The sequence below is a fragment of the Dromiciops gliroides genome, chromosome 3 (assembly GCF_019393635.1).
Source record: "Dromiciops gliroides isolate mDroGli1 chromosome 3, mDroGli1.pri, whole genome shotgun sequence".
NCBI classification, from domain to species: Eukaryota; Metazoa; Chordata; class Mammalia; order Microbiotheria; family Microbiotheriidae; genus Dromiciops; species Dromiciops gliroides.
Genome location: NC_057863.1, coordinates 603,839,872 through 604,122,903, shown reverse-complemented (window position 1 = coordinate 604,122,903; position 283,032 = coordinate 603,839,872). Strand labels below are relative to the sequence as shown.

General features: G+C 42.1%; 5 protein-coding genes, 2 long non-coding RNA genes and 7 other non-coding genes across 21 annotated transcripts; 10 read left to right on the top strand and 4 right to left on the bottom strand.

The window, feature by feature from the left end:
* The first annotated feature begins 36,232 nt into the window (after positions 1-36,232).
* Positions 36,233-40,028, top strand: MED18 (mediator complex subunit 18). Its single transcript, XM_043995495.1, has 3 exons — positions 36,233-36,339; positions 38,683-38,768; positions 39,389-40,028. The coding sequence occupies exons 2-3, from the start codon at positions 38,696-38,698 to the stop codon at positions 39,940-39,942; spliced, it is 627 nt and encodes a 208-aa protein (XP_043851430.1). The 5' UTR covers positions 36,233-36,339; positions 38,683-38,695; the 3' UTR covers positions 39,943-40,028.
* A 1,654-nt stretch (positions 40,029-41,682) lies between these two features.
* LOC122750241 lies at positions 41,683-49,729 on the top strand. The gene is made up of 2 exons (XR_006355733.1): positions 41,683-41,807; positions 49,629-49,729. It is a non-coding gene; the product is annotated as an uncharacterized LOC122750241 (long non-coding RNA).
* Positions 48,226-48,638, top strand: LOC122750240 (60S ribosomal protein L30-like). Its single transcript, XM_043996912.1, has one exon. It carries the CDS (start codon positions 48,291-48,293, stop codon positions 48,636-48,638), a length of 348 nt encoding a protein of 115 aa, XP_043852847.1. The 5' UTR covers positions 48,226-48,290.
* A 38,075-nt stretch (positions 49,730-87,804) lies between the features above and the next one.
* On the top strand, positions 87,805-211,086 carry PHACTR4 (phosphatase and actin regulator 4). 6 transcript variants are annotated; one of them, XM_043996674.1, is made up of 14 exons: positions 87,805-87,927; positions 119,979-120,050; positions 181,307-181,480; positions 182,781-182,861; positions 185,886-186,050; positions 186,336-186,731; positions 192,779-193,370; positions 196,798-197,003; positions 197,921-198,074; positions 200,023-200,078; positions 201,505-201,566; positions 203,840-203,977; positions 205,101-205,177; positions 208,906-211,086. In XM_043996674.1, exons 2-14 carry the CDS (start codon positions 120,035-120,037, stop codon positions 208,919-208,921), a joined length of 2,133 nt encoding a protein of 710 aa, XP_043852609.1. In that variant the 5' UTR covers positions 87,805-87,927; positions 119,979-120,034; the 3' UTR covers positions 208,922-211,086. The 6 variants fall into 6 exon arrangements, with proteins under 6 accessions (XP_043852609.1, XP_043852610.1, XP_043852611.1 ...); XM_043996675.1 differs by lacking the exon at positions 119,979-120,050; XM_043996676.1 differs by lacking the exons at positions 87,805-87,927; positions 119,979-120,050 and adding an exon at positions 130,790-130,809.
* A 15,110-nt stretch (positions 211,087-226,196) lies between these two features.
* Positions 226,197-226,393, top strand: LOC122752346. Its single transcript, XR_006356101.1, has one exon. It is a non-coding gene; the product is annotated as a small nucleolar RNA SNORA73 family (small nucleolar RNA).
* Positions 226,394-226,585: 192 nt separating this feature from the next.
* Positions 226,586-226,785, top strand: LOC122752344. Its single transcript, XR_006356099.1, has one exon. It is a non-coding gene; the product is annotated as a small nucleolar RNA SNORA73 family (small nucleolar RNA).
* Positions 226,786-227,031: 246 nt separating this feature from the next.
* LOC122752345 lies at positions 227,032-227,235 on the top strand. Its single transcript, XR_006356100.1, has one exon. It is a non-coding gene; the product is annotated as a small nucleolar RNA SNORA73 family (small nucleolar RNA).
* Positions 227,236-227,427: 192 nt separating this feature from the next.
* Positions 227,428-227,627, top strand: LOC122752343. The gene has a single exon (XR_006356098.1). It is a non-coding gene; the product is annotated as a small nucleolar RNA SNORA73 family (small nucleolar RNA).
* Positions 227,628-232,959: 5,332 nt separating this feature from the next.
* RCC1 (regulator of chromosome condensation 1) lies at positions 232,960-249,741 on the top strand. The gene is made up of 10 exons (XM_043998100.1): positions 232,960-233,042; positions 238,081-238,162; positions 240,385-240,572; positions 240,904-241,083; positions 242,551-242,647; positions 242,978-243,100; positions 243,611-243,766; positions 245,872-245,991; positions 247,234-247,386; positions 248,422-249,741. The coding sequence occupies exons 2-10, from the start codon at positions 238,090-238,092 to the stop codon at positions 248,595-248,597; spliced, it is 1,266 nt and encodes a 421-aa protein (XP_043854035.1). The 5' UTR covers positions 232,960-233,042; positions 238,081-238,089; the 3' UTR covers positions 248,598-249,741.
* Positions 249,742-256,862: 7,121 nt separating this feature from the next.
* Positions 256,863-272,752, top strand: LOC122751733 (tRNA selenocysteine 1 associated protein 1). Of its 3 annotated transcripts, none has more exons than XM_043998882.1 (9): positions 256,863-257,018; positions 260,025-260,122; positions 264,940-265,039; positions 265,751-265,803; positions 266,573-266,704; positions 268,911-269,030; positions 269,922-270,078; positions 270,688-270,721; positions 272,489-272,752. In XM_043998882.1, exons 1-9 carry the CDS (start codon positions 256,992-256,994, stop codon positions 272,623-272,625), a joined length of 858 nt encoding a protein of 285 aa, XP_043854817.1. In that variant the 5' UTR covers positions 256,863-256,991; the 3' UTR covers positions 272,626-272,752. The 3 variants fall into 3 exon arrangements, with proteins under 3 accessions (XP_043854817.1, XP_043854816.1, XP_043854818.1); XM_043998881.1 differs by having other exon boundaries at positions 256,864-257,018; positions 269,916-270,078; XM_043998883.1 differs by having other exon boundaries at positions 256,973-257,022; positions 269,916-270,078.
* Positions 272,753-273,917: 1,165 nt separating this feature from the next.
* On the bottom strand, positions 273,918-277,025 carry LOC122745721. Its single transcript, XR_006355482.1, has 4 exons — positions 276,712-277,025; positions 275,346-275,463; positions 274,510-274,571; positions 273,918-274,127 (listed from the first exon to the last, which is right to left on the bottom strand). It is a non-coding gene; the product is annotated as an uncharacterized LOC122745721 (long non-coding RNA).
* Positions 274,205-274,276, bottom strand: LOC122752409. The gene has a single exon (XR_006356154.1). It is a non-coding gene; the product is annotated as a small nucleolar RNA SNORD99 (small nucleolar RNA).
* LOC122752378 lies at positions 274,769-274,900 on the bottom strand. Its single transcript, XR_006356128.1, has one exon. It is a non-coding gene; the product is annotated as a small nucleolar RNA SNORA44 (small nucleolar RNA).
* On the bottom strand, positions 275,813-275,949 carry LOC122752360. The gene has a single exon (XR_006356113.1). It is a non-coding gene; the product is annotated as a small nucleolar RNA SNORA16B/SNORA16A family (small nucleolar RNA).
* Positions 277,026-283,032: the final 6,007 nt, after the last annotated feature.

Sequence of the window (283,032 nt, the reverse complement as noted above, 5' to 3'; positions counted from 1 at the left end):
GGGGTGGGGAGTGGAAAACTTAATTACCAGTAGGAAAAATTAAAAAAGGCCAATTCACACAAAAAATGAAGATAAAATTAAGAAATTTATTAGAACCTATTTTGCCCTATCTTATATGTCAATAAAACTGACAATCTAAATGAAATGGATGAATATTTACAAAAATATAAAATACTTAGATTAACAGAACTGAAGAAGAAGAGGAAGAAGAAAAAGAAGTCTTAAATAATCTAATCTCAGAAAAAGAATTTGAAAACACAATAAATGAGTTACCAAAGAAAATCCCAGGACATCTAGGTTTATGGGTGAATTCTATCAAACATTTAAAGAACAATAATTCCAATATTACAAAAGTTACTTGAAAAATTGAAAAGAAGGTATCATCAATTTTTTGTTTTGTTTGGTTTGGTTTTTGTTTGGTTTTTTCGGTGCAATTGGGGGTTAAGCGACTTGCCTAAGGTCACACAGCTAGTAAGTGTCAAGTATCTAAAGCCGGATTTGAACTCAAGAACTCCTGAATCCAGGGCTGGTGCTTTATCCACTTAGCCACCTAGCCACCCCATCAATTTTTTTTGTGGGCGGGGAACAGGACAATGAGGGTTAAGTACTTGCCCAGGGTCACACAGCTCTTAAGTGTCAAGTGTCTGAGTCAGATTTTGAACTCAGGTCCTTCTGAAACCAGGGGCTGGTGCTTTATCCACTGTGCCACTTAGCTGCCCCCCCAAAATTCTTTCAATGATACAAATGTGTTATTGATACTTGAACTAGGGAGAGTTAAACCAGAAAAGGAAAATCATAGAGCAATATCCTTAATGAGTATCGATGCAAACATTTTAAATAAAATATTAGCAAGGAGACTATCACAAGATATCAGAAAGCTTATACGCTATCAAGTTGGATTTATAACAAGAATGCAGAGTTACTTCAACATTAGGAAATTAATCAACATATCTGATCATATTAATAAAAGAAACAACAAAAGTTTTTAGTAAGATCAGGATAAAGCAAGAATGTCCATTATCACCATTACTATTGCATATTGAGTGAGAAATGCTACCTATATAACTAAAACAAAAAAACAGAAATTGAGGGAATAAGCATAAGCAAAGAGGAAACAAATGATTGCTTTTTGCAAATGATATGATAGTTTAATTAGAGAACCCTAGAGAGTCAACTAAAAACTAATTAAAACAATTAACAGCAAAGTTTCAAGATATAAAATAAATCCATATAAATCATCAGCATTTTATATTATCACTAAAACCCAACAGGAAGAAATAGATAAATGCCATTGAATATAACTATAGAATATATAAAATACTTGTAAATTTATCTACCAAGACATACGCAAGAATTTTGTGAATATAACTAGAAAATATACAAATAGAGATGTAAATAACTGAAGAATATTTATTGTTCACTAGTGGTCTTAGCCCAATATAATAAAAATGAAAACACTACCCAGATTAGTTTACTTATTCAGTTCCATACCAATAAAAATACCAAAGGATTACTTTATAGAGCTAGAAAAAATAATAACAAAATTCATTCAGAGGATTCAAAATGTCAAGAACATCAAGGGAAATAATTTAAGTGAGAAAGAAAAGGCCAAACAGCACCATATCTTGAATTATATTACAAAGCCGTAATTATCAAAACAGTTTGGCATATGTATAATTAGTATGGCATTTCTTATCTTCTCAATGGGTCAAGGAGGGGATAAAGGGAGCGAGAAAATTTGGAAGGGAAAATAAACATAAACTAAAACAAAACAATTTGTATTGGGTAAGAAATAGAAAGTTTGATCAGTGGAACAGAATAGTTAAACAATATACATACAGAAGCAAAGTAGCTAGATGGCTTGGCAGATAGAACCCATACCTGGAGTCAGGAAGACTCATCTTCCTGAGTTCAAATCTGGCCTCAGATATTTACTAGCTGTGTGACCCTGGGCAAATCATTTAATCATATTTGCCTCAGTTTCCTTATCTGTAAAATGAGCTGGAGCAGGAAATGGCAAAACATTCTGGTATCTCTGCCAAGAAAACCCCAAATGGGTCATGAAGAATCAGAAAAGGGGGCAACAAGGTAGTGCAGTGGATAAAGCACCAGCCCTGGATTCAGTAGGACCTGAGTTCAAATATGACCTCAGACACATGCCACTTACTAGCTGTGTGACCCTGGGCAAGTCACTTAACCCTCATTGCCTCACCAAAAAAAAAAAAAAGTGAGAATCAGACAAGACAGAAAATGACTGAACAACGAAATACAAAAGCAAACATGCACAGTAGCCTTGTGTTTGATAAATCCAAAGATCCTAGTTATTCGGGTAAGAACTCACTATCTGACATAAACTTCTGGGAAAACTAGAAAGCAATTGAGCAGAAAAAAGATATAGACCAATATCTCACAATATACACCAAGATAAGGTCCAAATAGGCACATGACTCAGACATAAAGACATAAACTGATTAGAGGAACAAGGAAGAAATTACTTGTTAGATCTATGGATAGGGGAAGAGTTCATGACTAAACAAGGGATAGAAAGAATTACAGAAGGTAAAATGGATAACTTTGATTATGTAAAACAGAAAAGTTTTTGCACAGATAAAACCAATGTGGCTAAATTAGAAGAGAAGCAGGTATAAGGGGAAAAACCTTTACAAATTTCTCTGAAGAAGCACTTGTTTCTAAGCCATATAGAGAAGAAATTCAGATTTATAAGAATAAGAGCTGTTGCCAAAGTCAAAAAATGGTTAAAGGATATAAACAGACAGTTTTCAGAGGATAAAATCCAAGCTATCAATAGCCACATGACAAAAAGCTCTAAACCACTATAATAATTAGGAAAACTAAAGCAACTCTGAGGTCACCTTCTACCTAGCAATTTGGCAAAGTTGACAAAAATGAAAATGACAAATGCTGAAGGGGCTATGGGAAAACAGGTACATTCATGAACCATTGGTGGAGATATGAACTGGTCCAGCCATTCTGGAAAGCAATTTGGAACTATGTCTAAAAAGCTATTAAATTGTGCATCCCCTTTGACTCAGTGATAACACTATTAGGTCTATACTCCAAAGAGACTGTCAAAGAAACAGGAGAAGGAGCCATATGTACAAAAATATTTATAGCATCTCTTTTTATAATGGCCGAGAACTGGAAACTAAGAAGAGATTCGCCCAATGAGGAATGGTTACACAAATGTTGGTATATAAATGTGATGGAATACTATAAAGGAAATGGTTTCTGAGACACCTGGGAAAACTTGTATGAACTGATTCAGAGTGCAAGTGATCAGAGCCAGGAGAACAATTTATACAATAATAGTCCATGTGAAACTATAATTTCACATTTTGGGCCACAGGATATTTATTGTACTTATACAAGGAGAACAATTTATATCTTTATATGATGACAAATAAGTCCATGTTATTTATTTTTTTTTTGTGGGGCAATGGGGATTAAGTGACTTGCCCAAAGTCACACAGCTAGTAAGTGTCAAGTGTCTGAGGCTAGATTTGAACTTCAGGTCCTCCTGAATCCAGGATTGGTGCTTTATCCACTGAACTACCTAGCTGCCACCAGTCCATGTTATTTTAAAGACAAAAAGTTTCGAAACACTTAAGGACTCTGATCAGTTATAATGATCAACCACAATTTCTGAGGCATTCATGGTGAAACATGCTCCCTTCCTCCTGACAGAGTACATGTTGTTTTTCTTTTTTTCTAATAAGGGGGAGACAGTGAAAGAAGAGAAAATGTGTTTTCATTAGTTGAAAAAAAATAAAATTAACTTTAAAAAAGTGAACAGAAGAGAAAGGAAGGCCAAAAGAAGACAGATAAGCAGGACAACTTTAAAATCTAAATGTTGAATCTGTTTTATTCTTCAAATGAAATACAAGCTGTACATAATAGAAAATCAGTGTCATGTACAGTCTTATTCTGTTTTACTTCCTATGTGGCAATGCTCATTTTATTTGGTGATTAAATTCAGAATGATAGAAAAAAAATTTTTTTTAAATTAAAGACCATAAGTTACAAGCTAATCTCCTAACAGCATTGGGAGAGATAGTGTTTCTATAGATTTCTATACTATTTCCATCAGTTTCTACAGTGATGCAATAACAGGTCAGCAGAGAGAGAGTGAGAGAGAGAGGGGGATGACATCAATAGGATTTGGCATGAGACTGTATATGAGAAGTGAGAAATCCTAATTCTAAAACTCCATGGGAGCCTCACTATGAGAAGGCATAAAAGAACTTGAAACAGAAATAGAATGACAACATTTAAAAGAGGATAAGGAGCCAAGAGACAACAAGCTTTGGTTGGAGATGGGGGAGGGGGTGGTAAAACTACAGAGGGGGTCAGCTAGGTGGTGCAGGGGATAAAGCACTGGCCCTGGATTCAGGAATACCTGGGTTCAAATCTGGCCTTAGACACTTGACACTTACTAGCTGTGTGACCCTGGGCAAGTCACTTAAACCCCATTGCTCTGCAAAAAAAAAATTTTTTAAAAATTTAAAAAATACAGCAGGGACAGCAGGCCACTAGATAGTCACCAGTGTCTGGCACATAGTAGGGAAGGGAAAGGAGGGAATAAGTATTTCTATGTTGCTGTTCAGTTGTTTCAGTTGTGTCTGACTCTGCATGACCCATTTGGGGTTTTCTTGGCAGAGATCCTGGAGTGGTTTGCTGTTTCCTTCTCCAGATGAAGAAACTGAGACAAATGGGATTAAGTGATTTGTCCAGGGTCATACAGCTAGTAAGTATCTGAGGCCAAATTTGAACTCAGGGAGATGAGTCTTCCTGACTCCAGCCTGGCCCTCTATCCACTGTGTCACCCAGCTGCCCTACCTAAGCATCTCGATAGCACCTTACTATATGTCAGTCACCCTGCTAAGCACTTTACAAATATTATCTCATTTGATCCTCACAACTTTGTGAGGTAAGTGCTATTATCCCCACTGTACAATTGAGGAAACTAAGGAAGACAGTGGTAAAGTGACTTGCTCAGGGGCACACCACTAATAAGTTTCTGAGATGATATTTGAACTCAGATCTTCCTGAGTCCAGGCCCACTGATCTAGCCACAGCACCACTAGCAGTCTCTGGGTATTAATTAAATAAATAATAATAAATTGACAAACAGTAGGTACTTAATAAATGTTTATTGATTGATTGACAATCAGACCTAGAGTACAGTTATACTAAGAGAGCAGTGTTCTGATCCTAGCCAAAACAGGATTGAGAGGTCCCCAGGGAAATCGGGAGGAGTGGGATGGGGTCTCCAGAAGTTTTGAAAGCCCTAGGGAGTCAGTCAGGGAGTATTGAAGTACCTACTATGAGCTAGGCACAAGGGATACAAGAAAAGGTAAAAACAATCCCTGCTCACAAGGAGCTCACATTCTAAGGCAGGTGGTGATGGGGGAGCATTTGGGGGCAGGGTTGGCTCATTTGTGGGAGGGAGACATATAACTAACTAGGTACATGAGAGATAGATAGATGCAGAGTAAACAGAATATGATCTCAGAGCCAGGGCACTACCAGCTGGAAGATGGGGGGAAAGGGAAGAGGAGACAGGAAAGGCCTCTTGCTGAAGGCAGAGTTTGAACTGGATTTTGCAGGAAATCAGAGAAGCTAAGAGATGGATATGGGGCCATGCCAGGCTTGGGAAACAACCACTGCAAAAGCAGGAAGAGAGGAGGTGAAGCGTAATATGTGAGGAATGGAAGGACCCAAGCAAGTTGTGATGGCACCTTCCAATGAGGAAAGTGTCCCATCTGCCTCCCCACCCACCCAACCCACCCCTACCCCGACAAACACACACAAACTCATCCTTCTATAGCTCTGATTGGGGGCCCACTATGTTTGCATTCTGTCTGTGGTTTGAAATTAACGCTACCTCATGTCCAAATCTGGGGCAGCTAGGTGGCACAGTGGATAGAGCACTGGGCTTGGAGTCAAGCTTGGAGTCATCTTTTTGAGTTCAAATCTGACCTCAGACACTTACTAGCTGTGTGACCCTGGACAAGTCACTTCACCCTGTTAGCCTCAGTTTCCTCATCTGTAAAATGAGCTGGAAAAGGAAATAGAAAACCACTCCAGTATCTTTGCCAAGAAAATCCCAAATGGGGACATGAAGAGCCAGACACAACTGAACCACAACTACAACATGTCCAGATTATACTGAGTTAAATTCTACAATTGGAAATTTTTCCAAATGAAGCCAAAAAGATATGAGTTGTGGGAAGCTCTCCTCCCCCCACCCCAACACACACATTGAAACCACAGCTTCAGATTCTGGACATCAGATAAAATAGAAAAGAGGTTAAAGACTTGGTTCTTTCTCTGAAAGAGGTGTTTGAGAGATGCAACCAGATACCAGTGCAGGGAAATGTTGAACAACCAAATCTCTGGGGGAAATCTCCATTATTAATCTGCATTATTAACATTTTCTCCATCACTTCTTTTTTTTTTTTTTAGTGAGGCAATTGGGGTTAAGTGACTTGCCCAGGGTCACACAGATAGTGTCAAGTATCTGAGGCTGGATTTGAACTCAGGTCCTCCTGACTCCAGGGTCAGTGCTCTATCCACTGTGCCACCTAGCTGCCCCTCCATGACTTCTTAAGTCTGGGAAATCAACAGAGCAATAAATCAAGGCCAGATGGGTAGGTTAAAAATTTAACAATCAGCTTCCCTGAGCTGTTTCAAGCTGGCTCTAGCACATCCCTCAGAGGGAGCTGACTTGAGACAACTTGGGAGAGCAGTGCCATTGTAAGAACGAGTACAGTTAATGATATACAAACAGAGCACATCAGTGAAGAAATGGGAGCCAATGAAGGGATAAAGGCAGGGAGAATGAATAAGGGAGGGCTTCTAGGAGGTAAGCTTAGAGCATTCTTATTCCTGATAGAATGGGGTAGGAAAGGCCCAAAGGAGAAGGGGAGGGGAGGGGAGGGGAGGGGAGGGGAGGGAAGGGAAGGGAAGGGAAGGGGAAAATGGATTCTTTTATATTCCTTCTTCACCTGAATACTATGATTCAAAACCTCCTAACCTGGAATTAATCTAATTTAGCTACCTTTCTCTGATTCCTGCCCCCACCTCCCTACAGATTTTGGTGTAATGGAAAGAACAATGGATTTGATCTGATTCTTCCCCTTTGTGACCTTGGGCAAATCCCTTTAAATCCCAAGGTCTTAATTTTCTCAAACATAAAATGGGAGTGTTAACTTCCATTGTCAGTTAATTGTTTAGCATCAGTCATGCATGCACAAGGGGGCACCATAGTGCATAGAGCATCTGGTCTGGACTCATCTTCCTGAGTTCAAATCTGACCTCAGATACTTAATAGCTGTGTTACCCTGGGTAAGTCACTCAACCCTGTTTGCCTTAGTTTCCTCATTGGTAAAATGAGCTGGATCTTGCCGAGAAAAAATTCAAAGGGCTGATGAAGAGTTGGACATGACTGAACAACAAAAATGCATTAATAAAAAAGCTGAAGATACAAAGAAGCTCCTCCCTCCCCCCCAAAAAAATCCCTGTCCCCAAAGAGCTCACAGTCAACTGTTGGAATTTACCACTCCCTTCTTCCAGCAAAAAATCTTTTTACCATCTTAGTATCTCATCTTTTCCCAATATCATAGATACTTTTTTTGGGCAAAGCAATCTGAGTTAAGTGACTTGCCCAGAATAACACAATAAATATCCAGTGTCTGAGGCTGGATTTGAACTCAGTTCCTTCTGCCTTCAGGGCCTGTACTCTATCCACTGCACCACCTAGCTGCCCCTCATATATACCTTTTATTTCTCATTAGATCATAAACTCCAAGCACAGTGTCATTTTTTTTATTCAAACGCCTTTCCTCTATTGATTATGTCCAGTTTTTCCCTAGTATATATTGTTTGCTGCATAATTGTTTGCTTATTATCTCCCCCATTAGACTGTGAGCTCCTTGGGGACAGGGACTGACTGACTTTTGCCTCTTTTTGGATATCCAGTGCTTAGCACAGTTCCTGATACATAGTGAGTACTTAATAAAGGCTTACTGACTGGTATGGATGTAAATGATCAGACCTACTTGACTTTGAACAATTCACTTCAAATCCCTGGGCCTCAGTTTCCTGATCTGTAAAATGACTGCTGGGGTCTCTTTTGTCTCTACCTCTGTGGTCTTAGGATTTCCTCTTCTCTGCCCCCCTCCAAGTGTTTCCTGTTGTTAAGGGCTAAAATTCTAGCTAGTCTGTCTAAAATATCTAATGAGTGGTCGCCAATAAATTATAAGCTTTAGCAAGAGTTAGACTTTTAAGCATTTATTAAGGAGAATAAGAATTTGGTAAAGAGAGAGAGAAAGGCCTAGATTCCTATCTATTAAAGGGAGAGCACATTTCTAGCTCCCTTCTCCACCAGAGTCCAGAGGAAAGAGTCTCAGCCCGAGCGCTACTCTCTTCCTTCTTCCTCCCACTCGTCCGCGTCACTTCCTGATGCCAAAGAAAAGACTCCTGGTCTTGCCCTCAAAGACCTTCGCTTCATGGGCAGAACTCTTCTACAGTAAGTATCCAGCAGGTGGCATTATTCCAATCGTTACACTGTGCTTAACTGAACTAAATAATATTTCTCCAAACTATAATCAGTTCTTTTAATTTTGGGTGACCCCTGGGATTTCAGAGTGGGGAGAGGAAGAGGTAGATTTGGATGGGGACTTTGCCCCTACCCCCAAGGATATGCATGCCAATGTTCTTGACCCCTGGTTTATGCCCCACAGGGACGATGACAGAGAGGGCGATGAGACCTCTAATCAAGGACAATACTGGCACAAGGTGTCCTGGACCCCTTTGAGTGAGATCACCAGACTGTCCTTATTTAGTGAGCCTGTCAGGCCCCTAAGCTCAGAATGACAAAACTCCCCCTTTTCAGCCAATCACTCCCTGAGGCTGAAGGTCAAAGCTCAGACTCTGGAGGAGTTGGAAATTATAGCCTGGCCTGCCAAGAGACCAGTGACCTTGGGAGGGCAAAGGCTACCAGCTACCAGATAGCCAAGAGTTGCTTCTTCCAAGGGGGAAGAAGCTTTGTCCAAGTGTTCTGTCCTTGGGGAGAAGGCCTCCATCAGTAAGCCATAGACCAAAGGAGAAGTTGCCTTTCCCCTGATTAAGATAATCTTGATGGGGGAGAGGGGGGTGTCCAGGCCCATAACCCTCGACTTGGAGTCTAGGTTGAATCCTCCATTTCTGGCTTGCTAGCCATGTAACCTTAGGTAAGTTACCTTTCCTGACCCTTAGTTTTTCTTGTCTCTAAAAAGTCTATTGACGGGGCAGCTAGATGGCACAGTGGATAGAGCACCGGCCCTGGAGTCAGAAGACCTGGGTTCAAATCCGGCCTCAGACACTTAACACTTACTAGCTATGTGACCCTGGGCAAGTCACTTAACCCCAATTGCCTCACTAAAAAAAAAAGTCTATTGAGGGAGCAGCTAGGTGGCACAGTGGATAAAGCACTGGCCCTGGATTCAGGAGTACCTGAGTTCAAATCCAGCCTCAGACACTTGACACTGACTAGAGTGGTTTGCCATTTCCTTCTCCAGTGGATTAAAGCAAACAGAGGTTAAGTGACTACCCCAAGGTCACACAACTAATAAGTGTCTCAGGCCAGATTTAAACTCAGATCTGACTGACTCCAGGCCCCCTGCTCAATCCACTGAATTATCTAGCTTTCTTCCCAAATAAATAAACGAATGAGCAAACAAACAAATGAATGAATGAATAGATAATTAAATAAATAAATAGATAGATGAATAAATAAATAAATAGATGAATGAATGGATGAATAAATAAATTGACAAACAAGCAGATACATAGATAGATAAACAAACAAAACAGGTGAATGAATGAATAAGCAAATAAATAAATAGATAAATAAATGAATGAATGAATGAATGCAGATTGAAGGAGACAGGAAAAGATTCCTGTAGCAGGTAGCACTTAATCTGAGCTTGGAACTAGAAAGAACTAAGAGAACTCGGGGAGGGGCAGCTAGGTGGCTCAGTGGATAGAGTACCGGCCCTGGAATCAGGAGTACCTGAGTTCAAATCCGACCTCAGACACTTAACACTTACTAGCTGTGTGACCTTGGGCAAGTCACTTAACCCCAATTGCCTCACTAAAACAAAACAAAACAAAAAAAAAGAGAACTCATGGACCAAAAAGGGAGAGCATTGCAGCTTCTCTCATAGACTAGATGAGTGCCCTCCTTCTAGCCACTGACACACCATTTAACTAATGAGCCTGCTGGCCCCTCAAATTCAACAGGTCCCAAATCACCCTAGGATGGAAAAATCATCAATCACATACTCAAAGGGAAAAATCATCAATCACATACTCAAAGCTGAAAGAGACCTCAGAGGTCATCCAACACCCTCATTTTGCAGGTGAGAAGGTAGAGAAGCCCAGGAAGAGGAAGTATCACACAGGTTGCACAGGTAATAAGTAGCAGAATCAACAGGGATTTGAATTCAAGTCCTCTGGCTCAAAATCCAGCATTCTTTCTATAGCACTATGTTACCCAGCTTCCCCTCTAAGCCCTCTGCTATTTGCAAATTCCCTATTTGTGTCTAGGGCAATGTCATCCTCCCAGTTATCCAGGACCAAAACCCCAGGGTAATTTTCTATCCAATTCTTTTTTTTTTTTTTCTATCTAATTCCACCTTCACCACCCACATTCATTCAGGGGGCAGCAACAACATGAATAATGAAGTTTTCAGGTTTGCAAAACGCTTTACAGATATCATTTCATCTGATCCTTGCAACTTCTTAACTGTGTAGAGATAGAGAATGCCTATCTCAGTACTGCAGAGAGGAAACATCAATCTTGGCTTATCTTTTTCTTTTGAACTTTAGAATGGGACATTGATGTAAAGGAATATGAATCAATTAGATATCACTATCTAGAGCAATTAGGTGACACAGTAGAGAAATCTCTGGGCCTGGAGTCTGGAAGATCTGAATTCAAATCCAGCTTCAGATACTTCCCTGGGAAAGTTGCCTAACCTCTTGTCTGCCTCAGTTTTCTCAACTATGAAATGGAGATAATAATTGTCCCTACCTCCCAGGAATGTTGTAAGGATCAATTTAGATAATATTTATAAAGCATTTATCAAACTGTGCCTGTCACATAGTATTTATTAAATGTGTGTGCCTTTCTCCTTAAGGACTATGGGAAATTTCCTGTGGGAAACAATAGAACAATAGAAAGCCCCTGTCTAGGGGTTGTAATCAGTTTTCCCTTCAATATATTATGTGTTCCTTTTACACCTTATACTACACCTTATACTAAAATAAGGTCAAAATGGATACATGATTTAGATATAAGAGTTGATACCATAGGTAAATTAGGAGAGGAAGGAATAGTTTACCTTTCAGATCTTTGGAAAGGAGAACAGTTTATGACCAAACAAGAGATAGAGAATATTATGAAATGCAAAATGGATGATTTTGATTACATTAAATTAAAAAGGGTTTGTACAAACAGAAGCAATGCATCCAAAATTAGAAGGGATGCAGAAAGATGGGAAACAATTTTTATGGCCAGTACCTCTGATAAAGGCCTCATTTCTAAAATATATAGGGAACTAAATCAAATTTATAAGAATCCACTTCATTCCCCAATTGAGAAATGGTCAAAGGATATGAACAGGCAGTTTTCTTTTTTGTTTGTTTGTTTTTGGTTTTTTGGGTTTTTTTGCGGAGCAAGGGGGGTTAAGTGACTTGCCTAGGGTCACACAGCTAGTAAGTGTCAAGTGTCTGAGGCCAGATTTGAACTCAGGTACTCTTGAATCCAGGGCCAGTGCTCTATCCACTGCGCCACCTAGCTGTCCACAACAGGCAGTTTTCTAATGAAGAAATCAAAGCTATCTATTCCCATATTAAAAAATGCCCTAAATCACTATTGATTAGAGAGATGCAAATTAAAACAATTCTGAGGTACCACTTGACACCTATCAGATTGGCTAATATGACAAAAAAGGAAAATAATAAATGTTGGAGAAGCTGTGGGAAAATTGGAACACTAATGCATTGTTGGTGGAGCTGTGAACTGATCCAACCATTCTGGAGAGTAATTTGGAATTATGCCCAATGGCTATAAAGCTGTGCATACCCTTTGACCCAGCAATACCACTTTTGGGCCTTTTTCCCAAAGAGATCATAAAAAAGGGAAAAGGACCCACATGTGCAAAAATATTTATAGCTGCTCTTTTTGTGGTGGCAAGGAATTGGAAATTGAGGGGTTGCCCATCAATCGGGGAATGGCTGAACAAGTTGTGGTATATGAATGTAATGGAATTCTATTGTGCTGTAAGAAACCTGGAAGGATTGATGATGAATGAGATGAGCAGAACCAGAAGAACATTATACACAGTATCATCAACATTATGTGTTGATCAGCTGTGATGGATTAGATTCTTCTCACCAATACAATGGTACAAGAAAGTTCCAAAAGACTCATGATGGAAAACTTTCTCCAAATCCAAGGGAAAAAAAAAAGAACTGTGGAATTTGGATGCTGATTGAGCCATACTATTTCTTTTTTTTTTTTTTTTAAGTGAGGCAATTGGGGTTGTGACTTGCCCAGGGTCACACAGCTAGTAAGTAAGTGTTAAGTGTCTGAGGCCGGATTTGAACTCAGGTACTCCTGACTCCAGGGCCGGTGCTCTACCCACTGTGCCACCTAGCTGCCCCCGAGTCATACTATTTCTTTTGTTTTGGGTGCTGGTTTTTTTCTTTTTTTGAGGTTTTTCCTTTTTTGCTCTGATTCTTCTCTTATAACATGACTAATGCAGAAATATGTTTAATGTTATTATATATACATATAACCTATATTAGATTACCTGCTGTCTGGGGGAGTGGGGAAGGAAAATAATAAAATACTTTTATCAGGAAAAATATATATTATGTGTTCCTAGATTTTTTTTCTATTGCTCCCTATTTGTCTTTCAGTCTTATACCATCCTCTTTTATCCTTTGTTTTCTCAGTCCAATTATAGGACTATAAATTGAGCACCTCTTTTTAAGCTTGGGAAAGATCTTGTCTATAACAACCTTTGGCATAGAAATGAGTTAATACTTCCCCAAAAAAACTACAAGAAATAAAGGACACCATGACCAAAGAAGAAAAATGCAGAGTACTAAATCAATTCTTCTATTATCCCCATTTTCCAGATTATAAAACTGAGGCACAGATGGCTTTGGTCAAATAATTTTAACTGTCAGAGGTGGGATATGAACTCAGATCTCTCTCCATTCCCTGTGCAGTGCACTTTCCATCACACCATTCTGCCAAATTCAGTCGATGCTACACCCACCCTATCTTTCACATCGGTCCCCTCCTCTCCACCCTCACGGCCACCTCCTGAGTTCAGGCCCTCATTGACTGACAGGATTAAAAGCTACAGAGAAGCCAAGGAATGTGGACACTGAGGAGAGGCCAATAAAATGAGTCACTAGGAGATCACTGGTAACCTTGGAGAGAGCTGTTCTGTAGACAGGTGAAGATGGAAGCCAGATCGAAAGAGTTCAGAAGTGAGTGGGAGGTAAGGCCACAAAAGCAGAGGATTTTTTTCTAGGAGTTTATGAAAGGGAATTCAGATATAGGAGGAGAGTTCAAGGGAAATAACAGGATCAAGTTAAGGATTTTTTTAAAGAATGGGGGAGGGGGCAGCTAGGTGGCACAGTGGATAAAGCACCGGCCCTGGATTCAGGAGGACCTGAGTTCAAATCCGGCCTCAGACACTTGACACTTGCTAGCTGTGTGACCCTGGGCAAGTCACTTAACCCCCATTGCCCCGCAAAAAAAAAAAATTAAAACAATATTAAAGAATGGGGGAATATCTATAGGTAAGAAGAAGGAACTAGTAGTCCTTAAGGAGATATTTAGGGATGACAGAGATAGAAAAAGAGAGACAGAGAGAGAGGGACAGAGAGAGAGAGAGAGAGAAAGAAACACCTAACTATGTACTACTTTCTGGGCTAAGTTCAGCTGGATGACACAATGGATAGTGCACTGGGCCTGGAGCCAGAAAGACCTGAGTTCAAATCTAGCCTTAGCTGTGATACCCTGGGCAAGTTACTTAATCTCTGTTTGCCTCAGTTTCCTCATTCATAAAATGGGGGTGATCATAGCACTTACCTCCCCAGGCTGTTGTGAGGATCAAATGAGATATTTGTCAAGCACAGTGCCTGGCACATAGTAGAATCTATATAAATGTTAGATTATTATTATTATTGTTATTATTATTATTATTATTGCTAGAGGTAGAAAAGATAGACAAGATTCTATCACTGCTCTCATGGAGCTCATAGTCTAGTTGGGATGATCAGACCTAAATACAAATAAGAGGCCATTGTGGTGTGGTGGAAAGAGTCCTGAATTTAAAGGCAAGAGAACCTAGGTTTAAAACCTATGCTCTGGGGCAGCTAGGTGGCGCAGTGGATAGAGCACCGGCCCTGGAGTCAGGGGGACCTGAGTTCAAATCCGGCCTCAGACACTTAACTAGCTGTGTGACCCTGGGCAAGTCACTTAACCCCAATTGCCTCACTAAAAAAAATTAAAAAATTTAAAAAAAAAACAAAACCTATGCTCTTCTACCCACTGCCTGCCTAGGTGACGATGGGCAGGTCACAACTTCTCAGAGCCTGATTTTTTCCCATCTGTAAAATGGAAGGGCTGGACTCTTAAGTTCCCATACAACACTAAATCCTACAGTCCTAAGGTCAAATAACTATAATACAAAATAGAATGTGATAAATGCATAGGAGGGGGCAGCTAGGTGGTGCAGTGGATAAAGCACTGGCCTTGGATTCAGGAGTACCTGAGTTCAAATCCAGCCTCAGACACTTGACAGTTACTAGCTGTGTGACCCTGGGCAAGTCACTTAACCCTCATTGCCCCTCAAAAAAAACAAAACAAAAAAACAAATAAATGCATAGGAGAGGTCAGAGTGAATGTGAACCCATAGCTAAGGGAATCATTTTCTCACCCTTGATCTCCTTGGAGCTACTAACTGATACTGAGCACATGACCAAGTCCAAGACTCAGTACTTGGCATCCCAAAGTATACTGCAGAATTTTAGATGACATTTATAGAATGCTTTGTTATTGCTTCCTTGACCTCTTCTGATATTCACATCTACTCTGGGAGGCATCAAGAAAGCATAAATATCTCCATTTAGCAGATGTGGAAACATCTGTAAGTGCAAAAAAGTCCAGGAGACTTGGAAACAAAGTAGGTAATTGTGTGACTCCCTGGTGAAAAGTTAAGATACACTTTTTTTTTTAAGGAATTATAAATGTCAGGGCAGCTAGGTGGCACAGTGGATAGAGTACCCACCAGCCCTGGATTCAGGAGGACCTGAGTTCAAATCTGGCCTCAGACACTTGACACTTACTAGCTGTGTGACCCTGGGCAAGTCACTTAACCCCCATTGCCCCGCAAAAAAATAAATAAATAAATGTCAGCAGTTTAAAGTATCATTTAAAATGACTTACAATCTTTTTTTCTTTTGTTCTTCTCTGGGTATTTGAGAGTTTGCATTCATCAGTGCAACACAGTGAATAAGAAGGCTGGCCTTGGAGCTGGGTTCAAGTCCTCCTCTGACATGCTGGTTATGGGACAATGGGCAAGACACTTCAGTGCCCTTGGCAACTTTTCAAGTCCATAACTTGGCAGCAAGTTGCTGACATACATCAGTGGACAGTTTCCATATTAGGAAGGTCCTACGTTGAAACCCAGTGACAATTAAATCACAGGTCCAAAACACCACTCTCCCCCTAAAAATTTGGTTTAAATATTTAATATTTAATATTTTTTTAAAAATCCAAAGAAGTATAATGAGAGAAAAGCCCAAGGTCACACTGTTCATAAATGGCAGAGGCAGAACTCAAGGCTAGTTCTTACTCCACGTCCAGGCCTCAGCACAACTGCCAGAAGCCTAGGGAGCATTGTTGGGGCAGTTAGGTGGTACAATGGCTAGTACACTGTTCCTGAAGTTGGGAGGACCTGAGTTCAAATGTCACCTCAGACATTTATTTGCTGTGTGACCCTGGGCAAATCACTTAACCCTAATTGCTTAAACATCTGGGGCCATCTCCAATCATCCTAATCTATGTCTGGCCACTGGCCCCAGATGGCTCTGGAGGAGTGAAGTTGATGACCTTGCACAGCCCTCCCTCACTTAAATCCAATTCACTGCAAGTCATGACATCACCCCAATGTCATGGGCCTCTTCAAACAACAAGAAGAAGGGAGCACTGTCCAAGGTTGCAGATTTCTTACTGGTCAACCCTCTGCTGCTGAGTGCCTTTCATGGAGGGAGAACCCATTGATTCCTCAGGCATTCCATTCCATTTGTTGATAGTTCCTTTTTTTTTTTTTTTTTTTTTTGCGGGGCAATGGGGGTTAAGTGACTTGCTCAGGGTCACACAGCTAGTAAGTGTCAAGTGTCTGAGGCGGGATTTGAACTCAGGTACTCCTGAATCCAGGGCCGGTGCTTTTATCCACTGCGCCACCTAGCCGCCCCGATAGTTCTTTTTTTTTTTTTTTTTTTTTTTTTTTAGGCAATGGGGGTTAAGTGACTTGCCCAGGGTCACACAGCTAGTAAGTGTCAAGTGTCTGAGGCCGGATTTGAACTCAGGTACTCCTGAATCCAGGGCCGGTGCTTTAACCACTGCGCCATCTAGCTGCCCCCCCCCCCCCCCCGATAGTTCTTAATGGTTAGAATTTTCTTTCCTCCTGTTCATTAAACCCAGATTTACCTCCTTGCAATTTTCACTCATTTCTCCTACTTTCCTCTGGAGCCAAGCAGAACAAGTTGATTTCCCCTCCCTCATGAAAGCCCTTCATTAGTTAAAGCCAACTATTGTGTCCCTTTGCAAATCTTCCCTTTTCCAGTCTAAAAGTCCCCCCCCCCCCCCCCCCCCCCCCGCCCCACTCCTTTGACAGATCCTCAAGACTTCATCATTCTGTGGAAGAAAGGGAAGGAAGAAAGCGGAAGTTCTTCGTTTTATACAGTAGTTCTAGGGAAGGAGTCAGGTTAGAATAATTGTGGGGGGGGGTGGGAAGAGAAAAGGAAGAAGGGCAGGGAGAAAGATGGAATAAAGAAAAGAAATGTAGGAAACACCATATAAGTGGCTTTCTGGTCACATAGACCAGCGAACTGCCATGGACTCAGTCAGCATTACTGTGATCAGAACTAATTATCCCCTTGGAAGACCTGCCTAGTGGGTCAATATGATTTGTCCTTAATTTCATACTGGCTCTTTAAATATCATCAGATGCAGGGGTGCTGAGGGAAGGGGACAAAGGAACTAGCAGCAATGGACTGAAGTTGTAGATAGGAAAATTTCATGTGGCTGTCAGGAGAAACTTCCTGACAAATTGAGCTATTCAAAAATGGAATAGGCTGCCTTGGGAGGTGGTGAGTTACCTCTCCATGGAAGTCTTCAAGAAGAAACTGGAAGACCAGTTGTCAGATATGAGGTAAACAGAGCATGGTACAATCGAAAGAACATTGGCTTTTGAGTCAAAGGACCTGAGTTCAAATCCTATCTCTGACATATACTACCAGTGTAATTTGGAGCAAGTCACTTCTCTCTGAGTTGAGTCTCAGTTTTTTCATCTGCAAAATGAGGGAGTTGGACTAGATGACCACTAAGGCCCTTTCTAGATCTATGACCCTATGATTGTTCTTAAGATTATAGATTGGACTAAATGGATACTGAGATCTCTTTCGACAATTAATTCTTTTTAAATTTTTATTTTAATTTTTTAATTAATGAAAATCTACCTTCTCTCCCTCTCACCTCCTCCCTACTCCTCCCACTGAGAAAGAAAAATAAAACCCTTGTTACAAGCATGTATAGTCAATCAAAACAAATTCCAGTGTTGCCTATGTTCAAAAAATGTGTCTCAATATGCACCCTGAACCCACTGCCTCTCTATCAGGAGGAGCATGTTTCGACACGAATCTTCTGGAATTTCGACTGGATCCCTGTGTTGATCAGAATCCTTAAGTCATTACAATGTTGTTGATATTGTACAAATTGTTCTCTCCTAGTTCACTCTGAATCAGTTCCTATGAGTCTTCTCAAGTTTCTCAGAAGCCGTAATCTTCATCAGTTCTTACAGCACAATAGTATTCCATTATTGTTCAACTATCCCTAATTATTAATTCTTGATTTTATGGCACCCAGGTAACAGAACTAGAGTGTAATACTATGGATAAGAAAGACAAACTTCCCAACAATTAGAAATGGAAGGCGCTGCCCCGAGGGGTAGGGTAATGACTTTCTTTTCCTTTGAGTTCTTCAGGTAAAGACTAGATGAACACTTGACTGGGAAATTGGAAGCTAACTGGGAAATTAAAGCCAACTATTGTGTCCCCTTGCAAATCTTCCCTTTTCTAGTCTAAAAGTCCCCCCCCCCCCCCTTCAAGACTTCATCATTCTGTAGAAGGAAGGGAAGGAAGAAAGTGGAAGTTCTTGGTTTTATACAGTAATTCTAGGGAAGGAGTCAGGTTAGAATAATTGTGGTGGGGGCGGGGTGGGAAGAGAAAAGGAGGCACAGTGAGGCACAGGGAAGACTAGATGGTCTCTCAGGCCCCCTGGAACTCTGAGTTCCTGGGATTGAGGCACAAAGGATGATGCTGGAGACTTCTATTCACTTGGCATGGCTCCAGTACTAGAATATGAACTGATTGCCCTTCTGCCTCCCCTCAGACCATTGGTGAGTGAGCAAATGTTCTTTCTCACCTACAGCACGAGGGAAAATACAGGCTGACCCTGGGGAACGTGAGCAAAGATGAGTACAAGAGACAAAGAAGCTGGAGGCTCTCCCCCCCACCCCCCTTCCCAAGCCACCCTCCTCTTTACTGACATCTGAGCATGGGAGGGTGAGTTAGACCAGGCACAAGACCCAGGAGACAACACACCCAGGTCCAACCATCTGTGACGCCTGCGGGACCAGAGTTCACCCTCTGCTTTGGACATCATCACAGAGGGCTTGACAAGCATACTGTTTGTTAAACAAAATGTCCTTTTGGCGCTCAGTCCAAGAGCAAAACAGTCGCAGTCCAAGCTGCCCAAAGGAATGGGCCGTGGGGCTGAGTCACCACTCAGGTTATTTCACAACTCGTTTGTGTGTCAAGAAGGCTGATGGGGTCACTGTGGGTTACCAAGTGCGTCTCCCCTCTCCCAGGGAACAGATGACAGAATGTTGTCAGAGCCAGGAATTGGAGCTACCTGAAGCCCAGCCAACCTGGGAGGGCCTTGGGAAGCCCATGGCAGGTTCTCTCACAGATTTGAGCAAAAACCTGCTTTATGTGTCCAAGTTCCTCTTCTATAAAGTGGGAAGTATTAATTGCAAAGGATTTGCAGAAGTGCAGAGATAAACATTTGCCAGGGTTAATTATTCCTATATCATGTCACTTAGGCAAGGTGTTTCCCCTGTCTGGACCTGTCTCCTCCTCTGTAAAATGAGGGGACTAAAAAAGATGGACTTTAAGGCCCTGCCAACTATGACCAGCTAGGTTCTGTGAGAAAATACTTATTAATAATGAATTTCTTAGTGCTTTAGCACTTAGAAACTTCAGCAAGTCCTATTTGGGACAAACCCAAGGGAACAAAAGAAATGGAATAGACTCTTTAGTCTAGCTCAGTGAAGGAATGCTGGGATCAAACCACACCTAGATAATGGACTTTGTCTTGAGCAACTTCAGTGGGAGGCTTTTGCATTCTTTTCCCTTGATATAATTCTTAGAATTAATTTTCTTTCTTTTCTTTCCTTTTTTTTTTTTGCAGGGCAATGAGGGTTAAGTGACTTGCCCAGGGTCACACAGGTAGTAGTGTCAAGTGTCTGAGGCCAGATTTGAACTTAGGTCCTCCTGAATCCAGGGCTGGTGTTTTATCCACTGTGCCACCTAGCTGCCCCCTAGAGTTCATTTTAATGTGGACCACCTTCAAATTATGTCAACCAATGGAATTGTTAGAAACGCAGCTATCAGATCAAATAAGTATTGCAACTCAAGTGTTGCAAGCAGCTCAAATAATCCAAGTAGGGAGCAGAGTGCGGTTGAAGGCTTCTTTAATATATCTTCACAAAGGTGAGCACCCTCCTGAATGTGTGGGAGAGTACACCAAAGTGATGACCCACACAGCTATTTATACACATCAAGAATTTCTTCCTGACCAATCGAATCACTATTCTCCTGTCCCCCTATTTACATTCAGTAACAGTAATGGCCAATCAGATTGTACCAAGTCGACCAATCAAATTTACTAAATACAATACCAGGCATTGGAGGGTCTGCTCCTCCTTAGCATAATGCTGAGTTAGCATAGCTTACATAACTTTTCAAGGTGTTTCCCCGGTCTGGACCTGTCTCCTCCTCTGTAAAATGAGGGGACTAGAAAAGATGGACTTTAAGGCCCTGCCAACTATGACCAGCTAGGTTCTGTGAGAAAATACTTATTAATAATGAATTTCGGGGCAGCTAAGTGGCACAGTGGATAGAGCACCAGCCCTGGAGTCAGGAGGACCTGAGTTCAAATCTGGCCTCAGACACAACACTTACTAGCTGTGTGACCCTGGGCAAGTCACTTAATCCCAATTGCCTCACCAAAATAAATAAATAAATAAATAAAAATAATAATAATAATGAATTTCAATTAATAATGAATTTTCAAGAAATGAAACTTAAGTCAGGGTTTGAAACTAAACTTACTTTCATGGCTCTGAGAAGAGTCTAAATATGGTCTTTTCTCTCAGAATTAAATGATGTTAGCCAACTACCTTTGATCAATGCCTCTGTAGAAAGTGGATAAAGGGGCAGCTAGGTGGCGCAGTGGTAAAGCACTGGCCCTGGATTCAGGAGTACTTGAGTTCAAATCTGGCCTCAGACACTTAACACTTACTAGCTGTGTGACCCTGGGCAAGTCACTTAACCCCAATTGTCTCATTTAAAAAAAAAAAAAAGAAAGAAAGTAGATAAAAACCTTTGGTAGACGCCAGGAGTTCTCTTCTCTCTGGCTTGTAAGATTGTTTAAACTCTCTTAGGTCTCCTAGAGACCATATACTGAAGACCATGAGAAGTTAGGGAGATTCGTGATCAATTCTTTACTGGCATATAATATTAACAAATAATAATATGCTTACTCCAAACTGATATATAGCAATAGAAAATTAGTTTTAAAAACACAGTTCTGGGGCTGCGAGGTGGCACAGTAGATAAAGCACCAGCCCTGGATTCAGGAGGACCTGAGTTCAAATTTGGCCTTAAACACTTGACACTTATTGGCTGTGTGACCCTGGGCAAGTCACTTAAGTCTCAATGCCCTGCAAAAAAACCCCCAAAATTAAAAAAAAACAAAGCAAAATAAAAACACAGTTCTACTTGATGCTTACTAGCTGTGTGACCCTGGGCAAGTCACTTAACCCTCATTGTCCGCAAAAAATTAATTAATTAATTGAAACATAGTTCTAAGGGCCCTCCCAGCTCTGACATTTTCTGTTCTTAGGGTCCTCCCAGCTCTGAACTATTTCCAATTCTCTGGGTCAGAATAGTGCCTCCAAGAGGCCTAAGTCCATTAACAAGTATTGGCACCTACTGTGTACCAGGCACTGTGACAACTACTGGCAACAGACAAAAACAGTCCCTGTCCTCAAGAAGCTCACATTCTAATGGGGAGACAGCATGCAAAAAATAAATTCACTGATGCACTCGCTATATAGCCTGAAAATGTATTCTCAATGGAAGGCATTGGAGAAGGGGTAGACCAGGAAAAACCTCCCATAGAAGGCAGCTCTTCAGTTGAGTCTCGAAGGAAGACCATGAGGTAGCAGGGAAAAGTGAGTGCTTCCCAAGCTTAAGGGACAGCCAGTTCAAATGTACAGAAAATGGAGATGTAATGTCATGTTTAAGGAATACCAAATAAGCCATTTCTGCTCAATGGTAGAGTACAAGGGGGAGAAGTCAAGTGTAAAAAAAGACTGGAAAGGTAGGTTATCAAAGTTATGGCATTAAATGTCAAACAGAGGACTTTATATTTGATCATGCAAGACAACAGGAAGCCACTAGAATTTGTTGGTGATAGGTGCGGGGAAGACCTACCTGGTAAAAAAATCACTTGGGCAGCTTGAGTTAAGGATGGACTGGAGTGGGGAGAGGGATAAAATAGGGAGAACAATTAAAGGGTATAGCAGGAGTACAGGCAAAAGGTAATAAGAGGGGCAGCTAGGTGGCAAAGTTGATAAAGCACAGGCCCTGGATTCAGGAGGACCTGAGTTCAAATCCAACCTCTGACACTTGACACTTACTAACTGTGTGACCCTGGGCAAGTCACTTAACCCTCATTGACCCGCAAAAAAGAAAAAGAGGTAATGAGGAACTGTAACTAGGGTAATTATGTAAGTGGGAAAAAAGAAACCATATGAGAAATGTTGTGAAAATAGAAACAAGAAGATTTGGAAATTAATTGGATATGTAAGCAAAGAAGCAGTCAGGAGTTGAGGATGACACCAAGATCTTTCCTGATGCCCTTTGGTTCTTAGTATCCTAGTTACCCTCTATTTGTTTTGCATGTGCCCCTGGGGGCAGAGAAAAGGTCTAGATGGAGTTAAAAAAACCAAGGTAGTGAGCCAACCATGCCACTTGCCAACTATGTGACCTTTGACAAGTCAATTTCTTTCTTTGGGTTTCAGTTTCTTCTTTGGTAAAATGAAGGATTTGGATTTTGGAAAGCAATTTGGGAGCAGGCTCCCCCATTAAGAAAGCATGAAAACAGCAAACTTTTACAAATATGTGATCAAAATTGTTCCTTTTCTTTTCTGTAATTCCCTCTGTTCCTTGTTTGGTCACAAACTCTTTCCCTATTTGTAGATCTGACAAGTAATTTCTTCCTTGCTCTACTAATTTGTTAATCATGTCACCCTTTGTGTCTAAATGATGTACTCATTTGGAGCTTGTCCTATTGTTTCGTATGACATGTCAGTCTATGCCTGGTTTATGCCAGACTGGATAGCAGCACTTTTTATAGTAGCAAAGAACAGGAAACCAAACAGAAGCGAATCACTTGGAGGATGGCTAAACAAATTGTTGCACATTCATGTAATGGAATATTACTGTGAAGTAAGAAGTGAAGAACATAAAGAATTCAGAAAAGCAGGGGAAGATATATGAAATGATGCATTGATGCAAAGGTAAGCAGATAAGTAAATGAATGAATGAATGAATGAATAAATGTTTTTTGTTTTGGGGGGTTTGGTGGGAGGGGGGTTTGGTGGGGCAGTGAGGGTTAAGTGACTTGTCCAGGGTCACACAGCTAGTAAGTGTCAAGTATCTGAGGCTGGATTTGAACTCAGGTACTCCTGACTCCAGGGCCGGTGCTCTATCCACTGCACCACCAAGCTGCCCACATGAATTAATAAATGAATGAATAGATGAATGAATGAATAAAGAAACATATACACACGCACATAAAGATTCCAATCATTTAAATGGAAAGAATTTTAAAAACCAAATTGAACACTATGTAATTAAAATGACCAAGATTGGCCCCAGAGAAGAAACAAGAAAACGTACCTCCCTCCCTCCTTTGCAGAGGTAGAAGACCATGTGAGCACAAAATGTTTTACATCTGTAACTTAAAGTTCAAGTCTGTAAATAAGGGAATAAATCCTTATTAAGAGCCTACTATGTACTACTTACTGTGCTAAGCACTTTATAAATAGTATCTCATCTGATCCTCACCAAACAACCCTGTGAGGTAGGTGCTATTATGAATCCCATTTTATAGTTGAGGAAACTGAGGCATTCAGAGGCTCAGAGATTTACTTAAGGTCACACAGCTAGTAAATGTCTAAAACCAGATTTGAATTCAGGTCTCCCTGACTCCAGGCCCAGTCCACTATCCACTGTGCTACCTAACTCCCTCCATTGGTGAAGAGATTAGGTGGGGAGAACTTTCTTTTCAAAGACTTCGGTAGCTGTGGCTTCTGAGGAGGCAAAGGGCTCCAGAACCTTCAGAGGCCGATGATAGGTTACATTTTTTTTTTTTAGTGAGGCAATTGGGGTTAAGTGACTTGCCCAGGGTCACACAGCTAGTAAGTGTTAAGTGTCTGAGGCCGGATTTGAACTCAGGTCCTCCTGAATCCAGGGCCGGTGCTCTATCCACTGCACCACCCAGCTGCCCCTATAGGTTACATTTTTACAAAGGTTGATTCCCTACTCAAGGGCTTAAACTTTTCCCTCTAGCAGCCATTTTCTTTTGTTTTTGTTTTTTTGCTGGGCAATGAGGGTTAAGTGACTTGCCGGTGTCACACGGCTAGTAAGTGTCAAGTGTCTGAGGTCAAATTTGAACACAGGTCCTCCTGAATCTAGGGCCTGTGCTTTATCCACTACGCCACCTGGCTGCCCCCTCTCTCAACTCTTTCCAGTGGAGAAATTTTTATGTGACCCAAGGTATATAGGTACATAAGATAGGTATACAGAACCTTTTACTGTTGCCAAATTTTTCACCACCCCCACATTCAGTTACATGACCCCATATGGGGTTGAGACCCACAGTTTAAGAAGCTTTGTCCTTGATGATGGTTGGGGATTAGGATTGGGCTTGAAGTGGGGCCAGTAGTCTGGGTGGCACAGATATTCCTACTGCTCTGGAGCTCAGGGTCCTGGGCTATCTCTAAGTCTAAGGGGAGGTGGTGGCAGAGGTAATGGTGGTTTGACTTACTTGACACATGCCACCTCTTCTCCTTCCATGATGCTTCTAGTGTTAGGAAACATTTATTAATGTCGGGAGAGAGGGAGAGGGAAGAGGAAAGGAAGGAAGGAAGGAAGGAAGGAAGGAAGGAAGGAAGGAAGGAAGGAAGGAAGGAAGGAAGGAAGGAAGGGAGGGAGGGAAGAAGAGAGGGAGGAAGGAAGGAAGCTTCCAACAGGTCAGACACCCTGTAGCAAACTTATGGAAGAACAAGGACAAAAGGTGCATAAATTTGGCAGGCAGGTCTTGGTTGTGATCTGCATAAACAGAAAGAACAAAATTGATAAGATCACAGATCCTTGGGTGAGACAATTTGCAAATAACAATTAGAGCAGTGATTCTTAACTTTTTTGTGTATCATGAGCCCCTTTGGCAGCCCGATGAAATATATGAACCCCTTCTCTGAATGTTTTTAAATGTATATAAGACAATTACAAAGAAAATCAACTATATTGAAATATAGTTATCCAAAAATACATTTTAAGTTAACTGATTCTATATTAGGGTCAATGAACCACTATGTTAGAGTATTACAGTGTTTGCAGATGATAAAACTGAGGTAGAAAGCAGTTAAATGATTTGCTTAGGGTCACACAACTAGTAAGTGTCAGAGACAGGATTTGAACTTGTCTCTTCGGTCGCCAGGCCATCTCTCTCCTCTATACTCTCACTGCCTAGACAGAATGCTAGGCTTGATGTCAGAAAGACCTGCATTTCAATCCCACCTGTACCACTAATCAACTGTGTGACCTTTGCAAGTCCTGTAACTTCTATGTGTCTTAGTTTTCTTGTCTAGATGAGGATAATAATAGCCACGACCTTATGAGTTAATATATGAAAAGTTATTTGCAAACTTTAAAGTGCCGTAGTAATATCAGCTCTTATCAGTGTTGTTATTGTTATGTCGTTTACAAAATCCAAACCAATGTAGGGATTTGAGGTTCCAAAGGATTTCGAGAAAATGGATTTACAGGGGACCCTTTGAAAGGAATGAAATCCCAAACATCCAGGAAGGTCTGGAATCTGTGCAGTAAAATATCCCCATCAGAAAACACCAACAAGAAACCAAGCCAAAGGCTGCTGCCTTCCCCAGACAGCCCTGGAAGGGGAAAAACCCAAACAGACAGTTATAGTTCAGCTAAACCAGAGCTAATCTTTAATCTTTTAGGGAGATCGGTAATACATTAACTATTATTGTTCCTTTCCCAGAGGCACCTTGACACTAGGTCAACCAGAGGCTGGCTTGTGTTGGCTTTGGGGAGTAGAAAGGAGCAATTAAAAGAGCCAATTAATATTTTGCATCATACTTTCTTAGGCCACCGCCTGAAGATTAAAAGGATTAAAGAAGATTAAGTCTGGTGGTATCTGCCATTAGTTGGTCACTGAACCCTTAGTCAGCATTGAACTATAGACATCAGGAACACAAGTAGATGTTTTTCTGTCTGGCTTCCCAGCCAGGAAACTCCCCAAGGACAGGATCTCTCTCATTTACTGCTTAGTACATGTTATTGTTACTATTAATAATAAGACTACTGTCATTATTATAATAGGAAAAAACAAAGGAGCAGCATTATTAAGGCACAGAGAATATTCGTCTGTGGGGAGAACTAGAGAGAACTAGAAGTAGTCTGGTCTAACTTCCCACCCTCTAAGACATCTCTGAATCACCTCTTCACAAATGGAGGCCAGAACTAAGACAGGGAAAAAGGGCCTTTGCTCCAGAGAACTGCTCTTCCCTAGCTTTAGGTGAACTTCATGATCCCCTGGAGACTCAGGTTACAGCTGACCTCATAAGGACTTACTGTTGGGATGGCCACCCTCTTTTAGTTCAACTACACCCATTCTAACTATCCTTTGAAGTGTCCTGTCACCTTTGGGTCCCACACCTCCAAATGAATTTGCCCTAGGGGCAGCTAGGTGGCACAGTGGATAAAGCACTGGACCTGGACCTGAGTTCAAATCCAGCCTCAGACACTTGACACTTACTAGCTGTGTGACCCTGGGCAAGTCACTTAACCCCCATTGCCCTGCAAAAAAAAAAAAAATTCAGAGTACAAATGAATTTGTCCTGTGCACAGTTTGAGCTGCCTGTGTATCTGCTCATAAGGCATTTGGCATATTGTGTTGTAGAATTCTGATTCTTAGGAAAAAGTTTTCCTGTTTTGAGCTGAAATCTGTCTCCCTGGAATTTCCATAGATTTGGTCCTAGTCTTGCTCCTGGGCCCAAGCCACATCAATGATTATTTGGAGTACTGAAGTTACAAACTGGGAAAACAGTGTTTTGGTTTTTTGTTTTTTTTTACCAGTAATCTTGGAATCAAAGAAAAAGACAGTTTGAAAAAGGAGAAATGCACAGTATTCACTCTCACCCTCCTTGCTTTTCTGGGCAGGGACTGCAGAGTGCCAGGGAGGAAATCAAACAGTTAATCAAGAAGGCTTAATTTAGCTCCTGCTGGAGGGGCCACAATGCATAGAGTGCCAGGCCTAGAGTCAGGAAGACTCATCTTCCTGAGTTCAAACCTGGCCTCAAGGGGCAGCTAGGTGGCCCAGTGGATAGAGCACCAGCCCTGGAGTCAGGAGTACCTGAGTTCAAATCCAGCCTCAGACACTTAACACTTACTGGCTGTGTGACCCTGGACAAGTCACTTAACTCCAACTGCCTCACCAAAAAACAAAAAAACAAACCTGGCCTCAGACACTTACTAGCTGTGTCAGGTCACTTAACTCTATTTGCCTCAGTTTCCTCATATGTAAAATGAGTTGGAAAAGGAAATGGCAAACCACTCTAATATCTTTACCAAGAAAACCTCAGGTGGGGTCATGAAGAATTGGATGCCATTGAAAAACAACTAAACAACAACAATAAAGTATATGTTGGAGGGCAGCTAGGTGGTACAGTAGATAAAGCACTGGCCTTGGATTCAGGAGGACCTGAGTTCAAATCCAGCCTCAGACACTTGACACTAGCTGCGTGACCCTGAGCAAGTCACTTAACCCTTATTGCCCCGCAAAAAACAAAAAAACAAACAAAAAATAAAGTATATGTTGTAGCCCACTGCCTCCCCTCCCCATCCCCGATTTGGGCCTACCTAGATGGAGAAAAAAATGATAGTTCCTGGACCTTACGATCCAATGAGTGGCTAAGGGCAGCTTGAATTTGTTATCCTCCCTATTCAATAAACTCCACCAGCTTCTTTTTTTTTTTTTTTTAGTGAGGCAATTGGGGTTAAGTGACTTGCCCAGGGTCACACAGCTAGTAAGTGTCAATGTTCTGAGGCCGGATTTGAACTCAGGTACTCCTGACTTCAGGGCCCGTGCTCTATCCACTGCACCACCTAGCTGCCCCCACCAGCTTCTTATTAACTACAGGACCAAATGTAAAACCCTCTGTTTGGCTTTTATAATCCTTTCATAATAACTTGGTCTCTTCCTACCAAAATTCCAGTGTTCTTAAACCATACTAGCCCATCCCCACCCCCACTCTCTGAGATCTGAGGACACTGGACTCCTGACTGTTCCTTGCATCAAACACTCCTTTTCCTGACTGTTTTCTCACCATCTCACACCTCATCTGTGCCTCGGGGCTTTCCTGGCTTCCTTTAAGGCTCAGCTCAAATCCCTCCTCCTCCACAACCCTTCCTAGTGTTCCCCACCCTCCCACTTCACTGCTGGTCCCTTCTGTCTGAGCTCCATCTTCCCTTTACACCACTGTTCAGCTGTATAGGTAGCCTGCACAGTTTTTTTCCCCTTTTGTCATCTCCCCTTTTAGACTGTGAGCTCCTTGAGGCCGGGGACCATGGGTTTTTGCCTTTTTTTGTATCCTCAGTGCCTGATGCATAGTAGGTGCTTCATAGATTATTATTTTTTTTTTTTTGGTGAGGCAGTTGGGGTCAAGTGACTTGCCCAAGGTCACACAGCTAGTAAGTGTCAAGTGTCTGAGGCTGGATTTGAACTCAGGTCCTTCCGACTCCAGGGCCGGTGCTCTATCCACTGTGCCACTTAGCTGCCCCTCATAGATTCTTTTTTTATTTTTTAAGTGAGGCAATTGGGGTTAAGTGACCTGCCCAGGGTCACACAGCTAGTAATTGTCAAGTGTCTGAGGCTGGATTTGAACTCAGGTACTCCTGCCTTCAGGGCCAGTGCTCTATCCATTGCACCACCTAGCTGCCACCACCCCTCCCATAGATTCTTAATGATGATGAGGGAGGAAGAGGTATAAAGTAAGTGCCTGGCATATCATAGATGCTTAATATTGTCTTTTTTTCTTTTGGGGGGGCAGGGCGGGACAATGAGGGTTAAGTGATTTGCCCAAGGTCACACAGCTAGTGTCAAGTGTCTGAGGCTGGATTTGAACTCAGGTCCTCCTGAATCCAAGGCCGGTGCTTTATCCACTGTTTCACTTAGCTGCCCCCTTAATATTTTCTTGATGATGATAAGGGAAAAGGAGACATAAAGTATGCATGACGTCAGATAGAGATGAGCTACAGACAAAGTGGGTTATATAGAAAGAAGTAAGCCCATCCAGTAGACTGTGCTCTTTGAAGTCAGGTAGGTGGTTGTAGTGCATAGACTTGGAGTCAGGAAAACCTCAGTTCAAGTCCTGTCTTAGACCCTCTGACAAGTGACTTAACCCCCTTTGGTTTCCTCAACTGTAAAATGGGGGCAATAAGAGCACCTACCTCACGGGATTTATGTGAGGATCAAATGAGATAATATTCACGAAGCATTTTGTAAACCTTAAAATGCTATATAAATGCTAGTTATCCCCAGTGTCTGGCACATAGTAGATGCTTGGGAAATGGTTGTTGGATTTGTTGAATCACTTTTGCAATAGGAAATCTGGGAGAGGGTTAGTTTTGGCAGAAAGAGTCTAGACTAAGCAGCAGAAAGCCTTGTTGGTTCAGTTCCAGCTCTGCTGCTTACTTGCTATGTGATGTTACACAAGTCTCTTCTGTTCTGGGTCTTAATTTCCTCATCTCTAAAAGGAGCCACTTGGAGTGAGTGAGATCTCTGGGCAAGTCACTTAATCTCTGTTTGTCTCAGTTTCCTCACCTGTAAAATGAGGATGAATAATAGTAGTGATCTCCCAGGGTTATTGTGAGGAAGAAATGGGTTAATATTTACAAAAGGAGGGGAAGCTAGGTGGTGCAGTAGTTAAAGCACTGGCCCTGGATTCAGGAGGACCTGAGTTCAAATGTGGCCTCAGACACTTGATACTTACTAGCTGTGTGACCCTGGGCAAGTCACTTAACTCTCATTGCCCACAAAAAAAGTAAAAAAAAGGGTAACTGAGGGGCCTCAAATCCATCAGCGAGTTAGAGGGATATCTACCCCAAACATGTGAAGACTTCTCCTGGTGTAATGGGAAGATGAAAACAATTTGCTCCACTGGCCATGTAGGTGGCTGAAGGAAGTGTGGAACACTCGAAGCTTGGTCAGACATGGAAGAGACCAAAATCATCCACAGTATCCTGGGCCATCCCCAGTTGTCTTGACACTGGACTCCGATGACTGGAAGAGAGAGGGAGGCTGATGACTTTGTGCAATTCTGCCTCACAAATCTAATTCACAAACAAAGGAGTCAAGGCATCACCCTGTGGTGGCATTGGTCCTGTTCTAAAACAAAATGACCAAATTCATCAAACTGGTTGGGGCAGAAAGAAGGATGGATTTAGGCTTGGAGGATCTGGGTTCAAATCTTGACTCTTCTGCTCAATACCCCTGGCACCTTGGTTAAGTTGTTTCTTTTCATTGGATATTTATAAAATTGGCCTAGATGTCTTCTAAGACTTTTTGTAGCTCCAAGTCTATGATGGATAGGTTTGTTAATTGCTGCGGATGCAGCCCTAATACATTTTTTTGCTTTCATTGAATATCCAATCAACACTTTCTCCCTGTCGCCCATGCTTAGAATGTTCTTTTTCATTCATCTCTGTTAATTGGCTTTCCCAACTTCCTTTTAGTCTCAGCCCAAATCTCACCTTCTACAGGAAGCCTTTCCCAATTTCTCTTCATAATAGTGACTTTCCTCTATTAATAATTTTCTAAAATTTGTCTGTATATAACTTGTTTGTCCAATGTTGTTTACATAGTTTACATACTCCCCCCCCCCAAAAGACTGTGAGCTCCCTGAGAGCAGGAAGGCACTTGCCTTTCTTTGGATCTCTAGCACTTAGCACACTGCCTGGCCCACAGTAAGCACTTAATAAATGACTGACTGTTCTCCCTCTGTTCTAGTATCTCTTCCTTTTGATCCATCCTACACAAGTTACCAGATTCATCTTTTTTTTTTTTTTTTGCAGGGCAATGAGAGTTAAGTGACTTGCCCAGGCTCACACAGCGAGCAAGTGTTAAGTGTCTGAGGCCAGATTTGAACTCAGGTCCTCCTGAATCCAGGGCCGGTGCTCTATCCACTGTGCCACCTAGCTGCCCCCAGACTCATCTAAATAAGACACAACTTATACCACATCGCTCCTTTATTTGGAAACAAAAAACAAAACCCAAAAACCTACCAAACCTTCAACGACTACCTGCAAAATAAAGTTCAAACATCTCGTTTTGCCAATCATTTAAGACTTTCCACAACTGGTGCTAACCTACCTGTTCCAGTCTTATCTGCAGCTGCTCCCTTATACAAATACTGTGCACCTAGGCAGATTGGCTTATTTACTGTCCCTAGAACACACCTTGCATTCATTCTCTAGCTCCTGTGCCTTTGCTTATTCCTCACCCTCCTCTTTTCATAGCCTGGGACAAATCCCAATCACCCTGGGTCTCCTCCAAACAACTTTCTTTTTCAAGCTTTAGTTACAGAGCCACTTCCTTCTGGGAACCTTATCTGACCACCATTCCCCCTCTAGCTTCTTAGAGTTCTTTCCCTTATCAGACTGCTATTTTCCCCTGTATGTGTTATATACACCCCCCCCCCCCAGTAGAATGTAAACTCTCTGAGGGCAGAGATTATGTCATTTTTTCTTTGTGCCTGTGTTGAGCATAGTGCCTCGAATATAATGAGCTCTTAATAAATGCTTTATTGAATGGAAACATCTTTTGCTACCAACCATCAATCAATGTTTATTAACAAAAACTGACATGGGGCAGCTAGATGACCCAGTGGATAGAGAATAGGCCTTGAGTTCAAATCCAGTCTCAGACGCTTACTAGCCGTGTGACCCTGAGCAAGTCATTTAACCCTATATTGACTCCAAAAGTAATTTAAAAAAAACAAACCCTGACATTTATTATTATCAGGGTCAGAGTTTAGTGATTTGTCCAGGGTCACAGAACAAGTATCAGGATTTGAATTCGTATCAATCCAACATATTCCATTCATATCCTCCCACCTATGTGCAGTGAGTGCACTGTGATAGATGCTAGGGATAAATAAAAACTTAAAAAATGAAAAACACAGTCCCTGCCCTCAGGAAACTGATCATCTTCTGAAAGGATATCCAAAGTGCCCAGATAAATATGGTGCAAGATTATAGAAGTATATATACCAGGTGTGGGCTATGGTTTATTGGGATGCATGAAGGCTGGGCAGAATAGGAGATCAGGAAACATCCAGCAGTCCAGTTTAGCTGGAACATAGAGCACATGAAGAAGAGTATTTGAGCAGAGGAGAAATACAGGCAAAACTGTTCCCTAGGAAGATTATTTTGGCGGTAGCTCACATGGAGACAGTTAGAAGCTGTCTACAATCGGTACCTCTACTTCCTTCCTCTTGTATTTTCTTTGTTCTATTTATTTATCTACCATCTATCTATTTATTTATATATTTATTCATTTTATATTTTTATTTATTTGTTCATTTATTTGCTCATTCCTCCTTTCATTTATTCATTCATTCATTTGTTTTGTTTTTCCTCTAAACTCTTTGAAATCTGGCTTCCAGTCTCAGCTTTCCATTACAGTTGCTCTCCCCAAAGCTACCAATGATCTCTGAATTGCCCGATCTAATGGCTTTTTCAGTCTTCATCTTTCCTTATGTTTCTGCAGCTTTTGTCGCTGGTGATCATCAGCTCCCCTCAAACCATAAACTCTCTTCTCTAGGTTTTTGTGACTTGGTCCTCCTCCTATCTGTCTGTTCCCACTTTCCTGGATCTTCCTCTGGGTAATGCCCACTAATTGTAGGTATCGAAGTCAGAGCTTCAGGGTCTTCTTTTCTTCTCCCTCTATACTATTTTACTTGGTGATCCCATCAGCTCCCAAGGGTTCAATGATTAACTCTATGCTCATTATTCTCAAATCTATCTATTTAGCTGTAATCTCTCACCTGACCTCATTTTGTATCACCAACTGACTCTTTTGTTTGTTTTTTTTTTTAAGTGAGGCAATTGGGGTTAAGTGACTTGCCCAGGGTCACATAGCTAGTAAGTGTTAAATGTCTGGGGCCAGATTTGAACTCCTCCTGAATCCTGGGCCAGTGCTCTATCCACTGCGCCACTTAGCTGCCCCGTGAGTAACTCTATCTTATTCTATCCCTTCGTGATTCTATGATTTGTTGAAAACAGAAGTTTTGAACTGCTGTTTCTGACTGGTATTGGTTTACTCTTCCTTAGACAGCCTGGTGGCCCTTCACTCCTAGGGGCCAAACTTAATGGGGATACTGGATCAGCTTTAGCTCTACTAGAACTCGGAACTCTGGACCTCAAGTGATTCATCAGCCTCAGCCTCCCCAGTGGGAGGTATACCACTACACCGACTGCATCTCAAACATGTCCTATAGTTATCTTTTTTTTTTTTTTTGCGGGGCAATGGGGGCTAAGTGACTTGCCCAGGGTCACACAGCTAGTAAGTGTCAAGTGTCTGAGGCCAGATTTGAACTCAGGTCCTCCTGAATCCAGGGCCGGTGCTTTATCCACTGCGCCACCTAGCCACCCCCTCTATAGTTATCAAAAACAGCATTTCCAAAACCAAAATGATGTTTCTCCCTCAAACATACCCCTTCTTTTGAACATCCCTATTATTGCTGTCAAGGGTACCACCATTCTCTCAGTCACCCAGGTGTCTAATCTCGGTGTGTCATCCCCTATCCCTTCCTGGCAGTCACATATCCAATCTGTGGCTAAGTCTAGTCTACCCTAGTGCATACCCTCATCACCTTTCACTTGGACTATTAGGACAGCTTTCTGGTCATCTCTCCCCCTTCCATTGCATCTGCTCGTCAGCTCCCAAAGTGATCTTTCTAAAGCATAGGTCTGACCACATCACCCCCTACTTAGTAAAGTCCAGTGGCTCCCTATTGCCTCTAGGATCAAACATCAAAACCTCCATTTGGCTTTTAAAGCTTTTCACAACCTGGCCCCAACCTGCCTTTCCAACTCAATCCTCCTCCCACTTCATACTCTATTATCTAGCAGTATTGACCTTCTTGCTGTTCCTTTCACACAATATTCCAACTCTAGTCTCTGGGTTGTTTTTTTAGTGGCTGTTTAGAATTCTCTCTCCTTACCATTACTTCCTGGCTGCCCTTGCATTTTTTGTGTTTTTGTTTTGTTTTGTAAGACCCAGCTAAAATTTCAGCTTCTACAAGAGGCTTTTCCCAATCTCCCCTATTCTTAGTGCCTTCTCTCTGAAATTACCTACCTTTTCCCCTGTATATTTTGTAAATACATACTTGTTTGCATGTTGTCTCCCCCATTAGCATGTGAATTCCTTAAAGACGGGGACCATATTTTTGCTTTATCCAGTGCCTGGTACATAGTAAGTGCTTAATAAATGTATGTTGAAAAAAAGTTGTAAAAAATGCATAAATGTATGTTGACTGACTGGAGGCAAGGAGACTATTCAGGAAGCTGTTAGAATGGGGGAAGATGTCAAGAGTGCTTAAATTGGGGGCAGCTAGGGGGCGCAGTGGATAGAGCACTGGCCTTGGAGTCAGGAGGACCTGAGTTCAAATATGGCCTCAGACATTTAACACTTACTAAGCTGTGTGACCCTGGGCAAGTCACTTAACCCCAATTGCCTCACTAAAGAAAAAAAAAGAATTAATGGAGTCTGAATGCATATCAAAATGTACCTTTTTTAAAAACTTTATTATTCTTGGTTTTTTGTTCTGTTTTCTTTTGCAATATGGTTAATATGGAAATATTTTGCATTACTGCATATGTGCAATCTATAAAAAATTGATTGCCTTCTTAAGGAAGTGGGGAGGAACAACAGAGAGGGAAAAATATGAAATTTAAAATAAAAAAACCAAATGTTAAAAAATGTGTTTGCATGTAATTGAGAAAAATAAAATTAAAATTAAATGTAAAAAAAAGAGTGCTTAAATTGGGTGGCAGCAGAATGTCAGACCTTTTTTTTCTGGGCATATTCCCAAGCAGATTATGGATAGTATGAAAAGACCTCTAAGTACAAAGATATACTGGATGTCCTATTTATAAAAATTGCCTGGAAACAAAATGTGTCCATTGTGGAATGACTGAACTTTAATGTATGAATGTAATGGATATTGCTGTGCTGTAGGGGAGGACAAATATGAAGAAATCAGAGAAATATGGAAAGATTGATGAAAAGATGGAAAGTGAACAAAGTGGTCGCAGCAGGATACACAGACACCCGTGTAAACCAAGACAACACTAAAAGATAACAAAACTTAGGTCAAATGTAACTAACAAAGTGATACATTAGCCAACTGAACTGTGAGGTGGCTTTGTTTCAGGGGATATACTTGGAGCTCAGAAACGGCAGGTGTGACCTCCCCGGGACAGAGGACGGTTGCTCTGGTTATGTTTTATTTCCCCTAAGAGAGATCTGAGGCTTACCCAATGGGACTCATCAGGCAGTACAAGGATCTCTGATTTCTTCAATGCGGGAGCTCCCCCTACCAGATGACAGTCAGCCTTTGTATAAGGTAACCTGGTTGGCGGAGGCTCACTAAGGCTCATTTAGAATTAAAGTGAGTAAGTGTGCAAGGCAGGATTTTTGAACCCAGATCTCATTGACTCGGAATCCAGCTGAGCAATTGGACTGCTGGCCCAACCTGCATACAGCAAGCACTTAATAAATGTTGGATATTGTAGAGGAAAAAGTCCTGGTTTTAAAGAAGAACCGCGAGGGGCAGCTAGGTGGCGCAGTGGATAAAGCACCAGCTCTGGATTCAGCAGTACCTGAGTTCAAATGCGACCTCAGACACTTGACACTTACTAGCTGTGTGACCCTGGGCAAGTCACTTAACCCCCATTGCCCCGCAAAAAAAAAAAAAAAAAAGAACCGCGGGTAAAGTTTCTTCCCCTCTAAGCCTCAGTTTCCTCCTTTGTCAAATAAGATGACCAGTAAGATCTGTCCCTTTCAAGCTGTAGATCTTGCGCTCTTAGGAGGCTACAAATTGAATGGCGCCTTTAACAGGCCACTCTCTTTGGAGGCCGCCATCTTCCGTACACCACGGCTACACACTGCGCATGCCCTCCCCTTTCCGGTGGAAAAACAAAGCCGACTTGTGCGCATGCTCGCGCTTAGTCACCCGGAGGGAGGTCCGGCCAGCTGCGGCTTCACTAGGATTTCGATCGAGGACCGCGGGCTTTCGGGCCTCGGTGCGTCTGGGTTTCCGGGAAAAGGGCGAGGAGGGGGAGGGAGTTCGGCCCCAGGGCTGTGGGCAGCGGAGTCGATCCCAAGTTCCCCGCGAGCTGGCCTGGTCTTGGAACCCCAACTTCTTCAGCCCTGAGGGGTCGGGATGCGCCAAGCCTCGCGCTTCTTACGGCGCATGCGTGGTTTGTCCTCGGGTATTCTTTAAGAGCCCGGCCCCCCTCGTGGCTGCGGGAGGGAGAAGCTGGTAGGGGCGGCCTGAAAGAGCATCCGTCTGCGGATCGGGGTTCATGCCGGTATCAAGAGCTTTCTGTGTGTAGGAGGGGCTTTTAGGTACTGTAGCTAGAGATGAAAAATAACAACCCTTATTAGAAGGGAAATGACATGAAGACATATTATAATGCAAATTAGAGTGTCATGGAAGCAGAAAAGAGACTCAGACCTAACCCACTAAAGAGAAAGGGATATGAGAAAAACTATAATAAAAGAAATGAGGAAAGACTGAGCATTAGACCTGGAGTCAGGAAAACCTGAGGTCAAATTCTATCTTAGATACTTAGTGTGTGACTCTGGACAAGTCACTGAACCTCCCTGCCTCAGTTTCCTCAGCTGTAAAATGGAGATAATAATAGCACCCTCTCCCAGAGATGTTGTGAAAATCAGATGTGTTATTTGTAAAGCATAAATGCTAGCTATTATTATCACTATGTTATTAATGCAAAAGCAGGTAGTAATAATAACCGGTATTTAACTTTTTAATGTTTACAAAACACTTCCTATGTGATAGCCCTCATAGGTGGGTATGGAGAGTTGTCATTGACTTTTATTCATTTATTTATTTATTTTTTTTATTTTTTTTTTAGTGAGGTATTTGGGGTTAAGTGACTTGCCCAGGGTCACACAGCTAGTAAGTGTTAAGGTCTGAGGCCGGATTTGAACTCACATACTCCCGAATCCAGGGCCGGTGCTCTATCCACTGCGACACCTAGCTGCCCTGTCATTGACTTTTCATAAACAAGGGAACTTAGACTAAGAGAGGTTAGATTATACACCCATGGTGCTAGTAGCTAGTATCAGAGCCACTGTTCAAACACGGGTCCCCTGACTTCAAGCAGAATGTGCTCTATTGTACTATAAAAATACAAATATAGAATGTTTAAATAAATGTGGGAGAACTTCTATAAAGGGATACCTAGAGAAGAAAGCAGGATAGGAACAACATATACACTAATGTAACTTCAAACACATAAAAATGAGAAAAAGTGGAAAAAAAGATGAGGACACAAGACAAGATGTTTCAGTTATTTTGTTAAAAGTGATATATGGGAGCAGCTAGGTGGCACGATAGATAAAGCACCCCCTGGATTCAGGCAGACCTGAGTTCAAATCCAGCCTCAGACACTTGACACTTACTAGCTATGTGACCCTGGCCAAGTCACTTGACCCTCATTGCCCCACCCAAAAAAAGAAAAAGTGATATATGCTTTTTTCTCAAAATGAAGTTTATGGTTTTATGTGTGGTTTAATTTTATTTCTTTTTTATTATTTCGATTACTTAGTTCTTTGCTTTTTTTTTTTAAGAGTGGCTTTGTTTGGTTTGGTTTTGGGGGGGTGGGGCAATGAAGGTCAAGCCTGGCCTTGGCCAGGGTCACATAGCTAGTAAGTGTCAAGTGTCTGAGGCCGCTTTTGAACTCAGGTCCTCCTTTGAACTCAGGTCCTCCTGAGTCCAGGGCCAGTGCTTTATCTACTGCACCACCTAGCTGCCCCGGTTTAATTTTATTCCAATGTTTTTACTTTAAAATTATATAAAATGAGGGAGTTGGGCAAGGTGATCCAAGGTGATCTGTGAGGTCCTATCACTTCTGTAATCCAGTTGTAACGATTGGAATGACGCCACCTGCTGGAGACTTACTGTAGAAGAGTTCTGCCCATGAAGCGAAGGTCTTTGAGGGCAAGACCAGGAGTCAGGAAGTGACTCGGGCTAGTGGGAGGAGGAAGGAAGAGATTGGCGCTCAGTCTCACGCTCTTGCCTGAGGGCTCTGATGGAGAGCGGAGCTAGAAATGTGCTCTCCCTTTAATAGATAGGAATCTAGGCCTTTCTCTCTCTCTTTACCAAATTCTTATTCTCCTTAATAAATGCTTAAAAATCTAACTCTTGCTAAGGCTTATAATTTATTGGCGACCACTCATTAGATATTTTAGACAGTTTAGCTAGAATTTTAGCCCTTAACACAGTGATTCTTCAGTACTATTTGGTGGCCCTGTCCAACAAGTGATTTCCCATCAGTGTACCCCACACTCTCTTGACCATCCCTTCCGAATCAGATTTTCTTTTGTTTCTTATCATCCAGGGAAGCCGACAACATGGAGGCACCTCCAGTCACCATGATGCCAGTAACAGGTGGCACTATTAACATGATGGAGTATCTATTGCAGGGTAAGTCAGCCTGGGAATTAGTTATGTCACTCACTTTGTCCTCTTTTCATAAATTATGATGAACATTTTTGCCAGAAGGTAAGGCAGCTATGGCATGGTTCTAGAGTGGAAACTTGGACTCCAGGTGAAGCTTTGCCTCTGGGTGGTTGTGACCTTAGATGAGCTCTAGAAACTCAAACTCAGAAAGGTTGAATAGCCTCGGGCTCAACGTCCTCTTGACTCATAAGGGGTGATTAGAGTAGATGGTCTCTAAGGGCTCTAAAGTAGTGCTTTTTTTGCCTTTTTTTTTTTTTTTTGGTGAGGCAATTGGGGTAAAGTGACTTGCCCAGGGTCACACAGCTAGTAATTGTTAAGTGTCTGAGGCTGGATTTGAACTCAGGTCCTCCTGAATTCAGGGCCAGTACTCTATCCACTGTGCCACCTAGCTGCCTCCAAAGTAGTGCTTTTTAAAAGTTGTTTTTCTATTTTATAGATGGTTATCTGAAACATAGAAAGCCAGAATGACATTCAGGGTTGAATGGAGCTTCTTAGGATTTCTCATCCTCAGTCGTGCCCCTTCAGTTTTTAGTTTCCTGGTGAAAGTGAAAAATTAGGTTCTGTGATGCTTTCCTTCCCCTTAGGAAGTGTTTTGGATCACAGTCTGGAGAGCCTCATTCATCGACTGCGTGGTCTGTGTGACAACATGGAGCCTGAGACTTTTCTGGACCATGAAATGGTGTTCCTCTTAAAGGGGCAACAAGCTAGCCCTTTTGTTTTAAGGGCCCGGAGATCAATGGACAAGACAGGAGCACCCTGGCATTTGCGCTATCTCGGACAGCCTGAGATGGGGGACAAGAACCGCCATGCCCTAGTACGTAACTGTGTAGACATTGCCACATCAGAGAACCTGACCGATTTCTTGATGGAGATGGGCTTCCGAATGGACCATGAATTTGTTGCCAAGGGCCACTTGTTTCGGAAAGGTATCATGAAAATCATGGTGTACAAGATTTTCCGCATCCTGATACCTGGAAACACTGACAGCACTGAGGCCCTGTCCCTCTCCTATCTTGTGGAGCTAAGTGTTGTGGCACCAGCGGGACAGGACATGGTCTCTGATGACATGAGAAATTTTGCTGAACAACTAAAGCCTTTGGTTCACTTGGAGAAGATAGACCCCAAAAGGCTAATGTGACAAAAAATAGACTGCCTGACGTTGGCATCTGGTGTTTTGCATTGTACAAACTAAGACTCTAAATAAATATCCTTGAGCAACATAAATTGGACTTCTTTACTTCAAGAATAAGGGTTCAGGGGCAGCTAGGTGGTGTAGTGGATAGAGCACTGGCCCTGGAGTCAGGAGGACCTGAGTTCAAATCCGGCCTCAGACACTTAACACTTACTAGCTGTGTGACCCTGGGCAAGTCACTTAACCCCAATTGCCTCACAAAAAAAGAATAAGGGTCCTAGGACCTAAACCGAGCTCTGGAGCTCAAACCTCTTTTTCTGGAGATTTCAGCATAGTTTGCTTGTATCTCTTCATAATGAAAACTCCAGTTAATTTGTGCCATTCACTTAGCTCATTCTTTTACTTAGCAGTGCCAGTTTAAAAAAAATGTTTTTTCAGTTATCAAACCATTATTTTTTTTTCTCCCTCTTCTGGAAATATAAAAGAAAAACAAAACCCTTGTAACGATATTTAGCAGTGCCATTTTGATGGTGTGAGATCTGACCTAAAATGTCATCCGATTTTATTCTGATAACCCTTTTCTGTGAGAACAGGAAAAAGAGGGTGAACAAAAGCAATTTTTTGCAGACAAAGGAAAGCTACTAACTCAGCTTTTCCCCATTAAAATTTTGAGTGAGAGCATCTAAGACCTAGGGCAAAAAAAAAAAAAAAGACCAAAGGCAGTGAGTGCATGTCATATGAAAAAATAACATGGAAAACAGTGGGTCCATAGTTTCTAAATCTCCATCCTATTTCTGCCCTAACCATTGGCAGGTTTGTTACCAACCAAAGAAACATGCAGAAATCTACACTTTGTGTGAGGCCAAAAGCAGGGATAACTCATCGTGTCATTAACGTGAAGAATGTTTATTTTTAATATTTTCTGAATGCTCATTATTTTCAAGTCAGAATCACTTCTGGATATTCCTTCCGCCGACCCCATCTCCCAAATCAAATCTTCCCTTGTTACCAAGGAAATTGATGATGCAAAAACCTCTCCAGGTGACTGCATCTGACAGTCCAATGCCTTACCGCTGAGAGGTGGGCTGTTTGTTTTCTTTTCTCTCCTTCCCAGTTCATTATTATTTTTTTTTATTTATTCAGAGTAACCATCAAATGCCAAAGTGGATAGTCAGTAATTTGCCAACATTCCTGATTCCAAGCTTGTGCTTTGGCCCCTAGCCTTCTATATCTTCTGAGGTTTTTTTGGGTTTTTTGGTGGGTTTTTTTTTTTTGGTGAGGCAATTAGTGTTAAGTGACTTGCCCAGGGTCACACAGCTAGTAAGTGTTAAGTGTCTGAGGCTGGATTTGAACTCAGGTCCTTCTGAATCCAGGGCCAGTGCTCTATCCACTGTGCCACCTAGCTGCCCCATCTTCTGAGTTTTTGATATTCTGAGAAACCCTGCTTCCTGCTCTGTCCCTAGTACCTAGTCTCCTTGGATCCTACCCTGGAGAGAAGAAGCTTCCTGAGGGCAGGGACTGCCTTTTGCCTTTTTGTTTCCCTGGTGCTTAGCATAGTGCCTGGCACCTTGAGGGCACTTAATGATTTATGGATTAGCTCTAGTGGCCCACAATAACAATGATCTTTCCCATCTCAGAACTTAGATTGCACTTAATTTGTTCCACTTTTTTGGCCCTTTTTCATAAAACACCTTATAGATCAAACTTTAAAAAATTTTTTTTGTATTCTGTCTCTCCAGCTCATTGGTCCATTCTTCAGGGACAGGAACTGTTTTATACTCTGCCTTTCTCACAGCCTACCTGGCACTGTACTGTTCACATAGTAGAGGTGTTGATCTCTGTTGAATGAATGCTGAGCTGTAGTCTCAAAGGTAAGCTTTCCTGTCTGAACTGGTTTCAATGAGGTTTTCTCATGAGTCAGATTGAAAGCGTTGTGGCTCAACAAATAGAATATGAGGCAGATTTGGAAAAATTAAGCTCTATTGCCATCCCTGCCACTGAGGTTTTCTTTCACCTTGGACAAATTGCTCAGGTTTTGGTACTCTGATTTCCTTGTCAACCGAGTGAGCCAATCATAACCATCTTGTCCATTATAACTGAAATTAGTTAGAAGTTTCAAACAAGCAATAAAGTGTTTATGAGGAACCATGGGGCCAGATTGGTCACCCTAGCCTGGACACACCCCCTTTCTATACTGGTGACCTTGCAGGAAACTCATCTTCTCCCTTCCTAGTGGAGGAAAGTCAAGTTCAGGAGAGGTGGTTTAACTGGTTGAAATTTTGTTATAGTCACTGAACAGCTCAGGGAAACAAACATCCATCCACCTGTCCTAAAATGCCCAGAGGTAGAATGCAGTGACAGCTGTTTAACAGAGTAGTGGTGAATTGAGATAGACAGGACGTGAATCATCTCCCTGGTGTTTAGTAAGAATAGACTGTAATTGGGGTGTTTGGGTTTTTGGCTTTCTACACAAGTGACCATCAAGTCGATAAGCAGTTAATAAGATTCCACCATGTTCTAAGCCCTACACTGTGCTGAGCACTGGACATGTGAAGGAAGGCAAAAGCCAGTCCCTGCTCTCAAGGAGCTCACATTGTAATGAGGGAGATGACATACACAAACAACTATATACACAAACAAGATATAAACAGCATAAACTGGAAATAATCAACAGAGGGAGGTGTTAGGATTGAGGGGCGTTGGGAAATGCTTTTGGTAGAAGGTGGGACTTGAAGGGTGGAACTTGATGGAAGCTAAATGTCAGGGATGAGGTGAAAGAGAATTCCAAGCCAGGGGAACAGCCAGTGAAAATGCCTGCAATTGGGAGATGGAGTGTCATGTGTGAGGAAGAGCAAAGAGGTCTGTGAAATTGGGTCACAGAGTAAATGGGGGGCAGGTTATGAAGGACATTGAATGAATGCCAAATTTGATTTTATATTTAATCCTGGAGGTGATGGGGGAACCACTGGAGTAGGGGTCTTACATGGTCAGACCTATACTTCAGGAAGATTAATGTGTTAACTGAGTGGAGAATGGATTGTAATAGAGAGAACTTATGGCAGGAAGACCAACCAGCAGGCTATTTCATTAATCCAAGTGTGAGGTGATAAGGTTCTGAACTGGAGTGGTGGAAGTGTCAGAGAAGAGAAAGGAATATATAGAAGAGATGTTATGAAGGTAGAAACGATAGGACTTGACAACTGATTGTCAGGGGTGGAGAGAGTGAGGAATCAAGAATGACACCTGGGGGCAGCTAGATGGCACAGTGGTAAAGCACTGGCCCTGGATTCAGGAGGACTTGAGTTCAGATCTGGCCTCAGACACTTGACACTTACTAGCTGTGTGACCCTGGCCAAGTCACTTAACCCTCATTGCCCTGCAAAAAAAAAAAGAATGACACCTAACTTGTGGGCATGGGTGACAGGACATTGGTACCCTTGACAGTAATAGGGAAGTTAGAAGAAGGGATTGTTTGGGGAGGGAAAATAATGAGTTTGATTTCAGATTCCATTAGTTCAAGAGGGCTCTGCAATTCAAGATATCAAATAGGTAGTTGCAAATGTGAGACTAGAGGTCAGGAGAGAGGTAGTGCTGCATAAATGGATCTGAGAATCATCAGCACAAAGAAGATAATAAGATCCATGGGAACTGATAAGATCACCAGTGAAACAGTAAAGGAGAAGAGAAGAAGGCCCAGCACAGAGCCCTAGGGGACATCTTGAGTTAGTGGGCATGACCTGCGTGAAGAACCAATAAAGGAAACTGAGAAGGAGATAGATAGGAGGAAAACCAGGAGAAAGCAGGGTCACCAAAACCTAGAAAGAAGATAGTATCAAGGAAAAGAAGGTAATTAAGTGTCAGAAACTGCAGAGATCAAGAAGCATCAGGATTGAGAAAAAGTCATTGGACTGGGCAGTTACAAGATCATCCGTAACTTAGGTGAGGACAGTTTCGATTGAATGAGGAGGTCAGAAGCCATTCTGTAGAGAGTTAAAAAGTGGAGGCAGCTTTTGTAAATGGCATTCTCAAGGAACTAACCACAAAAGGGAGAGATAAGGAATTATAGCTGGCAGAGATAGAGGGATCAAGTGAGGGGTTTTGAAGATGAGGGAGAAGAAAAAGAAAAAGAAGAGAGGCGGCTAGGTGGCGCAGTGGATAAAGCACCAGCCCTGGATTTAGGAAAAACTAAGTTCAAATCCGGACTCAGACACTTGACACTTACTAGCTGTGTGACCCCGGGCAAGTCACTTAACCCCCATTGCCCCACAAAAAAAAAAAAAAAAAAGAAGAACATGAGGGAGACATGAGCCTGTTTGTAGGCAGTAAGGAATAAGTCAATAGACAGGGACAGATTGGAAATGAGTAAGAATGATAAAGGGACAATCTTCAGGAGAAGATGAAACAGAATGGTTTTCCCTTGTGAATGGAGAGGAGTTTGCCTTGGTAAGAAGGACCACCTCTTTGTGTGAGACAGGGCAAAGGAAGAGATATTAGAAGACATCTTGGCAATTTGAAATGAAGAGGAGGAGAGAAGAGGGAGCTCTTGCAAATGGCCTCATTTTTTCCGTGAAATATGAGGACAGGTTCTCAACTGGGAGGATGGGAGGAGCTATGAGAAGTCTAAGGAAGGACGAAAAAGTTTAGATAAACCACTGTTGTGAAGGTGTCAATTACTGCCTTATCATGTTGAGGACCTAGTTTGAGATTCTATAACATAAATCATGTAGTGAGCCCAGTCGGCACGGTTTTATGATTTCTCTCCAGCTTCATGCAGCAACACATGCACAGGCAGTGGGCAGTGGGAGTAATCCAAGGCGGAGGCAGGGCAAATTCACTGATAGGGTAAGGGGGCAAGGGACTCAAGAGAATAATACAATACGGAGCTCAACTTGTTCGCCCAGGGTCCAGATGGGGAAGGGAAAAGAGTAGAACTGATGGCCTGGGAAAGAACTAAGGGATTAAAGGTGTTACAGTAAGAATAAAGAATGGGGCATTGTAAAGCAGAAGGAGAGGTGGCATGACAACAGACTGACCAGATAAGGGAATTTCAGAGTTCATGAACACGGAAGTAGTCCATCTGATAGTGATAGCAAGATCATTTCCTTATATGACCATCTTTCTGTGTATCTGATGTGAGGAAGGAAAGTATCTACTATGTGCCACGCACTGTGCTAAGTGCTTTACAATTATTACCTCACTTGATGCTTACAACAACCCTGAGAGGTAGGTGCTATTATTATCCCCATTTTACAGTTAAGAATGCTGAGGCTTACAGAAGTTAATTGAATTGCCCAAAGTCATACAGCAAGTATCTCAGGCTGGATTTGAATTCGGGTCCTGACTCCCAGACCCAGCATTTTAACCATTAAGCAACCTAGGAATAAGTCATGGGAAATGAGTAAGTTGGGGAACTGGAAGGTTAGGGTGTTTAAGATAGTATCAGAGGGGCAGCTAGGTGGTGCAGTGGATAGAGCACCTGCCCTGGATTCAGGAGGACCTGAGTTCAAATCCAGCCTCAGACACTTAACAATTACTAGCTGTGTGACCCTAGGAAAGTCACTTAACCTCAATTGCCTCACCAAAAAAAAAAAAAAAGAAAGAAAGAAAAGAAAGAGAGTATCAATAAGAAGGTTGAAGTCCTTTACTATGAGGGCAGGAATTGGGGAGGAATAACTGTGAATCAGAAACTGAACTCATTGAGGAAAAAAAGGGGAATGTCCTGAAGGTCAGTAGACAATAGCAAGTAGAATTTTGATTGGATGGTCGATATAGATTGAGTGACCCTAAAAGGAGGAGAAGTTACTGAATGATGGTGCCAAAAGGTGAGCTGGAAATCTCAGTGGGGAACAAAGAGTATTCCAGAAGCCCCACCTCCACTACTGAGTTGGTGGGAATGAATGGAAAGTGTAACCTGTGTTAGAAGAGATTTCCAGGGAAGCTTCGTGTTATCAGGGGAGAGCCACAGCTCAGTGAGTGCAAGAAGATAGGAGTGGGAAAGAAAAAGATTGAAGATGAAAGCAAGTCTTGGGACCTAGTTCATTTTCTAGAAAAAAAAAATAGCAAACATCATTCTGAATTTGCTTTATGGGTTACGTAGGACCAGTAGATGGGCTGGTCATGTAATATGAATGTGGGGCAAGAATTAGACAGTATCCATGGAAAGAGATAGAAGATCTCCAGTTCATTGGGAGATTCTCTTTAGAAGATTCATTGAAAAACACAAATTAGAGTTTATGGGATGAGAATGCCTAGAGGGATGGTAAGTCTCCACTGGTGGAGGGAAAGAAAATTCACATTGATGAATTTGTAGATCTATTAAAGGATACTTACTACTGGATCACAGATTTGGAACCCCAAGGGACCTTTAAGGTCATCGAGCCCAAACACTTGAGAAAGATCACTGCATCTGAGAAGTAGCGTGGTATAGTAGATGGGACCGTGGACATGGGATCGGATCAAGAAGACCTGGATTCCAGTCCCTTCTTAGATCTTTATTTGCTTTGTGGTCCTCGCTCACCTTCTCCGTGACTCACTTTTCTCAGATGTCAAATTCGGGAGTTAAACTCAACAGCCTCCTATGTTTCTTTTGGCTCCAAATCTGCAATCTCATTTTATAGATGAGAAACTGAAGCCTAGAGAGCTGAAATGACCCTGTGAAGAAGACACACAAGTAGTGGTGGACAGCAGAACTGAGACCTGAACCCAGACCCTCTTAACTCCAGAGACAAACACACTTTCCACAGCACCACAAGTATTTTCCTTCAAAGCAGTCACTCCAGGAGACATTTTAGAGACAGGGGAGGGGCAGCTGGGTGGTACAGTGGATAAAGCACTGGCCCTGGAGTCAGGAGGACCTGAGTTCAAATCCGGCCTCAAACACTTGACATTTACTAGCTATGTGACCCTGGGCAAGTCACTTAACCCTCATTGCCCTGCCAAAAAAAACCAAATAGAGACAGGGGAGAAAGCATTGTCCTTGGAATCAGAACCACACCGGTTTTCTTGTGGGGAGTGGGAGAAACTGGTCATCTGCTAGTGCCCTATCCCTAGCACACAGTAGGTGCTTAATAAATGTTTATTGAATTGAATTCTGTGAAATGTGTGTTCTGCATAGTAAGCACCTTGGGGAGCTATGTACCTTTTCCAGTGATGCTGCCACTTATCAAAAAGAGACAAAGAACATTTTGGGAGCTCCTTAAGAATGGCTTTCAGAATTGATTGACAACCATTTCCTTCTTAAATATCCACTGTGTGCTAGGCCCTGTGCCAAATGCTGGAGATTCAAAGACAAAAGTGAAACAGTTCTGGAACTCCCATTCTAATGGGAAGACAATAGGCATTCATATACGAATATATACAAGATGAACACAAGGTAATTTTAAGGGGGGGGGCACTAGCAGCTTGGGGGCATGGAATCAAAGTCCAGAAAGTCAAAACCTGAGCCAGGAAGAGTTGAAAGCTGGCAGACTTGGACCCCTCCCCAAAATGGAGGTGCTAGGAGAAACCCACCAGTGGGAAAAGAGGGTCAGTGTGAAAGAGGGATAGTCCAGGGTAAGAAGGGCACAAGGACAGGGGACGGCCAGGTGGCACAGTAGATAGAGCACCAGTCCTGTATTCAGGAGGACCTGAGTTCAAATCTAACCTCAGACACTTGACACTTATTAGCTGTGTGACCCTGGGCAAGTCATTTAACCCCCATTGCCCCAGAAAAAAAAAAAAGGAGGGCACAAGGACAGATGGATGTTCTAGGGTGAGGAGGCCCCAGGTGCTGTGGAGGGAGTTCCTTCCAGCAGGAGTACAAAGGCTTGGAGATGGGAGATGATGTATCTTGTGTGAGTCACAGCACATAAGCTTAGCTGACTACCCCCTCCCAGCCCCCAAGATAATAAAACCTGTTCGCTTATAGTCATGCCTAAATAATCCCCAGCATGATTCATCCAATTGACTTTTCAAGAATCAAATCCACCCTCATAGAGAACAAAGATTTGTCCCCTCTTTTGTTCCCTCTTTTTTGAGGGCCCTCAAAAGAATGGGCGTTCTGCTTCAAAAGCAATTCTAAAGCAGGTGTTTAAAAAAAAAGATTTGAATCTGTACAGTGTCATTGTTGGGGAAAACATGTTTATAGTGGGTGAGATTTGAGTGGGCCCTTGAAGAGTGAATAGGATCTTAAGTAGATTTTTGTTAGAATCAGTAACTTCCTGAAGGCAGAAGTCAAAAATGAAAATAGACTAAGTGGGGAGGCTGGCAAACCTCCTTCCCCAAAGATTTTTAGAAGAGAATTAGCCTTTCTCGCTTCCCGGCCATCTTGGCGGCAGGTCTCTGGCTGAGGGTCCTCCCGCACCGCAGGCAGGAAGATGGTGGCCGCAAAGAAGACGGAAAAGTCGCTGGAGTCCATCAACTCGAGGCTCCAGCTGGTGATGAAAAGCGGCAAATACGTGCTAGGCTACAAACAGACCCTGAAAATGATCAGACAAGGCAAAGCCAAACTGGTCATCTTGGCCAACAACTGCCCAGCCCTGAGGAAATCAGAGATTGGATATTACGCTATGTTGGCCAAAACTGGCGTACATCACTACAGTGGCAACAACACTGAATTGGGTACAGCATGGGGGAAGTACTACAGACTTTGTACACTGGCTATCATTGATCCAGGTGATTCTGATATCATTAGAAGCAGGCCAGAACAGACCAGTGAGAAGTAAACTGTACAAAAGTATTCTTTAATAAACTGGCCAAAGCTTGTTTAAAAAAAAAAAAAAGAAGAAGAGAATTGGACTTGGGGGCAGCCATGTGGTGCAGTGGATAGAGCACCGGCCCTGGAGTCAGGAGGACCTGAGTTCAAATCCGGCCTCAGACACTTGACACTTACTAGCTGTGTGACCCTGGGCAAGTCACTTAACCCTCATTGCCTCACCCCCCCCAAAAAAAAAAGAAAAGAAAAGAAAAGAATTAGACTTGTGGCCAAAGTTCGTATAGTCCTGCTTTGGAAATCTCTTCTCTGTTAGGAAAATGACCAGTAGGCATTTCCTTCCCTGGCTTCCCTCAAGTCCCACATAAAAATCTAACATATACAAAGCCTTCTCTGTTGATTTATTTCCTATTCATCCTGTCTTTAGCTTGTTTACATATTGTCTACCCATTAGATATGAGTTCCTTGAAAGCAGGAAATATTTGGGTTTTTTTTTCCTTTCTTTGAATCCCCTTTATTTTTATTTTTATTTTTTTTGTGGGGCAATGGGGGTTAAGTGACTTGCCTAGGGTCACACAGCTAGTAAGTGTCAAGTATCTAAGGCCAGATTTGAACTCAGGTACTCCTGAATCCAGGGCCAGCACTTTAACCACTGCGCTATCTAGCTGCCCCTGAATCCCCTTTATTTACCATGGCACCTGACACATAGTAGGTGCTTAATAAATGCTTATTGACTGTCTAGGTAAAGAAATACACGGGTAACTATGGCCAAAGAAGAACAAAGCCGATGGAAACTCGCTCATCTGGGGAGGTGAACTTAACAGGAACCTCAAAGCAACAAGCGGCATATTACAAATACCAGGCAGGCACTTCCTCCCCAGAGGTGGATTTCACCTCTCTGCTATATCTAAGCATCTATGACAAGCTATTAGGTGCACATCTGTAATTATTCACAGGAACAGAATGTGTGAGGCAGCACTGATTGATGTGTTGTTTCTTCCAGGTTACTGAAGACAGCAGAACCCTTCCTACGAATCTTTGTACCTTTTGTCATAGCTATTGTTTTTGAGGCACTCAAATCTATTTTTTTTTTCTTGACTAGTATCTACATTTTTACTGATCTGTTTTTGTTTGTTTTTTCTTTAAACGGAGCTAACGGTATTTGTGGGTTATGGGAGGCAGCTGGTGATTTAGTGGATAGAGCACTGGGTCTGGAGTCAGGAAGAGCTGAGATCAAATCCAGCTTCAGATACTTCCTAGCTGCGGAATCCTGGGCAAGTCACTTAACCTCTGATTGCCTGACAAAATGGATCCACTGGAATAGGAAATGGCAAACCACTCCAGTATCTTTGCCAAGAAAACCCCAAATGGGGTCACGAAGGACCATATACAACTGAACAACAAGTGAGTTCTGTCCTATGCCCAAGACACTTGTTCGCAGGCTTCCCAACTTGTCATATGTCCATTTTCTTGGGGAGGGGAGGGGATTAGGGGGAAAGGTCAACCTGTGTTTTCAATGAGGTAGGGAACTCCCAGTAAGAAAACTCCCTTTACTAATTCTGGTCATCCCCTGCTCTCTAATTTACATGAGAAGTTTCCTGGATCACCAAGAAGTTAAATGACTTGCCAAAGGTCACCCAGCTCAGATGTGTCAGAGACAAGACTTGAGCCCAGGTCTTTTTGACTCAGAGTCCAGCACTGCATCCTCTACGGTCTACACATGCTCTGTCACGTAGCTTTCATAAACAGTCAGTTTGAGATTAGTGTCCAGTCAGACTATGTCTCTGAATAGTTATCATTCCAGAAATGACCTCAGGCAGTGACACAGTGATGCTGCCATGGTCCGTAGCCCAAGAGTCCCCCTTCTTGAGTTACTTCTGTGAATGGCATTTCAAAGGTCTTAGTGCAATTTTAAAGTTTTTTTTGTTTGGGTTTTTTTGGTGAGGCAATTGGGGTTAAGTGACTTGCCCAGGGTCACACAGCTAGTGTTAAGTGTCTGAGGTCGGGTTTGAACTCAGGTCCTCCTGAATCCAGGGCCGGTGCTCTATCCACTGCGCCATCTAGCTGCCCCCTAAGTTTTTAAGTTTTAATAACTTTAAAACTAGGGGCAGCTAGGTGGTGCAGTGGATAGAGACCAGTCCTGGAGTCAGGAGGACCTGAGTTTGAATCTGACCTCAGACACTTAACACTAGCTGTGTGACCCTGGGCAAGTCACTTAACCCCAATTGCCTCACACACACACACACACACACAAAAACCCAAGGGAAAAAAAAAACTTAAAAGCTTAAAAAACAACAGAAAAAAAAAAAGAAAAAAGAAAAAAAAATTAAAAGCTTAAATTTAAGCTTAAAGTCCTACCTGGGAAGTGGTTGCTATTACTCTCCCCAATTTTCTAGTTAAGAAAACTGACAGAGATTAGGTGACTTTCCTCACAACACCCCCCATTCCCCCACAAAGGGGCAATTAGTTGGCTTCATGGATAGAGCACAGGCTCTGGAGTCAGGAGGACCTGAGTTCAAATTCAGCATCAGACATTTACTGGCTGTGTGTGACAAGTAAAATTAAATGTGTGGTCGCCTTATTTCTGTCCCAAGTTTGGGGAAAATTAGCTGGGTTTCTAATATATTTGTTACTTATAAATTAGAAACTTTAGCACCAGTTTGGGGCATTGAGCATTTATTAAAGCTTACCAAGTATTAGTAAAAAGAGAACACATGGGTCAGAAAGTTAAGAAAAGGCCTCTCTAGCCTAAAGCTCCAGCCTGGCCTGCTTCTTCCCCCAAGTCCTCTACCAAGAGCCTGTCTGAGAGCCAAACTGAGAGTGGAAGCTTTCTCTGCATCCTGAGAAGTGGTCCTTACACACTGCTTCGAGCTAATTGGCTAGCATCACTGGACTTGAGAGTGGTCCTGTGTTGAGATCAGAGTTCACACCCTCTGAGAACACACCCTCTTGAGGGCCAGGCAGGTGTGTTTTGTTTGTTTGTTTGTTTATTTTTCAGGGCAGTAAAGACTTGCCCAGGGTCACACAGCTAGTAAGTGTCAAGTGTCTGAGGCCAGATTTGAACTCAGGTACTCCGGAATCCAGGGCTGGTGCTCTATTTTTTTTAAACTATCTCTTTTTTTTTTTTTTTTTAATTTTAAGTGAGGCAATTGGGGCTAAGTGACTTGCCCAGGATCACACAGCTAGTAACTGTTAAGTGTCTGAGGCCGGATTTGAACTCAGGTACTCCTGGGTCCAGGGCCAGTGCTCCATCCACTGCGCCATCTAGCTGCCCCTGCCTCCAGTTTTAAAGTTATTAAAACTTAAAAGCTTAAAAAAGCAACAACAAAACAACAACAACAAAAAACAAAGAAAAAAATTAAAAGCTTCCCTCCCTTCTTCCCTCTTCTTCCTCCCTTCTCTCCCCAAGACAGAAAGCAATTTGATATAGGTTATATATGTACAATCACATTAAACATATTTCTGCATTAGTCATATTGTGGTTGTTTTGTTTTTTGCTGAGGCAATGAGGGTTAAGTGACTTGCCCAGGGTCACACAGCTAGTAAGTGTTAAGTGTCTGAGGTCAGATTTGAACTTAGGTCCTCCTGAATCCAGGGCTGATGTTCTATCCACTGTGCCACCTAGCTAGCCCCTATTAGTCATATTGTGAAAGAAATATCAGAACACAAGAGAAAACCTCAAAAAAACAAAAAACAAAACAAAACCAAAAAGTAGAAACATAAAATATGGTTCAATCTACATTCAGAATCCACAGTTCTTTTTTCTGGATGTAGAGAACATTTTCTATCATGAGTTCTTTGGAATTGTTTTAGATCATTGAACTCCTTGGAAGAACCAAGTCTATTACAGTTGATCACCACACAATGTTGCTGTTACTGTGTACAATGTTCTCCTGGTTCTGCTAGCTTCACTCAGCCTCAGTCCACTTAAATCTTTCCAGATGTTTCTGAAATCTACTTGCCCATCATTTTTTTTTTTTTTGCAGGGCAATGGGGGTTAAGTGACTTGCCCAGGGTCACACAGCTAGTAAGTGTCAAATGTCTGAGGCCGGATTTGAACTCAGGTACTCCTGAATCCAGGGCCGGTGTTTTATCCACTGCACCACCTAGCCACCCCCCCATCATTTCTTATAACACAATAGTATTCCATAACATTCATATACCACAACCTGTTTAGCCATTCCCTAATCAAGTCACTTAACTTTAAGGTTTGCAAAGCACTATAACCATAACAGCCCAATGGAGTAGGTAAGTGGGTAGATAGGTAGGTAGGTGGGTAAGTAGGTAGCAGAAACACAATCATCCTTATCAATGATGAAGTAGTCAAGAGAAGATTGTGACTTGGCCAAGGTCATGTAGCTGATAAGCAATGGAAGTCAGGGCTGAAATCCTCACCTGGCTGCTGGATTATGGCTGTCTATCTTAATAGGTTGTTGTGAATTTTAAATGAGATACCACTTGATAGTGCTAACCCTAATGGTAAACCACTTTGATAAATGTGAGCTATTATTATTTTTTTTAAGTGAGTCAATTGGGGTTAAGTGACTTGCCCAAGGGTCACACAGCTAGTAAGTGTTAAGTGTCTGAGGCCGGATTTGAACTCAGCTCCTCCTGACTCCAGGGCCGGTGCTCTATCCACTGCAACACCTAGCTGCTCCTCTCATTTAGTTTTTTTGTTTGTTTTTTAATCTGGTTTGGGAGGTTTGTGTGTGTGTGTGTATGTTTGCTTTATAAACCCCTCCCCCCCAAAAAAAAACCCCCCACAAACTTTTAAACTCTTCTAGGAATATTTTCTGGGCTTTTGTACAACCTGCATTTTTCCTGGAGGGCTTACTTGTAGATATTTTGGAGTCATTCTTTTCTGTGTTTGTGTCTTGAGATTCTTGGCCACCATAGTAGTTCTCTATGATCAGGTTCTTTTGTTGTTGGCTCATTCTTCCAGCCCACTTCTTGACTTTGACCTTAGTAATGGGCTCTGCATACTTCTGGATGATGGGGGGGACGGGGTAATGGCCTGAGCTTCTGTCCTTTTATGTCCTTCGTAGCTCATTCTGCAGGTCTGTAAGTTTTCAGTGCTCTCACAGTTGGATAATTCAAGGGGATGTCTGCTTACTGCCCTCTTAGCAAGTTCGTGATTTGGCTCTGTCAGCTTGTCTGTGTTTGGCACTTTCAGTAGCCTGCTGCTGAATTCAGCCATTATTACGCCACTGGGAGACTGCGGGTTCTGCTGGTCCCGCTTTGGTCTGAGACTCTTGCCCTGGTTATTCTATCGTGGGTTTTTACTGGGCTGAAGGCTAGAACTAAGTGTCTGTTTTGCTTCTGGGATCAGGGCCACATAACTACATTTCCAGAACCTCCTCGCTCAGTATAGAGCTAGGGCCCACACTTGTAAGCACTCCTCTCCATCCTGCATCTGGATAATGGGTGAGAGAGCTACCAGATGGCACCTGTTCCTGCACCCATCACTAGTTCAGGGATCCCCTGGGATCTTTCTGCTCCAATGTGTCCTGACCTAGTGTTTTGTCTCAGCCTTCTTTTCCTCCTTAGGTGCTGGAATGCTCCCTACCACAGCTCCTGTCCGCAGTGTCTAAAGACCTCTCTGTTTCCCTAAGCTGCCCTGAGCAAGACAAATAACTCAATGTGAAATTTTCTTGGCTTTTCCGATCATAACTCAGACTGATATGTGCTGTAGGTTCTTGTGGAGGAGTTATACTTTGGTGAGCTAAGCAAAAATGCTTCCTCTCATTCTTCCATCTTGACTCTGCCCTCCCATATTTAATCATGATATTGTTTCATTATCTGTGGCCCCTTTAATCATAATGTGATTTCCCAGTTTGTCTCTCTTGATGGTATCTACATTTGCTACTGCTTTATCTGAAATCGTCATGTTTATAGCTCTTACTTTTTTTGATTGTACATTTAGTTTAACTTTTTTTCCTTGATAATAATTGCTCACATTTATCAAAGTGGTTTACCACTAGGGTTAGTACTTTCATGTGGTATCTCGTTTAAAGTTCACAATATCTGTTCTCATTTGCTTTTACCTACCTGTGAGGTAAGTAGGAACATCTCTATTTTATCCATGAGGAAACTGATACTCTGGTTGACTGAGTGGTAGAGCCAGAATCCTCACTTAAGTCTTCTGAATGTAAGCATATACAACCCTCCCTCTTTAAGAATAATCAGTTCACATTTGTGTGGCACATTATAATTATAATTATTATTGTTATTAATAGCTAGAATTTATATGATGCTTATTATGCACTAGGCACTGTGCTAGGTGCTTTACAATGATTATCTCATTTGATCCTCATAACAAATGTGGGAGGTAGGAGCTGTTATTATCCTCATGTTACAGAAGAGAAAACTGAGGCAAACTGGTGTTTGACCAGCGTCACACAGCTAGTCAGTATCTAAGACTGCATTTGAACTCAGGTCTTCCTGACTTCAGGCTGAGCATTATCCCCTGCACCACACAGACACATCATTATCTTGTATAATTTTATTTGATCCACACAGTAACCCTGTGAAACAAAGAAGGTTAATATCAGCCCCATTTTATAGATGAAGAAACCAACATTCAGAAAGAATAATTATTTTTTGTTTTGTTTTGTTTTTTGCAGGGCAATGGTGGTTAAGTGACTTGCCCAGGGTCACACAGCTAGTAAGTGTCAAGTGTCTAAGGCTGGATTTGAACTCAGGTCCTCCTGACTCCAGGGCTAATGCTTTATCCACTGCACCACTTAGCTGCCCTGAGAGTAAATAATTTTAAGACCATACAACCAAGAACTGTTGCAGAGCTGACTCATCCTGCTCAGTTCTTTGTCAAGCGAATCTCTCTTAGGAGACATGAGGATAACTTACTGTAGAAAGCAGGACCACTGGGAACAGCTAGGTGCCGCAGTGGATAAAGCACCGGCCCTCAATTCAGGAGGCCCTGAGTTCAAATCCGGCCTCAGACACTTGACACTTACTAGCTGTGTGACCCTGGACAAGTCACTTAACCCTCATTGCCCCACTAAAAAAAAAACCAAAAAAAAAAAAAAAAAGGAAGAAAAAACAGGACCACCACCCTTTTTTGCAGCAGGCATGGTGAGTGGGGAAGGTGGTAACTTAGTGATGTTGAGTCTCACACTCTGGTCTCAGTATATCAGTAACCCTGATGTTATGGTCCTTTTCGAGAAGGAAAGACAAACAACAATTAACAACAATGAAACCATATAATGAGGATGTCCTGCAAAGGACTATGTATCTGTCATTGCAGTATTCAGCCAATGGGTGGCAGTAGCATCAAGGTTTATGTACTCCTGGTATATCTGATTCTGCTGTCAGTCCCACACTACAGAGGGTAGTGTGATAGAAGCATTTTGACAAGGTCCCATCCTAAGGATATCCCTGTCTGCTTGGTCCAAATGTAAATCTTTCCCAGTTCATTTTTAATCTCCATTCTCAGTCCAGTTGTGTCTATTTGGTTCAGATATGTGATCTGGGGCAAGTACCATATTGTGTTTAATGGGGTAGGAGGGAGTTGGAAGTGGAAAGAGAAGGTAAGAGAAAGGGGACAAACATTTATTAAGTACCTACCATGTGCCAGGCACTATGCTGAGTTATACCATTATCATCTCATTCAATCTTCACAACAACCCTATGAGGAACTAAGAACTGTATGTTCTGTAGACATTGGCAGATTTTTGATGCTTTCACTGATAGAAACCCAAGGAAAGGGTGTAAAACCTAGGAATAAATGCTAGTTGATGACTAGGAGAGGGCTCTGTGGCAGTATCTCCACTAAATGACTAACTTATTGTTGGGCTGTTGGGATTTCTGTTCAGGTGTGAGTTGGGATAAATAATCTCAGGTTTCTTCCAATCTGGGGATTCTATAATTCTATTTACTGTCTGTGACAGAAAGGAGTGGGGTTGGGATGACAAGAGAACAAAGAGATTCAGGAAAATGTGAACCAATCTACCTAAGAGGCATTTATTTGGAACCTACCAGGTCCTGTGCTGTGCTCTTAGGCACAGGTGTTGTGCTTGGCTCTTAGATCCAGGGAAAAGAAGTTTCTCAAAGAGTTTATATTCTATTGAGAAGCATCACAGACAACCTTTTTGCAGTAAATTAGACAGCTATATGTCAAAGGCTGGTCCAGTTCTGGTTAAATCTCTTGGGGAAAGACTTAAGAGTTCCCCTTTCATCAGTCTCAAGGAGCAGAAAATCCCTGGTCCCAAGCACAATGAGAGCAGGTTGGTTTCAAACTTCCTTTATTGTAATACTCGAGTTACAGAGGCTCTAGAAAGAGGCTCAAGGGCAGCTAGGTAGCCAGTGGATAAAGCATAGGTCCTGGAGTCAGGAGGACCTGAGTTCAAATTTGACCTCAGACACTTGACACTTACTAGCTATGTGACCCTGGGTAAGTCACTTAACTCTCACTGCCCCACCAAAAAAAAAAAAAAAGGAGGGTGTGGAAAAGAAACAAAAGAGCCCTTTGAATTCCTTAGGAAATTTCTAGCTGATCTAGTCTTCCTGAAGACTCCTTAAACAAGTGCAATAACTCCATGAAGTGATCTTTTTCAAGGGAGTCTCAGATTACACCAATTTGCCCATGCATCCAAAAGACTTGGCACAATTTTGACTGCCCTCAGAAAAATGATGAATTAAACATCAGTCAGGCTCTACGTTGGACATGAGTAGAATCAGGTCAAGGAGAGCACACCAGAGAGGAATTAAAAATTAGTGTGCGGGGCAGCTAGGTGGCGCAGTGGATAGAGCACCCTCCCTGGAGTCAGGAGTACCTGAGTTCAAATCCGGCCTCAGACACTTAACACTTACTGGCTGTGTGACCCTGGGCAAGTCACTTAACCCCAATTGCCTCACTAAAAAAAAAAAAAAAAATTAGTGTGCCAGGGAGAGAGTGAGCTTTCTTTTTTTTGTTTTGTTTTTGTTTTTTTTGGCGGGGCAATGGGGGTTAAGTGACTTGCCCAGGGTCACACAGCTAGTAAGTGTCAAGTGATGAAAAAGGGGAAGGTCCATTTGCGTTAGGGACTAGGGTATAAAACAGGGCCTGCGAGCCCCCTTTCGGGGCACCCACTAGCTGCACACTAGGGTGCCTTCTTCTCATGAGAAGAAAATAAAGCCTTTGTCACCTCGCTGCTGAGTTCCTGAGAATTATTGAGAAGAAGATGAATTTTTCCCTCACAGGGTGGAATCCCAGACCCAAGAAGGGAGTAAAGAACAGAATATGAGATGCAGACCTAGTCAGCAAGAAGGATCAAATGCAACCAAATAGCTTTTTATTCACGTCATTATAGGACCAGTCAGAACTCTCCCAGGGGAGGCATAAGTAGTCATTATTAGACTTGGTTTTTTTTGTTTGTTTGTTTTGTCTTTTTTTAGTGAGGCAATTGGGGTTAAGTGACTTGCCTAGGGTCACACAGCTAGTAAGTGTTAAGTGTCTGAGGCTGGATTTGAACTCACATACTCCTGACTCCAGGGCCTGTGCTCTATCCACTGCGCCATCTAGCTGCCCCTAGACTTGTTATTGTATAGTCATTTATCAGTCTTGTCCAACTCTCTGTGACCCCTTTTGGGGTCTTCTTTGCAAAGATACTAGATTGATTTTCCATTTCCTTCTACAGCTCATTTTACAGATGAGAAAACTGAGGCAAACAGGGTAAAGTGACTTGCTCAGGGTCACCTAGCTAATAAGTGTCTGAGGCCAGATTTGAACTCAGGAAGATGAGTCCTCCTGACTCTGGGACCAGCACTCTATCTGATGTAGGAGGCAAAAAGGGGTTAATAGAAAAACCTAAGATCCAAGCTCTAATTCAGATATTAGCTCCAAAAGGGAGTTAGACCCCAGTTAATGGATAACTTATTCTAGGTTCTCATACCCACAGTGATCAGTACCCATAACAGGACCAAAATGGGTCAGGTCAAATAACAATAAAGGAAATGACAAGGGTATAGAAATTCTTTTTTTTTTTTTTTAGTGAGGCAATTGGAGTTAAGCGACTTGCCCAGGGTCACACAGCTAGTAAGTGTTAAGTGTCTGAGGCCGGATTTGAACTCAGGTACTTCTGAATCCAGGGCCAGTGCTCTATCCACTGCACCATCTAGCTGCCCCGGGGGTATAGAAATTCTAATGAAAAATGGAGATATTTTGAAACTAGCTATGGGAATCAGAAAGAGACATGCGCAGAAAAGGCCAAATTTGTCCCCAGATTCTCCTTATGACATGTAAACCCCAGCAAACACACCTCCACTGAGGACCCCAGGAACTCCAAATTAGGATAAGCCCTCCCCTGAAACACCCCAAGGTGGAGAATATTATAATGAGAAGGACAGGCCCTCCCCTGTACCTCCCCAAGGTGGAGATTATTATAATGAGACTGATAATCAATTTATCTATACTATAGATATAACTGTCTTTTCTTTCACTATTTGAGACAGATACCTTTCCACTATTCTGGTTCTCTCCTTGTGGTCACTCACAGTATTGCAATAAAACTTGGGAAACTGAGTCGCTGAGTCTTGTAGTTCTTTTGGGACAACTCACAATCAATTTGACCCCAAATTCCATCCCACATCATATCCACTGTGCCTAGCTCCCCCTTACTCTAACATAGACCCTCTCTGTCTTTTTTTTTTTTAGTGAGGCAATTGGGGTTAAGTGACTTGCTCAGGGTCACACAGCTAGTAAGTGTTAAGTGTCTGAGGTCGGATTTGAACTCAGGTACTCCTGACTCCAGGGTGCTCTATCTACTGCGCCACCTAGCTGCCCCTTTTACCCTATCTCTTTATCTGTCCTGCCAAGACTACAATTCCTATATTGATAAATCTCCTTCAGGTTTCCCCTGGGTCCAAACAGAACAGCTTCCTCCCATTGGTGGTGACCACTTTTTCACCAGTCAGAATTTTCTTTAGTTGGGCATTTCACTCCACCAACATCTTCCTCATGATTTGACCGCTTCTCCTTTCAATATTTCATTTACCCAAAAAGAATTGTCTTTGTTAACTATGATCCTGCCCTGGCACTGCTGAAACTGTGAAGCCAAAGGTATGGTAGAAGACACTGTGTATGGAGGGTTTGAATTCAGGAGCTGTAACTTATTACCTTGGATGACCTTGGGCTGCAATTCCCTATCTGTACTGAGAGGAGGGTGTTTGACACCCACCCCACCCCAATCAATGGGAATTTTTATGGGGGAAATTGCTTGGGGTTTGGGGTAGGGGTTCTTAGGAATTCCTCTTTAAAGAATGACACCCTCTTGCACACAAATCCAATGAGAATAAAATAATAGTTTATTTGAGCGTTAGATAGGGAAAGGAAACCAAGAGAGAAGTCCTTGGACTTCTCAAGGGGAGAAGGCATGGCACAGAGGCGTGGTTCTCTGAGATACCTATCTCCTGGAGCAGGAGATAGGCAGATACCTTTATAGGGGACCAATGGAAAGTTCCCTTATTGGGGGAGGACCATCCCCCACTGGTGGTAGCTGGGAGAAGTTGGGTGAGAGGTGGCTTTGATCTCTCCAGCCATCTCTGTCCCCTTATGCCACAAAGGCAGAAGCCACACCTAATCTTATCTCCCCGAGGGGTGGGGGAGACTGGAATGAAGGGTGGTGGTCCTGGAGCTAACTCAGTCTATACCGGGTACTGCTTATCTCTTTAGGTGTTTGGTTCAGTTTCTCCAGGAGAAGGTTCCTTCATTTCCCCCAGAAAACATCTGAGGTACCCCAGGCCCATGACAGGAATTTAACATGTGTAAATAAAACTGTCTATACCTGGTTATCATTTTATCTCCAAGGATTCTTCTTTAACTGGGTCAAGTAGGGAACAGTACATTGAGTACTTAAACAATTTCAGGTCAGAAGAGGCCATAGAAACAGGGAAGGACTCCAGGCCTAGGAGTTTCCCTGAGGAGGCAAAGCCTTGGGCCTGTACCAGAGGGGAGCAAGAATGTTACACTCCCCCTTCTCCCTCCTCTCACCCTTGACCATGTTATTTATTGGAGAGCCTGGACAAGCAGCATTCTTCCAGGAACTCTAAAAGCCCCACTAAGTACTATCCAGGTGAGGTCACTCTTCTGTATCCAGTGCAACAGGCCACTTGGAGCCAGAGCATTCAAACAAACAACCCTTTTATTAAAAAAAACACATTCCAATACCTTTAGGCAGAAGTAGTTCCCATAGCAGTTAAAAAGTTCAGGAACATTAAAAACTTATTTTTAAAAAGGCAGGTGAAGTGCTAAAAAGCAGTTGGTAGAAAGGTTCCCTGGAGTCCTAGGAACTCTTCACCAAAGTCTTATCCAACCCCTAACCCCCACACCCCACACCCAAATGGCCCAAACCCTGCTTTTCTGGTCATTGTTCAAAGGGCCCACAGTGGGGTCTCAGATCAATCTTCCTGGTGGCAGAGTTAACCCAAACTGCCTCAGGGTCTGTAGCATAACTTCCTTGCTCAGAACAGTCCTGGCTGGTGTTGTGGGAATGCCAAGGATTAATTTACAACTCCTCAGCTCCAACAATATCCTGACCTATGACAAGGGCAAACACAGACACAGATGGTCAACTGAGAGATGAATCAGCAATGTCATGGAATATGACCCTTTATGCCAGAAAGGTTCTGGCTGTGGATTTTATACAGGCACTGACCTTCAGAGGCCAAGGAAGAACTACATCTAAAGCGAATTTTATAAGGATTCTACCAAGGGAGAAGAGTCATCTCCTCACTGGGAGTTTTAATTTCTTCATTTGCTACATGCGTCTTCTTTGTTTATGTCTCACTGCCCTTGTCCTGTAAGTCTGAGCCCACTTTCCCCGGGACTTAGGGTTCACAGAAGAAAACACCCACCCCCAGTTTGGGAGCAGTATTTTGTACCAATCTCTATACCATTCTGAGAGGAGAAATGGTCTATATAGACCCTTTGGGGACCCCAACCCTCTATTGTTTTAGAGGGAGTATAAAACTTGGAGCTTGAACTACATAGCTTTCTAGCTCCTAATCTATGATGCCAAGACCTCTGGCCAGTGTAATTTCTTCTTCTCCTCCCCATCCTCCTCTTCCTACTCTTCAATATTGTATTCAGCTCGCCAAATGATAACACATAAAGACTGGCCTCTCACAAGAGTATTGAGACTTGAATAGTCCAGCAAACTCAAAAGAGCCATGGACTCAAATCCAGGCCCAGACAAATCACTGAACTGCCCAAAGCCTAAATTTCCTTATCTGTACAGTAGAGATATTGGATGACTGGAAAGAGAAATTAAGCCTTTATTAAGGCACTGTGCTAAGCATTTTATAAATATCTCATTTGAGTCTCATGACAACCATGGGAGGTAGGTGTTATCATCATCTTCATTTTACAGTTAAGGAAGCTGAAGCAGATAAAATTTAAGTGACTTGCCCAGAATTAAACAGCTAGTAATGATGCTGGTAATATTTCATAAGGAGAGCGGCAGACATAGTGGTTACAGAGTTGACATCAGTGCCAGCAAGACTTGGGTTCAAGCCGTGACCAATCTGTATGAAGATAAGTGGTTTCTTCCTCAGACATTCCCTGCATCAATGAAATCATAGCTCTAGATGTCCTTCCCCCACCAAAAGTGACTCTCTATTATATGAGTGTGTGTATAACTATGAGTTATGCTACATACAAAGTTATAAAAATCCTCTCCTAGCAATTTGGAACTATGCCCAAAGGGCTATGGGACTGTGCCTACCCTTTGACCCAGTAATACCGCTACTAGGTCTGTATCCCAAACAGATCATAGAAAAGGGAAAAGGAACCACATGTACAAAAATATTTATAACAACTCTCTTTGTGGTGGCAGAGAATTAGAAATACAGGGAATGCCCATCATTTGGGGAATGGCTGAACAAGTTGTAGTATATGAATGTAATGGAATACTATTGTGCTGTAAGAAATGATGAGCAGGTAGATTTCAGAAACACCTGGGAAGACTTAAGTAGACTAATGCTAAGTGAAGTGAGCAGAACCAGGAGAACACAGCAACATTGTGTAATGATCAACTATGATAGACTTGGCTCTTCTGTGTTAAGGGTTAAAATTCTAGCTAAACTGTCTAAAATATCTAATGAGTGGTCGCCAATAAATTATAAGCTTTAGCAAGAGTTAGACTTTTAAGCATTTATTAAGGAGAATAAGAATTTGGTAAAGAGAGAGAGAAAGGCCTAGATTCCTATCTATTAAAGGGAGAGCACATTTCTAGCTCCCTTCTCCACCAGAGTCCAGAGGAAAGAGCCCGAGACTCAGCGCCAGTCTCTTCCTTCCTCCTCCCACTAGCCCGCGTCAGGAAGTGACGCCAAAGAAAAGACTCCTGGTCTTGCCCTCAAAGACCTTCGCTTCATGGGTGAAACTCTTCTACAGTAAGTCTCCAGCAGGTGGCGTCATTCCAATCGTTACACTGAGCAGTGCAATGATCCAAGACAAGTCGAAAGCACTCATGATGGAAAATGTTCTCCACATCCAGAAAAAAGAACTGTGGATTCTGAATGCAGATTGAATCATACTGTTTCTACTTTTTGGTTGTTGGTTTTGGGGTTTTTTTTTGAGTTTTCCCCTTGTGTTCTGATTCTTTTTTCACAACATGACTAATGCAGAAATATATTTAATGTGATTATACATATATAACCTATATCAGATTGCCTTCTGTCTTGGCGAGGGGGAAAAGAAGGGAGGGAGGGAGAAAAAATTGGAAATAAAAATCTTATGAAAACAAATGTTGAAAACTATCTTTATGTGTAACTGGAAAATAATAAAATACTTTTATGATTAAATATATACATATATACACACATATACATATATATGTATATATAATATGGGTTCAGTAAAATAAAACAACAACAAAAAACCCTCTCTCCTTCCTCATCTCTGCCTCCTGGCTTCTCTGGCTACCTCAAAATCTCAGATAAAGTCTCACCTGCAACAAGTCTTTCCTCATCCTCCTGCATCTTATTTAGTGCTTTTCTTCTGAGATTTTCCTCAATTTATCCTGTCTGTATCTTGTTTGTTGCTAGTTTGCAAATTGTCACCCCCATTGGACTGTGAGCTCCTTGAAATTTGGGTGGGACAATGCTACCAGGCCTGGGGTCAGAAAGACCTGAGTTCAAATCTAAGATTAGACATTTATAAGCTGTGTGACCCGGGGCAAATCACTCAATCCTGTTTGCCTGGGTTTCGTCATCTGTACAGTGAGCTGGAGAAGGAAATGGCAACCCCCTCTAGTATGTCTGCCAAGATAATCCCAAATGGGGTCACGAAGAGTCAGACATGACTGAAAGCACTTAACCACAACAAAAACCATTTCCCCCCTTCCTTTTTTGCCTTTCTTTGTATCCTTAGTGCTTAGCACAGTGCCTGGCACATAATAGGCACTTAATAAATGATTGTTGAATGACTACATATTACTTGTGTTGTCCATGTGTCAGTCAGCACTAGACTCACTGAACTTGGGTTCATATCGTGGGAGTGGGGGCTGGGGAAGACATTGTCTGGTAAAAAAAAAGTACCTCACTTGGCTTGAACCTCTATCCCAAAAAGAAGATGAAAACTGAAACCTTTCTATCCACATTAGATGAAATTCAGGTCTAGACACCTAGTTTTCTACTGGGCAAACAGAAACCCAGGCAAACAACAGCATACCAATTAGTAAAAGCATTTCATTGGAATGGAAATGGAGCTGAACATAATGGAAGCATTCTCAGCATCCATTCCTCAAATGAATGACCTACTTACTGGCCTTGAATTCTGGTACCGCCTTTTACTAACTGTGTGAATTTGGGGGGATAAAAATTCTTGGAACATTTACTTTACAAAACTATTGTCAGGAGCAAACATTTTGCAGACCTTGTAGCTGTAAACTGGGAATTCTGATTATTATTGTTGTTGTTAATAATGTAAGGTGAATCTTGATCTTCTAGCAACTCATTCATTTGGCTACCAGTGGCATTTTTCTAAGAAAGAAAGAAGGAAGATTTGGAATGGGGTTGGGGGGGGGGAGTAGATGAAGTTATGAAGTCTCTCCAATGTGGTGTGTGTGTGTGTGTGTGTGAGAGAGAGAGAGAGAGAGAGAGAGAGAGAGAGAGGGAGGAGGCAGTAGAACCTAAGAGAGAAGGAATTCTGAACATGAGCCATAGAAATAAAAAGAAAGATGAAGGAATAAGGTCTTGTTAAACTCCTAGAAGAGTTAACTGAGGCAAGTGTTATGGGGAAATAAGGTAGGGGGTTTGGGAAAGAGGTAGGGGTTTGGGTTTGGGGTCCTTAGGAATTCCTCTTTAAAGAATTATACCCAGGGACAGCTAGGTGGCACAGTGGATAAAGCACTGGCCCTGGATTCAGGAGGACCTGAGTTCAAGTCTGACCTCTTGACTCTTACTGGCTGTGTGACCCTGGGCAAGTCACTTAACCCCAATTGCCTTACCCCCCCCCCAAAAAAAAAAAAGAATTACACCCTCTTGCACACAAATCCAATAGAATAAGATAATAGTTTATTTAGGGGCTGGGGAAGAGAAACCAAGAGAGAGAAATCCTTGGACTTTTTCTCATGAGGAGAAGGCATGGCACAGAGCATGGCTCTGAGATACCAATCTCCTCAAGCAGGATACAGGCAGATACTTTTATAGAGGTCCAATGGTGGTCCAATGAGGTGATAGATCATCTGACTGTGGAAAGTTCCCTTTTTTTTTGTTTTTTTTTGTTTTTTGGTAGGGCAATGAGGGTTAAGTGACTTGCCCAGGGTCACACAGCTAGTAAGTGTCAAGTGTCTGAGGCCGGATTTGAACTCAGGTACTCCTGAATCCAGGGCTGGTGCTTTACCACTGCGCCATCTAGCTGCCCGAAAGTTCCCCTTTTGAGGGAGAACCATCCCCCACAGGTGGTGGCTGGAGGAATTGGGTGAGGGGTGGCTATCCCTCTCCACCTCCTGCCACAAAGGCAGCAGCCACACCTAATCTTATCTCCCCAGGGGTTAGGGAGACTGGAATGAAGGGTGGTGGTCCAGGAACTAGCTCAGTCCAGTCTGGTTCCACTTATCTCTTTAGGTGTGTCTGTCCTTTGGTGTAGTTTCTCAAGGAGAAGGTTCTTTGATGTACCCCAGATAACTTCTGGGGTGCTAGGACCTATAACACAAGGATAGTCACGGGGTGGGGGGGTTGTCTTTTAATTTGTTTTTTAAACTTTGATAACTGTATTTCAATGTAATTGTTTTCCTTTGTAATCCCCCATATTTTATGCATTTAAAAACATTACCGACAAGGCCCTGGGCTGCCAAAGGGGTCCATGAGACAAAAAGAAAGACCGCAGTGTCCTGGGCTAGAAGGCCCAGGATGTCAGTGTAACCTGGATATAAGACCCACCACCTGATGGTGGCTGTGTGACCCTAAACAACTCACTCCTTTTCTCAGTGCCTCAGGCAACTCCCAGAGTTGTCTATTTCAGAAAAGTTGCTCAGCTCCCCCAGGGATGGGCGTTCTCTTACCCAGAGCTCCCTACTCTGATGAAATCTCAGCTGGGATACCAAAAACCAAACCAAAATAAAACAATGACAAAAAGAATGAACCAAAGTGAGTCAGGGTGAGATACGAAGAAAGACCAGTCCGGGTTTCATTTCAGTTCTATCACAGAGGAGGGATAGCTATGGCTAGACTTTGAAAGTTTCCTGTAACTTTATAACTTCTCCATTATTTGTTATTTTGCCTTTGTCTACTTCCTTGTAGTTCCGAGAGGTAAAAAGCCTCAGAGAGGTTTGTGAGCTTGCTTGGGGAAGAGGGGGGCAGTTTAAATGCCACTCCTTTGGCCGTGTGCCCGGGAAGAGACGAGCCCAGCTGGGACAGTGGCAGGAGGCTGCAGGCTGGCCTGTGTGCCAGTGCCCCTGCGGGGGTTACTCTGGAAGTACGGCTGGTACCAGCTAAGAACCTGCAAGGATCTCTGCTCAAGGGATCAGTTCCAAACACTCAGTCTGCTGTGGTCCCCTCCACCTGTCCAACTCTTTCTTCAACTCGCTGTAACATCCAGCCTTGGTTAAGGTAGTTTTCTTCCCACACCATACTCACATCCCTGCTTTTCTCTTCTCCTTTCTCTTCTCCCTGCATAAAGGTGTCCCGGCCCAGAAAGTCCTCAAACACCCTTTGCACCAACCCCAATCGCGTGCTAGAGCGCTAGGGGCGCCATGGTGCATGGAGTGCCAGGCCTGGACCCAGGAAGACTCGTCTTCCTGAGTTCAAATCTAACCTCAGACGCTTCCAAGCCTGGGCAAGTCACTTAGCCCTGTTTGCCTCTGTTTCTTCATATATAAAATGAGCTGGAGAAGGGAATGGCAAACCACTCCAGTAAAAGAAAACCCTATATGGGTGGGACATGACTGAATACAATCTCTTGCTTCTTTCAAGGATCAGTTTTGTAGTCACTTAATTCTTACATAAAATTTGTCCAGATTGTTAAGGGGGAAAATGGATGGGGGGTTTGGGGTAGGAGTTCTTAGGAATTCCTGTTTAAAGAATTACACCCTGGGGGGAGGGGCAGCTAGGTGGCGCAGTGGATAGAGCACTGGCCCTGGATTCAGGAGGACCTGAGTTCAGATGCAGCCTCAGACACTTAACACTTACTAGCTGTGTGACCCTGGGCAAGTCACTTAAGCCCAATTGCCTCACTTAAAAAAATAATAATAATTTACAGAGTACTTTTTGGACAACTCTGCAGGATAGGGAGTCTTAAACTATCTGTTTTGTTTTGTTTTAAACTATTATTGCCCCCATTTTACAGATGAGAAAACGGATGTAACCCAGGGGAAAATGCCCCTACCACAAAGATGTGGCCATGGAGAGCTGGTTGTTGAGAAGGTGAGGAGGGCAAGGCTGGGGTGCTGCTGCTTTTTAGCAGACATTACTTAAAGTTCCCTAAGATCGGGGGCAGCTAGGTGGCGCAATGGATAGAGCTCCGGCCCTGGATTCAGGAGGACCTGAGTTCAGATGCAGCCTCAGACATAAGACACTTACTAGCTGTGTGATCCTGGGCAAGTCACTTAACCCTCACTCCCCCCCCCCCCCCAAAAAAAAAAGTTTCCTAAGATCTGGAGGCTTTTGACCTTGAAGGAATTTCCTTGTGAGAGAAGAGAAAAAGGGGATGAGTCTGGTTACATGCTCCATGGAGAGCCTGAAGTAGGCTTGTAGCCCCTTCATTACCTCAGGCAGGGAGCACAGGAGAGAGCAGACTGGGAGTGGAAGCCAGGTGCTGACCAGACCAGGGTGCCAGGAGCAGAGACATGCAGAAAAACTGGGACCAGGCAGAGGAACAGAAAGCAGCAAGTGCTGAAAGCTGGGACTTGTGTGGCTGGTCAGGGAACTGACGTATAGACCCTTCACTTCCCCTTCTTGCTTGGAGAAAGCCCAGGGAAACCTCACTCCCTTTTACCTACCTGACCATGTTTATGTTTATTCCTGTAACTACTGGGGAGGAGACAGTCTCAGCTCACAGCTATAAACCATACTGTAGCTTGCTGTGCCTATACTTTAGTAGTATATGTTATCTGATAGTGCTATAAAAGTCCATGTCCACTAATTATGACTTCTGTCCAAGCCAATAAAAACATAGTTTGGCTCTGAGATGAAGCTAACTCCAAAGGCAGAAGAGAATTTCCCCACCACAGACTAGAGTGGAAGAGTTTCTGCAATTTGGGGTGTACTTGACCATTTTCATGACCACTAGACTGCTCATGATCCCAGAGAGAAATTTAACAAGGAGATGAGCCTGTAAGCAAAGAGGTAAAGAGGTGTTGGGGTTGGTGTGACTTTGTCCATATGCCTGCTTCTGGCACTGCTGCTGAAACCTAGTCTTGCTCTGTACTGGGGGACCCCTAGCATCACACTCCTCCTCATTCACAGAGTCTCAGCTCCATATGGGGGAGTCCTATTCCCATCCCTCACTCCCAGTGTGCCCAAGTTTATTTTATTTTTTTATTTTATTTTATTTTTTTGTGCCCAAGTTTAAAGAGAGAAAATGATACTCTTAGGGTCACAAAACCAGTCAGTGCCAGAGCTAGGCCTTGAACCCAGGGCTTCTGACCACAGGTTTGTGTTCATTCTATTTGATGTCCAATATGTTCATGTGAACCACAAGAGACAGTGGTGAAGTGTCTGCTCTAGGCTCGTCTCTGGGCCTTGGGCTTCTTCCTCTATAAAAAAGTGGGATTACAGGTCTCTTAGGTGTCTCCCCACCTTCTACACTCTCTGATTCTATGAACTGATTTACTGCAATTCCTGACTCTACCTTCATGCAGCATTTATATGTACAGTGATCTGGTTACTGGAGAGGAGTGGGGCAAAGGCAGCAAGCTTTACCCAACCCTTTTCAAGCTTGCTTCCCAAGTGATTTACCTGGACGGGACTATTGAAGTGACATTAAGGGGGTTGAAAAAAATCATCTGCACACAATCCCACTCAGTTCCTTTGTGGTTTAGTTAAATGGAACTCCTGGGATGATTGTCAGGGATCCAGGCTACCAAGCAAGGGAGAGTTAGGCATTCAAAAGAATTTTTTGACCAACTCATAAGATTTTAGCCTGAGAGTATCTTAAGTAGCAGCAAAAGAGTTCAGTTCAAAAGAGAGAATTAAATGTCTAAGGGTTCTCTAGCTAGTTAGCTGGCTACTTGTGGCTAGTTAGGCTTGTTGTTGCTTTGTTGTTTTTGAGTCATTTTTCAGTCATGTCTGACTCTTCATGATCCCATTTGGGATTTTCTTGGCAAAGATACTGGACTGATTTGCCATTTCTTTCTCCAGTTCATTTTACACATGAGGAAATAAGATAAACAGGGTTAAGTGACTTGTCCAGGGTCAAACAGCTTCTGAAGGTCAGATTTTAACTCAGGTAAATTCCAGGGTTGGTGCTCTATCCACTTTACCACCTAAAAGAACCTACATATCCCTGAGTATCTGAGCTAAAGCCGAAGGTTCAAACACATAGCCCTGCAGACAACACTCCCAAGTGCCCTGAACCAGATTAAAATATAATTGGGAAATATTTACAAAATAAATAAAAGTAGGACAAAACATACATAATGTTAACATATGGTTTTCTAAGTCAATAAGCCTCTGCAGGGATCCTTATCTATGGTTTTGTGTTTGAGATGGATACCACTGAGCTAAAGGAGCTGAGATTCCAACAACTGTAATTGTAAAATAGAGACACTGAGAACAGCGGAGAACTACTCAACAGAGACCCTGAAAGAGAAACAATATGGGGGGGGGTGTGGAAATGAAGCAGCAGAGGACCCCCATTTGGGTGGAGAAATGCAACACAAGGACATAACCATAGGACAATAGTGGCTCTTTATCATAGTGAGAGAAGAGATCCAACAGGAATACCATATTAGAAGAATAAGTTGCCCTAACTACTGTTTCCTGGCCATGTATGTTATCTGGCCACCTGATTTCCTGTCTTGTGTCCCTCTTTCCATTATTCCATATAGGATAGTGTACCCCAGTATATATGGGGAAAGGGAATCTTTCTTCTCATTTATTTTGCTACACTAAATTAAACATCCTTTTCTTTGAACTGATATGTCATCTAGTTGGCTAATAAAAGAAACACATTGATGGGGGTGCTCACGCTGTGGATTTGAGTGGATTCAGACTCATGATATGCCTTGAACCAGGGTTGCTTTCAAATGGCTAAATTAGGGCAGCTGTTGGCCCTCCGAGCAAGTTCCTACATTTCAAAGACCTCTCCAAATGAGTCAGTATTTGCAGTAGGGAGGGGTAAAAAGAGGAAGTCCACACATAAAGCTTGTACATCCAAAAGAAATTCATTAAAGAAAATTCTGTACAGATGGCCTTGGGAGGATTAGAGATGGGAGTGGTCCTCCAAGATGGCTTCTCCAATTTTCCAGTCCCATCTCTGTCATATGTTGGAGATGCTCTCTCCTTTCGCTGGGGTTCTAGGAGGGTGATTGGTGAGAAGCAAGGTATTCTCTATTCTCTTCCCTTGTAAGAGCTACTCTTGGGACCTTTAAGAACAGTAACTAGTTTAGTAAAAATTGAGTATTGGATTGGAGTATTTCCTAATTTATTCAAAGGACAACTAGGTGGTGCAGTGGATAGAGCACTGGCCCTGGAATCAGGAGGACCCGAGTTCAAATCTGGTCTCAGACACTTACTAGCTATGTGACCCTGGGCAAGTCACTTCACCCTGTTTGCCTCAGTTTCCCCATTTGTAAAATGAGCTGGAGAAGGAAATGGCAAACCACTCCAAGATCTTTACCAAGAAAACCCCAAATGTGATCAGGAAGATCAGGAACATCATCAAGAACAACTCTGAGTTCCAATTCATCTCTTGTAAATTAAAGAGGTTGGACTAACTGATCTAAGGTCCCTTTCTGCAGTACATGAATGAACTATTTCTATCACTGATGAGATAAAATGAACCATTCTCCCCACCTCTAAAACTAAAATTGGGGGTGTTTGTCTCTTTTAAAAATTTTTTTTAATTTAATTTTTTTTTTTTACTGAGGCAATTGGGGTTAAGTGACTTGCCCAGGGTCACACAGCTAGTAAGTGTCAAATGTCTGAGGACACATTTGAACTCAGGTCCTCCTGAATCCAGAGCCGGTACTCTATCCATTGTACCACCTAGCTACTCCTGTGTTGTCTCTTTAAAAAAAGAAAGAGGGGGCAGCTAGGTGGTACAATGGATAGAGTACCGGCTCTGGATTCAGGAGGACCTGAGTTCAAATGTGTCCTCAGACATTTGACACTTACTAGCTGTGTGATCCTGGGCAAATCACTTAACCCTCATTGCTCCACCAAAAAACAAACAAACAAAAAAGTTTAATCTGTATTATTAGCATTTTTTCCATCCCTTTCTTAAGTCTAGACAATCAATGACTCACTAAATCAAAGACTGGGTATACAAAAAAAGGCAAAAAAGAGTCTCAGCTCTCAAGGAGCTCATATTTCAATGCTGGAGGCAACATGTAAATAACTGTGTACATAGAAGATATATACAGAGTAGATAACAATAATCTGAAAAGGCATTAGCAGCTGGGGAGAACTGGGAAAGGCCTCTTGGAAAAAATAAATTTGGGGCCAAATCTTGAATGAAACCAAAGAAGCCATGAGATGGAGGTGAAGATGTGTGAGGGGCCCCGATAGCCAATGAAAAGGCATGGAGAAGGGGGCAGCTAGGTGGTGCAGTGGATAGAGCACCAGCCCTGGATTCAGGAGGAGCTGATTCAGGAGGAGCTAAGTTCAAATTCTGCCTCAGACACTTGACATTTACTAGCTGTGTGACCCTGGGCAAGTCACTTAACCCTCATTGCCCAGCAAAAAAAAAAGAAAGAAAAAAAGAAAAGGCAAGGAGACAAATGTGGTAGGGTCCTATTCAATGAACAGCAAACAGGCCAGTGTAGCTCATCTGTAGAGTACATAGAAGGAAGGAGAGTGTGAAGAGACTAGAAAATTAGGAAGGGGCCAGGTTGTGAAGGGTTTTAAATATCAAATGGAGATGGGAATGGCTGAACAAGTTGTGGTATATGAATGTGATGGAATTCTATTGTGCTGTAAGAAATGTTGAGCAGGCAGATTTCAGAGAAACCTGGAAGGACTTGCATGAACTGATGATGAATGAGATGAGCAGATCCAGAAGAACATTGTACACAGTATCATCAACATTATGTGTTGATCAACTGTGATAGACTTGATTCTTCTCAGCAATACAATGATCCAAGATAGTTCCAAAGGACTCATGATGGAAAATGCTCTCCAAATCCAGAAGAAAAAAAAAAAGAACTGTGGAATATGGATGCAGAGTGAACCATACTTTTTCTTTTTTGTTTTTGGTGCTGTTGTTTTTCTTTTTTGAGGTTTTTCCTTTTTGCTCTGATTCTTCTCTTATAACATGACTAATGCAGAAATATGTTTAATGTTATTGTACATTTATAACCTATATCAGATTACTTGCTGTCTTTCGGGGGTGGGGAGGGAGGGGAAGGAGGGAGAAAAATTTGAAACTAGAAATCTTATAAAAACAAATGTTGAAAACTATCTCTACATGTAACTGGAAAATAATAAAATACTTTTACAATTTAAAATAAATTTTTTAAAAAATGTCAAATGGAGGAGTTCATTTTTGGCCTGCCCGAGGGTGGGGCTTGTGTGAAGGGAGAAGAGGCCTAGAGAAAATTTGCTGTGAAGGCACAGAGCCACTAGGGCATCTAGATCAACCTGAACCTGAAGGAGGCATGGCTTCTACAACATTCCTGACATATCATCCAGCAATGGTATTACCACAAGGAGGCCTTAAGTCTCTCTACTCATCTCTCCAATACCCCCAATGAATCTCATGGGCTTGGGTGACCCACTGCAATGATGCAGAGCACAAGACATCCACACTCGCTCATCCTGTCCTATTCTTGCCAATATCATACCAGATATTCGCCACACAAGGTCCACTTGCAGTGATAGGGGCCTTCCTGCATTTCTCTTGATATGAGGAGGAGTACACAGTGATCCAGTTCTTTCCCCATATAATTAGCCCTTCTGTGTATTTTTGGGGGGTTTTTTGGCAGGGCAATGAGGGTTAAGTGACTTGCCCAGGGTCACACAGCTAGTAAGTGTCAAGTGTCTAAGGCCGGATATGAACTCAGGTCCTCCTGAATCCAGGGTTGCTGCTCCATCCACTGCGCCACCTAGCTGCCCCAGCCCTTCTGTTTTTTTACTTAGACATTTCTTTGGTGTTATCTTTTATCCTGCCTCTCTTTATAACATGAAGGTGGGTAACAGTGGGTAAGAGCACTGTTCTTGGAATTAGGAAGACCTGAGTGCTAATCCTGTTTCAGACACTTACTAGCTGGGTGACCCTGGGTGAGTCACTTCACCTCTGCTTGCCTCAGTTTCCTCATCTGTCAAATGATGATAAAATAGCATCTATCTCACAGGATTGTTATGATGATCAAAAAGTGGAATTTGCTTTTCAAACCTTAGAGTGGTAGCTTTAAGGATGTTAGCTGTTATTATTAACTCCAGGTTTGTAATATACTCTGGTCTGTGTGTATCTACTGTGTGCCTCTTCATTGCCTTGGGATGCTTCTCAGATTCAGTTCTTGGGAGGCTGCAATATTCCATAACTTGAAGTGGTAGAATAGCACCGGAAGGTTATTGACATGAAAAAGATGTCCCTGCATTTCAGGGAGAAGCTTGGGGGTCATTAAAATAACCTTGGAGTTTCCACAGGACAATCCGCTTTCTTTCTTTCTTTAGTCCACTTTCTCCTTTTTGTTCTACTCTGGATACTTTTCTCTTCTTTCTCTATGTTCTTTCTTATGGAGATATCATCATGTCCCATGGGTTCAACTATCATCTCCAAGCAGAAGAGTCTTAAATATATATGTATTCATCCCTAGTCTCTCTCTTAAGCTCTACAGGCCCGGCTGTCCGCTTGACATTTTCACTTAGATGTCCTGTAGATATCACTAATTCAACATTTCCAAAACAAAACTCATTATCTACCCCCTCAAACTCCCTCTTCTTTCTACCCTTCTTATTTCAGGCCTCAAACCTTGTCAATGAGTTAAGGGGATGTCTACCCCCTAGCATGTGAAGACTTCCCCTGGAAGAATGGGCGGATGAGAACAATTTGTTCCAATGGCCATGAAGGCGGCTGAACAATTGCTGTGGAATTCTTAGAGCTTGGTCAGACATCAAAGACACCCAGGTTATCCACTGCATACCAGGCCATTGCCAGTAGCCTGTTATCTTGACTTTTGTCCTGCCACTGGACTTCTTTTCTTCAAGGCTTAGTTCAAGAAGCCTACACCGATTCCTCCCATTACTAATGTGAGAAAATAACGGGTTTGGGGATGCCCAGAGGCCCCCTCAGAGGATTATATTAAGATTGATTGGGCGCAGCTAGGTGGCACAGTGGATAGAGCACCGGCCCTGGAGTCAGGAGGACCTGAATTCAAATCCGGCCTCAGACACTTGACACTAGCTGTGTGACCCTGGGCAAGTCACTTAACTCCAATGGCCTCACTAAAAAAACCAAAAAACACAAGATTGATTGGATTGACTTTGCTGATTAACTCACTTAAAGTTGACTTGATTGAAACCACATCTACCTGAAAGCCTGGCCCTCAGGGGTGTGTTCTCTGAACTCTGACCTCAGCATGTTCTGTTCATGGACCACCCTCAAGTTCAGTAAACCAATAGACTTGAATGATGTTAGCCAATTGGCTTTGAGCAGTGTAGAAGGGTCATCTCTCCTCTGGAGCCAGAGGAAGCTTCCACTCTCAGGCTCTCAGACATGCTTCTGAAGGAAGACTTGGAGGAAGAAGCAGGCCAGGCTGAGCTATAGGCTAAATAGGCCTTTTCTTAACTTTCTGAGCCAAGTGTTCTCTCTTTACTAATATTTGGTATGCTTTAATAAATGCTTAATGCCCAAAACTGGTGTTAAAGCTTCTAATTTATAAGTAACAAATATATTAGAAACCCCAGCTAATTTTTCCTAAACTTGGGACGGAAATAAGGTGACTACATATAATTTTAAATGTGGCTTTTTTTTTCCTTAGTGAGGCAATTGGGGTTAAGTGACTTGCCCATGGTCACACAGCTAGTAAGTGTTAAATATCTGAGGCCGGATTTGAACTCAGGTCCTCCGGACTCCAGGGCCGGTGCTTTATCCACTGTGCCACCTAGCTGCCCCCACATATAATTTTAATTTTTAAAATTTATTATTATTATTTTTTTTTGCAGGGCAAGGGGGGTTGTGACTTGCCCAGGGTCACACAGCTAGTGTCAAGTGTCTGAGGCCGGATTTGAACTCAGGAACTCCTGAATCCAGGGCCGGTGCTTTATCCACTGCGCCACCTAGCTGCCCCCATATATAATTTTAAATGATACAATAATAAGGTTTTCATTTTTTTTGCATCCCCGGTGCTTACCATAGCATATGGACTTAATAAATATTTGTTGATAATTTAATTTGAATTGATGAACCTCATTTGAGTCTCACAACAGTTTGGTGAAATAGGTAATACAGACAAAATTATTCAATTTTACAGGTGAAGAAACAGGCTCAGAGAGGTTCCTGGAGTTGCCCATGGGCTACACTGTTAGCAAGTGTTTAGTATAAACAGGAAGGAATGAGATGAACAGGGAAAGATAAAGGTTGGGTTTGGGGCAGGGAAACACTTAGGAAAGACATGAAAGTGGTGAGGAATTTAGTAAGCAGTATTTCTGGGCAGTAGAACCAAGGGCTCCCAAGAAGTGAGATTGGAACTGAAAGGGTAAAGCCAGATTGGGGGGTTATTGAAAAGCAGACAGCAGCAGGTTCCATACAGGATCACTATGACCTCTATTCATAGGCCAGAGGGTCATAGGTTTGTAGCTGGAAGGGACCTTAGAGGCTGTTGAGTTCAAGCTGCATATTTTACATATAAGGAGCTAAGGCCCAGATGTATTCAGAAACTTGTCCAAGGTCATACAAGGTGTCATTGCCAGAATTTGGATGCATGTCCTCTGACCCAGATCCAAGGCCCTTTTCTCTGATGATGTAGGATCTTTACTACAATGGCAGTTGAGTGTAAAAAAAGGTCACAGAGCCCCAGTATCTCAGGGTTGGAAAAGTTCTTAGAAGTCAAATGGATCAGCTTCTACCCGAACGGTCTGGTCTATGATAATAGTTACAATAGCTAACCTTGATAGCTTACCATGTGCCAGACACAGTACCAAGAACTTTTCAACTATAATCTCATTTGTTCCTCACAACCTCCCTGGGAGGTAGGTGCTATTATTTTACATATGAGGAAACTGAGATAAGAGTTATTCAACTTATCCAGGATCATATAGCTAGTAAATGTCTGTGGCCTGATTTAAACTTAAGTTTTCCCAACTCCAGAGCAGGTGTTCTTTTTTTTTTATTTAAAAAAATTTTTTTAAATTATTTTTCCAATTACATGTAAAGATATTTTTTTGAGTTCCAAATTTTTCTCCCTCCCCCCACTCCTCCAGAGGACAGCAAACAATTTGATATAGGTTATACATTACAGTCATGTTAAACATATTTCCACATTAGTTATGATATGAGAAGAATCAGAACAAAAGGAGAAAAAAATGCAAGAACAAATAAACAACAACAATAACAAAGAATCAAGAACAAAAGTGAAAATAGTATGCTTCAATCTGCATTCAGACTCCACAGTTCTTTTTCTGAATGTGGAGAACATTTTCCACCATAAGTCTTTTGGCATTGTCTCGATCATTGTATTGCTGAGAAGAGCCAAGTCCATCACAGCTGATCATCACAAAATGTTGTTGTTACTGTGTACAATGTTCTCTTGGTTCTACTCATTTCACTCAGCATTAATTCATGTAAGTCTTTCTAGGTTTTTTTTTAAATCCATATGTTTATCATTTCTTTTTTTTTTAATTTATTTTTTTTGCGGGGCAATGGGGGTTAAGTGACTTGCCCAGGGTCACACAGCTAGTAAGTGTCAAGTGTCTGAGGCCGGATTTGAACTCAGGTACTCCTGACTTCAGGGCAGGTGCTTTATCTACTGCGCCACCTAGCCGCCCCTATCATTTCTTATAGCACAATAGTATTCCATTACATAGCACAACTTGTTTAGCTATTCCCCAACTGATCCCCTCAATTTCCAATTCTTTGCTACCACAAAAAGAGCAGCTATAAATATTTTTGTACATGTGGGTCATTTTCCCTTTTTTATGATGTCTTTGGGATATAGACCTAGGAGTGGTATTGCTAGGTCAAAGGGTATAACAGTAGTATAACATTTGGGGCATGGTTCCAAATTGCTCTCCAGAATGGTGAGATCAGTCCACAGCTCCACCAACAGTGCATTAGTGTTCCAATTTTCCCAAATCTTCTCCAGAATTTATCATTTTCGTTTTTTGTCATATTAGCCAATTGGATAGGTGTGAGGTGATACTTCAGTGTGAGGAAATGGGGAATGGTCTCCTCTCAATAAGAATATAATAGTCACCACTCAAATTACATTCCTCCGGACCTATTTGAGGAAAAAGGTCTCCTTCTCCTCGTGGTCTGTGCCCCCCCCCCCAAGCAAAATTGCATGGTTCAGGGAAGCCCTGAGCTGATCTCAATTAGGTCCACTCCTGAGCTATGTCCATATAAGGGAGGATTGAAGAATTTTCCCTATATCATCTCCCCCATTGGCTAAGAAACCAAAGAATAATTATGGAAATTAGGGTTAGGAATACTGTTCTGCTTAGCTAGTTTTTGCCCCTAGATTGTAACCCTTGAGTAATCAGACCAGTGATGAAAAAGGGGAGGGTCCATTCGTGTTAGGGACTAGGGTTTAAAACAGGGCCTGTGAGCCCCAATTCTTTGCACCTACCAGCTGCACACCAGGTGGCCCATTCTCACAAGAATGACAATAAGTGAGTCTTCAATACATCACCTCCACTGAATTCCAGAGAATTATTGAGCAGGAGTCATTTTCCCCACACTCAGAGTAATTTTAATTTGCATTTCTCTAATGAGTAGTGATTGAGAACATTTTTTCATATGACTGGAGATAAGTTTAATTTCATCATCTGAAAACTGCCTGTTCATATCCTTTGACCATCAGACCAGGTGTTCTTTCCACTTCACCATCTCTCTCTCTCTCTTTCTCCCTCTCTTCCTCCCAAAATTAAAAAAAAAAGAATATTAAAAATTGTCTTTACATGTAATTGGGGGAAAATAAAATATTATTTAAAAAATAATGTAGGGGCAGCTAGGTGGCTCAGTGGATAAAGCACCGGCCCTGGATTCAGGAGGACCTGAGTTCAAATCTGCCCTCAGACACTTGACACTAGCTTTGTGACCCTGGGTAAGTCACTTAACCCTCATTGCCTTGTAAAAAAAATGGGGCAGCTAGGTGGCACAATGGATAGAGCAATGGCCCTGGATTCAGGAGGACCTGAATTCAAATCCGGCTTCAGATCCATGACACTTACTAGCTGTGTGGCCCTGGGCAAGTCGCTTAACCCCAATTGCCTAACTAAAAAAAAAAAAAAAAAAAAAAAATAATAATAATAATAATAATAATAATAATAATAATAATAATAATAATGTGAGCTCTTTGAAGACCGGGACTGTGTTCCCTGCCCCACCCCCCACCTTTTTTTGTATCATGTTTTTGGTACAGTGCCTAGAACAGGGCTTTTTTTTTTTTAGTGAGGCAATTGGGGTTAAGTGACTTGCCCAAGGTCACACAGCTAGTAAGTGTTAAGTGTCTGAGGCCGGATTTGAACTCAGGTACTCCTGACTCTAGGGCCGGTGCTCTATCCACTGTGCCCCCTAGCCGCCCCCCTAGAACAGGGCTTTTTAAACTTTTTTCCACTCACCACCCCTTTTTACCTGAGAAATTTTTATGCTATCCAGGGTATATAGGTATATAAAATAGGTATACATAACCTTTTACTTTTGCCAAATTTTTCACAATCCCAACATTCAGTTCTGAGACCCCATATTGGGTAGCCACCCACAGTTTGAGAAGCTTTGGCTTAGAACATAGTAAATGTTTAATAAATGTTAGTTAACAAACTGACCCCTCCCACTCCTATAAAAACAAATATTTATAAAGGAGTAGTCAGTATTGTTCCGTTTGTAGCAGAAGCACACCAGAGCAGCTGAAGCTATTATAAAAGCAAAGACAATAGACAATTTAAGTAGCAGAAATACAGAAAAAAGATCAAAACAAACCCAAACCAAACTCCAGAGTAGGAGTTCCTCTTTTTATCATTGGCCTTCACAAGTAGCATAACTGATGGAGAAGACTTGTGTTTTCTTTGTACAAATACTTTTTTTGTTGTTTTTTTGTTTTACCTGTTTTGTTTTGTTGCGGGGCAATGAGGGTTAAGTGACTTGCCCAGAGTCACACAGCCTGTAAGTATCAAGTGTCTGAGTTTGGATTTGAACTAAGGTCTTCCCCAATCCAGAGCCAGTGCTTTATCCACTGCGCCACCTAGCTGCTCCCTGTACAAATACTCTGTAGATATCATGAAACCTCGTAAGTGGAAATGACATCTTAAAAATGTAATGAGAAAACTTTGGTAAGAGAATTTTTAGGAAAAAATCAGATGCTTTTTAGAGTAAACTTTTTCAAAAGCCACAGTTGTGACTTCAAAAGGATTGTTTGCATTGCATAAAGCTGCTTACAGAATTGCTATAAGGAAAAAGCTTCATTTGGAGAAATGATGTTGCTACACAGGAGTTACTTATATCATTGAAATTATAATTGGCAGATCATAGTCAAAGCAGCTTTGAATGAAATGATTTTACTTGCAGATAGTAGGTAGGCTCAAACGTTTGAAGACTTGCTATAAAACCAGAAATTAAGATCTTCCTATTTTGCATTGCAAATGAAGCAACAGATAGTGTTTAAAATGCTCATTTGATTACAAATGTTTGACACTAATTTAACTGGTGTTAGGGAAGATTTGTTCTTTTTCAAAGTGGGCTGGTAGTGACATGTTAAGAGAAAATTTCAATATAATTGCTAGTTTTTTTCAGTCTTAATATTATTTTATTTTTTTCAAAGTACATGTCAAGATAGTTTTCTACATTCGTTTTTATAAGATTTTGAGTTCCAAGTTTTCTCCTCTCCCTTCTCTCCCCCCCCCACAAGACAGCAATCAATCTGATATAGGTTACACATGTACAATCATGTTGTGAGATTTAAAATTGGATATTAGATCATAAATCTCCCCTACTTAACCTTTCCCTTAATTTATCTCCCAAACTAGTAAATGGAAGCAGCTTTTGGTTTTCTAGATAGACCTTTTTATTTATAGTTATGATAGTCACAAGGTGATGTTGATTAGAAGGATAGGAAAGTAGAAACACAATACAAATCGTCTTAAGTCTAAGCTTAGTCTATATTCCTTATAAAAACTCACCAAACCGAAAAAGGCCACCTTTGGAGAGAGAGTCTGTGCCGCGCCGTCAGGAGTCCCGCCAAGCAGGCAAAAGGCCTCCTCTCGTTCTCTCCACCCCGGAAGTCAAAAAACCCGGCAGGCAGTCTGACATGCGCAGCAGGCGGACTGTTCATCTCCTCCCCAAAAGGGTGGTCCTTGAAAAACTGGCGTCTTTCAGTTATCCTAACCGACTGTTAAAAACTTTCATATTTTACCACAATGTTAAACATATTTTCACGTTAGTCATGTGAAAGAAGAATCAGAACAAAAGGGAAAAACCTCAAGAAAGAAAAAAAAAAGTGAAAATCGTATGGTTCAATTTGCATTTAGATTCCACAGTTCTTTTTCTGGATGTGGAGAGCATTTTCCATCATGAGTCCCTTGGAATCATCTTGGATCATTGTATTGCTGAGAAGAGCCGATAGATTGTTTTAAATAAAAATTATCTGTGGGAGAATTATACTGTATTTTGCACCAATGAAACTCATTACCAGTCAGTACAAAATGTAGGTGTATGAGCACTAGTTAAAAATGTGACCCTGCATGCAATTTGATACATTACAATCACTTGTACCAAGGAAAAACTATAGTTTTTCAAGTAGTTACAAAAGTAATCTTTACAAAAACTCCAGTACCTTAAAAGGAAAGATCTTTGGAAATTGTTTTGTGTGTGTGTGTGTGTGTGTGGTAATTGGGGTTAAGTGACTTGCCCAGGGTCACACAGCTAGTAAGTGTCAAGTGTCTGATGTCACATTTGAACTCGGGTCCTCCTGAATCCAGGGCCGGTGCTCTATCCACTGTGCCACCTAGCTGCCCCTTGGAAATTGTATAATAACATTAGTGCAGAAGATAGGGCTTTACTATATTGTTGAGAAACCTGATGGGTATTTAGGGTAAAAATTTTAAATGGCTACTTTTGACACTGATGACAAAAATAATGGAGAAACAAATTCATTTTATAACCAGTTTCTCTGTGAAATGTGTATTTGGTGGATAAATTTGAAAAAAATTGGCACTCTACATAAATCGGTGAAAAGTCTTCAAATTCACACTCTAATCCAGGAAGATAAACATTTATGAAAACAACATTTCTGAAAAGTCAGTGCTGGGGATACATTTACAAGATGATAATTTTATGTTTCCTAAGTTTAAAAACGCTTGCCCTTCAAATGAAATAGAATAGAAAAAGAAAACACAGGGGGCAGCTAGGCGGTGCAGTGGATAAACCACTGGCCCTGGATTCAGGAGGACCTGACACTAGCTGTGTGACCCTGGGCAAGTCACTTAACTCTCATTGCCCAGCAGAAAAAAACAAAGAAAGAAGAGAGTAAAGACTTATTTACATATCACTTGACTGGTCTCGTTTTGAGTATGAGTGAATAAAGAGTTCTCTGGTTTATTAAACAGATACACAGCTTTATTATAATTTATGACATCTGTAAAATAAGGTTTTCTGCTATAACTGTTGGAGAAAATTCTGATTATAAGCATTAAAAATTATGAGTAGGGCAGCTACATGGCACAGGATAAAGCAAAGGCCCTGGATTCAGGAGTACCTGAGTTCAAATCTGGCCTCAGACACTCAGACTACAGGGGCAGTGCTCTATCCAGTGCCTCAATTTTTTTTTCTATGGTTTTCTGAAAAGGGTCTTTGTTGTTGTTCAGTCATTTCAGACCCATTGTGATCCCATTTAGAGTATTCTTGGCAAAGATACTGGAGTGGTCTTCCATTTCCTTCTCCAGCTCATTTTGCAGATGAGAAAACTGAGGAAGACAGAGTGAAGTGATTTGCCCAGAATCACCCAGCTAATAAGCAGTTGAGGCTGGATTTGAACTCAGATCCTCCTAACTCCAGGGTTAGTGCTCTATCCATTGCACCACACAGCCGCCCCACATGAGATGGGTAGGAAAGTATACTTTTGTGTAAAGAAAAGAAGAGGGGGGAAGGGAAGGATGATAGAGGAAGCTAAAAGGGTTAACAGATAACCTAAGACTTGATCAATATTAGCTAAAAGGGTTAACAGAGAAACTAAGGTTTGTGTTCTTATCAACAGAATAACCAGAGGGTTACTATCAACCAATACTATTGTAACGATTGGAATGACGCCCCCTGCTGGAGACTTACTGTAGAAGACTTCCGACCATGAAGGGAAGGTCTTTGAGGGCAAGACCAGGAGTCTTTTCTTTGGCGTCAGGAAGTGACGCGGGCTAGTGGGAGGAGGAAGGAAGACACTGGTGCTCACTCTGGGGCTCTTTCCTTTGGACTCTGGTGGAGAGCGGAGCTAGAAATGCGCTCTCCCTTTAATAGATAGGAATCTAGGCCTTTCTCTCTCTCTTTACCAAATTAATAAATGCTTAAAAGTCTAACTCTTGCTAAAGCTTATAATTTATTGGCGACCACTCATTAGATATTTTAGACAGTTTAGCTAGAATTTTAGCCCTTAATACTATCAACAGAAGCTTAGGGAAGGTAACCAGGGACCATTAACCATTAATAGCCATTAATATTCCGGGATGACAGGAAACTAGAAACCAGATCTTTTTTGGGGAGGGTCTTATTCATTCATTCATTCATTCATTTATCCATTTATCTATCTAGTTCTATATCTATTTATCTTTATTTATTTATTTAAAGTTTTTAGTTGAAACCAGATCTTAAAGTAAAGAGATATCATAAACTGAGAGACCCTTGGGGTATGATGAGTTTAAGCATGTCTTTATGAACATGGGCAGAAATGACCAAATGTGTCCTTAGGTTCACCTTATGACATTTAAACCCCAAAAACACACCCCTAGGGAAAAAGGTACCTGCCTAGGAGGACATCTTAGGACCCCAGGGACTTCAAAATAGGATATGAACATCTCTGAAGAAGAGATTAAGATAATGAGGAGATAACCTACTTTTCTCGCTATAAATATAACCATTTTCCTATCCCTATTGGAGACACCTTACTCCTTTGGGTGCTTCTCTCTGTGGCCTCACAGGCTTTTTTTTTTTTGCAGGGCAATGAGGGTTAAGTGACTTGCCCAGGGTCACACAACTAGTGTCAAGTGTCTGAGGCCAGATTTGAATTCAGCCTCCTGAATCCAGGGCTGGTGTTTTATGCACTGTACCACTGTCCCTGGCCTCACAGTCTTTTGTTTTGTTTTGTTTTGTTTTGGTGAGGCAATTGGGGTTAAGTGACTTGCCCAGGGTCACACAGCCAGTAAGTGTCTGAGGCCGGATTTGAACTCAGGAACTCCTGAATCCAGGGCCGGTGCTTTATCCACTGCACCACCTAGCTGCCCCCTCACAGTCTTTTTTTTTTTTTTAGTGAGGCAATTGGGGTTAAGTGACAAAAACAAAATAAAACTTGGGAAGCTGAGTCACTGAGTCTTATAATTCTTTGGGACACTTCAGGATCAATTTGATTAATTAAACCCATCCCCCACATCAAGGGGATTATCTTTACATAAAGGTTGGAATATTTCATTCAGGAAATAGTGTGGGGAGGGGGCAAAAGAAGGAAGAGAAGGTAAATATATGCAAAGTAAATTCAAAATGATCCCTCCCTCTCCCTCATGGCACCTGTAAATGGAGAGATAAGAATAAGTCTTTTATACCAAGGGCACTTGGCTTTCCTAAGATCATATAGACTGAAGAGCAAGAGTTCAAACTCAAGTTCTCTAAGTTCTAAATCCTGTGTTCTCACACCACTCCTTCTGACTTTATGGCAGAGGCTCCAAGTCACTGCTGGACAGCACCCTCAGGCACCACAAGTCTTACCTAGGGCCTATAAATGCCTTCTAGGACCTCTGCCAAAGGTCAGGGGTTGAGGGCTTGCTTCATAGCCTCTTGAAAGGGTGTTCAGAGATGCCAGTGAGAGCTCAACCTTCACTTTCCCCTGTCCCCTAAGCTAACAAACAGACTAAGTACATCCCTTCAAAAAATCCTTCATCTTCTTCCCAGCCTCAGGAGTGGGAGGGGTTCTAGATTCCAAGTCAGAGAGAGCCATACCAAACTCCGCCCTTAACTACTAGTCACTTTTTGGGTAACTAGGAGGTGGGATGGTGAGGCTTAAAGGGTACTATGAAGTAGATGGTCTTTGAAGTCCCTCTCAGCCTTTCATGGTCTCTGATACCATGACCTTGAGCAGTCCATTAGCTTCTCAGTTTCTCTATCTGTAAAAACAAGGTGTTGAGGGGCAGCTAGATGGCGCAGTGGATAGAGCACCGGCCCTGGAGTCAGGAATACCTGAGTTCAAATCCGGCCTCAGACACTTAACACTTACTGGCTGTATGACCCGGGGCAAGTCACTTCACCCCCATTGCCTAACCAAAAAAACAAAAAACAAACAAAAAAAACCAAGGTGTTGAGCTCTATGACTTTTCTTTTGTTTTGTAGGGCAATGGGGGTGAAGTGACTTGCCCAGGGTCACACAGCTAGTAAGTGTCAAGTGTCTGAGGCCGGATTTGAACTCAGGTCCTCCTGAATCCAAGGCTGGTGCTTTATCCACTGTGCCACCTAGCTGCCCCATCTATGACTTTTAAAATTTGAGGGCAAGTCAGCATACTATAGGGGAAAGAACCAGGGATTTCAAACCAGAGGTTATTATTGAGTCATTTTGACCTTGTCCAATTCTCCCTGACCCCTTTTTGCAGTTTTCTGGGCAAAGGTGCTGGAGTGGTTTGCCATTTCCTTCTCTAGCTCATTTTACAGATGGGACAAACAGGGTTAAGTGACTTGCCCAAGGTCACATGACTACTAAGTGTGAGTCTGGATTTGAACTCAGGAAGATGAGTCTTTCTGATTCTAAGCCCAGTACTCTATTCACTTTGTCACATAGCTGCCCACAAAATCAGAGGGCCTGGGTTAAAATCCTTGCTGTCCCTTATTACCTGTTGGGCAAGATTGGAAAAGGAGTATGACAAGGCTGTGTATTGTCAACTTGTTTATTTAACATATGCATGATACATCAAGAGAAATGCCAGGCTAGATGAATCCAAAGCCAGAATTAAGGTTGCCAGGAGAAATATCAGCAATCTCAGATATGCAGAGGATACCACTCTGATGGCAGAAAGTGAAGAATCAAGAAGCCTATTGATGAGGGTGAATGGGGAGAGTGGAAAAGCTGGCTTGAAGCTTACCATCCAAAAAAACTAAGATCTTGGCAACTGGTCCCATTACTTCCTGGCAAGTTGAGGGAAAAGAAATGGAAGCAGTGTCGGATTTTATATTCTTGGGCTCCAAGATCACTGCAGATGGTGACTACAGCCATGAAATTAAGACACTTGCTCCTTGGAAGGAAAGCTATGGCAAATCTGGACAGCATGCTAAAATGCAGAGACATCACCTTACCACAGGTCTGTACAGTCAAAGCTATGTTGTTTTTTTTTTTCTGGTAGCAATGTATGGCTGGGAGAGTTGAGCAATATGGAAAGTCAAATACCACAGAATTGATGCTTTTGAATTGTGGTGCTGGAGAAGACTTTTGAGAGTCCCTTGGAAAGCAAGGACATCAAATCAGCCAAAACTTAAATAAAATCAATTCAGACTATTCACTGGAAAGTCATTGAAGCTGAAGTTGAAATACTTTGACCACATAATGAGAGGACAGACCTCACTGTAAAGGACCCTGATGTTGTGGCAGCTAGATAGAACTGGCTAGAGCACCAGTCCTGGAATTAGGAGGACCTGAGATCAAATCTGGGCTCAGACATTTGATATTTTCTGTGTGATCCTGGGTAAGTCATTTAACTCCAGTTACCCTCATCAAAAACAAACAAAGACCCTGATGTTGGGAAAGATTGAAGGCAAAAAGAAAAAGGGTTGGCACATGGATAGATAGTGTCATGGAAACAATGAACATGAACTTGGACTAGACTTTGGGAGATAGTGGAGGTTCGAAGGACCTGGAATGCTATGCATCATGGGGTCATGAAGAGTCAAATATGATGAAGGACAACAAAAAATATGGGCAAGTGAGAGTCTTGGATTAAATGATCTCTTCAATCCCTTCCAGCTATGGTATTGTAAGAGTTTATGACCCTTCCCTTCTTCAGGGTCTGGCCCCGGGTATAGAAGCTACCTGAACTCTAGTTGTCCTGCCTCATCACTCCTCCCCTTCCAGTCCCAGGGCTATGACTTCAAGGGAAAAGGAGAGCCCCTGTTTCTTCCTCTATAGAATGGACGATAGTCTCTAGAAGACCCTTCTAGCTCTATATCCTCCAACACGCTTTCCTTCTCCCTAGTTCTCAACAGTCTAAATTGGATTCATCTTCCGTAGTAAGTCTATTAATAGAGCAATCAATAAACAATTATCAAGCGTCTACTTTTTGCAGGCACTGTGCTGAGCTGGGGGGGGGGGGGAAGGCGGGATACAAAAAGAGGTAAAAAACCAGTCCATACCCTCAAGGGGCTTGCAGAAAACAACACGGAAGTATTTACAAAGCAAGGATAAATTGGAAACAATTAATCAATAAACATATATTAAACACTTACGATGTGCCAGGCACAATGCTGAGCAAGAGGGAATGCAAAAGTATGTAAAAGACAGTCCCTGACCTTAAGGAGCTTACAACCTAAAGGAGAACACAACATGCAAACAAATACAAATACATCCAAAGGAAACTATATACAAGATAAATGGGAAATAATTTCTTTGGGGGGAAAATAATTTTTAAAAATTAATAAGCACCTACTCTGTTCTAAGCGCTGGGGATGCAAAAAGAAAGCAAATGATAGTCCATGCCCTCGAACTTCCGATATAATAGGGGACACAACAAAGAAAGGAGTACATACAAACAAGTCACATAAAGGATAAATAGCAAATAATGAACAGAGGGAAGGCACTGGAATTAAAAGTTGAGAAAGTGTTCCTGTAGAAAACGGTCTAGATCCTCGATTCGTAGTTTGGCCCGGCCCCAAATGATTGGCTTCTCTGGAGCCCTCTCAAGTGCTCAGCGTCTGAACTGACCAGGTCCCAAGTCCCGGCAGGACGAAGCGGGGCGGGGGAGCGCACGCCTGCTCCCTCCCTCCCAAGCACCGCCGTAGTACTGGCGGCCCGCCCCATCAGTTTTTGTGCCCGCCCTCCTCCTCTTCTCTCCGCCCCTTGCCCCCGCTCCTCCCTCCCCGCCTCCTCCTGTCCCGCCATGCTCTGCCTCCATCCGCGGACTACAAGCCCCAGAGTGCCTCGCGGCGGACTCCTGTCTCCTCCCCTCCCCTAACCGTCCCGTGCCGTTCCCCCGCCCCGCTCGGGGCTGACTGCACAGGCGGCGGTAGCGGCGGCAGCGGCGGCGGCCGCGGGGCAGGTGAACGCGACTTCCGGAGGAAACGGCCGAGGCGACGGCTGCTGCCGGGCCGAGGGGCCGTGGAGGTGAGCGAGGCGGGGATGAGGAAGGGGCCCTTGGGGTTGGGGGGCGGGGGCCCGGGGGGCCGGGGTAACGGCTCCCTGGAGCTGGCCCGCGGAGCCGGGCCGGGGCCTCCGTCCGCGGGTCCTCAGTCCGGCCCTGGCTCCGCTCCACGCCTCCCCCCCTCCCCCAACCTCGTGGGAGCTTTTGTTCGGGCCCACCCCGAGGTGGCCGCGCGGGAGCCCCGGGCCCCGAAGGGACGGACGGCTGCGGATCCTGTTACGGTAACAGGAGCGGGTCAAAGTCCAGTGAAAAAACCCAAGCAGCCACCCGCTGCATCGTCCCTCCCTTGCTCCGACGCCCGTTAGGGCTGCCCGGGGCCGCGGCAGAAAGCGTAATTGTCGAGGTGACTCTTTTTTCTAGGGCGGCCCCCCACCCCCCGGAGTGGCCTGGGGCTTGGGGTGTAAGTCCGGCCTCGTCCTTCACAGCCACCTCAGAGCAAGTCATTTGTCTGAGCTACTGCCCCATCTTTTGGGAGGGGGGTGGGGTGTTGGACCAGGTGGCCCCCAGGCCCTTCCTGCTAGACTAGGAGCTCCTTGAGTGCAGGGACTGTCTTCTGTATGCCCCCCCGCCCCCCCTCGGCCCCCCCCCCCCCGAGTTTAACACATAGTACTCGCTTGTTGATTGACTCCTAGACCCATGCATGGATGTAGGTATTCTTTCCGGGGATGCAGAGGGCAACCCACCCCATGAGGATTTTGAGGAGAGCTCAGGACTAGAGCCCCAGGAAGATTTGAGAGGAGGTTGGGACTGGGTCCCCGGGAACATGAAAGCGTGGACATGCTGAAGGGCCAAGCAGGAGGAAGCGAGTAAGAGCCTTGTAGGCACCTTCAGTGATTTATATTGCAGCTCAGGCAGGGTTTCCTTCGACTCCCCTTCCCCTGCCAAAATCCCCCCCCTCCCCCAAGCTGTTTTCCTTTCCCATTCTTGTGTAAAACAAAAAAAAAGTTAAACGAGGCTGTGAGTTTAAAGGCTCTGATTTAGGGAGAAACCAGAAACCCAATGACTTAAGAAAGCCAACAAAAGGTACCAGTCAGTAAAGTTAGGAGGTCGGAAGTTATTTTGAAGGAAGAGAAATGTGAATTCTTACCAGAAACTGGGGAATGCCATATATTCAAAGGAAATTTGGTTCCCTTCCTTAATTCTTAAATGCCTGTTCACTCTCTTACTCACTCTATTAATAATGAGTATTGTCAGATTCAGTTTAACGAGAGGCACTCTAGAGCAACTAATTTTTATCACTTATTTAGTATTTAAAATCTCGGGTCTGGAGAAATCTTGAGGCCAGCTACCTTTATATAGCATCAGCAGGTTGCTATATGTCTTCGGGTTACGTTGGGAAAACTAAGAAAAGGCAAATAAGTCTTAACGGCTTGGATCCACTGCTGGGAACTCTTCATGGAAAAGGGAATTAATGTACTTTTGCGATCTCTGGACTCCATTACTATTGAGTTGTATAACATGGGATTGTTAATCATGTTGGACTCTTTGACTCCATTTGCAGTTTTCTTGGTCACGATACTGGAGGGGTTTACTATTTTCTTCTCCAGCTCATTTTACACATGAGGAAACTGAAGCAAACAGCATTAAGTGCACTAGCCAGGGTCATATGGCTAGTAAGTGTCTCAGGTCAGATTTGAACTCTGAAGATGAGTCTTCCTGACTTCAGACCCTGCACTCCTGTGACACCTAACTGGGCCATAGGATGGGGAGGGCCAGGAATTTAGTTTCTTTTCTTCTTCCTCCATCCCTATCTCTTTAAGGCTCTCATTTGCCTGCCTTTAACTGTTTGATTTATCAACAAACCTAGTTAGAAATCCTTTCTGCTCTCCATTAATCTTGGATAAAGCAGTCACAGAATTAGTTGAGATTTAGGAAGTTTCTGAATGCATACTATGAAGGGATGCTAATGAATGACCAAATCCTTCAGCTGTCAGAGAGAGGTAATGATGATATGGCAGCCACCCTGTTCATGAACCAGAGCTTTGGATGGGGAAAAATCTAATATAAAAGGGAAAATTGCCCAGAAGATAAAGAGGGGTTGGGAGAACTTGAAATTGTGTAACTGCTATGCCTTATGAGACCAATTTCTGAGAACAGCAGTGAATAAAATGTTAGGGGTACAAAGCAGTGTGGTATGGTGGGAAGAGCACCGGTTGCCACTTGAGTGAGAAGACTTGGGTTCAAATCTTGCCTCTGATGTTTGCAAACTCTGTTGCCCAAACTGACTTTCCCTCCTTGTGCTCCATTGGACTGGGTGCCTGAGGAAGTCTCTTCTGGTTTTAATCCTGTGTGCTCCACAATTGTTTCTCTTAATCTACCATTCTTCTGCATGTATTGTAAGGCAGTGCTCTTCTGTTCAAATGCATTCAGTTGTTTTCCTATTGGTTGAAGAATAAAATGGAAACTCTTTATTTAGCTTTCTAGGCACAATCTGACTCCCAGTTACCTTTCCAGTTTTATCACCCAGTACGGAACATCATATAATTTACATTCAAGCCAACCTGCCTTCATTTTCTCTCTTCTTAGGGCCTTTGCTCATAACCCCCTGCATTCCAGTCATGAACTCATAGCCTCTCAGCCTCCCTTCCACTTCATCTCTGCTTGTTGAAATACCCTTTCCTTCAAAACCTGCGGTTACCATATCTTCTCGAAGCTTTCCCTAATTCCTCACTCTTTCCTTCACCCTTCCTTCCTTAGCTGGAAGTGATCTCTCCCTCCTCAGATTTCTAGGGCCTTTCACTAGGTGGCCACATCTTGTATTGTGATTCCACTGGACCTGGGCCAAGAGGCAGTCATTCTTATGGCACTGTTGTTGGTTTCAGAAGCCCCAGGGGGTATGGGGGAGGTAGGTGTTCAGACTGGTCATTTTGATGAATATTACTTTATTAAAGAGGTATTTATTAACAAATATGTTGTGGATGGATGTGTTTGAAAAGCCGCTGACCTTGAAATGCTGGTGAAGAGAACTGTTTATATCTTTATTTAGTCCACTTATTCATTGCCTACTGTGCTCTTGGTTCTCTGCTGTGTGTTCCAGTTAGTAGGATGAAATGACAGTCCTTACCCTCTGGCAACTTACAGTCTAAGGGGGGGGGGAGAGGGAGGAGAAGGCAGGCACACAAATGCATACTAGAATATGTTGCTATTGGGGGAAAATGTGATTAGCACCAAGGAGAGGAGTTCCAAAGTACTGGGGAGAAAGAACCTGCTTCCTTTAGTGTTCTTTTTCTGAGCACTTGAAATAATTGCCAACCTGGCAATTAAGACTTGGACTTACATGGGTCATGATTCGATGGTCGAGTCACTTTCTTTCACTCTTCTTAATTTAAAATTTTCCTTGATAACATATATGACACGCCGATGTAGATTAATCAACAGAAGTACTGTCCACTTGCTAATCTGTGGAAACTGTTGACAATTTTGTTAAAAGCTCCATACTGTTTAGCTTTCTTCCAACAGAAATGAGTTGTGTTTTTCAGTTCAGCTACAACTCATTGAGAACCACACATTCTTATCAGCTACTTGAATAAGTAGGCCTGTTTGGAGTAACCAGTTATGAGACTAAAGGCAAAAGTCATTCTTCTTCTCTGGGCCTCATTTTCCCTCTCTGTCAATGAGAGTGGCTTCCATGATCCCCAAGGTCTCTTTCCAGCACTCTTCCATCATCAGATGCCCTTTGACTTTTTAGCTATAAGTAGTTTTTGATGGTTGTTCTTTTCAATTCAAGCTCCTGCTGTGTTCAGGGGGCAACTAGAGTGTACTGCCTGGGAATCAGGAAGACCTGAATGAGAATTTGGCCTCAGATACTAATTGGATGACCCTGGACAAGTCATCTAACTCTGATTTGTGAAATGAGCTGGAGAAGGAAATGGCAAACCACTCCAGTATCTTTGCCAAGAAAACCCCAAATGGGATCTCAAAGAGTGGGATGTGACCGAACCGAACTATATTCAGGGGCATTGTGCTAGGCTTTGGGCAAGATATAAACCAGATCCATCCCAGTCTGAATAGCACTTGTTTAGTGCCAAAGCAAGTCAATATCACATAGAATGGAACTTGAGGGAGAGAGGTACACATGGGCATGTGAGGTTAGAGGAGGGTAGATGAATGCACTTGGAAAGAGTATGCTGGTATTGAAATCTTACTTGTTAAACTTGGTTAATGAGCAAGGAATTTCTCTTATGAAATAGCATTGTAAGGTATGTAAAGCTTTACATGTTGATTCGGTAATGCTGATGATTTCTTTTCCCTCCATTCTAGCCTAACTGGACTCCTAGCTATTCATGTAACTCAATTTGCTATTTCTTACCTTTATATTTGTTTAGTCCACAAATCCTTTCCCTTCCCATCAGCCTGTCATAATCTTTCTTATTCCTTAAAGGCTTAGGTCATGTGCTAACCCTCCTCTGGGAAGCCTTCCTTGACCTCCTTGCTCAATCAAAGTGGCTGTTGTTTCCTCAGATTTTCGCCCCCATGTTATTTAGTCTGGATTTTACTTTTGTCCCTATCATACAATGCTTAGTCATTTATACCTCTCTGGGTGCATGTCATTTCCATAAGTAGCCTCTTCTTTGAGGGGTCTTTAACATAGTGCTTTGCCCATAGTTAATGGTTAGCAAATGTTTCTGGAATTTAATTTGTTAAAAATTTATACTTATTAACTGTGTTACCCTCATTAACTTGATCTCTCTTAGCCTCAGTTTTCTCATTTATAATGAGAATAATATTCTTGGTTCTCTGTATGACCAAAAGCATGCTTCTAGGAAACAGCTGTCTGGGATGCTCTGGTCATAAAATAATAGCAGGTATTTTTCACCTCATGGCTTACAAAATGGTATAAAAATAAAAACAATCCAAGTCCGTACTTGGATAGATCATTATGGTGAAAGCTATGTATGCCATTAGAAAGAAAAGCTGGCAAGTTCCACTAAGTTGGGCATGATTTGAGTACAGGGTCAGCCTAGCTAAGTAGGGAGAAGCTCAACAACAGGGTCTTTGGCAGCCATGAAAGAAAACTCTCCCTGTTTCTGGGACAACCACCCAGAGCAAATTTACTCTGAATGGTATGTCAGGGGCAGCATCTTCTCTTAGAGAAAGGTGACACACTTTGAGACCTATTTAGGAAAGGACTGATATAGTGATATTTTGTTTATTGGCTTCCTTTTACATCAGGTTGATCACTTTTGGAATGATTTAAAGGAAAGTCATAAAGTAGTAGCATTTTGTTTGGGAATTTCACATGATACACAAATTTTCACTCTTTTGGGGGTTTTTAGTCTTGTTTTTCTCCATTTCAGCTCCCCTGGTGCTTCATTGTGAAGGTTTGGCTGTGACAATGGAATCTGAATTCTGGTAGGTCCTACTAATCAGGAAAGACTGAATATGCCTCAGTGATGACCAACTCATTGTGTATTGACTGTGGGTCACCATTAGTTGTTTGGATAGGCCCATCGCCAGATGGGACACATGGATGAATTTTTTAGTCACAGTAATTCTTATAGATAAGTTGTAGAGGGGAAGACAGTTTTGTTGGGAGAGGAAGGAGGTGTGCCTGATGAAATTACTGGTGTTCACTCCTTAGGCCTGTAGGTCTAGAGCTAGAAGGGGTTCAAGGCCTCCATCTGGTCCAGCCTCCTTTGATTGTTTTTTCAAATGAGAAACCAAAGCTCAGAAGGATTAAGTGTCTTACCCAAGATTCCACAGACAGTAAACATCAGAGTGGGTTCTTTGAAACCAAGTCTTCTGACACCAAGGACAGTGTTTTTTCTACTGCACAGTGAAATAATTGAGCTATTACTTGGAATCACAGCCTGGTTGGTTAGGGCTCGAAAACCATGACTTTTTGGAGCATATTGGTCCAATATCAGGAAAAGCCTTCCTGAGAAGAACAAATGCTCTGTCTGGGTCATTTCTCTAGTTAGTGAGTTGCCCTCCCTGGAAGTATTTCTGCAGAGTCTGCATGTTACTATTTGGACTGAATTCTGTCTGCAGGTAGGGATTTGACTAGGTTGGTTCCTTACACCTTTTCAGATTTGATGGTTCTTGGTTTTGCCAACTAGAAAAGAAACACAAAAGAATGACTAGACTATTTTCATCCTAAGCATAATAGTTGGCATTTGCCTTGTGGCTTTCAGTCCTGGTGTACATTTCTGTACACAGCTGTCTATGTACATTAGCTCATTTGAACCTTTCCTTTTTACAGTGAAAGAAGCTGGGGCTCAGAAAGTAATGGTTTAGGGGCAGCTAGGTGGCGCAGTGGATAGAGCACCAGCCCTGGATTCAGGAGGACCTAAGTTCAAATCTGAGTTCAAATTAGACCTCAGACACTTAACACTTACTAGCTGTGTGACCCTGGGCAAGTCACTTAACCCCAACTGCCTCACTAAAACAAACAAACAGAAAGTAATGGTTTGTCATACATCGAATATGACTTAGAGCTGGGGTTGGAATGCAGGTCTTTGGCTCCTGCTGTTTAATATGTGACATGGGGAAAAGGCAGCATGCTCTAGTGGAGAGGGTGCTGGATTTGGAGTCAGGAGATTTGGCTTGGAATTCTGGCTGTTACTATAATCTTTTTTTTTTTTTTAAGTGAGGCAATTGGGGTTAAGTGACTTGCCCAGGGTCACACAGCTAGTAAGTGTCTGAGGCTGGATTTGAACTCAGATACTCCTGACTCCAGGGCCAGTGCTCTATCCACTGCACCACCTAACTTCCCCCATCTTTTTTTAAAGTGACTTGCCCAGGGTCACTTACCTAGTAAGTGTCAAACTTTCTGAGGTCTAATTTGAACTCAGGTCCTTCTGAATCCAGGGCTGGTGCTTTATCCACTGTGCCGCCTCTTACTTACTGAGCCTCAGTTTCCTTATCTGTAAAATGAGGGGTTTGGATTAGGTGATCTCTAATGGCCCTTTCAGCTCTAAATCAGGTTCTGTGATCTATTGCTGTCACATGAGAATAAAAACATTTATATGAATTTGAAAATGAAAAACACTACTTTAGGAGTATTGAACTTGACCCTGCCTTCCAAAATTAGAAGCCTGTCTCAGACCTTAGAGTTTTGTTATCAAATCCAAAGGAGATAATGACCATTTTGAAAAACAGAAAGATCCTAATAACCCTGAAAACTGACTTTTATTGCCTCAGGAGGGTTTGGTTTTTTTTTTTTTAGGGAAATTGGTTAAGAATTATTTCTTTAAAGTTGTAATATCAACTTATGTTATTCAGATTTTCCATGAATTTAATGAAAGTTTAAGAATGTTCATGATCATTAAACATCAATAAGATTGCTTTGTTAAATCTCTTAGATGTTAACTTTATATAGTCACCCTTCTTTGAGAATGACTATCATTCATTCAGATCTGTAGAATACAAAATTGATTGGCCTGTGTGATTGTCATTTTAGTAAACAAGACTGCCAGAAAAAGTAAACCACAAGTAGAAGAGGTTAGTTGGGGGAAAGAGAAAGTCAGGGATTTATAACCAAAAACTTTCTGAGGAGGTGTTTAGAGAGGAAGTGAAATTGTGGTGTTTTGTCTAGGCAGAAAAGCAAAGATGGTTGGAATAGGAAACCCTTCATACTCAGACTTTGCAGCAAAACTTCTCCATTATATATAAAGTGTCACATGTGGATTGTGACAGCCTTAGAGTTTTGACTTTTTACCTGAACATCTCCTACTTATTATATTTAACTAATGAAATTAAAGTGATAGGCAGGATACCATCTTTTTTTTTTTTTTTGGTGAGGCAATTGGGGTTAAGTGACTTGCCCAGGGTGACAAAGCTAGTAAGTGTCAAGTGTCTGTGGCCGGATTTGAACTTGGGTCCTCCTGAATTCAGGGCCTGTGCTTTATCCACTGTGCCACCTAACTGCCCCCCATTAGGATACCAACTGAAAGTAAGCCCTTCTGTGGCTGAATACTCATTGGTAAGTGTGGCTGTTCAAAGTGTGAGCACTGAATTTCTGTTGAGCCCCCTAGTCTCTTTTCAGGTCATAATGTTCCTGGATGCTTCATTCGGGTGTTTATAGAAAATAAAAACTAATCTTGAATCTTAGATCTTGATGCCATGTATGCATGGTTTGTTTAAGGCACATTGTTATGTTAATAAAATATTTTATTTCTTTACATTGGCTGGAAAATAAGGAATCAAAGTATGAATGTGAGTGAAGCCAGTCATTATTTATTAAGAATGTAACATATGCTCAGCACAATGATAGACTATTTTTTTAAATCTTAAAAGTGTTATATTTTCCATTCATATGTAAAGATAGTTTTCAACATTAGTTTTTATGAGATTTTGAGTTCCAAATTTTTTCTTTCCTTCCCCTGTCCCCAAGACAAATAAATCTGATAAAGGTTATGTATTAAATGTATTTCTCCATTAGTCATGTTGTGAAAGAAGAATCAGAATAAAAGGGAAAAACCTCAAAAAAAAAAGTAGAAACAGTATGGTTTAATCTGCATCCAGACTCCACATTTCTTTTTTTCTGAATGTGGAGAACATTTTCTGTCATGAGTCCTTTGGAATTGTCTTGGATCACAGTGATAGCCATGTGCAAAAATACATCTGTTTGCTCCCTGAGTTCATCATTTCTCTATTTGGAGGTGGATAACAGGAGTGGTCTGAAATTGTGGTTGATCTGAGACCCCACATTTTTAAAGTTGTTTATCTTTATTAGATTGTTATTATTGTATAAATTGTTCTCCTTCTGTAAACTAGAGAGTCTTAGGCTTTTTGGGGCGTCATAGACCCCTTTTGCAGTTTTATCAAACTCAGGATCCCCTTCTCAATTCTTTTAAATGCTCGATTTATAAAATAAAATAATGGGATTAATTTTTTTACAGTATTTTATTTTTTTCCAGTCACATGTAAAGATAGTTTTCAACATTCATTTTTGTGAGACTCTGAGTTCAAAATTTTTCTCCCTCCCTCCTTTCCCTCCCTTCCCTCTCCCCTCTCCAAGACAGCAAGCAATCTGATATTGGTTATACAGTACAATCGTGTTAAACATATTTCCACATTAGTCATGTTGTGAGAGAAGAATCAGAACAAAATGGAAAAACCACAAGAAAGAAAAAAACAAAACACAAAACAAAACAAAAAAAAGTGAAAATAGTTTGCCTCCATCTTCATTCAGATTCCATAGTTCTTTCTGTGGATGTGCATAGCATAAAATGATAGGATTTCAAAAGAAATGAAAGATTAGTGAAAATAAAGATGTCATTTTTTTCACTTCCTAGTTCCCAAATTCTCTGAAATCCATTCAGTCCACTTGTTCCACATTGTCATTGGTGTAGAAAGAAGAGAGGCTCATGAAATAGCCTTGGGATATACCTGTGATTAGTAGGGGTTGTGACAGGAATGAAGATTCAAGAGAAAGACTGAGAAGGGATGGTCAGAAAGGTAGTAGATAGGAGGAGATGCAGGAAAAAGTATTGTCCCAAGAACACAGAGAAGAAAGCACCCAGAAAGTGATCAATAGTGACAGATGCTGCGGAGAGTTTTGGGATGAGGACTGAGAAAAGGTTATGAAAAGTGTGCTTAACTAAGCAATCACCGGTCACTTTGGAGAGAACACTTCCATTGGAATGGTGGCATCTGAAGCCGGATTGCAGAGGGAGAAGAGAGAGGAGAGGCAGAGTTTAGCTGAGAATGGGAGAAGAGATGTAGAGCAGGGACAGTGAGGTCTAGAGAGTTGTTTAAAGGATGAGGGAGAGACATAGACATGTTTGTAGCTGCTCAAAAGGAGTTTAGTAAATAAAAAAAGATTGAAGATAAGAGAGGAGGGGGATGGTAGGAAGGGCAATCTGCTGGACCAGATTGGAAGGGATGAGATCAGAATTAGATCAGGGAGGGCTTCTTACAGAGAGAGGCTCAGCCCAAGGGAATGACTTAGCCAAGATCTCACATGTGTGTGGAAGAGCTGTGATGTGAGTCCTGGTCTTCTGACTTTGAAACCCTTGCCTTTTACATAGATTGCGCTGCCTCTTAGAATGAAAGCATATTTTGTACACATTATTCAGACAACTTCAGGCAACAGTGTAATAATTGACTGAAATCATATCGTGCCCTTTAGTGGACCTGAACTGTATGAATTCAGTGACTAAGTAAATGTACCCCACCCACCTTACAGAATTCTGACTGTATGGAGTTATGTTCCTAACAGTGATCTAAAGCATGTGGAAAATAAATACTTTTTAACTTGTCTGGGCCTTTCTCAAGGCTATCCAAGCTGGGAAAATGTGCTAAGGCATCTGTTCTCTCTTAGCCAAAAATTACAGTGCTATAGTAAAGATCCTGGCTACTGTTGTTTCTGACCTGCAAAATCAATTGTTATTGTCTTAATCTAGGTGTAAAGCAAACAATTTTTAAGATTTTGCTGAGCTATTTGCTGGAATTTATGAACTTCCCAGAGGTAGCAGACTTTTCTTGGCCACAGCTCAATTTCATTGCTATGTTACGCTGGGGGAAAGGAGCAGGAGGGAAAATGAGGTGTACTACAACTCCAGTAGAAAAAATTCAGCAGAAACATAAAATTTAATCTTAAAACTTTTTAGGAAGAAATATATTCTCGTTTGAGATTTTGTCAGTAGGAGAGAAGTTTGGCACACAAGTTATAGAAATTTGATACTTTTGAATCTCTAAATTTTGCAATTTGTGTTCAGGTTAGGACATAATTAATGGATAAACCCTCTCCATAGTCAAGGCTTGTTAATGCCAGGTTGGAGTTTCTGTTTTGCATTCGAAAGGCTTTGGCCTAACTCTTGAGTCAAGAGTCATTGACAGTGAGTCTCAAGATTTGGAGTTGTTTAGAGACCCTTTGCCATTAACTCACTGTACATCCCCTGGGTAAATCACTTCACCTCTCTGAGGCATCGGTTTCCTTGTCTATCAATTAATTCTATTGGAGGACATTTTCAACCAATTAACAAGTATTTATTAAGCATCTACTATGTGCCAAACACTACTGAAATTCTTCTAAATAGGAACCCTTGAATTAAACAATACTTTTTTTACGGCAGTGAGAGATGAGGTTAATCAGAAATATTTAAACTACTTACACGAAACTATGGGTAGAGTAATATTTTTGAATTACAAGCTCCTACTTGTTTACAAGAAAGATTTTTACCTCCAGGCACATTGGGGGTTAAGATGGCTGGTGTTTTTTCCTAGCTCTATCAAATATTTTTTGCTCTTGGATTTAAAATAGTAAACTACTTTTTCTAAGAGTGATACTCCTAGAATTCAGTTATGGTATTTCCTGAGGGAAACTGGATAAGCATGAAATGTTTCTACTTTTTATCAGTGAACCACACCTCTTCAGATAGCTATTCTTACCACTGCCTGTTTAACACTGTAGCCATAAGCAGTGCAATGTTTAACTAAAGGGAGGAGCTGACTTTTTTTCTTGCAGGGGAAAATTAATACTATTTTTTTGTTGTTAACTTTCCTGTAAAATGGTAAACTTTGAACAGTTATGGTTAAAGGTTTTTTTGAAATTTCCAAGTGTGGGGCAGCTAGGTGGCACAGAGGATAAAGCACTGGCCAGCCCTGGATTCAGGAGTACCTGAATTCAAATCTGGCCTCAGACATTTGATACTTACTAGCTGTGTGACCTTGGGCAAGTCACTTAACCCCCATTGTCCTACCAAAAAAAAAAAAAGAAATTTCTAAGTGTAACTTTCCTGCATTGACTCAGATGATGAAGTTAAGCTACTTTATTTAAAAGTAAAGATCTTATTATTGTTAACATTTGAGTATTTATATTGTTGTAGACTCCTTTTATGATCTCTATTCTAAGTACTTTTATTTTTTTTGGTGAGGCAATTGGGGTTAAGTGACTTGCCTAGGGTCACACAGCTAGTACATGTCAAGTGTCTGAGGTCATATTTGAACTCAGGTCCTTCTGACTCCTGGGCCAGTGCTCTATCCACTGCACCACCTGTCTGCCCCCTAAGTACATATTTTTAGCACAGTAGTTACCTGCTCCAAACTAGCTTTGTGGCCTGAACTTCTGACTTATAGCTGAAACCTCCCATGTTTTCTCTCCCTCTCATTACAATGTGAGGTCCTTAAGAGCATATTGGTTTTTACTTTCTGCCAGTATCTCCAGCACTTAGCACAGTGCTTTGCACATAGTAGGCCCTAAGTAAATATTTATTTAATAATAAATAATAAATACAATTTATTCATTTATTCTGAAGCTCAGGTTTAGTGACTTATAGTTTACGAAGGATTTTCCTTATACCAACCAATCATATAAGGTAGGGCATTAGAGTGATTTGATATGTATTCTTTGGGGGGGGGGGGGCGGGCAGGACTTGCTCAGGGTCACACAGCTAGTAAGGGTCAAGTGTCTGAGGCTGGATTTGAACTCAGGTACTCCTGAATCCAGGGCCAGTGCTTTATCCACTTCACCACCTAGCTGCCCCCCGATATGTATTTTTGAAGTCCTCAAGGCTTAGAGTTGGGATTGTTAGGGAGAATTCTGCCTGCTGTGAGCCTCCTGCTCCCATGTCATCAGCAAGTTCTCTCACTTCTCAGGTTTGTTTCAGTAATAAAATTAGCATGTAAAAATGGACACCTATTCTATTTTTCTTATATACATCTCCAAGGGACGTATACCAAATGCTCGTTTTTTTTTTGTTTTTTGTTTGTTTTTAGTGAGGCAATTGGGGTTAAGTGACTTGCCCAGGGTCACACAACTAGTAAGTGTTAAGTGTCTGAGGCCAGATTTGAACTCAGGTACTCCTGACTCCAGGGCAGGTGCTCTTTCCACTTCGCCACCTAGCTGCCCCAATGCTTGTCATTTTTAACTGGTTCAAATTGACTTTTTAAAAGACTTAAGTAACTAAGGTTTCTGAGTTTCTTGAGAGTGACCTGTGCCTTTTTAGGGAATGTGAATTTGTCACTTAGGAATTTTAAATCTGACTTGTGAAGAAGCTCTTTATAGTTTCTCTCATTCTTTATGATAAACCAAGGAGATAAGGTAAAGAGAAATTCTTCTAAAGGAGTGTCCTTTATTTGCCATCCTTGTACTCATGGTATCATAGTGATGAATATATGTTGGACAGAGATCATATGGTCAAGTTGGTGAACACGCATTTGTTGCATGTTTACTTAATTGCTAGGATACAAAGAAAGGCAAAAGGGCAGATCTTGCCCTTGAGGAGTCCGTTTTTAATGGCGAAGACAGTGTGTAAATACCAAGGTACATGGTAGATCTACATTGACAGGGTGGTAGTTAATCTGAGAGGGGCAGGCACCAGCACTTGGTGTGACCAAAGCAGGGGGATCTGGGCTAATACTTGGAAGAACTGAAGTACAGACATTTCCTCCCAGCACCCCAGGGTACCCTCTACCACCCTGTCCCTGGGGGGAGTAGACTCAAACTTAAAAATACTTTCTACAAAGTATTCATCCATGTCAGAATGCGACCCACCCGATGGATAAATCCGGTTCTCTTCTGGCTACCTTTGGCCCTTTTCTATATCCCAGCACAGTGCGTGGCATGCTGGAGTGAGCACCTAAGATATCTTGTTAACTAAGAAATGGAAACGGAGGGAGTCAGTGGCTGTCATTTGGAGAATGAAGGAATAAATTATATTAAACAAATGTGACGGAGGACTCTTGTGCTGTAAGAGACTGAGGGGGAACAGTTTCAGAGAAGCCAGACACTTGTGATGTGACCGCAACATTGTAAAAGACCCTTGAGGTAGTGTTTCATCTCCACCAATCGCAAGTTTTAATAATAGCTTTGACGGCTTAAAACCACATTGTGACAGTGTTACGTTCATTTATTGGTCGATTCTCCTTTGTAACTACTTGTCTGTGAAGCATTGCTGCCTACTCATACCTATTGTCAACCGTCCCATTGCCTTTTGGGTGAGCCTGAGTTTCCCAACTCTTTCTCCAGTTGTATTCTCTCCAAGCAAGACAAATTATTGGAGCTGCCCAGTCAGCATATCTAATTGTGTAGCATTGTCTGGACTATAGGCACTTTTCTCCACCTGTTTTTTTTTTTTTGCTGTTGTTGTTGTTTTGGTCTGGTTAATTAAGCCAAACTCTCAAGTGATTGTGGATCTTGTGTCAGAAAATCTGCAGAGTGTTCTGGGGCATGATTGAGCCAGCTCACGGTTATCTGTAAACAGGGACGCTTGGAGCACCTGGCCAGCTTATCTTCCCTACTTGGCACCAGAGCTCCTCCATGACAGGAGTGAATACTTTAGGAGAGCCTGTCTCCCCTGTTTTATGCCTTGCTTGATAGTAATGATGACAAAGGTCTTGAACACACTTGAGCTGTTCAGGGAGCCAGGTGCTATGGTAGAAGAGCACTAGATACCTGCTTCATGAATGTTTATTGAATTGAATTGCATTGTTCAGTCCTCTAGCTGTGGCTTAGTGAAAAGAGACTAAATAGTGAGGGTAGAGTAGCTAGCACCTTAGTGATCCTGCTCAATTCTTGTTTGGGACTTGAATGTATTAGTAATGAGAGACTTTGCAGTCCAGCCTGTTCATTGTCTAGAAGGGGCATTAGCCCTCTAGAAATTGTCTACAGGCTGATGATGCCTATGGCATTATAAGACTGGGTCCCTAAAATTCAGGGTTATCCCTAAATAATACTCCCTAATCATCTATCAAGCAGCTGGCAGGCTCTGCTGTATTAGATGCAGAAGTTTGGAAAATCCACTTAACCATTTTGAAGTCACCTTTTACTTACCCATAAAATGGGGATAATATTTGTACCACAATTACAAGATTATTTTGAAGATCAAATAAAGTAACAGATGTAAAATATTTTGTAAGCTACTAGATGCATTTTTTAAAATCATCAGTGGAGGTTTTTAAGAAGAGTCTGGTAGTTGCAACTATCATAATTACAGCTGAAGCACGTTTTTTTTTTTTAATCATAGAAGTATTTTATTATTTTCTAGTTACATGTAGAGAGAGTTTTCAACTTTTTTTTTTTTTGGGTGAGGCAATTGGGGTTAAGTGACTTGCCCAGCGTCACACAGCTAGTAAGTGTTAAGTGTCTGAGACCAGATTTGAACTCAGGTCCTCCTGAATCCAGGGCTGGTGCTCTGTCCACTGCGCCACCTAGCTGCCCCCAACATTTGTTTTTATAAGATTTCTAGTTTCAAATTTTTCTCCCTCCCCCCCTCCCCAAGACAGCAAGCAATATGATATAGGTTATATTTAGTCAGGCTGTAAAAGAAGAATCAGAACAAAAGGGAAAAACCTCGAAAAAGAAAAACAAAAAAAGTAGAAATAGTATGGTTCAATCTGCATCTAGATTCCACAGTTCTTTTTTCTGGATTTGGAGAGCATTTTCCATCATGAGTCCTTTAGAACTATCTTGGACCATTGTATTGCTGAGAAGAGTCAAGTCTATCACAGTTGATTAACACAATGTTGTTGATACTGTGAAGCACATTATTATTAATTTTTTTTTTTGTGGGGCTATGGGGTTAAGTGACTTGCCCAGGGTCACACAGCTAGTAAGTGTCAAGTGTCTGAGGCCGGATTTGAACTCAGGTACTCCTGAATTCAGGGCCGGTGCTTTATCCACTGCGCCACATTATTTTTGTTTGTTTGTTTGGGGTTTTGTGTGTGTGTGTGTGTGTGTGTGTGTGTGTGGCAATTGGGGTTAAGTGACTTGCCCAGGGTCACACAGCTAGTAAGTGCTAAGTGTCTGAGGCCGGATTTGAACTCAGGTATTCCTGACTCCAGGGCTGGTTGGTGCTCTATCCACTGCACCATCTAGCTGCCCCCTGCGCCACATTATTTTTAACAACTATCATTTCGGACTGAGATTGGGGTTGAGAGGATAGAAGCACCCAAAACTGAGAGATTAGATTTCTCTATTGTTATGCTATTGAAGTTTTATTTTCTTTTTAATCGTTATTTGAGAGGCTGCATGATATAGTTCCCATCTCTCCTGTTCAGAGTGTGACTGTAGGAAAGTCAATTAATCTCTCTGTGCCCCAGGCAGCCTTCCTTTCTACTCTCTCTTCACATAGCCACTCAGTTGCCAAATTGTTTCATTTTTTCTTTCTCTTGCCTTGGACCCATCCCCCTCTTTCTGCTCTCACACAGCCCACTTCAGGGTCTGCTTCAGTAGGTCCTCATCGCTTCTTTCACCTGGACTGTTTGAATAGCTTCCTGATTGGTTCCCTGCCTTGAGTCTCACCCACCCCACTGCAATTCATTCACCACACACTTGCTAGTCAACTCCAGTGGCTGCCTAGTACCACCTAGGATCAAATATAAACTTTTCCATCTGACATTTAAGGCCCTTTTCCAACCTTTCTCACCTTACTACTCTGCCTTCCCTTCAGACACACTGCAGTCCAGCAAGACGGTCTCTCAAGCTCTTCTTTTGCTTGGTGCTCGGCTCTGTGCTTTGCACTGTCTGGCCCTCCTGGCCAGAATGAATACATTTCTTCCTCACTCACCTCTTGCAATCTCTAGTTTCCTTTGAAGCTCAGTTCAAATGCTTCCCCCACCCGCAGTTATATCATAACTATTATTTTGTATAGATTGTATTTTATAGATACTACACATGCCCCAACTTGCCTTCTTCAATTAGATTGTAAGGACAGGGTCGGTTTCACTTTTTTGTCTTTGCCTAGCACCTAGCATTCAGGGTCTGGGACATAATGAAATGCTTTTTGTTGCTTTCTTGGGGGGGGGGCTGGGCAATGAGGGTTAAGTGACTTGCCCAGGGTCACACAGCCAGTAAGTGTCAAGTGTCTGAGGCCTGATTTGAACTCAGGTCCTCCTGAATCCAGGGCCGGTGCTTTATCCACTTCACCACATAGCTGCCCTCTGTTGCTTTCTTGATAAATTGCAAAGGTGCTGATTTGCATTGGCAGACAGTATTCTCTGAAATAATAGTAAGTCATTACAGACAAAATAATGAATCAGAATGAGATAATAAATCCACTTCCCAGACCCCAATTTTAAATCTATTTTTGCTTAACAGATACCTCAAACAAACTATTACAGTGTACACTCCCAGGGCCTCGTGGGGAGGGGGCATTTGCTGATTGTCTATGGAAAGAAGGGATGTATTTTTTTTAACTATTTGTAGGACTAGAAAAGTTACAGGAGGCAGTTTGGTGACCCTATTCTACTGAGTGCTATGTCTGCATTCAGAGAGACCAGAGTTAAAATTCAGCCTCAGATACTAGCTGTTTGATTCTGGGTAAGTCACCAAACCTCCATTTATCTTAAACCACTAGAGAAGGAAATGGCAAACAAAACTCCATGGACTGTGCATGGAATCACTAAGAGTCAGACAAGACCAGTGACATTGTTTTGAGGAATTATGGGGCTGGTATCATTGGAGTCAGATTCACAGGAGTAAGAAAAGCTGAAAGGGAAACATTGGATGTATATATATAGCTGAAAGCCAGAAGATATGATTTTATTGTCTTAATTCTGCCATTACTAAGACCAAACCGTGGGCATGTCACTTGAATATTTATTTTCCTAATCTGTAAAATGAGAATCATAACATTTGTATTACCAATATAAAGGCGTTAATAATATATAAGAAACCTTTTTAAAGCACTATTAAATGGGAGTTATTATTGATTATCATTATTCACATATTCTTCAGCTCTCAGACATCGCCATTAAAGATTTTTAGGCAGGGGTTCTTAACATGTGGTCCAGATATTTGTTTTTAAAAATATTTTGATAACTGCACTTCAGCATAATTTGCTTCCTTTGTAATAATACATATTTTAAACATTCTGAGAAGGTGTCTATGACCAAACCCCCCTCCCCCCCCCCAAAAAAACTAAGAATCTCTGACTATTAGTACTTAAATGGAGCAGAGCAAATGAAAACATGCAGGTGATGCAGATGGAGCAGATGAAAAAATCATGCAGGAGGGATCTTAGTGGTCACTGAGTCCAAATCCCTCATTTTACAAATAGGGAAACTGAGACTCAGAGGTTAAGTGATCAACTCTGGGTGGCTAGGATTTAGAACTAAGGTGGTGGTCTATTTCATTTTTTTTTTCAGTGAGGCAATTGGGGTTAAGTGACTTGCCCAGGGTCACACAGCTAGTAAGTGTTAAGTGTCTGAGGCCGGATTTGAACTCAGGTACTCCTGACTCCAGAGCTGGTACTCTATCCACTGCGCCATCTAGCTGCCCCGGTCTATTTCATTTTATTTTTTTGTGGTGGTCTATTTTAAATTCCTAGTACAGGACTCCCCCACCCCCCTCCTGCTGGCCAGCCCCCACTTCCCATTATATTATCTTCCTGAAATCCCTAAAAATTTGTTTCTTAGTAGTGAACCGTTTTCAGTCTTGTAGTTTTAAACTAAAAAAATCTTTTAGGAAAAAAACAAACTCTTTATATTTGCTCAAGATTTGACATGGTCCCGTTCCCAGTTAATCATTAACCAGGCAGCCAAATTTTCCATGCTCATGGAATCATCTAACATTTTTTATTATCCTGGTGCTTAATCTTCCATGACTGCAGCTTTTGGGTGGGTAGTGAGAAATCTTTGTGATATTTGTCCTTTGTGAATGCTACAATTAAAATGCCTTTAGCTACTAAATCTACTGATTTTTAAAGATTTCTCTGTCAAGGGGCTTCAGCTAATGGGTAAATGAATACCTAAAGGCTCTGAAAGCTTGCACAAAACGAATTTCTCATCTTCCAGTCCTAGAGTCCCATTGATTTGTTGGCATTAGTCTTTTTTTTTTTAGAAACTAGTAAGTACATACTCAGAATTAAGGAAAAACAACATCCTTTTTCCTTGGTGGTATCTTGGCGGGGGCAGAGGTCAGGAATAAAGGAAGTAGAGCCAACAAGAATATTAGAGGGTATATTTATGTTGAAGTAACTTGGAAAAAGGGGCAATTAGAGTGCTGCTCTTAGAGTCAGGAAGATTATATCTTCCTGAGTTCAAATTTGGCCTCACACATACTAGTGTGTCACTTACTATGTGATCCTGGGCAAGTCACTTATCTGTTTGCCTCAGTTTCCTCATCTGTAAAATGAGCGGAAGGAAATGGCAAACCACTCCAGTATCTTTGCCAAGAAAACCCCAAATGAGATCACAAAGAGCCAGACACAACTGTAAAATGACTGAATAACAACTAGAAAAAAGAATTTGCAGCTGTACTAGAAATGGGAGAGGTAGGTGGGTTCTGGGACTAACTGGAGCTTGCCACTCACTGTGTGTGTACCAGTCTTCTTTTCCTGCCCTAACTCTGATTTCCACTGGGTGGCAGCAGTTTACCAGTTTTGAGTGACTAAGGGACCCAGTTGGTCCATTGTGGTTCTGCCCCTTCTCTGAAGCAGCCCCATCTTGCAGCCATAGTGTAGACTCCTGTTTGGGTTATTGCAGTACTCTGCTTTTGCTGATCAGTGTATTTTTCTGGGGATATACAAGCTGAGAGTTGAAAGAGACCTCAAGGTCACATTTCCTCCAATCTTTGCCCCAAATCATGAAGGCTGTTCCTGACATGTGGCCATCAACCTGTGGTTGAAGATTTCCAGTGATGGGGACACCCTGTCTTCCGAGGCAGCTTTTTCACACAAACCTCCGCAGTCTTGTGATTGGGAAGCTTCGTGGTTTTCTTTTAACTGAAATGTGGACCTTGCCTTTTATCCTGACTTAATTTAGTCTTAATTTGATTCCTTATTCTAACCTCTTGAGATCTTTTGTGAGCCTTGATTCATCTCACTGATCAAGTGGGACATCATTTTCTCCTTTGACTCCCCCTCTTACCTCTTGTTTTCTCTTTTCCTACCTAAAAATTCCAAGGTTCTTAAACCGTTACTCCATTGCCCTACACTGGTTATTTGCTACTGGAAGCAATTCAAGAAAATACATTGTAACAAATTGTAACACATTGCATTTGGGAGATTAATGTTCAGGTTGGGGGCAGCTATGTGGCACAGTGGATAGAATGCCCACCCTGGAGTCAGAAAGCACCTGAGTTCAAATTCAACCTCAGACACTTATCAACTGTGTGACCCTGGGCAGGTCACTTAACCTCTGTTGTCTTTAATCCACTGGAGAAGGAAATGGCAAACCACTGCAGTATCTTTGCCAAGAAAGCCCCATGGACAGTATGGTCCATTGGGTCATGAAGAGTCAGAAATGACTGAAGAACAATTTTATAGTCTGAAACTTTGCTGAAGCTATTTTTTCAATTAGTGTCTTTACAGATTAACTAAGATTTTTTGTGTGTGTGCCTGTGGGGGGGGCAATGAGGATTAAGTGACTTACTCAGGGTCACACAGCTAGTAAGTGTTAAGTATCTGATCCCGGATTTGAACTCAGGTCCTCCCAAATTCGGGGCCACTGCTTTATCCACTGTGCTACCTAGCTGCCCCACTTAACTAAGATTTTAAAAGTAAAACATATTGCCAGCAAATTGAACTTGCTTTTTGCTCCTTTTTACTTGTATTTTCACCTTTAATTTCTTTCTTTTGTCTTATTGCTACTGCTAGTATTTTCCAGAATGAAATCAAATAATAGTGGGAGAAGTGGACATCAGTGCTTCACTCCTGAATTTATTGGGAAAGGTGTTAATGTGTCTCTATTGCATGTGATGTTTCTTTTTGATTTTAGATGGATAGTTCTTTGATATTTTAAAAGGTTCCTCTATATCTATACTCGGTGGGGTTTTTAGCATAAGTATTATGCTTTGTCAAAGGCTTTTCAGGTATCTGGGCATCTAGGTGGCACCATGGATAGAGCTCCAGCCCTGGAGTCAGAGAGACTTGAGTTCAAATTTGGCCTCAGATACTTACTAGTTGGGTGACCCTGTTTGCTTCAGTTCTTTATCTATAAAATGAGCTGGGGAAGGACATGGCAAACACTCCAGTATCTTTGCCAAGAAAAATCCAGGTTGGGTCATAGAGAGTCAAACAGGACTGAAATGACTCAGTAACATCGAGTCAGATAATCATGTGTTTTGAGATGTTTTAGTTTCTAATATGATAAATTGTGTTGCATCACATAAATCTAGTTTGGTTGTATTGAATAATTTCTTTCGTGAATCTATAGTCTGTGTGACAGGATTTTATTTAAAATGTTTAAAATTGATTTTCTTTAAGGATATTAGTCTATAGTTTTGTGTTTTATCCTTTGTTTTAGGTATCAGGGCCATATTTATCTCATACAAGGAATCAGGCAGAATGCCTTTTTTCTCAGTTTTTGAGAAATTTGCATAGTATTGATACTAATTGTTCTCTAAAAGTTTGATAGAATTCTCCTGTGACTCCATCAGGAAGGACCATGAGCTGTTGTTTTTTCCCCTTTGGTAGTTCCTTTACAGCTAGTGGGTTGTGTTTTTTTTTTCCTGAGCTTGAATCATTTAGGATCTCTATTTGTTCTTCTTTAAGTTTGGACATTTTATATTTTTGAAGGTATTCTGTTTTATATTCTTAGTTTTGTTGGCATATAATTCACATTTTTAAAAATTCATGTCTTAAAAAAAATTCATGTCTTCTGTTTTACATATCATCATAGTTGTCTCAAATATCTCTACAACCCCCCCCCCCTCTCAGAGAATCATCCCATATAACAAATAGTCCTTTTTAAAGACAAAAAGAAAAAAAGGGGGGCGGGGAGAGAATCTGCACAACTGATGAATACATAGAAAAATTCCAAAAACATGTGCAATGTGTAATATCTGTGGATCTCATACCTCCATGAAAGAAAGGTTTGGGAGTATCTTCTTAAAACTCTTCATTCAAGCCCTGCTTGGTCTTTATAATTTTATTATATTCCCTTTTGATTTTTCTGTGTGTGGTTCTTTCCATTTACATTGTTGTTGTTATGTTTATTATTTTCTCAGGTCTGTTTACTTCATTCTGCATCAGTTCATGTAGATCTCTCCATGCTTCTCTGTATTTATCTTATACATAATTTTTTACAGCACAGTAATAGTTTATTACATTCATGTACCACAGTTTGCTTAGATATTCCCCATTTGATAAGCATCTACTTTGTTTCTTATTTTTTGCTAATACAAGATGTGTTGCTATAAATATTTTAGTGTAAATGGATTAACTGCATTATAGGTTCTGATAATTATTTTTATTTCTGCTGGTTATGTTGTGCTTTCTTTTTTTTTTGTTTGTTTCAGACTTATGTTATTTGTCACCCCTATCCTTGTGAGCTGGGTTGTTTGAGTCTTTGTTCTTGGATTCATAGTGCCTAGTACAGTCCTTGTACATAGTAGGTCTTTAATAAATGCTTGTTAATTGATGGATGTGAAGAAACATAAATAATATTGTTTGACTGGAGAGAAGAATTGAAGAGATAATGAAATAAGTCTGGTAAAGTAGGTTTTGTCAGATTTTAGACAGCTTTGAATGCTGGGTCTTGGAGTTATTTTTTTATTTGGAAGGCACTGAAGATCACTGGAGGATTTTTTTTTTTTTGGTTGGGGCAATGAGGGTTAAGTGACTTGCCCAGGGTCACACAGCTAGTAAGTGTCAAGTGTCTGAGGCTGGATTTGAACTCAAGTCCTCCTGAATCCAGGGCCAGTACTTTATCCACTGCACCACCTAGCTGCCCCTCACTAGAGGATTTTGATCAGACTTGTGCATTATGGTAGACTTGAGAATGATGATTTCTGGAGAGAGGGACTAGAGGTAGGAAGACCAATCATGAGGCTATCATAGTAATCTAGCTAGGCAAGAAGTAATGAATTCCCTCTATCTTTGCAGTGGGGAGTATAAATGAGAGATCCCACAGTCTTTTGGGGATTTTAAAATTAAACTTTATTAATATGTTTTCTTTCTTTCACCTTCATTTGTGAATGTGCCACCATCCCTTCCTTATAGAACAACCAGAAAGAAGAAAAAAAGCCATGTCATCAAAACTAATCAACGTACCATCCAAGTCTGATAGTATGTTCCCATTGTTCTTTTGTCTGTCCACCATACATCCTTGATATCCCAAGGGAAGTAAAAGCTGTTGTCAATATTTTCAGAAGGGTTCATGTGCCCCGACATCTAGTTATAATCTTTTCCATAGTTCATAACCATTGAGAAAGTAAGCTGATTCTCTTGATATCATCACCCATCATGACTCATAGATTTGCATATTCTGTCTTGTAACAACTGATGTTAAATGTTGCTTTCCTCTAAAAAAAGTGTTCATGACTTTGTCAGAGATTGGCTCATTAATTGTCAAAGTGTATCTTTGACACTGTCAATATGATTCCTTATTTCCTGTGTTCTTATGTATAGATTTAGAATTTTTTCCAGGTGGTTACATCACTTTTAGAATATAGGCTGTGGTAAATAATTTATCAACTGGTGTATGTTACAGTACAGTACACTCCAATGTTTGTTGCCAATCAAGGTGACAGGGTCAGTTTCTCTTGTGTCATTGCATAGAGTTAACAAATGACTATTAATTAGGACTTAATATTTGTTTTGGGGGCTGCTAGGTGGTGCTGTGGATAGAGTGCCTGGGTTCCATAACCTTGTGTTCCTGAGTTCAAATCTGGCCTCAGACACTTTCTAACTGTGTAAACCTGGGCAAATCACTTATACCCGTTTGCCTCGGTTTCCCCATCTATAAAATGAGCTGGAGAAGGAAATAGCAAAATGCTCTAATATCTTTGCCAAGGAAACCCCAAATGCAGTCACAAAGAGTCACATAAGACTGAAACGACAGAACAGCATCATATGCCTTCACTTCTGTCTTCCTTCATTGTTGTTCCCATGTTTCACTACTGGTTCAAGGTCCTCAGCATTTAAAAAATCCTAAGAAGAAAATGTTGGATAATTAGTAGGACCAAGTACCCTGTGGAGACTTTGGAAGGCCACTGGACTTGTAATCATGGAGGTAGTATGGATGATGATAACGATAATGATAGCTAGCATTTTTATAGTACTTTCAGGTTTTCAGAGTGCTTTATAAATATTGTCTCATTTGATGTTCATAACAACTCTGGGTTGGTCATTATCTTCATTTTACTGATGAGGAAACTGATCCAAACATAGGTTATGTGACTTGTCCAGGGTCAAGATTTAGACTATCAAGGGAAATTATTAAAAGAAGGAAGGATGAAGGGGGAATAGCACTTCCCAGACTATATTATATAGCAGCAGTCATCAAAACCATTTGGTTAAAGAACAGAGAAATAGGTCAGTGGAACAGACAAGACAATAGAAATCAACCCCATGTTTGATAATGTGGAAAACATGACTTAGGAAAAAACTCCTTATCTGTTTAAAAACTGCTGGGAAAACTGGAAAGCTGTCTGGCAGAAATTAAATTTAGACCAGCAACTCATACCACCCTCAATACATTGTAAGTAGACATATAAAAGATCATACTTTAAAAAAAATTAGAAGGAAAACAGACCATCTCCCTCTTACAGCTATGGGTAAGAGATGTTTTCTTAGTCAAAGGAGATAGAAGCAATTAGAAAAGATAACAGATAACTTTGATTACTTGAAACTGGAAAAGCTTCTGCATAGATAACATTAATGCTTTTAGGATAAGAAGGGAAGTGGTCAAATGGAAAAAAAAATCTCTATCAAACTTCTCTGATAATGCTCATATACTACAAAATACTCATAGCAGCAGTTTTTGTAATAGCTAAGAAACAAAGTAAATATTCATCGATTGAGGAATGGTTAAACAAATAGTGGTACATGAATTTAATGCAATACTACTGTGCTGTAAGAATATACTATATACTATATACAGTATATACTATAGTGACTAAACCAATGTAAATGGAAAGAACAATGATACACCAAAAAATTGAGAGGGAGGAGGAATAGTTTTAGGAACAAAGAAGATGAGTTCAGTTTTGGACTTAAAGTGCTAACTGGACACCTGAATAAAAATGTCTAATGGGCAGTTGGAATTGGCAGAACTGGCTTTGAGGAAGGAAATATTAGGGCTACAGATAATAGCTGTCAGAATCATCTTCATGAGCATAATTGAATTAGTTGGAGTGAATAAGATCATTAAAGGAGAAAGTATGTTATAAAGAGTGAGAAGGGAAGGATAGAGGGAGCAGTGCCTTGAACAGAAGGTGCTTTGGGAGACCCTCATTTTGAATGGGGGTTTGAAAAGAAAGATAAACCAGATGAACCACTGAGGGAGACTGAATGGGAAGCAGCAACCAGTCTGACATGTGGGAGGAAAACCAGGAGACAGAAGAGTCCCGTGACAGGATCTGGAAAACCAGGGAGGAGAAGAGTATCCAGGCCTTCATATTTAGTAATTTGATAAAAGGAATGAATAGAGGGGGCAGCAAGGGGGCACAGTGGATAAAGCATGGGCCCTGGATTCAGGAGGACCTGAGTTCAAATCTGGCCTCAGACATTTGACACTTACTAGCTGTGTGACCTTGGGCAAGTCACTTAACCCTCATTGTCCTGCAAAAAACCAAAAATTTTTAAAAAAGGAATGATTAGTTTTGAAAGAGTGATTTCAATTGAGTAGTATGGAGTGGAAAGCCTGATTGCAATAGATGGAGGAAAGAATGAATGAGTGGGGAGAAAGTAGAGGCCCTAAAGAGATTTTTTTTAAATAAAATTTTGTGATGTCTTAAAAAAAAAATCTCCACCTGCTATTGTATCCCTCCTTCCACCTCTCCCAGAGAGCCATCTCCTATAATGAAGAAAAAATAGAGAAAGAATTCAGCCAAACTCACCTATAGACACCTCATGATATGTGTAGTCTGATGTTATATAGTGTCCCTAACCTTTGCCCCCCCAAATCCCCCCATAAAAAACAAGTTGGGACTATTTTTTCATCTCTTCTTGAGTCTAAGTTTGCTCATTATAATTGCATACCATCAAATTTTTACCGTTTTTTCCTTTCTGTTTAAGTTAGTGTCGTGGTGCATATTCTTTTCCTCATTCTGCTTATTTCACTTTACATCAGTTCATATGAGCTTTTCTTGCTTCTGTATTTATCATTTTCAACAATTCTAACAGCATATTGATAATTCTTTATGTTCACGTAACACAGTTTGTTTAGCTATTCCCAGCTGATGTGCATCAATGTTTTTGCCAGTTCTCTGCTACCATAAAAAGGACTGTTATAAATATTTTGGAAATTTCTTTTTGTTTTTGACCTGCCTTCACTATATACCTAGTACAGTTATCTCTTCTACATCATGACTTTCCTCATTGAAGTTCCAGTATATTGCAGGTCATCATAAGAAATAAAATGGGAATTTTGGGGTAGTTTTGTGGAAGCCGCAGGTGACACCCAAAGGCCAGGAGATGACACAGAGCCTATGACCAAATACTTAACCCAAATTTTACAACAAGGTGCTGTAAATACCCCATAAAAGAAAAAAAAAAAGTTTAGATTTCTTCCTTGGTATGAAGGAAGGGCCAAAAAATTTTACTTGAATTTTCCAGATCACAGTGGCACAGCGTCCCTAACCCCGCAATGTGGAAGGAATAACTAGTAGAATCTCTGGGTCATACTTTTTGGCCATTTTAGCTACTCTTTTTGCATAATTCCAAATAGTAGCAAATATAGATTGCTTTTTTAATGAAAAAGTGTTACAAGTCATCAATAAGGGAAACACAAATGAAAACAACTCAGAGGTTTTACTTCATACCCAGACATTGGCATAGATGATAAAAAGTGAAATGCTCTGCATTAGCTGTTGGAGAAGAAAGACTAACTGCATTGTCGGGGAGCTATGAATTGGTTTTCACCATTTAGGATTATGTAAAAAAATTAATTAGCTGTTTGTTTTAGACCCAACAATCCCACTACTGCATATATGTATAGTCCAAGGAGCTCAGTGACAGAGAAGTTCCAGATAGGCAAAAATGTTTATAGCAGTAATAGAGGTTAAGGTCTGAGAAAGGTGGTAGGAAGGAGGAAAGAAACCTATAGTAGATTAAGATAGGAAATAATGGGATCAGAGAGATAACTGGGACAAAAATCTTTGCAAATATCTCTGATATACATTTTGAATATAAGAAGTTTAAGGAACTGATTCAAATTTATAAATCATAAAAGCCACTTCCCGATAGAGAAAAGGTCAAAAGATAGGAACAGCCATTTTTCAAAGAAAGAAATAAAAATATTAACAACCATATGAAAAATGCTCTAAATCACTAATAATTAGAGAAATACACATTAAAGCAACTTTGAAGTTCTGCTTCATACTCATCAGACTGGCAAAAAATGAAAAAGGACAATGATAGGTTGAAGAGGTTGTAAGCAAAAAGGTACCCTCATTGCAGTGGTATCCCTGCCTTTCATGCAAGTTTACTTTGAAAATCACACATTAACATGACCTACTTTGTACTGTATTTTTATTTGCTTGGTTAAACATTTTTCAGTTATATTTTGATCTGGTTCTGGCCTTGAGTTTTTCACTTCTCTGCCTAGTGCAAGCTTGATGGAGCTGTGAATTGGTCCAGCTATACTAGAAAGCAAATTGAAACTACATCCTCAGTCTTGGAAGTTTGGAATTACTTTTGGCTCTTTAAGCTTTCCAGTACAGTTAGTTGACATAGACTGGATCTGATTTACCATTCTAGCTTGAAATTTATTCTTCCTTTTGAGGAACTCTCCATTCCAGCCAAACTGGCTAGCAGAGGGCTAAATTAGGAATGGATATGTTTCCAAGAGAGAGAGTTTCAACTTGATGTCAGGAAAAACTTGCTAATAATTAAACCAACCAAAGATGGAATGGGCCATATCCGTGTCAGTTTCTTCTCCATTGGAAGACTCCAAGCAAAGGCTAGGTGACTACATGTTGGGCATTTGGTTGAGGGGGCTCTTTCTGGGTGGGACTGGATTGATTAGATGGCTACAAGGCTGCTAAGGAAAGGATATATTTGGACTCATGAAGGTTAAGAATTTGATGAGTACAAACCTCACCTAAGCTTCAGTTTACTCATCTGTTAAATCAGAGAATTGAACTTGATGCTCTCTAAATCTTCACATAATTCCAAAATTTTGGTGATTTGAAAACAAAGGAGTTCACCATGTCCCTTTTCTGAGGACTTCTTTTTCAGCTCAAGCAGATTGAAGATATGGGTTAGTTAAGAATTAAACCCATGGAATACCAAACAGTTGCAGCAAGGCCAAAGTTAAAGTCAGATTATCAGGTGGTATTAGAAATATAGAGTTAACAGTCTGAAGAAGAGAGAGGAGGTAGAGGAGTAGGATGGAACTCCAGGGGTTGAGCAGTAAGGAAGGCTTTTATGCATTTCTCCAGTACTGGGTGAAGCCTTAGGTACTCAACTGGTCCCAGCCAGAAGGTTAACTCGCAGTTGCTCAGCCTATTCCCTTGCTGACATTGCTTGTGTACTACAACTAGAGAATAGAGAACGTCCCTAAAATTTGAAAAAGACAGTTTTAAGAAAAATAGAAGGAAATGACTAAAACAGGTAGTAGCAAACTTAGGCACTCATTACCCTGAGAGGCTCTATGGTTGTAAAACTGGTCTTAGAGGGCTTAGATAAATTTGTGGATGTTAATTTCAAAATACTGTACCTTTTTTTTTTTTTTTTAGTGAGGCAATTGGGGTTAAGTGACTTGCCCAGGGTCACACAGCTAGTAAGTGTTAAGTGTCTGAGGCCGGATTTGAACTCAGGTACTCCTGACTCCAGGGCTGGTGCTCTATCTACTGCGCCACCTAGCTTCCCCTAATCACATATTTTTTAGAAAATTCAGGAAACATGAGTGTAAATGCCTACTATATGTAAAACATTGCGCTAGATATTTGGGATACAAAACACCAAAACAGTCCCTGTTCTCAAGTGGTAATTCTATTAAGTAGAATTTACATTTTAAGTAAAGTGGTGTTGTCAAATTCTACACTTGTGCTTATTGGACTTGAGTTAACGAAAATATGTTTAAATTTCTGTCTGCTTGCATTCCACAGTAAGTAGTAGGCACCCAAGTTCAATCAACACTTTTCATGATTTGATAACATCTAAGGAAGGCATGTGACCTTTCAGAAAAATGTGCCAACTTTGCATTAATTTGCATGCTGCTTGGGATGCTTTGGGAATAAAAGCTTTATAAAGGCATGTTCTATAGAATCAGAAGGTGTCAGTTTAGATTAGTCTAAAACCACATGGGACTGGAAGTCAGGAGACACAAGTTCTAAGTCCAGCTCTTCCTCTGATGCCCTGTTGGACCCATGAGTAAAAGTCAGTCATTTACCATCTCTTCTGTTTCCTCATCTTTGAAATTGGAGGTGTGGCTGTATATGTCATAGATTGAAAGGATCCTATGGGAGGGTCTTAAACATTGTTAATTTTACAGATGAGGACGCAAAGGACCAGAGAAGCAAAAGGGTTTGCCCAAATTCATAAAGGGAGTAAATAACTCAGATCTAATTCTGAAGTTTCGCAGGACTGTGGATTTAGAGTTAAAAGGAGTTCAGAGGCTAACTATACCTGAGGAAACTCAGCAAGTTTGTAACTTGCTCCAGGATACACAATTAGGAAGTGTCAGAAGTGGGATTCAAACTCAGGTCCTCTGACTCCAAAGTCAGTGCTCTTTCCAGTTTGTTTAACTAAATTATTGTTACATGTAAATGCTTCAATAATTCAAGAGTTTTTTTGTTTCAGTGGTAGGAGTACTACTTGTTACTACTATTCCAGTGCATCTGTGATCTTACTATTATGATCTAACTCTTTCCAGTGACCCTTACGTTAGTCTTTTAAATTTAAAACAAAATATGAAATATTTTGTCTTTTGGCTGTAATCATAATTTCCCCAGATTTGACATTTATTATGTTCAAAGGTTTTGACCCATTTGTTACTTCTTTATCATGAAATCATACTTACCAAATTGGATATTGTACTTACCTTTGATGACTCGTCCATTTTTTTCAAGTGTAGTCTTGAGTAGAGCCTACAAGTAACTTTTCATTTAAGGAGAATTAATTTTTTTCTTTCCCATATTGATGAATCTTGTCACACCTTTTCTTCTTAACAATAAGATCTATCTGAAAATGGAAGAGGAAGCCTTAAGAAGTAACAGTTAACTTCACCGCAGGTGTCCTCAGGGTCAGGGTGGCCGTCCCAACGTGCCAACGGCCTTCTTTGAATTTTCTTGACGTTGTGTTCATATTAGTGGATCCGTTTTTTATTTCATGGCTATTTGACCAGCCCGTCTCTTTTTCTAGTCCTACATTCTTCTGATGACATACTTTATGATACTTGACTTTAACTATTTTACAGCCCGTTGATGAACATGTACTGTATATGTTCCTCCTCTGGTGCCATTTGAGTGATTCTCAATTTTAGTTCTGTGATCTTTCTATGGCGATCATAGTATTCCATGACTTATTCATACAATGTCACTGTAAGAATATCAGTGTTAAAAAGATGGGTCTTTGAAGTATTGTAGTTATCATCATCACCATCATTTTAAAGAAACAGTGCAGTTTCCCAAAGGCAGTCTAGTATACTTTCTCCCTCCTGTTTAATTATGGACATAGCTTACTGTGCATGTGCAGTGTCAGTCCAGGAAGTTGTACTGCTCCAAATTCCGATTTTTCCATCCATGGCTTCTATTAGCTCAGTAGAATAGCTGGTAACCCTCTGTTGAGAGGGATTGCAGAGGAAGTTGTTTAGGAAATGGGAAGAAAGACCAAAGGAGGAAAAGCCATGAGTCCTGGGGCTCCACTATCGGCTTCCCCTTCTGAGGTATTCTTTAAGCAAAAGCTGAATCATTACTTACTGGGGATTGTGTAGAAAGATTTGGGTTAAATGTCCCTGGAGAAGTTACTTCTCCTCTAGGTCCTCTTTCCTTAGCTATAAAAAGGAATAATGATATTTAACTACATAACTCAGAGAGTTGTTGTAAATAGACTTTTATCCTTCAAAATAAGTTTAAACACAACTATACATACCTTAGGAGCTTACTAATTGTTCTTCCTTGCTTGTAGTCCACCCATTGAAAGATAAGATCTGTGTATGCTACACAGGGTTAATACTGTCTATGCCTTAAATATTTGCAGTCCAAAAAAAAAAAAAATTTGCAGTCCAAAGGGAATAATGTGAAGGCAAATAAACGTGAACAAAAATCGGACGCAAATGCAGAAATGCATGATGACTCATGTTATGTTGGAAATAAACTGCATAGTCAGAAGATTCCTTAAAGTGAGATTTGAATTATGTTTGAAAGACAAGGAAGATTTGACTTGGTAGATAGGATGAGGGATGTTGTAGCAAAGACTCAAAAGACTCATCCCTTTAGGAAGAGGAATGACAGGGCAGTTCTTTCATTTTTTCATTTTATTTATTTATTTTTACGGGGCAATGAGGATTAAGTGACTTGCCCAGGGTCACACAGCTATTAAGTGTCAAGTGTCTGATGCCGTATTTGAACTCAGGTCCTCCTGAACCCAGGGCTGGTGCTTTATCTACTGCACCACCTAGCTGCCCCTGACAGGGCAGTTCTTAAAGATACAGAGGGGAGGAAGTAGCTGGAGGTAAATTGATTCGACTTTTGGGACTCGGTAAGGAAGACATTTTAAGCCTATGGTTAGGTGAATTACAACTTTGTTAAGAGAAGTATTGGAAGTTGTTCTAAATTTTAAGAAGAATAAAATGATTGTGCAACTCTGTTTAATGTTCATTTTTTCCCCCAAGTGATAATTAAAGTATACTGGTAGGATGGGGGTGAAGAGGAGGCAAGTGAAAATCAGAGATATACCTTTTGAGATTAGGATTGTAAACAAACCAGGTGTTTTATGTATATGTATAACCAGATGTATATGTATATGTTTGATGTCTCAAAAGTCTTAGTTTTAAGTTATTAAAGCTACTAAAGCTTAAAACTGCACTAAGATTTTTGGGACATCCTGTATAAAGACCAGGACTTAGGGAAGGAATTGTGTTTCCATTTTAAGCAACACCATTGTCAATAAATAAGGTTTGTGGTTTTATTATTTTTTTCTTTTCTTTTTAAGAGACTAAATTTCTTTCTTTAAATGTAAAAGGTAATAGTGTTTTAGATTTTGAGAATACTTAATATAATACTTTTTTTTTTTTTAAGGAACAACAGCAGTCCCTCTTGTCCCCTCTCATCAAAACTGGTTAGTTAGTGGTGGCATGGAAGATACATTTGGTAAGTCCCTCCTGCATTTTGTTCTCAACAGTCATCTTTGTTACTAACATTAGCTGCTGTGTCGATGATAAATTGAAGTTTCTCATCTTCAGTGGGAAACCATAGCTAGAAAGGTGAAATGTGAAACAATTTGGAGTAGCCCTAAGAAGCAACATGTTGTATACCACAGGTAAAAGGAATTTAAATTCCTTTTCTTAAGTCACTCAGAAACTTCATCTATACTAGTATTGGATTAGAAAGTAATTGAATTCAACTCAATTTATTAAGCAACTACTATGTGCCAGGCACTAAATAGTAGTAATACAAATATGGCAGGGGGAAAGACATCTCAGCCTTCAAGAAGCTTACAGTCGAACAGGGAAAGATGACAGGAGGAAGCTCAAAAGGTAGGAAGGAGGTAAAGTGGAGAGCCACTGAAGGGAAAGGAAAAGTTACCTGGAAAGTGCTGAGCTGTCAGCGAAGGGTGACTCTGAGCCTCCAGCCTCCCTTGGGAGGGGAGAGACAGGCCAAAGGACTGGGGAGAAACTGCAGTTTGCTTAATGTTTTTCAAAAACAGACCTAAGCCTGGAATGAGCATTCACCCTGACCTTTCCTTCCCATTTTGCCTTTCATCCTGTTTTCTGTATTTTTTGTTTGTTTGTTTGTTTGTTTGTTTTGTTTTTTGGTGAGGCAATTGGGGTTAAGTGACTTGCCCAGGGTCACACAGCTAGTAAGTGTTAAGTGTCTGAGGCTGGATTTGAACTCAGGTCCTCCTGACTCCAGGGCCGGTGCTCTATCCACTGTGCCACCTAGCTCCTCCCTGTCTCCTGTATTTTTGAAGCCCCTAAAAGGCAAGAACTGCTTTCCCTTTTTTGTACTTGTACCTCAGAGAGGCCGTGGCATGGAGTAAACACTTTATGTTAATTGTTGAAGCACAGTGAGTTGGATTGACTTGTGCTGTTGTCTAGTTGTTGTGTGTACAGGGTGGACCAAAAGTCACAAAGGGGTCTGATGTTTTAATAACTTTTTGAAAATTCTTTTTTCTTTTCTTTTTTTTTTTGCCATTTATGAGATTTGATTTTTTGCACATAAATTCATTTATATATATTTATATATATATTTATATATACACTATAAATGATATTATAGTACTGTAAAGTAAACAAAAATAAAGGTGTTATTAAATATTGGTGACTTTTAGCCCACCCTGTAGATATGATTAAGTGACTGTGAATATAAACAAGGGTTGCTTTCTTTCTGGATTTTCTTGACTTTTATTTCTAGACAGTAGGATATATCTTAGAATGCTAAGAATCTGTTGATGACAGTAAAGTACCTCCTGTTTTTAAAATGCAAATCATTTGAAAATGACAACTTCCTTGCCCTAAGTGCTGAAGGTAGTGTCTTATTCTAGCAGTGTGGTTACTAAGGAACAAGAAAGAAAACCTAGCTTTTTCTTTCTTGATACTTCCACTGAAGTTACTGGCTGGCCCTGTGGTGACAGTAGGTCAAGAAAAGCCAGGGTTTTGCCATTCTTGCTGTTAATTTTATGAACTCATTAGCCCTTACATCTCCCCCTACAAAAACGGTGTGGGGAGGGTGACTATACATTTATATTCTATAAATTACTTTACAACCAATAGAAACTGAACTCCCAGAGGCAATGATGAGATTCTTAGGTAATAGGGAGGATCTTTAGGACTCTTCTTTAGGGAATTGGTGATACACAGATCATGAAATAGCTTTCACTTCATGTTAAAAGGATAACTATTTTTGGAAACCATGCAAAGAAATAAAAACATCTGGAATTCCTCGCTTGACAACTAACATAATTGAATATCCATAGAAGACTCTTGGGGTCTTGGCAGAATTACTATCCTGAAGGGGACAAGACTACCAAAACCATCAGCACACTGGTGATATCAATCTAGTCTTGGCCAGTTGGCCTAATTATGAGTTGAAACACTAGAGGGCAGGCATTACTTTATTAATTGAATTAGAGAATCATAGCCAAGGAAATTGACCCAGGTACTTTAAAGCTAACTCTTTTTTGGTGGTAAATGTTTAAAAGAAATTATCTGAACTGTATTTTCTTCAGAAAATCCTAAATATTTAAACTAAGAATGGCTAGAGCAAAGCAAAGAAACTCTAAGAATTTTCATTGCATACTTAATTCCATTTGTTGTTTCTCTCTTTCACCTTCCATATTCCATAAGTGGTAGTTTATAATAACTAGAGAACTATGCAAGTTACTATAGGCAAGAATAATAATTACTAAGTCTATACTCAAAGAGATCAGAAAAAGAGAAGGACTATATGTATAAAAATATTAATAGCAGCTCTTATTGTGGTGGCAAAGAATTGCAAACTGAGAGTCTGAATATCAATTGGAGAATGACTAAACAAATTTAAAATATGACATAATTTTTTTTGAGGCAATCAGGGTTAAGTGACTTGCCCAGGATCACACAGCTAGCACATGTCAAATTTGAACTTAGTCCTCTGACTCCAGAGCCTGTGCTCTATGTGCTGCACCACCTAGCTGCCCCAACATGTATACTTGTGCCATCTGAATGAGCCATGGGATGGTTTCAGAGAAGCCTGGGAAGATACGTATGAGCTGATTCAGAGTAAAGTTAGCAGAACTAGGTAAACAATTTGTACATTAACAAAAACATTGTAAAAGGAACAACTGTGAGAGACTTAAGATCTCTGAATATCTTAATGAGCAGTCATGATTTGAGAGTAGCTTTGACTGTTACTCTCCTCCTGAAAGAACGGTGAATTCAGTATACAGGCAGCTACATACATTGACATGACTCTGATGGGAATTCTATGATTCTCCTTATCCTACTCTTATTGCCTTTCTATCCTCCCTCTCTGTATGTTGGATTCACTTGTTTTCTATTTGTTTTTAGAAAGTATGTTTATATAAGGATTCTGTTTATAGGGTTGCATTTTAACTATAAGGGGCTAAAATCCTAGCTACTCTGTCTAAAATCTAATGAGTGGTCGCCAATAAATTATAAGCTTTAGCAAGAGTTTAGACTTTTAAGCATTTATTAAGCAGAATAAGAATTTGGTGAAGAAAGAGAGAAAGAGGCCTAGATTCAGCTGTCTATCTCAGGGAGCCAATGTCTCCTGTTCTGCTCTCCACCAGAGTCCTCCTTCATCCCACAAGCCTCCTGTGAAACTGGGAATATCCCATCCACTTGCACACACAGCTCCAAGCTAATTGGCTGGTAGCTTTGATAGACAGTACCCATGCCCTCAGACGCCTTCTCCTCATTGTGGCACTTTCCTACAGTAACTCTACAGCAGGTGGCGTCACTCCAATCATTACATAAGGATAAAATTAGTATTCTAATCATTAGAATACCCTTTGTTTCTTAGGGGTTAGTGGTCTTTAACTTTGGGAAAAGCTTTTCACAAACTGTTACACAGATAAAGGTATTAAAAAGCCTTAGTTATACTTCCTAAAAAAGGAGGTAACATATTTAAAGAGTTAAAGTATATAAAGCATATACAGCACTGATTACACTTCTGTTCCTAACACTTGAATTTTTTTATTTTTTACTATATTCAGAGATTGCATTAACATTGGTTTAATATGGAGTCACCTGAGGAATATGTTATTTCTTACTTTTGTTTATATCTCTTCAGAAGTCCATTCCCCTTTGTGTGATTATCATGTAGTTTTTGCTTACTTTTCTTTTAAAATTCCTTTTCTCCCAGTGTCTCACTTGTCGAGTGGCACAGACATTTATATTTCTTTCAATCTATCAGCAGCTTCTTTTCCAGACTTAAGTCCTATCCACCAAAAAGAACATAGTAATTCATATTGCCTCCTGAAAAAGGAGGCAAAAGGAGACAGTCCAAGATGTTGCAGTGAGTAAAGTTTCTCATAGTTCCTCATTTTTTTACTTTATTGATGTATTAAAAAAACATTGTAGTACCTTCCCGATCTCCGATCTCCCCCCACCCCCCACGTAGAGTGCTACTTGGTAACAAAGAAGATAACACATTGACCATCTTAAATGTGTACCTGAGTTGGCATCCATAGTCTGCCACATCATGCCCAAGAAATGGGTGGTACAGCAGTTCTGTGGAATCAAGATGAGCAAGATGGATCATTGTATTGATCTGAATTCTGATGTATTTTAGTTTTATGTATTTATTAGGGGGTCATTGTTACTTCACTACTAGTGTTCATAAATGTTTTCTCAGTTATCCCAGAATTTTTCATTTGTAATTTTTTTTCTTTTTTGTGTGGAGCAATGAGGGTTAAGTGACTTGCCCAAGGTCACACAGCTAGTAAATGTCAAGTGTCTGAGACTGGATTTGAACTCATGTACTCCTGAATCCAGGGCCAGTACTTTATCCACTATACCACCTAGCTGCCCCTGTAATTTTTTTTCTGGTTCATCAATGTCACAGGGAGAAGAAACCAGGAGCAAATTTAGATTTGTGTTGAGGAAAAGTTTCTTCACACTTACAGCTGACCAGAAATGTCATGGGCTCCCTTTATTGTAGGTATTCAAGCAGAGGCTATGCTGGATGGTTGCTTGTCAGAGAGATTACAGATTCCTAGATTTAGAACTCTAAGGGACCTTAGAGGCTATTCTATATCCAGCCCCTTCCTTTTAGAGATGAGAAAACTGACAGCTTGAAGAATTGCCTAGGATCACACAGCTAGGAAGTGTCTGATGCAAGATTCAGATTCGGGGCTTCCTGACTTCCAAGTCCATTGCCACTACACCAAGTGTTGAATTAGATGGCCATTGAGGTCCCTTCTAACTCTCAATGCTATGACTCTGGTTATTTCATTATGCTCCTATATTATAACTTACTTAGCCATTCCCCAGTCAGTGGACACCTACCTTGTTTCCAGTTTTTGTTGCTATGGAAAGTATGCCTATGGACATTTTGGTGATTATGGCATCTTTGACCTGCTTGGGTATATGTCCAATGGTGGCATCACTGGGTCAGAGGGTATCTTGTATATCATAATTTTTAAACCCAGAGAAAATTGATGTAAAAGGTTTCCCTCCCAAACACCAGCTATCCCTTTTGTTCCAGTTGTAATTTTGTCAATGTGAGAGGTTTTTACCTTTGTAATCAGTTTTGTCCATTTTGTCTTTTGTGGTTTCCACTCTCCCTTGTTTTGTTGTGTATTTTCCCCAGACGATGGATCTGAAGGGAAGCCCTTCCTGAAACTCATTTTCTCCAAGGATGATGTTTTGTTTGAAGGCTGCTCATCCCTTTAGAGCATCTTCTGGCTCAGTTCAAGGTACTTCTTGGAACCCCCTTTGGTCAGAGTGCTCTCTGTTTTCCCAGGTATCCCCTAGAATAGTAGGGAGTCCTTTCCTGCTTGGTTTTCTCTGCTTTTATCGCCCATCAGTGTCTTGTTTGAGGTCTCTTCCCATTCTTGTAGCTAGTGTTTCTAAGTCTCATTTCATTGCTTTTCTGGAGGAGATTCAGACGGTTGTACTTTTAGGAGATTACAATAATTTTTCATTATTATAAGTGTACCTTTCTGTTCCCTGATAATCCTCCACTTTTGCCTCCTATGTATGGTCTGATTAGCCTAAAACAACCGTCAGGGCAGGTCATTTCACCTTTCTGGACCAGTTTCCTGATCTTGGAAATTGAGGTGATTAAATTACATTATCTTTGATATCCTTTCTAACTCTGAAAGTCTGCATATCTATGATTCTAAAGTATGTCCTGTTCTAATATTTTCTTTTCAATGTTCAGTTTTGTCCTAAACAATTTTGAACATTTCTTCCAACTAAAACAAATTAGGTAAACAGCCTGACTCCTCTGCTGCTTAATCTTACTCCAAAGTAAATGCAGGAAAAAAGTTTAGATTGCACATAATATTTAAGCTTCTTAAGTATAGGACCATGTCTTAATGGAGTTCTTTCAAAATATAATATGCTATAGGCATTTATTAAATGAATTTCAGTTCAGTTAGGCCGATATTTATTAAATGCCTACTTTTGTACAAATTTTAGTCAACTCATATATTTATTCTAATGTGTATAATATTTATTTGTGTCTTACCCCTCCCATCCCAACCCCCACCAAATTATAGGTTCCTTGAGAGTGGGGACTATCTTATTTATCTTTCTGCCTATTTCATTAAAAAATAAATCTTGTTCATTCTTTATCTGAATTATAAACAGTACTTTGATAAAGAGATTTTGTTCCCCTATAGTTGTTCAAGTGGAATATGCCACTGTCTTGATAGCTCTTGCTTGCATGCTCATGGGAAATGAGTTTGTGTTGTTTTGTTTGAAGTATGAGATGCAACAATGACACATTCCTTTCCTCCCTCCCCTTCAAGAGTGGGGGTGAGGGGGGTGATTAGGTTAATTAGTTTTGAGATCCTATTGCTGAGTTAGAGAAATTATGTACAGCAAGAATCCCTCCCACTTGAAAAATAATTAAATTAGGAATTTAAAATTATAAATTCTCAGAGAGTAAAATGATGGTAAAGTGAAGATAATCCAATTCTTTCCAAGAGTCAGAGGTGAAAAAAGAGCATTCCAGTTATTGGGCAAAGGGCTGTGATTTGGGAGATGGAGTTTTGGGTGTGAGGAATAAACAGTAAGCCACTATGACTGCATTATAGGGATTATAAGAAGGAAGGAAAGGGCCAGGCTGGTGAATAAATGCCCAAATTCTGTCATTTTGGGTCTGGATTTAATTTTCTTATGTAAAATGTATATAATAGTTAACATTTCTATAGCATTTACTACGTGTCAGTTATGGTGCTTTACAATCATTATCTTATTTGATGGTGATAACAACCCTTGGAAGTTGGTAGTGTTATCTCCATTTTGCAGATAAGGAAACCTAAAGGACACAGGTTAAGTGACCACATTTGAACTCAGGTCTCAATCATTGGTATCCACCTGATTCACCCAACACTCACCTGTGGCTCCAAGAAGCTGTAGCATGGGGTGAGATAGGTGGCACAGTGGATAAGCACTGGCCCTGGAGTCAGGAGGACCTGAGTTCAAATTTGGCCTCAGACACTTGACACTTACTAGCTGTGTGACCCTGGGCAAGTCACTTAACCCCCATTGCCCTGCAAAAATAAATAAATAAATATTTTTTTTAAAAAAAGAAAGAAAAGAAAAGAAAGTAACTGACGGGCCTCAAAGCCATCAGGAGTTAGGGAAATGTCTACCCCAAGTGTGGGAAGACTTCTCCTGTGGGAATAATTGGATGAGAACAATTTGAAGAAGTTGGCTGAGGCACTTAGAGCTTGGTCAAGACCTTCATCAGGATGTCAGACACCAAGATCCTCCACTGCATCCTGGGCCATATCCAGACATCCTGACTTTTTTGTCTTACAGTTGGACTTCAGAGACTCTGGAAGAGATCTGACAACTTTGTGAAAGTCCTCATCACTTAAATACAGTTCTTGTGCAAGTTGTTCCTTTGGCTCAAATAACAAAAAACATTGATTAAGCACCTCTTATATGCCAAACCCTTTGCTAAGTGCTAGGGATGCCAAGAAAGGCCAAAGACTGTTTCTGCCCTCAGGGAGCTTGCAGTTCCGTGTGGAAGAAGACTATGCACTAAAACAGGGCTTCTTCTAAGACATTTTGAGGTGAACCATGTATATAGATATATAAAATAGGTATATATAACCTTTTAGTGTTGTCAGATTTTTTCTTGACCCGCATTTTAAGAAGCTAGGCACTTAAGAAAGCTGGAGAGGAGAGGAGCAGTGAGAAATGACTAGATAGTCAACCTTTGCCCTTCCTTTAATGGAGCTTTGGGGAGGAGCTCTTCACTCTAGCTAGGAGTCCTAGGGGCAGAGGGCCCAAGGTTTGAGTAACAAGGTTAAAGAGATATTACAGGATGATTACTGATGGTTAGGTCTTCTCTCTGACTGACCTAACTTCTTTTAGACCGGGCAGTTCTTTTAAAGGTTTAAAAGTACTGTTACTGGGGCAGCTAGGTGGCGCAGTGGATAAAAGCACCAGCCCTGGATTCAGGAGGACCTGAGTTCAAACCCGACCTCAGACACGTGATTCTTACTAGCTATGTAACCCTGGGCAAGTCACTTAACCTTCATTGCCCCGCCCCCCCCAAAGTACTGTTACTTTTACTTAGTTGATCTTTCAAAGATCAAATTGATCCTTGGAGTCTAAAAGGCACCATTTTAAGTGTAGAAAAAAATTAATACTATACTCTGCATTTTAGGGACATATGTAAGAAACGGTTTTTATTAATTTAGCATTATTCTAAATCCAAGCATTTTCTTCCTTATAGAGAGAAATGTTCAGATTTGCTTAGCCACACCCCACCCTCCTGACTCCCATTCCCTGGGACAAATCTCTACTCCAAAATTATTTGAGATAAACTTTTATAGGATTATAGCCGAATAATAGTCACTAATTTATTCCTACCCAGAACATTCTCTTTAAGGATAGAAAAGTTCTCTTCCCAGGGATTAATATCACCATACTTTCTGAATGACACAGTATATACTTTTTTTTTTTTTTGCGGGGCAATTGGGGTTAAGTGACTTGCCCAGGGTCACACAGCTAGTAAGTGTTAAATGTCTGAGGCTGGATTTGAACTCGGGTACTCCTGACTCCAGGGCCAGTGCTCCATCCATTGTGCCACCTAGCTGCCCCAGCATGCTACTTTTAATTCTCATTTTGTCTAACTTAGCATTTTTTGAAGATTTCGTTTTTCATTGTTCTATAGTAGCCATTAGGATATTTGGTGGTACAGTGACTAGAGTGCTGGGCAGTCACTACAAAGGTGAAGTAATGAGGGAAAACAAATTTATGTTGGGTGTAGTCCAGAAGAGTCAAACCCTAAACCTTAATGGAGTGTGACTGGAACCAGACTAAAATGTTATTGGGAAATGTTTAACAAGATAAAAACACAATGCCACATAGATAATGTTAATTTGTGGTTTTCCAAGTCAATATACACCTAAGTTTCTATTTGAGTTTTGATACCACTGGTGCAATATGTAGGATTTGAAGACTTGATCAAAAAGCAAATCCTGAAGAATATTAATTGGGAAGAACCTCATTCTATAGGGTTTGGGACTTTCTAATGGGAGACTTTATCTACCATGCCCCAGAATCCATTTCTTCCTGGTAGCTTATGCCAGCCCTAAAACTCACACGTTGGAATTGCTCTGCCTCTGAAGTCTTTCCATCTGAATTAATTCCAGAACCCCATTAAGGTATGACTAGGCCATCCAGGTCGCACACCTCTTCAGGTTGCACTCCAGACTTTCTCTACCATTCCACCAACCCTCTCTTCTTTTCAGCTTTTTATTATTTTATTTTATTAGACTATAAGCTCTTTGAGGACAAGAGTACTATCTTCTCTGCTTATATTCCCAGCTCTTAGCACAGTGCATAGCAAGTGCTTAATATATGTTTGCTAACTGGCTGACTGAGAAATCAAAAGGTCTAGAAACCTTAAGATAAAGATAATATAATAGTACAGGGGTTGGACTGAATCTAATAAGAAATTCAGTCAGGGTAAATGTTATGTTTTTATTTGGTTAAAAAACAACAATTTAAGTACAGGATTAGGGAAGGCATGTTTATATTGCAATTTGTCAGAAAAAGACCTGATTTATAGCCTATCGCAAGTACCATATCAGCTGGCTGTGTGATTATCAAAAAGGCTAATGAGAACTTGGGTGGTATTATAAAAGAAGCTCGGCATCTAGGAGAGAGGAAGTGATATTCTCTTCTTTATCTAGCTCATGGAGTGACTAAGATGCATACTTCAGAAGTGAATAAAGGGGCCTTACTTAGATAAAACAACTGTTTGTAGTTAAGGAGGCTACTTTTCATAAGCTCCAGACTGTTTCGGTGGGAACCTTGCAGCATAAGTGTGCATTACAACTCTTAGGAACACTTTCTAGCTATTTTTCCTCATTAACAGGATAAACTATGTTTTGTGAGCAAACTATTTTACTGTGCTTGGAGATGTGCATCGATTCAGCCACTTTCTTTCTTTCTTTCTTTCTTTTTTTTTTTTTTTGCCAGGGCGATGAGGGTTAAGTGACTTGCCCAGGGTCACACAGCTAGTAAGTGTCAAGTGTCTGAAGCTGGATTTGAACTCAGGTCTTCCTGAATCCAAGACCAGTGCTTTATCCACTGTGCCACCTAGCTGACCTTGATTCAGCCACTTTACAAAACACTTTGGAATTTTGGAGGGAAAAAAAAAGGTTTCCAAATGGTTCTGACATGACTTGTTATCCAGGAATTTCACTGTGGGACTCACTCATCAAGATTGTTAAAAGCAAGGAAAAAAACCCCTACTTTTATACTCAAAATGTTTTTCTTTAAAAGCATTCTTTGATCCTAAGGATCTCTACTTTGACCTCTCATGTTTGGCTTGGGATTGTGGTGATATGACATGGATAAGCCACTTATGGATAATAGGAAACTGTAATTGACGAGTCATTTGCAAAACAAGGGCTATTGAAACACCTAGGTGTGGGTGTTTCTGGTTCTTTTACATTTGTTGCATTTGAGTCACTTGGTAACCATGTGTTCATTACTCAGAAGTATTATGTGATAGCTGTATCTTTTTCTCATGTTATCATCAGTTGTATTGTGATCTTACTAGATAAAGTATACGTGCAGCTAGCGAAAATATTGTTATTTTAATAATCATCAGATCTTGAATATCTACCTGGTGAATGTCTTGTGTTTTTCAATTTTTTTAAAGGTTTCCCTCTGATCTCCTGTTGTAATGAGGTTGAGGACTGCATGAGGTATGATTTATGGCTGACAAGGACAGTAGAAATCATTTTTTGTTTGTTTGTTTTTGCAGGGTAATGAGAGTTAAGTAACTTGCCCAGGGTCACACAGCTAGTATCAAGTGTGAGGCTGGATTTGAACTCGGGTCCTCCTGAATCCAAGGCCAGGGCTTTATCCACTGTGCCACCTCGCTGCCCCCAGAAATCATTTTTGACAATCTTTTTACACCACAGATGAGGACACGGAGGTCCAGAATAGGGCAGTGATTTCTCTGAGGTCATGCAGCGTTAGAATACAAATACTTCTAAAGACCTTTATTACTGCCCTACTTACTAATGTGAAGTCACCCAACAAGCAGTGCTTTTCCTACTCACTGTCTTCTCCAGTGCATCCTTCATACCACTGACATATGTCTCTTCCTTGGGGACTGATCTGATCATGTCCCTTCTGCTCAAAAACACTTTAGTAATGTCCTGTTATGGACTGCTGAACAAACCAAAATTGTTAGCCAAATATTGAAGACACTCTACAACTTAGCATCAGCCCAATTTCCTGTGGACTTGAGCCCAATTGGATTTGTCCTAAACAAGTGTTGCTGATGTAGGAGGCAAAAAAGGGTTAATAGAAAAACCTAAGACCTGAGCTCTCTAATGCAGATATTAGCTCCAAAAGGCAGATCTAAAAGGCAATTTCATGAGAGTTTGGGACAGCAATTTATTATATTATTTTGAGTTTTGAATTCAGGTATAATTGTTAGGATGGTTAAGCCAGTAATCCAAGTACTGGAGAAAATGCCACAAATCAGTGCCACAAGAGGGAATGTGCTGCTTATAGGTGGAGGTATCTGGGAAAAAGCCAAGAGTATAATTTCGGACTCAATCCGAGGTAGGCTTCTTTTGGCTCGTTGAGTTCCTACTGAATAGGAAATGTTTCCCCACCTGCCTATCCCTGAATTTGGCTATTACTGTATGACTGGTGGTCACTTGTAACTTATGAAGTACCCTTGCTATAAGTCTTGGAGAAGATATCTTAGTGTAATGAAAAATAATAATGGATTTTTAGGCGACTGTTAATTTGACCTTGCCTGTGCCATTTAACTTCCTGTGTGACCTAAAGCAAATCACTTAGCCTCTCCAGGTATCAGTTTCATTAAATATGGATATTACAAGAGATGATGTCTGTGGTCCCTTGCAGCTCTGAATCTGTGATTTTGTAACAAGAAATGCATGCTTTCCCCTACCAATTAAAAAAAAAAATCTGATTTTTAATATACATCAACAAAAATTAGCATTTCCATATATACAGTAGAACAGAAAGAATCTTGAATGTAAAACTCCTAACTTCTGTTTAATATGACTTGAAGAAAAATGCCCTCTCTACCAGCCTCACTTTCCAGTTGAATACTTCCAGTGAGGTGATTCTAAAGGAACCCCAGGTATTCCTTCCCAAAATGTTTACCATGACCCAGTTACCAGTGATGGGAAGGTAAGCCCTAGGACCTTTTTCCCAATCCTCAAGAAGATGCAGTCTGGCCATTTTTTTTCCCAGCTGCTGCATCCCCTACCTCTGTGGTAGCCACAGCTGCCAAAGACCTAGAAAGAAAAGTTACCCCCACCAAAGGCTTGGTAATTGTCAAATGGCTCTACATTAGAAATGGCTGTGGTTTTTGTCTGCGGAAATTACACTAAGGAAGGCCTAAGTACCATAGAGCCTTTCATCTGCTTTGCAGTTGAAAGCTTCTCTATGTGTTATCTCCACTTAAGAATGGGCCTTCAGGAGACACAGTAGTAAATGACACTAGTAATGTAATGTTTGATAAACCCAGAGACTGCAGCTTCTGGGATAGGAACTCAGTATTTGACAAAAACTGCTGGGAAACTGGAAGATAGTGTGGCAGAAATTAGGCATAGACCAACATCTTACACCTTATACTAAAATAAGGTCAAAATGGATACATGATTTAGACATGAGGTGACACCATAGGTAAATTAGGAGAGAAAGGAATAGTTTACCTTTCAGATCTTTGGAAAGGAGAACAGTTTATGACCAAACAAGAGATAGAGAATATTATGAAATGCAAAATGGATGATTTTGATTACATTAAATTAAAAAGGTTTTGTACAAACAGAAACAATGCATCCAAAATTAGAAGGGAGGCAGAAAGCTGGGAAACAATTTTTATGGCCAGTACTTCTGATAAAGGCCTCATTTCTAAAATATATAGGGAACTGGGGCAGCTAGGTGACGAAGTGGATAGAGCACTGGCCCTGGATTCAGGAGGACCTGAGTTCAAAGCTGGCCTCAGATACTTAACACTTACTAGCTGTGTGACCCTGGGCACGTCACTTAACCCCAATTGCCTCACCAAAAAAAAAAAAATATATATATATATATATATATATATACACACACACACATATATATACACACATATACATACATACATACACACACACATTTATAGGGAACTAAATCAAATTTATAAGAATCCAAGTCATTCCCCAATTGAGAAATGGTCAAAGGATATGAACAGGCAGTTTTCTGATGAAGAAATCAAAGCTATCTGTTCCCATATGAAAAAATGCTCTATATCGCTAATGATTAGAGAGATGCAAATTAAAACAACTCTGAGGTACCACCTGACACCTATCAGATTGGCTAAAATGACAAAAAAGGAAAATAATAAATGTTGGAGAAGCTGTGGGAAAATTGGAACACTAATGCATTGTTGGTAGAGCTGTGAACTGATCCAGCCATTCTGGAGAGCAATTTGGAATTATACCCAAAGGGCTATAATTTGACCCAGCAATACCACTTTTGGGTCTTTTTCCCAAAGAGATCATGGAAAAGGGAAAAGGACCCACATGTACAAAAATATTTATACCTGCTCTTTGTGGTGGCAAGGAATTGGAAGTTGAGAGGATGCCCATCAATTGGGGAATGGCTGGACAAGTTGTGGTATATGAATGTAATGGAATACTATTGTGCTGTAAGAAATGATGAGCAGGAGGAGTTCAGAGAAACCTGGAGGGTCTTGCATGGGCTAATGATGAGTGAGATGAGCAGAACCAAAAGAACATTGTACACAGTATCATCAACATTGTATGTTGATCTACTGTGATGGACTGGATTCTTCTCACCAGTGCAATGGTACAGAAGAGTTCCAGGGGACTCATGATGGAAGAGGATCTCTAAATCTAGGGTAAAAAAAAAAAAAGAACTGTGGAGTATAGATGCTGATTGAACCATACTATTTCTTTTGTTTTTGGTGCTGTTGTTTTTCTATTTTGAGGTTTTTCCTCATTGCTCTGATTTTTCTCTTATAACATGACTAATGCAGAAATATGTTTAATGTTATTATATATATATAACCTATATCAGATTACCTGCTGTCTAGGGGAGGGGGGAGGGAGGGGGAAAAATCTGAAATTGGAAAGCTTCTATAAACAAATGTTGAGAACTATCTTTACATGTAACTGGAAAAAAATAAAATACTGAATGGCCCTTAATTGAGAGCAAAGACCATCTTACTTTTCTATTCAGTCCCAAGAGTTTAACACAGTGCTTTCGTGTTTGTTCATTTATTGATTTATCCATGATGAAGGAAAAAATATTTATCTTTCTTTCTTGACACCCACTACAGAACTCTATATGGTAACCCCTTAATAAAACGTCCAGTATATAGCATAGTGTCCAGCACATAGGCACTTTAGTGAATACTTGCTGAATGAATCGAAGAATGAATGTTTGGTGCCTTCAAGTGTAGAATAGAGGAGGGAGGACAAGTGGCAGAACCTGATCCATAAAAGCATGTGAACAGTTGAAGTCAATTGAAACTACTCTACTGAGGAATATTTAGCATATTTCAACTCTGTACTGGTATTAGTTTGATTTCTCTTTATATTCCTTCTTGGTTAAGTAACAGCTCTGTTAAACCCTTTTTAAACTAGAGGTTTTGCAAAGTATTTTATTATTTTAGGCCAAAGTTCTTTAATCTCCTTCATAGTCACCAAAAATGAAATCTTCATTTAACCCATGGGAAGGGTTGGGATTTGTAATTCAGAATAGAAGTTCAGGATGGGGTGGGGAGGGGGAGGCAGCATGGTGTAATGGAAATTGCACTGGACCCAGAACCAAAGGTCATGTTTTCAAATTCTAGCTCTGCTTCTTACTACTTCTGAGACATTGAGTAAGTCACTTTCCTTCTCTGTGCCTCAGTTTCCTCATCTGTAAAATATTAATATATAACATCCCTTCCAGTTATAAATCTATGAACCTTTGATCTTTATTTTTGTTCTGCTTTTTTTATTCTGAACTGAACAAACAACAAATATATTGAAATACTTCCATATACTTTTAGATCAGGAAAAGAGCACTTCACATATAGACAGTGATTTGCCACACCATACAATTTGCTTATTTTTTTTTTGTGATGTGCAAATTGCTTTTCTTTTGAAATGTAGAGTAAATTCAATATGTAACTTACAAAGCTGTCCTTCTTATCTGTGGTTCTTTCTGGTCTCCCTTCTCTTTTCTTTTGTGCATTTAACAAAATGCTCTGGTGTCCGTTTTTGCTTTGTCAAGGGCTTCCTTGTCCCTACCCCTCCCACTTCTATCTCTTCATTGGGGTAGAGGAGAGAGAAAAAGAAAACCCTTGTAAATGCATATAATATGATATGTAATGTATATAATAAAATGTAATAAATATGCATAATCAAGTAAAACTGATTTCTTCAGCTGTGTCTTAAAATATGTTTTATTTTGCAACTTGAGTATGTCAGCTTTGTCAGAAGATGTCTATTATGCTTCATCCTTGATCCTTTGAACTCATGTTAGGTCACATAATAGAGTTCTTAATTCTTTAAGAATTGTTTTTATAATGTTGTTATTATATAATCTGTTCTTCTAGTTCTGTTCTGTGAGAAATAGTTATTACTAATCATTATCTTGGGGGACCCAGTGTTGTCCCCTTCTCTTTTAGTTCTTTCTTCCCCCCACTCCAAAGTCCAGTTCTCCTTGAAAGTAAGATTCATTTTAGTCAGTTTGTCTAGATGGCTGAAGGACTTTACTGATGAGAGTTAGCCTGAACCATTGTGTCCCCATGAGCTTGGGTGGGGTCTTCATTCTTTCTCTGATTTCTTCTTCTTCTTCTTCTTCTTCTTCTTCTTCTTCTTCTTCTTCTTCTTCTTCTTCTTCTCCTCCTCCTCCTCCTCCTCCTCCTCCTCCTCCTCCTCCGCCTCCTCCTCTTCCTCCTCTGCCTCCTCCGCCTCCTCCTCCTTTTGAGTGACCTAAGTCATTTTCTCCAGACTTCATTTTAATATAACACATCTCTAGTTGTGTCAACAAATTAGATTTGATTGCTATATGATGGACCTCCTACAGTTAGAAGGGTATATAAACTGTGACCCTACCATCTTTGGTCTGAGAGAGACAGCTATAGACCATCCTTTTATTAACACCCTGCCAGCCTATTAATAAAATAATTGTTATCCAGAAACTATGTCTCTCATATTTTTAATCATCGCACATCACTTCACTCTGTATCAGTTCATATAATTCTTCCCAGGCTTCTCTGAAACCTTCCCCTTCCTCTTTTCTTACAACACAGTAGTATTTCACCACATTTGTATGTTCCTTTTATCATTTACACATTTATTTGAATCAATTTATTTTTTTCTTGGTTACGAGACCTTTGTTACAGGAAGTTGGGCAAAGATTTTTTTCCCCCTGTAGTTGTCTCTCTTCTCATTTTAAGTATATTGATTTGGTTGGGGTAAAACCTTTTAAAATTGTATCTTCTCTGCTCTTCTCTCTATGTTCTTTGATCATGAATTCTTCCCCTATTCAAAGTTGTAAAAAGTACTTTCTTCCTTGTTTCCTTGTTTATGGTGGGACCCCTTATGTCATACATCTAAGTCATGTATCTTAAGTCATATATCTGTTTGGAGCTTGTTTCAATATATGAACAAAAAATAGGATTGAGCACATCCGCATTCAGCTTTGTGTAAAAGTGTATCAAACTCAATAGCAAAATGAGCAGCAATGAGGAGAGGTGGGTTAAAGAGGATGATATTGAGGAAAGAATGGTCATAAGCAAACAAAAAACTTCCTGGTCCTGAAGTGGGGATTTAAAGTTGTGTGGAGGGGAGAACTAGAAACCAGAACGGGTCAGTTTTCAAAGGAAGAACTCCAAGCTATCAACAACTTTATGAAAAAATGTTTTTGAATCACTAATAGAAAAATGAAAATTAAAGCAATTCTGGAGATCCCGCCACCTCCTTTTTGGGAATGGATAAACAAACTGACAGCCCCCTGAATTCATGACACAACATTCCATAACAAGGGATGAAATGGACAGTTTCTGAAGAAGTGAAGTGAGCAGAAATAGAACAAATTATCCAGTTATATTATAGAGGAAAAACAACTTTCAAAGACTTTAGAATTCATCAAGGCAACAATAAACCAGGAGTCCAAAAGAAGAAACCCACCCTTACTTTCTGATCGAGAAGTAATAATGAGCACAAAATTCAGAGAGACACATGTATTTTCTGATATGGCTGTTCTGATTGGAGGGTGGAACAAAGAGCTCCTTTCAAGCCTCCATGTAAAGAGGGCCACTAGGTTAGCCATTCCTTCATTTCTCAGGTGGCTGCACTTCCTTGGAATTTATGCTCTCTCCCATGGTACCGTCCCTCCTTCACTCCCTTTTCAGCTTTTGTGTGTGTGTGTGTGTGTGTGTGTGTGTGTGTGTGTGTGTGTGTGTGTGTGGTTTTTCTCCCATTACCGTAAGCTCATTGAAAGTAGAAGTTGCAGGGGCAGCTAGGTGGCGCAGTGGATAGAGCACCGGCCCTGGAATCAGGAGTACCTGAGTTCAAATCCGGCCTCAGACACTTGACACTTACTAGCTGTGTGACCCTGGACAAGTCACTTAACCCATTGCCCCACAAAAAACAAAAAACTATTTGGTACTGGCTAAGAAATAGAGTGGTGGGTCAATGGAATAGGTTAGGCCTGAGGTACAATATTTGGTGTAGAGAATAATGACATTTTGGCCCATATCATGGTTGAACTGAGGTTGGGGAGAAGTGCAGTCACAGGATGGCTTGATGCCCAGATATGGGAGCCCCATGGCAAGTTCCCCTTCCTGGTGCCATATTGAGAATCATCTTAGGGAGCCTCAAAGTCTCTGCCCCTTAGGACACTCCCACACACCTTTACCTTCTGGCAAGGGGAAGTAGAACACAGCTTACCAGTTGCTGTTACTAATTCTGTCCACTGAGGCTGTGGCACTACCCTTTAAAGCCAAGAATGTGGTCTTTACCTGCCGAACGTGCTGGGTCAGTTGACTTTCATTTTCCTTGTGTTGGCAGTCTGTTCTGGCTCTTCTAGGTCTGCTAGTAATACCCAGGAAATGTTTCCCTGAGCATTATATTCATCCTCCATGTCAAGCTATTTTAGCAATTCACAGGAAAGCAAAGACAGGTAAGAATCAGCAGGTATTTATTTATTAACCACTTCCTATGTGCCAGTGCTTGAGATAAAGTGAAAAAACAAGGATTGGTCAAGCAACCTACATTTTAATGTGGGGGAAGGTTAAGGGGAACATGTACATAATTACATCCAAGGTACATAAAGAAAGAGTAAATGGAGTGTGCCTTAAAGCTGAAGGCTTAGCAGCTAAAAGGGAAATGATTCAGAACTGGAATTATAGGAATGTCAGGCATTATGGAGTTAGTATTGCCCAATCCAGGAAGCCTAACTGTGGCTGCCCAGGAACTGACTCTCCACCAACATGAGTCGCTTTGTCAGTTTCTCAGGTGAAGATTTATTAAAGCTGTTAAGACAAGACCTTGTTCAAATCTTTGACCTCATTGATGGTGTCCATCTCCATAACACAATGAAATCAAGGTCCATTAGGCCCTATCTCACAAATTGGATCTGCTAGGAGCTACCAAGGGGCTCACAGCTGGAAAGTCAGCCAGATGCAGGTCATAGAGATCAATCATTTGAAAAATGGATTTCATGTTTTAACATTCCTTTGCACCATGTTAACCAGCTCTAAGGAGTTCCCATAATACTCGTTCTCCTTAGTTACCACCTGGTTCAAAACTTTCAAGATGATGTAACTGGAAAATAATAAAATACTTTTATGAAGAAAAAAAAAACTTTCTAGATGATAATGTATTTCTTACTCGACACAAAGGTGAAAAAGGTGAGGGTTTTCCTATATAATTTTGGTGTTGAAATTGAATCCAAGAAATGTTGGGATTGAACTTCACCATATAAAAAGCATTTCATATTGAAAACACTAGGTCACCTTTCTGATGCAGTGAGAATCCACCTTCCTTCTTCACATTCCCTTCCTGAGCAGATCACTTGATTACACACTGGGAAGGACAGAAACTGAGGGGCTTGCCTTCAGTTGAAATTCTACTGATTTGGGCCTGTAGATAGAATTTCCAGAAGCCTCCTGGCCTTCCTATGGCCCTATATCAGGTTTGAAAATGAATGCAGCTTTTCCTGTGCCAATTTCTCTATTACTGCTTATAATTTGTTCAGCTTCTTGACTTGGGGAGGAAAAGGGAAAGGGAGGCATTATGGAGAAGTCTGAACAAAACCCAACTAACAGAAGAAATGTCTGACAGTTTATATGCACCATTCAACAATCACACCCCTCCTCCCCTTTCTTTTTGACAAGTGTGGTCATTGCAATTAATATGACTGTAGGAGCTTTTATTGTTGGTTTCTATGCAGTATTTGTCATTTTTATGAGAGAATTACGTTCCATTGTTTTGTATACCTCATTTTGTTCAGCCAGTGCCCAGGTGTCCATTGATGGACACCATTTTGCTTCCAGTTTTTTGCTGTTGTTTTTGTTGTTTCGTTTTGTTTTATTTTTTGCAGGGCAACGAGGGTTAATTGACTTACCCAGGGTCACACAGCTCCAGTTTTTTACTACTACAAAGAATGCTGATGTGAATATGTTGTTTTATATGTGGCCCTTCTATTTGCCATTGACCTTCTAATATATCTTCAGTAACTGTATGGATGGATCAACACAGTTTAGTGACTTTTCTTGAATAATTCAAAATTGTTTTTCAGAACTGTCAGACAAATTTATAGATCAGCCAGTAGTACATTGGTGTGCTTATCTCTCCTCAGTTCCTCCAACATTGAACTATTCCTTTTATTATCTTTGTCAATTTGATGAGTTTTAAATTATGGAATCAGTCATTTACAAATATTTATGAAACACCTACTGTATGCCAGGGACTGTGCTAAGTTCTAGGAGTGCAAAGAGAGGTAAATGGTGCTGCTCTCAAGGAATTCATGATCTAATGAAGTTATTTTAATTTTCATTTCTCTTATTTGTTCATGTAGTGATTGATACCTTTTAACTGTTTCTCTGTGGGAAAGTGTCCACAATTTGTCAGTTCCTTCCTTACATATCTTGAGTGTTAGACTTATCACAAACATGTGATGAGAAGATTTCACCTCATCCCTTCTCATACTAGCTGCATTGATTTTGTTTGGGTAAAAAAGTCTTTTCCTTTTTTTGTAATCAAAACATCATTTCAGGGGCAACTAGGTGGCACAGTGGATAGAGAGCACTGTCCGTGGGTTCAGGAGGACCTGAGTTCAAATACAGCCTCAGACACTTGATACTTACTAGCTGTGTGACCCTGCGCAAGTCACTTAACCCCAATTGCCTCACCAAAAAACCAAACAAACCCCTCCCCATCATTTCTTATGATTACCTCTGTCCTACTTATTATGAATTTTCTTTCTAGCCAGTTTTGAGATACTATTCCTTCTGCTTGCTAATTATTTTTATTCACTCCTTCTAATTTGGAGTTTATAGTGGTGTATGTTAAGATGGTATTGAAACCCATTTTCTGTCAAACTGCTTTCCAAAATTTCCCAGCCGTTCTTTTTTTTTAAATAAAAAATATTTGATGGGGGGGGCGGGGATGAAGGTTATGTGACTTGCCCAGGGTCACACAGCTAGTAAGTGTCAAGTGTCTGAGGTCATATTTGAACTCAGGTCCTCCTGAATCAAGGGCTGGTGCTTTTATCCATTGTGCCACCTACCTATTCCCAATCACCTAAATTTTTAACTATATCCTTCTTCCTTTCTCATCCCAGAGAGCCATTCCTTCTAACAGAAATGGGAGTTGTTGAATAGGGAATTATTCACATACAAATTCTAGTTTGTGTTTCTTGACCATTGGGGCTGCTGTATTTTATTGCTTCTGTGTGTGCTTGTGTAGTCTGTAACACTGATGTACATTTTTATTTCATAACCGGTAGCAAACACTTTATGAATATCAAATTATTATTTTTTTTTTGGCAGGGCAGTGAGGGTTAAGTGACTTGCCCAGGGTCACACAGCTAGTAAGTGTCAAGTGTCTGAGGCTGGCTTTGAACTCAGGTCCTCCTGAATCCAGAGCTAGTGCTTTATCCACTGTGCCACCTAGCTGCCCCCTCAAATTATATTTTAAAGCAGCAATTCTTTGATCATGTAATTCTACTTTTTAAAATATTTTTTCCCTTGACATACCTGATCCCTGTTCTTCCAAATGTATTTTGTTCATTTAGTTCTGTAAAGTAATCTCTCTTCCTTTTATTATTTGACATAATTCTAGACATGCTAGCTGTAACAATAAGGTAAAAAGGAAATTAAAGGTGGAAACATTGTTACAAAGGAGGCAAAATTTGCAGATGTTTTATTATTTTTTAAACTGAAATGTTTCTTTCCACATTCTTTCCCTTCAGCCTTCCCCAATTCATTGAGAAAGCAAGAAATGATACTCATTTATACATACAAAGTCATGCAAAACATGTTTCCACAATGTAATATGGTTTATTTAGGGGAAAAAAATCTTAAGTGAAGAAATTATCAAAGATCATTTAAGGCCTTAGTGAAGTAGTGAAGTTCATGAAAATCATCAGCAGTTCTATACATGGCTAACAAAAATAAGAGGAAATAATAGAAATAGAAATTCCATTGAAAACTAAAATTGCATAAAATATCTGGTGGGTATCACTTTAGATTTTAGTTAATATAACTATAAGATACTATAGAATTAAGCTTTTTGAGATTGGGGGTTGTTTTATTTTTGTTTTTGTTTCCCATAGTACCTAGCAAGGTACCTTATTAATAGTAGGCACTCAATAAATATTTCTTTAACTGCACTGTCTTACCCCATCCCCCCCCCCACCCCCCCCCCCACCTCAAGTGACTGCTAGAGTTACCTTGATGTTGGCAAAGCACTGAATACTGTCCTGCTAATCTGGACCCAATGTAGGAATGTGGGTTACATGATAATACAGTGAAGATCTGGAACTGGTTAAATGGCTGGACCCAATCATTAATGATTATGATTAGATGTCATTTTGGAAAGAATTGTCACTGGAGTGTCCCATGCTCTGCCCAGTGCCATTGAATGTTTTTGGTGGGCATGTAGGTGACAAGTGTATCAGATTTGCAAATAACATCTACCAAGAGCCAGAAGGGATAGTAAAAGGACTTGAAGTTGGGGCAAAAGCTAATCAGAGGAAATTTAAATAGAGATAAATTCAGATACACTGGGTTAAAATCCCACCTCTGTCACTACCTTACTATTGGGCAATTTACTTAACCTCTCTGAGTCTCAGTTTCCTTATTTGCAAAATGAGTGAGGTTGGAATACATTGCCCATAAAAGCCCTTTCAGCTCTAACTGTCATCCTAAACTCTTACACTTAATTCAAATAAATAGCTTCACAAAGATAAAATAGGGGTGGCATGGGTAAACTGTTGGTCTGAAAAAGATATGGGTAAGTTATTGAGCTGCAAACTCAGTAAGGGTCAGCATTGTATATGGTAGCTAGAAAGCTAATACTGTATGAGACAATTTAGACTGACTGCCTTAAGAGATGTTCATAGCCCTTACTAAATGCCTGGTGACTGATTGATTAGTCATGTTGTTGCTATATTCTGCATTGATCAGTCACATCTGGAGTATTGTTTTTACTTCTGGATGATACAGTTAAGAAGGACATTTATATGAAGGGAACTGGGTAGAAATTTCAAGGAAGCAAATTTAAGCTTAATATCTGGAAAATATGAGTTTTCCAAGGTGGAATAGAATGCCTTGGGAGGCAATGTATTATTCCTCTTTGGAAGTCTTCAAGCACTCAATTAATTCACCATGTGACCTGTGAATATACAACGTTTCTGGCTGGTGGGTAAATTTAATTTCTTCATTTTCATCTGCTGGAATTTACTATACCCAGCTCTGGATCCTATGAATCTCTGTTCTGAACTACAGAATTATCTTCCATTCTTGAGCATACAATAGGATCCAGAGCAGGGTATTGTAAATTCCAGCAGATGAAAATGAAGAAATTAAATTTACCCACCAGCCAGAAACATTGTATATTCACAGGTCACATGGTGAATTAATTGACTGAACTAAACATAGAGTGCATGGTTCTGAGTTCCATGCACATTATTCCCACTGCTTTCAGGAACTTATTTGCATGCCTTATTATTCTGAAAATGTCAGCCTTAAGAAAACAGGTACAAGAAGCCCCAGGCTTGTCTTCTAGGTTCCTTGTTCTGTTAAGCTGCAAGTTGTACTATTGGCACAACTGAACCTTCTTTCTCTTAAAACTCAAATTACTATGTTGTGAATACAAAAACATATCTATTACTTCATACCTGTCATTAATGTGGGTGGATAAGATAGGAAACCAGTACAGTAGGCAAATATGTATGACACTCCCTAGTGTTCCCTAAAGAGCTATGGTGGTCAGTTTGTCAGAAGTTAAATCAATCTTCAAGCTAGTCAAAAGATACTGAAGGGGAGATTTTGATGAATGATTTACATATATCACAGTTGTTTGATCACATAGTAGAAATAATAGTGGATTGGAAGTCAGGAGACCTGGGTTCTAGTCCCAGATCTCCCTCTTGTTGAGTCTGTGACCCTGGACAAGATACTTCATCTTTGTGGGCCTCAGTTTTCTCATTTGTAAAATGAAGAAATTCAAGTCTCTAATAATTTTGTGATTCTAGTGTTTGAGGTGAGGTGGGATGAATATTTGGAAGTAACAGAAAATCCCTGACTCTCACTGTTCATCATTTTCCCTTCTCTATCTGCCTGAGTATTTGAAGCCATTCACATAATAACATGTATTCCTTTGTAGGTCTTGATTCATAACCCAAGTATTCACATAATAACTTTCTCTTCTTTGAAAACGATTGCTGTTTGCCCAATGACATTATCATTACTGAGATTTGATCAGCTTGAGAATGGAGATAAATAGCTGTGTCATAAAAGCTCCACAGGATTTCCAGGCTTGGTTAGTTAGAATGGCAACCTGTGGTTACTGTGTCCCTTCTGCTACCTGGGCAGTCCAGGGCCCTCTAGAGTCTGAAGACGCCTGCACAGTATATAGGGCTGAAAAGGTTGAGTATTGTCAGGTAAGAGGAGGAGGCTGCAATTGAGGATTTGAGAAAAGAATTTCCATGCAGTTTCTGTGCCTCACATGCCAAGTGGTTGTTGAGTTGTTTCGGTTGGTTCTTACCCTTTGTGGCCCCATTTGGAGTTTTCTTAGCAAAGATCCTGGAGTGATTTGCCATTCCCTTCTCCAGCTCATTTTATGGGAACTGAGGCAAACAAGGTTAAGGACTTTACCCAGGATCACATAGCTAGTAAGTGTTTGAGGCTGGATTTAAACTCAAGAAGAGTCTTCCTGACTCAAAGCCTTGATGCCAAGCTGTGTGAGACAAAGAAGCCAAGGCAAGCAGATTTACAACTAAATGACAGCTTGATCTATTTCTTGAAGTTCTTCTTTGTCACTGTCAGCTATGGCGCTATTCTTTCCTTAAAGGGGAAGTGTTAGGGACATGTTAAGAGCCCACGACAGTTACCAAAAACTTGGAGCTAAGCATTATAAGATCATATATTTGGAACAGCAAGGGAACTGAAAGTTATCCAGTCCACCTCACTCTTACTTTACAGAAGAGGAAACTAAGTCTGAAAGAGGATGAATAGCTCATCCAATGTTACATAGTGAGCAGCAAAGCTCCTTTTTGGACATGTCTTTTGGATGCCAATCTTATGCTCTTCCCTACTTTTTATTCCTTATTTGAATGCTCATTTGTACAGTGATTTTTTCCAAACAAAATTTGTTAACCTGGTGGAGTATTGTTTTATTCCTTTGCACCCTTTCCTTCCTTGGTGAGACAATAAATTCAGAAATGACTACCCCTAGTACACCCAGCTGAGGCTCTCCACTTTTCTTTTGTGATTTGGCCGGGGGGGGGGGGGGGGGGGGGGGGGGGGGGGGGAGAGCCGGCAATGAGGGTTAAGTGACTTGCCCAGGGTCACACAGCTAGTAAGTGTCAAGTGTCTGAGGCGGATTTAAACTCAAGTCCTCTTAAATCCAAGGCCGGTGCTTTATCCACTGTGCCAGCTAGCTGCCCCTGGGAAATTGTTTTTTAGAAAAGTAGTTGTGTGATATTAACTGCCTTAAATATTATGGGCATTTCAGATTAGATATCTGTAATGAGAGAATCACTTTTTACTTGAATTAGTAATGGAACCCATTTTAATGAGAGAGGAGGAGGGAAGGAGAGGGAGAGAAATGGAAGGTACTGCTGGATTTAATTTGATCATGCTAGTTTTGTTGTACCATATGTTGATTGAAATCATTGGAAAATGTATTTATAAAACACTTCCTTTCCACAGTCCTTCTAAGTAGATACAGGTATGATTATCTTGTCAATTACTCATTCAAGTAGGCAGGGCTACTAAGGATTAAAGCTAGGACTTGAATTACAGATCTTCTTTTAAATCTTAAAATCTGTTTGCTACACCATATCATCCATCCTTCAAGATACCTTGTTTATAATAATTGTCAGGCCTTCCTGCTTTATCATTAGAACCTCTCATTGGAGTTCTACCTTCTTGGGATATTTTAGGATAAAAGAAAAATATGCAGAATTAAAATTATTAAGCACTTGTTTCTTTAGGATAAGCTAATTTATATTAATAATCTAGTAATAACACTAAATTGAACATATGTGATGTATAATAGTAAAGAACTGAAAACAGTTTATACTTCTAATAACAGTGGAATTCCTTAACAAATGACATTGGAGCATAATGGAAAGTTTTATCCCATTAAGAAATGGTAACTATGTAGCTAGTAGAGAACTAAGGGAAAAATAAAATATGCTAAAGAATCAAAACAACAATACATGCATAATGACTATAGGGATACAATAAGATCTGGAAAAAAGAACAGAGGGAACATGGAAGCAATTCTATTTAAGCTATATTTCTTTAGCCTCAGTCCTGTAGCAGACCGTTGAACTGTTTCCACAGCTCTAATAAAATTGAAGCCAGTAATTCTCTTGCTTCTCATTAGCTAGAAGGGACCTAGGTCTTCTCATATGCTTATATGCCCTGTGGGCTTCCTGGCCCTATCATCCTACCTACCATGTGACCTGAGGACCCCTCTGCTTTGCCATCTGCCCTGCAGCTGATCCTTTAGGCCTTCTAACCTTTGCCATCCACCCTGCAGCCAAACATCGATGAATCTTCTTCTGTCAATGTGATGGTCTTGAGAGCATGCACTTGTCTCTGTCTTTTAAAATTTGTATTCCTAGCACTTAGCACAGGGCTTGGCACATTGGTAGTGTGTTTGCATCCAGTCGTTCCAGAGACTTAACCTGGTGCTGGGGGTACGTCAAAAAAAAAAAAAATTCATTGCCTTTGAGACCTTGCATTGGCGGAGCCCTAATAACATGAACACCATAAGTGCATAAACATTATACAAAATGTAGCAGAGAACTGCAAACTAAGGGATAGCTGAACAAAGTATGATCTAGGAATATCATGGAATACTGTTGTGCTGTAAGAAATGATGAAAGGGATAATTTTAGAAAACCTGGGAAGACTTGTATGAACTGATAAAATGTCAAATGAGCAGACATTGTAAAGACAGCAGAACTCTACTCAATGTAGTGATCAATCAGAGGACCAGGGATACTTCTGTCCACCTCCTGACAGAGAGGTGATGGATTCACAGTGCAGAATGAGACATGCCTATATTGCACTCTTTCTTGGACATGGCCAATGTGGAATTTGTTTTGGTTGACTGTGCATATCTGGTACAAGAATTTTTTTCCCTTTTTTCGATTGGGAGGTGGCTGGGGTTTGGGAAGTAGAGGAAAGGCTACAGATAGGTTGCCAAAAAAAAATTAAAGAAGGTCATTGTTTCATTTTTATGAAATAAACAAGAGAAATAGGTAGATGGCCAGAAGGAATCACAGATGAGATTATTGGCATGTGGCTGAGAGAGTTGGCTACCAAAATGTTAGCGTGGTGGAATCTTTAGAAAAATAAATGCCTTTGAAAGATCTGTATTACTAAATAAAGGATTTTAGCACCATTGAAGAAAGTGTAATCTACACAAATTATTCAATAATTAGTAAAAAGAAACCATAAACTTTTAGGAGACATGACTTTTAGTTACCAACACAAACTTACATTAAGTCATCTTCCTACGGAACCTCAGCCTAGAATATCACCAATGAAAATATACTCTAAATAAAGTAGTGAAGTCTCATAAACTGATATTAAGATATGCTGAAATGGAACTATCAGAAAAAGGAGTGTGTGGGGGTACATTTTAGGCCACTAGGTGGCGCCCTAGAGCATAGAGCACAACCTGGAGTCAGGAATATTGCCGTTTAAATTCATCCTCAGATATTGCCTTGCTGTACAATCCTGAACAAGTCAATTAGCCTCAATTTTCTTATCTATTAAGTGGGATAATAATAGCACCTACCTTCCAGGTTTGTAGTGAGGTTCAAATGAAATAATAAGTGCCTGGCACACAGTAGGCATTATGTAAATGTTAGTTATTATGCCCCATTAATGTTGACCTGTTGTTTGGCAACTGATAGATCCTCTTTCCTTGCCATGACTAGAACTTTAAGTGAATATTGCAATGGAAAAAGTCCTGGACGAAAAAAAAGAAGTCAGAAAACAAGGACTAGGTGCCATGTGATATTCCTGTTTCTAGATCTGTCAAAAGAAAGTTAGAATTTGTTGATCCTGTTGTTACATATTTTCTACAAGTGGTTTCCTAAGAATTTCTCACTTCAGAACCTCCTGGTGATTGTATTTGATCTGAGATGTAGTAGGCAGCCATTAGAGTTTATTAAGGTAAGGCCTACTTTTTAAGAACACTGGATCCTATATTATTATTGTGGAGACCAATTTTTAATTGGGGAGTGTTAGCTAAGTGGCTTGTTGCAATATTGGGGCAAGGAAGGAAACCAGCAGCCTTCCTCAAAACAGAGCAGGATTTATTTTAACAAGAATGAACTTAAAAAAAACCAAAACACAAACAGGATCAGTAGGGTCAAGGGAAAGGAAATAAAATGGGGAAAGGGAAATTATACAACCTGAAAAAAACACCACCTCCCAGGAATCAGCTGAGAATACACCGCAGCCTCTTCCAGCGCCTTCTGGCATCTGGCTAGAATGCTGGGGGGCAGACTTCTTCCTCCCAGCACACTCTACACAGCCCCCAGCCAATTGAATGGCTGCTCTGACAGTCACATGACTGCCCTCACTAGGCTTCCAATCATTATAATTTTGCCAGGCCCATGTAGGGCGGGTGGTGATGACGACGTGAGGTGCCAGCACCATGGCAACAGCTACAACCAGTGGATGGAGCACAGTGCTATTTGCGGGAGCCCCAGGCCAGTGCATGCTGAGGCACAAAAACCTCAAATAACAATTAATTCTTTACATTATCTTTATAAAAAAGTCGAATCATTTGAGCCATAAATTATTCTAAATAAATTTCTCCTCATTTCCCATCAGAAACCCTTAAAATGGTTGGTTTTTAATAGTAATACTTTTAAAATTTATCTTTTCTCTTTTGAAGTCTAGTTTTTAAGTCTTTTCAGTTGTGTGACCCCATTTGGCGTTTTCTTGGCAAAGGTACTGCAGTGGTTTGCTATTTCCTTTTCTAGCTCATTTCACAGTTAAGGAAACTGAGGCAAACAGGGTGAAGTAACTTGCCCAGGGTCACACATCTAGTAAGTATCTGCGGCCAGATTTGAACTCAGGTTAATGAGTCCTGACTTTAGGCCCCACACTTTATCTATGCTGCCATCTAGCTGCAGTGTAGACTTGGTTTCCTTTCTCCCTCTCATGAAAATGGTAAGAGGAAGACATTAGTTTATTCAAAGAGTATCCAGCTTTTGTAGAGACCCTTGTCCTTTATGTTTCTTGGCCAAAATACCTTTTCTGCCTGCTTCCCTATCACAGAATTTCACATTTGGAGGATGCCCTGAAGATCAGTGGCCCCCATGTCCTACTTTGCAGGTCTCTGTTTGGAAGAGAAACCCATTACACTCAAAAGCAGCCCATTCCACTTTGGACATGGTGAGAAGGCTTTTCCCAACATTGAGCCTAAATTTGCTTCTTTCCAGTGGCCTCGCCCTACTCCTGGTTCTGTCCTTTAGGACTAAGCAGAACAGGCCTAATCTTTTTTCCACATGGCAGCCTTTTAAGTACTTAAACACACTTATAGCGTTCCTTCCCAAGATTCTCCAGGCTAAACGTTTCCAGTAATATAAAGCTCTTCCCAAACTTGTATGCCATTGGGCAGTGTTTAAAATGGAGTCCTTCACTTTCCCATTCGTGAGAAGTTTGGGAGGGAAAAAAACATGTTTACTCTCATGCTCACTGAGGCTCTCTCTCTCTAATAGGAGCACATATAATAGTTATAATTTCTCTTATGTAAATATATGTGTATTTCTCATCATGCCTTGGACAGTAGTAATGCCCAAGAACTATTGCTTCCTTTCCTATGTGAGGTTCCCATTTCTAAGCCGAATCGAATGGAGAGTTCTGCTAGAGGAAGTCTTGTTTCAGTTCCTCATGGAGGAGCAGGAATGACACTTGGATTTGGGAAGACTCCACCAGTAGAGCACATCTAAGATACAGGATTTTGGAATGTCAGTTCAGGGAAAGATTCCCAGATTCCCTTGAAGTTAGAAAATTTGGGTTTGAGCCTGGGCTACAAGGAAAGTTATTTATAGGTTTCCTGAGTCTTAGAGCTGGAAGAGACCATGGAAGTGATCTAGCCCAGTCTCCTTATTTGATAGATGAGGGAGTTGAGTCATGGTTAAATGACTCTCTGCCTTGTCTTCCTTATCATGTAAAATGTGGATAATATTTAATTATTTGCCTCATACAGTGGCTTTAAGTAAAGTACTTTGTAAACTGTTGTCTTATGAGAAATAGGAAAGACTATTATTTTTTAAATGTACCTATTCATACTGATGCTCCCCCAAAGTAGATAATTCATGTTGCCAAAGATCTGCCTTGGGAAGGAGATTACTAAGGGCTAATGGAAATATCTTCAGAGCCTTTGTTCGGATAATACTGATTTAAACTATAGGTTACTCTAGATTAACACTTAGTATTTGGTAGTTATCTTTTCTTGAAGAAAGAGAAAACAGAATTCTTTGGGGTATTTGAGATTTTATTGTTTTCATCATTGAACTACTGGGCCTGAATTCTGGAAGACCTGAGTTCAAATCTAACCTCAGATAAGTACTCATTGTCTTACCCTAGGCAAGTAACCTGACTCCTATTTACTTCAGTTTCCTCCACTGTCAATGGGGATAATAATAGCACCTACTTCATAGGGTTGTTGTGAGGATCAAATGAGCTAATATTTGTAAAGCACTTACTTAGTGCCAGTGCCTGGCACATAGTTGGTGCTATGTAAAAATGTTTATTCCCTTCCCTGATTGAAACAGAATGTTTTCATCCATGACCTTCCTGGCCTTTCTTCTAACATCTTTAAATCATCTTGGGTCTTCCCCATTGTACCCTGGCCACATTTCAAGTTCAAATACAAAATGTTAAACATTCTGCCATCTTAACTGTTCGATTTACATATTCATGTAAAATGAGGTCTTCAAGTCCAGAATAATATGCACCCAAAGCTTTTGGTTTGACACTTCAAGACTTAAATATGTTATGGAGTCTGTATAATATTTGCCTTCCTGGTTGTGATAGAAAGTGTACAGATCGGTAGTGTTTGCCAATTTATCAGGACACTTCATATTTTAAGAAGCATTTCTTCTAACAAGGGACCTGTTAACCATAATTGTATCCAGTCAACTTGTGCTTTGGTGTTCCGAATGCATGAGGCAAGTCCTGTTTACAGGTTTTCATTCATTTTTCACTTCTGATTTGTTTCCCAGCATGGCGGTGGTTATGAGTATTTTTCAGCAGAAATTTTTTAGTGCATCAATTTCCATAACACTTAGTGTGTGCCCCACAGTGTGACACTTTACAATTATTATATCATTCGTTCCTCAACCGTGCAAGGTAGGTGCTATTTTTATGCCTGTTTTACAGATGAGGAAACTGGGGCTGAGAAAGCTTATGTGATTTGCCCAGGGTCATAGAGCTAGTAAGTGTCTGAGGCCAGATTAGAAGAATGCAGATCTTCCTGATTCCAAGCCCAGTGCTCTATGCACTTTAGCCACAAATGGAATGCTCAGAAAAAAAGTTTTCTTTTCTATTCTGTATATTAGAATCCTTTCTTAATTCTGTTATTTGCACTGGGATTTGGGTATGTCATTACTTGGATAAGCAGCCCTGTTTCTACTCAAGAATGAGCTTTAGTATGTCAAGAGGAAGCCTATAATCTTAGTTCTCCTGTGGTATCTTCTAAAACTCCCATTTAGATGCGCTTCTGTTCTCATTAACCTCCTGCATGCACTTCATTACTCTGGTGTTTGTATCATTTCATTCTTTGGTGATACATCTTACAGACTTCTCCACTTCACACTCCTAGTTCTGAGCCTTGTGAGTTTCAGCCAAGTTTAATATAATAAAAGGGGGTGGGAGTGATGATAATTCGGGTTACAAGCTCAGCAGCTAGAATGTCATTGGCCGACAGTCTCCTCCCCTTCCTGAATTTCAGCTCTACCCTGCACACAGTGGAATGACAGGCATTCCTGTGTGAGGAGAGCTGGCATGAAGACACATTTGTAAGATCTATGAGTGTCCAGGCTGGGGCTAGGAAGAGGGAAAACTCCTGCAGATCAACTGATATTTGTGCCCTTTGCTGAGATGAGGCAGTAACCTGGCCAGATGGGCTGCTCGTCTCCTTCTGGCACTGGATTTCTCATTTCAGAAGGGCGTTTGTTTCTGCCAGGATAGCTTGTTGTTCAAAGTACCATCAAACAAAATCAAACATGGGGCAGGCTGTCGTCTCTGGACCGGTAGATCCAGCTGCCGTTGGTGAGTAATGAAAGGGAGAGAAATGGGGAAAATCCTGGCTGAGAGCAAAGCAGATTTGCAGGTGAATCCGAGTCTGATGTGGGAGTGGCTTGCGTGGATTTGTGGCATTTTTCTATGGATGTTTGTAATTTTATTAAGAATGAATGAAAACTTAGAAGCTGTTCCTCTTCTGTTTACCTTCTCTGCCATTCACCATTTTCTTGTTAGAGGTTTTCGTGTTGTCTTGATGGCTGACAGGACCCTTCTTGGGCTAGACAGAGAATGGGACCATTATTTGGGAGTTCAGTAGATAACACAAGGAGAACCCGAATATTTGACAGGAGTAGAAAGCTTAGAACATAGGTGAGGCATTGGAACAGCTGATTGGCTGTGATCTCTATAAAAAGGGGTGGGGCACTTTAAAAAAATGACTAAACTTTTGGAGCCAGGTAAGTTTTGGTTTGGTTTTGTTTTTTTTTAATACAGCAAGACATTTTTTACCCTGTGTTTTCGGTCTTCACTGGTTTTTTTCCATTTCCAAACTCAGTGTTCTAGATTTGAAACATTCTGAAATCTAGACTATTCTATCAGTGACTATTGCCGCAGAGGTTCAAATCTCACAAGTGGAATCTGACGCCTTCCTTACCTCAGGTCTATTTCCCTTAGGGTGTGTGTGTGTGTGTGTGTGTGTGTGTGTGTGTGTGTGTGTGTGTGTGTGTGTGTGTGTTTTAACTCCACTGGTCGAGTGGAGCGGAACGGAAGAGTTTAACTTGAGGAAATTGGTTTTTACTGAATGGTTTGTTTAAGGCTTGCTAAAAAATAAGCAAGGTGGGGAAATGTCAGCAAATCATCTCTTCCTGGTTTTTGGGTTGTTGTTTTTTGGTTTTTGGTTTTGTTTTTTTTTTTAGAAAAATGATTAATACGTTCTCTGTCTGAGATTTTAAAAGTGGCAGAAAACAGACATAATCAGTCCTGGATGGCTTTCTGTTTAGACATCTACCATTTAAAGTAGGGAAAGAAAGCGGGGGAGGACATTGGTAGCACTCCCAGTTGCCATTCAGTTTTTTAGTGTTAGTGTTTCTAAAGGCAGTGCTTTCATCTGAAGATTTCCAGAGTTTTCACAGAAATGCTTTTCTTGTTTTACTGAAACTGATGCACAGAGATCCCCATGTGAGTCAGAAACAAAGTTTTTAGAACTGAAGTCAGAGCTTGACTCATTCTGTTTCAGTTGCTAGGGCTGGGTCTATACTAACCTAATAATTCACTTCTGAACCAGTGAAGTCACTTCTGCTGTGGAAACAACAAGCTAAAGAAGTTAGTTTTTTTTAATTGAATTTGTTAAGAACTATGAAACAACCACCCCCCATGATACCAGGGGCTTATGTCTTTTAATAATCATTCTTTAATTTAGAAGTGAAAGAACTTTGGACAGTTTGGAGCTCTTTCTGAATAGGTGGAGGGTGTGTGTGTGTGTGTGTGTGTGTGTGTGTGTGTATACACCTAAACAAGTGGATCAAGAAGTTTCCCAGGAATAGACAAGAGAATTAACATTTGGATGTGAATGAGATACCCTAACCATGAGAAAAGTGAAGAAGATAAGATCAGTATTAGCTACTGATTGTTACTGAAAACTTTTAATCACTACCCAGAAATAAAATCAGCTGCCTTGTATCCCTTCCCTTGAATCCTAAGTCTCCATGACCACTTGCTGGGTGAATATGTTGTAGTGTAGTATAATGTAGTGAATATGTTTGGTGTCTGATGTGGTCTAGGCTGCCGAAGTCCTTTCTGATTCTGTGAAAAGGATTTTTATATTACAAAGTTAATTTTCCTATTCTGATGCTTTCCCTCATATCAGATGTGATTGGCAATTGACTATATGCTTTTTAAGTGATGGGAACTCATTGGTATGTTATTTGAAGGTACAGTTTAGAACTAATATTAGAAGGAAATACTGAATTTTAGGAAGTCTAAGATTTTGTCTTGAAAGTTCTACCGAATATGGAAACTATAGCTCTCACTCAAATTCTAATCATTTTACCACAGTGTAGTCAGTTCTTTTTCCACATAGAAGGTGACATTGAGTATGGTAATAGACATTATCTCAATGACTCTTCTAAAAGGAAATTAGGAGTTTTCATTATTTATTCATTCATTTTCTAATAGACCTAGAATGTTAGAGACGAAAGGTAACTTAGCACACAGAAGTTAGAATGTCAAATCCAGAAGGGATACTAAATAGAGCTGCCTGGGGTCTTAAATATCATATAATTCAGTGATTCCCAACTTTCTCTGGATGGGAAACCCTTTTTCAAAAACAAAACTTTTTTCACAGACATTCCACATAAAGTAACTGAAATTGCAATACTCAGATGCAGTGACACACACACACACACACACACACACACACACACAGATTGCTTCAGCCTTAGCTCACAGCCCTTGCCCCCTGGGGGGCTACACAGGAATGATGGGAACCATTAATCTACTCTTATCCTCTCATTTTGTTCAAGTTCACCTATAGCTAGTTACTGGTAGTGATGAGTGCTCAGGTCGCCTAATTTCTGATGCAGTGTTGCTGCTGCTCTTTCTACTTCCGCAATCATTTATTTACGACTACCACATGCAGAAAACTGAACCAGGCTCCAGGGAAGATAGGAAAATTAAAACATGTTTCCTGCCCAGTTGGACCACGAAATCTAGTAGGGAATTATGGTACCCATACAAGTAACTATGATGCAAGGTCATATATGTGCATAAGAGGCAAATAGCAGGAACTATGCGAGGTTCCAAATGGAAAGGATTGTTACTGACTGGGGATGACAAGGTGAGACTCTGTGGAGGAGATGGCCTTCATATACTACCTTTAAGGATGGATTTGACAGGCAGAAGGAAAGGGAGGACATCCCATGAAAAAAATATTGCGAGTACAATATTGCTCCAGGTAGGTGCTGTAAAAGGCAAGTGGTCTGCAGCTGAAAAGGGGTGGTAGGAAATAAGCATGGGACCATAGGTTGCCACTGGATTGACACTAGATATTACAGAAATAAATGAAAAGTTGAATGATGATAAAAAGTTTTAAATAACAATTCTAGGAAACCAGTGCTGATATCAAAGAGAACTCTTTCCTCCTCGGAAATTAGTAGCATATACAATTGAATGTGAAAATCCCTTAAAAGTTATGTCAGAGTAGCCAATCAGTGTAAAAAATGGCCACCATCTAGAATGATGAATCTAGAACACATGCAACTTTACAACATAGGTTGAGTCCAGAATAAAATCACACCCTCTTCGCTTCATTAAACAAATTGCATTAAACAAATGTATCCTTTAAGTGAAGTCGATCTCCACCAGCTCTGCCTACAGATTTGCAGAGATATGTTCAGAGTGAGTAATTCTTTGTACTTCCTGTTCAACAACATAAAATCTCTCTCTGTACATAGAGAGTCCTTTATTACATACTGTATCAAAGTAGGTATGCTAATTAATACATGTCCTGAAATTAGTCATAAGACCAAAGAATTTTTATAAACTGCCCAGTCTGCCCTATCTTTTCTCCCCTACTGTCCCTCACTTTTTCTCCATCCTTCTTCTCTATCCTTTTCATTTTCTCTATCCTCTTATTTCGTCAGCTTTTCCAACTGCTTTCTAAATCGAAGCAAACCAATTGATTTCTCTGAGCCTAAGTTTCTTCCTCTTGGGCTCCTGGAATTCAGAATTGAAAGGTGCCTTAGAGTCCCCCTTGGTTGGCCCCCTCATTTGACAGCTAAGAAAATTGAGACTCTGAGAAGGCATGTGATTCCCCAAAGTTGCACAGGTCATAAGCAAATCCAGGCTTGGAATCCATTCTTTCTCCACGTATTTTGGTTGTTTTCACTATGCCATTGTACTTCTTCAGGAGCTCTCTAGATTTCCCATTCAAAATAAGTATTCCTCACATCAGTACTTTAGGTAATCCATACTCAAAAGTTTTCTTCTGTATGATGGGAATTGCCAAAGATCATGCTTGTTCTCCTGGCCTAGCATCCAAGAATTCAGTATTTCCTCTGTAGCACAGTGAGGCATTACCAGCAGGCTGAGGAGAGTTCTTGAAATAGACGCTGCTGAAGCTCTGCACATCTTCTATTCACTTTGCCTCTGTTTGCCTCATTATACTGGAAGTTAGACAAGGAGGACCAAACTAGGTCTGGGCATATTCAAATGAATGGGGGGAGGGGCTGTAGAGAGCAGATGGAAAAATGTGAGGCAGCAAGATGCAGTTAACAGAGACAAGAGTTGGGTTCAAATCCTGGCTCCTGTTGAGAAGAGTTCCCATCCCCAAAATGGCCAGCTGTATATAGCTATTCTCTGAATCATCAGGGAAAACCTACAATAGGCGTTTCTCTGAGGAAGTTTTCCTGTCTCATCTAGAATCCAGCAGGAAAGAGCTCAGAATCTTCCTTGTGGGCCCCTTTGACCATCTGGAAAGAACACTGGGATACACCCCACCTTCACTGCAGAACAATTCTTGAACTTGTCACAGGATGGTAGTTATTGATCTTACATTCTCCTTGCAGAATAGAATTTGGAAAGGTTTTATAGAGTTCTACTTTTTTTGTAACTTTCCATCAGTTAACACCCCATGGCCCTGTCCCCCATCAGGTATGATTTTTTTTTTTTTTTGGTGAGGCAATTGGGGTTAAGTGACTTGCCTAGGGTCACACAGCTAGTAAGTGTTAAGTGTTTGAGGCCGGATTTGAACTCAGGTACTCCTGACTTCAGGGCCAGGGCTCTATCCACTACGCCACCTAGCCGCCCCTTTCAGGTATGATTTTAAAAGCCTTCAACACAGAATTTTGGTCCCAAAATACACCTGGGTCAAATTGTCTGGGAGTGTTTCTTGTCAGCCCAGGTTTGGGTAGGAAACTGTATTTCCAGACACTCAAGTTCTGACCTGATTTTACTGGGAGGAGGAAAGCGCTCCTCCTCCTCCTCCCTAGCTGTTTCTTCACCTCACACAATTGTGGGGTACTTCCTAATTCCCAAGGTAATTAATTCAATTGAGTATTTTTTTTACATATAAGGTATTTTATTTTTTCCGTTACATGTAAAGATAGTTCTCAACTTTTGTTTATACAAGCTTTACAATTTCAGATTTTTCTCCCTCCCTCCCCCTCCCCTAGACAGCAGGTAATCTGATATAGGTTATATCTTTATATCTATATATCTATATCTATATACATATACATATAGATATCTATATATCTATACACACACATATATATACACATAATAACATTAATCCTGTTTTAAGAGAAAAAATCAGAGCAGTGATGCAAAACCTCAAAATAGAAAAAAAAAACAACAGCACCCAAAACAAAAGAAATAGTATGGTTCAATCAGCATCTATACTCCACAGTTCTTTTTTTTTTTCTTGGATTTGAAGATCCTCTTCTATCAAGAGTTCCCTGGAACTCTTCTGTACCATTGCATTGGTGAGAAGAATATAGTCCATCACAGTAGGTCAACACTCAATGTTGATGATACTGTGTACAATGTTCTTCTGGTTCTGCTCATCTCACTCATCATCAGCTCACATAAGACCCTCCAGGTTTCTCTGAACTCCTCCTGCTCATCATTTCTTATAGCACAATAGTATTCCATTGTATTCATATACCACAACTTGTCCAACCATTCCCCAGTTGATGGGCACCCCCTCAACTTCCAATTCCTTGCTACCACGTAAAGAGCAGCTATAAATATTTTTGTAGATGTGGGTCCCTTTCCCCTTTCCATGATTTCTTTGGGAAAAAGACCTAAAAGTGGAATTGCTGGGTCAAAGGGTATGCACAGCTTTATTGCCCTTTTGGCATAATTCCAAATTGCTCTCCAGAATGGCTGGATCAGTTCACAGCTCCACCAACAGTGCATTTGTGTCCAATTTTCCCACAGCTTCTCCAACATTTATTATCTTCTTTTTTTGTCATTTTAGCCAATCTGATAGGTGTCAGGTGGTACCTCAGAGTTGTTTTAATTTGCATCTCTCTAATCATTAGAGATTTAGAGCATTTTTTCATATGGGAATAGATAGCTTTGGTTTCTTCATCAGAAAACTGCCTGTTCATATCCTTTGACCACTTCTCAATTGGGGAATGACTTGGATTCTTATAAATTTGATTTAGTTCCCTATATCAATTGAGTATTTTTAAAGTAATGTGTACTATTCTACCAAAATAACGACTCGTGTTGCCCATTGACTGGGGGTTGCTTTAGCTTCTGTATTTTTGGTAGTTTCTTTCTCAATCCCAAATCAAATTATAATGCTCTTGTAGAAGGCAAAGGTAAATGAGTGCAATAGTGTCCTTTCCTTCTCTCATGAGTACTATAAGTTCATCTCCATTTATTGAGCTCTAATGTTATAAAATTGTTATTCAGAGTAGAAAGATTCATTTTTGCCCAAATGAGTCTATAATCTAATTATGATAAGAATCAATGAATTACTGGGATAGGGGAGGACCTTAGAAGTCATCCAGTCTTTACCTCTCCTTGAAGCATCTCCACAAGTCATCACTGTTAGAATGCATTTCACAGCAGTAGGGAGCACACCTCTCTGAGAGACCAGTCTGCTTTTCAGTAGTTCTGATAATTAACAAGTTCTTGTTTCTGTTGACCTTGACTCTGCCTCTTAGCCATCCTCCACTATTTGGCCCTGATTCAGTTCTTTGGGACCTTTCTTTGTGTAATAGCTATCTCCTCCTGTGTAAGGGCTATCTCCTCTCCTTGTTCCCCAAGTTGTTTGGCTTTTTGCCTTCAGGCTGAATGTCCCCTATAATACTGTGGAGAAGCTTGTGAGGTAATAGAAAAATCCCTGGCCTTGGGAACCTGACTTTTAGTTTATGGCTACGCCGACAGTGACTCTGTAATGTTGGGAGAGTCTCTGGGCCATAGTGGTCTCTTCTATAACAGGTGGAATTGGACTAGACAATCCATCCCTGCTCTTCTTTTTGTGACACACACTCAGTGTCTGTGCATGTGTGTGTGTGTGTGTGTGTGTGTGTGTGTGTGTTTGTGCGCGCGCGTGTGTGTTTAATGCATCCTTGCCCTGCCCTGGACATTCCTATCCCCCAGCATGTTGGCATCCTAGAATGGAACTTGGTTCTCCAGGTGTGGTTTGTCCACAGTTTGTTTTTTGTTTTTGTTTGGGGTTTTTTTGCAGGGCAATGAGGGTTAAGTGACTTGCCTGGGGTCACACAGCTAGTAAGTGTCAAATGTCTGAGGCCAGATTTAAACTCACTCAGGTCCTCCTGAATCCAGGGCTGGTGTTCTATCCACTGCGCCACCTCGCTGCCCTGGTTTGGCCATAGTTTGGACAGTATACTCTTCTATCCACGGGGTGCAGAGTTACACAGTGAGGATATGAAGGTGTCAGGCACTGCTTAATCTTCCGACATTCCAGTGTTTGAACATCGATGGAACTTAAATAATTACTGACCAGACTCATGGGTAAAAATGGGCAACTTGATGTTTTTCAATGACCCACTAACGAGGTACAAACTTCATAACCTGTTACCTTTCCCTTAGTCACTTCACAACTTTAACTCAGTTCCATAGTTTATGAAGTATTGACCACTCTGGGCCTTCTGGTGCTTTTTGATAAGCCTGGCACATAATAGGCGCTTAGTAAATGTTATTGACTATTAAAAAATACATAGAAGGGGGCAGCTAGGTGCCACAGTAGATAAAGGTATGGCCCTGGATTCAGGAGGACCTGAGTTCAAATTCGACCTCTGACACTCGACACTTACTAGCTGTGTGACCCTGGGCAAGTCACTTAACCCTCATTGCCCTGCAAAAAAAAAAAAAATACATAGGAAACTCTGAAGGAAGTTCAAAAGAGGACACAGACAAGCAAGGCAGGGTTTTTATTGTGCTAAATGTACTTTTTTAAAAAGCTATATGTAATGTACAAAAATATTTATAGCTGCTCTTTCCGTGGTAGCAGGGAATTGGAAGTTATGGGGCTGCCCATCAATTGGGGAATGGCTGGACAAGTTGTGGTATATGAATACAATGGAATACTATTGTGCTGTAAGAAATGATGAGCAGGAGGAGTTCAGAGAAACCTGGAGGGTCTTATGTGAGCTGATGATGAGTGAGATGAGCAGAACCAGAAGAACATTGTAGACAGTATCATCAACATTGAGTGTTGATCTACCGTGATGGACTATATTCTTCTCACCAATGCAATGGTACAGAACAGTTCCAGGGAACTCATGATAGAAGAGGATCTCCAAATCCAAGAAAAAAAAAAAAACTGTGGAGTATAGATGCTGAATGAACCATACTATTTCTTTTATTTTTAGTGCTGTTGTTTTTTCTATTTTGAGGTTTTTCATCATTGCTCTGATTTTTTCTCTTATAACAAGACTATTGCAGAAATAGGATTAATGTTATTATGTGTATATATATATATGTGTGTGTATAGATATATATATATCTATATAGATATATAGATATAACCTATATCAGATTACCTGCTGTCTAGGGGAGGGGGGAGGGAGGGAGAAAAATGTGAAATTGTAAAGCTTGTATAAACAAAAGTTGAGAACTATCTTTACATGTAACAGAAAAAATAAAATACCTTATATGAAAAAAAAGCTATATGTAAGAGATTCATGATTTCACATGCCTCCTTTTCTATAACATGTATAAGGAAACAATGATGTTTTAAATACATAATAAAAACAATTAAAAAGAGAAAACATGGTTTTAAATTTTCATATGTAAATTTTGTTTTAACACAACATTAACACCCATAGCATACTATTCCCAAACAGTAAAATAAAACAACCTGAGTGACTGATTGGACAATGTAAATACCTTTGAATGCTTTCTTTCTTTCTTCCTTCCTTCCTCCTTCCTTCCTTCCTTCCTTTTTGGTGGGGCAATGAGGGTTAAGTGACTTGCCCAGGGTCACACAGCTAGTAAGCATCAAATGTCTGAGGTAGGATTTGAACTCAGGTCCTCCTGAATCCAAGGCCAGTGCTTGATCCACTGCACCACCTAGCTGCCCCCATGCCTTCTTGTTTCTTAAGAGAAAGGACATCATGTAAGTTACTACTAGCTACTAGTGTTGCCCAGTGTTTTTAAAGTTTTCTTTACTTCCATAGTAATTACATATTTTGTTACTTTGGTTCTGCTTTATTCTCCTATATTTTTTTTTCTTTTTCTGATAAAAGTATTTTATTTTTTTCCAGTTACATGTAAAGATAGTTCTCAAAATTTGTTTATACAAGCTTTTCAATTTCAGATTTTTCTCCCTTCTTCCTCCTCCCCTAGACAGCAGGCAATCTGATATAGGTTATACACATACATAATAACATTAAACATATTTCTGCATTAGTCATGTTATAAGAGAAGAATCAGAGCAATGAGGAAGAACCTCAAAATAGGAAAACAACAGCACCCAAAGCAAAAGAAATAGTATGGTTCAATCAGCATCTATACTCCACAGTTCTTTTTTTTTTTTCTGGAGATCCCCTTCCATCATGAGTCCCCTGGAACTCTCCTGTACCATTGGATTGGTGAGAAAAATCTAGTCCATCACAGTTGATCAGCACACAATGTTGATGATATTGTGTACAGTGTTCTTCTGGTTTTGCTCATCTCACTCATCATCAATTCATGCAAGTCCTTCCAGGTTTCTCTGAACTCCTTCTGCTCATCATTTCTTACAGTACAATAGAATTCCATTACATCCATAAACCACAACTTGTTCAGCCATTCCCCAGTTGATGGGCAACCCCTCAATTTCCAATTCCTTGACACCACAAAAAGAGCAGCTATAAATATTTTTATACATGTGGGTCCTTTTTCCTTTTCCATGATCTCTTTGGGAAAAAGACCCAAAAGTGGTATTGCTGGGTCAAAGGGTATGCACAGCTTCACAGCCCTTTTGACATAATTCCAAATTGCTCTCCAGAATGGTTGGATCAGTTCACAGCTCCACCAACAATGCATTAGTGTTCCAATTTTCCCACAACTTCTCCAACATTTATTATTTTCCTTTTTTGTCATATTAGCCAATCTGATAGGTGTCAGGTGGTACCTCAGAGTTGTTTTAATTTGCATTTCTCTAATCAATAGTGATTTGGAGCATTTTTTCATATGAGAATAGATAGCTTTGATTTCTTCCTCAGAAAACTGCCTGTTCATATCCTTTGACCATTTCTCAATTGGGGAATGACTTGGATTCTTTTTTTTTTTTTTTTTTTGCTGAGCAGTGAGGGTTAAGTGACTTGCCCGGGGTCACACAGCTAGTAAGTGTCAAGTATCTGAGGCCAGATTTGAACTCAGGTCCTCCTGAATCCAGGGCCGGTGCTTTATCCGCTGTGCCACCTAGTTGCCCCGGATTCATATAAATTTGATTTAGTTCCCTATATATTTTAGAAATGAGACCTTTATCAGAAGTACTGGCCATAAAAATTGTTTCCCAGCTTTCTGCCTCCCTTCTAATTTTGGATGCATTGCTTCTGTTTGTACAAAAACTTTTTAATTTAATGTAATCAAAATCATCCATTTTGCGTTTCATAATATTCTCTATCTCTTGTTTGGTCATAAACTGTTCTCCTTTCCAAAGATCTGAAAGGTAGACTATTCCTTCCTCTCCTAATTTACCTATGGTATTGCCTCTTATGTCTAAATCATGTACCCATTTTGACCTTATTTTAGTATAAGGTATAAGATGTTGGTCTATGCCTAATTTCTGCCATACTATTTTCTAGTTTTCCCAGCAGTTTTTGTCAAATACTGACTTCCTATCCCAGAAGTTGGAGTCTTTGGGTTTATCAAACAGTACACTACTAATGTCATTTACTACCATGTCTTTTGTGCCTAACCTCTTCCGTTGATCCTCCATTCTATTTCTTAGCCAGTACCAGATAGTTTTGATGACTGCTGCTTTATAGTAAAGCTCCAGATGTGGTACAGCTAACCCACCTTCCTGTGAATTTTTTTTTTCATTATTTCCCTTGATATTCTTGACTTTTTGTTTTTCCAGATGAATTTTGTTATTATTTTTTCTAGCTCTATAAAATAATTTTTAGGTAGTCTGATTAGTATGTCACTGAATAAGTAAATTAATTTAGGTAGAATTGTCATTTTTACTATATTAGCTCTGCCTATCCATGAGCAATTGATATCTTTCCAATTATTTAGATCTGATTTGATTTGTGTGAAAAGTGTTTGGTAATTGTGTCCATATAGTTCCTGGGTTTGTCTTGGCAAGTAGACTCCCAAGTATTTTATATTATCTACTGTTACTTTAAGTGGAATTTCTCTTTCTATCTTTTGCTGCTGGACTTTGTTGGTCATGTATAGAAATGCTGATCATTTATGTGGATTTATTTTATATTCTGCTACTTTGCTAAAGTTGTTAATTGTTTCAAGTAATTTTGGAGTTGATTCTCTAGGATTCTCTAAGTATACCATCATATCATCTGCAAAGGGGGCAGCTAGGTGGCTCAGTGGATAAAGCACTGGCTCTGGATTCCAAAGGATCTGAGTTCAAATCCGGCCTCAGACAGTTGACACTTACTAGTTGTGTGACCCTGGGCAAGTCACTTAACCCTCATTGCCCTGCAATAATAATAATAATAATAATAATAATAATCACTGTTGTTTAAGGGGCAGCTAGGTGGCACAGTGGATAGAGCACCGACCCTGAAGTCAGGAGGACCTGAGTTCAAATCCAGCCTCAGACACTTAACGCTTACTAGCTGTGTGACCCTAGGCAAGTCACTTAACTCCAATTGCCTCACCAAAAAAAAAAAAAAATATATATATATATATATATATATATATATATATATATATATATATATATATATATATATCACCTGCAAAGAGTGATAGTTTTGTTTCCTCCTTGCCTCTTCTAATTCCTTTAATTCCTTTTTCTTCTCTGATTGCTAATGCTAACATTTCTAGTACAATATTGAATAATAGAGGTGATAATGTACATCCCTGTTTCACCCCTGATCTTATTGGGAAGGCCTCTAACTTATCTCCATTACATATAATGCTTGCTGATGGTTTTAGGTAGATACTGGTATTATTTTAAGGAAAGCTCCACCTATTCCTAAGCTCTATGGTGTTTTTATTAGGAATGGGTGTTGTATTTTGTCAAAAGCTTTCTCTGCATCTATTGATAATGATTTTGGTTGGTTTTCTTATTGATGCGGTTCCCATATTTCTTTAAACTGTTCTTTTGTTAGATTTACACCAGTTGTTGGGAACATGTTTTAAGAACTTAAGTTCATATCCTTTGACTATCTATTACAGTATAGTTCATTACCATTGATACTGCAGTGGTGGGTGAGTCAATTATCACATGTCTCCACCCACCTTTCCCTGTGACTGCCTCCACCCAAGCTCCCTTCTCTGTTCATTCCTCCCCATATATTGTATAGCCCTTCTGGGTAGAAACCGAGCTCTTTTGTTCCTTGTGTTCAATACTTGGGATATCTTAAATGCTTGATAAGTGTTGATTGAGGAATTTGTACCAATTCATGGAATCATGTTTTTAGAGAAAGAAGTGATTGTAGAGGTAATTTTTATAGAAGAGGCAACCAAGGTCCAAAGGGTAGTTAAACAATTTGCCCAAATCACAAAGATAGTAAATCTTTTTTTTTTTTTTTTTGTGGGGCAATGGGGGTTAAGTGACTTGCCCAGGGTCACACAGCCAGTAAGTGTCAAGTGTCTGAGGCTGGATTTGAACTCAGGAACTCCTGAGTCCAGGGCCAGTGCTTTATCCACTTTATCGACTGCGCCACCTAGCCGCCCCCAAAGATAGTAAATCTTGAAGCTGGATTTGAACTTTTCTTGACTCCAAGTCTAATATCCTATCTTAACACACCAGCAATTCTCAAACTATATGGTCTTACAATCCCTTTATATATTCTTAAATACTATCCCCCTTTTGTTTAAGTGGAATATATCTATTGATATTTATCGTATTAGAGATTTAAACAGATAAAATTTTAAAATATTTACCAAATCACTTAAAATAATACATTCATTATATGTTGACATAAATAGCATTTTAATGAAAAATCTATATGTTCCCAAACTTAAAAAAGTAGAACATTTTAGTAAATTTCTAATGTCTGGCTTCATAGAAGATAGCTAGATTCCAATTTCTTCTTCAGTTTCTTATAATGTTTTGGGTAGGGTAGATGAAAATACAGTCTCAGGGGCTTGGGGACCCTCAGGTCACAGTGGGCCATGATTTGAGGATGGCTACAGGACACCATGCCTTGAAGTAGCCTGTTTTGTATTTTTTTTTTTTAGTGAGGCAATTGGGTTAAGTGACTTGCCCAGGGACACACAGCTAGTAAGTGTTAAGTGTCTGAGGCTGGATTTGAACTCAGGTACTCCTGACTCCAGGGCTGGTGCTCTATCCACTGCGCCACCTAGCTGCCCCTGTTTTGTATTTTGTAATATTCTCTATGTTCTTGTAATCTGATTTAGGAAGAAATTTAAACTTATAGCTATGGGAAAAAATTGCATTATCTGTGCCCTACCAGACAGAATTAGCTATTAATTGGTTGTAAGTAGACAACATCTGTGTCCTTGGGCAGACTGCATATTCCCTCCTTACTTCTCCAAGTGTAATAAGATCTTCCTTCTATACTTTTGTTAATTAATACTTGCAGAATTCTTTGAAGATGAAAAGTGCCAAGTATTATATATACTAATGGCATATGCCTGCTTTAAAAAAATTTACCTCCTAGAAATTTATATTGGAGAAGTTAACTTTTTTTTTTTTCATTTTTGTTTGTTTTTTTGCGGGGCAATGAGGGTTAAGTGACTTGCCCAGGGTCACACAGCTAGTAAGTGTCAAGTGTCTGAGGCCAGATTTGAACTCAGGTCCTCCTGAATCCAGGGCCAGTGCTTTATCCACTACACCACCTAGCTGCCCCCCATTTTAAATTTTTTTCAAGTAAGCAGCTAAGTTATTCTGAACTTTGAATTGCCAAATCCTTGTTAGCCAAGAAAATCTATTGACTATTAGAATAGGAGGGAAAGGAGATTCCTCCTGTACTGTAGCGATTCATATTCCATGGAGCCATCATCTGATCTTCAGCAATTCATTTCCTTTCTCTGAGCCTCAGTTGCCCCCTCTGTAACATGAGGGGTGTTGGACCATATGATTTCTGAGATCAGCTGGTAGTCAGTGATTTTGTAATGGAATAATCAAAACACTGTAATAAAGTAGAACTTGAAACATTAAGGTTTAAAAGATGAAGTGTGTTTCTTTTACATTCTGGCTCCCAGGGCAATATTAGAGGAGAGGACTCCAAACTGTAATTTACTTTAGTTATCTTTTACCTCCTTCCTCCAAAGGCGCCCAGCCTTCCAGATCTGTAACACATCCTTCTAGCTGCCTGCAGCTGCATGACTCAGAGCAGGGGGGGGGGGGGGGGTGTTTCTTAGGGCACGTGATCATTTAAACAACAGCTCACATCCTAGACTCCATTTTCTGGCAAACAAAAAGAGAGCCAGAGGGAAACCACCTTTTTCCTGGCTCCCAGAAAATGGGGGGGGGGTGAATCCATAAGGCCACATGATATCACCTAACTCCTTTAAAGGTCAGCTATAAATGCAGGTCACCAGTAGCACTTCCAAAGTCCTGCATTTATTCTAATGAGAATAAGTATCAGGGAAGCAAAAACATCTGAGGTGTTGTGAACAAATGATTTGTGAACAAATTAGGTTACTAACAGTTTCAAGCATGCCTCCTTTGACTGTTCCACCCTCTAATTATCATGCACAGAGAGAACTGCAGGCACAGAGACAGTTGCTGCATAATAAAACCTAGAGAAAGGCAATTTTTACATAACCTGCTGGTGCTTTTCCTTAGTAGTCCTTGGCTCATCTGCAGTGGGCTCTGCTAAGTTTTCAAGTAGAATTCAGGGTGAGAAACTTGAACTGCTGAGAGCTAGCATGCTAATTGTCCCCAAGGTCTGTATACAAGAATCACTGCTTCTGATAGTTGAACATTATATGTCATAAATGTAGAATTTGAAGGAATCTTCTAAGTGCCTTAAGGACCTTGTTTTCATCGTAGTCCCCTGAGAGCCTGTATCCTCTTGTATTGAACATAGTAGCTATTTTTACAACGTGAAACTAAAATAGCCTATATGTGCATATATGAAACTGCAGATATCTAATACATGTACATATGTAATATCTTTATTACAGAAATGTAAATTAAATGAGATTTTCAAAGCTGTTCTGCTTGTCTGTGATTCTTTTGGGTGTTCTGTTCTATTCTGTGCATTTAAAATACACTTCAGTAACCTTTTCTTTAATTTTTCTTTTTTTCTTTAAGGAGGTACAATGCCATTGCTAGTTCTCCTACCCACACCAAATAAACAAAAACCAAAACCCTGGTAATACATATGCAATGTAGCAAACAAATTGCCACATTGGCTGTGTTGGAAAATGTATGTCTTATTCCGAACTTGAGTCCATTAAACTCTAGCATGTAAAAGGAGATACTATAAAAAGAATGTTTACATTTCTGGCTGCTACTTGCTTTAATGAGGGTCTAAATTTGAGAAAACAACTTGCCTATTAGAAGATTTATCTGGTTAATATCTTAGGGATATAATTTTTTTGTGTTGCCCTCAGGTGAGCAATAGTTAGGGGGGTTTTTTTGGGGTTATTTTGCGGGTTAAGTGACTTGCCCAGGGTCACACAGCTAGTAAGTGTTAAGTGTCTGAGGCCAGATTTGAACTCAGGTCCTCCTGAATCCAGGGCCAGTGCTCTATCCACTGCACCACCTAGCTGCCCCTCAATAGTTAGGTTTTATAAGAATCGAATGTTTTGGAGTACAAACTGCTGGAAAGATTGATTGAATAAGTATTCTGCAGAAGTTTGAAGTCCTCAGCCTCATCTGAAATTGATTTGGCTATATTTGGAATGCTCTCTTCATAAACATTAGCCATGAAAGCAGCAGCACAGTAGGTAAGCTTGAATTTTGCCATTTAAGTTTAAAGTTAGGAAGGTGAACAGGGAGGGGAGTCGAGTTTCAGTAAGCTCTAAGCTCCTAAAGACCAGCAATTGTTTGCTTCTTTTGTAATCATAGCTCTGCCACCATGCACTTCACTGACTAGCCTTTTAAATGCTTGTTGAATTGACTTCTAGGTCTTTGCAGTGCCTCATCATCATTCCTTCAGACCTAAATATTGTCTCATGATCACTTTAAAATATGTATATAAATTTTGGGGCAGCTACATGGTGAAGTGGATAAAGCATCAGCCCTGGATTCAGGAGGACCTGAGTTCAAATCCAGCCTCAGACACTTGACACTAGCTGTGTGACCCTGGGCAAGTCACTTAACCCTCATTGCCCCGAACGAACACACACACACACACACACACACACACACACACACACACACACACACACGCACACACGCACATGGCGGGGGGGGGGGGGGGGGGGGGGGGGGGAGGAGGAAGCATCATTGCCTGACCTGCTTTCTGGTCTCCTCTTCCTTGGAGCCCTGCTACTCCGATCAATGTATTAAAGGCTCCAGGTAGTGGCAGTCAGATTTAAGTGGCTTCTTGATAAAAGGGGTGTATATGATGACATGGAGCTGAGCAGTTTCTAGATTATCTCAAATATGGAACTTTGGAATGGGCTAACCAGATGATTTTATATTAAGCATTCAAAATTAATTTTGTGCCTACAGATTGTGTATAGAGCTGCACATCTTGATGTGCTAGAAAGGGATTTTAGTGCAGCTTCTGTGACTTACTTAGCCAGTGTTACCTTGGGCAAATGAGTCCATTGACTTCCTTGGGCCTCAATTTCCTCATCTTGTGATCTCCTTTAACTCTGGCTTTTCCTTTTAAACTCTAAGCAGCTTAATTCTGTCTCTGTGTAACTGCCTCAGTTTGAAGTCAAAGGAATTTTCAACAATCTCTTCTGTGGGAAGGAAATGTGATCTAGAATGGTTCTTGAAGATGTAAATGTACTATCAGCTAGGGTTCGGACATATGTTAATATGTGAAGATTTTAATTATAATGGGATTAATCTGAAATGAAACTGAAAGGTCAAGATTTGTTTGTCCTTAGATCTCACAGAGGGACAATGACAATGATAACGCACTGCAAGTGAACTGGATTTTAAGTGAGGGAGGGAGGACTTTGCAAACTATCTGGGTCCAGTGGCAAGATAGAGATGGGAGGAAGGCACTGGAGTTGGAGCCATTCCCCCCCACACACCCCATCCCTAACCTCCATGCCCCCATCTTTACAGGATAAGATCACCCAACCCTTAGTGGGGAGGAGCTATTTCTGGGTCCTTGAATGCCCTGAAAATTAATGGTTAGGGGCTGGGTGAGGTGCTGCTTTCTAGGCTTGCTGCCTTCCCTCCATGACATTTCAGTGAGGTAAGTTCAGGTGAGAGTGTGTGAGGATTGGCAGCTTCTATCCCTCATCATCCAGATGAGTGAGAGGTTTCCTTATAGAGGCAATGTAGTGTAAAGCAAAGTTTCTTAAACTGCCAGGTTGTCCCATAACTGAATGTGGGGGTTGCGAAAAATTTGGCAACAGTAAAAAGCTTCTATACACCTATATACAGGGATTGAGTAAAAATTTCTTGGGCAAAAAGGGGTTGCAAGTTGAAAAAGTTTAAGAAGCCCTGATGTAAAGCCCACAGTACTTTCTTTGGAGAAAGAAAACCCTGAATTAGATTTGTGCTTCTTGTCACCTGGCCTAGGCAAGTCATCTAACTTCTAATCCTCAGTTTTTTCATCTGTAAAGTGAAGATAATACCTGTAGTACCTACTCAAATGAGACAGACAATAGCTCTTTTTAATGTGGTATAAATGGCGATTATTACTCAGAAGACTTGGTGGAATCATATCCCTGTCGATTTCCTCTGGCAATAAGTTAAAAATCCTGGAGAAAACTTCCTTACTTTTGTTCTTGGATAACTGATGGAGTTGCTTCCTCCTTTTATGAACTGTTTTCAAATTATATCCGTGGATGAGAAGCACTTCTTGTATCTCTTCCCACTGTGTCAGCAGAGTGGGTGGGAAGAGCCTCTCATCATTTTATTTTAATCAGTCTTGGGCGTTGCTTTTGAATGGCAAAAGTTTGGTTTCCAAAGCACTTCTAGGCTACTTTCTACCTAAACACAGCTGAGAGTGACTCTGGGAGTGCTGTTCGCCTCTCCCATAGACCTTATCAAAGGCAAGCTCTAGCTGTCTCAACTTGAACTGGGACTGCAGAAAGAAGGGACAAACAAGGGTGTAGAGCAGCCATTAACAAAGACTTCAGATGTCAGAATATTGATTAGAACTAGAAAAGGCAAACTGCAAGGCTGATGAGAAAGTGCGATAAGCTGATCAGTCACTAAGTGCAGCCATATCCCAGCTGCTGGAGAAAATAGCAAACTGCAAAAACCTCATGGTTAATACAGTGGACAACATTGATGGTACTTTGTTTTTGTTTGGTGAGGGAATTGGGGTTAAGTGACTTGCCCAGGGTCACACAGCTAGTAAGTGTCAAGTGTCTGAGGGCAGATTTGAACTCAGGTCCTCCTGAATCCAGGGCCGGTGCTCTATCCACTGCGCCGCCTAGCTGCCCCTGATGATACTTTGTTAATGAGATTTCTTTTTATCAGTCATTAAATAGTGGAAAGGTATGGTTTGCTGTAATTGTGGTCAGCCTCCTTTTTATTTTTTAGTTTAATTGTTTTAGGATTTGGCTTTTTTCCCCCATGATTTTGTTTGGAAGTTTTCTTTGTTTTTATTTTTGCTTATACTATGTTCCTTTGGTTCTTATTCCTTTATACCCTTGGACTTTTTCAATAGGAGTCAAAAACAATGTATCAACAATTTGAAAAAAGCACGTTCGAGCTGTGCATGATAGTATAGGCGTGTAATCCTTGCTACTGGGACAGATGAAGTTGTTGCCAAATTCTTGTTCATTCAGCCTCACCTGTGGTACATAGCGAGCCACTGGTTCTGGGCATAGAGAAACAGAAATGTAACAACAGCCCCTACCCTCAAAGAGCTTACATTCTGTTAAGGATAAATAACACACACACATGCAGCTAGCTACAAAATCTTACAAAGTAAATAGAAGTTAACTTTTAGGTAGGGGTGCACCTGGGTGTAGGGATCAGGAAAGGCATCATATAGGAAGTGGTTCTTGAGCTGAACTTTGGAAGCTAGGGATTCTAAGATGCACAGGTAAGGGAGGGAGGGCATTCCAGCTTTGTATCATCTGCACATTTGATAAGCATGCCTGTCTTCAATATGTTACACAGCAGAGGGCCTAGAACAGACCCCTAGCCTACTGCACTAGAGACCTAAGTTGACATCAAACTGTCACTGAATACTCTCTCTAGGTCACCAATTCAACTAGATTTTTCTCTAAAAATAGTTTGTATATTTTGTTTTTACATCACTTAGATTTCCCACTGTATCCCTTCTCCATCCCCTCACAGATATCACTTATAATAAAGATTTTAAAAGGAGAAAGGAGGGGGCAGCTAGATGGCACAGTGGTAAAGTACCGGCCCTGGATTCAGGAATACCTGAGTTCAAATCTGGCCTCGGACACTTGACACTTACTAGCTGTGTGACCCTGGGCAAGTCACTTAACCCTCATTGCCCTGCAAAAAAAAAAAAATTCTGGGGGCGGCTAGGTGGCGCAGTGGATAAAGCACCGGCCCTGGATTCAGGAGGACCTGAGTTCAAATCCGGCCTCAGACACTTGACACTTACTAGCTGTGTGACCCTGGGCAAGTCACTTAACCCCCATTGCCTCGCAAAAAAAAGGAGAAAGGAAGAAAAATCAGTAAAACCAATCAAATACTGAAAAGGTATGATTTTATCTAGTGTTCTATACCCATGGTACCCCATCTCTGTAAAGAAGGTGGAAGGAGCTCCTTTCTCACGTCCATTCTTTGAGGTCAGGCTTGGTTATTGTATTTTCACATTCCATTTGAACGTTTTGTTGTACTTTGTTGTATTCATGATGTATATTATTTTCCTGGTTCCTCTTCTCTCTATCGATCCTATTATCTCACCTCTGTGTCTTAGCCAAACTGCATGGAAAAGCTTCCTGTACTCAGAGCCCCCAATTTCTCTCCTTAAACCTTTCCCCTCTGGCTTCTGACTTTATCACTCAACTTAATGGGTCTCTCCAAAGATCCTAGCAATTGTTTATCTGCCAAACTAACTAGTGGCCTCTTCCTTATTCTTTATTCTTATCCTCCTTCACCTCTCTGCAGCTTTTTATACTGTTTACTACTCTCCTTCAGGTTACTTTGTCCCTTCAGAGTTTTATGTTCTGCCTACCACCTGTGGACAGCCCTTAATTGTAGGTGTACTCCAAAACTTTCTCTTTATTCTTTCACATAATTGTTTCATCACACCCCATGCATTCAGTTAGTTACCTTTCTGTAGATTATTCCCAGATTTACATATACAACTCTAGTCTCTTTCTAGTCCTACATACCACCAATAGCCTATGAGACATTCAAACTGCATGCTCTGGAAACATCTCAAATTCACCATGCACAAAAAAACCCAAAAACTTATCATCTGTCTTTCTCCCCCACAGTTCCCCTCCACACCCCCCCCACCCCCAACAAACAACCTTCTTCCAGATTTCCCTATTACCACCAAGGGTGCTGCCATTCTTTCACTCACCCAAGTTTGAAACCTGGTATCCTGGACTCCTCATTTGCACTCACCTTACATAGTTAATCAGTTCCCCAAACCTGTTATTTACAAGGCCATAACATTTCTTGTATGTTCATTCACATAGCTACTACCCTAGTTGAGACCCCAGCTTCCCTTACCTGGACTATTGTGATAGACTCCTCTTTGGTCTTCCTGCCTCAAACTTCACCTCTCTCCATTCCATCCTCTGCATAGCTGCAGAAATGATATTTCTTTTTTTGTTTTTTGTTTTTTGGGGTTTTTTGGTTAGGCAATTGGGGTTAAGTGACTTGCCCAGGGTCACACAGCCAGTAAGTATTAAGTGTCTGAGGCCGGATTTGAACTCAGGTACTCCTGACTCCAGGGCCGGTGCTCTATCCACTGTGCCATCTAGCTGCCCCAGAAATGATATTTCTAAAGCATAGATTTGGTCAAGTCACCCCCTCTACTCAACAAAAGTCATTGGTTCCCTGTTACCTCAAGTTTATGTCAAATATAAACTCCTGTTTGGCATTTCAAGCCTTTCACAACCGAGCCCCTACTTAACCTTTCCAATCTGATCTTATACATTACTTCCATCCCCACAGTCTGGGATCTAGCCAGAGATCAACCTGCTTGCTGTTTCATCCCCATCTTACACTATCTGCTTTCTCTAAGCCTTTGTATTTGCTGTCTCCCATGCTCTCCCCTCTTTATTTCCATCCCTCTCTCACAACTCCTTTGTATTCTTCAAGGCTCTATTCAAGTCCCACCTTCTATAGAAGGCCTCCATCATCTCCCCTGGCTGTTATTGCCCTCCTTCCCACAACCATTTTATGTATTTATGTATGTATGCATGCGTGTACTTATGTCGGCATGTACATATGTATGTTTTTAAATGTTGCACAAATGAACTGGGACAAAGTAAACTTATTTAATAACATCTTAGGTCGTTTTTCAGTCACTTCTGACTCTTCATGACACCATTTGAGGTTTTCTCTTACTGGAGTGGTCCAGCTCATTTTACAAATGAGGAAACCAAGGCAAAGGAGGTTAAGTGACTTTCCCAGGGTCACACAGCTAGTGTCTGAGGCCAAATTTGAAGTTAGGAAGGGGAATCATTCTAACTTCCGGCCTGGTACTATATTCACTGTATAGCCTGCCTGCCCCTAAGTATATTGATTTATCATAAAGCCTTCAAAAATATATACAATATATTTTCCTTTTGCTGAAATCTCTTGACATTTTGGCATCAAGTTCACAAGATTTTGACATTCTTTATCATGAAACCCATTTACTGCATCTACTTCCCTTTGGCAAATAGTCCATTTTTGCCAAGTCTAGCTTTGATTATATTATATAGCCCATAGGTTTTCTTTTTTTTTCCTCTTTTTTTACATCTTTTCTTTTTTCAGTTAATGTTTTTTCTTCTTCCCCCATCCCCAACTTAAAAAAAAAAGAAAAACAAAACTCTAAAATCTTTGGAACAAACATGGATAGTCAAACAAAACATTATCTTCATTAGTCATATCCAGAAATGTCTCATTCTAATTTTTAAGGCCATCATTCTTTGTTAGGAGGTGGGAAGTATGCATCATGGTCCATTCTGTGGAATCATGATTGGTCATTGAATTGATCAGAGTTCTTAAGTATTTGAAAGTTGTTTGTCTTTACAATATTGTTCTTATGGCGTAAATTGTTTCCCAGGTTTTGCTCACTTTGCAATCAGTTCGTATAAGTCTTCTCTTGATTCTTTAAAACCTAACATTTAGTAACTTTTTAGAACCAAATAATATCTCATTGTATTCATATTCCATAGTTTCTTCAGCTCTTCATCAAGTGATGGACAACCCTGTAATTGATTTTCAGTGGGGTTCAAATCAGATGAGGTCCCAGGTCATTGAAGCATGAATGATTATCTGCATCTCTTGGATCAGTTTCTTAATCTTCACTGATGTCCAGCATATTGTAAAGGTCATGTTGCTCTATCTCTTCTCTATTTGGGAATTTCTGTAATACTAGGACAATAATACTCACTCATATGGTTAATTCCCTCAATGGCAGCAAGATATGTAGGCTAACAGAAAATGAAGCCTCAAAACATTTGAATATGCCTAGATCAACTGGACTTCTTTTTTAAGTTTATATTGATTGGATAGTCAATCACAAAGGGAATTACTTTTATTCATAAAGGAAACTGAAGAAGCTAAAACTTTTAAGAAGCTAAAATTTAACTAAATTTGATTTTAAAAAATTAACAGTTAAACTTTTAATCAAACACTTTCCCCTTTTTTTTTTTTGGTGAGGCAGTTGGGGTTAAATGACTTGCCCAGGGTCACACAGCCAGTAAGTGTCAAGTGTCTGAGGCCAGATTTGAACTCAGGTCCTCCTGACTCCAGGACCGGTGCTCTATCCACTGCACCACCTAGCTGCCCCTTTCCATTCTTATAAAACACAAAACAATAACTTTTTTTTTTTTTTTTTGCAGGGCAGTGAGGGTTAAGTGACTTGCCCGGGGTCACACAGCTAGTAAGTGTCAGGTGTCTGAGACTGGCTTTGAACTCAGGTCCTCCTGAATCCAGGGCCAATGCTTTATCCACTGTGCCACCTAGCTGCCCCAAAACAATAACCTTTTAAAACTTAACTTTAAGGCTAAGAAAAGCGTCTTTCAGACTGAAGTGTTCCCCTGACCCTGAACTTTTGTATACAATCCTGGCAGAAATTAAGGATTGATGAACTGAACTTCTGATAATGGTTTTTGGTCTTGAACGAAATATTTAGTTGCGCTTTGGTGGCAGAATATAGAAAACTCCATGTAATGTCCATGCCACAATAAGGCATTGGCTTTGGTACAGACCATTAGAGGAGACTTTAGCATTAATTATTAAATTGTTATAATTTAACATTATTATAGCCCTCTAGAGTTTTCCTCCCAACAACCCTATGAGTCGCTACAGGCAGCACTATTGCCATCCCCATATTACATCTGAGTAAATTGATGCTCCAAGAGGTGGCATGACCTGATCACAGTCATGTAGCCTGAGGATTGGAACCAAAGTCTGCTAATCCCAAAGTCCATTTGTCTTCACTCCACCAAATAATTGTTTTTAGTTATACATTTTAGATGTTTTAAGCACAGTGTTCCCTTTGGCCCTCCCAACTTCCCGGTGAAGGAAGTATTATATAGTTCTGGTGTTGCAATCCATATTTCACAAGGAGGAAAATGACATTCAGGGATTGTGACTTTGCCCCTAGGCCACCTTGCTCTCCATCTCAGATCAAGGACTCCTAGACAGGTCTCTTGTTGATGTTAAATGATGCTAGAAATTCTTCCAATACTCCAAGCAACTAAGTCCCCAACGGGGCTTACATTAAATTCTGCACTATACCTGTTTGTGTTCCCATAATATTACAGTGCATTTGCTTTAGAAACAGCATAACTGAATAATTAGATGATCTGAGTTTGATTGCAAACTTTGATACTTACCGAGGAAAAGTCTTGACTGCTCCAAGTACTAGTTCCCTCACTTTGAAAATGGGCATGATGGAGAGACTGACTTACAGTCTTCATATGAGATTATATATAATAGAAAGTCCTCTGTAAGCTACCATTATCATTATTATTATGTTCAGGAAAGCTCACTGTAAGCTGCGAAGCTCTCTACAAATAGGAACTATTCATATGTCTCCACTCAAGACCTACTCCAATGACTCATTAGGAAGTCAAGATGACTTTGGGTTCTCAGAGGCCATGCCAGCAGAAGACAAGCCCTGGCAGGTTCTGCCAAGCTGCAGAGACTTCAAGTTATAGGCCTTGTGATTCTATCAGGATTTCACCACCATGCTTCATTTTAGGTATTTTTCCCCTGCCCCTCATTCAGCTCCCTTTTATTTATGTCTTTGCCCATTATTATGTAGGCTCTTTGAGGGAAAAGGCTCATTTTTTTAAAACTACTTCTTCTTCTTTTTTGGGGGGGACTTACATTTGCTGCCTTGTGCACTGCCTTGCCACATAGGTGCTTTAAAAACTGCTTGTTGAAAATGACAAATATGGTGATGTTTTACATAATCTTACATGTATAACCCATATCTGATTGCTTGCCGCCTCAGGGAGGAGGGAAGGAAGGAGGGATAAAAATTGGAACCCAAAACTATAAATAAAAATGTTTATCATCCCCCAAAAAATGCTTGTTGAATGATCCAAGACAATCCCAAAGGACAAATGATGAAGCATACTATCCACCTCCAAAGAAAGAACTGATACTGATTGAACACAGACTGAAGCATGCTTTTTTTAATTCAAGTTTTCTTATACAAAATGACTAATTAATTGCAAATGTGTAATCTATATCTGATTGTTTCCCAACTCAGGGAAGGGACTCAGGAGGAAGGGAAGGAGGGATAGAATTTGGAACTCAAAACTTTAGATAAAAAGTTTATTATTATTAAAGTAAGAACTCCAATACCTCATTGAAATTACATTCTCAAAATATTGAAATATATTTATATTATCATTAAAGAATTAAGTCAATTAAGATGCCTGTGAATGAGTTAGAAATTAAAACCATGTGGCTTTATTTAACCATCCCTGGTGCTGATGGGGCAGCTAGGTAGCACAGTGGATAGAGCACTGGCCTTGAAATTGTGAGGACCTGAGTTCAGACACTTCGAAGCTGTGTGACTCTGAGCAAGTCACTTAACCCCAATTGCCTTAAACATCTGGGGGTCATCTCCAGTTGTTCTGATAATATGTCTTGCCACTGCACCTAGATGGCTCTGGAGGAGACAGTGAGGCTGGTGACTTTGCACAGCCCTGTCTCACTTAAATCCAATTCATTGAAAGTCACAATACCTGTCATGGTCTTCATGGAGAACGAAAGACAAAACAACAATAACCCTCTCCAACCCTCCCCACACACTTTTGGGAATCATTCCATGAACAAGGACTACTCCATGCCTACCACATTGCCTACCATATTCCAAGCACTTGGCTAGATGCTGGGACTACAAAGAAAAAAAAAGCGATGCATAGTATAGACAAAATAAAAATAAGAAAACATGAGGTAGTTTGGGGGGAAGGATCAGCTGTTCAGTAGGTCATGTTTGGGAGCTGGCATTTGAGCTCAACCTTGTTTGTGTCTAGAAAGCCAAGCCAAGCCTTCCAGTTGTAGATAGATTTTCTCAGGTGGTTGTGGTGGTATACCAGGAGCCCAAGCCTTCTCTATTTAAAAAACTAGTGCTGCCTCTTTCTCAAAGGGTCATCCAAATAGTGCTTCTCTGTGAATTTCTCCTTTTAAAAGAATCTTGTCTGTGGCATTAAAGCAGACAGTCACCTTTTTTCTTTCATATAAACCTTATTCCCTTAACCAAAAAATCATGTGTCGTTGCATATAGAAAAGAAATTTTTTAAGGCTTTTTATTCTTTTCTGGGCTTGGCATATATGGTACTTTTCCCCCCCCTTAAGGTAGAAATTCAACTTAAATGCCAGAAGTATGTTTTTGTTTGTTTTGTGTTTTAAACATTAGTCTCTGTTCCATGTGCTCTCCTCCCTACTCCACCAAGGTTCCTCTAGAGAATGCTGGGACAGAAGGTGGGGTGCACAGCCTCATTGTGTGGCTTCCTGCCTGCCTTCCTGAGCTTTTGTTGCTCTTGGCCCAGCTGGAGCTGCCCTCCCCTCCTCCCATTGAAATAAACTTGCCAAGCCCAGCATGCTCACAGCTCTTCCATGGGCTGGTGCCCTCTGCTATTCCTTCTCCCCTGATGATTTTCCGTTTTGCCCCAGAGAAAGTTTGCTGGAGCTATGAGAGGTAGCTCTGAGAGCTGGAAGATCCTAGGCTAAGCCCCCGTGTTGCCATTTACTACCTTGGGAATCCCAGGCAAGTTAAGTCCCTGAATTGATCTGAGCCTCCCTGGTGAAGCAAGGATAGCTTACTACCCTCCCCACAGGGTCTTTGTGAGGAAGGAAAGCACCTTGTTAAGCGCATTAAAATATTTACAGGGCTATTTAGTTCATAGCGACTTAATTCCCTTTCCCAGGACTCAGTTTCCTCTCCTTTTCAATGGACACATTAGAGTAGGTCACCTCTTCTGTTGTCAAAGTCTAGAAGTTTGAGGTGTGGTGATTAGAAAGATCGGAGAGACATGATTTCTGGGTAATTTAACAATTTTATCCATGATGCCAGCATTTTAGTAAAAGGATGGTCATTTGGCCATCTCTCTTGGACCAGAGACAATCATGGTGGTGGGTGGAGGGTGGCAATCAACTCTAGTTAACAATTGAGAGGGGCATTTTACAAAGAGAAGTGAGCTCACTCCAGTGTAGGGCTGAGAATGACATCTTGTCACTCTTCTGACAGCTGAGACTATCCCCAAGCCCAGACCACGTCCAGTCTTGGGAAATCTAGACAAAGAATGAATATCCCCCACCCAAACATGAGCTGGAGTAACGATACCCAGATTGAAGAGCATGTTAATCCCTTCTTCCATCAACCCTGTCCTTGAGAGATTATACTAGGAAATAGTACAGAGGCAAAAAAGTTTGGGTCTCCCCGGTTTTGATAATTGACTACTAATGAGAGAGGAATAATCATTTCTCTCAGAGGCGAATAACTTTGTTTCTCTTCTCTTCTCTTCTCTTCTCTTCTCTTCTCTTCTCTTCTCTTCTCTTCTCTTCTCTTCTCTTCTCTTCTCTTCTCTTCTCTTCTCTCTTCTTTTCTTTTCTTTTCTTTTGTAAGGCAATTGGGGTTAAGTGACTTGCCCAGGGTCACACAGCTAGTAATTGTTAAGTGTCTGAGGCATGATTTGAACTCAGGTCCTCCTGAATCCAGGGCCATCTATCCACTGCACCATCTAGCTGCCCCAGCTAATAATTTTGTATGGATATTTTTTATTTTAACAGAAGGATGAGAAAAGTTCATTAGCCCATATGAAATTATGGTCTTTTAATCATGGAGGATGGGGGGGAAGCAAATTTGGGGTTCTCAAAAGCCGTTCGGGGAGCCCCTCAAATCACACCAAATGCCAGTTACCTCCCTCAAAGAGAGGGGATAAGAGGTTTGCTGTTATGCATTTATCCTACTTTATTCTTGTTACCATAATAATACAGCTGTGAGGATAGCTGTGGTGGAGTGTCAAGAACAGGCCCCAGAACATCTGTCTTCCATGTTCCTGCTTTGTCACTTAGTAGTCACCTTTCTCTTTAAAGTGCGGGTGATAACCGTCATCTTGCCCATTTCACAAAATTGTTTTCAGACAAGAGAGTATCAGATGAGATCATTTATGACAAGCTCTTTGTCAATAATACAGTCTGTTATAAATGTAAATATTTCTTATTCCTGTATAAGGAGATTGTAAGTAACCTAGAGGAAGAAGCAGCAAACATTGTCTTGGTTTTCTGAAGACTATTCATGGTGGTCACAATTTTTTTTAATAGTATTTTTTTTCCAATTACATGTAATAATAGTTTTCAACATTGATTTTTGTAAGATTTTAAATTCCAAATTTTTCTTCCTTTTCTTTCCCCCTCCTGAAGCCAGCAGGCAACCAGATATAAGTTATACATTACAATCATGTTAAACATATTTCCACATTAGTCATGTTGTGAGAGAAGAATCAGAACAGAAGGAAAAAAACGCAAGAAGAAACAAAACCCCCCAAAAGTGAAAGTAATCTGCTTCAATCTGCATTCAGACTCCATAGTTCTTTTTCTGGATGTCGAAAGCATTTTCCATCATGAGTCTTTTGCCATTGTCTTGTCTTGTATCATAGTTGATCATCATACAGTGTTGTTACTGTGTACAATGTTCTCTTGGTTTTGCTCATTTGCATCAGTTCATGTAAGTCCAGGTTTTTCTGAAATTTATCAGTTTATCATTTCTTACAGCACAATAGTATTCCACTATATTCATATACCACAACTTGTTTAGCCATTCCCCAGTTAATTGGGCATCCCCTCCACTTCCAATTCTTTGCCACCACAAAAAGAACAGCTATAAATATTTTTATGTCTATGGGTCCTTTTCCATTTTTTATGATCTCTTTGTGATATAAACCTAGTAGTGGTATTGTTGGTCAAAAGGTATGCAGTTTTATAGCCTTTTGGGCATGGTTCCAAATTGCTCTCCAAAATATTTGGATCAGTTCATAAGCCCACCAACAATGCATTAGTATTCCAATTTACCCACATCTTCTCATGGTGGTCATACTTCAGTGGATTTTTTTCCCATAGGTTTGTGACTCTGAGCACACTCTGGGAACTAGGAGGGCTTCCAAGTGCCTCTCCATTTTTTTAAACTGAAAACAAAGTAGGGTTGTAGATATAAAGGTTGGGAATATACCCCCAAAGCAGATTAGACGTCAGCTTTTCTTATGCCTCTGTCCTTTCCAGAAATCACAGAGGAGAAAATCAAGGAGATAAAACCCTTCAGATTTGGTTTCATAGAAAAGTCACTTTTCCCTTTCTTGTCTTTCTTTTGTAGAGGAAGCAGATCATCAACCAACAGACCCAGGGATGGTCATGGATGGCCTAGAATCTGGGGAAACCACTCCGCCTACCAAGAGGAAAAGTAAGTTCTCGGGCTTTGGCAAAATCTTCAAACCCTGGAAATGGCGGAAAAAAAAAAGCAGCGACAAGTTCAAAGAAACATCAGAAGGTGAGTTAGAAGACCCCATGGTTCGAATTATTTTGGAAGTGCTCAGCCTCTTCCTTTTCTCCCCATCTGCATGTAACCACCTGGGGGGGGGGGGGCGGGAAACGAATCTTTCTGAAATTAAATAGGCAAGAAGTTATTGGCATCCACTCAGCCATGGGTACTGGTAGCCCCACATTCCAGAGATTGTCATTTGGATGGAATTGAAGTTTAAATGGATTGAGTTACTGATTTATCAAGCAGAAGCAGTAAGCTTTAAATTTCCCACCTAAAAAATTGAAACATTATATTACAAAATGTAAGTAGAAAAAAAAAACTTCATAAGACTATAACCTTCATTTTGGAAGTAGAATGCTCACATCCTAGTATTTTTACACAAATCAACGGTCAGTCCATAAACAGGCATTTACTTAAGCATTTAATATGTGCACTAGGGATATAAAGAAAGACAGAACAGTCCCTGCCTTCAAGAGACTTACATTTTAATGAGGGAAATACCATGAAATTAGGGAAATAACAAAAATAACTGTACCTACAAGATAAATGCAGTGTAAATGGAAGGTAGTCTCAAAGGGAACGCATAAGGGAGAGAACTAGGAAAGCATCAAGTTCTTTGTAATTAATCATAAAGTGCTATATAAATGTGAGGTAACATTATTACAATATGAATACATTTACTGCTTTCCGAATAGTATATTGTTGTTTAGTTGTTTTCGGTTGTGAATGACCCCCTTTGGGGGTTTGTTTTTTGTTTTTGTGGGGTTGTTTTGTTGTGGTGTTTTGTTTTTTTTTTTGCAAAGATACAGGAGTAGTTTTCCATTTTCTACTCCAGCTCGTTTTACAAATGAGGAAACTGAGGCAAACAGGGTTAAGTGACTTTCCCAGGGTCACCCAGCTAGTAAGTATTTGAGGTTGGATTTAAACTCAGGTCTTCTTGACTCCAGGCCCAGCACTCTAGCCACTGCAATACCTAGCTGCCCATTAGTATAAGAGATTGTAAAGGTATATTTTTTCTATTCTTATCATCAACCTATAGCATTCCAAAATCTCAGAACACAGACTATCCACACTTGAAAAGAGCTTAAGATCTTGGAGCCAGCAGTTCTCCTCCCTCCCTTTTAGCCCAAAGAAGGGAAATAATAAGGCCCTTGGGTGTTAAGTAACTTAAGGCCATCTGGGTGACCCTCTGACCCTTGCTGAGGAGTATGATGGGTTGATTGAACCACACAGTTTTTTTTGCCCAGGGAATAAAGCTGAAATGTAACTGCCTGATTCTGAGTTTTAGTTTCCAATTTGATATCAGTTCTAGAACGGAAGATCTCCATGCGAAAGCCACGAGAGGAGCTGGTTAGAAGAGGGCTTCTGTTGGAGGACCCTGCACATGGTGAGTTTACTGACCAGTAGTAGCATGTGCATACTTGGCGTGGGCTGAGTCCTACTTGGCAGCTGGATTTTGTTTTTTAATTGAAGAATACAACTGACTGCTACCTACTTCCAAATCAGAACAGACACTCCTACCTTCTGTGATGATAATCTGTGCCTGGCAGATGGCCCATCTGGTCAAGAATTCCCTGAGGAAAGCCTTCCATGGTGCCTCGCACATCCTCCTGCCCCCGGCCAGCTCCAGTATTGTGTGTCACTTCCTGTCCTTTGTCTCTGTTGGTATCTGTGCCCACTTTGCCACTGTCTTCCTTTTCTGCTTGTTTATCACAGAGATTCAACCATTACCACAGGTCTGAAATGATCAGAGGCCTTTCTGTTGCTCTGCTTCTTTGCAGGACTTCTTTATAAATTTTTTTTTATCTGAAATGAAGGAAATCACAACATTTATTTTGATTTTTTTTTTAAGTATTAAATACTTAAACCAGATTTTTAAAACATTGTATATGGCTCCAAAAATGATAGAAACTAGTAATAAAAAATTCCACTAGTTCTCTTTTCCCACTGTTAATGAAATTTAATTCCCAATATATATTCCTGTTTTCTGCTCTAACTAAAATGAATGGTTATGGAATTTTAGAGAGAAGGGACCTTAAAGTCTAATCCCTTTTATTTTACAAATGTGGAAAATGAGACCCCAGAGATAAAAAATGATTTGTCTGAAGTTGGACAGTTAATTGGCAGTATTGGTACCCATGTCTTCAAACCCTTAATTCAGAGTTCTTTTTGTTACATCCTGAAGACTCTCATTGTGTATTGTTAACTTTATTCAGGTTTCATATATGTCTCTTTATATACCACAACCTTTTCATTCTGTCATCATTCCCTCTCTGTCTCTTTGTACCTAATAATAACAGTAATAAGTAAAACCAGCCAACACATGCCTGAGAGGGTAAATGGGTTTCACCTTCCATTTTCTGAGCCTAAGGTGGTCTTTGAAATTAACCTGAGTTCAATTGAATGTACATAACCATTTCAATCATAGCAGTGATCAGCATGTCTTTCAAGTATTGAGGTGGTTAGACTCCAGGTCCCATGTCTCAGTTATAATAGATTGAGATCTTTGTCCCTGATTTCTTATTTGTTTTGGTGGAGCAGTGAGGGTTAAGCGACTTGCCCAAGGTCACATAGCTAGCAAGTGGCAAGTGTCTGAGGCCAGATTTGAACTCAGGTCCTCCTGAATTCAGGGCCAATGCTTTATCTACTGCATCACCTAGCTGCCCCCTCCTTATTTCTTACGTGTAGTCTCCTACCCTCTCTGTGGCTTCTGCCTGTGTCCTTCCCGGCAGATCCCATCCATCATCAGTTCCTTATTTCCTGGTTCATCTTCATTTCCTTTATGCCAGCCCTCCACACCATAGCCATGTCTGCTGGCTTTTGGTGTGAGCCATTTTCAGACTTACAGGTAGGGAGGACCAGCCATTCAATAAGATGGGCCACTGGTTTTACACCCCTGCAGGGGCCTGTTGCAGGGATTGACTTCAGGCTCTGCATTTGGGGGTAGGGGATCTTATTTTTTTGGCTTTACAATAGTTCTGCTTTGAATTTTTCATAGGATTTATGGGTCCTTTCTCAGTATTTTTAACACTGGAGAAGCAGGTGGTTTTCGTTAAAAGAGCACTGGATTTAGTGCCACAGGCTGTGGGTTTAAGTTCAGGCTCTCACACTTACTGGGTGGTGTGGGGTTTTGAGCCTCATCTTCCTCCTCTGTAGAGGGGTGCATAACAACTTTGTACTTTCTACCTCCCGGGGCTAGTAGGAGAATGCATCAGGCCACAGCAGAGAATTCACTGGCATTTACTGAAACCCAGCAGCACCCCTGCTTGTCCCTCGCCCTGGCAAATACTGGAGAAGCATAACCAAATGATCTACAAACTGGCATTGCCCATTCACATTGGAATCACTGAAATGAAATACCATTCGTAAATGGAATCTAAAGCTAAAAGGACACGGGTTCTCAGCAGAAAGTCTGCTACCACTCTCATGTTAATTACATTCACACTTTTTTGGTGCTTTGATGCGAATGATTTTATTGTATTTTTAAAAACTCAGCTGCCCTAACAATAGAGGTGTGGCTTTTTTTTCTTTTTGCCTTTTCATTGCCATATTTCCTTTACTTTTTTAAATAGAGAAATCCCCATGGAATATAATTAGAGAAATATAATTGCTGGACAGGACCACAAACATCATCTCCCCTCCCCTTCTCTTAGAGATACTAAGGCACAAGGGGTAAAGCAACATACCCTAGGGCATACAGCTACATTGGCCTGGAGCTGGTACTAGAACACCAATCTCCTGACCCAACATTCTTTCCACTGCCCCAGGTTTCCTCCTCTCTGTTGGGTAATTGAACTGTGAGAAAAAGAATAGTTTTAGAGTATATTTTAATCTACTGGGTGCCTGCTTCTACAATCCATAATTGCTTTCTAGCCCATCCCTGGGTTGTTTTGGGTATGGTTGATGCTCTCCAGCTCCCTGTTGGCAGATGGGAAGAAGGAGCATTTTATATGATTGGCCATGTGGGCTGCTCTAGGGGAGTGCTATGGTATATGACCCTCACATTTCTGATAGCCACAAAATCTGACAGACTCTGCAAAACACACTGGGCCCAACCCCGTGATGGCTTCTAGGATCGGGTCTCTTTTATGATTTTCTCTTTCCCTCAGTGAACCCATTTGTTTTCTGGAAGAGTCTCCCTGTGGCATAGATAACCATCTGCCTTGTCTGTGACAGTGAATGGTTTTATACTAGTACCATGGGAGATTCCATACTCACTCACAAGGTCTAGTCCTCTTTTCATTAGGTTTCCAAGATGAAAATAAGCGTTCTTTTCTCTATTGGGTTTACATAAAAAAGAGTCATCCTTAGTAGACCGTGTGGCACAAGGAAGATTGTATAGCACTCCTCTCCTCCCCATACACTGTGCTTAGTTTCTTTATTTTGGCTTCTTTTTTTCTCTGCTTAACAGGTGGAGAAGATTCTGGGAAGTTCAGCCATACGACATTAAAGAATGGCCACACCATTCCCATCGGGAATGCTGGGCCTTCTACTCCTGGCCAGATGGAGGAGGAACTTGAAAGGATAACAAGGCGGAAGAAGCCTCTTCCAGGAGAGGAACCAAAGACTCAACCAGGTGAACATAGCGTTGTGCTGGGCTCTGGGTTTGAAGCAGGACTTCAGAGGGACATAGGAAGCAAGCCCTGAATTGGTCTGGCTGATAGCCAAAGTGAGGACAGGGCTTAGGAAAATTTTACCCCGAGAGTTCCTCTTGCCTACCCTCTGGTGAAAGAGTTATTGAGAAAAGAAAGAGCTAAATGGCAGCAGAAGTGGGAAAGAATACGTTGCTGCCGGGAGTAAAGGGCCTCAGATCATCCCCCTTCCAGCTCTTCTCCTTTAACAAAACGACTTTATTTCACAGGCTCATCTGGAAGCAGGCCCAGTTCTGAAGTGGAACCCATTCCTGAGCCGGCACCCAAGCCACTTTTGCCACGGCCCAAAAGACCCTTGTCATCTTCTCAGGAAGAAAATGAAGGGCAAGCAGAAGATGCCACTGGGGGCAACACTGCAAGGACCATTTCCTCCTCCACCTCTTCCTCCTCTTCCTCCACAGCACCCACTGCCACCACTGCAGTCCCAGGCCTAGCAAAGACAGTTAGTTCTTCCAGCACCCCTTCCCCAGCTCCCAGGACTCTGCCTGCTGTTCCTGTCAGCACTAACACGACTGCTACCTTGAATGTGACCCACACTGCCCCTGTCAAGCAGCCCCCCGTCCCTCCCCCTAAACCAGCTAACAGAAATAGTAACCCTGTGATTGGTAAGTGATTCTGCAGGCTGTCCTCAGTCACAGCTTAGGGAAATTTTATTAGTCATTAATAAGAGAAAAATTCTAAGGAAAATTGTGTCATATGTGCACAGCACTTTGGTGTACATGCCGATTTATGTGTATGAAACACATCTGGCTTTTTAGTTTACCTAAATATTGGGAAACCTTTGAAAACTTGTCTAGGTCAGAAAACAGAGTTGTGGAGCCAGAAGATGTTGCCATGACAGGGCTTCTTCCTTTTGGCTAACAAGGGTTTTTGAGGGTCCAGATGCATTATCCTATTGACTTAGATGTATAAACATCTTCAAATCATATGAATCAGTAATGAAAACTATGGTATTTGAGGTTTCATTTAGAATATTGCATGGAAAATAAAAAATCATGTTATAAACTCCCCAGCCGGCATCCTTTAGGTTACTGAAATCTGACTGAGAGGGCAGACCTAAGAGTTTGGGGAAGAAATTAAGGGAGCCATATTTTTTTTTCAACCTGAAGGAAAAACCTTGCTAACAAGGGTAGGTGGGATGCACTTCCTAAGAAGTATATTGCATTCCCTGTCACTGGAGGTCTTCAGAGAGAGAGGCATCACTCATTCCATGTGTTTTAGAGAAGATTCCTAGCCAGGTTATGGGTTGAGCTGGATGACTTGTGTGGTCCCTCCCAACTTTCCTTGAGGAGTCTAAGAATTCTCATTTGGAAAATGGTCAGAATTGTATTGATCAGTGATCCAATAATAAATGAGGAGTTGTTGAACATTTTATACTAGATTTTACCATCATAAATGCCTAAGTTTAAATCGAGCTTGATTTATTTGTGAATTCATCTCAGTTTATCAAATATATCCCCTCAGAAGATTCCCTGGTTTCATTCAGTAAGCCTGTCTCTTGAAATCTAGATTAGGACTGACTTAGCAGAAAACCTAGATGAAAGGTGAAGGTTCTCATGGTGCTAGCTTTGAGAAGCTTTTAAAGGATTTATCTTGAGTGTGACTTTCTCCATAGCATTCATTCCTCCTTTGTGCTGCTTCTCATTACAGATTAATGAAAACGTTTAACTTCACTAACATTTCAGCCCTACTTCTCTGCTTAGCAAGGCTGGATTATATAGAACATGTAACCTATGGCCCTGGCTTTCAAGCAGCCTACTGGCTAGTCTAAATACAGACTACTAACCAATATTACTTTAAACATGGATAAAGCTATACAGACAAGTTTGCATTACAGTTGTATTTCAGTCATTTAAAAATTAGTAGTGGGGCTGAAAAGCTACCCAGTAATAAACACCCCATATGTCACTGTTTCCCCTTAATGAAAAAAACAAAAAAAAAGAATTGGTGGTTGGGTTAGAATTGGAATGGGAAGGGGCAGCTAGGTGTCACAGTGGATAAAGCACTGGCCCTGGATTCAGGAGGACCTGAGTTCAAATCTGGTCTCAGATACTTGACACTTACTAGCTGTGTGACCCTGGGCAAGTCACTTAACCCTCATTGGAATGGGGGTGATGGGGAATTGGTTGTTAGATACCAATACATGAAAGGTTCTTTCAAGAGAAAGATGTACTGGACTAATTTCATTTGTTGTCTATATATGGAATTTGGAGGGAAGTTTTAGACTCAGCCTAAGGGAAAACTACCAAAAAGCAGACTGGGCTGCTTTGGGGGATCACGAGCCCCCTATAACTGGGGGGTGTCAGGGAGAGGCTGGATAACCATTTGTCAGGGAATTTTTGTAAGCAGAAATGGTGCTTCTGATTGTTTGGATAGGTGATCTCTTCCATGTTTAGAGTCCTCTGACTCTTTGTGTCCTCAGAGATCCTCCTCTGGGCTAACCTTCCTCTTGCCTTTTTTTTTCTGTCTTGCTTTCTTTCTAGCCTCTGCTCCCTCCACTTGCCTTTAGAACAAGAGGTGATGATCCTCTGTAACCAGCTATGGGAATGGGTGTGTTCACATAGCAGGTTGGACTTGCCTAGTAGAGGCAGGGACGAATCCTCACCTTGTTCTGAGTAAATAACAAAGAGTTATAAATGAAAAGGGAATCTCACCACTTGTAAGTTATTGTTATTGTGCTTGCTTCTTTTCAGTTTGTCATAGTACTTCATTCAAGAAGGGTAATTTTTTTAAGAAGGGTAGTTTTAAAAAAATTATTGTGACAATGGGTACATTTTCATATTTATTTCAGATTTTAGATCGGTTTCCCAGAATGCCAGAGTTGGTTGACAGGTTTCTTACTCAGTAATTCTGAGCCAGGGGAAACGGTATAGTGCTGAGTGTGGTTTTTCAGGGAATAGGTCCTCAGTTTCCTCTAATTGAAAGTTTTTATGAAGAGCTAGAGAATAGGAAAAGAGTCTGTTAAGATGACCAGCACCTTCACGTGGAGTGAGGTGGCTGGAACTTAACATCTGGAGAAGGGACATAAGGATCAGGTAAAGATGGTTAGTAGTATTGTTGCTATTGACAACCCTGCCTTGGTTGTATAGAGTGCCGTACCCTTGAAGATTCAAAGAGCTTTTATATCCTCTGGCTTTAAAACCTCCATTTATGCTGAGCTTTCCTCACAACAGCCCTCTGTGGAAAACTGGGCAGGTACTTTCCCATTTTTACAGATGAGGAAACAGAGGGTGGAAGTGGCTGGCCTGAGGTCACACAGCTAATCAGGGTGCAGTTACAAGTTCATTTCCGGCTTTCCTTATTCCCAAATCCACTGTTCTTGCCAATAGAGAACAGAAAGAGGTTTTATCTGTTCTGTGGGCGGGGAAATTGGAGACCCAAAGCCTCAGTGTCAGACCTAGAGTTTGGACCCAGGGCTTCTCTTTCCCAGCTGTGGGATTTCTTCTTTCCTCTCTTCTGCTACTTCCTAAACGGGGCAGGTACAGAGTCAGTCACCCTGGGAGGAAGAAGACAGATAAGAGCTCTTACCAGCCTGTGTCCTTGGTATAAATGTCAGAGACCAGGGGCTACCTATTATTGACACCCTAAGGTTTTGTTCCATTGTGCAATAGAAAGGGCCGGTTCTGAGCAAGCTCTTGGAGCCCTCTGAGTCCATAAGCATTTCTGGCAAAGGGCTCATGAATATCCAAGTCCCTGCTTTCCTTCCTTCCCTTCCCCAACAGACACATACACAGTGTTGCTGTGATATTGAGTTTGATACTTCCTTGGGGCTGTGATCTCATTATTCATCACAGGATAATGGGTACAACAGACCTGAGAGGGGCATCTAGCCCAAAATTTCTTGAACTGTGGGTTGTTCCCCCATATGGGATCGTGTAAATGAATGTGCAGGTCACAAAAAAATTGACAACATTAGAGGTTATGAATGCCTATTTTATATACCTACGTATCTGGGATCACAAGTGAAAAAAAATTTAAGAAGCCCTGCTCTCGTCCAGCTTCACTTACTTTAAGATGAAGGAACTCTGGGGCAGCTAGGTGTCACAGTGGATAGAGCACCGGCCCTGGATTCAGGAGGATCTGAGTTCAAATCTGGCCTCAGACACTTGACACTAGCTGTGTGACCCTGGGCAAGTCACTTAACCCCAATTGCCTCACCAAAAAAAAAATTATATATGAAGGAACTCAAGGCCACTGGCTTATAATTGAGACTAGGCTTTTCATTTCATTTCATTGACTTAGGCTTGGTGAGGTCCATCCCTCTAGTAATGTGAATCAGTCCCTTCTCTGCATTTGCTTAGATCAGTGAGCAGTCACCCAGTCAGTAGATGTGAGAAGTAAAACTTGAACTCAGGTCTTACTGATTCCATGACCAACTCTCCATTTATTATTCTGTGTTGGTACACCCAAGCTCTTATAGGTGGTTAATTAATAGAGTCTAGATTTGAACTAAATCCTCTGACTCCAAATAGAACATTTTTCAATGTACTGCGCTGGTTTCTGTAACACCCAGAAATATTTTAATACTACTATGAGCTCAAAAGTAAAAATTTCTGATAAAAGAAAGGAGAGTAACATGAAATTCTGTGAACTAGCATTTAAAACCTTCTCTATGCCATATCCTTTTTGTCATTAAGGAACTCCTAGTGTAAAACCAAGATCTAAGAAGAGTTGGTTTCCTTTCTTTGTTAACAGTTCTGATATTTTTCAGAATTCATGTTAATAGCTTCTGGAATTATTTCCAATAGTAAAGATTGTACCCTATCTTTGAACTATCAAAAGACCTAGAGCAAGTTCTCCAGGTCACTATACTAATAACATCTTGATGGCTTGCTAAGAGTTACAAAATCTTTTCCTCACAACTTCTTCTGTACTTGTCAAGGATGCTCTGCATTTGAAAGTTTCATTAAGTAATTTTGGAAACAATTGGAATCATTTGGCATGATTTAGACTCTCCTGGATATTGAAACAGCTAGGTTTCACAGGGCCTGGAGTCAGGTAGATCTGAGTTAAAAATTCACTCTCAGACACTTACTCAGTATGTGACCCTGGGCAAATCACTTTACATTGTTTGCCTCCATTTCTTAAATTTGTAAAATTAATTGGAAATAGCAAATCAGTCCACTACCTCTGCCACAAAAACTCCAGATGGGGTCACAAACACTACTGAAACAGCCCAAACAACAGCAAGTCGAGTCTTAATGGTTAACATGACATAACATGATAGTTCATGTGTATTTTTACACAAATTTTAGGCAAGGTTTACTTGGCCCTCTGTTGGATTCCCACAGAGTGTGGATCAAGGGATTCTCTGAGTTGGGCAGGCACTGAGGAGTTACTTGAGGGAATTGGGTACAAATTGAGTTTTAAAAGGTTGAGTGGACATTCAAAGAGGAATTGAGAGGTAGTAGGGGAAGACAGACTAGAGCTAGATAATCATAGATAAACCTCATCTTCTGAACACTTTTATTTTAGTCAAGGCAAACCATGAATGTTTTTATGTGTTTCTAGGGCCTTCCTAAATTTCCTTGAAGCATTTTCTGTAGGGGATCTTTCTGGGGTCATGAGAGTTAGCTCTGGAGATACCTGAGGAATTGCCTGGGAATACACATAGCTGTAGAGCAGGTAGATGATGGGCCTGGCATCAGAAAAACTCATCTTGCCAAGCTCAAATCTGGCCTTGGACATTTAATAGCTGTGTGACCTGGGCAAGCCATTTAACTCTATTGGCCTCAGTTTCCTCATCTGTAAAATGAGCCAAAGAAGGAAATGGCAAACCCTCCAATATTTCTACCAGGAAAACGCAAAATGGGGCCGTGAAGAGTCAGACATGACCGAAATGACTGAACAATAACACATTGTTGTAATATATATAGTCCCAATGTGGTATAACTATTGATATTGGAGAATGCAAGAGGCAGATGTGATCTTGGGGAAGGAGGAAACAGGAATTTAGAGGCTTTACTGCTAGTCTGACCCTGATTGGCCCTGTGCTAATGGGCAAGTCCAGTAACTTAAGTGAGCCTCCTTTTCTTCCTTTATATGATGTCACTGATAATGTCTATCTTTCTGTATCCTCCCAACTTAAATTAATCAAATATCATGGCCTGTACTGGAAGTCCTGATGGGAAAAGTGTTAAAGAAATGTCAGGTGTTTTTGTTAAGTCTTTCAAGCCCACAATGCAAATGGAAGGTACTTTTGTTCATTAATTACCTGAGTGAGATGCTTAACTCCTCTTTCCAGCTGCTTGAGTTGATTACAGAAGACCAGATCACTGGAGGAACTCCTTGTCATTCTAACTCCATTCACCTTTATCAGCTACTTTTATCTGAATTGAGATCAGAACAAAAACTTTTGGGGTATTAAACTGAAAATATACCATCTACAAAGGAGCTTGCAAATAGGAAGACCTGTTCTAAGAAATCTTGCAGTTTATCTTTCTCTACATTTTTGATGGATTTGGCTTAGGAGTGAAATGTCTAAAGCAACCAATAAAGTAATTAGGCGATTAGTGAAATTAGGTAATTTGCCTAAATGACTAAGATTCAGATCTTCAGATCCTTCTGTTGCAGTTGTTAGGCTCATTGCCTATTCTGATTATCTCCATCTTTAAATTCAAGTTAAACTAAGGTGTTTCTCTTTCCTTTACAGCAGAACTTTCACAAGCAATAAACAGTGGCACATTGCTAGCAAAACCTTCCCCGCCTTTACCACCCAAGAGAGGTGTTCTGTCTTCTCTGATGCCTTCCTCGGAGTCTGCTGCTGCCTCAACAAAACCTCCAAATGGTCAGAGAGAGGGGAGCAGTTGCTCTTCCTCCAGTTCAGTCCAGATGATCCCACCTCCTTCCCCTTCTCCCCCTCTGCCTACTCATATACCTCCTGAGCCTCCATGTTCTCCTCCATTGCCTCCTAAGACTCTTCAGATTGTGCCAGAAATTGAGCAACCCCCTTCCCTCGAAGTATCCCCAGAAGTCCCTCAACAGGAAGATCAGGCCTTGGAAGCACCCAAGAAGATGCCTGAGCAGAGCTTTGCAGAGCCCAGCCTACCCTCTCGGCTTCCCCCACTTCCACTGCATATCCGCATCCAGCAAGCCTTGACCTCACCTCTGCCAGTCACCCCGCCACTGGAGGAGTCTCAAAGGGCGCATTCCTTGCTATTTGAAAACAGCAAAGGCTTTTCTGAAGACAATGGTACGCTGGGCCGGACCAGGTCACTCCCTATCACGATTGAAATGCTTAAAGTGTGAGTGCCATTTAATAACTACATTTCCCCCTTTCCAGACAACATCAAAGGGAGAATGATAATGATGTACATGCATTTTTTGCTATTTGGAATGATTTGTTTGTAAAGAATTTTCTTTTTGGCCAGGCCTGTGTTTTTATCTTCTTAGAAACCTTTGAGCCCAGATGTACTAGGGAGTCAGAGCTTATTGAGTAGCAGGATCATATGGTCAGACCTGTTCTTGGATTGGAAAAGGGGAGACACTAGAGGCAGGCAGAGGTGGTGAGGGCCTGAATTGGCATTGTTGCTGTAGGAGTGGAAAGAAAGGGATATATTGGAGACATGTAGAAATAGAATTGGCAAGATATGGCAACGGATTGGTTATATTGGATAATGAGGGGCAGCTAGGTGGCGCAGTGGGTAGAGCACCAGAGCACCAGCCCTAGAGTCAGGAGGACCTGAGTTCAAATCCAGCCTCAGACACTTAAAACTTACTAGCTGTGTGACCCTGGGCAAGTCACTTAACCCCAATTGCCTCACCAAAAAATAAAATAAAATAAAATGTTTATATTGGATAAGGAACAGTTCTGAATCACAAACAATGCGGAGATTGTGAAATAAGCCAAGTTCAGAAGAATCTAAGACTTTCCCGTCCATACTATATACTGTGGTTTTATCTTCTTAGGAACCTCCTATTAAGGAACTAAAAGCAGATCACCATCTACTCTTCGGCTTAGAGTCTTAGACTGGGGCTCTTAACCCTTTCTGTCTCCTGGCCCCTTTTGGCCTGTTGTCTGGGCAAGCCTCAGAATAAAATGTTTAAATGCATGGGATTGCAGAGGAAGCCAATTATATTGAAGTAGGGACCAAAATATTTTTAGAAACAGGTTTACTCCCAAATTATGTTCCCTTGTTTTAGAGTTATTTGGGGTGTTCACAGTTCAGGTGAATTGTTCACAGTGACCCAGTCAGGTTGGACCTCACGCAGGTCTCTCTGACTCTTAAGTCTATGCATACCTCTCTAGCCACTATATACATCCTTGCTGTTTCTTATAAAAAGCTATGTGAAGATCATTTTTTAAATTCAATTTTCAGTGTTTTAAAAGCAAGCATTTTGGGGCAGCTAGGTGGCACAGTGGATAGAGCACCGGCCCTGGAGTCAGGAGGACCTGAGTTCAAATCCAGCCTCAGACACTTAACACTTACTAGCTGTGTGACCCTGGGAAAGTCACTTAACCCCAAATGCCTCACTTTAAAAAAAAAAAAGGGCAAGCATTTTTCCCCACCTCCCTTCAGTTTAAAAATATGAAAGACAAAACCCTTGGAATAAATATGCATAGTCATTCAAATTCCCATGTTGACAGTGCTCAAAAATGTTTCTGTTCCTTATGTGTGGAAATTTAAAACAAACAGGTTTATGTCAATACAGAAGCTTTCCTTGTTTCCAACTAGGGAAGATGTTATAACAAGGCCCTGGACTTTGGGTCTTTTCTTCACTACAGCCATCCTTTCCTTGGTGGAGGTTTTTAGTTTGTCCCAAAAGTCCTAAGTCCCTCTTCTAATGCAGAGTCAACTGAACTCACTAATTGATTGATTGATTGATTGATTGATTGATTGATTGATTGATTGATCAATTTATTCATTCATTCATTCGTTTGTTTATTTATTTATTTTCTGGGCAGTGAGGGTTAAGTGACTTGCCCAGGGTCACACAGCTAGTAAGTGTCAAGTATCTGAGGCCAGATTTGAACTCAGGTTCTCCTGAATACAGGGCTGGGGCTTTATCTACTGCACTACCTAACTGTCCCAACTCACTAACTTATTAGGAAAAGTTTTGGTTTCCAACCTTCCCCAAGCAAAGTTGTGCCTCTAGATCTTTCCTACCATCATTTAAAACTGTGTGTTCAAATTAGTATTGGTTCTTGCCCAGTTTACCCATCTCCCACAGATATTAAAAAAAATTTTTACTGTGGATTCACATCATTTGGTGGCCTTGAAGATTTAATTAATTAGCTCTTGTCTATAGAGCATTTTCAAGTATACAAAGACATTAATTTATTCTAACATTCAACAAGTCACTTGCTTCAGCTGTATCATCTACATTCATCTCATGCCTTCCACGATGGGTAAAGAAACAGTTTGGGAGCTTGAAATGAACTGTGAATAATGTTTTTTTAATTTAATATTTTATTTTTCCCAATTACATATAAAAACAAGTTTTGCCATTTAAAAAAAAAATTTTGAGTTCCAAATTCTCTCCCCCTGCTCCTTGAGAAGCCAAGCAATGGGGCGGCTAGGTGGCGCAGTGGATAGAGCACCGGCCCTGGAGTCAGGAGTACCTGAGTTCAAATCCGGCCTTGGACACTTAACACTTACTAGCTGTGTGACCCTGGGCAAGGCACTTAAACCCAATTGCCTCACTTAAAAAAAAAAAAAAGAGAAGCCAAGCAATTTTATATAATTTTTACATAATCAGTCATGTAAAACATTTTCATATTAGTCATGTTGTGAAAGAAAACACAAACCCTCAAAAAAAAACCAAGAAAAAGAAAGTTCAAAACAGAGTATGCTTTAATCTGCATTCAGAGTCCATCAGTTATTTCTTTTGAAAGTGGATAACATGTTTCATCATAAATCTTTTGGAATTGTCTTGGATCATAGTATTTCTGAGAATAGCTAAGTCATACACAATCGATCCTCATATAATATTGCTGTTACTGTGTACAGTGTTCTCCTGCTTCTGCTTATTTCATTTTTCATCAGTTCTAAGTCTTTCTAGATTTTTCTGAGAACATCCTGCTTGTCATTTCACTGTATTCCATCATAATCATGTACCACAACTTGTTCAGCCATTCCCCAGTTGGTGGGCTATCCCCTCAATTTCCAATTATTTGCCACCACAAAAAGAGATGCTAGAAATATTTTTGTACATATAAGTATTTTCCTTTTTGTTTTTTATCTTTTGGGGATTCAGACCTAGTGGTGGTATTGCTGGGTCAAAGAGTATGAACAGTTTAATAGCCCTTTGGTTATAATTCCAAATTGCTCTCCAGGATGGTTGGATCAGTTCACAACTTCACCAACAGTGCATTAGTGTATGAATAATAATGTTAAGACTGCAGTATTGGGAGAGAAGTTAATTTTTCGTCTCATTGCCCTCTCTTCTTCCTTAAACATGATCAGTATTTTGTTCTATTACAGTATCCTAGAAACAGAACAGTTTCATGAGTCACTACAGTGAATAGTCAAGAGCATGATAGTTTGAGGCAAAGAGAAGCTTAAGTAGGAGTTTCCCAGAAAAACTATTATAGATGAGTGAGGAAATTAACATGAATATTTTATGCCATTGAGCATTTATTAGGGCTCATTGTTTAGTTTTCAGAATTTTTCTCTGATGTATAATCAGTTGCCTTGTTCTAGGAAAGAAATAATTCTGCTAATTTGTTAGTCCAGACGATGAAGATGAAGAGGAAGATGATCAACCTTGTCCATCAGCTTATGTTGGAGATGTGGCATCTACCGCAGTCATTCCTAAGCTTATACCACAGTGTGTGCAGGAAGAGGAAGAAGAAGAAAAGGGGAGTGACTCTGACTCTGAGGGGCCTATTTTGTATAGAGATGAAGAAGATGAAGATGAAGATGAAAGCCAACACAGTAAGAAAAGGGAGCATGTACTTAGATGGGACAGATGGTGTTCTTCTCATCAGTCAGACTGATGATGGTCCTAGTCGTAGTCACAGTAAATCACTCCTGTGCTCTTCTCATGTGTGATGCCTGATGTATCTCCCCTTGCTACAAGTTGAAAGATATCAGCTGGACTTAGATTTTGTATTTATATGGTACTGTTGGGGGTGTTAGTATGGAACTTTGGCCAGGGTGGTGGTTAGATGAAAAGCAAGCTTAAATGTGGACTTCCTGTAACACACAAGGTACCATAAAATAATGTGCCCTCCAACATAATGTGCCCTCAGGCAGACAGACCTCCAAGGCAATGGCAGAACAGTCACTGATCTCCATCTCAATTAAATCAGAACCCTGCTCTCTCCTTCAAAGATCCTTGTCGGGGACAGCTAGGTGGCGCAACACTGGCCCTAGATTCAGGAGGACCTGAGTTCAAAGCCAGCCTCAGACACTTGACACTTACTAGCTGTGGGACCCTAGGCAAGTCACTTAACCCTCATTGCCCTACAAAAAAACAAACAAAAACAAAGATCCTTGTCCCAGGTGGTGCTTCCTTCTGTTTCTGAGGCTGAATTTGAACTCAGGTCTTCCTGAATCCAGGGCCGGTGCTTTATCCACTGCACCCCCTAACTGCCCCCTTCCAATAACTTTAACATTCTTTGTGGTTCCTATGTGCCCCTTTGAACAAAGTGCTGCCTTCTTGTTTCTCCGTCTTACACCATGTGTTTGTATTCCTGACTGAAGAGCCATGTCTGAAGAGCTATGTCTGCATCCTGTTTGGTTATAAAGAAAGAGGGCAGGGTAGGGGCTCTCTTTGAGTGCCTCATTCCAGATGAAGTACTGGCTTTGGCCCTTAACCATACCTCTTCTGTTTCCTCCCTATTCTCCAGGTGCTCTGGCTAATAAAGTGAAAAGGAAAGATACTCTGGCCATGAAGCTGAATAATAAACCCAGTGAATCAGACCTGGGACTGAACTCTTGGCCTCGAAAGAGCAAGGAGGAGTGGAATGAAATACGACATCAGATTGGGAATACTTTGATTAGGTAGGAAATAGATCATATCCCTCCTTTCTGCCTGTCCTTCCCTTTTGCTGACCTCCAATCTCACATCTCTAACTGCCTTTCAGATATCTTGAACTGCATGTCCAGCATGCCCCAAAACCCTCCCTCCCTCCTACTTTCTCTGTTGTTGTAGAAGGCCACACTGTCCTCCTAGTTCCTCAGGCTCCCAACCTAGGAATCTTCCTGGATTCCTCCCTATCTCACCCCGCTTCCAGAACCCTTCCAATATCCAAGTTCTCGCCAGGAACTACCTGTCGATTCCACCTTTGCAATATCTCTCAAATATCCCTTCTTCTCAATTGTGAAGTGCTTTAAATGCCAGACAAGAGTTTGTGTTTGGATTCTCTAGGCAGCCCCAGAAACTTGTTAAACAGAGGAATGGTCTGGTCTAGTGTGAGCTTTAGGAATGTTACTTAAGCAGCTCTATGGAGAAGAGGGGGTCATTGACCCAGGAGGTCCCTTAGGGGGTTGTTGCTGTTCTCAGGGCCAAAAGAATGCTTAGTGGCTGAGTCAAGGATAACTCTTAGGGTGAGAGTGACTGGAAGCAACAGCCATGGCTTGGGGCATGTGGGGGGGGGCGGGGTTGTATCTGAGAGAAAGACAGACACACAGGAAGTCCCATCTTCATCTCATGCTACACATTCTGTTTTTTATATGTTGTGTTTGGGCTGTCACCTGTGCGAAAAAATAAGACTGCTTTTTGTCTTTTTTGTTTCATTCACAAATCTGGCAGAAGCAGTCTTGTCAAAAGTAATTGATCATCCTAATTCCAAACATTTCTAAGAGAGAAATGTCTAAAATGGCGTGGTGTCATAGTGTGTTTGAGTTTTAGCTTAACACCTACTTCATCTAATGGAACAAAAACCACTTAATCTAATTCTAGATCCATTTAATTCCTCTTCCCCTCCCTGAAAGTTTCAAAAGTACTTCCTTGATCTGTATCCTGATCCCTTCAGAGTGGGGAAAGCTGGTACTGCCCATAGGGAGGTCCTAACTCTCCCTTCTGAGAATGGGGAAGCCCATGATTTTCTCTAGTCCAAAGTTGTTCCTGCTTCTCAGCTTATTACCTTTAATCCATATTCCAGAGTTTTAGCTTTGATTCTTGATCTTTTTCATACTTTATACAGGGAAAAATCTGCAAAGGGACTTTAGATCTAGAAATAGTTATTATTATTTTCCATTCACCCAAAAAGGTTTTTCCTGTTTCCCTAACTGTGGGACATCCATGTGGAGTTGTCATCTAGACAAATGTGAGACTGGATGGAGTTGGGTAGAGAAAGGAGGGTTGGATATATAGATTTAGGAGTTATATCTGTGAATATGCTAGGTGACTCCATCAGAGTTGATGATCATTATCTGAGAGTATGAAGAAATGTATCAAGAAAGAACAGGAGAGGTCCCAACACAAAGCCTTTGGCATGGGAGACACAGATGATAAGCTTGCCAGAGAGAACAGCAAGGCAGCGGGTCTCACAGACACAGGGAGGAGAGTATACAGAAGCAGTAGACAGTGGTCAGTGCTGCTGTGTCAGGAGCAATGAGGACTTTGAAATAAGTGACCCTTAGCTTTAGCAAGAAGGTGGTCACCCCCTAGAAATCTTGTAGGCCATATCCTTCCTGGCCCTGCTGTTCCCTGAGCCTTGGTGTTCATATCTACGTCCTTCTAGCATTAAAAGGCCTTATTGGGAATGGCAGCTGAAAAACTTCAGTGAAAACTGTTATAAAGTGTATATGAGGTGTCTTTATGCAAGAAGTTCATGGCTGACCTGACCATCCCATATTTGTAGATGGAATGTGCTGCTTTCCCCCTGACTCCAGCACTCTTGTGCTATAAGTGGTAGAAAAAATAATGTTGCTGACCCTGTGATACACTGGTAACCAAAGGGGCACAATTGGGGCACAATCTTAATGCCTTCTGCTCTCCTTTTAGGCGGCTGAGTCAGAGACCAACAGCAGAAGAACTGGAACAAAGGAACATTCTCCAGCGTGAGTAACATCTGTCACTAGAATGAAGCTATGCTTGGGATGGATTTGTTTTGCTTTGCTTTATTTCTGCCTTTTGAGTATCATTAAACAAAAGCAAAACTAAGGATGGGTCTTGGAGGCAGGGGGTTCAGAGTGAGAGTACTTCCCACTTTGGGAAATATTCCTATCAAGAATTGTTCCCCCTATGAAATTGGACATGCCAGGGGACCTGGAGTAGGACCACAGCAAAGTGCCTGAAACTCTGTATGTAAGCCTTCAGTTTTTCATCTGTGAAATAGTGTAACATTAGGACTAGCTGGGGGGAGGTGGGGCAGCTGGGTGGCGCAATGGTAAAGCGCTGGCCCTGGATTCAGGAGGACCTGAGTTCAAATTTGGCCTCAGACACTTGACACTTACTAGCTGTGTGACCCTGGGCAAGTCACTTAACCCCAGTTGCCTCACCATAAAATAAAATAAGAGTGAGGAAAACACTAGAATTCAGGGGCGTCCAGAGAGGCTCCTTGCAGAAGGTTGGATTTAACTGATACTTGAAGAAATCCAGAGAAGTTAGGAGGAAGAAATGAGGAGGCCTGGTAGAAAGCCCTTGAAAATGCCCAGAGCTTGGTGGTGTTGGGTTTGGTTTGAGGCATATATAGCAATGAAGTCAGTGTTCCTGAAGCATGGTGACTGGGGGGCTAAAGGAGTGAGGAGACCAGAAAGCTCAAAGGGACCAGTTTATGGAGGATCTCAGAATCCTAAAGAGGGATTTTCTGTTTGATCTTGGAGGTGATAGGGAGCCTCCAGAGTTGATGGCATTTGAGAGGGTGGGGGCAGTATGCTAGAGTCTGTCTTCTCCTTTAGGAAGATCAGTCTGCCTACCAAGTGGGGTGGACAGAGAATTGGGGCAGGGAGACCAACCAGCAGGCTACAGCATTAGTCCAGGTGGGAGATGATATGGGCCTGTTCTATAGCAGTGAACATGTCAGAGGCAAGGCGGGGGCAGCATAGGAGAGGTCTTGTGAAGGGAGACTTTGTGAAATAGGACTTTGCAGCTGATTTTTATTAGTCCTGTTCTAAAGATGAGAAAATGGAGTTATAAGAAAAATCCAATGACTTATACACAGCCACCTTCCTACCCATAGGCAGATTTTTAGAACTCCTAGTTGAGAGTTATTTCTACTGTAGTACATAGGTGTTATTTGGGTTTAAGAAGGTCCAAGCTACTCTTATTGTGATCTGAAACCACATTCAGTTACTTGGTAAATGTTAAAGTCCTTCAACTATGCAGCCTAACTTCTGAGCCCCAGACTCCTTGAGTGGAGGTTTACTGTATGTGGATTATTGGTGCCAGATGTAACGTGCTGAATATGATAACTGGGGATCAGTGTTTTCTGCAAGTTGAGTTTTTTTAAAATAATGAAATTTTTTTCCCATTCTCTAATTGCAGCCAAAAATGAAGCTGACCGGCAGGCAGAAAAACGAGAGATCAAACGTCGACTCACCAGAAAGGTACAGCAATTTGTCTTTCTGATGAGGACAGAGCTGCTAGCAATTCTTCCTTAGATTTTGGAGGCTGTCTTTGGGAGGAAATTCATTGAACTCACAATACCAACATTTTCATCTCTTGTTTTGCTCTTTTTCCCCCTCTTTTTTGTTTTCAATTTTTGTGTGTGACATCAGTTCATTATCTAATAGCATATCTTCATCGATCAGAATTTATTAAAATATAACAATATCCCTGCCCTTTGAATTACAAATGAGATGACATGACTAAACAGAATCAGAAAGTACTACAACATAGTGTATAATCAAGTCTGTAATATCTTAACTGAAGGCACAATGCTAGATATGCTTATCAACTTCTCAGATGACAGAGTCAGGAGTGGTACCTAACACACTGAACAATCGAATTAGTATCCAACATTATCCTGACAATCTCAAAACAGTTGTTCAAATCTAAGGTGAAAACTTTGAGAAAACTCCATAACATTTTACAATTGGGTTCAACACATCAACAGCACAGGTCCAAACTGGACAGCTTGGCCCTGGACTCCATATCATGAAGCTTCCTCCCCCCTCTTCCCCATGCTTGTTGGCTCTTTCATTGTGTTGCCAGGCTTGGGTGCTATGTCGATAGGTTCTGATTAGTTGCTTTTCTGCGTTACAAGGAAAACTCAAGGCAGAAGGGAAGTGTCTTGGGAAATGATTGTGCTCTAAAAATAATAGTTATATTTTTAGGATGAAAAAGTTAGAAATTATTTGTTTTGTTGAACTGGATTTTTTTGGGGGGTTGCTTTAAATCTTGGTTGCAGAAGAAGGATCATTGGGTAGAGAAGTGGGAGAGGTGCTTTATCAGAAGGGAATGTGATGTGAATACAGAAAACCTCAATAGAACATGATTTATTTAAATTTAGCTAGACAGTAATTTGTGTGAAAACAGAGTTTCAGTGTCCCATGTTCTCAGCAAGCCCACAGGGAATGGGCATAGCAGCCCCAAAGGCTCATTCTCACTGAGGGCACCTAAGCAAGGCAGGTGGTGGTCTCCTGCTTCTACCATGGGAGGACATGTGAAGGGGCAGCAGGCCCACTTCTGGGCTCCCCTTTCAGGGAGAGTTTTGATAAACTAGCTGGGTGGCCAAGGATGTTGATCAAAATGTTGCAGTAACTTAAAGCAACACCCTATGAAGATCTGTGATATGAAGGGAAGACCTAGGCCTGCCTCGTGGCCATGCTTGACTGTTTGAAGGGTTGTCACATGTAAGTAGGCTTAGATTTGTTTTTCTTGACTCCAGGAATCGTGGGTCAAGAGAGGCAGCATGGTCTTGGAGAAACAGTCAGGAAGACCTGGGTGCAAAACCTCCCTTGGATACCTGCTTTGTGTAGGACCTTGACTAGGCACCTAAGTGCTCTGTGCCCCAGCTTCTTCATCTGCAAAATCAAGGGCTTGGGGTCAATATCCTCCATGGTTCCTTCTACATTAGAGAGAGGCAGATTGTCAGTGAATAGAAGAGGTATTTTTAAAGTTAGAACAAGCCAAAAAAGGAGTAGTAGAATAATACTTCCTGAGGTCGTTGCCCACCGTCAGTGGAAAGCTGAGGTACCCCACATTGGTTTTGTGGTAGAGCAGAATCCTGTGTAGATACAGTTCGTACTGGATGACCTAGGAACTTCCTTCCCATACCATTTCTATTATTTATGAAAATTTAGAGGGAAGACTAAAGCTTCCTCCTGGGGCATCTTCTATGCCCAGCAGCTGTCCGCTCTGTGTCTTAAGCAAACAACGAGAGAGGAAGACAGCAGGAGGTATTTGGGAGACAGTGTGCTCTGGCTGTGACTGCACATTCTCGAGGCTGGGAAGGGGCTCAGCTGATGATAGCAGATTCCTGGTCAGCACTCCAGGAAGCAGAGGAGAAAGTCAGAGTCTTCTCTTCTTTCCATTGGCCCAGGCCATTGTGAAACAGATGAAGAAGAAAGAATGTGAACGCCTCACTTGGTGGCCTGGCATAGAGCAGAAAACCCAGTTGTGCTGTATTAGAGGCCTTCTCAGCCATTAGTCACGACGTTCACATTCAGGATCAGCTTTTGTTTAAAAGGAACTCTTTGTTTATAAACACAGAAGACATAGTTGCCTATTTCTGGCCGGTCCAATATCTCCATATAGGTGCCTATATAATTGTAGTCACTTGAAATGCACAAATACATCATCAGCTTTTAATCAGTCCGTAGTTGGTAGCTAATCACTAGTGCTATAGTGGAGCTAATGCCTTCTTTTCTTCTTTCAGCTTAGTCAAAGACCTACAGTTGCTGAACTCTTAGCCAGGAAAATCCTGAGATTTAACGAGTATGTCGAGGTAACTGATGCTCAGGACTACGATCGGCGAGCTGACAAGCCCTGGACGAAGTTAACGCCTGCTGACAAGGTGCCTGGAACACTTCTTTTCCTTTATTTGAGGCAGCTCAGTGGCACAGTGGATAGAGTACCCAGCCTGCAGTCAGGGAGACTCATCTTCCTAAGTTCAAATATGGCCTTAGGCACTTAGATGTGTGACTCTGGGCACCCTGTTTGCTTCCTAATATATAAAATGAGCTGGAGAAGGAAATGGCAAAGCACTCCAGTATCTTTGCCAAAAGAAAACACAAATAGGGTTGTGAAGAGTCAGACACCACTGAAATGACCAAAGAACAACAAATGTACTGACTGAAAGTAAGAATTGTCAGTAGAACCAAAGATGCTGTTCAGGACTTTGATTTGGAGGTTAACTTGCCCTGTGATCTTGGGCAAGGTCTTATATTTTATCTTTTGTAAAATTAGGGGCTAGAATATAGATAAGTCAGTGGCCATGTTTTTCAATTCCTAAATCCCATGACATGTCTATTTTGGTTCCATCATAAGATATAAAATCCTACTTTTCCAGGATCAGCCCGTGTGCCATCACCTCCATGAAACAATCCTGGTTACCCCTAGGAAAAGCATCTTCTCTCCCTCTGCCCTCAGATTTTCCTTGAGCACTTTGTCTGGGTCTCTTCTTTGCCCAGTTATACTTATGTGTATCTACCACATGATATCACATCTCAGAGTCCAGCCTCCTTAAGGGCAGGAATTGCATTGACTTTTATCTCTTTATAGCCAAAACCTAACACAGTGCCTTAACAACGGATTAGTTACATGGTATTGACAGATACTTTCTCATTTGTTTCTCAATCTGGTGAAGTAGGTTTAGTTATTATCCCTATTTTACAGATGAGGAAACTGAGGCCCAGAGAGATTAATTGACTTACCTAAGGTCACACAGCCAATGTCTGAAGTGAGATTTAGTTTCTGACTCCAAGTCCAGTACTCTACCCACTACCCCACACTTTGTTTAATAAATGGTTGTAGAATTAAACATGAAAAGTCTTTGGAAAAATCAGTCAAATTTGTTTGTCAGCCCACTAAATTGTAAATGTGCATAGCTCTTTTTCTCCATTTCCCTGACAGAAGGGTTTCTGTGACTCTGGCCAAGACTGATTGTAGCTAATGGCCTCTTTATGTCTTCTCTGCAGGCTGCCATTCGAAAGGAACTCAATGAATTTAAAAGTTCAGAGATGGAAGTTCATGAAGACAGCAAACATTTTACACGGTAAGAGATAAAGAATCCCTTTAAACCACACAAAACAAGTCAGCAAGGTTGATAATTCAAAATTCCTGGAATCCCCAAACCCCCAAATGATGGTCATTTGGTAAATATTTGGAAACTGTTGGGTGTCTGGCACTGTGCTAATCAGTGGGGTACAAATGCAAATAAGAAAAAGATAGGTCCTGCCTTTAAGGAGCTTACAATCTAAGAGGCTTCAACCCGTCACCAAAGGAAGCTTTGGAAAGGCGAGGACCAGGCCAGAGAATGATGGAGAAGTTCCAGTACATATGGGGAGGAAATCTATGCTGAGCTCCCTCTTTAAATAGAGGCCCTTGAGCCCACGGCCCTGCCCTCCATGCAGAGGGGCACAGGGGACTTACCACATGGAGGACCAGACCAGTTCAATCTTGTTGCATCCTGAGATTTCCCTGTAATGACAGGACAAACTCCATGAGTCTAGAAAACCTCAGTATTAGAGGTCTGGCTGTCCTAGCTAAATTGTACCTTCCCTCTCTAGAGCTCAGTTTCTTCATTGCTAACCAACACAGTGAGGGAGTTGATCTCAGTAATGTCTGAGGTCCCTTCCATAACCTAATCTTGTTACGCTATGATCTTTGCAGCACAGTTGGGCCTTCTTCTCATAAATGCAAATGCTCTCTCACATCCAGCTTCCCAGCTATCTGCTAAGGGCTGTTGCTGTTCTCCTGTGTCCCAGTGCACCTGGCCAGGTGGAAGCAAGTCTGCTCCTTCCTCCTCATCCAGCTTGCCTCCTTACCTGCATCACTCCATCCATTTCTGTTACCTGCTCCAAATCCTTATTGCTGTTGTCTCCCAAACTCCATGTCAGCTTCAATTCTTCATGTACCTGGCTCATAGTCTTCCTCTCCACCTCATTCATAACCTGGGGAATTCAATATTTGTATCATCCCACTCCTCAACACCCTGGGCCTTGCCTCTTAAACTCTCATGACCTCCATCTTCAGTTCCCCTCAGCCACACATAGGAACAGTCACACCCTTGCTCTCACCTTCACCTGAATGTTGTTCTATGAGTTGGAAGGAACCCCGAAATTCTGTTCTCTCACCCCAAGATCCTGTTGTTTTATTATTATTGATGTTCTCTTCGGCCCTGCCCTAATCAGCTACCCTTTAATGCCCCATTGTGCACCTTGCCAGATACCCACCATCTCTCTCCTGACTGAATTCACTTACTAGTGATGTCACCTGGGTATTTCCTGTCTTTTCAAGTATCCTGTGACACCTACTTCCCTTTAAGTCAGCCCCCAAGCAAAGGACCTTACTTCCTACTTAACTCAGAAAATAGAGGCCACGTTCTCTCCTACCTTTCTTAACACCTCAGAACCCCCATTTTCCCCTCCTGTACTCGAGCTCTGAGGAGGAGAGGAAGGTCCTTGCCATGACCATCCTTCACCTTTTTCTCTTGATCCCTTCTTCTCCCATCCCTTGTAGCAGCCTTCCTTGCTTAATCATTGCCTCTCTTTGAACTCTTTTCCTTTCCTGAAACTGTTTTCTCCAAGGCTACTAATGTTTTCCTAATTGCCACAGTCAGTCAGCTCTCTCAGTCCTCATCCCACTTTATCTCTGCAGCAGCATTTAAGACTGCTCTCCATTCCTCTTTTAGCCTCCATAAGACTTCAGTCCAGGTTCTCATTTTGCTTGCCTCCCCATGGTAGAGCTTGCCCACTTTACCCTTATGAGAAGAGTCAAATATTCTGCATGCTCGTTGTAACCTCTCTTTTGGTCTGTCTGTTTTTAACTTGCCTACTCAGTGCAAGTGTCCCCAAAAGCTTTATCCTATGCCTTCATCTCTTCTCTCTCCACTCTCTCTCCCTTGGGGTGCAAGTTTGCAACCTCAGTTTCCTAAAGTCATCTGATACTCAGTACATCCAAATTAGAACCCATATTTGACCCAAGAGTTATCTCAACCCACACTTCCCTTGAGCAAGGTCATCACCATCTTTTCTGATCACTTAGTTTTACAATCTTGGCATCATAGTTGACTCTCCCTTCTCCCGATGAACCTCTTGCAAAACAAAGGATGAACAACAATAACAACAATCCCCCTCTCTCAACCCATGTTTCCAATCAGTTGCTAAATCTTGTTTTGATTCTACTACCACAACATTCTTCACATCCATTCCCTTCATCCCTCACCTAGCCAATTTTAGTTCTTATTCTTCCTGTTTCTGGTCTCTGCTCTCTTTAGTTTATTCCCCCAGCTGCCACACTGAATTCCAGAACTGAACACAGATAGAATGATATCATCCTCCTTTTAAAAAATCTTTAGCTGATCCCTATTGCCATTAAAAAAACAAACCAACCATGCACCTGCCATTGAAAACCCTTCACAATATTACTTTTATATACTTTTTCAAAACTGACCTGCTTAGCTGTTTCTTGTAAATGACCTTCCATCTCTTCTATCCTTAAAATGCCCCATTTCTGGCACTTCCTCCTCCTTCATCCCAACCTTAGAATCTCTGACATCTTTCTATCCCCTGTGCCTAGCACTGTTCATTGTATATATTAGACTCTGATTAAATATTTATTCAGTTGTATTATGCATAACATGGTGTGAGCTCTCTAACACTGGATAGTAGCAATCACTTTGGATATAGAAGATTTTTATAGAAAATAGTTCATTTGAGTTTCATCTAATGCAGGGCTTCTTTTTTCACTCACGACCCTTTTTTGCCTGAGAAATTTGTACATGACCCTGGGTATTTAGGTACATAAAATAGGTATACATAACCACTTACTGTTGCCAAATTTTCCGTGACCCCCACATTCCTACACAACCCTATATGGAGTTGTGACCCTGAGTTTAATAAAGCTAGGGTCTAATGGACCCACCTTTCATATCTGTCAATAACTGTGACAAGGCAGCTCCCAAATCTAATGGGACCTTACGCTGTCATAATACAAGTCTAGAACAAGGGTGGTTGTTTCATTTACCTCTGGATCCTCTGTTATATTAAAATGGGAATAGGCCACCAGGCTGCTGAGGAGACTGGAAATCCTGCTATAGGAGGGCTAGGTGAAGAATCTGGGCTATTTACCCTGGAGGAAAGGAGGAGGGGGGAGGAGAGGAAGCAATAAGGATGAGGGGTGGCGGGCAGGAGTGGCAGGGACTTTCACTTCTTTGAAAGGCTTGGGAAAGAAGCTATCTTTCTTTTTTCTGGCACCTGGAAGGCAGCACTTAAGATGAATGGGGCAGGGGGCAGCTAGATGGCGCAGTGGTTAAAGCGCTGGCCCTGGATTCAGGAGTACCTGAGTTCAAATCCAGCCTCAGACACTTAACACTTACTAGCTGTGTGACCCTGGGCAAGTCACTTAACCCCCATTGCCCTGCAAAAAAAAAAAAAGAAAAAGAAAAAAGAAAAAAAAATTAAAAAAAAAAAAGATGAATGGGGCAGATTTCACCCTAACATAAGGGATGAAGAATTGGAGCTAGTCATACATTGGAAGTGTTGCCTTGAGAGGAGCCTGGGAGAAGCTAATGTTGACATGGTTGGGCCTCCGGAATTGACCTGGGTGAATTTTGAGGTCTGTGAAGAGGCATTTTGGGAGACTGTGATGCTGTGGCCCTGTTGAACCCACACTGGCTTAGCATGCGTACCTTTGCTTTGCATTGCTGCCAATGCTGTGGTAAGAACAGGATATTGATTGTGCATGTCTATTATAACCTCCCTCTTGTCTGTCTGGTTTTAGCTTCCATCGACCATGATGCTGACTTCTGGGGGAGAAACTTAAAGGCCCCCCAAACAGGGCTGCTTTCCTGCTTCCATCTCTAGATACATGGAAGACCCTTTAGTTCTTCACAGCATGTCCACAGATGGACTCGCCGCAGTTCTAAGGTGGATGGCATCTCTCTGAATGTAGCATTTCACTGGAACAAATCATCAGATGGGCCCCTGGGGCCAGACTGAACACTCTGTACCAGTGCTTTTCCACCTCTGTGAGCTGCATCTCACACTTCAAGGGGAGTCCAGAGTTCTCAGGAGGATTTTCAGGTTGTACATTTTGCTGCCCTGTGTGAAGGCGCTCTGGTACTATTAGTATAATACCCTGCCCAGCAGCATCATGGCCAATTCCCCGTCACTCAACCTACCTGGCATAGAGAGTGGAGGCTCCTGGGAAAAAGACATGCTGCCCTCCTCCGCCACAGCCCTTCATCCAGCTCAGCGGACGTATGGGAAGGTCTTCTGGCCTACTACAAGGGCGTGTCATTAATTAAGGCCAGTCAGAAAGCACTGTCATACCTCTCGTAACACAGCAATACTCTTCATCGCACAGTTGGACCTGAAGGGATGTCCACCATCCATTGACTTTTCCATTTTGACACCCATCAGCCAGATTCTTTATTGTAAATAGTCTTGAAGAAGTGGTGGGAACATGTTTTTCCTGGTGAGCTTTTGTTTGTTTAGTCTGAGCTGCAACACCAGATTCTGAGTTGGTGAAATGAGAAATGTGTGTATATTTTCTGGATACAAAAACGAAACAAAAGCTACCCCACAGGTAGGCAGGAAGCTGACACAAATGTGACTTGTATATGATTGGCTTTTGTATTTTATTGTACCAAATGATAGGCTGAATCACTACTGACCAAGAACTGTGTTCTCCTGCAGAACCCAGCTGGAGCGATTCTGTTGGGGGCAGGGGGTCCCTTCTGTCACCAGCCAGAAGCACAGTCATGCCCAGTGGGCTATGGCTCACCGAATCACAGTGAAGGGACTTTGCACTGCTTCCCTCTCTTGTCGCCATGGCAGCTTCACCCCAAAGTGGCTGGCCCTCTCCTGCTGCATTTCCCCTTCATACCCTTCTCTCTTCCTCTCCTCCCCTCCCTTCTTCCAACATGCACATGCTGATCCTTTCCTCTCCTCTCCCCTGCAGCTCAAACCTCAGCTTATTTCTCTTCTAGCAGAATGTAGCATATGCAGCTGGTGCCTAGACCCTGTTCCACGTAGGGGTCTCATTCTTGTTCATCACTTATGTCTTAAAATGGGTGACTCAGATGCTCTTAGATTTTGATAAAAAACCATCTAACCTCCTTTGTTTCCCTCAGTTTCATACCCATAAGAAGAGAAAAAATGGGTCTTTCTCCCACTTCTGAATGGTTTTGTGGCTTGTTTGGTGCCGGTTTTCTCCCTTTTTTCTCCCTTATAGTTCCCTTTGTTTCCTTAGTTTGTCCTCTCCTGTGCTCTATTCTCTTTTTTCTCTTTCCACATCAGTACATCAGTGTGAAGCCTGCCGTGAAATATTTGAATTTCAGGTCTCAACAAAGGGCTAGAAGTGACCTTTAAAGGTGGTGTTTCATTGAGGGGTAGGGGACGGCAGCGACAGCTGTATCCACGTCCCATGGTAAGATTTAGGATGATGGTGGGAAGGCTAATGATGGTGCTGCTGAAGAATGTGAAGCTGAAGGCAGGTGGGCCCAGATGGGTCCCTGCTCACCTTCCTTTTCCTAGTCATTCTGCCAGCTCAGGGCATGGTTGGAGCCTCCCTCTAGCTGAATGAAGCCCACACCAGCATTCTCTGGGGTTCGAGAGGACATTTGCACCCTTCCTTTCACTGCCTTTGCTCTCCAATCCAAAGGTGCCAAGCTGGTACCAGGTTTGGTGTCCTGGGTTACCAGTCTGCCTTCTGTGTGCCACCGGGGAGCCCCATTAGCCTTTCATCTCAGTCCTGTCCTTGGGGGTGGGGGGACCCAGGCTTTTTCAGGGTTTTTTATAAAATGGATTTTGAATTCCCTTTCCTTGTAATTATCAAAAATTTACATAATGTAAAGAAGAGGTAAAGTTCTTCCTAGAAAAACCTGCTATTTTAGACTTCAGAATGCTTTTTTGATGTACAAAATCTCTTTGTAGAGGAAATAATTACATTGTATATCAGTCTTCCTATCAATAAATATTAATTATTACAATATTATAGATTTTTTCAAATTTTCCTATTTTATACACAAAATCTGTGCCAAATCCTTCGTTTGCCAGAGGGGAAAATCAAAGGTATTTATACAGCTAACCTTTTATGTAACAGTGATATTAGTCCAAACATGGGCCAGTGAGTAGATGAAGTGTAGCCATATGAAGGCAGTGACTCGGGCTTTCCTTTGCAGAGTGCTTTGATACACACTATATTATGTACCTCTTACCCCAGACTGGTGGGGTAATGGGGTGCAAGTAGTACTGTCTCTATTTTACAGATTTGGAAACTGAGACTCTGGTGTGGTGATTTTTATCAAAGGCCTGCCAATGCTGGAAAGGCAGGCCTTTTATCTCTGTAATGGAATTCCACACACACTGACTGCCTGTTCTGTGCAGGGTACTAGCGATACAAAAGTGAAAAACACCATTAGCAAGGAAGTTAGGTCATGTACACATACCAGTCAGTCAAGATTTATTATGTGCTAGGCAGTCCTTACCCTCAAGGAACTTACAGTTTAATAGTGGAGACAATATGCAAACAATTTTACATTTTACAATTTACAGTTATTTACAATTATTGATTACAGTGGTTGACTATAAGCCCCAGGCCTTCTTGGAAGAGACCCACACCCCAAATTATTCTGTAACTAGCATGGACTCCAGGATTTTGCCCTTCCTAAAAGGCTGTTTTGGACAAGAGGAAACCTTCCAGTCCTATCCCAATAAAAACCTCAAGTCAAAACTATCCCTGAATCTTTGAACCCTTTCTGTTCCCTATAAAAATTCACCATTGTATTTATCACTGATGACACTTAGGAGTACTCCAGCCATTTTGTTCACATCACTTCACCAAGGACATAGGTTTCTATGAAATTGCTAACCTAACACAAGTGGCTAATTTGTTATCTGAGGGAGATTGCAAGGCCCAATCTGCCCAAACCTATTACTATACATCCTAATCACTTTTCTTTTCCTATTTAGGTAGTTTCCAAAATGTTTTTATTTTCATGTGTTTATCACCCAATGAATTTATTGAATGAATGAACCCTAGCACCCTCAGATTACTATGTTATATCATCCTTCCTCCAGCAGAGAGGTTCAGAGGGAAAGAAATAAAGGACAGATAAGTCTTAATGCCCCTCCCAACCCTAATCATATCCATGTTGTCAAGGTGGGGCTTGCAAAACTCAATGAAACTGAGCCATGCTGTCCAGAGTTACCCAAAATGGACAGATCATAGTGGAGAGTTCAGACAAAAAGTCATCCATTGGAGAAGGAAATGGCAAACCACTCCAGCATCTGCCTAGAAAACACCGTGGATAGTATAAAATGATAAAAGATGACTGGAAGATGAGTCCCTTAGGTTGGAAGGTGTCCAGTATGCTATTGGGGAAGAGCTAAGGACAATGACAAGTAACTCCAGTAACTAATGAAGTCAGAAGGAAGCTCACCTATGGATACATCTGGCGACAAAAGGAAAGTCTGATGCTGTTGAGATCCATATTACATAGGAACCTGGAATGTAAGATCTATGAACCACAGTAAGCTGGGTGTAGTCAATAAAAGAAAGAAAAATGGTAGTGGGGTAGACTCTCAAAAATGACCTAAAGATATCTATTTGAATCCAACATAAACTGCTCAATGTCACAGTAAATCAAAAGAGAATTGGAATAACTGGCAAGTTTCGCCTTAGAATGAAGCAGAGCAGAGACGAAGTTTTGTCAAGATAACTTGCTGGTCATAGCAAATACTCTTTTTAATCAACTCAAAAATTGACTCCACACATGGACATCATTAGATGGTGAAGATAGACTTCAGATTGATTTATACTTTGCAGTCAAAGGTGGAAAAGCTCTATACAATCAGTTAAAACAAGACCTGGAGCTGACTGTGGCTCCAATCATGAGCTTCTTACTGCAAAATTCAGAATTAAATTGAAGAAAGTAGGGAAAACCATCAGACTATATAGGTATGACCTAAATAACATCCTTTATGAATATGAAATAGAGGTGATGAATAGATGTATGGAATTAGATCTAGGAGACAGAATGCCTAAAGAACTATGTACAGAGGTTTGCAATAAGAGGCAGAATAAAAAACATTCCCCCCAAAAAACCCAAAAGCAAGATGGGTGTCTGATGAGACTTTACAGATAGCTGAGGAAAGAAAGCCAGGTAGGAGAAATGGAAAGATATACCCAAGTAAATGTGGAATTCAAGGAGAAACAGGTTTTCCTAACTAAGCAATGCAAAGGAATAAAAAATAGCAAAATGGGAAAGATGAGATCTCTTAAAAAATCATTAGAACTATCGGGGCAGCTAGATGGCGCAGTGGATAGAGCACTGGCCCTGGATTCAGGAGTACCTGAGTTCAAATCCGGCTTCAGACACTTAATACTTACTAGCTGTGTGACCCTGGGCAAGTCACTTAACCCCAATTGCCTCACTTTAAAAAAAAAAAAATCATTAGAACTATCAAGGGAATGTTTCATGCAAAAATGGTCATGATAAAAGACAACTGGTAGGGATTTAACAAGCAAAAGAAATTAAGAAGAGGTGACAAGAATACACAAAAGACTATGTCACCAACAAAACCCTGCTAAAAGATATAGTAATATGTGACTTATTTAAAATAATTGCCGACAGTTTAAAATACCCGGGAGTATACCTACCAAGACAAACCCTAGAACTATATGAACTTAAAACTTTTTATACAAAAAAAATCACATTTAAATAATTGGGAGAAATATTCATTGTTCATGGGTGAGCAGAGCCAATACAATAAAAATGACAGTTCTACCTAAACTTAGCTGCTTAAATGCCATCACAATTAACAAAAAATTATTTTACTGAGGTAGAAATGATTCATCTAGAAGAACAAAAGGTCAAGAATATCAAAGAATTAATGAAAAAATGTAAAGGAAGGAGGTTTAGCAGTACTTATAAGGCAATAATTGCCAAAACTATGTGATATTGGCTAAGAAATAGTGTAACAATTGGAGTGACTCCACCTGCTGGAGAGTTACTGTAGGAAAGCTCCACCATGAGATGAAGGCCTCTGAGGGCAAGCCATTAGGCTTTTCTTTGGCATCAGGAAATGGTGTTTGCTCATGAGTACTGTCTATCAAAGATACCAGCCAATTAGCTTGGAGCTGTGTGTGCATGTGGACGGGATGTTCCCAGTTTCAGAGGAGGCTTGTGGGAGAAAGAAGGGACAAGGCTGGCTCTTGCTCTCTTGTCAGGACTCTCATGAGAGTGGAGCAGAAATGCGGGCTTCCTGAGATAGATAGCTGAATCTAGGCCTCTTTCTCTCTCTCTTCACCAAATTCTTATTCTCCTTAATAAATGCTTAAAAGTCTAACTCTTGCTAAAGCTTATAATTTATTGGCGACCACTCATTAGATATTTTAGACAGACTAGCTAGAATTTTAGCCCCTTAATAGAAAAGTGAATCAGTGAAACAGAGTAGATGTACAATACACAGTAGTCTTCCTGATTCCAGGCCTGATGTGGGCTACAAAATCTCTAGCAATCTCTAGCAAAGGTAACTGAGGCAGAGCTCTAAGGTGTTCACTATATTACACCCAGTGGTCTCTAAGCAATTGGATCCAAAAGCTTCCTCACAGTCAAAGACCCTACTGCTCACTGTACATGGGCTTTTATTGACTTTGGAAGTTCATTAATGGGCATTGCAAGTTCATGATTGGTCAAGAGAGATGTTCCTCAATCATCATTACTTTGTCAGCAGTATTCAAGGACTTTCCACCTGACATGAAACCCTGTCAGCTAGGTCTTGGGCCTTTCCAGTTCATCTCAGCAGGGGCTTTCCATAGAACAAACATCAGTGACTAATGTCCTGTGGAAGGATGGTCAGCAGGGATTTTCCATAAGCCATATGAACCTTATTTCAAACATGGTTCAATTAGGAAGGGGTGGGGGTGTCAGTGTTAATACAGCAGCACAAGCTAGGATAAATCCTTATAACAGGCCTAAGTAATACAGCATAAACCTATCCTATAAAATCAAGCACAAGTAATATAATCATCAATACATGGTGGGTTATTAATCATAACTCTTATTCTTATAGCATTAACTAACTCAAACTTAGTGTTTTTTCCTTAACACACTCACTGATACCCATTAAATCCCAATGAACTGATTAAATTGAGTAGGGACATCAAAATAATTCTTACACTGATGTTCTATCCACTGTGCCACCTAGCTGTCTGAAAGATAGGACAACTCTCCCCATCCTCAGACTTTATAATTTATCAAGGAGAAAGCCACGTGTATTCATATATAAGTGAAGAGAAAATGTATTCATAGGAATGATTGACCAGAGCTATGCTTCTGCAAAGATTAGTCTGGAAGTCTCTACAAGAGAATCCAAGCAAGAGATAATGGGAACCTGTCCTGCAGTCACATGGCAGAAGACAGAAAGAAGCAAGGAAGGAAACAAGTATTTCTGCTGAGTAGTTTTACAAATATCATCTCCTTTTTAAAGGAAACTGAGGCAGACAGAAGTGAAGTGGTTTGTCCAGGGTCCCACAGCTAGTAAGTGTCTGAGCCTGGATTTGAACTTGGGTCTTTCTGACTCCAGGCCCAGCATTCTATCTACTGACCCACCCAAATGCCCATAGAATCAAGCCCATGTAGGGGATGCTAAGTAGGGAGAAGTAGCATGTCTCAAACCAACCTCTCTCATTCATCTTCAGAATAATCTCCCTCTTCCCTCTAGTTCCTCATCTGACATTTTATTTTTATCTTTAAATCCCCATCGACTCAGACATCATGTTTAATAAATGTTAGTTGAATTCTCAACAATACAATAATCCAAAATAATCCCAAAGGACTATTGATGAAACATACTATCCACCTCCAAAGAAAGAACTGATATTGATGGAACAGACTGAAGCATACTATTTTTCACATTCTTTTATTTTTTTCTTTTATTCAAGTTTTCTTATACAAAATGACTAAAATTGTAATGTTTTACATAATCATACATCTATAACCCATATCTGATTGCTTGCTGCCTCAGGGAGGAGTATGGGGAGGTAGGGAAGGAGAGATAAAAATTGGTACTATAAATAAAAATGTTTACCACATTTGAAATAAATGAATGAATGAGTGGATGAATGAATGAGTGAATGAACAAATAAATAAATGCTGGTTGATTGATCTGCTTACAGAACAAATTTATATCTCCCTAATCACTTCACCTCTCTATCCTATTCATCTTCCTACCTCTCTCCTCAACTTTGTTGCTAAACCTCTAGAAAGAAAAAGATTTTATAACTCATGACACCACCTCCTCACCACCCAATCTTGCCCCAGATTATAATTTGGCTTCCAACCCCACCATTACTGAACTTCTCTGGCTGAGGTCATCAGTGATGACCTGCTTCCCAATTCCAATGGTCTTTTCTCAAGCTTCTTGCTATTTGGGGCCACTGAGCATAAGAGACATCCCACTCCATAAGACTTTTTCTTCTGACTTTGACCAATCCTTTCCTATCTTCTAATTTTCTTCCCCATCCATTAAGGTGAGTTTTCTTGAGTTTCTCTTCTCTCAGACAATCTCATTCACTTCTGTGGATTCAACTACTACATATGGGGTCCTATTCTCTCTGCTGATATTCAGACCTTTGGCCCTGATCATCTACAGGTCATTGCCACCTTAATGTCCTCAGCATCTCAAACTCAGTACATCAAAAACGGAGTCTAGTATACTTTCTCCTAAACGTACCCTTTCTGGTTTAATTCTTTTGGTCAGTAGCACCACTATTCATTCACTTTATTGTGGGTAAATGTGTTTGGAACTGTAACTGCCAGAATTTCAAGCAAAATAACTTTCATTAACAGCATGGAACCTGGTAACAATAGGGTTTTACTGACTAGTCTCCATTTGCATTAAAACAAGGGCCTATGATGCCTTTTATATTTTGTGTCTACTTCTGATTAGCCTGCCAGTACATCATTTAGACCTCCCTTGACAATCCCCATTAATGGAGACCTTAATGAGGAGGTGGGTCAAGAGTTCTCAGCTCCTTCCCATTACTTCACCCTTGGAAGGGTTAGGACTCATCTTCAGGTGGGCAGATCAATCTACAGCTGGGGAAAATGGCTTTCAAATGTGGCTGACCTCTCTGGCCTTTGAGTAATGGAGTGTTCGCTGGTTTATGAAACCCAACTTGTATCTGGAGAACTTGGACAGAAAACCAGGTTTGACTGATTTGGACTCCCTTTTTTCTTTTTGTTTGTTTTTTTTTTGCTTTGGTTTTGCAGGGCAATGGGGGGTAAGTGACTTGCCCAGGGTCACACAGCTAGTAAGTGTCAAAGTGTCTAAGGCCGGATTTGAACTCAGGTCCTGAATCCAGGGCTGGTGCTTTATTCACTGTGCCACCTAGCTGCCCCCTTGACTCCCTTTTTTCAAGAGCAGGTCACCACCAAATTTTGATAAGGTGAATAGTAAGGACAAAAGACTGTGTCCCTGGGGGAGGACCTTGTAAAAGCTATTTTTTGTTTAAAGAGTAAACCAAAGTAAAGGTCCCTGCCCAGGTAGATACTTTGGGGGCTGGGAGAGATTGAACTACTCAGCTAGAATGGGAGCGGTCTGGAGCTAGGCCAAGAGATGGGAGATTTTGACGGACAATGGGATGTTATAAATTAATATTAAAAGTCAAATGATGGGGCAGCTAGGTGGCATAGTGGATAAAGCACCGGCCCTGGATTCAGGAGTACCTGAGTTCAAATCCGGCTTCAGGCACTTACTAGCTCTGTGACCCTGGGCAAGTCACTTAACCCCCATTGCCCCGCAAAAAAAAAAAAAAGTCAAATGATGCAGCATAATATTAAATATCTTCAGAATTTAGATATGTTTCAAGCTAACCAAGCAGCCCTGCTCCCTGAAGCAATCTCCTCCTACTTATATGGAAAAATTACAGATGTACACAATGCAACCAGCTATATACCAGAGCAGTACTGCTTTGTCCTAAAATCCTAGCATTCAATAAAAGTGACCAGGAAAACAAAACAAAACAAAAAAAACAACACACACCAAAGCAAAAAAGGGGGAGGGCAGCTAGGGGGCACAGTGGATAAAGCACCAGCCCTGGATTCAGGAGGACCTGAGTTCAAATTCGGCCTCAGACACTTGATACTTACTAGCTGTGTGACCCTGGGGAAGTCACTTAACCCTCATTGCCCTGCAAAACAAACAAACAAAAAACAACAAAACAAACAAAGAAAATAGTGACCAGGAGATATGGGTTAACTCAACATCTTAGAATAGAGCTTCATCTCCCGAAAGAGAGGTAATAGACTCGGGATGCAGAAAGAGATAGGGACTGGACAGGACCAAAGCAGGAAATCAGTTTGTTTGACTATGCATATTCATACAAGAGTTGGGTTTTGTTTGCTTGCTATTTTTCCAATGTAGGAAGGGAAATTCATTATTTTTCTTTAATTTTTTTTAATTAAAAAGAAAGAAGAGGAAAAAAGTGGTTGGGTTGAACTTGATTTCCTCAGAGGTCCCTCGCATCTACAAATCTACAATCCTGGGAACTCGATACAATTCAAAAAACGTTTAGTAAACACTCACTATGTAGCAGGCACCAGACATACAAAAAGAAAAAGAGACTCTGTGTACAAGGGTCTATATGAACTGGTACAAAATGAAATGAGCAAAACCAGAACATTGTACACACTAACAGTAACATTGTGTGATGATCAGCAATACAGTGATCCTAGACAATGCAAAAGATTCATTATGGGGGGCAGCTAGGTGGCGAAGTGGATAGAGCAACAGCCTTGGATTCAGGAGAACCTGAGTTCAAATCTGGCTTCAGACCCTTGACACTTACTAGCTGTGTGACCCTTTGCAAGTCACTTAACCCCAATTGCCTTACCAAAAAAAAAAAAAAAAAGATTCATTATGGAAATAATGAATCCACATCCACATCCAGAGAAAGAATTGCTGAAATCTGATTGCAGATTGAATCATACTATTTTCACTTTATTTTTCTGGTGACTTTTTCCTTTTCTTCTGTTTCTTCTTTCACAATATAACTAATATAGAAGTATATTTTACATGATTGCACATATATATATATAAAACATCAAATTGCTTACCATCTTAGAGAAGGGGAAGGGGTAGAAGGCAGGGAGAAAATTTGGAACTCAAAATTATATATAAAAATGAATATTATGGGGGCAGTTAGGTGGTACAGTAAAGCACCAGCCCTGGATTCAGGAGGACCTGAGTTTAAATCTGGCTTCAAACACTTGACATTTTCTAGCTGTGTGACCCTGGGCAAGTCACTTAACTCTCATTGTCCTGCAAAAAAAAAAAAAAAAGGAATTTATAAAAGGAAAAAAATTAAAGACTTTACTACCTCTAAAAAAAAAGGATTATGCTATTTTTACAACCAAGGAAAGTAGGTCCTATGATTATTGCCAGATGGGACAACTGAGGCACACAAAAGTGTGATAAGAAGACTTGCCCTAGGGTCACACAGCCAATGAATGTCTGAGACCAGATTTGAGCTCAGTAGTTCCTGACTGCAAGTACACCACTCTATTCACTGCACCACCTAGGTGCCCTTCAATAGTTTTCAAATGAATGTTTTCCTTCAATCCAATTCTAGCAATGGAAACCAAAAAAAGGCCTCATTTCCATGCCCAGCCGCTAAACTACAGAAGATTAGACAATTGTACAGACCAGGTTCACTACAAATTTATGTTCTCTAGTCTCAACTGGGCCCAATTACAGCAGCCAATGCTTTTCCTTTCTAACTTTCACACTCTGTGGCTGCTATTCCTGGCCACCTAAAACCTCCCTGGCCTCTCGCTCATCCTGCCTAGCCAGCAGTCCAGCTCACCTCCTACCTGACTGAGAAAATAGACAGATGAAAGCAGCCATGAGCTTCCTTCTCTCATACACTCCATCCTTCAAAACTCCTCTTCATCATCCTTCATTCTCTCTTCCTTTCTATAATCTCTGATGAAGAGTTGGGTCTTCTCCTTGCCAAGAATAATGAGCTTGATCCTTTTGTTTCTGGCTACCTGTATCATTTCCTCCCCTTCTCTCCTTGTCCTCTAGTTCCTTCCTCAACACCTACAGATGTGCCCAGGTCTCCACCATCCTTCAAATAAACATGGTCCTGCAAAGCACTGCAATAAGTATTAGGGAAGGAAGGAAAGGAACAAATAATATTAAGTACTTACTGTATGCCAGTGTCTTATAGATATTATATCATTTGATCTATATAGCAATCCTAGGAGATAGGTGCTATTATTAATTCCATTTTACAGTTGAGGAAACTGAGGTAGACAAAGGCAAAATGACTTGTCCAGGGTCATACAGCCAGTAGGTATATGAGGCTGAATTTGGACTCTGGTCTATCCCTACCACCGTTTTTTTGTTTTGGTTTTGGTTTTTTTGGCTTTTTTTCCCAACTCCAGGTTCAGCATTCTATTCACTCTGTTAGCTAATTGCCAATAGGGGTGCAAATAGACAAGTGAGGCAGTCCTTGCTCTCAAGGAGATCACATTCTTATAGAGGGGGGGCAGCTAGGTGGTGCAGTGGATAAAGCACCAGCCCTGGATTCAGGAGGACCTGAGTTCAAATCTGGTCTCAAGACACTTGACACTAGCTGTGTGACCTGGGCAAGTCACTTAATCCTCATTGCCCTGCAAAATAAATAAATAAATAAATAAATAAATAAATAAATAAATAAATAAATAAATAAATAAATAAATAAATAAATAAATAAATAAATAAATAAATAAATAAATAAATAAATAAATAAATAAATAAATAAATAAATAAATAAACAAATAAACAAATAAACAAATAAATAAACAAATAAATAAATAAACAAATAAACAAATAAACAAATAAATAAATAAATAAATAAATAAATAAAAAAAAAAGAAAAAGAAAACATTCTTATAGATGGAAACAGCACCTGAGAGAGAGTATCCACTGTAAGGTAAATGGAAGGGCCCAGTAATCCTTTAATATTTTTTTTCCCAATAACATGTAAAAACAATTTTTATACTCACTTTTTAAAATTTGGAGTTCCAAATTCTCTCCTTTCCTCCTTCTCCTCCCCCATCATGGAGAAGGTAAACAATTTGATAAAGTTTGTACATGTGCAATCATACAAAACATATTTCCATAGCTGCCCCAACGGCATTAGTGTCCCAAACATATTTCCATAGCTGCCCCAACGGCATTAGTGTCCCAATTTTCCCACACCCCCTCCAAACATTTATCATTTTCCCTTTCTGTCATATTAGCCAATCTCATTGTTGTGGGGTGGTGCCACAGAGTTGTTTTAATTTGCATTTCTCTAGTCAATAGAGATTTAAAGCATTTTTTTCATACGATTGTAGATAGCTTTGATTTCTTTGTCTGAAAACTACTTGGGTTTTTGTTTGTTTGTTTGTTTTTTTAGTGAGGCAATTGGGGTTAAGTGACTTGCCCAGGGTTACACAGCTAGTAAGTGTTAAGTGTCTGAGGCCGGATTTGAACTCAGGTACTCCTGACTCCAGGGCCAGTACTCTATCCACTGCGCCACCTAGCTGCCCCTGAAAACTACTTGTTCATAACTTTTGACCATTTGTGAATTAGGGAATGATTTGTAGTCCTATAAATTTGACTCAGTTCTTTACATATTTGAGAATTGAGGCCTTTGTCGATGAAACTTACTGTATTCTGCCCCCCCCCGCCCCCATTTTCTACTTCTAATCTTTGCTGCATTGGCTTTGTTCGTGCAAAACCTTTTAAATTTAATGTAATCAATACTATCTGTTTCATTCACTTTACATTCTGTAATTCTATCTCTTTTTTGATCATAGATCTTTTCCATATATCTGATAGGTAAACTATTCCATGGTCCCCTAATTTGCTTATGGAAACACCCTTTACATCTAAATCATGTAATCTACTCTATCTACTTCTGTTTTGTAGGTGAGTTCTTCCCATTCCCATTCACCATTATGATTTGGTTTGGTTTTTTTTTTTTTTAGTGAGGCAATTGGGGTTAAGTGACTTGCCCAGGGTCACACAGCTAGTAAGTATCAAGGGTCTGAGGCCAGATTTGAACTCAGGTCCTCCTGACTCCAGGGCCGGTGCTCTATCCACTGTGCCACCTAGCTGCCCCACCATTATGATTACTATGTATTTCCCTCCATCCTACTTTCCCCCCTTTTTATCCTTTTCTCTCTCTCTCTCTCTCTCTCTCTCTCTCTCTCTCGTTTGACCCCATTCCTCCTCAAGTGTTTTGCTTCTGACCACCACCTCCTCCAATCAGTCCTTCCTTCTGTCAGACCAAGAACTTTGGTGGCAAGAATTTTCTATATTAACTGTGGCTCCTGAAAAGATGGGGTCTGTAGAACCTGCCAAGATATCTGCCCAGTTGAGTCCCCACAGGATATCCTCTAGGCTATGACATCATGTCTCAGCTGCTTCTTTCTTTTGCCCTGTGGGCCTCTTTGCCTATTGATGAGTTTTTTCATGTACCTGCCTTTATTTTGGGGAAGAGCCCAAACCTGCTGTCCTTAATTTTCAATATTTCACCACCAGGCTGGCACCACTTTTCCTTGATCCTCCCCTTTTTCAGCTCTTCTTCTATACAGTGACATTGGCTTCCTGGCTATTTCTCCAACAAGATATTCCATCTCTCAACAGGAACATATTCTCTGGTTGTCCCCTGTACCTGGAATGTTCTCTCTCCTAAGCTCCAACTACTGACCTGCCTCGATTCCTTTAAGCCTCTACTAAAACCCATCTTCTACACTTCTGCTTCTTCAACTGTGGGTCAAGATCTCATATGGAGATGCCTAAGTGAATATGGGTGTTGTGAAAAAATTGGCAGTAAATATCTGATTTGAATACCTATTTTATGTACCTGTATACCCAGAGTCAGTAAAAATTTCTAGGGCAAAAAGGGGTCTAATTTTTTTTCTTTCTTTTTTCAGTGGGACAATGGAGGGTTAAATGACTTGCCCGGGGTCACACAGCTAGTAAGTGTCAAGTGTCTGAGGCTGGATTTGAACTCAGGTCCTCCTGAATCCAGGGCCTGTGTTTTATCCACTGCACCACCTAGCTGCCCCCAAAAGGGGTCTAATTTTAAGGGAAAAGGTTTAAGAAGCCCTTTTCTACAGGAATTCTTCCCCAGGCCCTTTTAATTCCAGTGCCTTCAATCTGTTTTCTCCTACTTATCCTGTATATAGCTTGCTTTGTGTCTGTATCTATATCTATATCTATATCTACATATCCATATCTATCTATATATCTATCTCTATCTCTATATATTTTTGGGGGGCAATGAGGGTTAAGTGACTTGCTCAGGGTCACACAGCTAGTAAGTGTCAAGTGTCTGAGAATAGACTTGAACTCAGGTCCTCCTAGCGGCCCACTTTGTGTATATTTGTACACTGTCTCCCCTATTAGATCGTGAGCTCCTCGAGGATAGGGATTGTCTTTTGTCACTTTTTGTATCTCCAGCACTTAGCACAGTGACTGGCACCTAGATGGAGCTTAATACATGTTTATTGATTGATTATATATCTCAACTCTTTTCAGATGTAAGCTCTTTTTAATTTATATTTCATTGCACTTGGTACACTTCCTTCCACATAGGAAGAGCCAAATAAATGCTTTTATTCGTTCATTCATTCATTCATGTATAATAGAGTGCAGGGCTTGAAGTTCCAGGAGACCAGATCCTGACTCAGACGTTTTTTAGCTGTGTGACCCTAGAAAAGTTATTTAACATCTGTCTGAATTTTCCCACGGGGATAGTAATAGCACCCAACTCCCAGCGTTCTGGAGCGTCAAATGAGATGTTTGTAAAGGCCTTTGCAAGCTTAAGAGGGCTAGTGAAATACTAGTTATTGCTTCATTTATTCTTTCTCTGATTTATGCATGCATGAAGAGAAGGTGTGCACGTGAATTAGTGGAGGGGACTTCGCTCCTCTGTGTTCTTTTTAGCAATATCTCAGATCTAGAAGGGAATCTCCTCGGGTACAGGGATTTTTTTTTTCTGCACTTGGCGCACAGTTGCACTTAATAAATGCTTTCTGAATTGAAGTGAATGTCAGGGCTCCCTAAGATTAAGGGTATGTCTGTTTTCCTCAATTTACTCCCAGATTTGCCACTGCGCCACAAGGTAGCCAAACCTCTTCGGCTCCCCGCCGCAAGGCGCACCTAGGAAACCAAAAAATACCAGAACCCATGGCGCCCACAGAAAGACTAATATATCGCGAGATTTCCGACCCTGCCCTTCAACTGTCGCCATTTCTTTCGTCACTGCCGCCCGGATTTGCCTGGAACCACCCCGGCGCGAGCGTCAAAAAATATGTGCCACGCATGCGCATAAGTAACCGGGCTCCCTTCGCGTCCCCCTCCCCGGATATAAATGGGCGTGTTCTGAGCACGCCGTTCCCTTTCGGCCATGATGGTGCGATCGTTTTCCATCAGCGGAGCGGTAAGTAACGTTTTCACCTTGCTTGTCCCTCTCCACCCCAATCCCTACTTCAGTTCCCTCCGCTTGTCTCTTGTCCCGGCTCCGGATTCCTCAGATGCCCTTTATCTTCCTTCCTTGCCGGTCGAAACAGTTTGGCACTGCCGCAGCCGCCAGCAAAGCGCGTGCGCGGAGCCCCTGCCGCCATGAGGGAAGCTTCTTTGGGCTCCCCATGGGCCCCAACAGCCGCATTCCCCGTCAGGGAAGTGGGGCCGGCGACTCCCCAGCAGGCGGTCAGCTGGTGTGATGGATAGAGCGCTGGGTCTGAAGTTGGCAGTCCGACCTGTAGCCGAGTCGTTTGCCTCACTGTTCTCTCTAAAGGGGGGATAATCCCATTCGTCCTTTCTCAGAATTTCTGGGAAGATTAAACGGGAACTGTTCTAAAGCCTTGAATGCAGTGCCTGCTCTACAATAGGTGTTTAATGTTTTACCTTTACCTCTACGCCGAGGAAAGACTTTAGTGTCCATTCCACCTGCATTTATTACTAATCGATGCTTCTCGCTGATAACATCATGCTGTGTGTAGAGTAATCCGGGCATTTCTCCCTCCAGTAGTCTGTGTATCATGAAATTCGGAGCTGGAAGGGCCGTCGGAGCATCTAGTTGGCCTCTTCACTTTCCTCAACTCTTTGAGGAAATAATATGCCACAGACCGAGGTTTAAGGGAATATGTAAATGTTATTTGGAAGTTGTATTAAAAAGAAAAACTATACATAAGAAATCCCTGCCCTCTAGGAGCTGAGTCTGCGGGCAGCAGTGAACAGGGGTGGAAAGGAACGAGATATAAACAGTTAAACTCATGTAAAAAGTTGGTCCAAAGTAATGGTGGGCACACCCTTCCTAATAGGATTGGGAAGTGACCGAGGAGCTGAGAAGTGGGGAGCTAGGCTATGAAAACCCAGAGCCACGTGGGGATGTGGTGCCCCCTCTAGGAAACTGTTAGGTTTGCAGCGATAGAATTTTTTAGCTTAAGGTGTTCTGCAAAGGCTGTAATGTGCTAGGAGTTCATTGGGGAGCCATTGAAGTGTGAGCAGGGGAGTGGCATCATTAAACCTGTGATCGATCAGTGGGGTAGATAGTTGTAGGGAAAAAAGGGGCCCTGTCTGTAAAGTAACAGTTTACAGTAAGCATTCTGTTTTGGTTTTTTTTACATATTAGGTATTTTATTTTTTCCATTACATGTAAAGATAGTTCTCAACTTTTGTTTATACAAGCTTTACAATTTCAGATTTTTCTCCCTCTCCCCTCCCCTAGACAGCAGGTAATCTGATATAGGTTATATCTATATATCTATATACATATATATATATACATATATATACACATAATAAGCATTCTATTCTTGATTGGGGGGGGGAACCTCATAGAAGCCATTTCTGTATCTCTATAAAGAAAAATGTTTAGGTTTGTCTTGTAGTGCTTCTGCCGTGGGATCTGGGGGTGGAGGTGCCTGGTCACATGGCCTTGCATAAGGGAATGGTCTATAATCATTTGGTGATACAAGAATGTTTTGGATGTTATTATTTTTGTGTTTGTTTGAATATCTAACGTGGATATCCTGGCTAGATGATACCAGGCTCTGTCCAAGTGGCGAAAGGGAGCGTAGGGCCTTGTCCTATGACGTACAGTCCCATTCCACGACGTTGGACATCAAGCCGGGCCTTGTGTCTGCACCTGCATATTCCTAACCCTTCTCAGAGTCTGTGACTGACTGAGGAGACAAACCATGCAGGAGACAGTACTGCCTTAGCTGTCCCAAAGTAGTGTTTTACATAAAGTTTGAGGCTGGGAGAGGACTAAGTTATACCTTTTGCTTTTCAGTGCCCTCTTCACCTGCAGCTTTCATTCCTAGACAAGAGGTGAGTGATTCTTTGTCTTTTTTTTTTGCTATGTCCTTGTTGAAGTTGCTTTATTTGTCTTTAAGCCATCCATTCCAACGTGGATATCCTGAGGGTCACTCCCCAGGCTCTATTCAAGTGGCGAAAGGGAGCATAGGGCTTTGCCCTGTGATGTACAGTCCCATTCCACGACGTTGGACATCAAGCCGGGCCTTGTGTCTGCACCTGCATATTCCTAACCCTTCTCAGAGTCTTTGGACTGTGACTGAGGAGACAAACCATGCAGGAAACAGTATTGTTACTGCTTCAGTGACATGTAGGCTCAGCCTAAACTTTTTCTCTTGTTGACTTGAAAAATCTAACCTCTTTCTTGTACTCTAGGGTTTTCATATCAGAGACAATCCTGGGAGATACTAGGGGTGAGTTGACATTTTCTTATATGTGGGGAGCTATTAACCCTCCTGCTCTTGGGGGTGGGGGAGCAGGCATTTAACACATGGCTTGGAGAACCTGCTGTTCTTCACTCAATTTCTTTCACTATCCAACGTGGATACCCTGGACAGATGAATCTCTTCAGGCTGTGTCTGTGTGGCGGAAGGGAGTGTAGGGTTCTGCCCTGTGACATAAAGTCCCGTTCCACGACGTTGGACATCAAGCTGGGCCTTGTGTCTGCACCTGCATATTCCTAACCCTCCTCAGAGTCTTTGGACTGTGACTGAGGAGACAAACCATGCAGGAAACAGTACTGCCTTAGCTGTCCCAAAGTAGTGTTTTACATAAAGTTTGAGGCTGGGAGAGGACTAAGTTATTCCTTTTGCTTTTCAGTGCCCTCTTCACCTGCAGCTTTCATTCCTAGACAAGAGGTGAGTGATTCTTTGTCTTTTTTTTTTGCTATGTCCTTGTTGAAGTTGCTTTATTTGTCTTTAAGCCATCCATTCCAACGTGGATATCCTGAGGGTCACTCCCCAGGCTCTATTCAAGTGGCGAAAGGGAGCATAGGGCTTTGCCCTGTGATGTACAGTCCCATTCCACGACGTTGGACATCAAGCCGGGCCTTGTGTCTGCACCTGCATATTCCTAACCCTTCTCAGAGTCTTTGGACTGTGACTGAGGAGACAAACCATGCAGGAAACAACTTGAAATTGACATAATTGACATAGGTTGTTAGTAGTGTATTATTGGGATGTTAAAAAGATGCTTTTTGTTTTTAGGTAAGAAGAGGAACATGTCTCAGGCGGCTTGTGGTGTTACTTGGGATAAGCAGTGGTCATGCATATGTGATTTTGACCCAAGGCTGACACTGTTTTTAATTTTGTGTTTTTAAAAAATGGATATTTCTCCAGTGAAACGTGCAAAAGTTATAGCTCTTAAAGAGCATACTTCCATGACTGTTAGGGATATTGCAGCAGCTCTTGGTATGGGTAAGTCAAGCGTTTCAAGGATCATTCAAGCGCACAATGAAACAGGATCAATCTCCCCAAAGCGCAAAGGTAAGTGTGGTAGAAAAAGGAAAACAACACCAAGTATTGACAACCTTTTGCTGCAAAATAGCCTAATTAATCCTCAGAAAACAAGTAGAGACCTCCAGAGGGACCTGGCAGCGGGAGGAATTATAATTGATTCCTCCACAGTGAGACGTAGGCTCCTTGAAACTGGCAGAACATCCAGAAAGACAGTAAGAAAGCAGCTACTAACCACAGCTATGAGGAAAAAACGCCTATTATGGGCAAGACAGTACAAAAACTGGAGTGCTGAAGATTGGGGAAAGGTAATTTTTACTGATAAAACTCATTTTTTTGTTCAAGATTATATGGAAATGTTTTGGGGGTTTTTCACTTTCAGTGGGCCTGGAAGTCTTGTCTCCATTGAGGGAACTATGAACTCTGATAAATATATTGATATACTGAAAAGCACAATCATTCCAGAATTGCAGAAAACCTCAAGTGGTGATAGAGTGCTGCAGTATTGTCTTGCACCATGCTGCCTCTCCCAAGAGGTTAATAAATTTATCCAAGAGATGGGGATAAACATGCTTCATTGGCCTGGGAACTCACCTGATTTAAATCCCATTGAAAACTTATGGGATAGAATCAAAGCTAGACTTGGAGAAATGGATTGCACGTCAAAGTCACACTTGATGGCCAATGTGAAAAAAGTGTGGTTTCATGATGAAGAATTACAGAATATGTGTCGAAATCTTGTCAGTTCCATGCCAAACCGTGTAAAGCAAGTGATTATAGCAAAAGGAGGGCATATTGCTTATTAAGATATAAGGATATGAAATATGTGAGTTGTAAGGTTTATTGTGTATTTGTTCAATAAATTTTACTTGTCCCCACTGATTTGTGCATCATTGTTGGTATGTTTTCTCTGCCACGTTTTATTCCCTTACAATTATTGGTTAATCCATTTTTTAAAAAAATAAAAGTATTTTGTTATTTTCCAGTTACATGTAAGGATAGTTTTCAACATTTGTTTTCGTAGGATTTTTGGTTCCACATTTTTCTCCCCAAGACAGAATGTAATCTCATAGGTTATATATGTACAATCACATTAAACATTGCTGTATTAGTCGTGCTGTGAAAGAAGAATCAGCACCAGGGGAAAACCACTTAATTGTCAATTTTTAGCTGGTAATCAGGTTATCTTTGATCTTTAACAAAACAGTCTCACTGAGCCTGATAAGCCATATAAATCTACTGAAAATCTTAGAGGTAAATTGTTACATGAGGAAAGGAGCATTAAGTGTTAATTGGGTGTCCTGAGGAGGGGGTTTTTGATAAACATCTTAGTCTTGACAGAATAATGATGGCAGGAAATTTGGGGTCAAATTGATCCTGAGTCATCCCAAAAGAATTACCAAATTTTACTGCAATTCTGCAAGTGATCACAGGGAGAGAACCAGAAAAGTGGAAAAGTATCTCCAATAGTGAAATGTATGTAGTATAGATTATCAGTCTCATAATAATCATCATGGGAGGGCCTGTCTTAACTCAATCTCCACCTAGGGGTGTTACAAGGGAGGGTTTGTCCTAATTTGGAGTTACTGGGGTCCTAAACCAACCCCCAAGGCCGGGTACCTTTTTCAGTGGAGGTGTTTTTGGGGTTTACAAGTTATAAGGTGAATCTGGGGACAAATTGGGCCTTTTCTGCGCATGTCTGATTCCCATGGCTAGTTTCAAAATGTAGTCATTTTTAGAATTTCTATACCCATGTCATTTGTGGGTATGAGAACCTGGTAAGTTATCTGTTAACTGAGGTCTAACTCCCTTTTAGAGCTAAACCTTTTTTTTTCACCTACATCAGTAGCAAAATGTGGGTAAAGTGGAGTACGGAGTCTTCAAGGGCACTCACTTGTATATTGTGGGGTTTGATTCAGTCTGCCAAGGGGCCTCTAAAGAGGGCCACAGCCTGTTGAGAAAAGCTTTAAGGAGCCTGTGTGGAACCTTGTTAATTACTTGGACATATATGTGTTACCAAAAAATGTCAGTGTTTCCTTTCAAAATCCAAAGGTGTCTGAAGCTTCTCTAAGCTTGATGTTTTAATTAGTACATTTGTCTATTAAATGACCATTAGCCTCCTAATGCCATATGGGTCTTTTAATTTTTTTGGTGAGGCAATTGGGGTTCCGTGACTTGCCCAAGCTCACCCAGCTAGTGTCTGAGGCCATATTTGTACTCAGTTACTCCTGAATCCAGGCTCGGTGCTCTTCACTGTGCCACCTAGCTGTGCTCCTCTTTTTCCAATTCTTTAACCAATCTTGCATTGCTGTTAATCTTTTAAGTACAGGGCTGAATCCTCAAAGCATTTCAATCTCCTATTTGGGTTCAAATACTACAGCCTATCATTTCATACTAAATGGCATTCTTCACAGTTGGTCCTATTTTAAGAATGCACCTCCCTTTTACTATTTACAATCCTTTTCAGAGTTCAGCTCTGAAGCCTTGCCTGATAACCCCCAGGTGGACCAGTATTTCACAAAGGCAGGGTTATAATGAGATGCACTAGATCCTAGCTTCTTAAACTGGCAACAGTTGAAGGTCATGTATACCTATTTTATATACCCAGAGTGGGAGAAGTTAGGAACCCCTGGGATTAGATGGGCCTCCAATCTGGAAACTTAAAAGCTGTGATCCTCTGACATAAGGCATCACTGAATTATTTACTTCACATCAACTTGTGCTGTGTCTGCTTGTGGGGAGCTAGGTGGTGAAGTGGATGGAACACTTGTTCCAAAGTTCAAATCTGCCCTCAGACACCATCTGTGACCTTGGACAAGTCACTTCACTCTGCCTTACTTTCTTCATCTGTAAAATGAGTTAAGAGAGGTGGCACAGTGGATAAAGCACCCGCCCTGGATTCAGGAGTACCTGAGTTCAAATCTGACCTCAGACACTTGACACTTACCAGGTGTGTGACCCTGGGCAAGTCACTTAACCCCCATTGCCCTGCAAAAAAAAAGGGGGCAGCTAGGTGGCACAGTGGATAGAGCACCAGCCCTAGATTCAGGAGGACCTGAGTTCAAATGTGGCCTCAGACACTTGACACTTACCAGGTGTGTGACCCTGGGCAAGTCACTTAACCTTCATTGCCCTGCAAAAAAAAATGAGTTGGAGAAGGAAATGGCAAACCATGCCAGTAACTTGGCCTAGAAAACCCCAAAAGGGGCCCTGAAGAGTTGGACACGACTGAAACATCTGCAGGACTTCCACAAGACTTTTTAAGGACAGGCGGAGTGGTGGTGGCAGAAGCAGACTAGGAAGTTGAGAGGAAATGGGAGGCAGGAGAAAATTTAGCTGAAAGGGTGGAGGGCCCAAGGGACTGCCCACTTGAGTATTAAAGGGAAAGTTGTAAACCTTGGGAGACAATGGTAGAGGCTCTTGGGCTGGGAATCCAAAAGTACAGGCAAGGTTAAATGAGGCCAGGGGTCACACAGCTAATGTCAAATGTCTGAGACCTGCAAATTATCCTTAAAAGAAACTACCTCTAGTAGAGAATTCATGCATACACTTAAACATTAAGTACTACAGAAGGCCCTGTGCTTCCTGTGAAAAAACAGGACCATCCTTGCTTTCAAGTTGCCCCAAGTCTCGTAGGTATTTATCAGCCATGTCAATAAATACAAAATGATTAGTTTGTGAAATGTGTGGTGCGCTTTGAGAGTCAATGAAGGAACCCCCCCCTCCCAGTGAGTGCCTCCTTGCAGGCTGTGGTATTTGATTTAGATCTTATTGGAGTCAAACATTTAGTGAGGACTTAGTGTGTGCCAGGCACTGCTTTAGCCAAATACAGAATAAGACATAAGACACTCCCACAACCCAAACACTTAAAATGGGGTGAGTAGAGTATTATGCTAGGGTATCTGTCCAGTGGCCTGATGAAGTCATATAGAAGGAAGGGGAAATCCTCTGAACTGTGAATTTCTAGTTGAATCCATCTGGCAGAATGGTGAGTTTCTGGAGATGGTGAAGCCTAGCAGTTATAGTGTGTGGGGGGAAATGGGGTGAATCATCCAATCAGAGCAAAGGAGTGCCCCGGGGGGGGGGGGGGGCCCCCCCAGGGTGCTGAAAGAGGTATGGGTTTCTGAGTAGATTTCATCTTACAGAAATTGGTTTTCTGGAGATAAGAAAATCAGCCAGCTGGGGAATTATGAGACTTCCTTGCATTCCATCTTTAAATAGTGGAAGATCAGGAAATATCCAACTCTTAAGGTGAAGAGCCTGGATGTGTGCATGACAGGCCTAGGGAACAAAGATGAATAAAAATAGGGCATTGAACCTGATTTTACAGGTAGAGAGGAAAGGAAGCATCCGGGGATCACGGGGACTTCCAAGGGATGGTAGGGCCGTTGGAGGCCAAACAGTCCTACCCCACACCATATTACAGATTAACATGAGGTTTATCAGAGGCAGGATTTCCTTGCTCCAGAGCTGGTGTTCTCTCTGATGTGCCACAAGAGTCAGAGCTGCAAGGGACCTTAAGAATTCTATTCAAAAGGAAGTCTGAGAAAGTTTGGCAAATTAGGCGATGAAGGAGGGACAGTCTGAACCTGTGCCTTCGGTTAGGAGTCTTGAGGGAAGAAAGAGAAGAGTCTCTCTCCCACAAAGTGCCAGGAACTGTGTTGAACTTTACAAAAACAATCTCATTTTCAATTAGAATAAACATCTAGTAAAGCACCTACTATGTGCCAGGCACTGCACTAAACGCTGGGTCCTCACAATCACCCTGGGAAATAGGTACTGTTCTTAATTCCATTTTGCGGTTGAGGAAACAGGCCAACAGTGGTTAAGTGACTTGCTCAGGGTCACACTAACTAGTGTCTTAGCTTCCTGTTTCGGGAGGAGGGCGGTGACCCCATCCATCTGAATCATCTGGGTAAACTTGTTCAGCCGAAACCAGTCAGGTGTACGTCCTGCGGTAGCCAGCAGGGGGCGCTCATTCCTCTCTCTTCTCTCCCCCCCCAACAGTGGAGACTGCAGGGCGCATGCGTGAGAGCAGTTCGCGGCCCGGTCTGGAGAGTAGGGGAGTTCCGTTTGGCCCACCTGGATTGAGGTAAAACACGCTGGGATTTAGGCTGTAGGCCCGAGCTGGAGGCCGGGCGGGGTACGGCTACAAGCCCGGCTTTTGTCGGCCGCGCGGTGGGTGGGCGGGTGGGGGGGATTGGCGCCTGGCACCGGCAGGGGCGGACGAGTTCGGCGCCGCGCGGTCCCACGTGAAGCCCGCTGGAGAAGGAAGCGGCGTCCGCGTGTGCACACCCCCTCCCCCCCGGCCGCCGCTTCTCCGGGCTGGCAGCGCCTCATGTGCTCGCGGCGTCTGCCCCGCACGGCACGTTCCCGGGAAAGGCGCGTGCGCCCGGCTCCCGGGAAAGGCGCGCGCGTCGGACCCCGAAGGTCCCCGGGAAAGGCGGGCGCGGCCGGCTCGGAAGGATCCTAGGAACGCTCCCCCGCAGCCCCCGGGCGGGAACTGGCGGCCAAGCTCTGCCCCGCAGCCCCTTCCCCTGGCCTGGGAGCTCGCTGCCGCGCCCCCGCCGCATGCTCTTTTGCGTCCTCCCCCTGGGCGCTTGCGCCAGGCGGGAAATTTCAAATAGCCGCCTCTCCGTTTGAGTCGCGGGAAGGGTGAGAGGACGCTGCAGGGAGGGTCCGACTGGTGTCCGGCCTGCAGGCTGCAGCGCAGAACCCCCCCCCCCCCCATGCACACCTTTGGACTCCTGCTTAAGCAAAGGTACCCATGCTTCCATTGACTGTGACCCGGGTGTCCTCCCCGACAGCAGCAAGACAGAAATGTTGCTACAGCATCCCCCGGCCGTGGGGCCCTGGAGCCCCCGTGATTTTGAGAGGTCTCATTTTAGACTAAAGCAGCCTCAGTTTCCTTGTAAAGCGAGCAGCTTGGCTTACATAATCTCTTCCAGTTCTTGGGAGTCTTTGGGTGCAGAAGCCAGTCCTACGAGATGGAAGGGCTGGGCCCTTTGAGTCTAGGGCACCGTCCAGTTGCTTGGCTTCGGTGACCTCAGCCGGGGCTCTATCATTGAGGTTTCCGAAATCTTTCCCAGCCGCGGCCCTCTGCAGGGGAACCGTCCACACCGAGAGGCTTTCTCAGCCTGGGGCGGGCTGCGAGGTGGGGGGAGGACTGTCCCGTTGAGGCCGCACAGCTGAACACTGTCAGAGTTTACAGCGATTTCCTCTTCAATGAGAGCCAGTGTGTAGGGAGTACAGTTGTTCATTTTAAGGGCTCATGGGAAGGCCCTCAGAGACCATCTGGTCCAGCTTCCTCAGGACAGGAGGAGCACTGGTTGCCAGCTTCGAGTTATTTCTACCACACCAAAGCCTTCTTTGGGAGGCGGGGGGAACTTGCTTTTCTGACAGTGGGAGGGACTCTGGGGCGAGAGTGCCTGAGGATGGGGCATTCAGGCAGATGGGACAGACCCAAAATGTGTGCCCAGCCCAGATGGAGCATGGCCAGTTGTCCAGCACGAAGCAGGGCAGCCCTGCATAGACAATCCATTGTTGCTTGCCTCAGGGAGGAAGATCAGAACTTCAGTCCTAAAACCTCAGAGCTGGAAGGGACTTGAGAGACCATCTACTCCAACTCTCTCATTTTATGGAGGAGGGAAAGTTTTTAGGGGTCTTTGCAGCACTTTTTTAGTCGTGTCCCACTCTCTGTGGCCCCGTTTGGGCCTTTCTTGGCAGAGATACTAGAGAGGTTTGCTGTTTCCTTCTCCAGCTCATTTTACAAATGAGGAAACTGAGGCAAACAGGGTTAAGTGACTTGGCCACCGTCACCTGACTAGTAAGTGTCTGAGAGTGGATTTGAACTCAGGAAGGGGAGTTTTCCTGACTTAATAAATACTTGTTTCTTGTTTCCTTCTCAAGGTGTCAGAAATTGTAGAAATTGATAAAGGGCATTCAGGAAAGAAGGGGCGAATGGAAATGGTAGTGTGGGGATTAAGTTGTTTCCAAGGTCTCATCTGATATATATGGTTCTATAATGGGTAGGGCCCAGGCTGGAAACCTCGATATCACCCTTGATTCCTCACTTGCACTGGCCCTGCACATCCAGTCTGTTGCCAAAACTTGTCCCCTTTATGTCTGTCATATCAGTCCCCTTCTCTCCACCCACAAGGCTGCCACCCTGGTGCAGGCCCTCATCACCTTTTCTTTGGACTTACTGCAGTAGACTTCTAATTGGTCTCCCTGCTTCAATTCTCTGGCCACTTACTTGGCTGTCAGAATGACTTACCATGTCACTCTTCCACTCCAGAAATTACAGTGGCCCCATTATCCCTAGGATTAAATAGAAAATTGTCTGTTTGGGCATCTAAATCATTTTACAAGCCTTGCCTTCCTACGCCTCCAGTCTTTTTACACATCATTCTTTCCTGGAACTCTGTAGGCTAGAGACATTGGCTTTCTTGGTATTCCTCAAATATATTACTTCATTTCCTTGGGGGCAGGTAGGTGGCACAGTGGATAGAGTGCTAGCCCAGGAGTCAAGAGGACCTGAATTCAAATGTCTCTTCAGACACTTGCTAGCTGTGTGACCCTGTACAAGTCACTTAACCTTTCTTTGCCCCAGTTTCCTCAACTGTAAAATGGGAGTAATAAGCACCTTGGTATTTGTAGAGCACTTAGCACAATGCCTGGCACATAGTAGATGCCATGTAAATGTTAGCTATTATTATTATTGTTAATAATAATTATTCATTACAGGTGAGTACAGAGACAGAGAGAATGGTGTCGGCCAGAGTCCTTCATTCTCTACTTTCTAGACTTATTGGGGAAGGAGAAAATAGCCCCATGAGTCAAGTGTCTTAGAAGAAGATCTAAGAAGCTGAGAAGCAGTGTAGTCAAGAGAGGGAAGGGGTGGAAGAACATTATTAAGCCCTTAAAACACTTTGGTAAAGGCTTGAAATACAGATTCAAAAGTGAAACAGTCAAGGACCTTACTTTGTAATGGGGGGAACTGTATAAGAGAGTGTTCTTTTTCATTTGTTCATTTATTTATTTAGGTTTTTTTATTAATTTGGTGAGGTAATTGTAAGTGTCAAGTATCTAAGGTCGGATTTGAACTGAGGTCCTCCTGACTCCAGGGCCGGTGCTCTATCTACTGCGCCACCTAGCTGCCCCTAAGAGAGTGTTCTTGATAGGCCGATTGACATGCTCTTTTCAGAATTATTGATGCTGGCATTGGTTTGATTCTGCCCAGAGCAGAAAGTGGAGAGAGCTTGAAAATGGCAGCAGTTGGTTGGTATGGCAAGCATTATCTGGGACTGACCAGACAAAGTAGACAAGATGAGTTTGTCCTCACTCCCCAATTCAGACAGCTGAACCCCAGGGCTGGAGTTCCAAAGATGGGTGGATCGACTGCCCCAGGGTCCAGCTGTCAGGAGGCAGATGGGTGGCAGGCTGCATGGAAATCATGCTCTTTTTGGAATCCAATTATACCAGAGTCCGTCTCCAATGTTCTTTAGAGTTCAGTGACCCTGGACGAGTCCCTGCTCCCCAGAACCAAGGTTTTCTGAGTTAGGTGGTGATAATGTTTGCTTGTACTGTCTGGGTTGTTGTGAGGAAAGTGCTTTGTAAACCTTAAAGTGCCATTGACATGAGGATTGTGATCATGATAGAAGCAGCATCCCACAATGGCCAGAGACCCACCTGGTCAAACTTAGCCTCAATTAAAAACTATTAAAAGTCAAAAAAACAATTTTAAGTGTTGGTGCAGGTTTTCAATGTTGCTGTCTCTACTCAGTATCCCCGCCCTCCTCCCTTGTAAGTAAAAAACACAATTAAACAAAACAGATCTAAACGTTGACCATGTCTGACAGTGTGTGAGCCCCACACCAAGTCTGTAGTTCACCATTTCTGCCCAGATCAGTCTTTAGAATCAGAATTGGTCACTGCTGTGGTGTCAGTTCTGATGTATTTTCCAGTTGTTTCTCTATCTCTTGTAGAGGTTATGGTGTCTAGCATCCACTTGGTTCTATTTACTTCATCCTGAATCCGTCAGTGATTCCCCTAAGTCTTCACAAGTTCTTCTGAATTTTTCATAGTTCTTGTTTCTTATGACTCTGTACTTGTGTGCCACGGTTTGTTCTTAATTTTGCTGCTTCCCAAAGGTGCAGCTGTAAATATTTTTATAGTTAATTTAGTTTTGTTGTTACATTTTGAGTTCTGAGTTGTCTCCCTTCCTCTCTCCCAACCCCACATTAGAAAAGGCCAGCGTTTGATCTTGTGGAATCATACAGTACATAGCTTTCTCTGGAGGAGGGTCGCATCTTCCTTGCTAGGTTCTTTGTAGTTGATTCAAACACTCATGTTCCTCAGAATAATTTAGCCATTCTGTTATTCTTCGAATGATGTTGCTCTTACTGTATACAGCTCATTTCACTGCATTATTTCATTCTGCTCTTTCCATGTTTTTCTAAAATCGACCTGCTTGTTATTTTTTACAGCATAGTAATATTCCCTAATTTTTCTTTTTTGAGCCATTTTTTGGTGGCTTTATAGGCAGCTGCCTGTGGAGCCAGGATGACGCATTATTCTAGATTTCCACTGTTCCACCCACACAGTCCCTGTTTTCCCATAGCCCCTCCTGCATTGACCGGTGGCCATCATTTGTCTTCTTTGCCAATTTCCGGAGTGTGAGAGGAAACCTTAGGGTTGTTTTGATTTGTATTTCTATTAGTGATTTGAAGCATTTTTTTCTTGGGGTGGTTGGCATTTGTAATTTTTTGAGAACCTCTTTGCTCCTCTCCTTGGTTAGGTCACAATCCCTACCGTAATTTCTACTGGTTTTTCCAAAATGGATGGAACAGCAAACAACTTCAGTGACCATGGATTACTGTGCATATCTTCCTGCTTTTACCACTGTACTGATGCCCTCAACAAGAGCCAGGCATTGACAGGCTTGCCTGCAGCCCCTATCCTTGCTTATAAACCTTTCGTTCCCTCCTTTTCTCTCCTAAATACCCAGAGTCCTTTGCAGTTTACACAGCCTAGGTCCTTCCATCCTCCTTGCCTTATGAGAAGGCCTAGACATGTTATTGGGAGTACAAGTGATTAGTAAGGCCTTGGCTTTGATTTTTTTTTTCCAGGTCTCCAACATGCCAGCCAAACGCTTGTACAAGAGAAATCCTCCAGCAGAAAATGCCACCACAGAAAGCAAAAAAGTCAAAGGTAATTCATTTGAATAAGTCTTTATTAACGTCCCTCTGAATCCTGGGTACTGTGCTAGCGATTACAAAATATATAAAGACAGAGTGGCACTGCCCTCAAGGAGCCACATGTGCATGTGTTGGGTAAGGGATCAACAAGGTAGCCCACGGGAGACCTCTCTGTTACATCATTCCATCTTAGTGCCCCAAGAACAATAGTCCCTCATGCAGTGTTTGACTCCTGCTTTCCCTGGCCAGATGGGTCAGGGACTGAAGCTAGGGAGCTTTCTGATGTCTCAACCACAGGGGCAGGGATGGGGAGGGAAGAGAAGGGTAATGGCTGCTTAGGATATTAGAGGTGGAACTAACAGGGAGTCATGAAATCTTGGGATTTAACAACACAGAGTGTCAGAGCTGGGAGGGACCCTTAGAAACCCTCGTAGGCCAGTCTGTCATTATACCGATTAAGAAACTAGAGACCGTGGAGGGGAGATGACTTTGCCACACAAACTAATCAGTGGCAGAGCTGGGCCTAGAACCCTGGTCTCCTTTGTCCCTATTTCAGGTTCTTCCTGCTTTGCCCCATTGGTGATACATAGAGAGGGCATCTTGTGATTATATCCCATCCACATACCCATCCCCCATCCCCCCCCCCCCACACATATACAAATGTCTCTCTTTCCCCAGGTTTGTAGGGGAGGGTGGTAGGTGCTAGTGAAAAGGTTAGGGGAGTGGGGCTGGGATAGTCCAGGGCCAGTTGAGGTGGGTTGGTTCTGTAAGCAAGGGCCTTTGACCTTAAGGGAAGTGCACAGAATGCTGCCCCTGGGCTGTCAGGCCTCTCAGCAACTGACAAACTCCGACTCTGTTTCTTCCTAATGCTGGGGCAGACGCCAGCCCACCAAACACAAGTAAGAGCTGTAACTTCCTGATGCTCGTCCCTGCCCTGCAAGCTCCTCGCCTGGCCTCCCTCCTTCCAAAGTACAGCTCGAACTGATCCTTACCTTCTGGGCTTAGGGGGAGACAGGTGACAGCCGCTGCTGTGCCCTTGTCCTTCCTCCCCCCAGGTTCCAGCTACCTGTCCTGTCCCATGCCCAGGCCTGCCTAGTCCTATACATAGGAAACAACAGCGGGTCTGAGTGGTTGGGGTGGTAGGGAACAGTGCAACTTGGACATGAGGCCTTACAAGGAAGAGATCGTGCAAGCTTTATTATTCCCATTTTACAAATCAAGCAGCTGAGGGCAAATGAGACAGGGACTTGTCAGTGTCACTTGTGACAGTCACACAGGATGGAGGCAGGACTATCACAGGAAGGTCTCCTAACTCTTGGGTCCAGCACTCAGGTTATTCTTCCCCTGACTGCCACATCCTTTGCTTTCCCAGGTCACCTGAGATGGGCATGTCCCTTTGCCTGTCTTTTTTTTTTTTTTTTTTTAGTGAGGCAATTGGGGTTAAGTGACTTGCCCAGGGTCACACAGCTAGTAAGTGTTAAGTGTCTGAGGCCGGATTTGAACTCAGGTACTCCTGACTCCAGGGCCGGTGCTCTATCCACTGTGCCGCCTAGCTGCCCCCCTTTGCCTGTCTTAATCTGCTCCTAGACTAGGAAATGGAGAGAGAGGATTGCTTTTGATTTTTTTGAATGAACTTTCTTTGTAACAGTTTTTGGGGTCATAGTTGAAGGAGTCAGGGTCCTAGCCAGCCCATAAGAAGCTTTCAGCCACACCCTGTGCTGAGCACAGGGTTAGGGCCACCCTCCTGATTTCCCGCCTCCATACCTTTGCTCTCCCAGTACCTTCAACTTCCAATTACATTCCCCAGGCCTGGACTTTGGGACATAGCCTGGACCTTGCCACACCTTCCATTCCCCTGAAATGTAATGGACTTTCAGTTTTTTGCTTTGTGGCTTTGGCCTCCTCCCATGCCCCTGATCTCTGGATTGTCAAGGAACCTTGGACCATATTAACTCAAGACAAGACCATTTAGGAAAATAAAGCCGCCCAAAATAATGAAAACTAGTAAGTAGGATTCTAGTGCGCTGGCTCCCACTTCATTGCCCACAGCTCCATCTCTTCCAAGCTCATGTAGAATTGATCTTGGGCATATCTGGCTGCCTTCTATTGACAACTGCTTTTCTGCAAGGGTTCCTGCTTGGAGCCTTGGCTGGGGCAGGAAAACTGGTCCCCAAGTGGACTCTCTCTGATCATTTCCTCCCTTTTTTTCTCTCGCCTATCTTCCTGGGGCTCCAGTCTGCCACAGATCTCACCGAACAGAGCCTGGTTTGGTACTAACCCTGGGCCAGGGGGATGTGGGCCAGCTAGGGCTTGGTGAGGACGTGATAGAGAGGAAGCGGCCAGCTCTGGTCTCCATGCCTGAAGACATCGTGCAGGCTGAGGCCGGAGGGATGCACACCGTATGTCTGGGCAAGAGTGGTCAAGTGAGTATGCAGGGGAACAAACAAGTGGGGATTGAAAGAAACCTCCCAGATGGTGGTGTAGATGAATTAGTACAGGGTTGCCCACCTTTCACCTCCATTGAGTAGTCTTCCCAACAGTGACCCATCCACAGCCACTAGGATGGTCCCCCTGCAGCCAGAGCGATGGCTGACTGTGCTCAAAGTTACTAGCTGCAGCCTTGAGCTGGTGGGCTCACATGGTAACTGAACCTGACCCTCTTGGCCACTGACACAGAATGCACAATAGCCAGTACCCGGCCCATAGCACAGAGCCTGTCTGGGGTTGACAGCTGGGCTTGTGTTCCCGGTACAGGTCTATACCTTTGGCTGCAATGATGAGGGTGCCCTCGGGAGGGACACCAGCGTGGAGGGCTCAGAAACCATCCCGGGGGTGGTGGATCTGTCAGAGAAGGTGGTGCAGGTTTCAGCTGGAGACAGTCACACAGCAGCACTCACCGAGGATGGGCGAGTCTTCCTCTGGGGCTCCTTCCGGGTAAGGCTACCACCACCTGGGGCCCTGGGAAGAATGGGAGGGCCTGAGAGAGGGGAGGCCTTGTGCCTGGTGCTAGGGGAAAGAAGTTCTCATCCCTGCTCTTCATTTTGCAGTTGAGGAATCTGAACCCCAGAGAGGAAAAGTGATTGGCACATGACCTAAGATCACGTGATGACAGAACTCAGGCTAGAACCCAGTCTCCTGGCTCTGAACCGGCCAATGTTCTTTTAGCTACGTATGACCTGTCTTCCAGGTCATCTGCTAGGAAGGACAGTAATGAGAGATTTAGGTTGTCCTTAAGGGGTCTACAGTCCAATGGATGGGGATCATTATCCAGATGGTTGGAAAATGGAGAGCAGTGGTAGCTTTAGAAGGGGTTGGTTCAGGAAAGGATCCTGTGATCCTTTTTGGTTAAAGTATTAAAACGGTTTACCAACACTTCTTTCTATTACATTGCTGTCACTCTCAGATGACCTCCCCTCCCCAGAGTATCCTCCCTCTGAACAAAGAGTTACAATTACAGTCAAGATGGATCACTGCTTTGATCCAAATGAATGGTTTTTTAATGTTGTTTTCCTTTCCATTAATGGTCATCCTCTAAATCAGTGATGTCCAATTCACATAGAAAGGGATCCTTCCGGATCCCAGATTAACTTAGAAAACCAGAAATTAACATTGTTTGTATTGTAGTTTTATTTATTGGGTTAAACATTTCCCAATGACTAATTATTAATCTGGCTGCACTGCTACCTGTTTGAGCCTTCCTTGCTCACTGTGTATCTCTAGCTTTTCTTCAATTCATTGAAGTCTTCATATGAGGCTTTTCCTATGACACGATAGTAACATGCCGTTATCCTCCCGTACTTACTGTATGCCACCATTGGAACAGTTCTGGCCTCCCATGTTTCTGCTTTGTTGCTACCACAAATAGTGCCTGCTCCTGGCAGGCAGGCTCCCTTGGAGTGTATAAAGGGACTGTGTGGTAGAGTTAGAGTGTACAGTGTGCTGCGCTGGAAGTGGGGGAGGTGATTTTTGCTTCACACTTCGCCCTTGAGATTGGTCTAAGGATCAGATGATGTAACGTCTGGAAAGTTCTTTGCAGACCTAAAGGCGTTCTGTAAAGGCAAGCTGCTCTCCTCCCATTCGTGGGATGTCTGCACTTAGGACCAGGCACAATTTTGAGGTTAGGTCTTTCTAGTGTCATTCCAAATGATCTCCAAAACAGTTGGCCTCAGGAGGCTTTGGAGAGTCGGTGACCAGAGCTAGGGTTCGACAAGGGAACACTGACATGCGGGGCAAGCAGAAAGGGGTGGGGGGTGCTTCAGACTTGAGGTGTGTGGGCTCTTGGGGTGGGGAGGCAAAAAGCTGGCAAGAATGAAGTAAGTCTAGGGAGAGAACCTGGTGGAGGAGGAAGGAGCCAGCATGGGGGGGAAAACACATGTGTGGTCTCCCACCCCCCACCCACAGGATAATAATGGAGTCATCGGCCTCCTGGAGCCCATGAAGAAAAGCATGGTCCCTGTACAGGTCCAGCTTGGGGTGCCTGTGGTCAAGGTGGCATCAGGTAAGTGCAGAACTCTGGATGGACCCTGACCCACCAGCAGCATTGAGAATTTGTAGAGCTGTAGAATGTCCTGGGGGCCAAGAATTTGTAGGACCAGAGAATGTCAGAGCTGAGAGTGAGCTTAGAACCCAGGATATCAGACTTGGGAAGGCCCTTAGAACGTAGGAAATGAGTGGCAGGCCTCTCTGTAGGCCTGAAGTGGCAGGTATCGCATCCCTGTCCAATAGAAAGAGTCTTCTCCCAGTCGATACCTTGGCCATTCACTGAGAATTGCACTGGCTAGAGCCTAGACTGCCTGGGATCCCCACGGTCTCCTCCTCTCTCTTCCAGGCAACGATCACCTTGTGATGCTGACGGTAGACGGCAGCCTGTACACGTCAGGCTGCGGGGAGCAGGGCCAGCTGGGGCGGGTACCCGAGTTCTTCGCCAACCGTGGGGGCCGGAAAGGACTTGGTAAGGGACTTGGGCCGCCTTCCTTTGCCAAGGTTTGGTTGCAGGCAGAGTTAGCCCTAAGGCCAGGGTGCAGTCTGGCTTTTTCAGTGGTTTCTCATAGGTTTTAGAAGGTACTTCCTGACTGCCTTAGCAGAGTATTTCCCTTCTCTCCCTTCAGCATCCTTCTCTGTTACTTGGTGTGAGCCACAAGGTTGAACAAGTAGGTTCCTGGAAGAAAATAGGCCTCTTTCATAATAGTCAAATATCCTTTGGCCCAGTGCACGGGGCCTTTTTGAAATTATGTTTGGCAGGAAGCGCCGGGGTAGACTTAAGTATCTGGCCTGGTTGACCCATCTGTAGTCCACAGGGTTGAAACTGAGGCGGGTAGAAGAAAGTACGGGTCCCTCAGTTCTCTTGCCACCCAGGGTCGAGTAGAATGTCCAGCAGGACAACCCCACAGGTGGCCAGAGAGGAGGCTGGCTGCCATGTCTGTATTTGCCCCTGCTCTTCTTCCTCCCTACCCCAATCCAGAGCGACTGCTGATCCCCCAGTGTGTGGTCCTGAAGTCCAGGGGCCAGCGGGGCTCCGTCCTCTTCCAGGATGCCTTTTGTGGTGCCTATTTTACCTTTGCCGTCAGCCGAGAAGGACATGTTTACGGCTTTGGCCTCTCCAACTACCACCAGCTTGGTGAGTCTGAGAGCCCTTTGTGGGAATGGGTCTCTGGCCCAGGTGACATCAGTGGTAGGTTTTGAACCTGAGTCCTCTTACCCCCAGGCCAGAGTTCTTTGTACCAAGCATGCTGCCTGACATTGCGCTGGGTCATCTTTGGGGTACAGGCTCCCATCGGGAATGCCGCCAGTCTGTCTTCTCCTGTCTGCTGGGCTCAGCATGCAAACACCCAGCATCATTTGTCTCTGAGCCCTCAGGGGCTGGACACCATGGTGAAGGAGCTGGAGCTGAGCCAGGCAGGAAAGGACGCCAGGCTGGGGATTTCCATTGGCCCTAGCTAGGAGAAGCTAGTAAGTAAAGCTGCTCAGCCTTTAGTGTTAGGGACTTCCCTTCCTACTATGGCAGACTGGAGAAGGCAGTGGACACCTTCTCAGAGCAATCTGTTTAAATGCAGAAAATGCAGTGATAAAGGAAACAAATTTTGTTGAAATGCATTTGTCAAAATAATTTTTTAAAAATTGTGATATTAGGGGCAGCTAGATGGCGCAGTGGATAGAGCACCAGCCTCACTAAAAAAAAATAAAATAAAATTGTGATATTAGTAATATATGCTTCTTTATTATTACATTAAGTAACAAGAAAACATTTCAAATCTGGGCAGGTTAAAGGTAAAATTTGTTTTTTAAAGATTTATCGGGAGGGCAGCTAGGTGGCACAGTGGATAAAGCACCAGCCCTGAATTCAGGAGGACCTGAGTTCAAATCCAGCCCCAAGCACTTGACACTTACTAGCTGTGTGGCCCTGGGCAAGTCATTTAACCCTCATTGCCCCACCAAAAACAAAACCAAAAAAGATATCAGCGTGAAAATTTTTTTCTGTGATTTCTCTTGGCAACAGTCACGGGTGCTGCTTGTCACCTGTGTTCATTATAGAGGGAAATGCTATATTTCAGTAAAGGTTAGTGAAAATAAAAAGGTAATATTTTTTCCCCCCACATTCACAGAGTCCTTGGGACTCTGTGGCCCAAGCTGAAGAACAGCTGCTCTGCAGAGATACTCCTTGGTGTTGCCAGCATGTCCCAATCATATCATGATGTCCAGGGTCAAACATAATACTGACCCCTCTCCATCATTAAACACTGTAATGTGTTCTGAGTCCTGGAGATTGCACTAGATTTGCCTCCGTGTCCTCACCAGCCTCTGCTCAGCCCTGGTCCTTCAGTTCCCTAAGACATAGGCCCAGGCCTTGGTGAAGCCCCATGTTTCAGGCTTGATGGTATGGATTTTAGCTGCCCAGCAATGGGTCCCCCTCTTATAGCATTGTTTTAAAGGACTCACTGTCCCAGGTAACGTCGTTTCACCTAATGCTGTGTTTTTGTGGGATTGTTTTTTTTTTGTATCAGTCCGGGCTGAAGTCTCTGGACACAGAACAAGGACTCTTATGTAATGTGGAAGCTTTAGTGGGGAGAAACTCTGGCAGGATTCAGAGGTTGGGGATCAAATAGGGGCACAGCAGGAAATGGCCTCCACCCTTTTCTTCCTGATGGCCCTACAGGATGGGAGTTCTTTTTTTCCCCCCTCGGGGCAGTGAGGGTTAAGTGACTTGCCCAGGGTCACACAGCTAGTAAGTGTCAAGTGTCTGAGGCCGGATTTGAACTCAGGTCCTCCTGAATCCAGGGCCGGTGCCTTAACCACTGTGCCATCTAGCTGCCCCAAGTTAGGAGTTCTTAACCTGAGATCCATGAGCTTGGGTTTCTTCTTTTGTTTTGATAAATGCCATCCTACATACTTTATCCTCATTTAAAGATGTTCTGAGAAGGGTCTGTAGGCTTCCTCACACTGCCAAGGGGGCCTCTTAACAGAAGCCTGCTATAGAAATGGGACACTGTGCTTCCCACTCCTAAGGTGTGACTATGTCTCTCACCTGTTTGGGGTTGGGTTTCCTTTCCCAGGTGGGGTTCTTCCCAACCTGCCCAGTTTGTCTATAGCCACTCTGCACACTGGCCCTCTAGACTTCACCAGGAAGGAGGGACCATAAGCATGTGCCCTAAGAGAGCTCCCTAGGGAAGGTGGGAAGGGCCCATGACACTTATACCTGACTGTCTGGCTTGGGGTCTCCCCCAGGTACTCCAAGCACGGAGCCTTGCTTTGCTCCCCAGAATCTGACGTCATTTAAGAACTCCACCAAATCCTGGGTGGGCTTCTCTGGAGGGCAGCATCACACAGTTTGCTTGGACTCAGAAGGTAAGCTGCTTTGGGGGGCTCGCCGTGCTTCAGGGTGTTGGTTTGAGACCTATTTTCCAGCCTCTCCCTCTTCCTTCTGCTTCCCTGTGTAGAAATATTTTAATAACTGGGCCTAATTTGGTGGGCTAATCTGACTGGAGGACTAATTCTGGGACTTTTGACTATTTGGCTATCTGACTGCTATTAACTCAGCATGGGCCGTTTATAAAGTTCCACCACACTGCTCCACTCCCAAATTGATAAGCAAAATATTAAGAAGCCTCTCAACCAAATAATCAAAGCGGAGTTTATTTATGAGATACTATTTAAAATTAAGAATACAGGGAAATAAAATGTACAACCTGACTGCTTTCCCGGGTGCTTTCATCTGCTGCCCCTGGAATTTTTTCAATCCAATAAGGGCCTTAGCCACCTCTCACCTCAGGGTATGTTACACTTTCCCTGCTCAGCTCCTTCCTTCTAACTCCTCTTAATCTTCACTTTCTCCAACCTGTGCCCTGTGCTGACGCTTCTGTGCTTCGCTGCCTCCTGGTCAGTCTGCCCTCTGCCGCCTTTGCCGCCCCTCTAATCTTGTCCGCTGGCCTTTCCTCCTTGCTCCTAGTCCTGCGTTACTGTTCGTCTTGTCCAACCAACCTTTGCCATCTTGTCAGCAGCCCTGTCTATAGTCTTCTCCAGCCTCTCTAATCTCGTCAGCAGCCTCCAGTCTCTCTATCTAGTCCGTCCTCCCCCTAATCTAACTCCCAGGTCTATATATACCTTTTCTTCTCTCCACTCAAATCTCGGGGCTTCCTGTGTCCCCACAGACCAAACTAATCTCCCAGCCAGGGCTTCGGCTGGTGGTGGTGGGTGTGGTGCGCTTGAGCCTCATGTGCTACACCAGAACCCAGCCTGGACAAGCCCAGGAACGCTCAGATACCTCCGCTCAGGTCAGAGGGAGCTGGGGGCTTTTTCCCCCAGCTGTCTGACCTGGCGTCTTGTACAGCCCATGGAGCTTTTTGGCTCAGCTGAAGCAGAGGGGGAGGGGCACCAGCCCCTCCCACACAGAAGAGACCCTGAGGGCCCAAGGCTTTCTAATCTCAGCCCAAAGGTAGGGTCCCCAAATCAAAATAAATTTCCACAGCTGGGACTATAGAATACAAGGTCGTGAGCCCCAGGAAGAAATAAACCAAGGGGTGGGCAGAGCAGGCTCCCGTGGTGTTGGCCTGTGCTTTTCACCCCTCTGTGATTCTTCCTTGACTCCAGGTAAAGTGTACAGCCTGGGCAGAGCTGAGTACGGGCGACTGGGCCTCGGGGTAGGAGCTGAGGAGAAGAGCAGTCCCACCCTCATTCCAAAACTGCCTCCCATCTCGTCAGTTGCCTGTGGTGCTTCAGTTGGCTATGCTGTAGCCAAGGATGGTGAGTGGGGGGGCATCTGTCAGTCGCTCAGCAAGCCCTCCTGGAGATTTCTTTGAACCCTGCTGATCTGGGGTGAGAGATACTATCCAAATCCAGTCTCTGCTCTTCAGGAACTTAAGGTCCAAACATATGTGAAAGTACAAATTCAGGTCAGTTTGCGATTGAGGCCAAGCCAGAATTGTGGAATATAAGTGTCGCAGGAGCAGGAGTAAATTGGCTGAGGGTTGGCAGATAGTCTGTAACTGACCTGCCTCTCCCTGGATACACAACACTAAAATGAGACCTTGGGAAAAAACATTTTCTGTGCTTGGGGGTGGGATGGGGTAGGGATCAGTAGCAGGCCCAAAGCCAGGGACCTCTGCAGGCCTCAGGGACCACACTTCTGACTGAGAGTGCTGGCCACTTTCCTGTATCTTAGCATGGCATCCAGAGCCTACCAACTGTATACCCCCACCTCCAACAACAACCAAAATTAATGTCAGCGAGTTGGACTTTGTATATTTTTGTTCACTTCTCAAAGAAATGAGAAAGTTGGACAAGACAACTTATAAGGTTTCTTCTTGCTCTAAGACCTGTGTCCTTGGAGGAGGATATAAGCCAGGGTTGTGAGGAGAGCAGTCTGATGGCACCCAGTGGTCCTTATCAAGATGGAGACACAAATGAGGCTGGAGAGCCATGAGTGCTGGGCTTGGGGAGCTTAGATGAACTTTGCCTTCCAGGCATTGGAGAACTGAGAAATCTTTTTGATCTTTACAAATGGAGCTGGGTCTAGAATGTAGATTGTGGCCTGGGTGATGTGGTTAGCTTGGGCTATTATGGCATTGGACACCAGGGGTGGGGGGAGGGGTACAGACAGACTGTCTGGCACTGGGTAGCCCATGGAACATTGAGAAGTTATGGTGAGGTGTGTCTGGGAAGGGAGGGGGTGGGTAGGACTCGGTGTTCTGGGCCTGTGGGTGTGAGCGTGGGATCTGGGTGGGAATTTGGGGGAGGGGGACAAGGCACTCACCCCACCTTTCTTCTCTCCCCCCACAGGCCGAGCGTTTGCCTGGGGCATGGGCACCAACTTCCAACTGGGCACAGGAGGGGATGATGACGTCTGGAGCCCAGTGGTGATGGCTGGCAAACAGCTGGAGAACCGGGTCGTTCTGTCAGTGTCCAGTGGGGGGCAGCACACGGTCTTACTGGTCAGAAACAGAGAGCAGAGTTGATAAAACCTTTAATGAAACTGTCTGCTCTCCCTGCCCCCCTCCTCCATGGGAAAGATACAACTCCTTCAGTTGTCAGCAGAAAACCTCCATTGCCAAACCGCTACCTGCATCTGCAGCAGCAGAAATTGAATCTTGGCTCCTTTAGGGAATCATCTTGGGAACGTCCAGATGAAGGGATTGCATTAAAATGTGCAAGGAATGAATGAATGGATGGACATTTCCCACCTCTCTTGTCTGTCTGCTCCTCATCCTCCTTCAGGCCCCTTCACCCTGGCCTTCCTCTGACTTTGGGTTAATGTTCACTGGAAGAATGTGGTTGGAGCCCCCCACAGGTCCTGTCTCCCACGCTGCCTCCCCACACCACCACCAAGATGTCAGAGCTTTCTCCTTTGCGATGTCCAGTTCACATGATCTAAAGTCATCAGAGCATTCACTGAGTAACTGGCTTTTTTCCCCCACCCCTCACCCTCTTCAACCCTCAGTCCCCATGCCCATAACTGTTATCTTACTGGCCCCCTCCCTGTCCATTTGGGGCTGTCAGTTAAGGACAAGGCTTACCCACTTGCCAGAAGGGCAGCTGGGCTGAGGTTGATCCCCTGAACCTCACCCAGGCATCCTAGCCCAGGTCCCCCAGGAAAGGGCCTGGCCAGGACAAGGAAGACACTAGATGGGGGATTGGCAGGACTCAGGATGTGGACCTAGCCATTCCCCTTTGGGAGGCCATGGAGACGAAGCAAGGCAAGGCTGACCCAGTGGACTGAGAAAAGGAATTGAGTGTCATTTCCCACAACCCAGCTGGCCTAAGCAATCCTTAGTCATCACTTCCCTCAGACTAATACTATGCCACCCACTTGACTTATTGCAGCCAGATTCCAAACCCCAGGAATGGCAGTCTTGTTTTTCTGGGAAGGAGAACTACTATCTTTTTATAAATTAATTTATAAGAAAATGAAAATGGAAGGGGTGTGTAGGTAAGGGAGGTTGTGGGGCTGGTCCTTGAGGGAGGGGAACATGAATTTGTACAGTAGCTCAGAAAATAATTGTGATTTTTTTTTTTTAAAAAAGAGTGTTTAAAGTATTTTGGTCAGGGAGAGTAAGATCTTTTAACACTGAATAAATTTTGAGGTTTTTTTTTTTTTTTTTTAAGGATTGGGTCTGTTCTCATCTTTGCTCCATCGGGGTGAAGTGTGCAGTGAGGGCACGGGGAAGGGGGAGGAGGGGGTTGTGGAACTATCTGAATCTTAGCATCTAAGATGATTCTCTGGGTCTCTTGGCCTCAGATGAGCTTTAAAGATACTTCTGGGGGTTGGCAGTGCTTAAAAATGGATACTAAATGAAGAGAATCCTTTCTAGGGTCCCTCTTGCCTGGTGCTGCAGGGCCCATTGCTCTGCCTGCCCATCCCCATTCACTGCTCAACTGCAATCTGCATGGTACTCTGGAAGCACCTACTTAGGTCGGAAGGTGTGGGGTAAGAGTTCTGGCACTAACCCTTAACTTTCTGCTTTGAGGCAAGTCATGTTCCCTTTCTGGGCCTCAGTTTTTATGAGATCTTATCATTTAGAACTGGAAGGCATCATCTGCTATGATCCCCTCATTTCACAGGGCTGGGAACTTAGGCCCAGAGAAGTCTCCTGCCTTACCATGGCCACACAGCTAGTCACTGGCAGAGATGGCATTCAAACCCAGGATCCTCTGAATCCAAATGCTCAGCTATTCTTCTCCTTTCCTGTGCTTTCCCCACTCTCAACATGGGGATAATCACATTTATCCACATGAGAGGATGGTTTCAAGACCATAAATCACTGTATCCACCCAAGCTGCTGTTATCCTAGAGATGTATATTGCAGTTTTCATTCTGAAATACTTGGCTAAGCAGGAGTGAGGCAGATGCCACAAGTCCTGGGAGAGATCAAACCATTTAGAGCTAGTTGGGACTGTATATGTCCTTAGATGTAGTTTCATCCAGGTAGACTGGCTGCAGAGCCCAGGAGGGCAGTCCAGCTCAGGAATGCTGCTTTTCCATATAATGCTTAATCAATGTGGGCAGGCATAAGAATTCAGGGCCTGAGAGCTAAACCCAACCCCAGGAGAGATGCTAAATTCACCCAGAGAACTAACGTCCAGTTAGTGGATCTCATAGTATTGTGTAGTCCATCTCCAGTCTTCCAAAGCCATCCTTTCCCATCCCCAACTGGTGATGTCTAGACACTTCCTAAAGCTTTGGAGACATCTAAAATAACTGATCAGAAGAGATTGGGGCTTCCCATGTTGAGTGGTCCTAGTCAGTTCTCTCTGAGAAGCAGCAGCCTGGAAGATTGATCAATGCTAGTTACATTCCTGCTGGGATGGGGAGGACCCACTATACAAAGACTCCAGGATGGTGAGGGCAGGGAGAGAACCAGTGTGTGATAGATAAATTCTCATATTTAGGTGGTCAGTGATATCCTTGCTTTCTGTTCTCTTTTTGGTCTGGCCTGGTGCTTCAAGGATTATCTTATTAAGATTTGTTGTCTTTGGTACCAGCATAACAAGGGGTGGGGAGCGGGGAGCTAGGGGGCACAGTGGATAAAGCACCGGCCCTGGATTCAGGAGGACCTGAGTTCAAATCCAGCCTCAGACACTTGACACTAGCTGTGTGACCCTGGGCAAGTCACTTAACCCTCATTGCCCCAACCCAAAAACCCTGCAAAAAAACCAAGGGTGTCTTAGACTCTGCAGCCTATGGCATTGGCTGCTAGGGATAGGTTTAAGGCTGAGCCTGAATGATATAAGAAGGAAGCTCCAAGCCTGCCAGTGGGGCTGGGTAAGTGGAAGGCACTAGATTTGAAATCAGAAGTTGTGGGTTTGAGTCCTGACTTTCCCTTTCAGTAACTTGTTGGCCTTGGGCAAGTTGCCAATAGGGTTGGCCCAGCACGTTTGTAAGGGAAATAACCATCTATCTATTACTCAAGCCTCCTATTCATCTGTGAAACCCAAATAATATCTGGCCCCTCTTGCAGGGCTGGGAGATCCCCACAGCTGTGAAAGTGTTCTTTGCTTACAATATTTTCGATGATAAAGCGGCTAACAATCTACATAAATAGAACCAAACAATAAGGAATGAAAAAATCCCCAACAAAACCATGGAATCCAAATTATTTTTTCAGAAAATACATAAATGTGACAAAATGATAACGAAACTTGTCCTTGGTGTCTCCTTCCTGTTCCTTTTGTGTCTCCTTTTGTTTTTCATATAAAGTCTGAATGTTCTGATTTCATAGGAGGTAGCTTAGTGAGTAGAAAGAGCCTCAAACCAGGTCTGAAGATTTGGGTTTGATTCCTAGCTCCAATGCTTCCCACCTTGTGTCACTCCTGGCAAGCCAGAGTTTTCTCATCTCAGAAATGGGGGTAATACTCGAATCACCTACCTGAGATATTACAGAGACAACCCCCTGTAAAGTACCTGTGCATCAGTTAATAGGCATTTATCAAGCACTTACTACCTATCAGGCACTGTGCTAAGCACTGACCAAAAAAAAAGGGGGCAGCTAGATGGTGCAGTGGATAAAGCACGGGCCTTGGATTCAGGAGGACCTAAGTTCAAATCCAGATTCAGACACTTGACACTAGCTGTGTGACCCTGGGCAAGTCACTTAACCCTCATTGCCCTGCCCCCCCACAAAAACAAGGTCCCTGACCTCAAGATGCTCACATTCTGGTGAGTGGGACCACATCAAACTAACTGCACATGTAGGATATATACAGATAGTAGTTGCAAAGTAATCTTGGAGGGAAGGTCCTGGAGGAGACTAGGAAAGGCCTGAACAGGGTGGAATTTGAGGTGAATCTTGAAGGAAGTGGGGATGTCCAGGATGCAGAGGGGAAGAGGGAGAACATTCCAGGCAAGAGGGATAGATAGTCAATGCAAAATTCATGGAGTCAGGAGATGGAATGTTGTGTGTGAGGAAGAGCAAGTCAACTATTTTAGCTAGATCATAATGTGTAGAGAGAAGTATAGAGGGCTTTTAAATGCTAAATAGATTTAATATTTGATTCAACAATAGTAGGGAACCATTGAAGTTTATTGAGTTCTAAGGAAGGAGGCTGTAGGTATTCATGGTCAAATATGTTTTAGGAAAATCACTTTGGTATCTGTGAAGGATGGATTGGAGTGAGGAGAAGCAGACCAGTTAGAAGGCTTTTGCAATGGTCCAGGAGAAAACCTGTATTAGTGTGATGACTAAAGAGAAGAGGACATATAGAAGAGATGATTATGAAGACAAATGACAAGTTTTTCCAAGAGATTGGATATGTGGAGTAATGACAAGTTTGTGAGCCTAGGTGACTGAATATGATGATGCCTTCAACAGTAATATGAATGTTATTAATATAATTACTAATATAACAATAATATCAAAGGAGAGGGCTTGGGGAAAAAGATGAATTCTATTTTGGGCATGATGAGTTTGAGATACCTATAATACATACAATTTGAGATTTCAAAAGGCAATTGGTGGAGGCAGCTAGGTGGCACAGTGGATAAAGCACTGACCCTGGATTCAGGAGGACCTGAGTTCAAACCCGGCCTCATACGCTTCACACTTACTAGCTGTGTGACCCTGGGCAAGTCACTTAACCCTCATTGCCCCACAAAAACAAAAAAAAAGCAATTGGTGATGTGGGACTGAAACACAGAAGAGAGATGAGGGCGTGGATATTATAGATCTGGGAATCATCTGAATAGAGAGGATAATTGAACAAATGGAAACTGGTGAGATCACCAAGTTATAAAAGAACAAGGCAGAGAAGTCTTGGGGGAAAACTTCTGTTTTCCCAAATTGGCATTGACATTATTGAAGATCCAACAAAAGAGAATGGAAAGGATTAGTCAGACAGGTAGAATAACCAAGAGAGAGCAGAATCACAAAAACTCAAGAGTATACAGGAGGAGAGCAAGGAGAAATGCTGTCGAGGTCAAGAAGGGAGTAATCCAAGGCTGAGATTTGGTAAGAGGTGATTAATGATTGGACTAGAGAGCAAGGAACTCAAGTATAGAAGATACCATAGAGTTGAACTGATTCATGAAGAGGTTGAGATAAAGAAGAGTGGAGAGTAGCCACTATGGGGGTTGTTGTTTGTTTTTCCTTCTTCAAGAGAACCAATGACATCATAAAGGCGTGTCTTGATTTGTTCAGGAACTGGATACAAGTGAGGCAGAACAGTGCAGAGTTGTCAGTCTCTATACTTTGATGGCCTGGGAAACAATTGAGGGCCATCCCTCGGGGAATAGAAGCCACAATGGAGACAAAGAACAGAATTAGAGGTAAAAGAATGATCACATAAAAGAATTGTGGAGTTCATAACCATGAAAAGTGTAACATTTGTGGTTGATGGCAAGACTAAGGGTATGACCAGCTCTATTTAGCTGAAATGGAGCAAAGACATGTAAATCATGGGAATTTAATAGATTAAAGAACTAGGATGTTAAGAGTATTTGAGGGAGCATCAGTGCATGCATTGAAATCCCCTAGTGGGAGAGCAGGAGTTGAGAGAGAAAGACTGAGTGTTAAGTCATTGAGTTCACTGAGGAATTAATAATGAGCATCAGAATCTGCATTGGGTCATAAATTTAGAAAGCATGAACCTTCCAGAGGGTTGCTGAGTTATGGAGCTGGAGAGGAAATCTAGAAGTGACAGGACAGCAAGGAGTATTCCAACTCCCCTACCCACAACCAGTGAGTCAAGAGGTATGAATGAAAGTGTAGCCAGCTCTGGAAAGGGATACCATGGTATCAGGATGGAGCCAAGTCTTGGTGAGACTCAGAAGATGGAAGAAGGGAGACAAGAAACCATTAAAGATGAAAGGAACCTTGTTAATTATTGAGCAGGCATTCCAACAAGTATAGTGGAAGTGGGACTGATTTGGAGAGGGACACTGGGGGAGAAGGGTTAAATTTGAGGGTCACAGGGGAGTGTAAGGAATTAATTGTGATTTGGGGTTTCAATGACCCCATCTTTGCTTCATTATGGTCAGACTGAAAAGATGTAATCTTGAAAAACCTAAGAGAAGATGGGTGTGTACTTGAAGAGAATCTATAATCTCTCTCTTTTTTTAAAATATATAATCTCTTCAAGTACACACCCGTCTCTATAATCTCTTCATGGGAATTGGGATTCAGAGTTAAATGGCATGGAGAGTGTATGAGGGGGTGGGGATATGGAAGCTAATCACAGAAGAATGAATCCAGGAAATATATCAGTGGTTGGAGACATCCACTGAGGGATGCAATTGATTAAACTATGCAAAATCCTACGTGAAGGGGGCAGCTAGGTGGCGCAGTGGATAGAGCACCAGCCCTGGAGTCAGGAGTACCTGGGTTCAAATCTGGCCTCAGACACTTAACACTTATAGCTGTGTGACCCTGGGCAAGTCACTTAACCCCAATTGCCTCACTAAAAAAAAAAAAAAAAGAAAGAAAAATCCTACGCGAAGGTACCTCAGAACTGTCAGTGACCCTGGAGAACTCTCTATGAACACAATTACAAAACACTTCTCACACAAATCAAATCAGATATAAATAATTGGAAAAATATCAATTGCTCATGGATAGGCAGAGCTAATATAATAGAAAAGACAATTCTATCTAAATTAATTTACTTATTCAGTACCATACCAATTACACTATCTAAAAATATTTTATAGAGCTAGAAAAAATAATAAAATTCATCTGGAAAAACAATAGGTCAAGCATATCAAGGGAACTAATGAAAAAAAATGCACAGGAAGGTGGGCCAGCTGTACCAGATCTGAAGCTTTACTATAAAGTGGCAGTCTTCAAAACTATTTGGTGGGGTAGCTAGGTGGCGCAGTGGATAAAGCACTGGCCCTGGATTCAGGAGGACCTGAGTTCAAATCCGGCCTCAGACACTTGACACTTACTAGCTGTGTGACCCTGGACAAGTCACTTTAACCCATTAACCCAAACCCACTTAACCCATTAACCCATAACCCAAAAAACTATTTGGTACTGGCTAAGAAATAGAGTGGTGGGTCAATGGAATAGGTTAGGCACAGGAGACACAGTAGTAAATGACTTTAGTAATGTGCTGTTTGATAAATCCAAAGACTCCAGCTTCTGGGGTAGGAATTCAGTATTTAACAAAAACTGCTGGGAAAACTGGAAGATAGTATGGCACAAACTAGGCATAGACCAACATCTTACACCTTATACTAAAATAAGGTCAAAATGGGTACATGATAAGGTGATTACCACAGGTAAATTAGGAGAGGAAGGAATAGTTTACCTCTCAGATTTATGGAAAGGAGAACAGTTTATGACCAAACAAGAGACAGAGAATATTATGAAATGCAAAATGGATGATTTTGATTACATTAAATTTAAAAAGTTTTGCATAAACTGAAGCATTTTTAAAAAACTGTGCCAAGGGGGCAGCTAGGTGGTGCAGTGGATAAAGCATGGGTCCTGGATTCAAGAGGGCCTGATTTCAAAACCAGCCTCAGACTCTTGACACTTACTAGTCGTGTGACCTTGGGCAAGTCACTTAACCCCCATTGCCCCACAAGACAAAACAAAAACCGTGCCAAGAACAGAAGGAATCACAGAAAAGCAAAACAACTTTATTATGTATTTAAGAAAAGTAATCAGCTCAGTCATGTAGGATTCTTCAAGAACAAAGATAGTGGAAGGGGAATGATTTACCATTTCCTCCTTCCTTCTGCCATTTTATAGATGAGTAAACTGAGGCAGACAGGGTTAAGTAACTTGCCCAAGGGCACACAGTGTCAGAAGCTAGATATGAACTGAGGGCAGGAGCTCTATGCACTATGGCGCCACCTAGCTGCCCTAAGAAAAAGCAACCAGTAGATAAATAATAGCTCATTAATAGAGACTTGCAGTTTCATGTACACCCCGTCTGTTCTACTAGGTATGTGGAAAGACCCATGTTATTTGATGTTTGTTAAGTCCAAAATTAAAAAAAAAATTAAAATCGATCAATCATCAATTATTCTCATTGGTGTAGTCCTTGATCGCTCTTGCCGCCATCCCCGACCCGCCCACCCAGGATCAAGGCCCGCCCTCTGATGGCCCCTCCCATCAATGAATACTCTCCAAGCCCCGCCCCAAAACGCGTTCATTCGTTAACACATTCCGTCCCTCCCACTAGGAAATGGAAAGTTTGGCCCTACCCCTAAAGGTCAACCTCCATTAGCGTCCAAACCCCTCCTACTCGGCATAGTCGGGCTTCGCGTGTCCCGGGAAGCGACAGTAGGCGCCGGGGCTGAGCATGCGCCATCGGCAGCAGCGCATGCTCAGTGGCGCGGATCGGGTTGGTGCGTGCGCGGGCGGCGCCTCGGCCTCTGTGAGCCCAGGGCCGCGCGGGGTCGCGCGGGCATGGCGGCCTCCCTGTGGATGGGGGACGTAAGTGAGCACGCACGGGTAGGGCAGGCAGAGGGTGCGCGGGCGGGGCTGCGGGCGGGGCGCGGGAGGGGGTGTGTGTGTGTGGGGAGGGGGGTAAGAGTCTGGGCTCCCCCCTGTGTGTGTGTGTGTGTGTGTGTGTGTGTGTGTGTGTGTGTGTGTGTGTGTGTGTGTGTGTGTGTGTGTAAGAGTCTGGGCTCCCCCCTCAGTTGGTCGTGCAGTCGAGCGCTCGCTTGGGGGATGGGAGGGAATTGGGTTCGAATCCCTGCCCTGGCTATTCTTTCCTAGTTATTTAACTTCTTAGGGCCTCAGCTTCCACCTCTGTAAAATGGGCTCTTGTGGGATTAGGTGCAAAAGGCTTTGGGGGGTTGCTACGTTCTGTCCTCATCCATCACGGATCATAGGGATGAGGGTGAAAGAGTGACCCTCCCCCCTAGATGTCATTCTGACAGTTACAAACTGTTGAGAGACAATACCTATGAAGCGCTTACTGTATACCGAATGGACCATTAAACAGCTACTGTATACCAGGCACTGCCCTAAGCGATTTAGGGGGCGGCCCCGAGACAAGAAAACCAAGCAGACCCTCCTCACAAGAGGTCTCCATTTCTGATGGGGAAGACCACACATAAAGGGGGAGGGGCTTGAGGGCAGGATCTTTAGCCTCATCAAAACTAAAGAAAAGGACTCTTGGGCTTTCTAGCCGAATCTAATGTAGAATTCGTTATTTGGTATTTAAAGCTCTCAAAAGCCTGGCGCTTCCTACCTTTCCTGGCCTTTTTCATTTGATTATCTTCCCTAAGGTGCAGGGGACACTGAACTACCTATTTGGACATTCCTTGTCTAGACTCCAGAACTTTGCAACTGGTTGTTCCCTAGTGCTAGAACGCTCTTCCTCCTCCCCTTCCATCCTTAGCTTCCCTAGCTTCTTTCAAGATCATGTAGTCCCACTGGTAGTGCGTACGTTATGATATTACCTTTCATTTAGGTGGTATATATCACGCATGTGCGTAGATATTTCATATGGTCTTCCCCACTAGAATGTGAACTTCTTGGCACATTTAATTTGGAAAGCAATTTGAAATTAATGCAAACAAAGGGACTAAAATGCATACCCTTAGATCTGGAGATTCTGCTACAAGGCTTATATACCAGGAAGTCCACTGATGAGAAGCCCGTACAAACACCAAAGAAGCCCTTTTTTTGTGTGTGTGGTAACAAAGAATTGGAAACAAATTAGTTGCATATAGATGAAAGAATGGGCTAAGCAAATCGTAGTCTCTGAATGTGACTGTGATACTAACAATTGAGAATGTGATGAATATACAGTTGACTTAGAAAATAGATCCAGGAACGATAATTTGAAAATTATTGGACTACCTGAAAACCATGATCAAAAAAAGAGCTTACTAGCTGTGTGACCCTGAGTACACAGTCATTTCACCCTCTTTGCCCTGCAAAATTAAATTAAATTAAATTTTTAAAAAAGAGCTTAGGGGCAGCTAGGTGGCCCTGGATTCAGTAGGACATGAGTTCAAATCTGGCCTTGGACACCTGACAATTACTAGCTGTGTGACCCTGGGCAAGTCGCTTAACTCCATTTGCCCCACAAAAAAAAAGAAAAAGTAAAGAAAAAAGAGAGCTTAGACATCATCCTCCACGAGATTTTTGGGGAAAATTGCCCTGATATTCTAGAAACAGAAGGTAAAATAGAAGTTTGAGAATGTGATGAATTGAAAAGCTACATGAACTGATGCAGTCAGTGAACAAACATTTATTTATTTTTTTTTTTGTTTTTGCAGGGCAATGAGGGTTAAGTGACTTGCCCAGGGTCACGCAGCTAGTAAGTGTCAAGTGTCTGAGGCTGGATTTGAACTCAGGTCCTCCTGAATCCAGGGCCCGTGCATTATCCACTGCTCCACCTAGCTGCCCCAGAATGAACATTTATTAAGTATGCTTGCTATGTGCCAGGCTAAGTGAAGGAATAAATGGAGCAGAGCCCCCCAAATTACAACAATATAAATGGAAAGAATCACCACCAAAAATGTTAAAATATTGTAAAATTTCAAAGCACAGACATGGCTTCAAAGAAGAGATGGGAAGGCACCCTTATCTCACCCCTTTGCAGAGGTAGAAGTTTCACAAACTTTGGGTATATTTGTAGATTATTTTTCTATGTATGAATCAGTTTTGCTGATTTTTTTTTCTTCAAAAATATCATTTGTTATATGGAATAGCTCTCTAGAAGGTTGAAGCAGTTTTTGGTGATATAAAAAAGAAAAGACCAAAATAAATATTATATTTTTAAAAGAATGTCAACTCTTCACAGGACTGTTTTTGCTTGTCTTTGTAGCTCCAGTTCTTAGCTTATAGTAAACACTTAATAAATGCTTGCTGATTGATCGATGGGTTGGTTGAATGTGCTGGGCTTTGGACTAGGTTGTGGGAGAGAAAGAACTCCTTTCTTCACAAGCTTACATTCAAATACAAAGCAATGTGGAAGAAGTTGGTAATGATGGGAAATTTAGAAGGGCCCCCTGTAGCTGGTGGTAGTGGGCCAAGCTTCAAAGAGAGGATAGGGCTTGAAGGTTTACAAACTGTTTTATAGGTTAGCTATTTCATTGAATTCTCACTCAAAACATTTACTTTTTCTCATGGCTCCTCAGCACAACCTGGGGAAGTACCAAAAGGTGGTATTATGCCTATTTTACAGATGAAGAAACTGAGGCAAAGAGCAGCTAGCATTCACTCACCTAGGGCCACACAGCTAGTAAGGGTTAGAAATGAGTTTCAGAAACAGATTTTCCTGCCCTGAAGTCTACTTGGCCTTGGAAGGTAGGTATTCCATGTATTATTTCTGTATTTCAAATAAGTAATATTCAGAGAAGCTGAACACCGATGGGTCCATGGCAGTCTTGAGTAAGGCAGGCATGGCCTCTTCCTGGCTACTGGGGGAGGGAGGAGGGTCATTTTCTGCTAGTTCCCATAATAATTCTGATTTTCTTACAGCTGGAACCCTACATGGATGAGAACTTTATCTCCAGAGCCTTTGCCACCATGGGAGAGACCGTTCTGAGTGTTAAAATCATCCGTAACCGGCTCACTGGGTACTGTATTTTCCAAACTGCTTCTTTTATCCCGAGGATTCTTTTGAAATGGTTCACTGATGCTCTCTACTCTTACATCCATATCACTTCCCAATCATTCTCCCTGGTAGAACTCTCCTTTGTAACAAATGAAAGGGGTCAGGATAATTAAATCAACATGGTGGTGGCTGAAAATGTATGTTGCCTTTCAACCCTGTAGTCCACCATTCTTCAAAGAGGCCAGAGAGGGGCAGCTAGATGGTGCAGTGGATAGAGCACCGGCCCTGGAGTCAGGAGTACCTGAGTTCAAATCCGGCTTCAGACATTTGACACTTACTGGCTGTGTGACCCTGGGCAAGTCACTTAACTCCCCATTGCCTCACCCAAAAAAAAAAAAAAAAAAGGCCAGAGGACACAAAGGCAGCCAGTAAACATCAGAGCTGGACTTGAACCCAGATCTTCTTGACTCAGGTCTAACCCTTTATGTGTACCAGGCTGTGTCTCAGTTTCAGTTATTATTTTTTATGGACTTTGTTTTTTCAGTTTTTAAAATTAAGAAAAATAAAACTCCCATTATAATATGTTGTGGAAAAACTTTATTATAATGTTTGAACCTAACCCTACTAAGAGACTAGACCTGCTGCTTGGAGATGAGTTCATGCTTTGGCCAAGTCCAAAAAAAAAATACCTCAATCCTAACTCTTAGTCTGTCACTTCTCTATCAGGAGGTGGCTAATGTTTCATCATGAATCCTCTGGAATTGTGGTGGGTCATTGTGTTGACCACAGTTTCTTTCTTTTTTTTTTTGCGGGGCAGTGGGGGTTAAGTGACTTGCCCAGGGTCACACAGCTAGCAAGTGTCAAGTGTCTGAGGCTGGATTTGAACTCAGGCACTCCTGAATCCAGGGCCGGTGCTCCATCCACTGTGCCACCTAGCCGCCCCCGTTGATCACAGTTTCTAAGCCTTTTAGAGTTCCTTGTCTCCATGATGTTGTTGTTGTAGTATAAACTGTTCTCCTGTTTCTGCCCACTTCTCTTTGCTTTAGTTCATACAAATCTTCCCAGGGGTTTCCCGAAACCATGCCCTTCATCATTTCTTATAGCACAGTAGTATTCCATCACAATCATATGCCTCAATGTATTCAGCCATTCCCCAGTTGATGGACATCCCTTTGGTTTCCAGTTCTTTGCCATTACAGAAAGAGCTTCTATAAAGATTTTTGGACATATGGGTCCTTTTCCTTTTTATTTGAGGTATAGACCTAGTCATGTACCGTTTCATAGCTGATTTGGGGCTTGGATCCACAGTGTTCTCCAGAATGGTCGGACCAATTCTTGGCTCCACCAACAGTCCAGGAATATCCCTGTTTTCCCACATAGCTCATCCAGCATTTGTCATTTTCCTTCTCTGTCAGATTTTCCAATCTTATGGGTATGAAGGGCTACCTCAGAGCTGCCTTAATTTGCCTTTCTCTAATTATTAGTGACTTAGTGCATTTCTTCATATGACTATTTTTTTCTTTTTTCCTTTTTTCTTTTGGTGAGGCATTTGGGGTTAAGTGACTTGCCCAGGGTCACACAGCTACTAAGTGTCAAGTGTCTGAGGCCAGATTTGAATTTGGTTCCTCTTGACTCCAGGGCCAGTGCTCTATCCACTGCACCACCTAGCTGCCCCCCTTCATATGACTATTGATAGCTTGGGTCTTTCTTCAGAAAACTGTCTGTTCATATCCTGTCACCTCTTATTTGTTTTTTGGTTTGTTTTTTTTTTTAGTGAGGCAGTTGGGGTTAAGTGACTTGCCCAGGGTCACACAGCTAGTAAGTATTAAGTGTCTGAGGCCGGATTTGAACTCAGGTACGCCTGACTCCAGGGCTGGTGCTCTATCCACTGCGCCACCTAGCTGCCCCTGTCACCTCTTTTATAATCCTAAGATCTTCAGGGACAGGGAACTCACTCACAAGTACATTAATTGTCAATAAATGTATTTTTAAAAGTCCGTCTTTATATCGAACTGCAATCTGCTTCTCTGTAGCTTCATAGGACTATAGATCCAGAGCTGGAGGGGACTTCAAAACATCTAGGTCAGTTCTCTCATTTTATTTTACCCCTGATTTTAGAAATGAGAAGACTGAGGCCTGGTTGGCTTAAATGACTTGCCCAAGGTAAAAAAGGTAGTATATATCAGAGGGGAGATTTGAACTCAGTTCTTCTGATTGCTCCCCTCCCAGAACCAGAACAGGGAGAAAGGGAACCCAGGTGAATAAGTCACTACTCTCTTTGGCCCTTAGTTTCCCTATCTATCAATTGAGGGCAATTCCTGAATTCCCTTCCAGTATTAAACTGAATGATTTATCCAGAACCATGTCCTTTTCAAAGCAGCTTTGCATAGGACTACGTAGTTAGAAGGCTGGTGGTGGTGCAGCAGAGAGAACATTGGGCTTGGAGTCAGGAAAACTTCAATTCAAATCCAGCCTCAGACACTTACTTGCTGTGTTACCCTGGGCAAGTCACTTAACCCTGTTTGCCTCAGTTCCCTCATCTGTAAAATGGGGATCATAAACAATAGCACCTACCCCCCCAAGGATATTGTGAGGATCAAATAAGACAATACTTGTAAAGTGCTTAGCATAGTGCCTGGCCCATAGTAGTTGCTTTATAAGTGTTAGCTATTTTTAGCTATTGCTATGTGACCCTGGGAAAATCATTTAACCACTGACTGGAGATTATGACAGCACCTACCTTGCAGGGTTCTTTTGAGGAAGGGACAGTACTGCTGCTGTCCATGCTGGCTAGACACACTTGGAGGCCTATGTTCTGTTCTGAGGGCCTCTTTTTTTTTATCATAAAAGTTTTTTATTATTTTCTAGTCACATGTAGAGATGATTTTCAACATTTGTTTTCCTAAGATTTCTAGTTTGAAATTTTTCTTGCTTCCTCCCCTCCCTCCCTCATCCCTAAGACAGCAAGCAATCTGATATAGGTTATGTAACTACAATCACATTATACATATTTTTTCATTAGTCATGCTGTGAAAGAAGAATCAGAGCAAAAAGGAAAAACCTCAAAAAAGCAAAACAAAAAGTAGAAATAGTATGGTTCAATCTGCATCCAGATTCCACAGTTCTGTTTTTCTGGATTTGGAGATCATTTTCCCTCATGAGTCCTTTGGAACTATCATGGACCATTGTATTGCTGAGAAGAGTCAAGTCTATCACAGTTGATCAACACACAATGTTGTTGATACTGTGTACAATGTTCTCTTGGTTCTGCTCATCTCACTCAGCATCAGTTCATGTAAGTCCTTCCAGGTTTCTCTGAAATCCTCCTGCTCATTGTTTCTTACAGCACAATAGTATTCTATTACATCCGTATACCATAACTTGTTCAGCCATTCCCCAGTTGAAGGGCAACCCCTCAATTTCCAATTCCTTGCCACCACAAAAAGAGCAGCTATAAATATTTTTGTACATGTGGGTCCTTTTCCCCTTTTTATGATCTCTTTGGGAAAAAGACCTAATAGTGGTATTGCTGGGTCAAAGGGCATGCACAGTTTTATAGGCCTTTGGGCATAGTTCCAAATTGCTCTCCACAATGGTTGGATCAGTTCCTGAGTGCCTCATTTGATGAAGGTATCTCGACCAGCTGAAGTTTATGCAAGGAAGGACGGCCATGATGGGTGTCAACTGGGGATCTTGCACAGGCGTCAGATGGGGATTACTGGAAGACTCGGGAATCATAATAACTATCGTTCAACATTTACAGGCAGGTGCTAGCAAAGAGGGATGAGCCTCGTTCTATTGGCTGCAGAGTACAGAACAAGGGACAGTTGGGCTTGGGACATAATCACTTCCTTCTCCCCACAAGTGATGGGCAATGGCTGAATCCATGACCTTGTGGTTGGGCTTGTTGTAGAAGATTCGTGATCGGGTCAGGATGGGTGAGATGAGCTTTGGGGGTCTTCTGGGCTCTGATCCTCTGCTGTTGGGAAATGATCTCCCCCATGATGACTGATTAAATTAGGACTTAGGGCTTATGGATGCCTTGGGAGCTAGAGAGTGTTCCATCATGTGGACCACCTGTGGAGGACCTTTATGTGATTTTGCTTTGCCATCCTGTCCCTTGGCATCGCCACCAACAATGCATGAGTATTGGTTATCTGTAGGTGAGAGGCAGTGACACCTGCAGCTACACCCCAGACACGCTGACTTGTGAGCAAATCTCTTCATACCCCATTGTTAGAGGTAGCTCCCCAAGATGAGAAGTTGCTGAACAGGCATTAATCTGCATGTGGTAGAGGGAGCTTTCTCACCTGGGGTCACTGTGATCACAGGTCTAATTCCTCTCCCTTTCCCATCCCCAGACCACTCTCACGGCATATCAGGAAGAGTTGAGTTAAATTCCAGTTCTGATGTGTCCTGCCTATGTTGACTCTAGGCCAGTCACTTCTCAGAGTCCCCAACAGCCCCTCGACTCTCTTACTTTGGTGAACCATTAGTTAATGATCGCCTTTGGTAGAGGCCACTGGGAGTTCCTACACCAGTCAAATTATGTAAGAGCAGAGGTCCAATGGGTAATACAGACCAATGGACCACCCAGTTTCCTTCCACAGGACTGTAGATTCAGAGCTTGAAGAGCCAATTTACAGATAGAGAAAGGGAGACCAGAGTCTCAGGGTCCCAGGGGTTTAAATTGCCACGCTGGGAGTTAATCCCAAATCCTCTGGCCACCTCAGTCTGGCCCTGTCCTGGGACACCTCCAACTGGGGCCTCCTCAGGGGTCACTAGGTCAGGAAATAAGCTTCTTGCCCTCATGCTGATCTTGCCTTCCTTTCTCTCCAGGATCCCTGCTGGCTATTGCTTTGTGGAATTTGCCGATCTGGCTACAGCTGAGAAGTGTTTGCACAAAATAAATGGAAAACCCCTTCCCGGAGCCACACCAGTAAGGACCATGAGTTTGTCATGGGCACCTGAGTGAGATGCTAGGTCCCAGGGTAGACATGACATGTGGGCCCAGAGGAGTTCACCTGCACACGGCCTGGTGCTTGAAGAGCACCTTGAGCATCTCATCCCCTCTGTGTGGGCCCTCTGCCCCCCAGGTGCATACCTGGTCCACCAGTGAGTAGATCAATTTTAAAGAGTGGCCTGAGGTCAGAGAGGTAAAGTGACTTGTCTGTGGCCCACAGTAAGTAAGTGTTTGAGGAGGGATGCGAGCCCAAGACCCCACAGTCCAGAACTTTTGTCCACTCCAGCATCCTCCAGTCTACCTGCAGCTCAGACCATAAGTGGTGATAGATGATAACTCGCCTTGTTGTAGGACATTGAGGAAGAGTTACCCATCCACAATCTGTTTATTCCCCACAGCAACCCTGTAGGGTAGGGGGTGCAAGTGTTATTATTCCCATTTTACAGATGATGAACTGAGGCTCAGAGAGGTTTACTGACTTGCCTAAGGTCACCTAGCTTGTAAGTGGTGGAGCTGGAACTTGAACCCAGCTCTCCTGACTCCCCAGTCCAGGGTTCTTTCCACTGCACCACCCCACGCTGTACCAAGTTGGCACACCAGTGAGTACATCCATGGTTATTTCATGCCTCTTCTGAACGTTGTTTGGCCCTAGAGTGACCCTCTCCTGACCCTCCCCTGTTGTTTCAGGCAAAACGTTTTAAACTGAACTACGCCACTTATGGGAAACAACCAGATAACAGGTGAGTCCAGGGAAGGGCTGCTCCCTGTTCTAGTAGCCATGGTGCACCAGCCATAGCCATGGATGCTGGGGCCTGGCCTGCTGGGCCAAGCCTTTGGCAGCGTTGGAAGCATACCCAGAAAGGACCCCAAAGCCTTGTGTGGCTCAGCCTCCCGGGACATCCAGCCAGAACCGTGTCCAGTCCCCATCTCGTCTTGTTTTCTCAAGCTTGTCAGCATCTTTGTCTTCTTTAAAGTTGTGGTCCCTGTCTTCTTTTTGTGTCCTTTCCCCCCAACACACACACACACACACACACACACACACGCACACGACACATACATGCACACACGGGGCACACACATGCACATACATGCACACACACAGAATATTTTTGTTTTAGCAGGGGGTGGGTAAGGGAGTGGATAAGACTGCCTCTTTCTCAGTGTAAGTTTTAGAGGGGGCTGTAGCTCCCAGAACTCCTCCCGGGCTCAGGACGCCCCAGTTACACTTTGGTGGAACCCTGCAAAGTTATCCCTAAAAACCCTGTTTTCCGTGGGGTTTGCAGACCCACACCATGAGGGGGTGATTGCTCTGACTGTGAATCTCCACAGTGCGGGGGGGGGGGGGGGGGCGGGGGCTTGGTAACCAGGAGGATTCTCAGAAGATGGAGGCTTCCCTCCAGGCCCAGGAAGAGGGCCTGATTCACTGGAGTGAATTAGGTAGACAGGACTCTCCTGAGCACTTGTCTGCCCTTGGTCTCTGACCCGTGCCCTTCTCTCTCCCTTCCTCAGCCCCGAGTACTCGCTCTTCGTAAGGGACCTCAGCCCGGACGTGGATGACGGCATGCTCTATGAGTTCTTTGTTAAAGTCTACCCCTCGTGTCGAGGAGGCAAGGTGGTCCTGGACCAGGCAGGGATCTCAAAGTAAGGCTTTCGGCCACCCCTCCCCCTCCCTGTCCCTGTGTCTTCCCCGTTCAGAACAGCTGTCAGAACATGTGAGAGACATGCTTAGGGGGAGTAAGGGCCAGATGGACACTGGTGCCTTCACAGAGGACCTTCAGCCCCTCACTTGACTAATCCAAGAAGGAGAGAAATATGATTCCTAGAACCCAAGGGTGACTACAAGGCTCCAAGGGCTTTTGTAGATGTAATTTCCTACTTGCTTTGTTGAGCTTAAATAAATGACACAAAATGTCAGAGCTGAGAGGGCCCCTAAAACCCAGAATTTCAGAGCTGGGAGGGCCCTTGGAACACAGAATGTCAGGTCTGGGAGGGCCCCTAGAACCCAGAATTTCAGGTCTGGGAGGGCCCCTAGAACCCAGAATTTCAGAGCTGGGAGGGCCCCTAGAACCCAGAATTTCAGGTCTGGGAGGGCCCTTGGAACACAGAATGTCAGAGCTGGGAGGGACCTTTGAGGTTGTCTAGTCTCAGGTCTTCATTTTAGAGGAGGAAGAGGGTAAGTGACTTCCTCAGCGTCACACAATGAGCCAACAGGACTATGTTTCTTGGCTCCCAGTCCAGGCTTATTGGCCTTTGTTGCTGCTGTCCTGTCCCCCTTCATCTTCCAAAGGCCAGACCAGGACACCACTCCCAGAGTGTGCTGAGGTGGTAGGAGAATCACCCTGACTCTTTCCATGTATAGGATTGAGCATTGATGTCACTGTTTTTCTCAGGAGCTAAGAGAGCTTCATGCCAGCTCCTTCGTTTTCACTGTTTCACTCTTAAGGAGAGGCAAACATTTATCCCTGATACAGACAGGGAAAATGCAAGTGGAAGAAGTTGCTGCAGGTTCAGGTTTTCACCCCTTCCTTGGTGGCGGAAGGGGATTCACATGCAGGTCTTCTGGTGAAGGTGTGCAACACCCATTGGATGTGGATGTACAAGGGCAGGTGCCTGACAAATTGTGTCTTGCCTCTAGACTTCAGCTCCCTTGTCTTTAAAGGAAGGAAGATGTTTGGTCTCTTCACTTTCTATGATGCTGCATCTTCTGCTTTTGCTGAGCCTGTCATTTACCAATTACGGGCCTCAGTTTCCCCTCTGAAAATGATTGATAGTAGACCGCAGTTCCTTTGTGGGGATAATTCTGGAGTAGGTTTAAAAGCCCACAGTAAGAAAGTTCTGAACAGAGAGAGGGTCAGCTCTGTTCACATGGCCTGTGTTGGGCTGTGGAATTCTTCAGCATGTGAAACACCCCTTCATTTTGAACATTCATCCTCCCAGCTCTGGCCGCTCACACCAAAGTGGGGCTTTATAGGACAAAGAGGATGCAAGGCATCAGGGCTTACATTTGAATTCTCAAAGAAATCTTTCCCGAGGTGACCCACAATCCTGGCCCTTGCCCTTAGAGTCATTTTTGCCATGCACCCTTGGGGTCCTCCTTTTCTGGTGGGCTTCCATGTCCTGAATGGGCAACATGAGCTTGAGAGCCAGCTCAGTGAGTCCTGAGCGCTTGTAGCCTGAGGCCAAAGAGGACCACCAGACCTCAGTGTCCATCTGTCTGCCCTCAGGGTTGTCATGCAGACCTATGTACACAGCTTGAACTTCAGTTTCCCTAAGGACATTTTCACTTGGGGTACAGCAGTTGCTTCTGGTATTAGAGATTCCCCCACAGGCTCAGATTCAACAGTACATTTGGTATGGTGGCCATAGAGAACATTTCTAGAATAGGATATTCTCTCCCTAGCTCCTCCTTTATTTATTCAGTGAGAATGTGAGTACCTCATCCTGTGTTGGGCCTTGTGGGAACACAGAGAAGCATAAGGTATTTGAAATGGCTAAATAAATTCCAGTCTAGAGGAAAGGAAATGTCACAAGGCAGGCTGTGACGCAGGGCTGGGGACCTAGCATTGTGAGGTCAGAGGGGAGCTGAGAGCCCCTCAGCCAGAAGCCAGGAAAGCTCCTTGGAGAGCTAGGGTTTGGACTTGGCCTTGAAGGTTGGGGAAACTTTGACTAGGAATGTGGGCAGGGGCCCTTCCAGGGGCAGCGACATGCAGAGGTAGATATGTGGCCAACTGGCCAGTGGGGGCCAGGCTAGGAGCAGAGCATTATGGGAGCCCCAGCTCAGGAATCCGCTTCCCTGCGAGGACCCAAACGTGGCCACCTGTGACTCAGTAGGGGCTTCTTTTTGCAGGGGTTATGGCTTCGTGAAGTTCACAGATGAGCTGGAACAGAAGCGGGCCCTGACGGAGTGCCAAGGGGCAGTGGGGCTGGGCTCAAAGCCAGTGCGCCTGAGTGTGGCTATTCCCAAGGCGTAAGTCCTGGGCCTGTGAATGGGGTTGGGGGGAATCCATGACATTCCTGCCCCTGGATTCTACATCTCTTTGGTTACCCTCTGAGCCAGAAGGAACCTCTATGGTCATTTAGACTGTTTAGACCCTCCTTTGTAAATGAGGTCACACACATAGTAAGTGGCAGCACCCAGATTTGAACCCAGGCCCTGCAAAGCCAAAGTTGACCCTCCTTTCACAGCACCCCACACCCTGCTGTCTGTCAGGGTCTCCCCTTCCTACTTCCCTGCTCCACAAGGAGTGTCTGCCTCCACTCAAGGCCTATATGAATACCAGAAGCTCAAAACCCTAACTCTTCAAAACCAACCATAGATTTGGTGGTGGGCACTTGAGCCTAGGTTTTTGAAGGAGACAGGATCCTGTCGCTCAGCCCTTCAAACCACACTAACCTTCCTGCCTAGATCCCAGTCATCCCCTCCTTCTTTCCTTCTCCTCCCCACCAGGGGTTTGTAGGCAGCAGTGCAGGAGGGTACTTTGGTCCCCTGCATCTCCCCCAGCCTCAGGTGGTAGATAGAGAGTGGGGGCAGGGGGCTGCCTTCCTTCCCAGGCATTTGTTTCTGTCTTCACTGGCACCGATTCCCAGAGCCGACTGAGCTGGAGGAATGGCGTGAAAGGATGAGCAGTTACCCAGGATCCATCCCTCACCACTGTGTTACCATGGGCAAGTCGCCTCCTTCATCTGCGGAGTGAAAGGGTTGGCCCAGATGACCTGGGAGGCTCTTTAGAGAGGAGGTCAGGCCAGCCCCTGTGCTGGCCAGTGGCTCCCTGAGGTTCTGGCTGGCTCAGAACAGGGGGACATGATGACAGACTCTTGTCAGCTTCCTTTTGTCCATTGGCTCTGCCCTAAGGAACAGAGTGAAGCCCATGGAGTACAGCCAGATGTACAGCTATAGCCTCAACCAGTATTATCAGCAGTACCAGAACTACTACGCACAGTGGGGCTACGACCAGAACACCGGCAGCTACAGCTACAGTTACCCCCAGTATGGCTACACCCAGAGCACCATGCAGGTACCTCTGCCTTGGCAAACCCAGCTTGGCTGGCGGGGGGGGCGGGTAGGAAAGGAGCTAGAGAGGGAGTGGGCCACGTCAGACCTGCCCTGGGTGGGGGGCGGAGAACAGGTCTGGGGAAACATGGGGAAGCAAAAAGGGAGGGGGACATGGCGTCTTTAATTAAGAATGGTTCAGGGGGGCAGCTAGGTGGCGCAGTGGATAAAGCACCGGCCCTGAATTCAGGAGTTCCTGAGTTCAAATCCGGTCTCGGACACTTGACACTTACTAGCTGTGTGACCCTGGGCAAGTCAATTAACCCCCATTGCCCCGCAAAAAAAAAAAAAAAAAAAGTGGTTCAGGACAGACTTTGGGGAGGTGAGAAAAGAGTATCTTGTTCTCTTCCTGGTGATCACATAGGCCCTCTGTATTATGCGATTGTCTTCATTTCCTTTTCATTGGCAACATAAATTTGTGCAAAAGTGGACACTTTGGAGTGGACATTTTCAAAAGAAGTAGTGTTGGGGATGAGGTCCAAAGGGCCCCCTGGTGCTGGAGAGCCAGCCCTCTTTAGCAGTGGCTGTGGAATCCTGGCTGCCCTCACACGCCTCTCCCCTCTCTCTTCGGCAGACATATGAAGAAGTCGGTGACGATGCGTTGGAAGGTAAGGTGCTTCCTTCCCATTCTGAGAAGCTTGTCCTTCCCTGGCTGAGGCCCCTAAAGGGACCTGGCTCTGCTCCTACCTCAGTTCCACCATCCTACTTTCCTGTTCTCCAAAGCCAAGTTAAAAAATCTAACTGTGAGTCAGAATTTGAACCCAGGTTTCACCACTCTGGAGCCCCAGTTGTCATCCCTAGACTGTGTTACCCCTTCAGTGGTGGGCAGCTAAGGGAACGGAACAGCCAGAGATGCATTTGTACTTTCCTGGGGCTGTGTTAATCCCAAGAGCTGAGAATACACAAGCATTTCAAGGTCTCTTTTTCTGGACACAGCTTCTGTGGCTGCCCCTAGCTGGACTCTGAGAAGGCCAAACTCATAACTCTCTGGGCTCCCCAGGCCTCTCCCCACCTGCCTGACTGTTAGAGAGAAGTTTCCCAGATAGCTCCAGCAAAAACATAACCAAATACCACCAAAACAGCGACAAGGGCTGATAGTGTATTCAGCATTCCTCTGAGGTGACACCCCCACCTCTCTACCCCTCACAGGGGGGAAGTGTAAGATTTGTCATTATAGCTACTCAGTCTTGAACTGCCTTTCAGTGGTTGGTTTTTTTGTTTTTGTTTTTTGTTGAGGCAATTGGGGTTAAGTGACTTGCCCAGGGTCACACAGCTAGTATAAGTGTTAAGTGTCTGAGGCCGGATTTGAACTCAGGTCCTCCTGAATCCAGGGCTCTACCCACTGCGCCACCTAGCTGCCCCTTGTTTTTTTTTAACTTAACATTATTATCTCCTCTGCTCTGAGGTCCGACCTCTGTCCCTTTCATTCACATATAGCTAGTGTGCCCTGAGCTCCTACCACTGGGCTTGCCTGCCTTCTGCATATTTACACACATATTTATATTTAGTAAACATTTTTATTTAAAGTGTTTGAGTTCTTAATTCTATCCCTTCTTCTCTCCTTCCCCTACCCCTTCCTAAGGCAGTAAGCAATCAGATATAGGTTTTACATGTGTAATTATGTAAAACATTTCCATATTAATCATTTTATATTAGAAGAAAGGAAGTGAAAAATAGCATGCTTCAGTCTGTAGTCAGTCAATATCAGTTTGTTCTTTGGAGCTGGATAGTATGCTTCATCATCTGGGGTTGTTTTGTGTCATAGTACTGCTGAGAATAGTTGTCAAACAGTACTGCTGTCTCTTGTGCACAACATTCTCTTGGTTCTGCTCACTTCACTATACATTAGTTCATACGAGTCTTTCCAGGCCTTTCTGAAATCATCCTGCTTGTCATTTCTTATAGTACAATAATATTCCATCACCATCATATATGCCACAGCCTGTTTGCATTCCCCAATTGATGGGCATTCCAATTCTAAGCCACCAACAAAAAGAGCTGCTATAAATATTTCTGCACAAATAGGTCTTTTTCTCTTTTGGGGGGATGTTTTTGGGATATAAACCTAGCAGTGGTATTGCTGGATTAAAGGGTATGCACAGTTCTATAGCCCTTTGGGCATAGTTCCAAATTGCTCTCCCCTTTCTTTATTGTTAGCATGGTACTTAGCCTACTTACCTTTCTTCATGGGATCCTGCTGTGTACAGCCTAGTAAGTGGCTGGTGCAATGGACAGAACATGTGGGCGAGTCAGGAAGACTAGAATTCAAATCCAGCCTCAGACACTAACCCTGGGCAAGGAAGGTACTTAACCTGAAACCTGACTGCCTTATGCCTGGTCCATACTGACATGCTTTTCTTCCTCTAACTGTCCAGACCCAACTCCCCAGCTGGATGTGAATGAAGCCAACAAGGAGTTCATGGAACAGAGTGAGGAGCTTTATGACGCTATGATGAATTGTCACTGGCAGCCTTTGGACACAGTTTCCTCAGAGATCCCCCCTGTGATGTAGCTGGGCTGAGCTCACAGCTCAGGGCCTCTGCAAGACTATGGGAAGAGGGCCTGGGTAACAGTGGAAACTTTTAACCTTTTTGAAATGTAATTTATACAATTTTAATAATTAAATATTTGCTCCAATAGCAGATTCCTTATGCTTTTTTTTTTGGTTTTTCGTTTTATGAGGCAATGGGGGTTAAGTGACTTGCCCAGGGTCACACAGCTAGTAAAACCAGGGCAGTGCTCTATCCACCATTGTGCCACCTAGCTGCCCGTGCTCTTTTTAAAATATTCCAACTAGGTGGTGCAGTGGAGAGAAAACAGCTCTGGAATCAGGAGGACAGGAGTTCAAATCCAGCCTCAGACACTTAATAGCTGTTGTGACCCCAGGCAAGTCACCATTCAATAAGTTATACCTGAGTTGTCAAGGATGTTTTTATCCTATTCCTCCCTTACATCTTTACTGCAGGTGTGACAGTGGGGGTTAAGTGACTTGCCCGGGGTCACACAGCCAGAAATGTGTGAGGTTGCTTTTGAACTCAGGTCCTCCTGAATCCAGGGCCAGTGCTTTAGCCACTGCACCACCTAGCTCTCCCATCTTTGCTTGATGAGCCATGCTGGTGCTTTTGTTAGAATGTCAGCCCAAGCTCAGCTTGGTTTTGTTTGTGTGCTCCCCCCACCCAATGTTTGGTTTTATCTATCCATGGACTCCTGTGAGTATACACATCTACACATTTGCTAGGAGGTAGGTGGGCTCTTCTACCATCCTAGCTGTGCTTAAGTACCTGGGTGGAACCCTGTTATATCACTCTATATACATAGCTCTATATAGGGGCAATGAACTAAAGAGGTCCTTATGAGCCCAGAGGGGAGATGTGGGCAAGGGGAGATGCACCTCCAGGTCACACTGACTTTGCATAAATTATGTCATACTTTTGCAGTTATGCAGAACTAGGAGGTGGAGGAGGCATATTTTATTTTATGGAGCAATGGGGTTAAGTGACTTGCCCAGTGTCTGAGGCCGGATTTGAACCCAGGGCTCATGCTTTATCCACTGCACCTAGTAGCCCCATTGGAGGAGGCATATTTAAGCCTTAAATGACTGGATTTCCTGGGACAAAGGCTAGTAAGAAATAGGTGAATAAATAAGGGTACTTGGATATAACTACTACCAGGTAAATTATGTTTTGAGCATTCCCCCCAATAGACTCCAAGGAGCTGTGAAAAATTGAACAAAAGATACCAGAGACTCTCCCCCAAACCAGTGGCCAGCTTTCCTTGTTTCACTGGAAAAAAATTGATCACACATTTAATTTTTCTATTTTTTTATTGATGCCTTCTCCCATTTAGCAAAAGACAAAGTATGAATGTACAAGTCATATACACATTCAAACCCAATGTGATGAGTCAGCCTCTCCTGAAAAACTCAGGAACTTTTTTATAGCTAACATTCATCAGGAATAAATGTAGATTGTACATCAACACCACCTCTCCGTGTAAAGATCAAGCAGGCAGCTTCTGTGGGGAAGAAAAAGCACAAGCATCAATCAGGCAGCTCTTCACTGGATCCAACCTCTTGGGTAAATTGCCTTTGTGCCTGGTCTCAGTCCCATATCCGCAAGTGTCATCCAAATCATGTCCACCATTGAGATTCATCCTTGACCAGTCAGTTTACACTCCAATTGGGTTCCTCCCTCCCTCCCAATCTGGGCAGAATCCAAGGGGCCTACAGGCCTCCTTATACACTGCCTTGGGGGTCAGCACAGGGCACACATAACCATGTCTGACACCAGAACTTCGTCATTGTGAGAGCAAATGCACCATGGGATTATACATTAGGACCACAGGATCAGCTCCAGCTTCCCTTCCTGGTCCGATTCCCCAGTGACTTGAAACTCACCTGATAAAACTCGATCAACCCAAAGGCAAGCAGCTGAAGTGCTCAAGATTCACATTTTGGCACTAAGGGGGAAAAAAGAAATCAGTGAAATCCAAGCATGAAGCACCAGACTTAGTCCCTGAAAGTTCAGGCCCAGGCAGCAAGAGAAGCAAAGCTACTGCAGTGAATGGAGCATCCCCCATGAGGCAGTGACAGACTCTGTCTGACTCAGTTCTATAAAGTCCCATCCCCACCCTTCTCTCCCTGTACATGTGTTTGTGAATATAGGAAAGTTGAGTGGCAGCTACAGATACAAGGTGACCTGAGCTGTCAAAGTCTTTCCAGCATTCTCTCGCATGTAGTTGGAGACCCTGTGGCTACTTCAAGCCACAGCCCTTGATGAGCCATGCTGGTGCTTTTGTTAGAATGTCAGCCCAAGCTCAGCTTGGTTTTGTTTGTGTGCTCCCCCCACCCAATGTTTGGTTTTATCTATCCATGGATTCCTGTGAGTATACATCACATTTACACATTTGCTAGGAGGTAGGTGGGCTCTACCATCCTAGCCATGCTTTTAATATCTTAAGTGCCTGGGTGGAACCCTGTTACATCACTCTATATACATAGATCTATATAGAGGCAATGAACCAAAGAGGTCCTTATGAGCCCAGAGGGGAGATGTGGGCACGGGGAGATGCACCTCCAGGTCATACTAATTTTGCATAAATTATCTATTTACTTACGGGTACAAACTGTATCTCTCCCAGTGAAATATACTGTATCCTAGTACCTGTTTCAAATGTTTGCTGGTATCAGGTTTCTGAACTCTACCCACTACTCACAAAAAATCTTAATGATACCTGTAACCAGATGCTGGGCACCAGTCAGGAGGTTAAGCTCATCACCCACTCCACTCACCAGCTATGGTAAGCACAGGCCAATCAGATCACTTCAGCTCATGTTGTGTATCAGGTGTTCCTGGACAAGAGGTGAAAATACAATTTCTGAGCATGAAAAGAGGTCCAGTAAAGGGTCTTCCAATAAATAACTGCACCACCAATCCCTATGCTCTGTGGAAAAAGCTGGATTCAAGAGGCAAGTCACTTGATCTCCCTACTCTTGAGCCTCAGTTTCCTGATCTGGAAATGAAGTTAATATGCGTGTAGGAGGTACTTCAATTCACTGCTATCACCTTCAAAAGGGATGTTGTACATAAAATTCTTCAATACCCTCCATCGCCTTATACCCAACCTTATCTGTATCAAAGCTGCTCTTCTGCGAGGATGGTCAATGGCCAACACCAACAGATGGGTGCAGGTCACAGGCAGCTTGTCTTTTCCCATAATGTTGCGGTTCTATTACAGTGTTAAATAGAACAGCGACCGTCGGGAAACTGTCACTCTGGGCTCCTTTTTGACTGCAACAGCTACAGGAAGAACTGCTGCAGCTTCGATAAGGGCCCCGGGCTGCAGTTAGTGAGATAGGGAAGTCTGGTTTCACACAGGCCAACACCAAGGGCTCCCTCGTGGCCACAGGCCAGCAGAGCAAAGCAGAGGCTTGCCTTCCCCGTTCCCCCCAAAAAAGCTCCCCAGGGGATCTACTCCCCCCAATAAGGCCCCATCCCGGTTAGTCACCCCAAACCAAAGGGGCTTGGGGCTCAAGGGCTACCTCTCCCACTGACTAATCGCACTCAGCCCAATTCCAGACACTAGCCTGACCCTCCCATGCTAAACAGCAGTGCTGTAGGGTCTTGAAAAGTCAATAGGACCCCCGAATTTTATGAAGGGAAGAGAACCCAGCTCTCTTAAGAGGTCCAGATCTGGTCCCCTCCAGCCCTCCCCTCCTCCCACGTAAGGGCCAGAAAGGAAGCCCCTTGGCCCAGACCCCAGGAATCTGAAGGGAGAGCCCTGGAATCGTATTATGTTCCTTCTCTAGAGATCAGAATCATGTTGAAATTGGGGGGAGGCGCAAAAATTGTGTAAAGGCTCCTTCCAGGAGTCTCATCCACTGTAGCGTGGATTTAAAGCTACAAGCCTACCAGGCCCACAAGTTAGCTTACTTGCTGGGAGTCAAAATTGACTCTGCTAAAAAGGAGGGGGGGCCCCAAACCCCACCTGTTTTCAAATGACTCAGTTGAAAGTTCCCCAAACCACGTGCAGAGCTGGACAGAGGTAGCCCGCGGCTCGGTCTAACCCTTCTCTGACCCTGGGACCGAGGCCTACTCACCTCTACGGACACCGAAAGGAGGCCTTGCCCGTTCCTCCCGGGACACCGAGTTCGGGTCACGTGCGTATGAGGTTTCGGAGGCGCCGTGCAGCTCCCTCATCGCGCATGCCCAGTGTGCATCGCACCCACCTAAGCCTCGCTCTCTGCAACCAGGCAGGCCGCTCTTCCGGTCAAGGATTCTCCATCATGCAGATCGGTGAGGCCTTGCGGAGCCATCAGGCTGGAGGGCTCCACTGTGGTTGTGCAGAAATCAGAGGACGGATTCAGACAGCTGGTCACGTAGCGTGTAGAAAAAGGAAGAGCTGACGACAGGAAATCCTTTATATAACCACATGCCCCGCCCCCTCATGATGCACCATGCCCCTTGGTGATTGGCTATTGTTAGGGCACACGACGCTGAAAAGCTCCTGGGAAGTGTAGTTCTAGCCCACTGCGCGTGAGAGTGACGTAACTTCCGGGACTTCTAGCTGCCACACACTAGGCAAGTCTTGGACTTTCAGGCCCTTGAATTACCTTACACTTTTGTTCTCTTTGTCTAAGCATCAAGAAGATCAACGTTTGAGTGCTTGCTGTGTGGCCTTGAGCAAGTCGCTTCAGCTCCCCGCGATCCTCAGTTTCCTCCTCTGTAAAGTGGGGTTAATGTTGAAATGATCTATGTCAAAACTTTTTTAAAACCTTAAATGGGGCAGCTAGGTGGCGCAGTGGATAAAGCACTGGCCTTGGATTCAGGAGGACCTGAGTTCAAAGCCAGCCTCAGACACTTGACACTAGCTGTGTGACCCTGGGCAAGTCACTTAACCCTCACTGCCCCACAAAACAACAACAAAAAACCCCAAAACCTTAAATGGCTGCATTTGGGGTGTTTCCAGACACAGGGCCGCTTACATTTGATAAAATATCGTTCTAGCTGTTTTCATTTTTCAGGTTTGAGTCCTACACCCCTCCCACCTAATTCCTGTGGTGCAGGAAACGTTATGTCTTGTTTACCTCCCACCGTATTCCTGCTCCTGCTCTGTCACCTAGCATACCATCCTTCCCTCCAGAGCCTGAAAAACTTAACTTCCACTCAGCAGTCACTAGGCTTCTGGGTCACCCTTTCTAGCCACAGTCTTTGCTGTTCCCGAGCAGGAACACTCATCTTCTCGTTCTGCCTTTGCACTGGTTGTTCCCCATGCCCGCAATGTTCTCCCTTCTCTCTGCAGCCTGGCGGCCTTCCTTTCCCCAGCCCATCCCCCAACTCCTTCCCTTTGAGATTACCTCCAACTAACCCTGTATAATCTTGTATGTTACTTTCATTTTGTCTCCCCACCCCCATTAGAGTGTAAGCTCCTTGAGGACTGGGACTCTTTTTACCTTTCTCTGTATCCCCAGAGTTTAGTAAGCACCTTATCAATGTTTGTTGATTTGACTTGACTTTAATCCAGACCTTCACCATCTTTTTCCTGCCTTTTTCAGTTCCTCAGTCTTCGTACTCTCTGCCCCATCTCTGAGTTGCATTTCTTTATATAATTTTTTTTTTGGTGGGGCAATTGGGGTTAAGTGACTTGCCCCGGGTCACACAGCTAGTGTCAAGTGTCTGAGGCCAGATTTGAACTCAGGTACTGCAGGGCGGGTGCTCTATCCACTGTGCCACCTAGCTGTCCCTCTGAGTTCCATTTCTAATTATGGGAACAATAACCAAATCTAGACCACTGCCCTGTTGTCAATCCCTCAATAGCTCCACTCTCCATCCCTGTGATTCCTTTGTTGTAACAGAGATCCTTGGCCATCACTTCCAAGTTTGTGGCCCCTATTAGAATGTAAGTTGCTTGTGAGCAGGAATGGTCTTTACTTCTGGATTTTGTATTCCCAATAAATTACCACACTGCCTGGATTCAGGAGTTCCTGAGTTCATTCTTTCATTCAATCCACTGTTACCCAGGGAAACCCAGCTTCACACTCAGCCATCAGAGTAATCACAAAAAGGCTCTAAAAAAACCTGAATTAAGTGACTTGCCCAGGGTCACACAACAGCTAATAAGTGTGTGAGGCTAGATTTGAACTTCTGATTCCAAGCCCAGGGCTATATGCACTGTGCCACCTAATGGCCAGATAGGGAGGTATGCAAACACTGGTGATGTGATGTAGCCTGGAGGATTCCATGTGCAAGAAGCTAGACACCAGGGCAAGGGGAGGTGTTAGAGCCATACTGTGGTACCCTGAGACCAGAGCTGGAGCATCAAGAATTGCTGCCAATTGTCGGCTTTGTCGAAAATTAGTCTTTTATTTTTGAATACACAGTTCCGGGGGAACTGAGAAGGGGACTTAAACCTAGGGGCAGCCTTCTGGGATGAGGGCACAAGCCCTAGGTTGGTTGTGGACCAAGGGAGGAACAAATTCAGATACAAGCAACCTCCTGGTGACTTGGACCCCAAGAGCAAAACAGGGTCTTGGTTTCAACTTCTAGCCCCTTTTGAAGCCTGAAGAAGGATGTGAACAGGGTCAGAATCCCAGACTAAAGGGAAATGTTCAGTTCTGTCACTCTGAAAATAGCTGAGCTTTCTAGCCCGCTGATCCCAGAAGCAGTCCACTATTGCTCAGACCGAAACCTAGCTCAGGAACCTACAGAATTCAGACCAGAAGGGCAGTAGTCAGTCTTTGCCCTGGATCAGAATACTATGGAAGAAGGAAGAGCATGCAGGTCTTCAGGCTGAGCTGTCTCTGGGAGCCTAGAATAACACAATACTCAGTTCCCCAAGTAAGTAGCAACAGGACCCACTCAGACCTTCCCTCCAGAAATTCACAGTCTGGTCCTAATATTAAGTCCAAAGTCAGATGAAAGAATAAGTAAACAAACAAACAAAAAAGAATCCTACCACAAAATTTTATTATCCTGACAAGGATGCTCAAGAAACAAACCCAGAAAAAGAGAATGACTTCAAAATATCCACAAATAAAGCCTCGAAGGAAAACAGCTTGGGTACAAATTCAACTAGAATTTCTGTAATAGATGAAGCAAGAGTTAAAAAAAAAAGGGGGGGGGTTGCATGTGTTTTGTTTTAGTAAATGAAATGAGAGAGCTTTAGAAAAGAAATGAGACCTATGAGAGAAAGAACTTGAAAGAATTAACAGCTTATCCCCCCCCCAAAAAAAAAGAAGTAACAGCTCAGCACAAAAGATACAAAACCATGCAGAAACATCAAACTCCCAGAAAAATAGAAGAAAATGTAGGGTATTTCATAGCAAAAACAACTGACCTGGAAAATAGATCAAAGAGGAAAAAAATTAAAGAATTACTAGACTACCTGAATGCTACGAACAATAAAATAGTCTAGACATTATATTTTAAGAAATATTTTATTGTAATATTTTATTCCCCAATTACATGTTAAAATTTTTAAACATTTGTGATTTTTTAAACTTTTAAGTTCCAACTTCTATCCCTTTCTCCCCTCCCCTGTCTTCCTGAGACATTAAGCAATCTAATATAGGTTATACATGTGCAATCATGTAAAACATTACCATATTAGTCATTTTGCATAAGAAGACTCCAACCAACAAAAAGAATGAAAGAAAGAAAAAAATAGTGAAAAATAGTATGCTTCAGTCTGTATTCAGATAATATCAGTTCTTCCCCCCCACACATTAGTCACGTTGTGAAAAAAGAATCAGAATAAAAGGGGAAAAGCTCAAAAAAAAAACCCCAAAAAACAAAAAAAGTAGAAATATTATGTTTTGATCTGCATTCAGATTCCACAGTTCTTTTTTCTGGATGTGGAGAGTATTTTCCATCATGAGTCCTTTGGAATTGTCTTGGATCATTGTATTGCTGAGAAGAGCTAGACAATCACGGTTGATCATTTCACAGTGTTTCTGTTATTCTATACAACATTCTCCTGGTTCTACTCACTTCACTCAGCATCAGTCCACTTAAGTCTTTCCAGATTTTTCTGAAATCATCCTGCCTGTCATTTGTTATAGCACAATAATATTCCATCAAAATCACATACCGCAGCTTGTTTAGCCATTCCCCAACTAATGGGCATCCCTTCAAGTTCTAATTCTTAGTCACAACAAAAAGAGCTACTATAGGGGCAGCTAGATGGCGCAGTAGATAGAGCACCGGCCCTGGAGTCAGGAGTACCTGAGTTCAAATCCAGCCTCAAACATTTAACACTTACTAGCTGTGTGACCCTGGGCAAGTCACTTAACCCCAATTGCCTCACTAAAAAAAAAAAATCACATACCGCAACTTGTTTAGCTATTCCCCAACTAATGGGCATCCCTTCAAGTTCTAATTCTTAGTCACAACAAAAAGAGCTGCTATAGTGGCAGCTAGGTGGTGCAGTGGATAAAGCACTGGCCCTGGATTCAGATGAACCTGAGTTCAAATCCAGCCTCAGACACTTGACACTCACTAGCTTGTGGCCCTGGGCAAGTCATGTAACCCTCATTGCCCTGACCCCCATCCCCCAAAATAGAGCTGCTATAAATATTTTTATGCACATAAGTTGCCCACTCCCTTTTTTTTTTTAGTGAGGCAATTGGGGTTAAGTGTCTAAGGCTGGATTTGAACTCAGGTCCTCCTGACTCCAGGGCTGGTGCTCCATCCACTGAGCCACCTAGCTGCCCCTGCCTACTCCCTTTTAAAAAAATCTTTTGGGGATACAGACAATAGTGGCAGTGGGATCACAGTGTATGCACAGTTTTATAGTCCTTTGGGTATAGTTCCAAATTTCTTTTCACAATGGTTGGATCAGTTCACAATTCAACCAACTGTGCATTAGTGTCCCAGTTTTCTCACATTCCCTTCAACATTTATCATTTTCCTTTTTTGTCATCTGCTGGTGACATCTTGTCATCTGATGCCAATCTGATAGGTGTGAGGTGGTACCTCAGAGTTGTTTTAAAAGTTGCATTTCTCTAATCAATAATGAGAGTATTTTTATATGACTATAGATAGTTTTGATTTCTTTGTCTGAAGACTACCTGTTCATATCCTTTGACCATTTATCAAATTGGGAAATGATTTATATTTTTATAAATTTGACTCAGTTTTCTATTTATTTGAGAAATGAGGCCTTTAAACCCCCTCCCCCCAGTTTTCTGCTTTCCTTTTAATTTTGGTTGCATTGATTTTGTTTGTACAAAACTTTTTTCATTTTATATAATCAGAATTATCTGTTTATAAATAAATAAACATTTATTAAGCAACTATGTGGGGGGAGCTAGGTGGCACAGTGGATAAAGCACCAGGCCTGGATTCAGGAAGACCTGAGTTCAAATCCGCCCTCAGATACTTGACAGGTACTAGCTGCATGACCCTGGGCAAGTCACTTAACCATCATTGCCCTGCAAAAAAAAAGAAAAGAAAAGAATAAATGTTTATTTACTATAGACTAGGTGCAGACAATATACCTGCCCTACTCAACCCACTTCAGTATCTTTCTATTGTCTCCAGGGTTAAATATAAACTCTTCCCATAGCTTTTATAGTCCTTGACCTCCCTTTCCAGCCTCACTGGAAATTCCTCCCTCTCCCATCTCTGATCCAGTCACTCCTTTCTGTTCCTCACCCACAACATGGCTGGTCTGTAATGCAGAATCCTCACCCTCCTCACCTCTACCTCCTGGAGTACCCTCTTCCAGAGGGTGCTCCACAGGCACCACCCTTTGCATGAAGCCCTTCCTGATTCCCCACCTCACAACCTCTTTCCTGGTGCTACAAACCCTCTGTTCTGAACTACTTTGTGTATGTATTGATCCTCTTTATATTTATGTTGTATCCCCCCATTAGAATGTAAGCTCATTTTTGAGTAGGGTTGCATTATTCTTTGTTCATGTCTCCCCAGCACCTAACAAATTGCATATTATTTAGTAGACACTTAACACATAATTGTTGTTTCATCATAAATCAGCATTTATTAAGCATCTACTGTGTACCAATGGTTGTGCCAGGCAGTGGGGATATAATGAATGGCAAAAACACGTTCTTGGCTCCAAAAAACTCATATTCTAATTGTATGAGATGGTTATGGATTTGAGTCAGATTAAACTCTGAGGATGGGGTCTGGAAGGTACCCAGCCCCACCCCCGTATAGTTAGTTTAAAAGTTTATTGCTTGTCAAATTCTCACTGTCTCCTTTAAGTTTGATTGCCAATTAACAGTATTTTTACTTCTGCTCAGTCTCCCCACTTGTCAGCTACATATTAGTTTTATCTGGAATCCATCATGTGTCAGAACCCCAGTCCCTGTTGAGTGGGTCGGGGAGTTTGCCCACCAATTCAATACTCGGGACTCAAGAAGAAAGGACAGGGCTTGGCACAGGATGCAGCAATTGAG

Coding starts and splice junctions, on each gene's coding strand:
- MED18 (XM_043995495.1), top strand. CDS start 38,696: ATGGAGGCACCTCCAGTCACCATGATGCCAGTAACAGGTGGCACTATT. Junction 38,769..39,388: donor GATGGAGTATCTATTGCAGG/GTAAGTCAGCCT, acceptor CCTTCCCCTTAG/GAAGTGTTTTGGATCACAGT.
- LOC122751733 (XM_043998881.1), top strand. CDS start 256,992: ATGGCGGCCTCCCTGTGGATGGGGGAC. Junction 257,019..260,024: donor CCTCCCTGTGGATGGGGGAC/GTAAGTGAGCAC, acceptor ATTTTCTTACAG/CTGGAACCCTACATGGATGA. Junction 270,722..272,488: donor CGGTGACGATGCGTTGGAAG/GTAAGGTGCTTC, acceptor CTAACTGTCCAG/ACCCAACTCCCCAGCTGGAT.
- PHACTR4 (XM_043996672.1), top strand. CDS start 152,093: ATGGGGCAGGCTGTCGTCTCTGGACCGGTAGATCCAGCTGCCGTTG. Junction 186,051..186,335: donor GGAACCAAAGACTCAACCAG/GTGAACATAGCG, acceptor TTTATTTCACAG/GCTCATCTGGAAGCAGGCCC. Junction 200,079..201,504: donor ACAAAGGAACATTCTCCAGC/GTGAGTAACATC, acceptor CTCTAATTGCAG/CCAAAAATGAAGCTGACCGG.
- LOC122750240 (XM_043996912.1), top strand. CDS start 48,291: ATGGTGGCCGCAAAGAAGACGGAAAAGTCGCTGGAGTCCATCAACTCG.
- RCC1 (XM_043998100.1), top strand. CDS start 238,090: ATGCCAGCCAAACGCTTGTACAAGAGAAATCCTCCAGCAGAAAATGCC. Junction 241,084..242,550: donor TCCTCTGGGGCTCCTTCCGG/GTAAGGCTACCA, acceptor CCCCACCCACAG/GATAATAATGGAGTCATCGG. Junction 243,767..245,871: donor CTCCAACTACCACCAGCTTG/GTGAGTCTGAGA, acceptor GGTCTCCCCCAG/GTACTCCAAGCACGGAGCCT.